We start from the raw sequence: 281,431 nt of genomic DNA, 5'->3' as shown, positions 1-281,431 counted from the left end.
ACCTCAACATTAGGAGGAACTTCCTGACAGTAAGGGCTGTCCGACAGTGGAATGCACTCCTTCCTCGGAGTGTAGTGCAGTCTACATCTTTGGAGGTCTTTAAACAGAGGCTGGATGGCCATCTGTCAGGGATGCTTTGATTGAGAGTTCCTGCATGGCAGAATGGGGTTGGACTGGATGGCCCTTGTGGTCTCTTCCAACTCTATGACTCTATGGAGAGAATTTGGTATTCTTTTGTTTAACTTTATTTTTAAAGGGAAAAATTATACAAACACTAAATGCCAATACATAGATTCATATATCTTTAACAATTATTAAAACACTTAAAGACAAACAAACAAACACCTCAGTGCTCCCCTTCCCCAGAGCCATTTCCCCTTGTATTCCACCCAAAATCTCAGTCCCTCCCTGGAGGTATGTAATCTCCCATCTTCTTTTCTCAATAGAAGTGGCCTCAATGGCCTGACCAAAGCGGAATAGAATCGAGGGAAGTAATAGTGCCACTGTATTCTGCTTTGGTCAGGGCCCACCTGGAAGACTGTGTCCAGTTCTGGGCATCACAATTCAAAAGGGATGCTGAACATGTCCAAAGAGGAAGACTCCACTATTCTCCAAGGCAGCATCATCCACTGCAAACAGCCCTTACTGTCAAGAGGTTCCCCCTGATGTTGAGGTGGAATCTCTTTTCCTGTAGCTTGCATCCATTGCTCCGGGTCATAGTCTCTGGAGCAGCAGAAAACAAGCTTGCTCTATCCTCAATATGACACCCCTTTAAGAATTTGAAGGGGTGCCATATGGAGGATTAAGTCTGCACTTGGAGGAAGTAGATTTAAGTCTAGGAAAGTTCATGCTGTTAACTTCTTTCAGTTAGTCTCAAAGGCACTACAAAATATCTTTACGCATACTGATTTTACAGACTCTGGGATCATTCAGACACCATTTTTTAGCAGAACATTACGAATAATCTTACTCATGCGTTCTGGGTTTGTTATTCACATTGTGAAACCTCATCCCTGCGCGTCTCTGTGAGCTGGATTGCTCACATATGCCAGCATTCAAACATGGAGTCAACGATGCAAATGCATTCGAAACGCACTTAAGGCCAGGTCTGTTGGCATTGGTTATTCACACTGCCGATGATGTGAATCCTTTTTAAAAACTCAGGGGGAAAAACTGTATCGATTATCCCGTGTTAAGTGGGGGTTTTGGCAGCCCCTCCAAAGATCGGTTGCATTTGGGAATGCATATGAACAATGGAGATTCAACCCAGATTCATCCTTGGATTATTTTCACTGTCTGAATAACCCCTAACACAGCTATATCTTTGAATCTTATCATCTCTGACCACAGGATATGCTACCTAGGGCTGATGCGAGTTGCAACACTGTGACAGCCAGAGGTTTCCTATTCTTGTGATAGAGCGATACCTGGGGCCAGGTCTTAGGGGTGTTACATCCTCCACCCAGGTTGGTCCTGTTGGAAGATCTTTGTTCTCTTTCCCCTTCCTTAGATAGATAGGGATTTCCTGGATGCAAACTCCTCCCTTTCTCGTTCAAACTAACCAGGTGATTTAGGTCACTCCCTCTGGGATTAACACATTCTTTCAAAGTACAGTGGACCCTTGTTATACACTGGGGTTTGGTTCTAAGATCCCCTGTGGATAATAAAATCTGTGTATGCTCAAGTCCCATTAAATAAATGGCATAGCAAAATGGTGTCCCTTATAAAAAATGGAAAATCAAGGTTTGATATTTAAAATTTATACTTTTTTGAACATTTTCAAATTGTGGATGCTTGAATCCATGTATAAAAAATGTGTGTATAAGAAGGAACAACTGTATTTTTAGCTGAGCTGCTTTTTTTCCATCTTCCTGCTCTCTCAACCTTCTTTGGAGAGATCATGAGTTAAATATTTCTTTTACCTGAACTATACACTAGCTAGATTAGGATATAGCTTTTATGTAAATATATAGATTAAAGCCATTAGTAATTTTTTTTTAAAAAAACTACAAACTACATGTTTGTTCTTTTTTGGAGTCAGTCGCAGTTCTTGGGAAAGCATAGTTAGACAAGAGTGCATTCATGGTACTATGCTAATTTAAAGCTAGACCTTAACAGCCTCGGCTTTGATATTTTTGATGTTCAATATTTTTGTTTCCTTAGCAAAGGCTGAAGCCTTAGGAAACTTAAGTTACCCACTTCTACTGGCTTATCCCACTCACTGGAGAGTTTTTCATTGAGTGAAGGGAATAGGAAACCTCTGGCTGTCGCAGTGTTGGACTTCTACTCCCATCAATTCCAGCCAGTGATTTATAACAGTAAGTTTGTATCATGTTGATTTCCATTTTTCCTTTTCACTTTGAGCTCACAGGCAAATAGTCATTATGGACTGACTGGTCAGGTGCTATTAATACAGCTGTTTATTGTAAGTTGTTTTTGTTTTTGTTGCTATTATTATTCAGTAGTTTATTATAAGAGTTGCATTGTAACATCTTCTGAAAGACCACAGCTTACCGACCCCATAGGAGACAGCATGTGAACAAACTGATCAGAAACAGTGGGAGATGCTACAATTTTTACTGGACCAGCCCTTTTAGACGTGCTTCCCAGAGAGGGAAGGCAAGCCAACAAGAAGAGGCACCAGCTGCTTCTTTTGGTTGTCTCTTGGATGCTTAGTGAGAGTGTCACTGTCAGTAGTTACTGTACACCGCTATGATCATTGCGGAATAGCGGTCTATAAATAAAACATATTATTATTATTAGTAGTAGTAGTAGTAGGGACTGGGTTCAGTTTACTTTGCTGTGCTTAACATGGGATGGTGGTGGTGAGGAAGGAGGAGAGAAAGAGGAGATAGCTGCTTGTAGATTATGCTGTTCTCACCACAGGATCTGCCTTTCCTGCTTGAGTGTCCATTGCTGCTTCTGTTAATTCATATGTCCTCCTCTCTTGAGGATGGAAGGAGCAATCCATGGCATGCACATTTATTGTCACACACCAGCAGGAGTCTAGGAACATTGACTCCCTTCTCCAACTCAGTAATTCCAAGTATGAAAAAGCGAGTAGAGAAAGTCATGGTTCTTCCTCCTTACCATTTCTGTCCTTTTCCTCTGAGGGCCCGAACAGACAGGCCAAAATAAAGCTGCTTCAGATCACTTTGGAGGTATGCTGTTTAAATGACACACGCATTTTAAGCGGCCAGAAGCTGCACCAAAGTCCTTTGGACTGGAGCGTGGCTTTGGCACAGCTTCCGGTCTCTTAGAACACATGCAGCATTTAAACAGCATACTTCCAAAGTGACCCAAAGCAGCTTTATTTTGTCCTATCTGTTTAGACCTTGAGTTACTGCTTAGCTTAAGCTCATGGGATCTCATCCCTACCTCCACACTTCCCAGAGAGACAGAGAATGTTTGTAGATGAACAAAGGGTTGAAACTGCATTTACTTTGCCTGAGCAATTGACTGACTGCTTGCACACATGTCTCTGAGTTCCAAACTGGGGATGACTGATTTCTTTTTAATGTATGTAGCATTTTTGCAGACTGGTTTCGTTTTAATAAATGTAGCATTTTTGCAGGCCAGAAGTGTACAAAATCACACTCGATATTAAGTGTATTATTATGAGATAATGATGGTGAGTACATGCATGTTCGGGGAGCAGCAGAATTATGGTAACAGGCACCAGCTTCTAATGTTGACAGGTTTTCAAAACAGCAATAAGGGACAGCCAAAATTCATGACATGCAGGTTTGACAATCGAGAAGTAGCTAATAGCAGGTTTGCTTTTTACTGAAATACCAAATGGAAGTATTGATTTCACTTAGCCATTTATTCCTCTGTAAAATTAACATATTGCCTACATTCATAAATTACATGATGTACATTTTTCTGTCTTTATAGAGGACCCACAATCTAAAATGGATTTTTTTGGCTTCTCATTCAGTCTAAAAGTAAAAGGCACCCAAACTCCAAATACATGACAACTCTTATAATAAAGGACAGCTGTCACCCCTATAAGGGATATGCTTTCTGGCCCTGAAATAGGGGGCATTCCATATAATAGGGGAAACTTGACAACCATACTTACAAACAATCTGTATTCAGTTAAATGTCTACATGGAATCTAAAAGCAGGGTATCCCATCATGAATGCCCTATGAATGTACAGTTTACAATCAGCCCTTTGTATCCATGGATTCTTTATCCATGGGTTGAAATATATATTCCCAAAAGTAAACCTTGATTTTGTCATTTTATATAATGAACACTATTTTTACTACACCAATGTATTTAATGGGACTTGAATGTCCATGATTTTTTGGTATCCACGGGGGTCCTGGTCCTGGATCCAAACCCCAGCAGATATCAGGGGCCCACAATATGTGTCTCCAGGGTTTAAATTGGTGGTTCCTTCCTCTTACTGGGGTCACTCAGCATGGTTATGTTATGAGAGCAGGATGTAAAGTGCATGTAATCCTAATCTTTCAAAGTACTCTTACTTGGAATTCAGTAAGATTTGTTTCTGGTTAAGTATCCATTCAGCCTTTTCTGAGTATGTTATCTTTGGTCCAAAACATACTGCAAAAATACAGTCTGCCTCTACCACCCATGGGCTTGCCATCCACAGACTTGAGCTCATGCCGATGGCAATCCCCGCGGGACAAAATGGTGCAGGTGCCACAGGCCGCCATAGGAATCCAGCATAGGCGGTTTTTCCCATATGCGGGGGGGGGGGGGGGGTCCACAATGGATCCCCGCGTATAGGAAGGGCCCACTGCAATCCAGTTTGAGACCTCTTTAACTGCCTTGGCTCATTGCTAGAGAATCCTGGAAATTGTAGTTTATTGTGGCACCAGAGCTCTCTGACAGAGAAGGCTAAATGTCCCACAAAAGTGCAGTTCCCAGAATCCCCTATCATTGAACCATGGCAGTTAAAGCGGTCTCAAACTGGATTATTTCTGCAGTGTGTTTTGGACCACAGTCCAGATTCAGCTACAGAAAAAAAAATTATTTATTCTGCAGCAGGATGTAGATGTGGATTACCATTATCTAGCATGTAATAAAACATACAAAAATCTATTTATATGGCTCTGATCCTGCTTATATGAAAGAGCATTTTCTCTCATATAAGCTTGCTTGGCCTTTGAAATCTTCTGAGGAGGCCCTACAAGATCAGCATTCACTCTGAATTAAACTTTATTAATCAAGAAAAGAATTACAGTTAATAGTTTTCCAGCATTTATTGTTTTCCCCTGCAGCAATCCTGTGAGGTTGGTTACTTTTATTCCACATTTACAGTGAGGCTTTGACAAAGTCTTGCAACATGGGCCCTGCTTCTGAATGTCACAACCTTCCTTGCTGGTGGAAGGGGCTGGAAATGTCATCTTAATTGCTCCCAGATTGCCAGTTTAACAGACCCCCTTTGGTTGCTGGCTCTTAAGGTAGACAGTGGTGATTTGGTCCAAGTAACACCATTAAGTTATACAAACTTAGTTACACATATGTATCTAAGCATGAATAATTTTAGTTATACATATGTACCTAAATGGCTGTGTAGAATGTCACCACCTTTTCTTTAAAAAATTCTTTTTTTAATGTGATGATTTTTTAAAATTGTGTTTTAACTTTTTAAATTATTATGTTTTTAGCTAGTCTTGTTTTTAGCCTTTTTAAACCACCTTGGATCCCATGCTGGGAGAAAGGTGGATTATAAATAAATAAATAAATAAATAAATAAATAAATAAATAAATCTCAAAGGCTAAGTAGGTCACATCTCTTAAAATAAAAAAAATAAAAAATTAAAAGCCTGCTCATTGGTTCATTTGTTGTGAAGGTAAAATAAAAAAAATGTCTGCATAGACATAGTGGTGAGGAAAGATCTGTTTATATGTGAAGGAAAGAAAAATAAATGCTAATCTAGAAGTGGTTTAAAATTAAAGATATATATACATACATATATATATATATATATATATATATATACACACACATTCATTCATTCATTCATTCATTCATTCAAGAGTCTCTCTGGAATGGGCAGCACAGAAATTCTCAATTTATTTGCTCCTGCAATTGAGTAGAACTAGATTGAGATATATCATATATGGTTATTTATGGTTCCTTTTAAAATAATATTAGTAAGGAAGCTAATGCTGGTAGCTTTTCCAGTATACATTTGACTGTTATGTCTGTCTTCACTTGTCTACACAAAGCTCAGTTAGGCTGCACTGCAAAAAAAAATCCAGTTTGACACCATTTTGACTGTCAGGAGTCAATGCTGTAGAATTCTGGGAACTGTAGTTTGTTTTGGCACCAGAGCTCTGAGAGAGAATGCTAAATGTCTCAGAAAACAACCTCAGTTCCCAGAATACCATAGCATTGAGCCCTTGTAGTTAAAGTCATGTTAACCTGGATTCAGCCTTATGAGGGAAGGAGTCAAGGAGGTATGGTGCATGTACATGTCTGCTAAAAATATTATTTGCTTATAGAAACATTTCTCTGCCATTTGTCATTTGCCCCAAATCCCAACAATATTATATATATATATATATATATTAAAAATTACTGGTTTTAAAAACCACCAGGTTTTGTCACCACTTAGCCTGATGAAACATTTTTTCAAATTCAAAAGCTTGCATATTTTTTGTGAAATTAATATATTGACCACCTGTGGCTGTTTGTTTCACTTTAATAAAACCCACTGTCATGTGGCATATTAAAAGAGTCCAATGGGTTCATAACTGGAAGTATGCCAAGGTGTTAGAATATTTGAAGATAATTTTGCATAAACATATTTTGTTTTGTTTTCTGTGGCAGCAACACCTTATGGGATATTGCTAAAGCCGAAGTTGAGAAAAGAGAAAATCATGAAGGTGACAGAGATGGCCTGGATTGTTGGGAAAGATCCTTATTCTTTTTAGGAAATAAAAATGGGGTAAAAATTTGTATTTATTTACTTTATTTATATGCCACCTTTTTCCCAGGAGGGCACCCAAAGCAGCTTTCAAAATAACAAATTGTTGTTGTTGATTTAAATTAGATGTAGTTTGTTTAAATCAGTATTTGAAATTCAGTTGTAGCAAAAAGAAATGCCTTGCATTGGTGTAGATACTTGCCCTTTGTAAGTATAATATTCATAGTATTATCTAAAAAGCCAAACCTTAAATCAGGCATGTTCTAGCTTCAGTGATTTTCTAGTGTGTAATTTAATTTTTCAAAGTTCACCAGACAAAAATAGAAATCTTCTGTTTAAATTACAAGATGACAGGAACTGACATACTTAACTATACTTCAGTATGAGTAGATATTTTCAGCTTATTAAACTGATTGACATTTTACTTCTGGACATGTCTACTTGTAAGGAAATATGACTGATTACAAAAGAATTTAAGTGTACCCAGGAACAGTGAACAAGCTTGGAAATTTTACTTTTTTGGACTATAATTCCCTGAATCCCCCAGGGCTATGGCATTCTAAGCCTTGTAGTCCAAAACAGTAAATTTCCCAGTCTCTGATAAAAATAAGTGGCATCCACTAAAACAGGCCAAGCTAAGATTTCAACATTTACTTAATTTTCTCTCTGTAGAAATTATAATCATGATTGTTAAGAACAATTTCCATAATAAACTGTTATACTCATCATATAAATCTTATAGCATGACAATATTAAATTGTATATTGTGTTTATGTATATTTCATGCATTCTTTTTACTTCCATCTCATTAAAGCAATTCCACTAGAAGCAAATCGTTTGATCAACCTGTTATTTACAATTACCAGTGACTTCCCAGCTTTCACTTGGCTAGACTGATTGCTACTATGATGCCCATTTAAGGGCCCTATTGCTAAATTTGTCATTTCTAGTATTTTGTTGCAATAACAATAATAGCAGTGTATCTACACTCTAATAGAAAGTTGGCAGCTAACTTTCCATTAATCAAATGACATGTAATTGCCTAAGTTTGTAATTTTCAGGTATTTTATTGAGTATGAATAAAAGAATGCATTTCAGCATATAGAATGATACAGTATTTATACTTTAATGACATTACAATAGTGTTCTTTGTTGTTTTTAATTTCTAGGGAAAGACTACTATTATACTGAGGTGCCTTGACAGGTATGTGCTTTTTGCTTTTTTGTTTTTTCATATTTTCAGGTACTCAAAATTCTAGATTTCGTTAACAGTGATCTTTGTAGAGTGTAAGTTTGAGTATTGAACTATGACTCTGGAGACCAGGGTTCAATTCCCAGCTCAGCCATAAAACCCACTGGGTGACTTTGGGCATGGCCCATGATCTTAGCCTCAAGGGATGGCAATGGCAAACCTCCTCTGAACAACTCTTGCCAAGAAAAGCCCATGATCACCAAAAATCTTAGGATCACCATGGCCTGAAACACAAGAGCCAAATAAGGCGACTTCTGGCCACTTCAGCGGTGTGGTGTTCAAACAGTGCACACCCCCAAAGTGTCTGGAAGCCGCTCCAGCACCGCAGTCTGCTCCTTTGGACCAGATCAGAAAGAAGCAGATTAAATCTGACTCCTGGTGGTGGTGCCAGTTTGGGGCCACTTTAGTGGCCTGCTTCAGGAGTGGGCTGAGCAATTGCCACAGTCCTGGCCCAATCAAAGCCAGCACAGCCTCTGGCTGCTCTTTCAGGCCAGCTCTGGACTGATAGTCAGAAATGACTTAACAGCACACAAAAACAGCAACAATGTAATATGATGAAGTGCATTCAGATGATGAAAATATGTTCCTCAAAAAACTTGTGCCAAAACATATATGTGATGTTCTCCACATGGTCTCTTCTGAATGTCCTGTTAATGCCTACCAGTTACCATAAATGTTTACTGCCAGGACTGAAGCTTCAAACCTGTGATCCAGAGCTTCTGCATCACTATGGCATGCTGATTTGGGTCTACATAATTTTAAACAGTTTTAGGCCTTTACAGTTTTATACTTGTAGCAACAATGCAGAAGGATCTCTAGGGTCAGAACAGACGGGGAAGAAAAAGCAACTAGAACCTGCATTTTCTGGGAAGCAGGTCAAAATTCTGCTGGCCATACCTGCTTCTCCCAAGGTGGTCCAAATGCACATGGCCTGACCGCATGGCACAGTAACAAGCTGCAACACAGGGTGATTTTTTTTTGTCACCATGCATGTGCACCATGTGCACCGTTGCACAAACACACTGCTGGTGACTGCCTGCTGCCTAGATGCTTTCCCATTAGATGGCTGCCCCTTTGATCAGCCACACAGTCACACCTGCAATCCTCTACCGGCACAGGGCATTGGCACATAAGTGTGCCCAGTAAAACACTGGCAAAGCATAATCATGCCCCCCCATGTGCCCCCTTCACCCCACACCTCCTTTTGGACTGTCTGGTTTGTGTATGTTGCACTTGTATACATTGGAGGTCATAGTTTTGTTTTTTTGCATTGCCGCCCCGGCTGCTTGGATATGCCGACTCCATCCTTTTTAAATGCACATCTTCACCGGTGTGTTTATATGCAGCTTTAGGTTTAGGACTGGGGTGGATCACTCCGTCAGAACCACTCTCACGTCAAGGTGTTGAAGATGCACATTTTCCTGGCTACGTTGGAATATTGCAGCTCCTTTTTGCTCCGGTTTTTAGCCCTGGAGCACGACTTCAATCTGGTTTCTGCCTGCTTTGGAAGCATGCATCATCTAAAGGCCCTGCCTTCAAAGTGCTTGGAAACCACTGTAATTGGCTCATCTGTTTCACCTCCTAATTTTCCAACTACCCTGAAGTTTTTTTTAATTTTATTTTTAAAGGGGTAGCCACATTAGTCTACTGTGGCAAAAGCAACAAAGGACTTCAATGGCTAACAAATGTATGATGGCATGGGTTTTCGTGGACTGGCGTCTTTCCCCCCCTGCATTCACATCATTTCGCCATAAGACATGTTTTCATCTTTCATATTTCATAGATCCTTTTTATTTGTTTATTGTAATAATCCTCATGATTGTAAAAATAGCCTCTAAAAAGATAACTAGTCAGGGTAGTTAAATTTTGAATTCCTTTTCTGAAGTCTTTTGGATTATTGCAAGATATCAGTTTCTGGAGGTAACACAGGGCTCAAGCAGACGGGATCCCGCCCCAATCATCCCAGGACCACAGCAACCATATGCCGGGTCCCAAGGACACCCGCTGCCGCAGTCCTCAACAGACTGAAAAAGAGTGGTAAGAAACTGTTTTGTGGCCAGTTTTGGGCTGCACAGCCCTGGCGCAGCTTCCAGGTGATGTGGGGATATGTGTTATGTGCATGCCCTGCCCCTGGATCATCCTGACGGTGGCCCTTTTGAACCATCTGTTTGAGGCCACAGTAAGAAGTGATATATTATGACATATTACATCTTAATAAGTGTTTTAAGTTTTAAATTTTGAAGTATTTCCCTGCCCAGAAGTTAACCCAGCGATTTCATTGAGACATAGTTGCTGAAGAAAATATAATTAACAAGCTTTGTGGATATACAGTAGTTTAAAAAATTGAGACCAAATTAATGAAATTATAGAGCCTTCTCTTAGTAAATATACAGGCATTATAATAAAGCATAGCCAAACTGATTTAATTTCTGAAGGTTTTACTTATACAAATTTCCTACTCTTTAAATATCCAGATAAAATAACAAGTCATCCATAAATCCAAGTTACTAACTTTTATGTTGGATAAGATCTCTAATTTTCCTTTCTAGGTTCTAGTTCTTACATCTTAGTTCTCAGAAGTAACTGAGTTCAAGGAGTCTCCCTTTCAGTTTTGTCATTCCCGGTAAACTCACCTCAATTAAAGTTTATCAGGTCACAACCTAATTTCCTCATCATTTTGTATATATGTTTTAAAGAAATTATGAAAACATTAGGTAATTTTATTTAAATAGAAACTGACAGACATTGGTGGTCTTAATATTTTAGGGATGAAATTCCAAAACCAACACTAGCTTTGGAGTATACTTTTGGAAGAAGAGCAAAAGGGCACAACACAGTAAGTACATAGGCAAGCTATTTTATCACCTGCTCCTTGTGAATCACTAGGTTTAGAACCAGCATGTGTTGGAGAGTAAGCAACAAACTTATAAATGCAGAAGCTCATGCAACCACATTTCAGACAGTACTGCCATTTGCAATTATTTTAATGGCTGGGAAAAGACTACATAGCACACTACTCTGTTATACGACTAGAACGCAGCTGGCGGAGACACCAGCGCTTATCCGACAAGACACTCCATGAGGCTCGTTTGAAGTCATATGGAGTGGCAATAGACGCAGCAAAGAACTCCTTGTATGCTGCGCGTATTGTGTCTGCGGAGTCACGTCCAGCAGAGCTGTTCAGGGTGGTCAGGGAGCTGACTCAGCTTCCCCCCACGCTGAACCCTATTTTAGAACCAACTATAGCCTGCTGTGATGATTTTAATAACTTCTTTGCAGATAAAATCTCTCGAATAAGGGCTGATCTTGACGCTGGCATTTCAACAGAAACTATAGTAGAGGTATCCAGAGCTTCCGTGGACTCTATTAAACTGGATCACTTTGAGTTTATTCATACCGATGAAGTGGACAAGCTTCTTGGAAGTGTTAGGAGACGACATGCTCTCTCGATCCCTGTCCTCCTTGGCTGACCGTCCAGGGTGGTGATGCTATAACATTACTGTTACAACGTATAATCAATGCATCATTCAGGGAGGGAAAATTTCCATCAAGTCTAAAACTAGCAGCAGTTAAACCGTTGCTTAAAAAACCCTCCTTGGACCCCCTGGTAAGGAATAACTACAGACCGGTCTCATTGTTGCCATTTCTAGGTAAGGTGATCATGAGAGCGGTCGCTGTCCAACTCCAAGCAGTCTTGGATGAAACCGATTATCTCGACCCATTTCAAACTGGCTTTGGAGTGGGTTATGGAGTTGAGACTGCCATGGTCGCCTTAGTCGATGATCTCCGTCGGGGCATCGACGGGAAGTGTGACCCTGTTGGTGCTTTTGGACATCTCAGCGACTTTCCATACCATTGACCACGGTATCCTTCTGGAATGCCCGAGAGAGCTGGGCATCGGGGGCACTGCGCTCCAGTGGTTCCGTTCCTACCTCTCGGGCAGATTCCAGATGGTGCAGTTGGGGGACATTTGCTCCTCTAAGAGGGAACTGACATCTGGTGTCCCTCAGGGAGCTATTTTGTCTCCCACTTTGTTTAACATTTACATGAAACCGCTGGGAGAGATCATCCGGAGACACGGGGCGCGGTGTTATCAGTACGCTGATGACACCCAAATATGCTTTTCTGTGTCCCCGACTGATGCAGTGACTAAGAATGGTGTCTCTCTGAATGCCTGCCTGGAGTCGGTAATGAGCTGGATGAGGGAAAACAAACTCAGCCTGAATCCAGAGAAAACGGAAGTACTGGTGATAGGTTCCCCAGACCTTAGAAAGGAAATTTATCCACCTGTCCTGAACGGGGTCACACTTCCCCTGAAGGATGAAGTTCGCAGTTTAGGAGTACTTCTGGACTCGTCTCTGCAGTTGACATCTCAAGTAGATGCAATGGTCAGAAGTGCTTGCTATCAACTTCGGTTGATACGCCAACTGCGGCCCTTTCTGGGCCAAAGGGACCTTGAAACTGTGGTACATGCTCTGGTAACCTCTCGATTAGATTTCTGTAATGCGCTCTACATGGGGCTACCCTTGTACCAAGTCCGGAAGCTTCAATTAGTACAAAATATGGCAGCCAGATTGGTCACTGGTGCGTCCAGGTTTGACCATATAACACCTATCTTGAAAGATCTTCACTGGCTGCCCATTCACTTCCGAGCGCAGTACAAGGTGTTGGTCACTACCTATAAAGCCCTACATGGCTTGGGCCCGAGTTACTTGAGGGACTGCATCTCCCCATATGATCCGCCCTGCACACTCAGAACATCTGGGAAGAACTTACTGGTAATTCCACCTTCCAAATATGTTGCCACATCCCAGATGGCCTTTTCAGTGGTGGCCCCACGGATGTGGAATGATCTACCTGAGGAGCTCCGTCTGACAACCCCCCTAGAAACATTCAAAAAGAGGCTTAAAATTCTTCTTTTTTGTCAAGCCTTCCCCCTGAAGAATGAAGTTATCTACCCTGTTGCCATCGATTCCCTGCTTAGACTTCTGTAATTGTATGGTTTTAATTGTCTGTACACCGCTTTGATCTGTGGAAAATCGGTATATAAATAAAAATTATTTATTATTATTATTATTATTATTATTATTATTATTATTATTATTATTATTATTACAGCACTACAGTCCAAAACATATTGCAGAAATAATCCAGTTTGAGATTGCTTTAACTATCCTGGCTCAGTGCTAGGGAATCCTAGGAATTGTAGTTTATTGTGACACTAGAGCTCTCTGACAGAAGTCTAAATGTCTCACAAAATTACAGTTTCCAGAATTCCCTAGATTGAGCCATGGAAGCTAAAGCAGTATCAAACTGGATTATTTCTGCAGTGTGTTTTGGACTGATATTGCTCTAACAGTCATGGAAGCATTCTATGGAATTCTGGGATTTGTAATTTAGGAAAGGGTATTTAGAATTCTCAGCCAGAGAGCTCTTGCACCTCACTAAACTACAAGCCCCAGAATCCCAAAGGACGTTGCCATGATAGTTAAAGGGGAATATAGTGTTGTATCAGTGTAATGTGATAAAGATACTAATATTTTAAAACTGGATTATATTGAAGTTTGAGTGGTGGGGAATTATATTTCACATTTGTTATGGCATAGACTGATCTGACCACAAATGCCTATAAGATGTAAAATAACCTGCTACATTTTTAAAAGTTAAATCTACTAGATAATATACTGCATTAATGTTTGCATTTTTAATTTTTTATTTAAAAGAATAAGTATTTTCAATCATTAATATAGTATCATATATGGTGTAATTATTGTGAGTCAGTGTTGTGTAGTGGTTTGAATGTTAGGCTATGACTCTGGAGACCAGAGTTTGATTCCCCACTCAACTGTGAAACCTGCTGAGTGACCTTGGGCAAGTCACATGCTCTCAGCCTCAGGAGAAGGCAATCAAAAACCTTCTCTGAACAAATCTTGCCAAGAAAACCCCAGGATAGTGTCACCATAAGTCAGAAAGGATTTGAAGGTACACAACAAGTATGTAGATCACAATTCTAATATCAGTATACTGCAAAGCTACTATCTGTTACTCTTTTACTCTTTGTCATCCAAGTCATAATATCAAGTTTGTCCCTTTCCGTCATAGTACACGAGACAGATTTATCTTTGGAAGGGTTTTGTCCAGTATATCCAACATGGAAAGTTGACTCCTTTTCATTCAGGTTGTCGAATCGCTCATCGCTCACATGAATACTGTAAAGGAGCAATCCAGTCATATGGTTTTTATCTCTTATGCCAGTTCCAGAAGCAGGAGTCAAAAGTCCTGTTTCAGTTGTAACTAAATCCTCACAACCACAAATTTATGCTGGCATAAGCTGCCATGGACTGTGGTCCATTTTATCAGATGTGTTTCAGTTTTCCGGTTCTTGGTTAACAAAACTCATGTTGTTATTGTGAAGTCGAAGGCTTTCATGGCTGGCATCCATAGATTTTTGTGGGTTTTTTGGCCAATGTGGCCATGTTCTAGAAGAGTTTTTTCCTGACATATCACTGTTGTCATGTTTGTAATCCACACCACCTTGGTGTGGAGTTGTCTAACCCCTGATAACCTGTATAGGAAACATACAGGAAGACTGGGCTTGCTGTTGGTGATGCATCAAAATATTGTACAAATTAGTAATGTGAAACCTTTTTTTTCAGCCAAAAGACATTGCTAATTTTTGGGAACTAGGTGGTGGAACTTTGCTGTTGGACCTAATTCCTATACCAATAACTACAGCTAACATAAGGTAAAATAAATCAATAAATGAAGAATTTGGTGTCAGAATCTTCTCTACCATAGCCATTATGAGGAATAACTTGCAATATTATTAGTTTTTACATGTTCATCAGTCTTTCTTCCAGGCAGTGAACTGCACTGAAAGTTGCTGCCTGCAGATATGGTAATTGGGATTGAGTAACCCTGATATACACAGTACAAGTGTGCAAGACATGTATAGTGTTGCACTGCCAGTGGCCTGTTAAGTTTAATAGCTTTTACTGTCTATAGAGCTAAAGATGAGTTAAGTAAGGGCCCAAACAGACAGGCCAAACAAAAGCTGCTTCAGGTCACATTGGGGGGTATGCTGTTTAAATGACACTCGCATCTTAAGAGGCCAGAAGCTGTGCCAAAGCCGTGCTCCAGTCCTTAGGACTGGAGCATGGCTTTGGCACAGCTTTCAGACTCTTACGACGCATGCATAATTTAAACAGCATATCTCCAAAGTGACTCGAAACAGCTTTATTTTAGCCTTTCTGTTTGGCCCTGTAGTTTCTAAACTGCTGATATTTAAGTAGTGGTCCCCTGAAATAACTGCCCACAGAGAGACTTTTGAGGTTGCTGTAGTGTGAGGAGACAAGCTCCTAGATTCTTTCTCAGCAGCTATATGTTTTACTGATTACATTTGCATCTTTCTCCAGATACCCAAAATCAAAACTTTCATTTGCCAGCAGCAGTTTAAGCTGAGAAAGAAAGGCCAGCTGCAGAGCATGATCAGTTAAGGTTCACATGTGGAGTGAAGACGGTTTTCATGTGGAGAAGTAGATAGAATCTCATGCCAACCAGCCAGTTCAGTTGTCCTGTGGAGCAACATTTCCTACAAACTAGCACTCTACTTCTCATCTTGACAAAATTCTAAAGAGCTGATTCAGACAAGTGACACAATAAAAGTGCCATCTCAAATATTCTCTGGTTTTATTTGAATGATTGTTGCCAATGGACACTTTCAAAAACTAGCTACTGCACTGCAGGACCAGAGAAAGCCCCATAGAGAGGCTCTGGGGTCACTAGTCCTTCACCATATGCCAAACAATTGTTTAGAACTCTGAATGAGGAAAAGCTCCCCATCCCACCTTCCCACCTCCACATCCTTAGGTGTGGTCATAAGGGAGGGAACAGAAGCATCTATTTCCTTTTCTAGATTAACCTGGGCTTATCATTACACCCAACTAGGGACTGATCTACACTGCAGAAATAATCCAGTTTGACACTGCTTTAACTGCCATAGATTTGCAGTTTGTTGTGGTACCAGAGTGCACTGAAAGAAAAGTCTAAATCTCTCACAAAACCACAGATCCTAGAATTCCATAGCACTGAGCCATGGCAGTTAAAGCAGTGTCAAACCGCATTATTTCTGCAGTGCAGATGAGTCCTAGGAGAAATGCTGATTAGTATGAACAGTGTTTTTCCTGAAAGAAACCAAAATCTTGGTCAGTGAATCAGAATTATAGTTCATTAGTTTCATCTAGTTGCATCTAGTGCTCCTAGAACATCAGCTGAACTCACAGTGGCCAGGTTTATGCAACCAACTAAGAAGACAGCATGGCAGTGTTACACAGAGTTCAAGGCATTTTTCAGACAAACTTTCATTACTTCCATATTTAAAATAATATTTTGCTGTACTTGGAATTGTTTTGGTTTTGGTTTTTTGAAGGAATGTATATAGTTTATTATACTTGTCATTCAAGATATATAATGTATATAGAATATCATATGCCTTTAAAATATTAAGGTGTCTTTTTGTCTCTTTCTAGAACATTTGCAATAGTTCTTGTTTTGGATCTTTCAAAACCGAATGAGCTCTGGCCAACCATGGAGAGCCTTCTACAAGTCATTAGGAAGCACATAGACAGAGTCATAACAAAACTGGGACAAACCAATCCTAAAGCAGCTGCTGAAATTAAACAGAAAATGTGGAATAATTTGCCAAAGGATCATCCAGTGAGAACTAGTATTTTCTCCAGATGTCACAGGCTCATACACAGTTAAAGATAATCGTTTGAAAATCATAAACAGTTCCTTTAGATTTTTATGCATGACTGAAAATCCATTTGATGTACAAGAACCTGTTCAGTGGAAAATTATAGCAATTTAATGAAAATTCAGTAGGAGCAGAAACAAGGAAGAAAGGTTTCTTATATATTCTTGTTAGACATCTAATGCGATTGTTATGGCATGTTACAACAGTCAAAAGAAACAGTTTTACAGAAGCAGTTTGATATTGATTTTATAATCTTTTAAAATGAAGGTGAAAACTAGAATGTACAGAAGTTATCTGGCAAAGCAACTCACTGAAGCTACAGATAGAAAGAAAGGGTGTCGTTACAACAGCCTTCAGCATAAGTCTATACTTTGCGTTTATTCAAGTGTCTATCACAAACGCAGTGCCTTTTGATAACATGACAACTAATTAAATTATAAAATTTCAGGGATGTTAATATCAGCTCTTGAAATTCAATTGCTAATGTGCTCTCTTGAAGAAAGTAAAATAGATTGCCAAAGATGTTATTGAAATGGTGCCTGGCATCATGCATTCATCTTGTACAAATGTTGTGCATGTGCAGTGTCTAAACAACGTATATATATTCTATAGTGCACAATCTAAAGACTTTAAGTACTTTAAAAGGTGTTGACATGAGCAAAAAAGTAAAATGAAAAGAGATGATGTATGGAAATTAATTTCTATTTGACTCTCTGTAGTACACTTCACTTTGACATCTGTATTTTGCTCTCTTATTCTACTAGTAATACTGATGCCAGTGTTTGGAACAGTTTGAAAAGTTATCTTTGTTGGATTATGCCATAATTCTTTAATCCAAAGATTAGTTTTCCAGGTTCTGGGTGGAGGCATGGCTACCCTTTCCCTCTTTGCTTATTATGATCTGTGTATGTGGGAAGGCCAAAGCTTAGATGGAAAGAATAACTCCACCCCATCCCCAGCAAACTGTTCAGTTTCATCCATTGTAAATTCTGTAGGGAACCAGAATATGTGATTCTACCTATGCCTTGTAGCAATCAACTCAGGTGGCAAGAGAGGCACTTCCTTCTCATCTCTGGTGATTCTAATCCTAACTGCCTTAGTATCCACACTCTCTTAAGATCAATTATATGGAGGGCATTCACCCTAGAGGGACATATTTCCTCCATTTGTTTAGGAAGCCATTACAAAGTCAATATATATTTTCTGTTTACTGGTCATATGGTGCTTTTTGTGTGTTAAGTGTGTTGTGTCATTGTGGACTCGGTTCACTGAGCTGCCAGGAATGTGAATTCTTCCTGTTTGTGGCACTGCTGAGTTCCTTGTCATCTGTGTTTACTCATAACAAATTAATTTCCATACAAATGTAAATTCTGCTGATTCCAAACTGGCAACAAAATGAAGCCTGTGTGTAGTATTTTAAAGCACGAAGTCTCTTTGCTTTCTTCTCTTTTTATTTTGGCTAGGTCAGTTTTTGGTTTACAGTCCACTTTCTTTACAGGATCGTGAGCTGATTGACCCCTTTCCAATTCCACTAGTTATAATTGGAAGCAAATATGATATGTTTCATGTAAGTATGTGTTCAATATTTTCCTGCTTTTTCTTGTACAGAGCATGGGCAGTTTTCTTACTGTTTTGAGAGGCCATGTATAGGGGACAAAATTGGGCCCTTGGAGTCAACTTTCACACATGTCTGTACAGACCAGGGGTGTTCAGTATGAGACCTCCCGCATTGTTGCATTCCCACCTTCGGATTAATTGAAGGTACAAATTTAACCCTAGACTTCAAAGATATAGCCATGTTAATCTGGAATATCAGAATGCACCTTTGAGACTAACTATGTGATTCATCTGAAGAAGTACACCAAATTTATGAAAATTTGTGCTATAACTTCCTTTGCAAGTTTAACCTTAATTTCTTTCCTTGGAAATAAGTTATATTTTCACCCCTCAAAGTGCTGCTGTTAACTTTTAAAATCTTAAATTATATTTGTTGGTGTTATTTGCCATTAAATCAGTTTATAGCAACCTTATGAATGGATAGCCCAAGCAATTGTATTTCCCGTCACCATGTACAGATATGAGAGCTGGACAGTGAAGAAAGAAAAGCAAATCAGCTCATTTAAAATGTAGTGCTGGAGAAGATTGCTAAGGATATTATAGATGACAAAAAACAACAACAGAACAACAATAACAAATGGGTTCTAGAATAGAGCAGTTCTGAACTCTCCTTGGGGACCAAGATGACTAAACTGAGGCTATCATAGGTTAGCTACATCATGAGAAGGCATGATTCATTAGAAAAGATAATAATGCTAGGAAAGGTGGAAGGCAGTAGAAACAGAGGAAGACAGTATGTCAGATGATTAGACTCAATTAGGGAGATCATGGCCCTAAACTTGCAGGAGCAGAGTGGAGTATTTGAGGATAGGGGTCTGGGAGATGTCTCATTCTCAGGGTCACCATGAGTTGAGGTCAACTCAAAGGCAGTTAAGAACAACAAATGAATGACAGCCCTCCAAGATCCCTTTGATCATCAACTGTGCTTCAGGTCTTACATTTTACCAAATGTTATCTTTTCCTGTGAGTCACATTGTCTAACAATGCGTCCAAAGTATGATATAAGTTAGTCTTCTTCATTTCTAATGTGAGTTCAGGCTTATTTGTTCTAAGGCCTGTTCGTTCGTCTTTTTGGCAGACCATGGTTTCTGTAGAAATCTTCTCTTGCACCACATTTCAAATTGCTTAAATGATCTAGGGCCATTAAAAGACTACATAGATCATCCTCAGAAGTCCTGTTCTCATTGGCGCGGTACAGATGTGCCTTTTGTGCTGTGCTGGCGGTGTATAGTCCCTAACCCTACTACACCGGAGCGCCATAACAATGGTGACACCCCATGTATACAGGCACCACTATAGCGTCCACATGCCGTGCCGTCATTGTGACATCAATTGTGACTTGGGCCCCACAATTTTGCGCCGCCATTGTGACTTGGGCATCACAAGTGCGGTGCAAAAAGAACCTGCTTTTTGTGGGTTCTTTTTGCTCTGCGGGGAAGCCATGTGGTTTGGTGGCTGCGACTTCCCAGCAGGGCAAAACTAGGCTCCAAGAGACCATCCTTTTTGGATGGTCTTTACCACACCTTTGCCTCCTGCATTAAGAAAAAACAGCTTATCGAATATTGTAACTTTTTGGCGATGACCCTGTATTTGAAATTTTCTTCCTAGGGAACTACATAAAGACTCACTGTTGTGAGTTGGACCTGGTAGATTTAAATTATGACCTTGTCTGTGGGATTTTATATCAGTTTAATATGCTTAATAACTGGCATATTTTGACATCTTTGTTTATTTTTATGTATTTTGATTTTTTTCTATTTATGTTAAGGTGTCTTGGGAGGAATTTGTTCTTAAAGGTGTGATTTAGATGTATGTTCTACATGTCCCACGTCTCTCTTTGTTGCCTTGGTATATATGCAGTATGGCTGTGTACATTTTCTTAATAATTAGAGTAAGTGTGGCATATATAACCAGAAGCAAACTATTGCTTCTAATGTGAAACTGGGCTTTCTATAAGTTGAACCCTTGCACTAGCAGAGTGATACCGATCTGCTACCTCTTTTTAGAGTCTGATCTTACTGTATTTCTATGACATGATTTTTAAAACCAGTGAAATATTACCTCTTCTTTGTTACTATAATGACAGCATAAAACTGCAGTCTTCAGTTTCATGTATAGTTTGAGCATCAGAAGGCAGTGCATAGTATGGTTTTGAAAGCATACTTTGTCCCCTAGGTGGCAGCAATAATACACTGTTTCCATGTGCCATTACTTTATAATTCCTCGAAATGCAAACCTTGGTTTCTTTGCTTACTTGGTTGCTTGTTTTGTTAAGTTAATACAATTTTCCCAAAATTGTTCAGACATGTTCCTTGACAATGAACAATTTTGACAAAAAAATGTTAATTTTTGAGGTACACACATAGTAGCCAAAATCAGGTATAACTAGGTAGCCATATATGAAGGATACATTACACACACAGTAGCCAATAATATGCTGAAAAGAAGAAGATATAGGCCTCGTTCTGACATAACTGTCTCAGACCCTGATTTACAAGAAAAATGTTATACCATGCATGTCCTCTTTTTATTCATTTCTTTTCTCACGCACACTGTAATGCAAAACCTTCAGATTCTATTAAACCATTCATTTTCCATTACATCTGAAATGGGAAACCTTGGTTTAATCTCAAGACCACATTTTGATCCTCGTAGACTAAATGGACCTTGAGGTTGCATCTAGTGCTATAATTCTATGATTCTGTGATCAGTTGCTGGACTTCCACTCACACAAGAGTGACATCCAGCAGGAGTGAGTGGAATGCCAGACCATCTCTCTGCTGCAACTCTCCTGAGCACACACACCCACATCACACCCAAAATAACAGCTCTGGAGATCTGGAAAACCCTCCCAAGCAACTTTTCAGCACCAGAAAAGGCTGCCAGATAGAGTGGCCAGGGTGGGGTGGGGTCTGAATATCCTGCAAAAATAGGTTTAGATCAGAAATTATCCACAGAAAGTCCCTGCAAACTAAGGTTTATGGAATGGGACTAGTCAGGTGAACCAGGCCTTGTTATGGAAGTGGCAGTACATATAATGACTAGACTCCACAGATACTATGTATTTGTAATTTTAAGTAACCTTAAAATTTGGATAGCAGTGGGTATGTCCACCATACTGGCATAGCTATTCAGATTTTTTTATTAGTTTTTTTAACTTCTAAGAAATAACTGCACATTTTAACCAATTGATTTTAAAAAGCCATTTCCATATTTCACATACATTTCAAATCAGAAATTAAAGAAAATGGTTAAATGCCATTCTGAAACTTATTGCTTCACAAACTAACAAAAAGAATCTGTCTCTTGATAAATCTGTTTTCAAACATTTGAATGATCTAATGCTGAATCTTTTTATCTTTGGGGGAAATGATGAATGAGATGAAGAATAATAAATGGTAGACAGTAATTTTATAAATACTAGTGTTGAGGTGGAAAGAATATTTGCCTTGCTTGAAACTGTCAGTTTGTGAATTGTTGATGCTAAATTATAAAACAAAACCTGAAAAATAGCTAATTAAAAATTCACTGATATCTCTGATCTTGTTTGTATAGGAATTTGATTCTGAAATGAAAAAAATAATATGCAAAACACTTCGATTTGTTTCCCATTATTATGGAGCATCTTTAGTGGTAAGTATGTTACTACCTATTATCGCCATAATCCAACCAAAGTTAACTACTTTTAAAGCCCATTGGTTTTACTGTAAATGCCAACTTGAATGTGTAGCCGTGATGAAAAAACACTGATTCCATATTGTGAAAGACTTGGTTTTGATCTGTCAAAACTCATTAATGCAAATCTTTGTTACAGCTGTGAAAAAATAGCTACACTGGGTTGGGCTAAAGGGTTTCTAGATTACGATTCTGTTCCCCTAGTGATCGATCAGATGCTTATTAGAAGTCACAAGCAGTGTATGAGTTCTATATCACTTTCCTCCTTCTATCCTTCAGCTGTGGTATTGAGAGGTGTACTCAAAATACAGCCATCATGACTTCTAGCCCTGAATAGCTGCTAGCCATCTTGACTAGTAGCTGTTGAGAGATGTGTGGATTTGGCTTATTCTTTTTAAAAACTATCCTAATGAGAAGCCATCACTAAGTAACCAAACTATAGTGAATTCTATAGTTTGCCTGTGCATTGTGTAAAATAGTATTTCCTTGTATGAATCATCACTCTCACCACTGAGCTTTCCACCAGTTAATCTCAATATTGGCAGCTGTGGAGCGCAAGAAAGAAGGTGCACAAAGTTAAAACATTTGGGAGATCTTAAGGCAGTGATGGTGAACCTTTTAGAAGCCAAGTGCCCAAATTGCAACCCAAAACTCACTTATTTATTCTGAAGTGCCGTGTCCCTCTGGCTTTCCAGTAACAAACTCTGGCAAACTCTGTGCTGGGGTGATGGCACATGTGCCCACAGAGAGGGCTCTGAGTGCCACCTCTGGCACACGTGCCATAGGTTCGCCATCACTGTCTTAAGGCATAGAAAACGACAATTAAAATTGGCATGATAAAAGCTGGTGCTGTTATGCATGGTGTGGAGAAAATGCATATACAGAAATGCTGCTTTATTGTTAAAATGTATCAGGGAAGAAAGTAGCTTGATATTTCAAAGCAAAAGCTACTAGTCTATTGCTATTGACAGTAGAAATATTTTCTCTGGCTCTGCATACTGTTCAAACCTCAGGACCACATTACAAGTCTTTGCAATATTGAGGCAAATTTATCAACGTGAAAACAACAATTAGCTCCTTTTTTTCCTTTTTATTTTTTTTAGGCCCAAAATGTGCATGCCTAGCAGTGAATGGTGCATGAGGTATACTTCTAACCCAAAGATACAAAATATTGGAATATAAATGGCATAGCGTTATTGGTTACAATTGTAGGGCCTAAGTGATCTGGGTATCAGAATCCTGATAGGAGGGGAAGCTACATTTTGAGCAAACCAAAAATTGCTGTATTGGTAAAAAAAAATAAACTATGATTTACTATCAGCTGAAAGAAGCTGGTGCTAAGCTTCCTAAACATCCTGAGGAAGGGAGTTGAAGAGGAACAGTAGTAGAAAGAGTTTAAGGTGTTTTACAGACCGCCCAAAAAGGGCGGTCTGCCGGCGCCTCTGTTTCCGCCGCGGGGAAGCTTCAGCCTCCAAACAGCGAGCCTTCCGTACGGCCGAAAAAGAAGCCCCAAAAAGCGGCTTCTTTTAGCGGTGCGCTTATGAAGCCACAAGGCGCCAATGGCGTACTTGCGGCATCATAAGTGAGCCGCGACGTGCAGACGCTAAGCGTCTGTGACATCAAGATGGCGGCGCCCATGTGCATAGGGCGCCGCCATTTTGTATGTGCTTGGCACGTACTAGGGTTAGGGCGTCCGGAAGGGACACCCTTTTGTAACCCTAATACGTGCCGAGCACATACTTTTTGCCCATGGGGAACAGGCCTAAGTCTTCCTTACCACTTTCATCTTCAATTTCTCCACCTTTTTCAGCAAAGAAGTGGGTTGTTGGGATAGACCTGTAGGTAGATGCCTATAGTTTGTAGTTGTGCACCAAACTACAGAGAACAATTGCTCTCCTGAGGTGGGAAAGTCAAAATAGATATAATGCTGACCACATGACACAGAAAATGCATCCCTTAACCATAATAGCCAAGTTATGACTTCTTAATGGCTTTGCAGTGGTATTTTATTATGCTTCCCATGAAGACTATAACACAAGCTTTATATTTTGTTCTCAGTTCACCAGCAAATCTGAAGCTCTACTATTAAAAACACGTACATTCATTAACCACTTAGCATTTGGCTTTGATAGAGGGTAAGCTAATCAGTTTCCTAATATTTTAAACAAAAGTGTTTGCCAGGACTTGTGTTTAATCTACAACTGTTAGTCTTGAATTTTGGCTAACTACTTTAAAACCGATAAAACGGACATGGAAGCAGATTCTAAATGGATTTGTTGGTCTAAGTGCTGTTTTTGTTGGCAGTGTAATATGTAAGATATAAAGGATTTAAATCTTGGGAAGGATTTTGCAACTGCAGGGAAGGGGCCTGTGTTTATGGGGAAGGTACATTGCCTAACTCAGTGGTAAAACATGTGTTTTGGAGTCTTCCACATTCAGTCATAAGCCATAAATTTGAAGGATCTCTGATTAAAGGGTTTCAAAAGATCACTGCCTGAAAGGCTGGAGACTTCCTAAAACTTGGAAAAGTTACTTTTCTCAGACTAAATTGGAGGATGCGGAGGGGAGCGGATGATGGAAAGGAATGTAGTCGCACCTTTAGGTCTCTTGCTGCATAAAAAGGAGGAAGGGAGGGGGGGTAAGAAAGTAGTAACACCTTTAAGACTTTATTTTATCAGGAGGTTTCATGGATGTAAACCCACTTCTTCAGATGCAGTAGGGAGTGATAGCCAGAGCTGAAGATATAATATGTATTCACACAGTTGTGAGAGTGGGACAGAATGTAACAGGATCTGGAAAGATGCCAATCATGACCCTTGCCCTACATTTTCAATGAGCTGCATGAAGTGATAAGGTCTTTCAGATCTTTACAGTGGTTGTTGATGTGTGAAAACAATAAATCTGCTTATCAGAGTTTCCTTGGCTTCAGAATCTCTGAGAAGATTCCTTTTATTACATGTGCAGTAACAAGGATTCTTGTACGTATTAATACATGTAGTGTGCCAGGAAACCATTTCCTTGTTCTATCTCTGCTAATGGATCAGAATTTGTCACTATGATTGACAAATAATTCATTTGTTTATAGTTTTTTTGTGGGTTTTTTGGGCTACGAGGCTGTGTTCTAGAAGAGTTTATTCCTGATGTTTTGCCAGCAGCTGTGGCTGGCATCTTCAGGGATCTCTGAAGATGCCAGCCACAGCTGCTGGCTAAATATCAGGAAGGCCTCATGGCCCCAAAACCCCACAAAAAATGACGGATGCCTACGATGAAAGTCTTTGACTTCACATTCAGCTGTTTATATTTCTAGTGTTCCTTTGTAATTTCTTGCAATCTTTAAATCCTGTACTTCATGTCCAAGGAGGTTTAGGGAAAGATTGGCTTCTTTCTGGCTCCTGTTACATCTCACTCCCACTGTCACAGCTGTGTAAATATATGCTTTGTATCTTGTGGTCTGAACATCACTATGTACTGCATCTGAAGAAACGTTTATATCCACCAAAGCTCCTGCTAAAATAATAACCAGCTAGTCTTAAAGATGTTGCCACATTCTTCTCCCCCTCCCCTCTTCCTTTTTATGTGGCAAGAGACTAACACAGCTAGTTCTTGGAAAATTTTCTCAGGCTACAGTTCCTAGAATCTCCCATTCAACATGGTTGCTGGCTGAGATACAGTCAGCCCTTCATATCTATGGATTTTTTGTCCACAGATTCAACCATCCAGAGCTTGAAAATATTCCATCAAGATACACATTCCAAAAAGCAAATGCCAATTTTGCTATTTTATATAAGCAACATCATTTCACTGTGCCATTATATTTAACACAACTTGAGCATCAACAGATTTTGGTATCTGTAGAAAATTCTGTAACCAAGCTGTAGCAAATAACAAGGGCCCACTGTACTCTGGCAGTTGTTGTCTTAGAAAAGTAATTATTTCAAGCTCTCTTCCTCACTGAGCAGTCCAAACTATATGAACCAATTATCTCACTCAAATTAAAGCTACTTCATAGATATGGTCAGCAACAAGTATCTTGGGCAGAATTCAGAGTGCTGGTGAGAACCTTTAAAGCCTTGCTTCAGTGCAGACTTGACCAAGCACTACAATCTGTGGGGAAAGGCTTTCTCTCAGTCACACCGCATCACAGGCATGCCTGATGAGGACACAGGAGAGAGCCTTCTCAGTGACTGCTTCCAAGATGTGTAACTAGGTACCTTCCTTAGGAGGTCTGTTTAGCTCCCATCCTCTTGTGTTTCCACCAGCAGGTAATGACCTTTTTATTCAGGGAAGCTTTTGATTCTTAATATGTTGTGGCAAAGACAGGTTTTAATGGAGTGGGGATATAGTTCCTATTTTATTATGTTTTGTGTGTGTTTTAAAACTGTTTTTAACTGGTATTTTTTAAATACAAGTTTAATTGTGTTTTGATTTCTTTATAAAGAGGTTTTATTTTGTTACTTTATCTTTTTAAAGGGTTGCACACTACCTTGGATCCCATTTTGCAAGAAAGGCAGAATATAAATTAAATAAAAATTAAAAATAAATAGATAAAAGTAAAATCTAAGATAATTTTAGTTGTGATAGACAAAAATATTAATAAATTTGTCAGGGCATCTGCTGGTGGAAGCATATAAACACTGAGGTCTTGGGGAACAAACTAGCAAAGGTTATATACATTAGATCTGTTCACTAATTCCATTGATCCCAGTTAGTCTCAAAGATGCTACAATATCTATCCATTTATTTTAGTCCAGCATATTTGTTAACTTATTTTTGCTGGATTGTGCTTCTGGTCAATGATAATAATTAATCTTATTCTTTTCATATTTTAAAAGAAAATCCATGTCTTTGGATCAGAATAAACCACTGTTTATCCCAGCAGGAATGGACTCTCTTAGTCAAATAGGTTGGTGATTTTCTTTTCTGGTATGTCTACCATGCATAAAGCCTCTAATACAAAGAATGTAGAGGAAAAAATAAATAAAAAGAAAAATCTCTCTTTGACACATCTATGAAATGTATATGGATGTAGTTTTGGGGAAAAATGGGTTGGGAAATTTTAATGGTGTTTGTGAATATATGAAATATACCATGCTCTCTATACCATGATCCTGTGTTTATTCACTCTAAAGTTCAAGAAAATGTGTATCAGATTTCATATTTAACTTGAATATTACAGAATTGGTGACAACTCTCAGAAACTTCAGTGTTAAAGTTCTCCACAATTAAGGCATTTTATGCTTTCATTTCTTCACTCTCATTACATTGTTGAGGATATTAAGTGAACTACCTATCTTATTCTTTTTAATTATTGTTTGAATATAGTTACACTTCTTATGATTACTAGGCCCACCGCCTGCTGCTGACAGTGATATTGGAAAACTGCATGCCCAGTCACCTATGGATCTATGGAAGAAAGTATTTGAGAAAGCATTTCCACCCAAGGTATGTATATTTTTTCATTTTAAAAATCTTATTTTTATAAAGCTTAATTATTATTATAGTATTTGTTAAACTGAGGGATTGGAGTTTTGGATCACGTTAAGTATTCTGAAAGTTCTGTTTATTTCAGTAAGGCTCAAGTCCAATCCCAAATTGTTTAGTGATTGAGAGCCAATGTGGTGTAGTGGTTTGAGTGTTGGACTCTAGGACACTGGGAGATGAGGGATCGCATCCCTGCTTGGGGACCTTGGGCAAGTCACACTCTCTCAGTCTCAGGGGAAGGCAATAGCAAATCCCCTCTGAATAAATTCTACCAAGAAAACCCCATGATAGATTTGTCATTGGGCTGCCACAAATCAGAAGTTACTTGAAGCATACAACAACAAGCTTACATATACCTTTGGAAACGTGACCCTGCTGGATGATTCACAAAAATTGCCAAAATTATATGACTTGCCAATTGCCTGAACAGACCTTTTCATGCCAGGGGGTCAGGACTTTTGAACGTATGTTCAGCCGCCATGTGGAAACAACAGTTTATACACTTGGCACATCCATGAATCCTAGTTGGGTTGCTGTCTCACGTGGTTCCTTCTGACAAGTTATGGCAGAGGACACAGAATTGTTAAATCCATCCTCTGTACTGGTGGAGATTATTGTCTTTGGCTCATTGAAGGTAGAGAAGCAAACTCCAGGGTATGGATGTTGCTCCATAAGCCAAACATGGCCCACATGCTCTGTCCACCCAAACTACAGCCCTTGATTTTCAGCTGCACTCCTTCTTGTGGTGCTGCCTGGGTGCCTGCTGTCTTTTCATGGCATACACTGAGGAAGAGAAAGCAAATAGGAAACAAATCAAGCTTTTGTCTGAGGTTTTGTTAACTGAAGCATACCTGAATGTATAAATGAAGATGCATGTATGTTTATGTGTGGATATGTATAAAGGAGGAGTTGGAATGAATATGTGTGTGTAAGAAAACCCATGAAATTCATGGGGTTGCCATAGGTCAATAGGTGACTTGAAAAAACACACACACATGTGAGAGATTGGCATGAACTCTACCTGGCTGTGAGGAATATGGTTGGTTGGCTGAAAAATTATCCCCACCCAGCTTCAGAGATAGTCCAAGATAAGCCTAAATTGTTGTGGTGCAGGGAGGAGAAGACTGTATTTTACTATTTTATCTGCACATTTCAGAGTATCGGTGTTTTGAAAGAAGTAATTGACCCTGGTCAGGATCCACAGTATGCTGAATATGAAGTTGATGCTATGCGAGGTCAGAAGAACCAGGTATGTCACTCTGCAGCTGCTATTTTTTATACTGTTGTAATGAAACCTGGGAGGAATGCACCATCATCACTCATACACCATAGATCTGCCCAGTCCTTGAACTTTGGAGCCTTTTAAAGCTTTAGATCCCCTTTCAGCCATAAAGTTTGCTCAGTGGCCTTGGACAAATCACCATTTGTCAGTCTGATATGCTTATTATAGAAATAAATGTCATAAAAATGTCAACGCCCTTTGTACAGTGGAGTAGTGTGAAGAAATAAGCCCAGTTAGTCTATAACAGGAGAAGACTAGGTCTCAAGCAGATGGGTGCCTCTGGCTGCTCCAGCCAGGAACTTGCCCTGAGTGGTACAGGACCAGAGGCCACCATGGTCCACAATAGACTGCTGACAAGGAGCGTTTTTTTTTTTTTTTTGGTGGCTGGATTTGGGCCGCCATAGGTGGCCATGGTGCAGTTTTGGCTCAATCCGGGGTGTGTGTGACATCTGAATGTCACAGACCCAGATCAGTCTGAAGTTGGCTCTTTTGGCCCATATTTTTCAGACCTATATTGAGTGCAAACCATGTGCAGAATATTACTTCTCTATTACATTAACTTGATTTATAAGAACTGTATAATTTGTTACCAGTCATTCTCAATCATGCAGAACCAATGTGATTGTTTGGTTTTGTGTACTGGACTAGGTCTCCAGGAAACCAAGGTTCAAATCCTTGTTTAGCTAGAAAAGCCTACTAGGTGTCCCTGGGCAAATCACACTCTCACATCCTTAGAAGAAGGCATTGATAAACCTCCTCTGAATATATTTTGCCAGAAAACCAGGGTCACCATAAATCACAATAAACTTGAGGGCACATAACAAGAACGTGCCCAATGGAGCCCACCAATTAGATACAGGGGCCATCCAGAAGCTTGTTAAAACTTTGCTGCATGCCTGGAACTGTCAAGTTTGTTAAGAGCTAATCCTGCCACAGTTTGGTTACCAGTTCTGCAGGCATGCCTTTAATAATGCTTGTAGTGCTATTTTTGTTTCAGTAGAGGGAAGAGGTAGTTGGCATCAGACCCTCATCTCCAAATAAATGGTTGTCTCTTAGTTATCGCTTCAGAAATGTTCTGATGAGTGTAAACGTTATCTAAGGGCGAATATTTCTGAATCAGCAAAGATCAGTTAAATGAACTGATAGTGCTGGATACAATCATTTCTGCTGGATTTTGTAATGTTATTTGGTTATTAATTGTACTATTTGTTGATACTCTTTATATGTAGCATTGGGAGTTTTTTAGCACTCTCATCTTTCAGTTGGTGGAACCCAGCATCAATCAAGCTTTGGCTGGCATCCTGTCAGTAGCATGCACAAGCATAAGTCAAATATATGTGTGCATATATTTCCTTTTGGCCAATTAGGAGGTTGGTCCCCCCCCCCCCCCCCCGAGATCATTTGTAGAGTCACTGTAGCATATCCCCCATCCTCCATACCATGCTTAGTGGAGAGCAGGGAGGGAATCGGAGAACCATTCAGCTGTGGCCCTGCAGCCAGATACAAAATGATTACATCCTCTACTGAGACCTCCTGAAGTCCCCAATGGACTTCAGCAGAGGATGTAATCATTTCATGCTAGACTATAGAGACATAGTGATATTCTTACCTTATCTCCTTCCATTGTCATCGGGCAGAGAATGGCACAGGGCTGTAGTGAGTCTACACTACATTCAGAGATTGGGGCATGGCCATGACTAACTTATTCCATTGATTTCTATGGAACTGACACATGACTAATCTCTCATATTTAATATTTAAAAGCTTACAATCTTGCTCATCTATTCTTTTTATTTTTTCACAAAGTTGTGCAAAATGTCAGTGGCTTGAGTTCCACCATTATTTGACTGCTGTAAAAACTACAACTGAACAATTATTAACATAATAAGGCTGCAGTCCTTAATTTGTGAAGAGAGGAGATCTCCTTTTCTAAGGATGGCAAGTGGAGCAATCTTCTGCTTTTGGGTTTTACTCCATGCGCCAACTGCAAGGCAGGACTCAACATTCCTTTCCATTTATTCAGTTTAGACTCCTCTCTCCTTCTCAGTCAATTTTATTTTACCTGCTCTGCTGACCAGACTGAGGTAACCCCTTCTCCAGCAAATTACTCCTCCTTGCATCCTCAGACCCAGCTCACGGGCTCAAGAGGTTGTCTGGAAATGCTTTTCAGATACCTTCCAAGAGCTGCAGGGTGGGAATGGAATGGGATTTTCATCACACTGGCCCACAGCAACAGCCTTGCATTGGATTTAGGCCATGCACTGTTTGTTGCCTGTATGTTTGAGCAACTTTTTTTGTACATGAACAACATTTTTTTAAATGTTCCATAATGTATTTCACTGGTTGTAAGGGACATTTCCTAAAGTAATACATTTCTACTGTAAAGTAGGCCAGGTTAACAGCTTTTTAAAATTGTGGCAACGTGGAAGAACTTTGTGTGTGACCTTTAGTGGTTATCTCTAGGGTCGTTTTCTGGACTGTTCCTTCTTAAGGGTGAAAGGTAGTGCTGCAAAATGGCATGGCCCCATTTTTAATCTAAAGTAACCCATATTTTCTGTAGAACTTGATTCTCAAGAGAGACACTGTACATTTGAGGTTACTTAAGTGCATTTCAGTGACCATGCTGTTAGTACTGAGCCAAACTATTATCTTATTGACGTTACAGTTTTATAATATTTATTTATTGCCCTGAAATAAGATACAATTAAATAATACTTCAGATTGCTCCTAGTACACCTACAAATACATTTAACATTACAGGTTTATTCCAGGGCATTAACCTAGAGTTACCTCACCAAGTATTTCAATTTTAAGCCAAAATGGAAAATTAATCTGAGCTTAATTTATTTTTTGTGGTTTAAAAGTGACATCTAATTAATGACTAAGACATTTTATTGAATTTATTTTAATCTGTCAGTCAAAATAGAATGTTGTTTAATTGCTGTCTCTATATATTTTTGATGTGCAGTCATACCAAAGTTATGGTTATGGATGGTTTTTTTTAGTAACTAAAATAGCCCACAAGTGAGAATTGATTAAATCATATTGAAAATTAATCTTTTTCTGAGGGTTTCGAAGTTTCAGTGCTCATTTCTTTTATCTTTTTCATCTTTATTGATGCCATTGGAAGTTGCTATAGCTTTTGTTGGTGGTACTATTGCAGAAAAAAATCAGTAATAGACAAGTTCTGTCAAAAGAAAATTATCTGCAGTTATTTCCCTAAAATTTCCATCTTGAAGTTCAGTTATTATAAGATTATTGTAACATTTGAACTGGCTTTTATGAAAACATTTTGGGATTTTTGTATTTCATTTGATCTTAAAAGCTGTAAGATAACCCTGTGTACATCTGTAAGAAAACAATTCCCTGGCTACATTCAGTTTTTAAATGCATTAGGATTTCCCATAATTATATGAAAATTGAGAGCGAATTGGCCCTTATCTTAAGAATAAGTATTAAATGCTTCAGAATGCTAATCTTTTTTCCTTTTTTGTAGTCCTTTGTTCCATACATTCTTTTAAAGATAAAGCATTTATACAGAAAGGAGCATTTATGTTAAAGGTATACTGTCAAACATAATGCTTGTATTTCTGTTTCTTGAAGGTATTCATGCATAGTAGCTTTTTATTTTGTGCATTTTCCCCTGATCATTTCATGTTGTTCTTTTTGACTCAAAATGACTATCTCTAGATTTTAATACACTTCTCACATTGCGGCTGACACTAGAAACCACACATCTGCAAACTCTAACAAGACTCTCCATTTCTAGCTAAGCCTTCATAAGAGTAGCACATCAAAGAATTTATTTCTTGGCATGTGGTGAACCATTAGTGTTTATACGGACCTTTATTGTGGTGATCTACCACAGGTTCTGTTTCACAAAACATGTAGAAGGGCATCATTCTGAAATATACTGAATGTATACAGATATACCTCAGTTAATGAAGTAGATGTGTTCCTGGGCATTACTTCTTTAACAGAAAATCTGGTACTGATGGTACCATGGAAAGAATAAGAATAGGTTCCTACACTGCAAAAAAGAAAGCCATTCAGCATGGTTCAGTAAATTTTTAAATTCAATATTAACATTATGCACGGGGGAAAAACAACCAGGTTCGGTAAATCTTGCATAGATAAACAAAAACATTTTGAACCTTCTGAAGACCACTTGAACACTTCTTCCAAAATACATCAAGGATGATTTTTCTTTTTCTTTTACCAGCTTCCACTTTTCTTATGAGTTCCACTTTAGTGGCCAAACTTACAGAACTATCCTTTTTTAACTTGGATGGGGACCTGATGGGGCAGGTTTGTTTGGTCTTCCCTTTTCTCTCTGTTTCATTGTTCCAATAACTCCCTTCCTTGGGAGGTCTGTTTGGCTCCCTTCCTAGTGTGTTTCCTGTGCCAGATAAAGAGTTTTTAGTTATGGCGGCATTTGGTTTTTATTATGTTGTGGCTGATGAAGCTTTTAATGGGGACTGTTGCTCCTATTTTATCATGCTTTGTGTGTACTTTAAAACTGTTTTTAACTTGCACTTTTAATTTCTGTTTTTTAAATGAAAGTTTAGTTTAATTGTGTTTTAATTTTTCTGTTAAGAGTTTTTAAAGTTATGTTGTGCTTTTTTATAGGATTATATGCCACCTTGGAACCCATGTTGGGAAGAATGTTAATTAAATGAGTATGTATATAGAGCAAGGAATTCTGGAAGCAGGTGCTGTTACCTTGCCTGTTGTATGTATGCACACAAGGCTACAGTAGGATCTGCTAGAGCAGAATCCCATTCTTTCCCAGCTTAAGGTTTATGGCATTGTTTCCTGCAGACACACTGTCGAAAAATCTATGTTTCATCAGCTTTCTTTTATCATCCTCCCAGTGCCAATGCTGCTACAAAACTGCCAGTTGGGGCAGAAGATAAGGAGAGATTAGATGGACATAAAAAAAGACTTTGTAAAAAGCAGCTTTTTTGTCAGAGCTTTGTTAACTGAAATATTCCTATATTCATATTTTTCTTAGGGATATCAGTGAGGCGAATAGTTTCTTCGTTCTGTGTAGATAATATATTTTTAGATACAGTTGTCCCTTCCCTTATGCGGGAGATCTGTTCCAGACCCCACAGTGTAAGAGAAAAAACGCGTACGCTCAAGTCCCATTAGAAGTAATGGGGCTTGTGCCCGCGACGCATCCCATTACTTCTTCTGGGGTGCATCAGCATTTTTTCTGGTGTGGCTTCCAGCATATCACACATGCATAAACAAAGAACTTGTGTAGTGGTAAACCAGACATTAAATGAAGCTTCTGGACTCTTCTTGATTCATGCACGAAGAGGTGACGGGGGGAGGGGCTTTTAGTGGTGGTGATCCTAATAGCACAGATAAATGGTCAGCACTGTGATCTCTGAAAAACCCATTCAGCTGTTTGGACACAAGCGACTGAATTCAAGCACTTCAGCCACTCCAAAAGCTGTAGCACTGATCATATGTGAGGAGGTGTAGATCTTGCCCATAATTACAACATAAGAAGACTTCTGTCAGATCAAAGGTCTGTATAAATCAATATTTGTTTCCAGCAGTAGCTAGCCAGTCACTTGGAAGCTCACAAACAGATATGAATACAAGAGCATTTCATAGATAAATGCCTTTATACTTAGAGATTCCACTTTGCAAACAAAGTCTATGTTGACGTAGACTTGAGAGATCAGGAGCTCTAGATTGTACTTGAGAGCAAGGTAATATAATTGTTTAGTATAGTAGCATCTCAATAATTGCTCTTTGAAACTGCAAGTAGTAGATATAGATGCAATTAGAATAACAGACTTCAGTAATTTTGCAGTAGGTCTCAGTATTAGAATAGCTCATAGGACACTTCCAGTATGAAATTAAAAGATAAAACTGCTGTTTGTTGAGTGTTATGAAAGGTTTCATGATAGCTGCTTTAATCATGGCTAATTCTCTGTGTGTTGCAGCCTGAATTTCTTTTACAACACATTCATAATTAAGATTACAGATATTGCTGAAATATTCCTAGCAAGTTTTTTCCCTTGGGTCTTTGGGTTTATCTTTCATACGTTGTTTCAACGTGCCATATTTTATGTTTTTATTCCATTTTTATATGTACTGATTTTATGTACTATTTGTCCTGTGACACTAATTCTTCATGTTGGCTGTGTTTTGTTGTTACATGCCTTCATGTCAACTATGACTTGTGACATAGGGTTTTTATGGCAAGATTTATTCAGGACCCAGAAGGAGCTATTGGGCAGCAACAGCACTTTTCCCTGATGCTTGGCCCACCAGTGCCTGCTTTGCCCTTCCTTCCCTCCTGCCCTGTGCTTCTTTCTGGGCCAGGCAGTGAAGGACAGGGCAGTAGGTAGGAATGGGGGGCAAGACACTACACTGTGGCCACTGGTGGGAGTGGGTTGCTGCTGCTCAGCAGTGGTGTCTCAAGCATTAGTATCACCCAGTGCGGTAACTCATGGTGGCCTGTTACAGACTGACAAAATAAAGCTGCTTCGGGTCTCTTTGGAGGTATGCTATTTAAATGATGCATGGGTCCTAAGAGTCCGGAGGTCGCGCCAAAGCCACACTCCATTCCTAAGCACTGGAGTGCAGCTTTGTTGCAGCTTCCGGATTCTTAGGATGCATGCATCATTTAAACAGCATACCTCCAAAGAGACCCGAAGCAGCTTTATTTTGGCAGTCTGTAACAGGCCGGTGTCACCATCACCCCCATTGATACTATAGAGGTATAATGTCTAGCTCAAGGAAAGAAATAGTGCCACTCTATTCTGCTTTGGTCAGAGCTCACCTGGAATACTGTGTCCAGTTCTGGGCACCACAATTCAAAAAGGATGGTGACAAGTTGGAACGTGTCCAGAGGAGGGTGACGAGAATGGTGAAGGGTCTGGAAACCATGCTTTATGAGGAGAGACTTAGGGAGCTGGATATGTTTAGCCTTGAGAAGAGAAGGTTAAGTTCTTCTTCATGGTCTCAGCAAATCACACGAATGGGTTTTTCTGCGCCTGTGCAGTTTAGCTTGGAAACTTCTGAAATCACTAGGCTTAGTTTGCAACTTTTTGGTGGTAGCTCTGCCCATCCCAATATAACACCCATGTGTCCTGTGCCTCTCCAGTTCTCTTCCTCTGCTGCGCTAGCAGCTCAAGAGAACTGTTTGTGGAATCACTTCTCCAAACTCTCTAGGCTTTTATATACCTCGGATTTTTGACCTCGGACCGTTTGGCCACTCTTTGGACTGTACTTTGGGCTACTGTTAGCAGATCGTTTGACCTTGGAGCTGGGTATGTTTAGCCTTGAGAAGAGACAGTTAAGACGTGATATGGTAGCCAATATTTGAAGGGGTGTCATATTGAAGATAGGGCAAGTTTGTTTTTTGCTGCTCCAGAGAATAGGACATGGAGCATTGGATTCAAACTACAGAAAAAGAGATTTCACCTCAACATTAGGAAGAACTTCCTGATAATAAGAGCTATTCAACAGTGGAACACACTTCCTCAGAGAGTGGTGAAGTCTTCTTCTTTGGAGATTTTTAAACAGAGGCTGGATGGCCATCTCTCAGGGGTGTCTTGATTGTGTCTTCCTGCATGGCATAGGGTTGGACTGGATGACTCTTGAGGTCTCTTCCAACTCTATGATTCTATTATTCTATTATCTCTTCCTATACCACACCATATAGAATCCTTTGTCATGTTTTTTGTACTGGAGGCACAGTGGTTAAATGCTGGTACTGCAGCCACAATGTTGTGAGTTCGATCCCAGGGGCTCCAAGGTAGACTCAGCCTTCTGTCCTTTCGTAGGTTGGTAAGATAAGTACCCAGCTTGTTGTAAACCACTTAGGGAGTGCTAGTTCACCGATAAGCATTATAGAAATGTACTTGCTATTGCTATTGCTCATAAATTGTAGTTCCCATATGTCACTGAATATAATGGTATTAGCTGTGACATAAACAACTGTCACAATTAAAATTATACTTTTAAATTACAATATCATAGGACAACAACTATGTCAGGATGCACAGGGAAGCCATTGAAATCCACAAACACCTGGACAATTTCAACAGGAAAGAGGAAACCCTTAAAGTAAACAAAGTTTGGCTATCAGTCCTGAAAAATAGCAAGATAAAGACTCAACAAATGCAAATGAGAAATCTCCCAGCGGACAATGAGTGCTATCAAGGAGACACTAATCCTCTTTTGCAGACCCTCCCTCCCTGAGGCCTGCCATTAGCAACAAAACAATACACATGCAAATCACTTCTGCCTTTCCAGGTCACACAATATATATACCCAAGTCCTTTCCAGGCAAGCATTCTCTGAAGATGCCAGCCACAGATGCTAACGAAACATCAGGAAGAAACTCTTCTAGAACATGGCCACATAGCCCGAAAAACCCACAAAAAAAACATGGATGCCGGCCATGAAAGCCTTTGACTTCACAACTTAAATATGTTTACATACACATAGTTTCATGTGCTTCAAGTGAAAATTTGGTAACATGTGATGTTTTTAAAGATATTTTTAAAAATTTTATTATCTATTAAAATAAAAATTAATTTTTGAAATTTGAAATTTTAATTTAGAAAACAGCCTGGGTCCTCTTTCTCCTCCCAGTGAGCCTCACCCCACTCTCTCGTCAGCATTTTAATGGGACACAGATGAATGCTACAGCCTGTTTCTGCCCAAAGGCAGTTGTTTGAGGAGCAGTGGTGTCACCTGGTGCATTCTGCACTCCCCTAGTAACACCACTGCTTCCCAGCAAGCCCTTCCAGGTTTGGCTGGGATGGAGAGTTCCCATTCACAAGAGCTGTGGGATGGATGCATGCCTGGGGGTGACAACATGAGTTACTGCACTGTGGTGACACCAACCCTAATGATGCCACCGAGACCAGTTGAAGTTTCTGAGTACTCCTCAAAGGCAGGCCCATGTAGATTGCATTCCAGTAATCCAAACAGGTTGTAACTAAGAAATGTGTCACCATGACCAAATCAGACATCCCAAGGAACAGGTGTATCTGCTGCACTAGCTTTAACTGTGCAAATGCACTCCTGGTCACTGCTGAAACCTAAGCATCCAGAGTAGTTCTCCCAAACTGTGGGCCTGTGTCTTCAGCAAGGGTGTTAGCCTCAGGGGGAGTGTTAGCCCATCCAACACAGGCTGAATCCCTACTTCCTGATTCAACTTTTAACTGATCAGCAGCACCTCTGTATTGTCCGGATCGAGTATCAAATTGCTCACCCTCTTCACTGCTGACAGATACTGGTTTAGAACAGAGACTGTTTTCTTGGATTGAGGTAGAAAGGAGAGCTTCAATAGACTTAGTGAATAGACATTCAGTAGATCTTTCTGTGGGAAGAGAATCAGTCTGTATAATGCCTTTTGGGAACATTGTCAACTAAAGGTTTTGTGTGATTGTCATGCAGCGTAATGCATAATGTCTGGATTTAGACTTATTTATATATATAGATAATAGTTATATACCTTGACTCAAATCTTTAGCAAGATTTCTACTAAGGAGGTTTACCATTACCTTCCTCTTAAGGCTGACAGCGTGGTTTGCCTAAGGTCACCAATGGCTGAATGGGGATCTACACCTTGGTCTTCTAGAAACCTAGGCCAGCATTCAAGACATTATGCCATGCTGGCACTCCTATGTAGAGAGCGAAAGAAAGTGTGTGTGCTGGTTTGTGTATGTGCCTTCAAGTCTCCTGTTGACTCATGGTGACTCCATGAATTTCATAGGACTTTCTTAGGCAAAGAGTACTCAAGGTGTTTTTTTCAGTTCCTTTCTGTGAAATATAGCCTACAGTAGCTGGTATTCATTGGCATCCAAGTACTAGCCAGGGCTGACACTGGTACCTGATCTGGTGCCGTTAGAGTATTTACCATATATACTTGTGTATAAGTCAAGAGCAGGTTTGGGGGCCAGAATTATGGATTTTGATATGGCCCATGGATAAGTTGATGTAAAACTTAAGGGCACGTAACAAAGGGTGTAAAGAATCAAGTAAAGGAAAACAATGTCAAATAGCTTACAAAATCCCAGCAAGCAACTGATAAGGAGGGAACTATGGTAAACGTTGGCTGTGCAATGTATGGAGAGATGGCCAGGTGTAGGCAGGGCTAAGGAAATGTTAACATGTCAGAAGGATATAGGGGGTTAGACCTAAAGTACAGTATTAATGCTTATCAAAAAAAAGGTACGAACCCCTTCTCTGACTAGAGTAGTGAAAGGCGAGAGCTTAGTCCAACCTGGGAGAACCTAAAAGAAGCTCAAATTTCCTCTTGGCATTCTGTTGAGGGAAAGCACCAAAAAGCTGCTGCCGCTGCCACTGTTTTACCACCCAGGTATTGAAAATGGCCAGAAGCACTGTGTGAATAGAGAATAGAGAGAATAGCGGGGGTCAGTGGTTATTTTAGGTTCTCCCAGAATGGAAAGAGCACTTACTTTTTCCACTCAGGGAAAAGGATGGTTTCTTTTTTTATGGTAAGAATTAAGGTACTGTAATTACGTTAAATCATGGATGAGGTGACCCAGGTTTTTTTTTAGGGGGGAGGTTCAGTGTTTTGACTAAAATTTCTAGACTTATACAGGAGTATATACAGTAGCCCCCCTATGTAGAACAGAACAAAATCAGTAGGACATAGAACTAGATCATTCATATGATCTAATAATGAATATTTGAATGCAGCTATAATGTTCTCATATTAAATATGTAGTTGGCTATGTTTTGAGTCTTAATGTAATGTTATGATTTTTTAGTACGTATGTTTCTGTTGCAGGAACTAGAACAGTACAAGAAAAATGCCTCTAAAACCTGGAAAGAAATGGATTTTGATTCTTGACTGAGAATTGTATGTCTTAACCAGAGTTCAACTTCGTTGTTATGTTTTGTGCATTTAAGTTGGTTTGTGTAAGTTTTATGTACAAAATAAATTTCACTGGTTCATCAGAAGTATACTTATTGTTGTTACTAACAAACAGTAAGTAAATTAATGAAACTCATCAGTAGAACTCAGATCTGGCATTTAATGTCAAAAAAGCAGTTCTGTATGCATTAGCTGATCTGAGCTTTATAAAATGGTGGTGTAATATTTTTCCAGTTAGGACAGGCACATCCATATTTTGTCGCATGTTAAAAGATAGTTTTATTTACACTACGGTATTGGAAAACATGGCCTATTGGACTGTAACTTTAATTATCAAAATTCTTTATGGTGGATATCTTTGAACCTAAAGTATTCATAGATCTGTTTTTTACTGATAATAAAAGAAGGCTGAGGAAATTATTGTTTAAGGCTGTCTTTACTGTTTTACATTTATTAGACATTGGGGCAAATTGATAATGCAAATAATTCAATTTGTAATTTTTAAATAAAGATTTTTATTACAAAGTATCCACAGCTTCTTTCTTTTTTCATTCATGAGACTTAATATTTGTTCCAAACACATTTTTTTTTTTTGGGGGGGGGGGGGAAGAGAGAAATGAGATTAATCTGGAAATTAAAACGCAATGGCCAAAAAATTTATTGGGACATTACTGTTGAATGCCTCTTGATTATGGCAGTACTTGTAGCATTTGCACACTTATATAAGGTGATATCCAACACCTCCAAGCATTGCCCACTCATCCACAGTGCAAACATATTCAGACATAGATTTGGACTCACCACTACCACAATGTCCCCTGGAATAGTTTAGAAACTATTGGCCTTGCTGGGAGAAAGAGGCCTATGCCATAAAACACGCCTTAGACAGTTGGCGGCAGTTCTTAGAGGGGGCTCCACAACCTTTTGAGGTGTGGACAGACCACAGGAACTGCTCTTCTGCTGCCATACCTTCTACTGCAGTATACTGGCAGAGCTTTATACATCACTGACATTGAACAGGATCTCAGCCACGTAATTTCACCAATATGATCTTTACTTGGAATGTGGAATGGGGCAAATTAGATCCAACTCCCATTTCCTAAACATATGTTAAATTATTTATTTATTTAAATATCCACATCCTGTTCTGTATTATAAGATCTCAGTGATGTACAAAGAAAAAGGAATCTAAAACAATCTAAAACTTTTACAGTTGACCCTCCACATTTGTGGCTTTGACTTTTGTGGATTTGATTATTAATAGATTTGATTAGTATGTTCTCTGTAGGAATCTCTAGGTCCTCCAGTGTGACTTTATGGTCAACTTCCATCAAAAGGTGTGCTGAAGAACCTAGAGATTCCAAGAGAGAACACTTCTCTAGGCGTTTGTAGGTCCTCTGGTGCAATTCAGTGGTCAACTCTGAGCAGATGTTGACCATAGAGTTGCCCTGGAGGACCTAAGCATTCCTAGAGAAGTGTTCCCTCAGCATTTCCACTTTCATTGGGGTCTTGTGCTCCTAACATCAGTGAATGTGTAGGGGGGGCACTATGTAACACTTCAGAATGATAATTCATACAGTCATACAGAAATATTTACATTCCAAAGGCTTGGGTAAAAGACATCCTTTAACTTGGTGCCAAAGTGAAGTCACAACCAATGCCAATCAGGTCTTCCAAGGCACTCTGTCACAGCACAGAAGACAGTCATCTGTGCCTCCACATATTTATTGCTTCCACTGCTGGGACAGAAAGGAGGACCTCTCCAGCAGATTTCAATGATTGGCCAGTTATATGGATTGAAAGGTGCTCCTTCAACTATTGAGGTCCCAGGCTTTTGGGGACTTTAAGTGTCAAAACCTGCACCTCAAATTCAGAAGTATATTGGTAACTCATGCAATTCCTTTAAAGCCAGTCTCATTCCATCAGGAATATAGTTTGCAGTCCATTTTGTCTTTTGAGGCAGCCCGCCATGTTGAGCACATTGCAGTAGTCTAATCCAGAAGTAGTTAGCTTATCCCTATCAGGGACAGGCCATGGGTGGCAGGTCAATCAAAGATGGTCCCAGGCACTTTGGGCTACAGAATATGTCAAGACCCAGTGACAGAGATTGACCCAGGAATGCTCCCAAGCTTCATAGTGACTCTTTCAGATGTTTTGCTTTGGCATACTCTTCATAGAATGACAACATGTGCAACTTACACCTTTCTGTACTGTCACGACACAACAAAAATGGTCACCCTGATTCAGTTTTAGTTCTGTGCATGTATTTCTTGCTCTACTTTATCATATGCTGACCTAGCTCCTAAGGCAGCATGCAGATCACCCTTGTCAGGTGTGGGGAACCAACCCAGGAGTACTCCCAAGCAAAATATCTAAAAGAGCCAGTGCATAGCTTGGTGGTATTCCTAGATCCATCCCTAATGGGGAAAGTGTTAATTTCAAACTCTATTTTCACATACCAGAGGAACAAAATGCTTAACAGATTGTACTTTAAGCTGCAATTCTTTACAGACTCGCAAACTCTTATTTTTTAGTACACAGGTCCAAGATATTTCTGACTTTTATTGCCTGATAATAACTTTATCTCTTATTTTGAAGCTTATAATAGTTAAAATTATGAGTGCTGGGAGGAAAGCATATAATATTAAGAAGTCTGCTGTGAACCGGGATGCTGCACCAGGAAAGTTTCTTTCGATGAACTGAATCCCTTGAGAGAATGGACAGGGAGATAGAACTCCAGCAGAAACATTGAAGTGACCTGCCAAAAGAAGTATTTTGAGTATCTGAAAAAAGATGTTCAGTAACAACACTTTCACAGATTCTATCAGAAAGTCTGGCCATTTGGTAGATGTGAGAGGCTTAAATTTAAGCAAGACTAATTCCAGCCCATTCCTTCTCAAAGATTTTTATTCTACTGGTCATGGTAACTGGAAATGCTTTATCAGTGTTTTTCTGCAGTCCCTGAAAAGGCAAGGCGCGAACATAGAAGCTTCTAACAGAGGTGGGAACTGTGTGAACTGCAGCCCTTGAGATTGTCACCAGTGTCTCCATAATCCCCAAAACTCCAAATAAATTTCATCCAGAGCCCTAATACAGTGATTGGAAGTGGTGGAATGTCACTTCTAGTAGTTCAAAGTGGCAGCTGTGATGGAGTGATGTGGCCCTTTGAAGTTTAGGGAGGCCAAAATGGCTCTGTGGCTCTCAGACCGTATAATCATCATCATCATCTCTTTACTCGGCTCTTGCCATTGATCAAGGTAAGAACAACAATTAAACGTCAGTTAAAACACATCAGTTAAAATACACATCAATATAAAAGGACAAATGGTATATACACAATGTGAAGTCGAAGACTTTCATGGCTGGCATCCATAGTTTTTTGTGAGACTTTGGGGCTATGTGGCCATGTTCTAGAAGAGTTTATTCCTGACATTTCACCAGCCACAGATGCCGTCGAAATGTCAGGAATAAACTCTTCTAGAACATGACCACATACCCCCCAAAACCCACAAAAAACTAAGGATATACACATATTGAACAATCCACATTTAAAATTCATCTGGATAAGAGACTTGCCAGAAGAGACAGGTCTTTAATGCTCTGTTAAATCTGGACAGCGTATTCAGCTGTCAATCTCTTCCGGCAGGTCATTCCACAGTCTAGGGGCAGCTGAATTAAAATTCCTCTGGCTGACAGTTGCCAACCTAGTCCTGGCAGACTAGAATAAATGTCTACCAGAGGACCTGAGTGTACAGTGTGGATTATATAGGAGGAAGTGGTCATGTAGATAATCTGGACCCAAACCATGTAGGGTTTAAAAAAGTAATAACCAACCCCTTGTACCTTGCCTATAAACTAATTGGCAGGTATTGGAATGCTTTTAATACTGATGTATCGTAATCACTCTTGGATTTCTCATAAATCAATCTGGCTGCCATGTTTTGAACTAGGTGAAGTTTCCAAACAGATGTAGCCCAATATACTGTTCTAGAGTTTAGGTAACTGCTCCTGTCCTTATTTGTAGGCTTCAAAAAAGTAGGTCCACACTTTCCATCTTTACCACTTATTATCCCACATTATTATTATCCTCATTTCCTATTATTTCAATATTTTTGGTAATTACACCACCAAACTCTATACATGTTGTGTATCTCTTATGTGAAATGATTGGGTCCAGAAGTGTTTTTAATTTTGGGTTTTTTAATCTTTTTGTTTTTGGAACATCTATATATATGTTATGTATGTATGTATGTATGTATGTATGTAAGTAAGTAAGTAATATATGTAATGAAATATCTTGGAGAAGGGGCCCAAGTCTAAACATGAAATTCATGTATGTTTCATATACACAGTATATACATTGCCTGAAGATAATTTTATCCCAGGTCTTTTACTTCAGCCATTTCTCCCACACACAGAGAGACACATTTTACCACAATGTGGAACACATGGGTGTAAGAATTGGCTAAAAGCAGGGTACAGTGAGGAAACAGCAGGTAAGAGAAACTGCTTCACCTCCACAAATTGCACGATTCATGCTACAGTCCTTGGTAGTTGTTTTCTTTGGCTTCTAGACATGTCTCTAATGAATGACTATTTAATTCAGAATGTGGTATCCATGCAGATGTATGAACAGAATTCGCTCTCTGGGTAAAAGAGATGATTTTTTGGTTTTGGTTTTCAGTACTTACCACATGTAAATGTTAATCCAGAAAATTCATTCACAACAAGGATCTCGCTGGCATACTTTTGGAATGTAAAATAACTTAACATTTTAATCGGAATAAGCATGTCCTCCAAGCTCCTTCAAGAAACAAATAAAACTCATGTTTATGCCATTCAATAACAGTGTTTCCCACAAGAGTAGAATTCAGAGACATAGCTATGTTAGTCTGGAATATCAATATGCAAAGGTTATCTTGTAGCTGAGACTGAGAGAAGGTGTAACAGAAGCTTCTATAGACTCAGGCTGCATCTGCACTTCAGACATAATGCAGTTTGAAACCACTTTAACTGCCATGGTTCAGTGCTATGGAATCCTGGGATATGTAATTTGCAGACTCAGCAGAGCTCTCTGGCAGAGAAAGCTAAATATGTCACATAGCTACAAACCCCAGAATTCCAGAGCATAGATGTTACTTAAAAACAGTGTCAAATTGCATTATTTCTGTAGTGCAGATTAGACCTCAGGCTATGAAAGCTTATTCAGGGCAGAAGAGTAATACCTGTATAAAAACATTTTAATTAAAAAATTGAATATAAATGTTTTCACGAAAGGTCATATGACACACAGATTTGTTCTTCAACAGAGTGGCTGCCACTGTCCATGAGCATCTTGCACCTAAGCCAATTGCATTCCTTGGACTAATGGTAGTGCCAGACCTGGTTTGTGCTATTATAACAGACTTTTTACAATTTATTTAAAAATCCAAAACAATGGAGGGCACTTAATCAGATCTGTGACTGTTCAAATACTCCTATAAAGTGGGCCCTTGGTATCTGCTGGAGTTTGGTTCCAGAAGCTCCCATGGATATCAAAATCCGTGGATGTTCAAGACCCGTTAAATGCAATGGTGTAGTAAAATGGTGTCCCTTGTATACAATGGCAGAAATCAAGCTTTGATTTTGGTTTTTCATACATTTTTAGCATATTTTCATGCCGTGGTTAGATGAATAAGGATTGAACGGCTGACTGTAATAACATTTTTGACTGAAGACATATGACAGATGTATTTATGAATTACTTCCCTTCAGACACACTATTTATATTTCAGGGCATTTCCAAACTGATCTTTCTGTTTATGACCTGATAACTCTTATCTGATCATGTTCCTAGTTTTATTATTATTCTCTTTCATGACTTCATAGAACTTAAGAGTTGTTTTGCTTTAAGAATTCTGTTCTGCTATCTCACTCCACCAGATAAGAATGCGAAATAGTGTCATTTATTGCATGCACACCAATTTCTGTGTTGCAGATAAAGACAAACTTTGGTTTTCTATGATCAAGTTATATAGAATTAGCATATGTACTGAATTATCTTTTGGCCTGGAATCTTTTTATAGGCAGATGAATTCTTCTCCAACTGCGTAGCACCCTGAGACCCAGTTTCATATAGCATACCCTCCAACATTTCACAAACTGGGAAACTGGGACACATGTAACCAAGCAACATTGGAATGTGGTCAAGAGGGCAGAAATTATTAATGAACAAGAACACACAATCTTGGGAAAGCTGCAGCAGTTTCTTTTGCCTGAGCTTACTGGGAAGGACACGATTCTTTGCCATCTCTACTGAGTTACTTGAGTTAAAACTGCTTTAGTACTTGGAGTCCAGTTTGCAGCAACTAAAGTAAGCTGAGAACAAACAGGGAAAGTGAGAGGAGAGAAAAAAAATGGGACATTTTAAAAGCAGCCAAAAATTAGGACAATCCAGGTTCTAGTCCCCACTAAGCCATGGAAACTCACTGAGACAAACGTGGGACCAGCCACACTATCTTGGCATGACTGCACCATTGTTGTGAAGCTAAAGTGAGAGGATAGAGAGCACTGCTTTGATCTGATTGGACAAACACAGATATTTAAAATGTAATTAATAAATAGTTGTGTCATGGTGACCAACATTTGTCCCAAGAACATATGTTGATCATTAGTGTTTTGTGTTGGTAAAAGAGAATTATATAAATGTATGGAAGGTAGGCCTCTTAGGATTGGCAGATGTGTAATGGCTGGATTGGTAGAAGCATTGGATTTGTAGGATCTCTTCATTTCTCCAGACATATCCCAGACACAATACAGGGAAATGTTTCCCAGCCTGGATCTAGTATACATGATTTTCCTCCTTTAGATCAAAGGGCAGGACTTCCCCCAACAGAAACAGGAAAGAAGAGAAGAATCTGCTTCTCCTTTCTTTCTGTTCTACCAGCACAAATCTGGCAGAGCTTTGGATCAGATGGTTTGTCCATACAATATTTGGCTCTCCCCAGCCAGTAGGATTACTCTGACCATGATTATGAGCATAACAATGGTACCGAAGAAATGGTACATTTTTAGAGTCAGTCTAAGCATCAGTTTGCTGAGAAGTAAAAAGCTACTCACTTCAGGACCTACTTCTAAGCTTTCCACAAGCCTTTGTTTTAGGAGCTTATCGCTTGGCTGTTAAAACCGACTTACTTCTATCTGGTTTAAAACTTAATTCTGGTGGCATCCTGATCTTATCAGAAGTTTTTTGCTTCCGAATTTGCTGCCTGAATACAGCCCGGGTCTATCTCTGCTTCCAAAAGTGCTCCGCCAGGCATTTTCTTAAGTCAAAAAACTCCCGAATCTGAAAAGAGCTGTAAGGAGTGCTCCTGGAGGCAGGGATTGACCCAGGCTGTATTTGGGCAGCAGATGCCACCCAAACTAAGCTTTAAACCAGATAGAGGTAAACCAGTTTTAATAGCCAAGTGATAAGCTCCTCAGTTAGGCAAAATGGGACTACCCGACTCACTCGGTCTGGTACTGTTGCTGTGAGGGGTGGGGGAAGCAAGGCGACCTCCCTGGTGGTCCAGTGGTCAGCAGGGGTCCGTGCTGCAGCACCAACCTCCGGGCTCTGCAGTGCAGCGGACAGGCTGGCAGCACCTCCAGTCCACATGGCCGGTGGACTACAACTTCCAGGTTCCCTGGGAGTGGGAAGCGCTGCGCTTCTGGGCCGGGACACTTCCGGGGCCAGAGACTCCAACTCCCCGGTTCCCTTGGAACTGAGGAAGTGACCCTGGATTGGTGGCTGTGGTACATGCAGCCCTGTCATGGGCCAGGAGGTCTGGGGGCGGGAGGTCCCACTCCAGCTTCCTGGCTACCCATTGGCTGGCCAGCCTATTTAGGGCTGCACAGCGTCAGCACCTGGCGCCATTTTATTCGGATCCCCACCCTCCCTCCCTTGTTTCAGAGTTGCTTGCGTTGTCACAACTGTTCTGGGGGCAGTAGCATAGGTCTTGGATCTGCTGGGTGTAGTTTCCTGTGCTGCAGAACACTGGATCGGGAGTCCCACGCGGACTTGGGGGTGCTGAGAGTTTATGATGTTGCCAGTGTGGGGGTAGCATCAATTCAGCATCCCCCAGTGACATGGGGCAAAGATGCACATAACTGGCTCCCTAAGTGGAGGACCTTTTAAGCCAGTTACCCCTCTGTCATCCCAAAGCCTGGCTGTGACCAGGCATTTCGGTTTATCGACCAACATGGGTTGGTGGATGACAGATCAAGACCTCATGCTTTTGGGCCAACCCTCTCTGTTTTTCTAAAGTTGTGGCCTTTTCCCGCCAATTGGTTGTCCATTGTGTTATTTCTCCTTCTCCCCTTCCTCAGCAACCGGTTTAGTTGGTGTGATATAGGAGATCTCTTGCATTTTAAATCATTTTACTAGTTACCTTTATATTCCACTATGATAGAATGAGCTCAGTGTGCCATGCACTGCTTCCTTCCTTCTCATTTTATGCTTCATATGGTTGTGAGGCAAATCACAAATCACACACTGGATGAGTTAATGAGTTTCATGGCTTGGTGGAACTAAAACCTAAATGTTCAACGTGCCAGTGCAGCCCTAACTTTCTTTTTTTACAGTTTTGTGAAACAATGCTATTTTTTTATATATTTTCTGTAGTCTCATTTTCTATCAAATGGCACCTACTGATAGCGTTTTTATTTATATAACCATACATCATGCTTTGTCTTACCTAATAAGTCCACTCCCAGCTAAGACACCAGCTACATTAAGTAGGACTGCTGCTCCACTGACCATATGTGGATTTTGAATGACACCAAGGAAAGCAAGTGCAAGCAGTTCACCAAGTATATGTGGTGCTAAAATAGCAGCAAAAAAATAGCCAAATCGAGAAACTTCTGGGTATAATCCCACAGTCCTGCATAAATAAAAATAGTTTTCTTCAAAGAACAGCAAAGTTTTAAAATATTCTATTTTTCCAGTCCCAAATTCTTCAATACAATGTCCCTTAACTGAACAAAACTTCAATGTTCCTTCATTGAAATGTCATTACTATTCAACAGTAACAAGAAGAAAATCAATGCAGAGGGATAGGGTAGATCTGTTCTCTTCATGTGCCACAATCTCTGCATATTAGGTTTCACATGGGTGTACATTAAAAAGGGGGCTTCTTCCTATGATCATCCAAAAAGTAGTGCTGTCTTACTGAGTGTGCACAGACCAACTCATACTTCTCAGTAACATAAGATTTGATAAAAGCCACATTTTTTCAGCAAGAATGAAAATATGAACATATATGAAACCCACAATATATTTATTAGTGGCTTCTTCAGAATCTGATACTCCAAAGTCATACAGCAGCAACATTAACCCTACATTTGGCAAGCACAGAGTAGTTATTCACCCTGCTTCTACTATGATTCTGGAAATCAGGATTCAATTCCCCACTTAGCCATGGAAACCCACTAGGTGACCCTGGGTGAGTCTCAGCCCCTGTTATAGGTCTCCTTAGGGTCACCATAAGTCAGAGATGACTTGAAGGCACACAACAACAACTAAGTCAAATTTAAAGCTAACCATGAAGAGTGAGATCAGGGACCTTTAAGCTTTGTGTTTCTGGTTTCAAATCACCTGTTTGGTGGTGCATTAATTTCACTGAGTTTTCTTAGGCAAGGAATACTCAGAGATGGTTTGGTTACTTCCTTCCTATGAAATATATCCTACAGCACCTAGTATTCATTCATCCAAGTCCTAACTAGGGCTGACTCTGCTTAGCTTCCAAGATCCGATGGGATCTGGCACTTTTAGGATATTTAGGCCTTCACTCCATGAAATTACCCATTCATAGCTTTCCCGTGGACAGCAGACTTGATCACAACTCTCCCCATTATGGTGAGATGTACTATATTTCTGCTTAAACAAATATTCTGCATTTCCATGTATACATTCCACATTTGTCATATGCAAAAGTTATACAAATCTGTGTCATCTTTTTGGTGATGTATTCCTTTGGTGATGCTTAAGTAACCATCCTAGACTAAACAAGTCCTCGAGTTATTCTTAGCCACTCTGAATGAAAATGTCAGAGAGAAAGATCAGAGTATCAACTGAATATGCAGCTGTTGCCCAGCTGAGGAGGTGCATCTGCCAATGTACCTACCAATATATAAGGGCACTATAAAGTGCAATACCGATGACACTAAAGGGCAGGAAGTGCACAATGTAGGCAAGCAACATTTGCCACTTCTGATATAAACCATCTTTACTTTCTTGGTCTCCAACAGCCCGTAGTGCTGGAACTGGAAGGTGCACAAAGGAGAAACAATAATAGTTAACCAAAGCATCCAAAGGGTAGTCCTGCAAAGAACACACTACCCATCTATATTCTAAATGTACACTTAAAATCATGGTAGACAAAGTACTGTTCTCCAGAAACTGTTGGACTACCATACCTATCAGCCCTTGTCTGCACAATCAATGGTTAGGAATGCTGGGAATTATAGTCCATCAACATCTGGAAGTCTACACATTAACCAACTCTACACTAGCTTCTGTAATATTTGCTTTGTATTATATTCTTACCCATTAGGCACCTTATACAGGACCTCATCAGATAGATAGCTCTGAACATGTTATGCATGTATGCAAAGTATATATACATGTTTTAAGAATCAGATAACTCTCCGCTTTGGAAGATCCCATTGCAATCCAAAACTGAATTCAGCCCTGCTTTGTAGACTGTGAATATGCATATTTTCTTGAAGGTGTACTGAAAAGGGGGAAAACAGACCATACTGTCATATGTTTTGCACAAACAAGTAGTACAGGAGTTAAGAAATTAATTTTCTTTTGAAAAGAATCTGTACTTCTGTAGTGTCCCTATTTTCATTTTTCAGCTCAACCAAGGTATGTTATACTATAGTTCTAGCAGTTTGGTACAACTTTTAACCACCATGGCTTCATATTCCAATTGCTAGAGTTTTGGTTTAGGTGAAGTATTTTGTATTCATGGGATGGCATAGAGGAACAATGCCTTAGGATTCTAAAGGATGGAGCCATGGAAGCTAAAGTGGTATCAAAGGGCTATAATACTGTAGGGTGGTTAGACTTCCTAAAACAGTACTAAGTAGTAATGTCAACAAAAGATCGGAACATTTTCGATCTCTGGTAGACATGTAAAAAAGCCAGGAATTACTGGATGAAAATTACTTCTATTATATAAAAGATCTTGGGTAAAGATATTGCCCTTAGACCTGAATTGGGTTTTTTTTAACTAAATATGGCTGATTTTGAAAATAAGAATGAAAAAGAAGATAAAACTCTAGTATATTATAGGTTTACAGCTGCAAGACTAATTTATGCCAAAAATTGGGAAAAAAATAAGAGACTGAATATCTCAGAATGGCTGGAAAAGATGATGGACTTTGCTGAACTAGCGAAATTGATTAACTTTGTTAATGGCAATGGCATGATTTTTTTAAAGCGTTAAAAACTCTTTATGGAGTATGTCAAAGATTTAAGAGGATACATGGCAATATTAGGATTCATTTCATAAATACTGTTTGAAAGTTTATTTTTTTAGATGAAAATAATAGAATTAGAATAGTTAGAGGATAATTTATTTCTAACAGGAGTAATACTATGATGTGTATAGATGAATGGGAAGTCTTATCATTCACTTTTGTGGTGGAATTTGGTTTATTAATAAATACGGAATTCAAATATATAGCTGTGTTAATCTGTAGAATCAGTATGTAGAGACATCTTGTAGCACCACTGAGACTAACTGAACAAAAGAAGTTGGCAGCATGAGCTATCATAGACTTCAGTCTACTCAAAATGCATCTAAGGAAGTAGACTGAAGTCTATGAAAGCTCAGGCTGCCTTTCATTTAGTCTCAAAGGTTCTACAAGATATCTCTCTATATAATAAGTACTGATTTGCTTGTATTTTTAGATTCACATTATTTTTTATTTCTTTTCTTTGTTTCTCTCTTTTTTTATATATGTTGTATATACAGTAACACCTACCTTTAATTCATTTTTCTACATAATTGTTATTTATATTTCACTATCAATTAAATTAAAAAAACAGTACTTAAGGACACTGTCAGACCATTTCCGTAGACAGAAGCCCCAAAGAGAGCTAAAGGGAGCAGGGTGACTTGACTCATTATGTAAACTACATTCACCAACTGACTCATACAGCAGGCTGCATTTTAGATCTTCCTCTATTCAACAGTATCTCTATTTCTGATCATGGGAGCTCTGTAAGCATATTCAGCTGAAGAGAGTTCTTTTAGAACTTCATACGCAGGGTACAAATATCTGAAGGGCAACTGGGCATGCACAGTGATATACTGTAACTGGTGCCCACTTCTTCACATTTACATCGATTACGACTTGACAGTGACATTATCAGTTTGCCTGCCTTCCAAGTCACTATCTACCTCAAAGCTGGACCTCTTTAAAAAGAGTAGTGCTGACGGAAACTACACCAGAGGAGTCTGTATGATTCTTCCATCCTTCCCAAAGAAGGTTGACTTGCTCCAGTAAGAAGAAGAAAATGAGTGGAGTAGTGCTGGGAAACAATGAGAGGATGACTAAGGGATGACAGTATGTAAAGTCGAAACATCAGAAAGAAACTCTGCAAGAACATGGCCACATAGCCCGAAAAACCCACAAAAACTATGGATCACAGTATCATACAGATGTATCCCCTACAGAATACTAATGAATGAACCACTGTGATTCCACAATAAATACTATCGCTAATTTCCCCATTTTTTCCTCTTTAAAAGTAATAATGAAGAGGAGAGATTAGGACCAAGACTGTGGTACATACACACAACCCAGTAGCTATTTCCCTTGGCAGGTAGCTATACCTGGTGTCATTATCAGTGCCTATAACAGTTATGAGCAGAGCTGGCTGAGCTATTCTGAAAGTTTTAATAGTTTTTCCACACTATGGTTTTGAGGGGACTTTTCATTGGGATCATAATTGCTGGAGTGTGGTATGGAGCAATTACTACTCACTCATTTCATGCTCCTGGGCTGCTTCTGCACTGCAGAAATAAGGCAGTTTAACACCACTTTGACTGCCATGGCACAATGGTAGAGATTTCTGGAATTTGTAGATTTGTGAGAAATTTAGCCTTTTCTGTCAGGGAGTTCTGGTGCCACAAACTACAAATCCCATCATTCTATAGGATGGAGCCATGACAATTAAAGCAAGTATCTAACTGCATTATTTCTGCAGTGCAGATGTAGCCCTTGTCCTACTAACACAGACACACCCACTGTGGCTTCTGTTTTGTAAGAAAAAAGATTTTAAATGCCTCCCCACATTGATATACCCAATATACATGCTTCCAATCTAAAGCCATAAACCAGAGTCCTACTGTTCTTAATCGGTTGGTTCCCACACATTGGTTGTTTTGGACTTCAACTCCCCAGAAGTCCAGCCAGCTTGACTAACAGTCAGGAATTCTGGGAGCTGAAATCCAAAACATTTGAAGGACCAGGAACGTAGCCGGGGGGGGGGGGTGGTTCTTGGGGTCCGGACCCCCCCTTCCATTAGAAAAATGAATGGTGTGTGCTGCTGCGCCGCCACACCCAAGCCCCATTATAATGGTGGCACTTAGTCTGGAAACCCCCCCCCCTTCCTAAAATCCTAGCTAGGTCCCTGGAAGGACCAAAGTTTGAGAAGCAAGGGGTTAGATTCATGGAAGAACTTGGACAATGGTGAATCAATACATAGGTAAATCCTGCTAATTCATTGGGTCTACTTTATCTGAGGTTAACAGTATGATTGAGGCTATCATCTCTGAGGAAATGAACCTGAAAACATATCCTTTCTAAAGTGGTTACTAACAAAACAGGCAAACTTACATAGGGACAGTGCATTGAGAATTCCTGTATATGGTAGAGCTGCTACACACTGGTAAATAAGCCCGACACGGTCTTGCACGCCTCCTTTAAGAAAATCGTTGTTTAGCCTTAGAAGGAAAAATGCCACAAAGAGGCCAAAGAACACATTTTGGAAAACCCGCATGATTATGCCAATCTTATCTCTGGATAAATTCTTTGTTGTCCTCCTGAAAGTGAAGAATGAAACATTAGAAATGCAGGCCAAATTCATTTTCACTTTGAAAAGGAGCATAGATCTGAGACTTTACATACTGAAAACATGTTCTCCTTAAGACAGGGCTTACCTCAACAGAATGCATAGTTTACAGAGTGCACTGGGTGAGTCTTCACATTTAAAAGGTATTGGTGGCAGCTCTTTCACGCTGCATTTTGCTTCCTCAATGGCCTCCAAAGTTGTGCGAAAAACCTCTGAATTTTTATAGGCCGAAGCAATGGTTTGAACTCTGCTGTAGGTTTCCAGTTCACGCTCCTTGGTTTGAGTGTCCACAGATGTGAGATCCACTGTGAAATTTACCAGAGAAGATTGTATTAATTCATTTCACTTTGTTTTCTCTCTGGTTTAAAACATTCACTTCTAGCTGAATCCATAGAAACCTAGGTTTAGGACTCCGCGTATATTCAAGAATGCGGATCTGAGATCTGCGAGTTAGGAGAGGCAGCTGTATTTAAGATAGGTAGGTAGGTAGGTAGATAGATAGATAGGTAGATAGATAGGTAGATAGATAGATAGATAGATAGATAGATAGATAGATAGATAGATAGAGTTCCCAAGCCGGGCTGTCTGGGCTGCCACTTACATCACTGATGACGTGCAGATAATTGACATGCATTTTGAAGCAGCACAAAGTAGTGGGGATAACGACTGTGCCAAAAAAGAAATGATTACAAGGGGATAATGAAAAGATCCATTTTCATAGTGGGAACAATGGACCTTTTGGAATCAATTTACCAACATGGAGCGAAGGTGAATCAGAAACCGGTTTAAATGTAAGTGGTAATGAGCCCAAAAAGGGTTTGCTAGCTTCTCAGAAATAAAGGCTGCATCTGCACAGAAATAATGCAGTTTGACACCGCTTTAACTGCTATGTCTTAATGCAATTGAATCATGGGATGTGCAGTTTTGTGAGAGATATTTAGCCTTTTTGCTGTCTGAGAGCTCTGGTGCCACAACAAATGACAAATCCCAGGATTCCATAGAATGGAGCAATGGAAATTAAAGTGGTATAAAACTGCCTTATTTTTATAATGTGGCAGCAGCCTTCTAATTTCTTGGTTGCAGTCTCCCTTTTGATCAATGACTGAAAGCTGTCAAATTGCATTATTTCTGCAGAGCAGATGCAGTCAGCATAAGTCAATTGTTGCTGCCTTGTGTTGTGGACACAGTTTGATATAAAGATAATTAAGGTCAGGATTCCAAGGAAGATCTGCAGTAAGATCCGCCCTTGTTTGTCTTCCCTGTGGAGAGAGAAAGATTTATGCTAGCTCCAAACTAGCATAGATGGCGAGTCTGATCTTGTAGCTTCATGGTAAAATGATGAGGCATTGAACATACATTGGATCCAAGGCCATCTCTGAAATACTCCATTTTGGAGGTCACCACCACCAGTAGATCTTCCTGAAAACATGCACCCATGACCAGTTAATTAATTCCAAACTTTTCCAATCAGTTTCAGAACCCAATTTAGAAATGCTTACCATAAAAATCAAAAGGGCTGGAATGTTCAGGACACGTATAGCCACAGCCACTAAAAAATGTGATCATGTCTGATGGGCCTCCACAGAAAACCAGTTCTCCAAAACTCATGATGCAGATTTGATCAAAAACCTTGGCAGAAAATAAAGACAAAAATGTATCAGTGTGCAAAAACTTCTAAGAAGAAGAATAGGATACTGAGAAACAGTGGTCAGAATCCTTGCTTCTTTCCAAGCCTTCTCTACCAAGACTTTTGGAGCTCATTATTAACATTTTCTGATAAAATGACAATGAAAAGTCTATGAGTTGCATCTTAAAGGCTACCAAGTTTCCTTTGTCCTAAGTCTTTGTGGACGTTCATTCGGAGGCATTTATCAGATACATTCATCTGAAGAATTGGACTGAACTCCATAAAAGGGTTATGGTTGTTCTTGTTTCAAGTAACTTATATGCCTTTTGTCTCTTAGAAATTCCTGTCAAACAAATGCCCCACACATTTGTGTGGCACATCTCTTGTACCACCAAAGTAGCCAGAGTATTCTTCTGTGCTCACATGAAGAGGCAACTCCATATGCTTCAGAGTGGCTGGTTTGGAGTGAGGGTCTCCAATAAATCTGGCATTAAATCTCTCACGAATAATAAGATACTGTATTACCCTCTTTATAGATATCTCATGGGGGTATACAATAAAATCAACATAACAAATTTTTAAACAGTGTATATAATTCTCTGTTAGCCCTCAAAGGAAGAGTGGGAAATTAAATTAAAAGATTAAAAAATTATTAAACAATGTAACAAGATTAAAAGACAGATTAAAACAAATTAAAATAATTTTAAACAACTTAAAACCATGTATATGCAAGTGTATGAAAGTCAGCTTGGAGTAGTGGTTTGAGCATTGCACGATGGCATTTTGTATAAAATCAACTAGGCTTCAATTTTAATGAGCAAACATATTTTTATATGGCATCAGAATGATAGCAACATTTGTGCCAATCAGGCCTCTGAGTTTCGTTCCATAACTGGGGTGCCACAGCAGAGAAAGCCCTTTCCCATGTCCATCCACAGTGTATTGAACTAACTGGTGGGATACCGAGGAGGACCCCTCTAGCACACCCTTGAGCATATATATATATATATATATATATATAGAGAGAGAGAGAGAGAGAGGGAGGGAGGGAGGGAGGGAGGGAGGGAGGGAGGGAGATATGCTCCTTCAATGCTGTTTAGTGCTTCAAATGTCATTACCATTTAGTGTAAATTTACAGCGCTTTATAAATAAAAGTTAATAATAATAATAATAATAATTACCAGCATCTCCAATTTAAATTGGAAACATATTAGGCAACATCATACTAGGCAATATCTTTGATGCCCCTTACCTGAAAGAGTTCTGATCGTGGTTGATGAATTGTAATAATCACTATTCTCCCCTTATGAGCAAGCTCTGAAAGCAGCGACACAATGTGATTGGCTGTCATGCAGTCCAGACCTGTGGTGGGTTCATCTAGCAACATGATCTCTGTGAAAACAGTAAAAGTGCTTGACAGCTTGGCTAAGGGACTATAGCAGGGGTAGGCAACCTTTTTGAGCTGGGGGCCGGATTGCTGTCCCTCAGACAACTGGGGGGCTGAACTCAAAATGGCGCCCAGAACGGTGCGGAAGCTGTGGCGGGGGCGGCAATTGGCGGCAGGACCGGGCTGGGGCCGGTCTCAAGGCCTCGCTGGGCCAGATCTGGCCCACGGGCCGTAGGTTGCCAACCCCTGGACTATAGGAATGGACTACATACAGTATTAGCTCAGTAAAAGTGAGGTTCCCAACTCTCTGTTAGCCCCCAAAGGAAAAGTAGAAATTGAGGGCTGGGAGAGGGCTTAACACTTCTCTCCTGCAAATCTTGCCATTCTCTTGATTACGTCTTCATGTCCAACCAGTCTTGAGCACAAAAAGACTGTGATATAAAACACATCTGAGCTTCTCTGGAAGAAATTAAGGGGACTTTTTAAGGAAGAAAACCAGTGTGAGCAAGGGTAACAAGATTGTGTGTGTGTGTGAGAGAGAGAGAGAGAGCGTGCACGTGCGTGCATAAGTGTGTGTGTGTTTTGGAACGTTTTAACTCGCAAATACAATAAAGCAAATACAAAAAAAATGCAAACAAAATTGACAAAAAGACCAGGACTAGGGATGAACACATTAACATAGTAAGTTGTCCATATGTCCAAACAGTGGTGTTACACCCTTTAGTGTAACCCAGGGACTGTGCCCTGAAAGGAAGCCAGGGGACGGAGTGTCCCACCCTCCCTCACTCCCACTGCCTTGCTTGCCTGCTCCCCCAATCAGCAATCCTCCTCCTAGCCAGACCACTGCTGGAAGGAGCAGTGCCATGGCCTCAGGAGGTCCTGTTCAGAGTCTGGTGCAGCTGCCGTGCCAGACTCTGAATGGAAGGCACCGCCTCTTACAAGTGATCACTGCTGAAAGGGATGGCACTGCAGCCTCTGGGGGGCATATTCAGAGTGTCATGGCTGCTGGATGAGCGAGAAAGGGAGGCAATGCCCTTTCTTGCTCACCCAGCAGCTGCATCATCCCATTGGATGTACTACCCTACTGCATGTACACCCATGTATACCCCTCACCTACTGCATCCGCTAGAGACTCCTCTGTGACTTAATGCCTGAATCCAATGGCTAGACCCAACTTGAATAGACCCATTGAAATCAATATAACTTATATAAATGTTGATTTATCAAGTTCCCATTGATTCAATGTGTCTACTTCAGTTGGGACTACTCAGTGGATCTAGGTCACTACATGGAGGGGAAGAATTGAACTTTGTCTCCTAATACTTTCCTCCTGTTCTTGAATTTCCACTAGTTAGTGTGAAAATAACAGGGCATTCCACCCTAAGCAGACTTTTTCACTTTTTTTTTTTTTTGCTAATTCATTCTTTCACCATTCTTTCACTATTTTCCTGTATCTTAGAACTAAAGTGCTGAGATTTACTTCCTACAGAACTTGAAATGGAACATTTTCATAATTGATTCTTTATTTTGAAAGGGAAGAATTTGACAATCATCTTGAATGATCCTAACACAAAACTAATATAATTGGCTGGATTTCATGATTGCAACTACAAATGTGTAACCTAGATTTATACATTCGTATTTATGATCCCTACATATTCAATCATATTTTATTATTTTGTTACCTGAGAAAGAAGTATTTCCCTATGAGTAGGACGTAAATCTTTAACTGTATCTGTGTTGCATGTGGGAATGGACAATTATAATACTTTTCTCCCTTTTGCTGGAGAAAATGAATAACTTTCATTTAGCATTCTCCCCATATTCAAACTTCCTGACATGTTATGGATGCTTTTTTCATTAGTGATTACTTTTATACTGTCAATATAATCTAGATGACCAAATTGAGGCTGTCCAGACTCAGCTCCATCCTATGGGTGTTGTAACACAAGTACTGTACACTGAGATCCAGCATGAGATTCTGAAGGGCTTTTGACAGGATCATTGAATGGGTAGCTTGTGGCATAGCCACTCACTCAGTTTCCCCAAGTTATTCAAAGGCCTAGATTATTATTCTAAATCATTTGGCTAAATTGAGGATTAGTCGTTGCAAATCTCACCAACATCCAAACTGAGATTGTAGCTCTTCCTGTGCTAAATCTCCAGCAGGTAGGGGAGGGCACGCTGAGCTCCTCCTGAACTTTAATGAGCATCGCTAGATTGAGCCTCTGTGACAGATGAAAAGTTCTAATAAAAAATGTCGGGGAGAGGTGGGTGGTAGGTGTGTGTACCAAGTGACAGTCTAATCAAAAAGGACAGGAGTATTTGTTTTCTTCTGAAAAGCTCAGTGCCGTACTCACTGGGATCTTGTAATAGCTGTGCTGCGATTGAAACACGACGTCTTTCCCCATCAGAAATTCCCCGAAAAATACGGCTTCCAATTACACTGTTACCAACGTGACTGAGACTCAGTTCAGCCATAACAGCATCAACCTGCAAAAACAAGGACAGTTCAGGAAGAACCTGAGGTGGGGATTGCCTGTCCAGCTGCTACTTGAGCATCCATTAAGGGCTATATATATTTTTTAAAGCAACATAAAACATTACCCAGAATGATAGAAAAAAACAGGCTGGGGGAAAAAAGAGTCTAAAATACAAAGGTGCCATGATACAAAATAGGTCTGAATGAATCATTAAGCTATTATCTGAATAGGGCATTCATCCAGATGGTTCTGATTTCGAGGACAGAAAGCTCCTGTAGTGAACTCTGTTTAATTCTCACAACAGCTATAATCCACCAGGTGCCCTAGATGAGGCATTATTTTCCATCCTTAGCCTGATCATTTGCCTTAATATTGACCTGTTATTCAGAGTTATTATGTGGATTACCCTGATAATATCTGTAAAATACTTTAAAGCACAGTAGGGATGCTCAGTATAATTATAATTGATCTCTCCAGCTCAAAGATGCAGAATGTCTCATCACAAACAAGGAGGGACATGTGTCTTACTTTACAGAAGGCAGTCCTCTATTTGAAGGGCTGCCAGAGGACAGTCAAGGCATCCTCCTTTTGAAAAGCTGTCCAGGCTAAGTCTGGTTTGAAGACAAAAGAAGTATAACAGGAGAAAGGACAGACCTTAAAGTTGCCCATTAAACACTGGTGTCGGGACATATGGCTGAGGAGGTACATAGCCCATCAGAGTTTTCCCCACTATAGTGAGATATAATATATATCTATTGTAATTACAGCAATTATTTCTAAATTTGTGTCTCTACATTTAAATTAGCAGGCAAATCTTGATCAATTTATCCATTTTTGAATTGGGGTGATGTGTACCTGGCAACTCTAGCTCGAATTGGGACTAGTATGGCCATTCTTCTAAAAAACAGCCATTTACTATCCCTGCAAAGGGAGCAAGTTTGTTCTGTTTCCTGAGTGGGTAGGGCCAGGTCTAATGGTTTGAAGTTACAGGAAGGTAGCCTTTGATTGAACATTAGAAGGAACTTCTTGACGATAAGAGCAATTTGGCAATGGAAGTAATTGACCAGAGAGATGGTGGGATCTCCTTCAAAAAGACTCTGGACAACTACCTGATGGGATGGTTTAGCTAGAGATCCTGAACTGAGCAGGGAGTTGGAATTGATCACCCATGAGGCCCCTTCCAATTCTATGATTCTATGAAAATGTGGTTGTTGTGTCATCTGGAAGAACTATAAAACATCTCTTTATTGCTTACTGCAAAGAGTGCATTCAGGTGCTGTCTGAACCATTCCCTTAGATGGGAAAAATGGTGCACTTATTGTAGATATGTTTTGCTTTCCTTGTAAAAGAAGGTTGCTTTGCCATTTCGTGCTGAACTACAGGTAAATTTTAATGGGCTTTAAGGAGCAATTGAGCCAGCTTAGAGATGTAATTTCCCACCCAAATATTTAATCTTCTAGAATATATTGTACAAGTTTAATAGTACAAACCTTCTTTTTTATCAAGTCACTGGAGCGCTTCTGGAGTGCTAGCAAAGCAACGTAAGTCAAACATTCTTCTATGGTGAGGTAGCTTAATAAGGTCTCATTCTAAAACATAGAGGGGGCAAAACACAGCAATGTTAGTTTCTATAGTTTACCTAAATGTACACATCCATTGACTTCTGTGAAGTAAATGCTGTGAAAAAGGATAGCATGTAAAGTTGAGATAAATGAATCTGCCCACTTCAGTTTCTCATGCTGCTGCCACACTGATTGAAAAGTCCCAGATTTTGTTCCTGTTCTTTCCAATTTTATACCCAGTCAAAATAAACCAATCTAAGGAGCTGGTATAAAAAGTCTCTGATTATGCCAGGAACTGACAGAAAATAATCTGAGATAAACAAAATATTTATTTATTTATTTATTTAATACTCTGCCTTTCAACTAGGACAGACCCTAAAGCAATTTCCAGTACAACTAATTAAAACCAAATTACAATCACCACATTAAAACATTATAAAACTGATTGAAAATCATACAATTTGTATGGAACTCCAAAATAGGATTGGAAAGTACAGGAACAAAATCTGGGACTTTCTCATCTTTTTAATCAGTTTGGATACAATCTTAAATCTGTGCTTCCTAATTACCTCATCACTTTAAGTTGCACCCATAACTCGTATGTATGTTTCTCCTAATATACACATCTTTCTTTGTCTGAAGGTTTGCCCAGCTGACACGTTTTTCTACAAAGATTTGTCTATTACATGCATTTTTGCAAGATTTTTTTCTTTAATATGCTATTGTGTTGATTTTTTATCAATATATACATTTCTGTGCATAATTTACTCCCCCCAAATTAAATTACCCCAGTACAGCAAACTGTGCTGTCATACACTGAAAAGGACAAACAGTGAAATATAACTTCATTCCAGTTCATATACTACTGTATTTTGGGAGTGTGTAAGCTGAACAAATTTATCATCCATCCTTACATTCAGCAATATTATCTGTCCTGTAATTTTGATAACTAAAATATTACCCATGTAAATGCAACAGAAAATAAAAAGCAAAAAACCAACCAACCTGGAGAACATAGGAAAAACATTTCTGAAATTGCTTCTGTCTCAGCTCACGTCCGTTGACATAAACCTGGCCAAGAAAGTTTGTCTTATGGTTCAATCTTCCAGCTATGGCATCCAACAGAGTTGTTTTTCCAGATCCTAATGCACATTGGGAAATTTAATATAGTGATATACTGAATTCACAATAAAAAAACACCAGTTGCTTAAGGCTTGTGATCATCCATAGCACTGCCAGCATTTGAACCAATCTTTGCTAGCTGCCCTTTTAACAGCAGTTTGATCTGCAGCACATAGCAGGTGCTAAAACATTTAAATCCATGCTGTGAAATGGTTCACCTGCTGATTTCTGAACTTCAAATCTATGCTGAAGGCACAAGGACCTGCAGTGCTTTTTTCCTAAGTGGACAATTGGCAACATCAGACACAGTTAACTTGTGAAAAACGTCGCACACCTCAAGAAAGAGCCTGTAGCTGCAACTATCATTGCCATTTGCTTTGCCACAGCTAAATTAGTATTTTTCTGAACTTGTTGACTATAACAATGAGAACATGTCCAGCCCACTATACTCCAATATAAATCCAATTCTTAGTTTCAATTAGAGTTGCTCCATAGAGTGGGAACTTGGTAATATTTGAAAGGAAGTCATATTGAGGAGGGAGCACGCTTGTTTTCTGCTGCTCCGGAGAACAGGACCCGGAACAATGGATGCAAGCTGAAGGAAAAGAGATTCCACCTCAACATTAGGAGGAACTTCCTGACAGTAAGGGCTGTTCGACAGTGGAACAAACTCCCCCGGAGTGTAGTGGAGTCTCCTTCCCTGGAGGTCTTCAAACAGAGGCTGCAAGGCCATCTGTCGGGGATGCTTTGATTTGGATTTCCTGCATGGCAGGGGGTTGGACTGGATGGCCCTTGCGGTCTCTTCCAACTCTATGATTCTATGATTCTACGATTCTAAGTCCACTGACACAAGTTCCAATGGTTCACTGGATTGACTCCAGTTGGAACAGACAACAGGATTTAGGCTTTGACCAACAACTGTCAGCTGAGGTCAGTATGGGATTTTAGGAGGTAAGCAAGGGTGAACCTGTTTAATTTTTTTATGGAAGACCACCAGGAAGGAAAACCAGGAATATTCAAGTATGGCTAGGAATGATTTCTGCCTGAATTCCTGTAGTGCAAATAGTGCCAGTCAGAGTTGGCATTACTGGCTACATGGTCCATTTATCTGACAAGGCCTCTTCCATAGACACCAACAGTTCACAGACAAAAGCTGGAACACATGTGGCCAAATCAGAATGTGGTCCAGATGGCAAAAGTAATCCTCTGTTGTTCCACTTTTCCCAGTTTCTCTCTCCTCCTCCTACCTTCACCCTTTGTCTTCAGTGGATGCAAACTGAATTCAAAGTGCAAAAGTAGTTTGCACTCAATTAATTCAGTTTTAGTGGACCAAGAATCTATACTCTCCAACTGCCTCAATTTGGCAGGACAGTCATTGTATAATCATCTGTCACACCACTTTTCAGCTGCTTTTAAAATGTCCTCGTCTTCATCTCCCCACAGTCTCCCTTCATTCTCTGGTGTTTTTTTTTAATTGCTGTAAATTATTAACTCTGCAGGGGACAAAGGAGAGGAAGGGGGAATCTTGCCCTTCTCTGCAGGTTCAGGCAAAAGCAAATTGCTGCAGCCTCTCCTAGCTTTGGTGATCCTCCTCAAAAACAAACAAACAAATAAATAAAATTAATAAAATGTATTACTAAAATTAATAGAAATAATTAATACTGAGTCTACTGAGAGGGACAAGATTTTGTCCCTGTTATTATCTTCCCTGCTCCCAGAGTTAATTAAGTGCAAATTATTTTTGCACTTTAAACTTAGGTCGGAAACACATGCAGAAATAGTCCTTTTGAGACCGCTTGGACTGCCCTGGCTCTGTGCTAGGGAATTCTGGGAACTGTGGTTTTGTGAGATGTTGAGCCTTCTCTGTCAGAGAGCTCCGGTGCCACAATAAACTGCAGTCCCCAGGATTCCCTAGCACTGAGCCAAGGCAGTTAAAGCAGTCTCGAACTGGATTATTTCTGCAGTGTGTTTTGGACCTTAGTTTGCAACAGTTGAAGACCAAGTGGGCAAGTGAGAGGAGGCGAGAGAAACTAGGACATTTTAAAAGCAGCTGGGGAAAAAATGGAACAACAGAGGATTAATTGGGACAATCCTTATTAAATCAGGATAGTTAGAGTATGGACAATGCCACACACTTTGATATGTATCCCAAACATTATTCAGAATAAAATCAAATTACAACCTAATTAGAAATCTATCTGTTAACCACACCTTTCTTCCCCAAATATTTGCCCCAGGACCCATGGAATTGCACTATAATTGGACATTCAGTGCAGATGTGTAGGAATATGCTACTTACCAGAATTCCCTAAGATACCCATAAGCTGACCACTTTTGATATGAAATGAAACATCCTTGAGAATCTGTCTGTTCCACTTCTTATTATATGATGGAATATTCCACCAAGGTCCCACACGTTCCCTTTAAAAGAGGAAAGAAAAATAAAAATGTAACAAGTTAAGAATGTGTTTAAATGTGCCTTCAAGTTGACCAACTTACGACAGCCCTATCATTGGTTTTCTTAGCAGGATTTGCCAGATGGGGTTTGCTATTGCCTTGCTCTGAAGAGACTGTGATTTGCTTAAGGTGGGTAAAGACCCAGTGGACCTTGATGGCAAAGCAAGGATTCGAACTTTAGTGTCCCAGTGTCCCAGTCCAACAGTCAAACCACTGCACCACACATTGCTATTGCTACATTACTCTCAATCTTATTCTCATCGTCATCATCACCATCTACTTTAAAATTTAGTAATGAATTCAATAATGTGTTCAGAAGCAGAAACTTTGAAATAGGAGGCTGGGTTAAAAAGGAAGGTGAAAGGGCAACCAAGAAAGAGCACAAAGGCTGCATCTGCACTGCAGAAATCGTCTGTTTTGACACCAACTTAACTGCCCTGGCTCAATGCTATGGAATTCTGAGAACTGTAGTTTGTGCTGGCACCAGAGCTCACAACAAACTACAGTTTCCAGGGTTCCATAGCATTGAGCTAGGGCAGTTAAAGTGGTGTTAAGACAGACTATTTCTACAGTGCGGATGCTTCACAGGAAAACTTATTGATAGTTTATTTACATTCAGCCATTTTTTTATGAGCCCCATGAGGCTAGCTAGTTCATTTCTTGCATTCTCCCCAGTGATCCTCATAAATTTTATTCTGAAAGACATTGCCATCAAAATTCACTGGCAAATTGCTAAATGCACTATATACTCGATGGGAAAAGGAACACAATGCATTATAGTCAATGGAAAGGACAATACCACAGTCCTCATATAAATTATTAGTCATCATATTGATTAAAGACAGTTTAAATACATTGAGGTTCCTTTACATAAAAACATATGTGTAATAATAATACATTATGTATGGGTGGAAAGATATCATTTGTTAATAGTGAGTGGTGATTTCAATGAATTTTATAATCTTTAATGAGGAATTCATTTTAATTAAAGTCAGTAATAGTAATAGTTTGAGTGTTGCAATATGATTCTGGAGACCAGGGTTCGATTCCCTGCTTGCTTGCTTGCTTGCTTGCTTGCTTGCTTGCTTGCTCATTTATTTATTTATTTATTTATTTATTTATTTATTTATTTATTTATTTATTTCCTGCTCTTTTCCCAGGACTGGGACTCAACCAGGACTGCTTGGCTGGGTAAACCCATTGGGTGACCTTGGGCAAATCACACGCTCTCAGTTTCAGGAAAGTCAATAGCAAACCTCCTATGAACAAATCTTACGGGGGGGAAAACCCCATGGTAGGTTTGCCTTAGGGTCACCATAGGTCTGAAACGACTTGAAGACACACAACAACAACAACAATACATATGTAGCCAGTTATTATGCATTCCTATTGTTGTTGTTGTGTGCCTCCAGGTTGTTTTTCACTTATGGAGACCCTAAGGCAAACCTATCATGGGTTTTTTTGAAGCTGAGAGTGTGTGACTTGTTCAAGGTCACCCATGGGTTTCTATGGCTGAGTGGGGAACTGAACCTTGGTGTCCAGGGTCGTGGTCCAATGCTCAAGCCGCTACACCATGCTGGCTCAGCCATTCTTAACCCCCCCCCCCCCCCCCCAGGAAAAGAAAACAAAAACTTTAAAATGAAAACAAAATTTTAAAAGTGCAATCCTGAAGTAGTTGGCCAGTCTGAAAAGTGGCCCATGGCAATGTGGCAGCTGTCCATTCCTGTGAGGAAACCAGGTGACACTCTAAGGGAGGTGACACCACTGTTTCGCAAACATCTGTCTTTTGGCAAAAATGGTCTCTGCCAGTCACCTGTATCTCTTTAAAATGTTGAAGAGATGGGATGAGTGAGGTGAGACTCAGTGGGAGGAGAAAGGAGAGGCCCTGGGTTTTTTTTAAAAAAAATAAAATTTCAAACTTCAAAATTTAATTTAAAAAATAATTTATTATTTATTTTTTTAATTTTCTATGAAAACATCACATTTTACCAAATTTTCACTTTAACTACATGAAATTATTTATATGTAAACACATTTATTCTGTGCATATGATATTGTAATTTAAAAGTATCATTTTAATTTTGCTAGTTGTTTATGTTACAACTATTACCACTACAGTCAGTGATATATGGGAATTGTGATTTATGAGTAGTATTAATGCAAAACACATTGCTAAGGCTTCTGTATGGTGTGGTGTGGGAGGAGGTCAATGGAGTGTGTGTGATACCATGAGTTACTGCACCAAGTGACACCAACCCTAGTGATGGCACTAGCTCATGGGGAGGGTATATATTTTGCTATATGTTGAGCCTCTCATATCTGAAATGCTTGGAATCAGAATTGTTTTGGACTTTGGATTTTGGGGGGATTTTGGAATACCTGTAGCTGCATAGACATACGTAATGAGATATCTTGGAGATAGGACTCAAGTATGAACACAAACTGTTTCCTATACATCTTATACATGCGAGTGATTTTATGCACTATTTTTAATAATTTTGTGCATGAAACAAACTTTGTTTACATTGAACCACGAGAAAGCAAAGGTGTCATAATCTCAGCCACCCATGAAAAAAGTTTGGGTTTTCAGAATATTTTGGAATTCCAAACAAGGGAATTCAACTCTTGTACCAGAGTTGGAAAATGTGCAAACTGACTGGAGAATTGTGACAAAGATGAGAAAGTGCTCACACTTACATACAGGTCTGAATGTTCTCATTCAAAGGTTTTCAATGAACTTCTAAAATTTACTGAAATGGTAAGGTATGAATTGTCTGACACAAAAATATTTTATGTAGCATTGTAGCACCTTTGAGATTAACTGAAAGAAAGAAGTTGGCGACAAGAGCTTTTGTAGACTTACGTCTACTTCCTCAGATGCAATTGGATTTAAGTCTACGAAAGCTCATGCTGCCAACTACTTTCTTTCAGTTAGTCTCAAAGGTGCTACGAGATTATATTTTGTTATGCTAGTCTGATTGCACAGACTAATAACACAGCTGTATCTTTGAATTCTATAAAAATACTTTGTCTTCCCAAAAACACTTATTTCAACCTAAATATCCATTAATGTGTGCTTCCTGGTTTAGTAAATTTGGTAAAATTTATAGAGGAATACTTTCTGTGCAATTAAATAATGTAGTATAAGTGCTACACATTCTTATTCACACAATGTACTCCCACCGCTGACAGTAGTTCAATCAGAATGAACATTGGAAATTTCTTATACTTTAATCACACAAGTTATCAAAGTTTCTTTTGTATACGAATATGCAGAAATCCATGTCTTGGCAATGATATGTCTGCCACACCGATATGTTATTTTCAGGGGCAAGGGGGGACATTAAAATGGAAACAGCATTTATGAAGGCTGTCATTTCAGGTAACAATAAAGCAGTGTGCTATGTAAAGAAAATAGGAGTCTGATTTCTCAAATGCTACTTAAATTGTGCAAAAGTAAAATCACAGTGGTTATTTCACATGTGGTATTAACCAAATGGACACCTTTCCACTTCTGGTTTAGTTGGTTTGGTTTGTGGTATGAGCCAGAGGTTTGAGCATTGGACTCTGGACTCTGGAAACCAGGATTTGAATCCCAGTTTGACCATATAAACCCACTGACTAAACCATGTAAACCCACTGAGTTACCTTGTGCATGTCACACTCTCTCAGTATTAGGGGATGGCAATGGCAACCCCCCTCCAAACAAATCTTGCCAAGAAAACTCCATTACAATGTCACCTTGTGTGTTGTGTGCCTTCAAGTCCTTTCTGACTCATGGTGACCCTAAGACAAACCCATCAAGGGGTATTCTTGGCAAGATTTCTTCAGGAGAGGTTTGTCATTACCTTCCCATGAGGCTGAAAACATGTGATTTGGCTCGCGGTCACCCAGTGGGTTTCATGGCCTAGGTGAGAATCGAACTCTGGTCTCCAGAGTTATAGTCCATGACTCTAACCACTACACCATGCTTGCTCTCAAAGTCACTTTAGGGTTGCCATAAGTCAGAAATGACAGGAAGGGACACAACAACAACAACAACAACAACAACAACATATATTTGACAATGTGTGTGGTGCCCAGGAGATTCGAGAACCAAAACAAACAAACAAACAAATAAATAAATGGCTCTTGGGTCCAAAAAATTTGCCCATCCTTTCATTACTTATATATTTCTTACACTGCAACAAAATTGTGATTAAATTCCTGATCTATTTATCAGCAGAACACATACTAACTGACAATTCTGCTTCAAGTAAAGCAATACAGAGCAGGTTAAAAAAAAACGCTCATTACTTTCAGTCAATTTGGGTGTCAGGCAAAAATGTTTATACACTCTCCATTATGCAACCAGCTGGTACCTAGGGCAAGAGAGTGGCTCTAACAATGCTGACAGAAGTCCTGCTGAAACACAACTACAAGTGTGCTGAAATGCTCCACTAGCCATGCCTTCAGATCCAACCACAAAGTGGCTACTCTCTCACTTGTGACAGGGCTAAAGGGAAAGAGTGAGAATCTGCAAGGAGACAAATTAATATTTGTAAAAAGATTTCCCTTTAATTATGAATTTAAACACACTGGCTTACATCCAATATTGCAGGAGCAGACATCTGCTCCTGCAATATTATTTTCCCCTTTCTTTCTATTCTTTGTACTCCCTCCCACCCCCAGATTTGCTCTGGATGGCTCCCAACTAGGAGGGCTAGTCTAGGGGATCACGTTGGTTGCAGGGAGAGGGGAATTTATTCTGCCATTGATGTCTGCCCAGTTGGGTCACTGTTGGATGTATTCAGAAGCCAAGAACTCTGCTGGAATATTCAAAAACTAGAAAAGGCGGCACACAATTAATTTCAGATCTGCACATTATTCCAGGATGTGTGGATCAGGGCAACCCATACCATAATTCACAAAGATGAAATTAGACAAAATAACCTTCTATTTACTTACCTGACTGCATAAGATACGTTCAAAATACTGAGACAGTTGTTCGGTATTAAAGCCATCTCCTAGTGAGTTCAAGTTTCTTTGACAATCTGATAAATAATATAGATGAATTCTTCGTAATGATCACTCTGGAACTGTTAAACTAAGCCATTCAGATTGAAACTCAACTGCTCTGCCAGTATATTTATAAAAAGAGCCTGCAATTGTGTTGCTGCTTCTCACTTTTACAAAATGAGATGATGGATCAGTCATAACCACTATCTGATGAACCTTTAACCGGAGTTTGTTTCATAGTACAATGGTAGCAACAATATTTCACAACCAGGTGTGGTCTAGGTGTTTTAAGGTTAGTCTCTATTACTTTCTTGTCAACTGGAGATGGTGATTAGACGCTGAAAAGACAAGAAAGAACTACATTTTGCAGGAAAGGAGGTGGAAAAATAATAATCACAGCAAAGCAGGACACAATGGAAATGTTTCCAATGGGACATGCTTTGGGGGAGGAGGAGTCTCAGAAGGTAAGTGAAATTTAAGGCTAAGCCTCAGAAGCGTGAGCAGCCAGGAAGTGAATTTAGTGGAGATTGAATGTTAAAAGTGTGATGATAATCATGTGAACAAAATCAAGAAATAAAATGTTATCAGCAATGTCATTTTTTTTTAATTTAGGAAATAAACAATGGAGTTTTATGCATAGAAGATGCATAAAAATGTCTGAATTAGCACACCAACATGTTAATGTGTTTAAAGAAGCCATTGATGTACTAAAATAAACCTTCTGTGATTTTTCCCAAGTTACCACCTTGATTATTGAAATTTAGATTGTAACTCTTGGAGATGGAACATTTTGGCTGTTACTTTCCTCTGCTTTCCTCTGAGTCTGAGAGGGTACGACTTGCCAAAGGTCTCCTGGTGGGTTTCCATGACTGAACAAGGATTTGAACCCTGCCTCCCAGAGTCCTACTCCAACATTCAAAGCACTGCATCACACATTGCTATTGTTACCTTATTTTTAATCTTATTATTCCCACCACCAACGTCATCTTCTTCTTCTTCTTCTTCTTCTTCATCATCATCATCAATAATTTTAAAATGATACATTCAATAATGTGTTCAGAAGAGGAAACTTTAGAAATATGAGGATGAGTTAAAAAGGAAGATGAAAGAGAAGGTCAAAAGTACTAAGAAAGCTCCAACACAAATAAATTTCATTTCATAAAAGGTAATATCTGTCAAATGATGGAACCAATTAAAATGTGGAACAGAAAAATCAATACAGGTTTTTTTAAATTTTGTTTAGAATTTCTGGAATTCTAGAATTTTCTAGAATTTATGGCACTGGTCAGGAAAAGTACAAAAAAGTCCCAAGATCTCATCACCATGGTAAGCAACCAGTGATGAGAAACAAAAACCATCTAGTCTGAACAAGGTGAACAAAAAAAGAACATAAACACAAGCAAAATTTTCTTTCAAGAATATATATATATATATATATATATATATATATATATATAGGTTTTTTTAATGGATCAGAAGCAGATAATAAGTAGATAGTCCCTTAGACTGTTGGCTGATAAGGGAGTTAAAAAAAAACATTAAAGGAGAATAAGGAGATTATAGAGAAACTGAAATAATTATTTGCATCTGTCTTTACTGTAGAAGATCTAAAACCATGGAGATTATCAGGTGGTGGTGGGGAGCCAGAAATAAAAGGCAAAGTTGCATGATCGCACTGAAGATTTTCAGACACATTGCACTTATCCAGGACTTAACCCATGAAGACCCAGGAATGCTCAAACCATTTATGGGGAAGTCCTGGGAATTGTTTGTTGCTGGGACCTTCCTGGATCTTCATGGATTAAGTCCTGGATAAGTGTGACATCATCTGAAAATTTTCAGCACGATTGCGTGACTGCCTTTTTCTTCCCCGATTTCCCCCCGTTTGATCATCTCCCATGCCTGATCTGATATATAGGATCATAGAATCATAGAATCTATGATTCTATATATCAGATCAGGCATGGGAGATGATCAGACGGGGGGAAATTGGGAAAGAAAAGGGTATACTCCTGGGGTATGAAGTTTCAAGAACTGAAGCAAAGTAGAGGGATGGAAAAATATGTTCCATCACTTTCTCCCATATCTGAATTTCATTATGACAAAAATGAATGGAAACTAAATCCTCTCACCTATCTTTACTTCAATCCTATCTCAGTAGATTTTGGAGATGTTTACAAGCATCAGCAAGTATGTGGACATAAGCAATTCAACAGAGATTGGCATGAATTCTATTTTTAGTCCTAAACAGAATAAACACATTGAATACCTACTGGGTCAACCTATGTCTTAACTCACCCTTCAGCAACTGGGACTAGCCAAAAAGGATTCCAACCATTGTTTCCTTACATTTTCAATTTTTGGAAAATAAAGACCATCACCAAACAATCCTGGGGTAATTTTGCAGTCCTGGGACTGGTTAAAAAATAGGAAGAGTCTACATAAATAAGTTCTCACAATGGAGGAATGTCAAAAGGGGAGTTCTCTAAGAGGCTGTATTGGAACCAGTGTTTTTTTTAAAATTGCTGATTTTTAGGGAAGCCATCATGCTGTAGTGGATTGAAAATTGGATTACAGCTGTGGAAACCAGGTTTCGGCCATGGAAACCACTGGGTGACCTTGGGCAAGTCTCACACTCTCAGCCTCCAAAGAAGGCAAAAACCAAACCCCTCTGAAGAAATCTTGCCTTAGAGTTGCAGTAAGTTTGAAACGTATTGTGTACTTGAAGGCACACAACAGAAAAAACAATTAGGAGTTAGAAGGGGGAATGTGAAGTGACCAAGTTGTGACACTACCAATTTATTTATTAAATTTAAATTATACCAGAAACTTCCAAAAGGATTTCTTCAGATTTGGAAAATGTACATTGAAATGGTAATGTAGTTCAATGTATGTTAAGTGTGACCTGATGCACACTGGAACAAAACAATCATAAGTCCCTATACATGCTGATGGGGTCTAAGATGGTGACTGACAAAAAAGGATTTTGGCTCATTTTCTTCTTTGCATGTTGATTCAACATGATCATGAAATAAGTGAACAGTAATATGATTAAATGAAAATCTGGTAACAAGAGGTTGTAATGGCCACCAATTGGGAAAGTTTTAAAAGGAATTAGAGAAATTCATTTCTGCTGATAATGCTGACTATATACTACTTCTGGGAACAGAAAACTGGGAGTTGGGAAAGGAAAATGAATACAGTACATTGTTTTCTCCAATAAGAATTCTTCTCCCCCTCCCACCATAAAATTTTCTTTCTAGCATTGTAGAGGTGACATTGTAAATTCTACGCACCTAAAACTTTTATTCCACCCCCAGTATTTTTGTTCAAACACACACACAAAAATCCATTCAAAGAGATAGCCGTGTTAGTCTGTAGAATCAGTATGTAGACAGATCTTGTAGCACCTTTGAGACTAACTGAAAAAAGAAAAGAAATCGGCAGCATAAGCTTTTGTAGACTTCAGTCTACTTCCTCAGATGCATTGGAAACAGATTGTAGTCTGCGAAAGCTCATGCTGCCAATTTCTTTCTTTCAGTTAGGAGTTTATCATACTGGCCCTAAAACAGACTCAGTGTGTTCTAAATGTGTGTGCGTGCGTGTGCACACGGAACGAGATGGGGCCAAAACCCCCATTTTATCGCACACTGGAATGCTGCCTTTGCCGCCGGGCATTCCAGTTGCGTCCCCGTTCCGTCCCAGAGGATGCCATTTCTGAGAACTGTTTCTAAGCGTTCTCAGAAATGGCGCCCTCTGGGACGGAATGGGGACGCAACTGGAATGTCCAGTGGCAAAGGCGGCATTCCAGTGTGCGATAAAAGGGGGGTTTGGTTCCATCCTGTTCCGTGTGCGCATGCGCACACATTTAGAACACACTGGGCCCGTTTTAGGGCCAGTATGATAAACTCCTAAGTCTCAAAGGTGCTACAAAGATCTCTTTATGTACAAAAACCCATGATATAAAAGCACATACAAACAAGCTTCATTTATATACCGCTTCATACCGCCTAAGCAGTGTCTAAGCGGTTTACAATGTAAGCTAATTTGCCCCCAACAATCTGGGTACTCATTTTACCGACCTCAGAAGGATGCAAGCCTGAGTCAAGCTTGAGCCCTTTGGCTGGTCTTGAACTCACAACCTTGTGGTTTTGAGTGAGTGGCTGCAGTACAGGCATTTAACCACTGTGCCACCAGGACTCCTGTGCCATCATACGTACAAGGTTGGAACATTACAAACATTAAAAAAAAAGCACACAACCTATACACAACATCCTTACATACACATCTACAACTACTCAGTGTAACATAATCTGACAAATAACACACCTAAAACTTTTACATTTGTTGTGTTGGCATTCCTTTTGTGACTTTGCCTGCCCACTTTCTTTGGAGGCCTAAGCTGAACAGCCAAATGAAGTTTGAAGTGACTTCAAGTTTTAAGTTACTGCAATGCTAGAAATTTGATGGCTGGAGGAGAATTTCATAGGAGGACGGAGATACAAAATTTTTATTTGCAAAATCAATGGCTTTATTTTGCCCTCTTCCCCCAGCTACACTCCCACTTCTGATCTTAAAGGTAACACATAGTCCTCCCCTCTGCTCTTCCCCAACAAGGGATGGTGGTGGTGGGTATGGGTTATCACACTGTAACAGTGAGGGGAGGCCTTTGGATGCAGAGGGAAGAGAGTACCAACCTTCAGAATGACCAAAAAATGCCAACAGTGTGCCAGCCAATGTCTGAAACAGCTCACATATGGATTAGCACTTCCTCACCTTCCTTTTGCTTTTAAAATTAACCTTAAACCAAAATGTCAAGCAGGTGACAATCTTATAATGATTTCTATAGGCAAAGCGGCATCTCCAAGACAGTATTTTTTGTGCAGAGGACAACAGCCTGTATTTTACATACAATGGGAAATCAAATGTTCTAGAAGTCAGAGACCTCAGCTACCAGGTAAAGGGTGACATTTGTTTATATTCATCTTGTTCTATCAAAGACTTAAGTTGGAATGCTTGTTTTAAAAAATGCTTGAAATGCTCAAGCCATTCTCTAAAGTTATAAGGACATCCCTGAAGCGACAGCTAATGGTTTGCAAATCTTTCACAATATAAATAGTTCTGGGTTAGGAGGAAAGGAATGAAGAATGGGGAGGGAATAGGAATGGCAAGCAAGTATATAGGTGTCGGAAGAAAGATCTGGAGGTACAAGGGAGAGATATACACATGAAGATGTGAGACTATGGGTCAGACTAAATTATGCAGGTAACATATAGTTAGAAATGGGAATTCCTTCAGAGCTGAAAGACATTTGCTTGTCACAGCACAAGCTTTTCACACTTCATGTCCCCTAGATGGCAAATTCAGTTTGTTTTGTGACTTGCCATTAGGAGGTAAATACAGGCTTTTTTTTTTTTGTAAGTCTGATTGTTCAGGAAGGAAACTTTACTAGAACATTTTCTCTGGAACATTAATATGCTCTCAGTGTCCAATGACATTGTATCCATGGCATATAGTTTAACCCTTATTATCACTTGTTCCGTAGCAAATGTACCTGTCATACTGTAACATAACTCAGCCTTAGATTCAGAATATAAAACTCAATGGTAGCAAGTGGCACACACCTTGTGTATTGTTCCTAGGCTTTTTCATCAATTTATAGCAAGGATTACATCCACTAGAGTTTAGCACAGCAGCAGACATGCTGGCTAGGGACATGCTAGGGAGTTGCAATTTTAAAAAATACCTTTTATAAGCTCTACATGTTGCCACAAATGTGACTTGGGTCCAAATCACACTGCAGAAATTATCCAGTTTCAGACTGCTTTAACTGCCCTGATTCAGTGCTAGGGAATCCTGGAATGGTAGTTTATTGTGGCAGCAGAGCTCTCCAACAGAGAAAGCTAAATGTCTCACAAAACTACAGTTCCCAGAATTCCCTAGTATTGCGCCAGAGAAGTTGAAGTGGTCTCAAAATGGATTATTTTTGCAGTGTGTTTTGGATTTAAGGCTGCAATCCTACACCATCAGAAGATAATCTGCAGCCTGCAGGTTACATGTAGCCTTCAGAATTTGCGTGTGCCTCCTGTCATGGATGCTCCTCATTTTCCTGAATCACCTTCCTATGTACCATCACCGCTAGAGATTAACATGTCAGAGAATTACTCCAGTGCTAGAGTCCTCCACACAGCCTTTTGGTAGGTTGTCGAAAGCCTGATAGAGATAGGAAACATAACAACATAATAGCAATAAGAAGCACAACATGATAAAACAATCTTCACACGCCTTCTTATTTAATTCTAGTCTGGGATGGCCATATGTCCTACTTTAAAGAGGACAGTTCTCTAACTAAAGGCATTTTTGAAGGGCTGTTCAGTCTACATCTTATTTAAAGAGAAAGACTCATGAGAAGAAAGAAGAGCAGCAAAGGACATGGTCTCTAAAAAAAGGGTGGACTGCTACCTGCTAGGGGTAGTTTTGCTGGAGATTTTGCACTCAGGGAATTGGATTCAATGGCCCATGACCCCCATTCCCACTCTATGACTATGAATTCTATGACTCTAAGAGGTCTAATCTACACTGCAGAAGAAATTATGCATTTTGACACCACTTCAACAGTCCTGACTCAATGCTATGAAATTCTGGGTTGTGAGGTTTTGTGAGCTATTTAGTCTTCTCTGTCAGAGCGCTCTGGTGCCACAACAAACTATAAATTCCAAGATTCCCTAGCATTGAGCCATGGCAGTTAAAGCAGTGTTAAACTGCATTATTTCTGCAGTGCAGATTGGACTAAGGAGTTTATCACATGGACTTTATAACCCAACTGCACCCTAATGGGATGCAGCCAGGATGCAGGCGGGAATGATTGCACTTAATTCACATTTAATTTCTGTGGCTGAGTACAGTCCGGCTGCATCCCAGGTCCCAGGCACTGCTTTTCAAAGTTGGAAAGCTCCCGGCTTTGAAAAGCAGCTTGCTGAGCATGCCTGGGACCTGGGATGCAGCCGGCTGTACTTGGCCGGTGAAATTAAATGTGAATTAAATGTGATAATTCCTGCTGCATCCCGCATCCCAGCTGTATCCCATTAAGGTTCAGGCAACTTAAATGTCCATGTGATAAACTCCTAAGACAGCAAATGGAGCAGGTCCACAGGTCACCTGGTCATATCCACTATGGGGAGATTGATTATATTTTCATTTAAAATATAATAATTGTCAGAGATCCTGCACTGGAGCCATAGTGCTTCAGTTCCTTGATCCAACCCTTGAAGCCCACCTTAATATTCAGTCACTCATCCCAAGTGATGGAGTTCAGTGATACAGGGTATTGCAGGATGATGAAACCAATCCCCTCTTGCCAATGAGGGGGCTGATCACATCATCCTGCAATGTCCTGCTCACCAACAGAACTCCATCTCATGGGATAGCTGACTGGCTTTTAAGGTAGGTTTCAGAGCCATTTGTGATCATAGTAATAATGCCATGATCGTGAATGTGAATACTAAGCAGTTATAAGACCGTACAAGTCTTGGTAAAAAACAAATAGTTTCACAGGATGCCAGACACTATTTCTAAATCATTTAAAAATTGAAATTTAAGTATTTAGGGAAGGGTCTCCTCTGTAGGAGATATTGAAGATTACTGTGATGAAACCCATGAAATTGTTGGACACTTCACTTGGGAAGAAATTGGGGTAGAATTTGAATGTAGGTGTCACAGGTTGTAAGGACTATCAACTAGACCACCATGGCTCTTGACCTGTTTAAAAATACACTGGATTGTCCTCTTTCAGACAAACTTTAGACAAACATTTCTCCTTTATTTTTTGCTAGGTTAATGTGGCCCCACAGATTCCCTGGTTTGAAAAACTAGCGGAGCTGGAAATGCCATGGACATGTGCCACAGACAACGAATCCCACAGAGTAGCCATACAAAACCTGAACTTCAAAGTCAAGAGTGGGCAGATGTTAGCCCTCATAGAGAGCTCTGGTAAGGATTATACCTACTACTATGTCATAGAATTGTAAAGTCACAGAATCATAAACTCATAGAGTTGGAAGAGACCACAAGGGCCATCCAGTCCAACCCCCTGCCATGCAGGAAATCTCAGTCAAAGCATCCTCGACAGATGGCCATCCAGCCTCTGCTTAAAGACCGGGAAGGAGACTCCACTACACACAAAGGGAGTGTGTTCCACTGTCGAACAGCCCTTACTGTCAGGAAGTTCCTCCTAATGTTGAGGTGGAATCTCTTTTCCTGTAGCTTGCATCCATTGTTCCAGGTACTATTCTCTGGAGGAGCAAAAAACAAACTTGCTCCATGTCACCTCAGTCTGTGCCATAGTCCTACTTCCATCACCCCTTGGGAAATAAGGAATGTGTGTGAATGTTGTGTGCCTTCAAGGCATTTCTCATTTATGGCGACCCTAAGGCAAACCTATCATAGAACTGAAATTCTTTTATTACGGTCAAAGACCAGCATCAATATAAGATATAACATAACCTGTCATAGAGTTTTCTTGCCCTGTTTCTTCAGAAGGGTTTTGCAGATGGCTGGCTGACTTGTGATGTAGTTGGGAAGGATTGCTTTGCTATGTCTTCTGCATTTTTGTCATAACTTCCAAAGTGCAGTATCTGAATTGGCCACATGGGGAAACAAATTTCCAATGACACAATAGGAACAGTAACATATGGGTAACAAGTAATAGTAAACTACCTTCCTTAAATGCAATAACAGTAAAGGGTAGTGTCCTGCAGTAACACTGGGTGATAAGTAAAGTAAAGTAACTAGTTTTTAAAAAGTAATATTCCAAGCTTTCTCACGCATGATTTTTAATCTCTTTTATTCCCAGCTTGTGGAAAAACATCTTTATTTGATCTGATAACATGTAGAGACCATGGAGGCAAAATTACATCTGGTGAAATTTTAATAAATGGAAAACCGACCACTCGCCAACTGGTGAAGAAATGTACAGCCCATGTACGGGAAGATGACAGACTGCTACCCAACCTGACAGTCAGGGAAACATTAATGTTTACTGCAAAACTGCGTCTCGCAAAGATTTCAGATTCAGAAAAAGAAAAAAGGGTAATTAGAATGAAAATTAAGTTGTCAAGAATGTATTTAATAACATTAGCTAAGTGACTGTGTGAGTTGTTGGATAAAGAAAATCTCATCATCTGAATGTGATTATTTGTCCTTTTTATCAATAATGAAGCATGTTTTGCCTAATATGTCCTGTTTTCATATGGCTTGCTATTTTACTTGTTCTGTGCTCTTTGATAGAAAAATATGAATTGGCATCTTGTCATGTAAATGTTTATCTGATTCTTGAAGGAAATGCAAAGGAAAACGAATGACAGGCATTTTTATAAAACAGCTTTTGGGGGGATAAAAAATGTAAATGGCAACTGTCTATGTAGGCTTGAGCAGAAGATGGAAATGTTACTTTTTAAGACTGTAACTCCTAGAATTCCTCAGCCACCATGGGGACATGCTAGCTGAGGAATTCTGGTATCCATAACCAAAAAGTAACCTTTCCAAGTTGTCTTAGAAATCTGGGCTGTGATGGAGAAAAATCATAGAATCCTAGAGCAGGAAGGGACTACAAGTGGGAAAGATGTTTTTCTTGCTTGTGCAGTAATCACAGCCGTCCCTTTGGGTATACTGCCCCACCAGGTGACACCTCCATCTGAGGTGTCGCCTGGTGTGATCCGTATCCCCTCACTCCTCTAATGCTGCCACTGGCACACAGGGTGAAAAATAACCGCCAGCCCCCCACATCAGACAGTCTGAAAAGCACTGCTTTAGAGTCTGCCTGATCTGAGTCACCAGCCTGGAACTTTCCTTTGTACAGAACTATTTGTGGAAAACGTAATTTAGTTCTACCCACTAATATATGTATATTACATGTGATATTTGATTTAATGCAACAAATGATATACTGGCTTGTCTCATGAATTCTTCAGGTCGAAGATGTTATAGCAGAACTAAGGTTGCGGCAATGTGCAAATACAAGAGTAGGGAACGAATACATCCGTGGTGCTTCTGGGGGAGAGAGGAGGAGAGTAAGCATTGGAGTCCAGTTACTGTGGAATCCTGGTAAGAATAAAGAGGGAGGTTACTATACAGAAAACGGATTCACGTGGGGAGTCTAAATATGTACTGATGGCTTCATTGTTGTGATGTTCACTCTCGTCCTGGTATAATCTTTTAGTGAATCTTAATGTTTTTAATGTTTAGTGTTTTAATCTGCCAAATTGTTTAACTGCTTTTTAGATAACTTCATATTTATATTTTTATCAATATTTTTGTATAGTTTTTAATCCGTATTGCTTTAGATATGTTGTTAGCTACCTTAAGGCCCACTGTTGGTAGGAAAGCAGGATATAAATGGATATCCTATTCCAACAGGCATTCCCCGAATAGATATCCTGTGGGCCTCCCCCCTCTTTCGTGGCCAAGAGGTTGGGCTATGGGGCTTTTTACTGTTGGTTTTGTTTGCTGTATTGTATGTATTTTAATTTGTTTATATTTTAATTGTTGTAAGCCGCCCTGATCGAAGGAAGGGCGGCATATAAATAAAATTTTTAATTATTATTATTATAAAGAAAACAAGCAAACAAATCTCTCTCTCTCTTTCTCTCTCGCGCTCTCTCTCTCTCTCTCACACACACATTACACATGGATATAGGTCATCACAAAAAAGTACAGATATGATATAAACATAATGAATAAATGATATATTATAATGTTAAAACATCACATTAGGTGTGATATTAAAACAAACTTAAGCATTAAAAGCATCTTGATTTGAGGTATCACATATGTTCTGCGTGTTATGGAAATACATGGTTCATTCATTTTCAATTGAGTTTACTTTATAAATTAATATGATGATGCATGGTAGATGGCTGGTGAGGACACTGCCTTGCAGATGGAGTTCATGAACATAATCCCCATCTTCCTCTCAGACGCCTTTAATAATGTGATGGATAAGTGCCCCCAAAGGTTTGTTGTGTGCAGCTGGAGAAAAGGTAGTCTGGAGGCCACATGTAGCTTCTCAACTAGTTTCTATAGCCCCCAAATTCTGCAGGACCACTCCAAAGCCCTCAGGCTACCAACATTTCAAAAACATTTTGTGGTGAAACGATGGCCCCAAGTGGCTGAAAGATGTCCCAAATACTACTAGTTGGAGTCAATTTGATCCTCACTCTCACCTCCCTAAGAAAGCTTTTAAATCCATTTTGCTGCTGAAAAAATAAAACTGGAAGTTATGTGGTATTAGTTCCAGTCACACACACCAAGCATGTGTTGTAGCCCACATTGGAGGTGAAATATGACCTCCCTGCCACAGCTGTTTCCCACGGTGTGGGCCTTTAGGTATCTATAAAGGCATCACAAGTCAGAAGGTATGTGCAGATGGATTGTTCTTAAAGGTTAAAGTGCTACTTGAAGTCTGAAGGACTATGGTTGCCAACTGAAAATTAGGGTGATGTTTCCTGTTGTGTGTCTTCATGTCATTTCTGACTGATGGTGAACCTAAGGTGAACCTATCATGGTTTTTTGTTTGTTTGTTTGTTTGTTTGGCAAGATTTGTTCAGAGGGGTGGTGGTTGCTCTTGCCTTCCTCTAAGGCTGAGCATGTGCGACTTGCCCAAGGTCACTCAGTGGGTTTCCATGGCCGAGCAGAGATTCAAACCCTGGTCTCCAGAGTCATAGCCCAGTGCTCAAACCAGTACAGCATGCTGACTCCTGCCACTTTAATGATTGTATAGAAGGATTTTCAGCAGGTGTTACTTGTCATGCAACCCATGCAGAAATTCCCTCTTCTACTCAACCATTAAAGGTACAAGAGCCCTCTCCAGTTTTCACTCTGGCCTTTAGCATTTTATATAAGGGACACCATTTAACTACGCCATTGTATTTAATGGGGCTTCAGCATCCATGGATTTTGGTATCCTTAGGGGTTCTGGAATCAAACCCCAACGGAAATCAAGCACCCACTATATTTAATTTGTTATCAAATATTGGCTGCCAGGTATGGGGGCAGGTGTTTGGGAGATTTTCATCCTGATGCATCAGAATAACTTGATTGATTTGGTCAGAGCTTGGAAAATCAGTTTCCAGAAGAATTAATATGTAGAAGTCATCCCAAACTGAGCTGTGGTGCAAGTAGTAGAATGAATATAAAAGCATGCTGAAGCCAGCCCAAACTGAGCTGAGCTATGGAAAAGTTAAAAATTAACTGTCTAAACTCTGGACTTGCATAGACGAGAGATGCTAATTGCTCTTTGGCCTCAGTAGCATAATACCTTCAGGTAATTTTGAGATTTTTTGACATGATCTGAACCCCTGATCACACAGAGTTCTAAACAGAGGCCTTCGTCTTTAACCCTATATCTGCCTGCCTAAAGACATTCATGCTGTATGCATGAAGAAGGGTTGGCTGTTTTCCTATCACACTTCTGTTCAACATGTGAAGAAAATGTTTGGACTGGTCTCTCTTCTTCTCAAAATCTGGATTACTATTATCTCCAAAGAATTGCCCTGCATATTCCATGTGATAACCTGTTTTTCCTTCCATAATGGGATCTTCTCAGAGATATGTGTCTCAGTGATGAGAGTTGCAAATTAAGCCCAAGTTTATCTTTCAAGAATCAATCACAACAAAAGCATACACAGGTGAGGACAAGCATGTCCTGTGACAAATAGACATCTTCCATAACTTAAAGAGTTCCTCTACTAAAAACATGCTATACTTATCATAAGATGAACGGGGAAATCTACTAGCTTTATTTGATACAGGAACAGACTGTGCAATTTTTAATTTGCTTTTGTTTTTGGAAGGAATTCTGATATTCAGTGATCCTACCTCAGGACTGGACAGCTTCACTGCTCACAACCTAATAATAACATTGTCCAGATTGGCCAGAGGAAACAGATTAGTCCTTCTGTCAGTTCACCAGCCACGATCAGATATCTTCCAGCTTTTTGATTTGGTGCTGTTGATGACATCTGGAGTCACAGTCTATTCTGGTGCTGCCCAGGATATGGTCAAATATTTCACACAAGTGGGTTATCCCTGCCCGACATACAGCAATCCTGCAGATTTCTATGGTTCGTATACTTAGTGTTGTTAGGAGAATACCTTTTCTTTGAGCTTATTTGTTTACTACATGCTTCTGCAACCCAACATCAAATGTTTGTGTTTCTCCAACCCTCCTTCACCATCTTCCCAATGCTGATGCTACTAAAAAAAAAAACTTCTAGCTAGACAGAAGACAAGGAAGAAAAGGAAAGGTTGGGCAGGCATAAAAAGACTTTGTACAAAGGAGCTTCTTTCTCAGAAGCTAAATGTTTTACAAAACTACAGTTCCCGGAATTCCCTAGCACTGAGGCAGGGCAGTTAAAGTTGTCTCAAACTGGATTATTTCTGCAGTGCATCTGGTACCTTGGCCTTCTAGAGTCTTAGCCTAACAGTCAAATCATTATATATACTGACCCTCAGATTTCTAAATAAAATAATCAAATCAAAATGTATTATTCCCCTAACAGCTGCTCTCTATCAATTCATCTGTTGAAAAGAGTGTTTCTTTTAAATATATTTTTGGCATCCCCTACCTTTTAAACAACAACAACAACAACAACACCCCATTCCCATGTGTAGAAAAATAGCATACCCAGGATAGCCTCTTCTTTCTGACACACTTCCATGAATTGAGGTGAATTTACCTGCACAGGGGAACATTTGACAATAAGGGAGAAGTTGGCTATTTTGCACACTTTAAGCTAAGGAAAGCTTTACTATTTGTTTCTTCTGGTGGTAGCTAAGGTAGAGTTTATTTCAATAAATGAAGAAGAAGACTATAGATGTACTGTTCCAACTACAGAGGAGGCAATTTTGAGAAACAGTTTTTTAGGCAATTAGAAAAATGTTAGAGTGGAGCTTTGGAGAATAGTCTTGGTTTCCTCTAGTCTAGAAAGGATAATTGTAAATGTAGAGGTAAAACTATGCACAAATGCAGTGGTGATATGTGGATTGTATGATTTTTTGTTGGGTACTCTTTTACAGTTGATTTGACAAGCATTGACAGGCATACTGAGGAAAGAGAAATGGAAAGTAAGCGAAGAGTTAGCTTGCTTGCTGCCATGTTCCATGAAAACATCAAACATTTTGACGATTCGTTGTGGAGAAGCAGCCGAAGGGAGAGCGTGACACCTGTTTCTGAACCCAGGTTAAAAAAAATAGCATAAAAGATTTTCTCTGACAATGAACTTTTGCACAAGTCTTGAAACATTCCTGTTTTCTTTTTTTCTTCAATTTCTGACAGCCCGCCATTCACTTTGGAAGAGGTGATTACTATCAACACCCCTACAGATGATCAGTTGCCAGGATGGTTACAACAGTTCACTATTTTACTAAGGTACTGTTTGAAGTATTGGTCTGATGCCTCTCCAAGGTAAGAGCCAAATAATAACTGAGGTGGGCAGTGGATGGAAATCTAATTAGGATGCCAAGAAGCCAAGATGACTGAATCGAGACTGTTGCATTTTGGACAATCAAGCTTGGTGAGCTACAAGACAACAGGTAAAGAGGAAGATTGCGCTGCAGGTGAAAGACTCGATCAAGGAAGCCACACAACTGTAAGCTGGCAAGACCTGAACAGGGCTGCTGATTACAGGGTGATTTGAAGTTCTCCTATTCATTGTTGTTGTTGATGTTGTTGTCTAGAATCATAACACAATGCTCAAACAACTACACCACACTGGCTCTTCTCTCATTTACAGGACTGAAGTTGACATGAGTGCAATTAACAACAAATGCATTTTGAAGAACAGAAAAACATTATTATATGGAAAATAGCTTGCAAAAATATAAAAGAGTTGGGGCAAGTGGGAAAAGATGCAGACCTTTGGAAAAAATATTGCACAAAATGTGTACATTGAGAGTAGTGTGCATGTACAAATACCTGTAATGAGGTTTTTTTTAATGGATTTTTCTAGACTGGTCTGAAGAAGCATGAGCTTTTGCAGTACAGCTCATTTGTTTTTCCCAGAAATTGGCAGCTGCTGTTGCATCCCTGTTCATCTGTTCCCTATCAATAGACTTTTTTCTGCTGTTGGGGAGCAGGTTTTGTTGTTGTTGTTGTTGTTGTTGTTGATCACCATGCATTACAACTACAGAGGTTGTAGGCACACAACAACATCAACAACAACAATGAATGGGAGAATTGAAATCACCCTATTATTAACATAGTACTTTACTGGGTCTGCAACAGAAAGTTCTTTTAAGATGGCAGTGTTTTCTTTCTTTCTTTCTTTCTTTCTTTCTAGAATTAGTAAGCTTCTATGCCTTGCTATCAAACTAGCTAACAGGATAGGTTGGAAGAGTTGGGCAAATTAATACATCTTCATCTGATGCCCAACACATATCAGGTTCAGTGCAAAATGGCAGGTCTTCTTGGGGAGGGTGTTTTGTAAGCAAAGTGCTACTCATCAGAAGGCCATCACTGAGATCAGCTAAGTTTAGAAAGTAATGGGACCTACAGATATACTTTCAATGATGTTTTTATGTTCAGTTTCATAATAGGAGAAAGGAGTGAATCAAATGCCTGGGTCTCATGGTATTTTGAGTGGGATTCCTGATCTCAATAATTATGTACTCTAAAATTCAAAGCATTTTGGTTTCATTTTTTCAAAGTTTATAATCAATTTGGTTTTTTGTTTGTTTTTTGTAGTCGTCAGATCTCCAACGATTTCCGAGATCTCTCAGCATTACTAATCCGTGGATCTGAAACTCTTCTCATGTCTTTACTAATCGGGTTTCTTTATTACAACCATGGAAATAGCAAGCTGTCTATTCAGGACTTGTCAGCTCTTCTGTTTATGATAGGAGCCTTGATTCCTTACATTGTGGTTCTTGACAGTATCACAAAATGTAAGTTTCAGTGTTACCAGCGCAATCACAATAGGAGTTAAAAAGAAAATTTTGGTAGACAACAGTATAAAAAAAAAACACAGTGGGTCCATTCTAACAAGAAACACTTTCTATTGTAGGTCACTCTGAAAGAGCAGTGCTTTATCAAGATTTTGAAGATGGGTTGTATTCTGTCAGTTCCTATGTCTCTGCCAAGGTAATTAGTTTCAGTTCTGGTAAGACCTGCTGTTTTCCTCTGAAATACAGAAAACTGGAAAGTACAACAGGGACATGGGGAGCCATGGCTCACAGCTTGAAGAGCACTGACTTCCCTGCTAGAGGAAAGCTTGTTATTTTAACATTGTAGCTATAATTGATTGTAGGGTTGTTGTTGTTAGAGGTTCTCAAGTTGACCTCGACTCATGGTCTCTCTGTGGATGAGACATCTCCAAGACCTTTGATTCAGGCCCAAGGCCTCCCTAATTGAATCTAGCCATCTGATATGCGGTCTTCCTCTCTTTCTACTACTCTACCTCTCCCAGCATTATTGTCTTTTCTCAAGAGTCCTGTCTTCTCGTGGTCAAAGTACAACAGCCTCAGTTTAATCATCTTGTCTTCCAGGGAGAGTTCAGGCTTGATCAGTTCTAGGGCCCATTTGTTTGTCTTTTTGGCTGTCCTTGGTATTCTCAGCACTCTTCTCCAGCACCACATCTCAAATAAGTTGATTTTCTCTTTATCTGCTTTCTTCTCTGTGCAGCTCTCACATCTGTATATGGCAATGGGGAATGCAGGGGCTTGGATGATTCTAACTTTAGTGCTCAGTTGTACATCTTTGCTCTTTAAGAACTTGTCTAGTTCTTTTATCACTGCCTTTCCTATTCCTAGTCTTCTTATCTTTTGCCTGCAGTCTCCATTCTGATCAATGTTTAATCCAAGGTGTGAGAAATCTTTAACAATTTTAATTTCTTCATTGTCTAGGCTGTATTTATTTAGGTTCTCCATGGTCATTATTTTTCACACGAGGCCTAAAAAGCAATTGCTTTCATTGAAGACCTCTATCGTTTCCTGCAGCAGTAACAAATACTAAGGAAAAGGCAAACAAACACTGGGCAAAGCTCTTGAAACGATATGCTATCAGCTTTTCTTTATGTTCAGCGGCAAGCCTCTTTAGGATCTGTCTAGTGCTGTCATTGCTGCCCTTGCCAATCCCAGTCTTCTGTTGTTGTTTTTTTACTGCAGTGTCCGTTCTGATCAATGTTTGATCCTAGGTAGGAGAAAGGTGGAGTCTAGTAATATACTGTTGCTTTGTTGCAGTGAATTACCAGATGATGATGATAGAATCATAGAGTTGGAAGAGACCACTAGGGCCATCCAGTCCAACCCCCTGCCATGCAGGAAATCTCAATCAAAGCATACCTGACAGATGGCTATCCAGCCTCTGTTTAAACACCTCCAAGGAGGGAGACTCCACCACACAATGATGATGATGATGATGATGGTGATGATGATGATTGGTTGGAATTCTGTATGAGCTACTTAGTTAACTTCACTAAGTAATTTCTCTGTCCCAACTCCCCCCCCAACCTGATGCAGCAGCAGGGGGCGGGACGGGGTGGGGGGAGTATCATGGCACTGATGTCACAAAACAGTTACAGAGGAGTAGATCTAGGTAGCTGTTCTGTATTCCTGGTCACTGCTTAGTCCTGATCATGACACTATTGCACTGTTAAAGTCAGGACAATGTTAAAATTTCAAAAAGTTTAGAATTTAAAATAGAATAATGTAAACAGGCTAAAGGCATATTAAGCAACTGAACAAATTAAAATAGGCTAAGACATTTAGAACAGTTTAAAAACCATGTATATACACAGTTTTGATAGACTCTCCATGTTGTTGCAATAAAAACCTAGAGGAATAAAGTCCAGTCTTGAATGGGCTCCAGAGCTTGGAAAAGTTATTTTTTGGACTATTGTTGTCAGAATCCCCTGCCAGTGTGCTAGTCTGGAAGAGCAACTTTTGCAAGTGTTGCATTGATCTTGCTAAGGTATTTTTAAAATGTTAATGATGTTGCTTTTCTCAAACAGATATTAGGAGAACTTCCTGAGCAGTTCTTCCTTGTCATAGTTTATGGGATTCCCATCTACTGGCTGGCAAATCTCAGGCCTGATCCGGAATGTTTCTTTCTGAACTTGCTGCTCCTTATGTTTTTGACATATTGTGCCCGGGTAATGGCCATGTGGATCTCTGCCCTGGTGCCAACATTGCAGATTTCAGCATTCATTGGCAACATGTTATACACAACATTCTTCCTGAGTGGAGGTTTTTTGATAAGCTTGGAAAACCTATGGACAGGTGAGTTGAAGATATCAGAAATACAAGCAAAATACTATTAGGCAGAATGAGTCAGCTACCTCAGGCAGCAGATTTTGAGTGTCATGAAAGGGCAGCAAATTGTTAGTTATTCTGTTTTTAGTGCTGGAAGCTGAAGAGGGATTTTACTGGGAGAAGGGATTTTTAGTCTCTGGTATATAACTCTGTGCCCAAATAACTTTGGCTTTGGGTACTATGCACCTTGATCTGAGTGGGTGGTATTTGATGGGTTGCCATTTGCTACTCTGTCACAAGAATGAACATGTATTGAGCATCCTCTGTACACAATGTGTGGAAGGGGAGAAGCCTAATGCTCCTGGTTTCTATGTGGTTATGAAGTGCAGTGTGGAATGCCTGGCTTGAATGACATGCTTGGTCAAGGGTTTACATCTGGCCCTTCATCAACCAGAGGTTAAATTGAGCTCCTCTCCCAGAAAACAGCAATGCCTTGAAGGTCTATGAATTATCTTCAGGGAGTCTGTGAACTTGGGACAAAAAGCTGATAAACCCTATTGGTTCCATAGCTTTCATTGGATTCTCAGAGGGGACTGTCTTGCTGTTGTAGCCCTTCTCTCAGAGGTGAGGTATGCATAGATCTCCAAATTTTGTTGATCTGCAAGTTCCATCTGCATAGCCAATAGTGGAGGGCAGAACTCTGGACATGTACATTTTCACCATCTCTCCCCGATCCTATTTTAATGTTCTTAACTTATCACATAAACTATATCACTGCTATAAATTGTGTTGAAAAGCTAATAATTCCTGATGAAAAGTGTTTTCCCTTCCCCGCACTGAAATTGTAGCTTTCCAGTTTTGGATGAGTCGTTTTAGATACTCCTGACCCATTTTAGTAAATTGTATTGTACTAAGTTATTTCTATCTCTTTTCCAGTTCCATCATGGCTATCTAAAGTAAGTTTTGTCAGATGGAGTTTTGAAGGTTTAATGCAAATTCAATTTAGAGGATTCACTTCTGGGAATTTAACCTATCCAGTTCCTGAAACACTTGTAAGTCACATTATTTCTAGATATATTTATTACATTGTATTATTTCAATTAATATAATTTGTCAGATATTATAACTCTGAATTAATGAAAGAGAATCAGTCTTACTGCAATCTTTTGACACTAATGCAAGTTTTGCTTCAATATTCCCACTTATATAGCACAGGAAGTTAAACCTGTAGAACTTCCTTCCAAATAAATATACATAGGATGTGTACTGTTATTTGTTCTATGTAGATCACTAACATAAGATTACAGTTCGTGGGGGATCCATTCTGAGCCTCCCTACGGATAAGGAAAAATGTGGGACGTCAAGTCTCATTGCCCTCAATGGCGGGTGTGACATATGTGCGGCTGAGTGCATGCACCCCCATTGAAAGCCATCCACGGTTGCTTAATCCGCAGATGGCAAGCTTGTGGATATTGAGAGTCCCCTGTTTGAGACTGAGGAGTCTGACTATGAAGTCCTAGGACAGTGCTACTCAAAGTGGTGGTCCATGGACTGGTGCCAGTCCCTGAACCATTGGCTGTCCATCCTTGGTGAGTTTTCAGGAAAGAAAGGAACAATTGTAGCCAATGGGCACAAATATAGTACCAGTCTCAGACCTATACTGGCCTGAGTACACAAAAACTATGATAGCCCTAAGGACAAACTGTCAATAGTCATAATGCTGAACCCCAAGCATCTCAAGCAGGTTTCTGATAAGAGGTTTGCCTTGTTTATTTTCATATTAATCAGGAGATTGAACTACAATTCTTAACATTTCTCACTATTGGCTATGCTGGTTAGGTATAATGGTACTTGCAGTCTATCAGTATGCAGTCAGGCCACACATTATATAAACAATCATAGACAAAACTGACCATAACTGAAGATATGCCACTTGTGAAAACTGAGGCACTGTGTGTGTTTGTGCGCACATGCATATACACATGCATACATATATATTGGTTGCATTACAATTAATCTCTCTGAGATCTGCTTTACATGGGGATGAGGAGATTCTTGTTTGGTGAGCTAAGAGCATAAACCTTGGGCTCCTGTTTTATTTCCAAATTAAAATAATATCTGTCTTCAATATGAGGTTCTCAAGGTAGCTTATAACAGATCATATGTCACTTTCTCACGTCTTGTATGGAGTTTTTTTGTGTGACATAAGGCATCATCACCCACATTCAGAAAAAACTAGACAGGTTAGAAAGTCATGCAAACTGTCAAGGAAGAACTACAAAGCACCATGATCTATTATCCCTTGCTTTTCTACTCCTTCATCTTCGCAGTTATTTTTGTCCTGCTCCACTCCTTTTCTCTGAATTCTTAGGGGAAATTGTTAGCAAAGAAAATAAACTGAAAGGATGGAGAAAGACTACCAATGTTTTTTCTTCTCTCTGTATTTTGACTGCAGTCTTTTCCACCCTTTTCTGCCTGTTGATGGGAAAACCTGGAGAGGCTGGAATCCTCTTTTCTCCACCAACATAATTATATTGGTGGTAAAGCAAAGTTGGCTTAGAGATGGGAGCAAGTTGAAAAAGGCTATGGTCACAAGTGAAAGACGCATTTGCCAATGATACAGGCAATTTTCTAAGCTACCTTTTCCAGAGCACCTTAGCTTCAACATGTTGCTCCCCCTAAAAGCCGTGCATTGAGAAATAGATGGCTCACAGTGAGCATATCCACACTGATTTGACCAGAAAGTCCCAGATTTAGTTTCTGGAGGCACTTAGCCACAACTGCTGCCACCATCCCCTTCTTGTGTGAATGGGGGAAGAGTTCAATTGCTAAAGTAATGGACCAACAAAATTTTGCCCAGGCTGTAGTGTGCATATAATGTACAAATCACTGACCCAAACATTCTTACCAACTGCATGTTGGCAAACACAGAAAACATCTCAACTGATTCTTCTCCCCTTCATTGCCTCTGCTGCAGCAGAGCTGCACAATGCTTAGGTCTGAGTACCCCTCAGGCCAAAGACATTTAGGAGTCAACCAGCTTTGGGAAGTTGCAGCATTCAGATAGCTGGAAGGCAGCTGGTGCACCTCTCCAGAGTAAAATAATACTTTGCTCTGGAAGTGGAGATTGAACATGTTCAAGATGGAGTAGGTGCCACAGAAAGGAAGTGGATAAGAAAACTCACTGGAGTGGAGGCCTAGGCAGACTGTTACTTACCCCTAAGCTTCACTGTTTGTGTAATTTGTGCATTCCATTATAAAATGCAGGGGCAGCTGTAGCGGTCTGTAATTTTTTTTATGGGGATCCTTGATAAATCGTTCTTGGGCTGAGATACAATAATGTGTAGGGTAAAAGTTTTTAAGACAGAACAGCACTAAGTCTCATCTCAACCTACTGGGATTCAACATTTAGCACTATAGTTTTCTTTCCATGGCTATTCAGTAGCTAGTCAAGAGCATGGAAGGGGTCAGAGTAGTGTCTGGCTATGTTCCCACAGCAAGGTGCAGAGTGATTAAATCATCTGCGGAAACCTCAAGAAGTCCCTAGCAGATCTCAGTGGATGCTGTCCATGGTCTGTATCTGGATATGGGCACAAACAGTGAGGGAGGAGGCTTTGGTTTTTGGAAAGGGAGAAAGAGAATACCAGCCTCTGCAATAACCAACAAAAGATATACCTATGTAGGGTTGCCACATTCCAGTCCCTCATATCTGGGCATATAATTTGCATTTTATGCCAATTATTATAATCATGTATATTATTAGTTTGCATTCTGATTATGCAAACTCAACACATTAATTATTGCAGTTTTTCTAACCTCAGTATCAGTATCAAGTTAAGAGCTTTTTAAAATTCTTATTTCCCAACTGATGTGAAGGGAGGGAGGCTTCCAAGGAGCCCCAGAGAGTAAAGGGACTCCCTTTACCTTCTTGAGGCTGTTTGGAAGTGAGATTCTGCTGTGCTGCCTAGCCCTAGGCTCAAGCCGTTGACGCAGTCACCACACAACACAAGGCCATTTCTCCTTTCCTTTCCTTTCCTACCTTCTGGGCCTGTTAGGGGAAGGAGAGAGGGAATGGAAGAATAAGATGGCAATGCTAAGCCTGTGCAGTAGCAGCCGGAGCCTGCAGGGTGGGATGAGGCCATTTCCAAGTTTGGGGCCCAAACAGACAGACAAAATAAAGCTGCTTCAGGTCACTTTGGGGGTCTGCTGTTTAAATTATGCATGCATCCTAAGAGGTCGGAGGCTGTGCCAAAGACACACTCCAGTCCTAAAGACTGGAGCACAGCCTCTGGCCTCTTAAGATACATGTGTCATTTAAACAGCATAACTCTAAAGTGACCCAAAGCAGCTTTATTTTGGCCTGTCTGTTCAGGCCCTTAATCCCCAGCAAGGTCTATTCTCACAACCAACATTCCTCTACATATTGTTCTTGAATCTTGGCTGGTGAGAGCACCATGGGAGGAGGGAGGCATAGTTTTCATCCTGGTCAGCCAAGCTGCAGATGGTTTACCCTCCTCTCCACCTACCTGCATTATCTCTGCTTGTGTGTGCTTCACTATAACCATGCCTGTCAAAAGAGGAAACACAAACTCTCCCCCCACCCCACTTTTCTGGTTTTGTTTTGTGAACAGTAATTCCCTTCACCACACCTCAGCAGTGAATTTGCTGGAAAACAGTGTTTAGACATTGTGTTGCACCACCTCCCAAATGATGCACTCGTCAAGAGAAGTGTCACAGTTCTTGTTATGCCTGTCAATCATAACCGAAGAGCCTCTTCTCTGAAACTTATAGATAGCTTCCACAAACTGCGGACGTGAGGGGAAAGAAAACAAAACCCAGAAGGAAAAACAAGTTCGTTTCTTTGCAGAACTGCACACCAAGGAGATTTTAAACATAAGGCTGTGATATTTAGAAAGTTGATTAATCAATTAGGCCAAGAGATTTAAAAGGGCTGCTCTTTTACGAAGTAAAAAGTTATGAACTTAAATGAAACATTTATCCTCTTTTGCATCCCTGCCTCTACTAAGATGGACCTTGCTGTAACATAAAAAAGCATGCTTTTATCATCAGACAAACGTTTTATTTGTATGTACATTTAGAAATTTAATGTATCACTTAAAATTCATGTATGAATAATTGAGTAGAATTCCTTTCATTGTATGTGAGCCTCCCCTTTTCACAAGCTATTGTGTAATATTTGTGTTTACAGGTGCTCCAAACCATGGGTTTAGATTCCTATCCCCTCTATGCAGTTTACCTCATCTTGATTGGGATGACCACAGGCTTCTTGGTTTTATACTATTTATCACTACGGTTCATCAAACAGAAATCAAATCAAGACTGGTAGCAGCATCAGAGAAGGAACAAGGACAACGAAGGAAGAGAGATAACATGTGTCAATATTAAACATCAGATCTGACTCAAAGGCAACACTTTAAAATGTCTTGTAAATGCTATCCATTTTTATTAATGTGCTACACAGAGAGGTACATTTTGTCCAGTTTACTGTACGTTGTGGGGTCAGAGTGGTATGATGGTTTGAGTGTTGGACTATGACTCTGGAGATCAGGTTTTGAATCCGCACTTGGCCATGGAAACCCACTGGGAGACCTTGAGCAAGTCACACTCTCTCAGCTTCAGGGGAAGGCAATGGCAAACCTCCTCTGAACAAATGTTGCCACGAAACCCCCATGGTAGGTTCATTTTAGGATTGCCATAAATTGGAAAGGACTTGAAGGCACAAAAGCTCTCAATTGTGCAATAATTTGGAAGAACCACCAGATGGCAGCAAAATACAGCTGGTTGAATACTGAATTTTTCCTGTCTTTTTGGCACATTTTTCTTGTAGTTGAGGAAGAAACTAGATTTTAAGCCAAGACTTCAGTATTATATTACATAGTTGTGATATGACAACGGTTAGATCCATGCAGCCTGCATATAACAGTATATTTCAAAGACTGAGATATTATTCTATGAGCCTTCCAATAAGCTATGAACAAATGAAAGTCCTGCATAAATTAACTGCACCAGGGAATACTAACAATTAATATGCCTATGCCTTATCTAATTAATAGACCTTACTATTTGTATAGCTTTTGAATAATACGGAGAATTAAAACAGAAGTATAGACCTCTTTATATAAAATCTAATTGCAAAGTGTTCTTCCTCACAAAGTTACATTCTGGGGAAGAATGCTTTGCAATTAGGTTTTTCTTAAAGAGAGTTAGTGCATAAACTGAACTTCCATTGCTTTTTATTTAGTTATTGTTTGATGTTTTTATCACAAAACCGGATTTTAATGGGCTAAATCCAAGTGTTAGCTCCGAACAGAGTTGAACAATTATAACAGTGGAAATTTGTTGAGTCAGCACTTTCATTGATTTAATGGTTCTTAATCTAGTTGGGACTAACAATTAAAATGTAACCCATTATATCTTCATCCCCCCCCCCCCCCCGCAAGATGTGCTTTAGTACAGTTTTTGTTGTACTATCAAAATTTTACTGGCAAGCAAAATACAGACCAAGGAGGAGGAGAAAGGATGAGGACCTTGTTGTTTAACACACTGCATTACAATAAAAACCAAAGCCGATGTTGTTAAACTGCCCTATAATTACTACTTAAAATTAAAGACAAAAACTAAGACTTAGTATGTCTTCTACAGATCACTATGTAGAGATCACTATATTGTTAGTTTATTATTAATGTACATATAAACACTGTTGGCAATCTAAGGGGAAAAACACTCCCCGAATAATTGTAATATACTTCTGAAAACATTCGTGACACACACATACACACATATATGGATTGCTTGTAATGGATTTGTTATTGGTAATTGCCATCAAGTCAGCTTTGACTTTTAATGGCCCTTATGTATGAGAGACATAGGCGCGTTCCGGACGGGCCCTATGGGGTGCTGTCATTACGCGTGAGGGGCAGTGCTTCCTGACGCACCTTGCCCTTCGCGCGTAACGAGTACGTCAAAATGGCGGCGCCGCATACTGATGGGCGCCACCATTTTGACGTTGCGGACACACAGCATCCGGACGTCATGCACTGGAAGTGGTGTTGCAGACGCACAGCATCCGGACGTCATGCACTGGAAGTGGCGCTGCGAGTGCGCACCTCGCACCTTGTGGCGCCTCTTTCTGGTTGCAAGAAGAAGCCCCATTTTGGCACTTCTTTCTTGCTGCGCCCGGGAACCGCGCAGTTTGGCTGCTGCAGTTCCCGGATGCAGCAACCAGCAGCGGCGCGAGACCGCCCGTTTTGGGTGGTCTGTAACGTGCCATACTGTCATCAACAGTCCTATTTAGGTCCTCTAGATCCAAAGCTGTGGTTGATCCACCTGTGATGGAGTCTTCCTCTTTTCCTATAGCCTCCCACTTTACCAAGCATTGCTGTCTTCTGTAATGAGTCTCGTTGTCCCATATTTTCAGAGTATGATAGCTTCATACTTTCAGTTCAGGCTTGATTTGCCCAAGGACCCATCTGTTGGTCATTTTGGCCACTGATTGTATTTGTAGAACTCTTCTCCAGCGTCACATTGGTTTTAATAGGGACGTGGTGTGTTAAATCATTTGTTCTCACAAGTGAGGATAAATAATTTAATCAGTTTTATGCCTGCTGCCAGATGATGCAGTTTTGAAAGGGGTCTTGTAAGATGGAGGCGCTCCCTTCATCCCACCCCATGTGCCATGAGCAGAGGATGTTAAGATTGCAAAGATTAGGAGGCTATAGCCTTCCAGAATCATCTCCTGCCTCTCTTCTTCCTGTTTCATATGCAACATCTGAAGGGTGTAGAGGGAAGCCAGGTGAAGATCTCAGGGCGAAATCCTCCAAGATCCTTTCCTAGCTAACACTCCAATTGTCCCTGCACATTGGAGGGGGAAGCCAAGTGAAAATCAGGAGACTACAGTGGGCCCTTGGTGGATAGCAAAATCTGTGGATTCTCAAGTCCCATTAAATACAATGGCATAATAAAATGGTGTCCCTTACATAAAATGGCAGAATCAAAGTTTGCTTTTTGGAATATATATAAATATATATGGAATATTTTCAAGGCATGGATGGTTGAATCAGTGGATACAGAGGTCCAACTGTATAGCCTTGCCACTTGTTAGCTGGTTCAAGATGCTGAGATGTTGTTATCATGTGCTGCCTAGTGGATCATTGTGCCACCAATTAAAGCCATCTGGGCAAGAGAAAAGAGGAATTACTCAAACCAAACAAATCAAACAATAGAAAACCAAGGAAGAAGAAGCACAGTGTTATACTAATCTGCAAAGAAGGAAATCCCATGGCGTTTAGATGGTAATTCTCACCAAAAAGTCTTAGGCTGGGCCTTGTCACCTTCACAGTAGCAATGGCAGAGCCAGTCTGTTGGTTTGAGTGCTGGACAAGGACTGGGAAACCAGAGTTCGAATCACCACTCAGCCATGGAAACCCGTTGGGTGACCTTGGGCAAATCACACTCTCTTGGCTTCAGAGGAAGACAATGACAACCCCACTCTGAACAAATCTTGCCCAGAAAACCCCATGATAAATTTGCCTTAGAGTTGCCATAGGATGGAAACAAGTTGAAGGCACAGACCAATAACAACAACAACAAGAAGAAGAGGTTGAGGCTGGTGATTTCCATGTCAGTAGCCCTGTGACTCTGCTCTGGGGTCTAGTTTGAATCTTAAAAGAATTATCTGAAATGATGAACCCAACCACTACCATAAAGGTTTGGCACTGAGGGTTCATCCACATTGCAGAAATAATCCAGGCTGACACCACTTCCATTTCCATGGCTCAGTGCTATGGGAACTGTAGTTTTGTGAGACATTTAACCTTTTCCTCCAGAGAGCTCTGGTACCACACCAAACTACAATTCCTAGATTTCCATAGCATTGAATCATGACAGTTAAACTGGTGTTAATCTGGATTATGTCTTTAGTTTGGATGCAGCCTGTGATTGCTTCTATAAAATTCAAGCTGAAACCTGGAAAGGATACACCACCACCACTGACATAGAAGCCGTCATGAAAGAAACAATGTTGGGGCACTAGGGGTCTTTTCAAAAATTTAATGTGGCAACTGTGCACTTGGCGTGTTCTGCCTAGAACATAAAATTTATGTTGGAGAGCAATCTGAATGCTCCTTTGGAGCAAGCACAGATGAAACTCCATATTGAAAGTGGCTTGAGATACAATAGGGCTTGTCAGGGGCAGAACATCCTGATGAATACTTGAATTTGATTCCTGAAAGCCAAGTCCTCTGTAGATGCATCCCCTTCTATTGTCTTTTGTGTGTGTGTGTGTGTGTGTGTGTGTGTATCCATAAAGTTTGATTCCCATCATGGACATGAAACTCACTAGGTGACCTTGGGCAAGACACAATCTCTCAGCCTCAGGAGGCAATGACAAACTTCCTCTGAACAAATCATGCCAACAAAACCCCATGATAGGTTCACTTGAAGGTACACAACAGTAAACAACAAATTTCCATAGATAGAAAAAGAGATGGCTGGCTATCTGGGCAGATGAGAGAATATTAACGAAACAAACTACTCAATAAGTTTTGAAATTGCCTTAACTTCTTTTATTTTAAAATGAGGTAAAAATCCAGACTTTTTCAGTCTTTTGTGGCATCATTAAACTGTCAGGATGGTGGGCTCTTCTTTGATTCTTAATTATTCCTTTTTATTATATTTAAGACACTTAATTTTTTTAAAAAAATGATTTATTCTTTCACATAATGGTCTGTTGTGATTAGGATCTCTTTTCTGCTGCTCCTTAGTTTCCAGACTGTATATTGGCAACTACTTTTTTAAAAAATTCCTTAAAAAAAAAAAAGAAAGAAAAACCCATTTTTAAGGATTAAATTCCAGGCTGACTCTTTGTTTTGAAGGCAACATGATGGGTCCTCCCTCCCTTTTTTGAAAGAGGGCAAGTAGGAAAAAAGAGGGATGATCAGGAAAAAAATTAAGACCATTCTGCATTTAAGGGGCAAAATACATAAGAATGTACCCTTCTCCTTTACTTCCTCCTTGAGCGCTTTCATCCTTTTGTGAAATTAGTCAGGCAGTTGACATTGCTTAAACAAGCTTTTTAACGTTTTAAAATTCCACCCTCTAAACGTTCTCCAGAAGGGACTAAGCAGTGTGAGCGTTTCAGAGGCAGTGTTATGACAAGGGGAGATGCACATACAATAGGACTCAGGGAGAGCAAAGCTACAACAGCGTTAGAGCGGAGGATTCTGGTTGGAGGTGGCCAAGCACATACAGTTTCATTAAAAAGATATCTTTTAAGCCTTATATTTTCTCCTTCTCTGCCTTTAGCTGGACAGAAAGACATATGGACAGAAAGACTACAAGATCAGGAACCAGATCTGCACATCAGCATCCCAATCCATGAGAGGAACACTGCCATTGTGATATTAACAGCAATACAGTCTTAGACATGACTGTAGTGTTAGCACTTTAGCACTTTACATTTCTATACCGCATCCTAGTGAACTAGCACTCCCTAAGGGGTTTACAATATATTGGCCAATTGCCCCCAACAAGCTGGGTACTTACTTTCTCATCCTATGAAAAGATGGAAGGCTGAGTAAACTTGGAGCCCTGCGAGTTCGAACTCACAACATTGTGGCTACAGTACTAGGAATAGCAACAGCAATAGTGGCTTCATTTATATACTGCTTCATACCACACTAAGCAGTCTCTAAGTGGTTTACAACTGTAAGCTAATTGCTCCCATTTAACCAGGGCTCATTGCAGAAGAAATTCCCATTATTTTCAATAGGGCTTCATTCCAGGTCAACTTGAGGCTTTAATATCACTCTACTGGTTCTGAAAAAGTGAGTTTATATCCATGAAAGCTCATGCAAAAATAAAAACCAGTTCGTCTTAAATTTGCTGCCACATTCCTTTTTTTCCTCCTCCTTTCTACCTACTTTTTATGCTATAAGTGACTAAGGGACTAAGGCATCTACTTTGATGTTACATTTTTGGAAGGCCTTCCCATTAGAGGCCTGACTGGCAAGAACACTAATGTCGTTCCAGCTTTTTTCATCCATTGAGGTCTAGTTGATTTAATCCAATTCTCTACACATTTGTGGTTTTCAGTTATATATATGTGCTGGAGATACATTTCCCAGTACAGGATTTCATCCATTCTTTGTTTTTTTCACACACCAGGCCCTCCAGAGGCTGTTCAAGGGCTGGGGGATTCCTTGACCTATACCTTTACTCCATTTGTTTCTTCTCATAGAAGGCCCTACCTCAGGCCCACTTGCCACTAACCATTGACACCAATTTTCTGCCAATGAAACACCTAGAAGATGATCAGATGGGTGATGAAATGCCCTTGCCTTGTCCTTTCCCCATTATCACAGTGCACTCGTGAGAAGATTTTCATACAACATCGTGCTTATCCAGATATTATCCTGTCCGGAAAACTTGATTGACCATGTTCAAGTAAAAACTTTCAAAGGATGTCACTCAGATCTCGTCATTGTCCTGTTATTGAAGCGGCATTGCCCAGCACTTTGCATTAACAAGAGTTCATGTTAATGCAATGCCACTTCAATGATGGGACGATAGCACTGAGATCTGAAAGCCTTTCACAGGATCGCAGTCAAAGATGAGATAAGGATAGAGGAGCAATCCTGTCCTTATCCTGTCCTCATGTGATAATCTCCATAGTAGATAATCTCCATACCACAGCCACCATGTTGTAACCAGGCAACATTTGAGGTGAGGGGGACATGGATAGGAATGCCCTCTAAATTAACAGATATTCAGAAGTATTGCCTTCAGAAAAAAGAAAATTAAAAAGAGCTAACACTGAAAAAAATGATAGAAAAAAATAAGAAATACACTCTGGAATCTGATAGCCCAATGATTGGTGTGCATTAAGCAAAGCTGTTTCACAAAATATTGAAATCACTAGAACCCACAGATGGTGAAGAAAAGGGAAAATACAATAAATGTTCATGAGTCCTTCCACATAATATTGCACAAACCATTATAAAGTCAGTAGTAAAGCATATCAGTGTTTGGTACTGAATGAAGCCTTGGGGAGAGAGGTCTGGAACTACACCCATTTCTGGAATGGAACAACAATGGAAATGGACCCGAGGACAATCACAGTGAACAGGGCCCGAGTTTGGACAAAACATAGCTAACCAGAAAGCTGTACCTGCAGGAAAGCTGCACAGTACAAAAGAGAGGTATATATTTCTGAGCAAGGTGCCCCCAAAATTGCTACATTTGCCAGTTTCAAATTCATGTGATTAAAACACAAGGACACATAAAATAGCTCTTTGTACTTTGATAGCGTGATTCAAAATACGATGAGAAATTTGGATAGAAGAATGCTTATATATTCAGTTTGCTGCAAACCTTAAATGCACATCTAGGAGCAAGAATAGTCAGAGGAAGACTCTATTGAATGCTTTACTTTTGTTTGCATTTAATGGTTTGTTTGGCCAAAGTCCTGTAAATAAGCTTGTGTTCCTATTTTGAATGCATGAATTTCACTATACATTTATCTGAGCATGCTAAAAAAAAAAACCAACCACAGCAACAGACACAATCTTTTCTAAGGGCAAGATTACTTGTGGATTATAGAACACTGGCATCTTATTCATTCTGCGTGTCTAGACTACTTTCCTCTGTTTCTTGTGACCCTCATTCTAAATATACATCATAAGAACTTGAATTTAACAACAAACTACATTTGCAAGAGTTCTAGCTTTGATGTTATTGTGTGGTCTTGGTGAAGAAACCTCCTATAATTTATTATTACTTAATGTAAAAGGACAGACGTTTAGAGTTATGAACTGTTGTGGATTATGAACAAAGATTAAACATCTCAGCTTAAAATAAAATGAATTGAAACAAAACAGAACAGGTTAGACAGAGTGAGTAGCTCATCTTGGGTGGCAAATGCCAAGAGTGTTGGGGACAGGGTTCTGTGTGATTTCAACAACTGTTACTAAGAATTCTCATGTGAATTAGACCATTAATTCATATTCTCTGCTTCCTTCTCATTAACCAGTTTTCAGCACAAAGCCTGAGACTGCTGCTGATAGTCAGAGAAGACTGTATAATGTGCAGCCTAGCTTAGTATGAATTCACCAAAGTAAAAAGCAGTGGTGTCACTAGGAGGGTACGGGGGGTACGGACTGCGCTAAATGTCGCCCCAGAAGAGAGGTGATACCCGGCTGCCTCCTCACCTCCGTGCCATCACCTCCTTATGAGAACAGTATCATGAGGAGAACAAGGCAGCAGCACCAATGTACCCCCACCTCGCTGACATCACCTTGGCAGGACATGTGGTAGCAAGGGGACAGTCCCAGCCCCTCTCTCTGCCATGTGCTGCTCTACACATGAGTAGAATGGAGCAAGGAAGGGAGGGAGCATACCTAGCCTCCCGCCATGCACTGTTCTATTCATGAGTAGATCTGTGCATGGCAGCAAGATGAGCAGCACACTTTTGTCACTGCCCCCAGAAGCCCAGTTTCCCCACTGGGTGACACCCCAGGTGGCAACACCACTGGGAAAAGGGGGGGGGGGGTATTTTTAATTAGTTTGCTTGACTTGAAGATGGAGCAAACTTGTTTTCTGCTGCTCCAGAGAATAGAACCCAGAACAATGATTTCAACAGAGAAAAAAAATCACTTCAACATTAGTAAGAACTTCCTGACAGTAAGAGCTGTTCAACAATGGAGCAAACTTTCTCAGACTGTGGTGGAGTCTCCTTCTTTGGAGGTCTTTAAACAAAGGCTGGATGGCCATCTGTTGGGGATGTTTTGATTCTGTGTTCCTGCATGGCAGGGGGTGTGGGGTGTCTGGATTGCACCATGTGATACCCCAGAAGAGGGGTGATACCCAGTTGAGTACCCCATTTCCGTGTTGTCACCTCGTTCTCCTTATGAGAACAGTATCATGTGGAAAACAAGGCAGCACCACCAACAGAGCTGAGCACATCTCCACCTCCCTGCTGTCGCCTCGGCAGGGCACATGGCAGCAAGGGAACATAACCAGCAAGCGAACATGGACTGGATGGCCCTTCTGGTCTCTTCCAACTCTATGATTCTGAGTCTATGACTTTTAAGTAACAGCCTTCTGTTACTGGGTACCCGCTCTTCAGATATGTACAAGTTCCATCATGCCCAATATTCACAAACCACATTGGCTGGGGATAGTGCTGGTTGTAGTCTAACACATCTGGATGGTATCTGACAGAGGAAATGGTAGTACAGCTTGTACCTACAGTGTTGCATCTCTGTATCATTTATCATGAAGTTATATTTTTCAATGTATGGTTTCTGTGCTGCCAGAAATCTACAAGCCATTCTATGGAAGGCTCAATGGCTTTGGGCGACACAACAGAAAGGGACTTGAATAGTGTCCTACATCCTTTATCCTGGGCTTCAGCCTCATACTGAGTTGTGGGTGCTATGGTGAGTGGAAAAAGCAATAGCGAATACATTCCTCTGACATGTGGCTTTGAAAAATACCTGCAAGCCAGAGATGAACAACAACAGCTCATACCATGTCAGCAACCAATAATTAAGGAGGGAACGCTTAAGTGGTGGGTTGAAATATATATATTTTTAAAGCCATTTAACTCTTTCAATGGATTATATAATTAGCTGCAAATCAACAGGCAAAAGTTCCCAATTTTATATAATGCAATGCTACTTTTTGAGCATCAGGGTATTTGGAAATGGCAGTTGAGCTTGGTATTTTAATGTAGAGTGCTCTCAGCAATGCTGAAAAAGCTATTTATCTTTGTTGATTTTTCCCTTGACTAAAATTCAGATCTTACATATTTACTGCAAACTGTGGCTCAGCTTGAAGTGATTTGACTTGCACTTCCTTAGAGCATATGCCGTATTGCCATTCCTCCTCTTGACAAGAAAGTGAGCCTTAATAGGTTTCATGTGCCTGGAAGATTGACTCAACGTCCAAAGATGTATTTGTTGTATTGGTTTTTGGTTCCTCTAAGTTGCAGCCATCTCCTACCATCTCTAATTAATACTGGATGACTACCTTAAACATATTTTTTGCAACAAGTATTTTGCTTGGATGAAATGCTATTTCCTTCAGACTTCTTTTCACATTTGCTTATCCATAAATATTCTAGCAAATGAGTTTGCTGGCAGCTGAGTGAAGAGAACTGGCATAAATATTCATTCCAGGCATTATGGTTAACCAATGGGGAAAGGTGATCTATCAAAACGTCTTCCAAGGTGCACAGGATGCATATTCAGAGTCCATTGCATAAAGAGGTTTAAGAATTCATTGCAGAGAGGATTGGATGAATTTTAAATAAGTTAGGATTGCCAAGAATGGCTATATTCACCTTCATGCCCAAACTGTAAATACTTACAATGAGTTTAGAATTTCTCTGCTATAAGCAATTTCACAAGAGTTACAAGGCAGAAAAAAAAAATCCATCAAGTCCAACTTTACCCATAAAGCAGAAGCTATTCCCACAGTAGCCAGCCAGCCAGAGCCTGAAACATATGATCCGGTCCATAAGCACAGAGCAGAGAATACAGATTTTCTGCTCTGAGAAAGCAATTAGTTCCAGATGACTCAAGTTAGCAACTGAACGGTGCCATATGCAGCAACAACAACAAAACTTTGGTCTAATTTGATCCTAGAATTTTCATGACCAAAAACTGCCATCGCGGACAATATCTTCCTCTATTCTAGGTCCAGTTCAGAACTTGTCTGGACACCAACAGTCTTTGATACCTAGCGGGTGGTGGGTCGATGCTTCTTTACCACCACGTGTACAGAGTGCGATACACCAGCAACATGGAAAAACCCAAATGCCAGGCCACCAAACCTACAAAATTCTCTTTAAACCAATGAACACACACACACACACACACACACACACACACAAATTCTAGGGAGAATTATTTCTCCATTGTGATAAATGGGAACCACTCACTCAGTTTGGGATACCAAAATCATAAGCAGACATGAGAAACAGAAGCTGCTGCCAATGCACTGGGTGACCTTGGGCATGTCACATGCTCTCAGCCTCAGGAGAAGGCAATGGCAGACCTCCTCCGAAAAAAACTTGCCAAGAGAACCCCATGATAGGTTCATCTTAGAATCATAGAACTGTAGAGTTGGAAGAGACCACAAGGGCCATCCAGTCCAATCCCATTCTACCATGCAGGAAATCTCAGTCAAAGCATCCCCGACAGATGGCCATCCAGCCTCTGTTAAAAGACCTCTAAGGAAGGAGACTCTACACTTTCCGAGGGAGTTTGTTGCACTGTCAAACAGCCCTTACTGTAGGGAAGTTCCTCCTAATATTGAGGCGGAATCGCTTTTCATGTAGCTTGCATCCATTATTCCAGGTCCAGTTCTTGGGGTTGCCATAAGTCGGAAATTACTTGAAGACACACAACAAAACAACAACAACAACAACAAAAGTAAAGCACTGTTGAACTCAATAACGGTAAACAGGTGACAAGCCAGTATTTTAGTAATTATGTAATATTTGTTGTGATTTTATTGAATAATTGTAATTTGTATTGTTTTTATTATGTTGTAATCCCGCCTCAATCCATAGGGAGAGGCGGGAAATATAAATATTTTTTAATTATTATTATTAATAGGGCTTGAGTACCCAAGTAACCAGATAGCAGACTGTACCACTTTCTGACACCAACAGTGTAACTGTATTCATAAAGCTAATTGCATGTAAGTGTGCATAGATGTAGAGTCTTAGAAGAGAATATAAACGAAAACAACTAGCTTAGAATCAGGGATGGATGATAGCAAAGAAATATGAGGGAGGGGAATTTCATAGTTCTGGAGAATCCTGTAAATAAAAAGCGGCACTAGAATTCCTCTTTGTTCACGGGATAATCACAGGATAATAGCAGTATCGCACAATGTCATGTGATAATCTTCACGTTATTGTGCAATATTGACAGGAGTATCCCACTATGCTCCCATCTTTTTTGCCCATGTGATAAAGTCCTATGAAGGGAGACATGTTATTTTCTAACAATATTTTGCCAACTGTCCTTCATTTCCTGGCCACTTTTAGGGCAGCATCAATCACCCATCTTTTATTTATCCACCCCCCCCCCCCAAGAATATTTCTAGAAGAGATTTCAGCATATTATTTATGGAGTGAGAGCTGGCAGCCTTTTCTCATTATACTGTCTTTTGAAAGCAATGCCTCCTGCAGAAAGATCTATTGATTCAGAGGGGAAACTACCACCTGGACGTCTCTTTCTCTCCCTCAGAGTTAGGTCTGTTAAAATGGGTGCCCATTCTACCATCTCTTTCTCTTCCCTGTTGTCCTTCACCACACAGCACTTCTGATACAGGGTGTGTGTTACATATGTCATCAGCATGAGATAGCAAAGTCCTGAGAAGGCAGAATGGGTTGACAGTGAGAGATGCCATTTTTCCTTCGACATTAAATAAAACATATCCCTGCCGGTATAAAACTAAATGTAGCATGAAGTAGACTGGATATAATATTTTTTTCCTAATATGTGTTAAGTTTTACTTGCCAACAGCCTTTCCTATGGGTAAACATTCAAAAACTGTATCCATCACTGAGCACTTGACATGGAATACTATATTCCACACCTCAAGATTCTGCTGAATGCAAAAACCAGGTCCCAGTGTACTGATGAGAAGGTGGTTTCAGAGTCTACCTTTCCACTTTTATTCATCAGGGAATACTTCCAGACAGAATTTTGGCCAAATGTAAAGAAGTGCTGCTCGTTACACATCCAGTTTTTATTTATGGGTTGTTTTATGGCAATATCCACTCTAGGAAGTTAACTAAAATACCAATTCATTTTTTTTAGATCATATTTGTTGTGATTATTTTGTGTTTCCTTTGCTGTTTATCCCATCCTTACCTTTCTTAAATAATGTTCCTATACAGTTACGAGGGAGGTGATGCATTTCCACACAGTCCTTCACACATTTCCTTTTAGAGGTCTGGCTGGGTGATTTTCTATCTCACAGGTATGATATCCTGATGATAAAGTGAAGGAGAGGAGACTCATTATACAATCTTGAGCATCATGGTGAACAGAGGGATATAATAAACACTTTAAGAAACAATAAACAAATAATTTTATCCTTCCTTCTCAGTGTTCCATAGGGATGACAAAGAAAAGATCACTTCACATGTACACACATACATACTCAAACACAGACAAAGTGCCATGAAAGCTGACAAAGAATCCAGCTTGTGCTATGTTATCAGTGTAATATGTTATTTATTTACTTATTTATTTGGAGTATTTATACCCTGCTCTTCAGCCAAAAAGGCTCTCAGAGTGGCCTTTTTTTGGAAATGAAACAACAGACTAAATAAATAAATAAATGTTATGTTTTTCACTGGAGAGGAGAAGCCACCAGTGATTGGGCTGTCTGCATTTGCACAACACTCCTGCCAAGACACATGTGAGTATGTGTATATAATAAGTGTTTCTAAAATGAAACATCTATAACTGTCTGGCTAAGGGTGGATTTTATGGGAGTCATTGATCCTGTAAGTAACCTGAACCCAAACTCTGTAGGGTGGTCAAAGCCATTATTATAACTGCAACTACAACTAATTGCGCTACTTATTCTGTGCTCTAATAAGCAACAGGATCTAAGTCAATAGTCATTTTAATTGCCCCAAAATATCTCAGTGAATTTATGTGCTTCTCCTAAGTTCTGATTCTCTGATCACTCACCTGAGAGTAAATTTCACTGGGCCTGAAGTCCAGACTTATGAAAACAGCATTAGGCCTGTAGGACTGAAGCCTTAGTAGAAGTCACTTGTTAACCCAAGGTCAGGCCCATGATCACCTCTCTCAATTGCAGTATCAATTTAATATTAAAAGGGATGCTGAGGTGGTTGACCTGGAAAGGCAACCCCACTGTGGAGACTTGGCCACACCATATTTGCAAATTCAGATGGCTGCAGCATGGAAGCGAGATCATCCAAAGACACCAGCACAATCCCTTTGTTTATGGAGGGCAATGATGGCATCCCTGTCGGAGAACATGGTTGTGCATACACAGACACAGGAATCTTCTCCAGTAGCAAAAGTTTCCTTTGTCTGAGATATTCGCACCAATTGTCCAAACAGTTAAGAGCAATGCACAGCTCTTTTGTATGTATATATTAATAGCATTGGCCTATAAAATATTACAGCTCAGTAATCAGGATCTAGATCTCATAGTGCACAAAAGTCAAAAGCGAAACAACTACCGCCCCAGGAGAATAGTTTGTGTTTAAGATCAATGGAAAGCTACTGTTTCTCTTGTATGTTTAATACAAAATTAACCCATCTGGCCTTTAGATTCCTAAAATGGCAAGCCCAGAGGTTGCTATTTTATTGAATATGGCTTGGTTTTTTGGGGCCATTTTGCAACGATACAAAGCAAATATTGGCATACCATTCATGTCATTCTGCCTGCAATGGCCAAGGCTTTTAAAGTCTAACAGTATAACAGTTTCACTGCTTTCTGAATGAACAAAGCCTTCAGTGCTAGTAATCATTTATAGTGATAGTTTGGCTAAGTATTATCTTTATTCAGAAAGGCAATTCTTTCCTTTCCTTTTCTTTCTCTCCACTGGCTACAATGGGTCCTAATACAGTCAACTGTTTGGGATGTGCATATCTCTGATTTGCTCCTTTTAAAAGAGAATAAAGACGGTGGTATGAATATTTAGCTTTGTGGATTTCATGGAGAACTCATCAGCACTTCCATATAATAAAAAGTACATTATAGCTGCTTTGTAATATGTTCAATGCCAGAAGCCTGATAAATTTCCACTGAGCACACTCATGTGCATGAGTAACAATAGCAAAGCTATAAATTACCATAATTTTTCTGCCCCCTGCAGTTAGTGGTACAACACATACATTTCCAAGGTTGTTTTCACATGCTCCATTTAGACAAATTCATAATGTTATTGGCATAGCTTAGAAAAGACATTTATACAAATGCAAACACACACACATACACCTCATTTTTGGATTCAATGCAGTTTTCTTGGAGCTATTTGTATGCCAGACATCTGAAGTTTGCACTGGTAGTTACAAAGGAAGAAAGGAAGAAAAAGGGTACCGTTAATTCTTTATAACAATTTCCAGCGTTGTAGTTGTGTCAGTCTGTTGCATTGAAAGCAACAGAGAATTCTAGCACCTTAAAAACTAGCAGCTTTCCTATGACTTTGTAGATTGGTTTGTCTGTCTTTAAAGTGCATAAACTATTAATTTTAACCTACCTATAAACATATCTTCCTTGCTCAACAGCAACACAGTAAAACCTTGTACATAATGAACCTTCATCAGTTCAGTGAGGAATCTGGGGAAAGACCTTCTGTACTCTCAGAAAGATAAACAAAAAACAAAAAACCAGCCACACACTGCTGCGTTTTTGGGAATAGCCATTCTAAAACCGAACTGTTTTTCTAGTCTAACTTCAAAAGTGGAAACTTGGGTGAAAAACCCATTTCACTTTTATATACTGTTTTAATTATAGAGATGCAGTGAAAAAAAGAACTAGTCCTCTTCAATCATATAGTCAATCAGGGTAAATTGGGACTTCCAATTACTGAACATTCAGCCGCTGTCCTTCATGTGCTTTTCCACCTCCATGTTTGTCATCTACAGAAAGCAGAAAGATGTATATCTACACTTCATCATTGTATTAGTTTGATACCTTAGCTACCTTGATTCCATATGATAGAATCCTGTTATTTGTATTTTGGTTATGTACTTGAAATTTACAGCTAGAGAAACTCTAGCAAAGAACCTCATCCAGCTACAAATTCCAGGCTTCCCTGGGATGGAGCCATACATGTAGTGTAGATACCCTCAAGCTAGCTTACTTGAGGCTATAACATATTCAGTTAATGCCCCACCATGGATCCCCTCTTCAGTTTTGGCTGTAGTTCCAACCTTTTAGTTCCTTACGTCCTCCACATCTGGTACTCTGGGCCCCAGATGACCATTAATTATATTGGAGAAGCAGATGTGTTTAATGTTGGGTTCAGTTTGGTAAAGGATGACTAACTCCCCCCATTAATTCTTGAATGAAAATGCATCCAGGCAGAGATGCAGGAAATATATTAGTATTATATAACAAGCAATTTGGATATCTAGGGAGTCCTGGTGGTGCAGTGGTTAAATGCCTATACTGCAGCCACAAGGTTGTGAGTTCAATTCCAAGGCTCCAAGATTGACTCAGCCTTCCATCCTTTCATAGGTTGGTAAAATTAATACCCAGCTTCTTGGGAGCAACTTGCTTACAGATTGTAAATGGCCTAGAGAGTGCTGAGTTCACTATTAAGCAGTATAGAAATGTAAATGCTATTGCTATATCTAGCATATGCCGGCTCCATACTCAGTAGAGTATAAAATGTTAGTTAAAACAAAACAGCACTTTTCTCTGAACTCTTTTCACATTCTCAGTTCCCATAAAATCAAAATCCCTATCTGATCTGTAACCATCCCTTGCTCTTTTCTATCCAGCCTTATTCTATTTCTGTTAGAGTCCTATTGAAATGTGAAATGAAGAACCAGGTTTAAAAAGGGTTCGTCCTCACTGTAACCTATGGCAGAACTTCAAGATCCTGGACAAAGACTTAGATCTGAATCTAAATTTAAGCCTGATTAAAGCGTGTTTACCTTCGATTTATAAAAGAGACTCCCAGAAAACTAAAGAAATCAATAGAACCAGAATGCTGTCATTTTAAAGGTGCTTCTATGCTTGCCATCCCTACAGTGCTGTTTGGCAAAACTTTTAAGGCAATAAATGTGTGTTAAATTACCTGTGAGAAAGAATTCATTGTATCTAGATGCTGCAAATACCCACTGCATCGGCTGAGTTCCTAGAGGCTAGACTCAGATACTCATTGTTTCTATAATGCAACATTTTCTGTTTGTAGATCTATATGAATTTTGTGGACCAGAATATTGCCCACATGATTAAAAAAAAAAAAAGCATAGCCAAGACGGACGTTTTTCTGACACATGTATGTGAGTTTAGATCAATTTTGCCCCACAGGGGAACATTTGACCATCAGGGAGAACTTGGCTATTTTGCACAGTTTAAGCTAAGGAAAGCTTTACCACTTGTTTCTTTTAGTGATAATTAACATTGAGCTTATTCTGATAAATATCTCCAAGACAACAGATGCACTGTTCCAACTACAGAAGAGGCAATGTTGACAACCAGTTTTGTAGGAAGTTAGAAAAATGTAAGCGTGGAGCTTTAGAGAATAGTTCTGGTTTCCTCTAGTTTTTAAAGGATAACTGTAACTGTAGAGGTAAAACTATACACAAAAGCGGTGGCGATATGTGGATTGTAGGACTTTAATACTGAGGAAAGAGAAATGGAAAGTAAGTGAAGAGTTAGTTTGCTTGCTACCATGTTCCATAAAAACATCAAACATTTTGCAATTCGTTATGCAGAAGCTGCCGAACGGAGAGCATGACACCTGTTTCTGAACCCAGGGTAAAAAAATATTGGCATAAAAGGTTTTCTCTGACAATGAATCTTTACACATGTCTTGAGACTTGTTTCCTATTTTCATCCATTTTTGACAGTTCGCCATTCACTTTGGAGTTACTAAGAACACTCCTTCAGATGATCAATTGCCAGGACGGTTGCAACAGTTCATTATTTTACTAAAGGTAATGCTGTTTGAAGTATCAGTCTGATGCCTCTCAAAGGTAAGAGCCAAATAATAACTGAGGTGGGCAGCGAATGGAAATCTAATAAGTATGCTGAGACAGTGTAGTGGTTCGAGTGTTGGACCACAACTCTGGAGACCAGGGTTTGGTTCCCTGTTCAGCCGTGAAACCCTCTAGGTAAACTAGGGCACCTCACATGCTCTCAGCTGCAGGAGAAGGCATTGGTAAACCTCCTGTGAACAAATCTTGCCAGGAAACCCCCATGATAGTTTCGCCTTAGGGTCGCTATAAGTTGGAAATGACTTAATGGCACACAACAACAATAATCCTTTTCCACTCTTTTGTTCATAAATTCCTATCTGCTCCCAGTCCCTATTTCTAACTGTTCCTATCTGACAGCTAAACTGTCCAGCCTATTTCTCCATTCTCTCTTCCACAGCCACATTGTGAAGGCTGTGATTAGACTGGCTTTTTCTTAGGCTTGCCAAGCTCCTCTTCACTGCCACCTTTCTCTCACAAATCAAATGTGATGGACTATGGCTATGACACAAATCAAAGTCACAATGGTTTATGACACAATACTGAAATTTGAATGCTTAAACTGTATAAAAGTGCAACAAAATTAAAACACAATTTAAAAACATACCAGTAAGGAAAAATACAACATTCTTCCAGTTAAAAGACCTTTCCACAGAAAACGAAGTCAATTGCCAAACGTCTGCCTGCATAAAAATGTATTTGTCTGCCAGTAAAAAGACAAAGAGGGAGCCATCTTAGCTTCCCTATCTAGGGAGTACCAAAGCTGGCAAGCATTCACTAAGAAAGACCTCTCTTGCGCCTAGATCAGATGCTTCTCAGAAGGTGGTGGGACTGAAAGAAGAGCTGCCACCAATGATCTCAAAGTCTGGGTAGGACTGTTCAGGAGAACTATTGTTCTTGTGTTCCTCCAAGTCCTGTCTCACTATGGCAGTCCTAAGATGAACCTGCCACAGGGTATTGTTGGCAGAATTTGTTCAAAGGGGGTTTGCCTTTTCCTTCCTTTGAGGTTTAGAGGATGACTTGCCCAAGGTTACCCAGTAGGTTTCCATGGCCAAGTGGAGATTCAAACCCTGGTCTCCCGGTGCCCTAGTCCAACACTCAGACCACTACACAACATTTTCTTTCAGGAGAAGACAGACTTTCAAGCATATTATATTCAATTCATATAGGGCTTTATAACTATCACTTAGTTGTTTCTGGAAACAGAACAGTCAAGCCAGTGACATTTTTAAACAAGGGAATTATATGCTCCCTGTAGTAGCCAGAGCCAGTCAACAGTCTAGCTGCAGACTTTGGGCCACCTGAAGTTTCTGAACACTTTTCACAGCACCCCCTGTAGGTTAGGTTATAGTAATCCAAATGCCATGTAGCTGAGGCATGTTTCCCTATGACCTTATGAGACATCTCTCAGAATGGATGCATTTGGTGCATAAGATTTACCAAGGCTGATGGTTGCCACCTTTCCCTGTGAACCCAGGTTCAGAAGTAAATCCAAAAGTACATCTTATTACAAATCTGAGCCTTCAGGTAACATGTAACCCCATCCAACACTTCTTGTATCTGCCTTTTGACCCTTAAGTTACAACCACAACATAAGCTTACTTTTGCTTAGTTGTTGCTAAAAGGAATTCTTTACAAGTAGTAGTTTTAACTTACTTGCTGTTGGTTTCATATTCAAAATCACAGTCCTCTTCCATAGATTTGAGATCGTAAAATGCTTGCCCATAGAGATCAACGTCTTGTTCTCCGTCTCCAGCGATTTTTCATTCCATTCCACTTTCTATAATGTATTCCCTTTCCCAATAATTCTATAGGAGAGAGCCTTCCTTCTGTTGTTATTTGGGAGTCAGAAAGCCTTGGCAACCTACTGCAAATTACCCACAAATCTACAAGAATCACATCCTGTTCATACCTTGTTTGCTCAATGCAGAAGACACATGATGACTTTAAGGTAAACATAATGATACCGTAGGTTCTGTTTAGGATCATATGCATCTTAAACCAATTGAGAAGCCCCTGTCTCCTAAAAGACCATATTGGAACTTGGTATACAAGTTATATCAAGTTTCTAGTAGCAAGTTTTTAGTCCCCACACCCATATATCCAAGCTGTGTGTATATATATGCAAGCTATATGCCTGGGCTGGTCAAGAAAAATCACCTCAACTACCATCAGATAAGATTAAAAACTTTTCACCTCTTGAAATGTTTGTTTTGCCATCTTCTCTTTGTGCTTAAAAAGCTCTCTTATGTTTTCCATGGCAGACTCTATTTCAAAGCTGTCATGTACAATGTACCAAAGGGGAACTGGCACAAATGCTGATGGTAGGAAAACCTTCCCTGCATGCAATGTTGATTTAGAGTGAACAGATCACATTTCGTAATGGTACAGAATTGCCTGCAGTGACATATTTCAAATATAGGAGTCACCCATTAACTCTGTCTTAGATGGTTACCACTGGGCCATTGAAGGGAAGTGAAAGTGCAACAACATGACACCTTAGCATGTGTGGAAGGACATTGTGTTAGGCGTCTTTGGCTTGCTGGAGCTTTTGGTATGTCAGAGCTACTGGACCTAAATGTACTGTGAATCAATTTTGTTGAATAACCCTGAATTGTAGCATTATAAGAAAGAAAACTGAGAAATTCTCCTTAGTGTGCATGGTAGTGACAGATGGAAGGGCAAGTCCGACCAGGAAAGACTGAAATAATTGAGCACATTCAGTCAGAACAACTATATTTGTCATTATTATTTTATTAATTTATATCTTGCCTTTTCTTAATAGTGGAACTCAAGGTGTTTTTTTAAAATTAAAACTACTACTGACTAAACACACACACATATATATTGAGGCTGGCTACAGGGAACACACAACTCCCTTGTTGCAACATCATCATCATCATTGTCGTCATCGTTGTTATTTCAAGGGTTTATATCCTATCTTTCTCCCGCACTGGGATTCAGGTTCCATTAGCCACCAGTCTGTCCCCAGACACAATACAAAATGCTGGGTTTTATACATAAAGCCTGTACAGTTCAGGCCCAAGTTATTTGAAGGACTGTATTCTTCCTTGTGAACCTGTTTATGTTTTGAGATCTGCTGGAGAGTCCCTTCTCTGTGTCCCGTCTTCCTCACAGGTACATCTGGTGGGAACATGGGAGAGGGCCTTCTCAGTGGCTGCCCCCAGGATCTGGAACGCCCTTCCCAAAGAAGTTACACTGACAACCTCCTCAATCTCTTTTCATTAGCAGCTGAAGACTCTTTTGTTTCAACAGCTCTTGGAGGACTGACTGTTTAGGTAAGGCAGCCTTGTACAATGTGGTGGATTTTCTATTTGATATTTTGGCTGTGCTGTTGTTTTGTATTGGTTTGTTTTTTAACTGATGTTAATTTTTGATAGTTCAATTACTTTTTAACTTTTCTATTTTTTTTGAATCTATTATAAACCTCCTTGAGTCCCAAACTGGGGAAAAGGCAGGATGATGATAACAATAAAGCAGACTAACCCAGCTATCTCCTTGAAAAAAAATATGAATATTCTTTCTATGCTTGTCTTTGATTCTGCAGCGGAACATAGTGGACATAATCTTCATCTTGCCAATGTATGAATAGTATATGCCTTAAAAACAACTAAAAACAATTGTAGTGTTGGAATTGAAGAGAACCTCTGCATTGCCCTTTAGCCTATTACGTAGATCAGGCTCTCGTGATCAATTCTGATTTTGTATCTTAGCCATAGCATACAGATTCTTACCATGCTTTGCATCTCAGCTTTGGCTTCTCAAGCACGCGAGATTTCTCTTTCCAATCTGTAGTTTAATATATGTTGGTTTCTGCAACACAGCTCCTCTGTGGAATAGTTCTTCCAGATGACCTTTAGAAATAAGAGCTGTGGCCTTACAGAAAGGATTTCGAACATGACATCGTTCAATTATGGTGATATTATACTGCAATATATTTTCTGGAGTTGCAGTTTAGGAAATGGGAAATGCCTCTGGGTTCAAAATAAGATAAGAACTGAAATAGATTTCGAGGTAGACAGGGCCCTTGAAGCACAGTCTCTCTCTCTCTCACACACACATACACACCCCAACCATGCATGGAGTTATCTTAATGTATACAATCACAGGGGCAGAAGGTGCAAATAATGAGAACATGTCAGGTAAAATCTGAAGAGAGTAGAGATTTTCCTTATGAAGGGACCTGATATAAGGCTGCCATTAGTCGGAAAGAGTCTCCTGACACATGCTAGTTTGTTCAACTAGGGAGCTCCAAGTTCTCCTGCCAAATATAAATAAAAAGGCATTTTGGGATCACCTTGTTCAAAGTCCAGAAGCAGAGAACTAAATCACGATACAGTCTAAGACTGTGAAATATTCAAGCTTGAGCAAACTTTGACTCAAATCCTTTATAAAGATCCCTGATTCCAAAGGTAGTTCATCTTCATGCTTGACTAAGAAACTTTCTGGGGGAAGGATCTATTTGAAATGTTCAGGTTCATCCAACAGCTCTGATGATTGAAAAGGCACCTGCCTCCTGTTTCTGCAGACCTCTTGCTGAATCACTGCCTAAGACTTGGCTCATTCCTCTTCCAGCTGAAACCACTTGTTCAGACCCCACCTATCTCCCATTTTGTTTTGGGGGAGTATTTTCTCTGCATGTTGCAGTGGATCTGGTAAACTGGTACCCTGCTAAGAAACCCAAATAATAATAATAATAATAATAATAATATGTTTTATTTATATACCACTATTCCAAAGATCATAGCGGTGAACAGCAAGTAAGCTAATTAGCAAGTAAGCTAATTTGCCCCCAACAGTCTGGGTACTCATTTTAGCGACCTCGGAAGGATGCAAGCCTGAGTCGAGCTTGGGCCCTTTTGCTGGTCTTGAACTCGCAACCTTGTGGTTTTGAGTGAATGGCTGCAGTACAGGCATTTAACCACTGCACCACCAGGCTGATCTCCCTTTTTGTTCTGTACACACTGAGGAATAGCACATGAAGGATACCACAAGAAAGTGAAGGATGTTGCACTACTGCAGTTCAGTTCCCGCTAAGGAGCCAGCTTTCACTGAACAGCCACAAAAGAGCTCGCTAATTCTTGGTTTTCTTAATCGCATCCAACTGGAGGCCAACTCGCCTTATCTTAAATCATCAGCATGTTCAGAAATCCAAGACTCTATTTATGTAACTGTCCAAGCTAGATTGACTGTACTGATATTATATGGAGTATTTTGTGAATGGTAGCTTTTCTTTGTTCTTCCCCCAGTTGTTTTGTGGTTTTGTATCTGTCTTTTGTCTGTCCAGACATTTGTCCATCCATCTGCCTATCTTTTTTAGCAATTGGTTGTATTAGTTCAAAGGGAATTTCTGCTTAAATCCTTCCCCATGAAATGTTAAACAGATTTCATAGAATCTCACCTGAGATGTTACTGCATTTTGACTAAAAAAAAAGGAGAAATGCTGAGTTCATCATCCTTTGCCCTAAGATTGACCCTTAGTCTGATTTCCTGTCCATAATCCTTTGAAACCTACATTATGTCATACACGAACTGACAAAGTTTGCCTAGGGGTATTTGGGCAAATTAATCAGTATTCTTGGCAAACCTGATAGAAATTAGTGGATTAATTCTTTCAAAATGCATGCTAATTGCAGGGTTTGACTGGAAGGGCCTTCTGAACTAACCCTTCTGTCCTGAGCCAGAGATGATCCACACTGAACTCACAGACTTGCATCTTGGCAGGGATATTTTCTCTCCATTGTGGCTACAACTGATGTTTTGTTGGGTGTTTGCAGTGATGCTATGCATTCATTCATTATGTCTTAGATATGTTGGGGGGGGGGAATCATTTCCCAGTAAGACCCTAGGTGGGAAAGGTCTTGGTGCCAAGCACTTTTTTTGTTCTCTTGGGCGCGTTACAGACCGCCGAGAAGCGGCAGTCTGCCGCTGCCGCCAGTTGCAGCATCCGGGAACTGCAGCAGCCAAATGGCGTGGTTCCCGGGCGCTGCCAAGAAGGAGAGCGAAAATCGCACTCCTTCTTGCGGCCCGGAAGAGACGCTGCGAGGCGCTAGTTGCGCACTCGCAGCGTCACTTCTGCCACACGACGTGCGGACGCAGGGCGTCCGTTACATCAAAATGGCGGCGGCCATGTGGAACGGCTGCCGCCATTTGTTACGGACTCTGTCCGTAACAGGGTAAGGGGTGTCTAGAAGAGACACCCCTTTTTCAAACTGGGACGTCCTGAGGACGTCCGAAATGGCGGTCTGTAACCCACCTTGGATATCTGCAGAGATGGTTGTTTCATCCTGAGATTTAGGATTGCAGTCTACTGTGACTCAATATCTCTCCAAATGAGACCTGCATATTTCTGTTGGAATGAAAGGAATGTTTTGATTTTGACTTGTGTTTATCCTCCTCAGATGCATCACTTCTCTCTTAGCCTTGTTCCCAAGGATTGCTTCTAAAATTTGATAAAGAACAGATAAACTGGCCACACTATGCCAGATGGCAACCATATTCATTACTATAATCTTGGGCAAGTCACACTCACTCAATCTCAGAGGATGGCAATAGCAAATTCCTTCTGGGGAAACTTGCCAAGAAAACCTCATGATAGGTTCACCTTAGGGTTGCCATAAATCCTTCCTAATGATTTGAAGGCAAACAACAATGAAAGAATATAAGAGTTCTGCTGGAACAGAACAATATTCTGCCTAGTCTGCAACACTGGGAAGTGCACAACCAAGACATGATGACATCCTCCTACTAATGTTCCTTAGTAATTTGGGTTTAGAGGCTACTAATATGGGAAGTAATATTAAACCATTGTAACTTGCAGCCATTTTCTTCCCTGAATTTGTCTAATTCCCTTCCAAAGGTGTCCTAGGTCAGTGATCATCACATCTTGTGGTAGCAAATAGTACATGTACGATGTGAACTACTCCTTTTAAGTGTTCTGCAATTCAAGTTTCATCCAATAATTCTGAGTTCTAATATTATGAAGGAGAAAAACAAACAAACAGCTTCATTTATATACCGCTTCATACTGAACTAACAGTGTCTAAGTGCTTTACAACTGTAAGCTAATTTTCCAATCCACATGGATGTATATACCTCTGTTAAGTCAAACAGTAATGCATTTAGGTATGTTCACATCTTTTTCATAAGCTAATGTGTTCAGTACTTTTGGGCTGCTTGGTGAATATACAAGTAATTGAGCTGACTTTCATGTCTCCTACATTGTGAAAGGGGGAACAACAACAAAAATAAAGATTTTTTAAATATACACAGGGAAAAACTGTGGAACATTTACTTATTTATTTGTTTGCATAGAACAGGTATAATAAAATGCAAACGTGATTCACTCAAATGTCTGAAATTTAACAAAGACAACAGCAAAGATCCGCAGGATTCACCTGAATTGTTTGTTATATTTTACTATTTCCTCAGTGCTGTATTTACAAATCAAAGAAACCTTAAGGCAGGAAAGCTCCAATGTACATTAGTGTAGTGGTAGTGAAGATTATGGGTTTTCTGAAAAGCTATCATATGCTAAGACAATTGTGTTTTCACATATAAATATTCAGTTTAATTAACATTAAAGGCCTTGACTCTTGACATTCATATAGCATGGGACAGTGCAAATTCAATACCTGTGTAGCAGCCAGAGAAGCGTGAAATCTGACAGTTGATGCTGCATTTGGCAGCATATCAATGTTCATTTTATCACTTCCAATTGTGTGGAAAAGTATGGAGCTTCATAAGTAGAAATGACGCCGGAGAACAGACAGAATTTCAGTGATCTGAACGGATGCTGCAGAGATAAACACACTGTATGCTTCTGTATGTCAGCCCCATAGGTAAAGCTATATATCATCTTGATTCCACAGCAGTGATCCAATCCAACCTTCATGTTCTTTTGTCATTTATTGAAGTCAACTCATTTTGGTTAAAACATTTGGATTTTTAAATATACTTGGCACAAAAGCAGGTACTCATGCTAGTAGGTACCAGCAACTTGTTTATAATTTCTTTAGGAAGAAAAATGCTATTTCAAGCTGCTTCAAGACATAATTTTATACAAGTCAGTCTTCATACACTGAAGAGTCCCATTTTCAATTTTATTTTTTCATTCTGATAATACATTATTTTAAAGAAATCTTTTCACAGTCCCAATATTACAAAGAGCAAGTAAACCATTAAAAAAAATTAATCTTCATCTGATGAATCTTCCTGTTGTTCATTCCTTAGCTTCTCTGCATAGAATCTGAAGCTTTCCTACAGTTGAGTAACAGAAGAAAAAGGGATGGGAAAGAGTCAAAACATCACATTCTTGTCTGCATTAAACTCTGGTATTCTATATTTGTTCTGCTAGCAATGATATCTTTTACAGCACAGGTGGCCCAACTTTCCGCCCATCCCTTATTCTGGCAAATATCATCTAAAGAACAGGGATGGACACCCTCCATGAACATGCACTTACACTGTTTTTTTCTTCTTGTTGTTTTAAAAAAAGGCCATGCATGATGTCAACCTGAATGTTAACCCTTCATGCATCTAAATGAAGAGTTAATATTTCTTTCTGTCACTAAACAGAATTATCTTCTAGGATATGGCACACATAATCCTATCCCCAACTACCATTTACAGCTATATTAACAAGTCTGTGTCTTCTTTTGTACATTTTCATCCTAAGGAAACATACTTAAGAAGTTATTTTAAGATGCAACCACATTTTCATATAGTTTTCCCCTCAATTAAGCAGATTTATAGAGGCCAAAGTTCATGTTTTTGTTGGCAAAATTTGTAAGGATAAGTCAAGCTGCCTGAGAAAATTAGTTCTTGTGTTTTACATTTTCATCTTGCAAATGGCATTTGGAAAAAAAAATCTTTACATTTAAAAAGTAGCAATTAGCTGACACCTTAAGCATTCTGAACTAAAGCATGCAGAACTCATTTAAAGTTTAAACACTGGAGATAAAACACTCCAAGGATGCTTGATAAATTCACACCTAAACATGAATGCTCAATTATGAACTTATACTTTAAACACAATAACCCCAGGAGGTTTCCTTCTCCCACCAGTCAAGTGTAATGCCAGATTAATACAATGCCTACAATATACTCAGCACTTCATTTGTAGACTCCTTTGAGGGTTTTCTGTGAAGCCTTAATCCCAGCATAATTAAGCATGCCACATTTTATTAACACACACAAACATGTTTGCAGAGGTATTTCTTTGAAAATAGGTAAACACTCACTGGGGGTTCAGTGAAAGGAACAGCCTCTCCTGCTTTCTTGAGGAGAACTGCCAAACGTTTCAAAAATAACTCATCTGGGTGCAATTTCTCCACTTTCATTTTCTCATACAGAGCTTTTGCTGAAGCTATATCCTCATCCAATGCTGGGAAAGAAAGAAAAAGGATTTTTTAAAAAAGTGCATAAGATATTTAAACAATTTATCTACAAGCCAAAAATTTCTTGTTCCATTCACTTCAGAAAAGGCCTACATTTCATTTGCAAGTGGCCTCCAAGTTCAGTTTGGTCGTGGTACACTCACCCCAGTTATACCCGTGAAAGAATGCCAAGCTAAGTAGATCTGAAATAGGGCTGTAGGCTTTAATCGATTAATTGGTGTGATAAAATGAACCAAAGCTTCATAATTGCAGATTAATTTTGCCTCTTGATTAATTACTGGGGCTGACAAACAGGGATGCCAAATCTTAGGGACTCCTGAGGGCTCTGCTGCAGAGCAGGCTTCAGAGATAAGCCAGCTCTCTTGTCACTCTGCCAGTTTTGGAAGGTTCCCACTTATCCTAAGGTAGCAGACATCATATTTTCCACAGTGAATCTTTGAGAGCTTTCTTTCTAATAATAACTGAAACAGGCAATGATCACGCAAGGTGAACACCAATGTATCTTGCCTTATTGTCCTATGTTATTCTGAAAGACTATTTTTTCTCATATGAGTCTACCTGTAATTTGAGAACTTCAATGGAAGTCCTTTTTCATGACTCATCACCTCAAAAAGGTTAGGTTGGTGAGAATGCCAGAGAAGGAAGGTGCTTCATCTACCACAGTGATTCCCAATCTTTGGTCTTCCAGGTGTCTTGGATTACAGCTCCCAGAAGCCCCAGTCAGGAATCCTGGGAGCTAAAATCCAAAGGAAGTCAGTCTGGTTCTATTTTTACTGAGTATTCAACAGAAAATAAAAAGATGGCTTTTAAAATTGCTTTAAAAATGAACAAACAACAAAAAGGAATAAACAATAAAACCACAATGTCAAAAATGGCTTTTAACATTATGATTTTATTGTCTATCACTTTACGGATCTTGCTGGGCAGGAATTCAACTCCTGCTCCATTATTTACATATACCACTCTACAGGTTGCTTGACCACCAATAAAAGATTCAAACAATGCACATGTATAAGGAAACTCAGGAACACTTTGAAGGCACCCAACAACATATAAGGAAGAACCAATTTAGAGTGGGCCCTCTATACACATGAGTTTTGGATCTGCAAAACTGACCATCCACAGATTACTACACCCCATATTATTAAATAGTGGCAATGTAAGTATGGGCATGCTGAAGTGTGCGTGTTCACGTTGCCATCACTGAAAAATACGGGGCTTAACTATGTGCAGTTTTCATTATCGGGGGGGGGGGGGGGGGGGCAGAACCAACCTCTGCAGATCCAAAGGGCCCACTGTATTTGTTTATTTTGTTTGGATGCCGCTTTTCTCCCAGAGTGGGACCCAAAGCAGTTCCCAGACACAGTAAATTAACAAACAAACAAACAAAAACACATTTCACAATGAAGCTTTAAAAACAATTAAACACCACCACTTAACTATATTAAATCATTTAAAAGGAACACAAAAGTTTAAAAAGATAAATAAAAAACATCTCAATAAAACGTTCTCCTAGTTACAAATTAAAGGCCTTCTTGAACAAAAAGCTCTTTGGATGCCAGGAAAAGGAAAGCAGGGAAGGGGCCGCCAGCCTAGTCTCCCACAAAACTGAGTTCCAGAAGGCTTTCTTTTGTGTCCACACCAAATGAGCCTGTGATCGTGGCAGGACAGAGAGAAAACCTTCTCCTGAAGATTTCAGATCTCTAGAGAGGATTGTATGCAGTTCTATTTGGCCTGATTATGGGGTTCTACTCTGATCATTGTGTGGCAGTCAAAATGAACTCCTATAAGTCCACTGAGTACAATAACAGTATGGAACAGCTGCAATCTTTACGGGTAAAGGAACTGCCTATATATCTTAGGTCCAGATTATGTGAAGAACTGTGCTTCCCCATATGAACCTGCCAGAACACTAAGATCTTTGAGGGAAGACTTTCTCTCGGTCCCGCTACCATAGTAGGCTCGCTTGATGAGGACACAAAAGAGAGAGCCTTCTCAGTGGCTGCTCCCACAGAAGGCTAGGCTGCCCCCCCTCACTGCTTGCATTTCATCAGCAAAATAAGATGTTTTTATTTAAGCAGATGCTTAATATATATTCATGCCAGGGTGGTGTTTGTGTTTTGGTTATGCCTTTTAGCTTTTGTATATGTTTATGTGGTTTTATATTGTCTTTAGATTATTTTAACTGTTTTGAATTTTTATTGTAATTTTTTTTTAATCTATGAGCTGCCTTGGGTCACATCTGGGAGAAAGGCAGCAAAAATGAAACAAACAAACAAACAAACAAAAGTCTATGCAAGTGGAGTGCAACCTCTGGCAGATTTGATTAAGCTGGTTCAAACATGGTCCCTATGGTAGGCTGGATGTTTCCATCCGAGTACTAGCTTGGATAGGTATGGAGAGGCTCATCGCCAGAAGGTTATCTATGAGTTGATAAACAAGCCACAGAAACTATAAATACAGTAACAGTGTGAAACAGTTGCAATCCTTATGGTTAAGGGAACTATCTATTGATTCATTATTTATTTATTGCATTTTTATGCCACCTTTCTCTCCACAAGGGTCCCAAGAACTACCTGTTTTGAGGAAATCGCAAGTGTAAGAAAAAAGTAATTATATATTCTGTTAACATAGGAGTAACATTTTCATTCTAAAACAGTTCCAGGACAAGAGGCTCAAAAAACTCAAAATTGCCTCAAGGATTACTGGCAGCTAGTCCAGGGTTTCAGACCAGACCTTGTCCAAGCCCTGCCTGGAGATGGCAGAAACTGAATTTGGGACTGTCTGCTTATAAACCATGTGTTCTGTCACTGACCTGAAGCTTATCACTCTTAATTTCTATCTCTCCCCCTGCCCAACAGTTTGTAGCAGCAAAATTTTTTACAGTGGACCCTTATTATATGCTGGGGTTTGGTTCCAAGATCCCCCATGTGTAACAAAATCTGTGTATGCTCAAGTCCCATTAAATATAATGACATACCAAATCAAGGTTTGATATTTGAAATTTATACGTTTTTTGAACATTTTCAAACTGTGTATGCTTGAATCCATGTATAAAAAATCTGTGTATAAGAAGGGCCGACTATGTGCTGGTTATGACCTCTAAAGCCCCACATGGCTTAGTTCCAGACTATTTGAAAGATTGTATCTCCCATATGAACAACCAAGAGCCCTAAGATCTTCAGGAGAAGGCTTTCTCTCTGTCCCATCACCATCGCAGGCTCGCCTGGTGAGGACCTGAGAGAGCCTTCTCAGTGGCTGCTCCTTCCCTGTGGAACTCCCTTCCACGGGAGACTAGGCTAGCCCCCTCACTGCTGGCCTTTCGTAGGCAGGCAAAGACATTTTTGTTTAAACAGGCCTTTTCAGATCTGGCAGGCTTGGTTTTATTGGGAGATGAGGGTTGGACTTGGACTTTTGAATTTTAACTCTGTATGTTTTTAAAAAAATTCTATTTGTAATTTTTATATTTTTATGATTTTAATTGTACAATTTTAACATGTTTATATATGTTCACTGCCTTGGGTCCCATTTTGGGAGAAAGGCGGGATAAAAATAAAATAAATAATTACTATCTTTGCTCTTACAGTGAGTGACAGAACCACTAAACAGGTCTTTCTTCCGGGCTTTGCAAATTATACTGAACTGATCTGATTTTCATTTACCTTTTAAATATCTGCCTTTTCAATGGGAAATACTTAATGTTACACACAGTAAAGAAATAAAAAGCCATTTTGTAGAGATGTCGCTTTCAGACATCTCTACATTTGCCAAGGAAAAACTTCCCACTCACAGCTGCAAGTGGATGAGTTGCTTACTAACTGTGGGAGGCTTCAGGACCTGCACAAAGTGATGAGTTAATGAAGGTATAATAGAACATGTTAACTTCCCATTCCTTTAAAATAGAAGTATCTATTGTATAAAAAACAAAAACAAAAAAGAATACTAAGATTATGCTTAATGGACTGCACAATTTAAACTTTTTTAAAAAGGTAATTCTTTATTCTTGGAAGTATAACAGTGGTGAAGGGTTTTTTCTCCCCGCATCCTGACACAGTCCCAAAGGTTTACATCGGCAAGACGGAATGAATACCCACAAGTTCACTGGCACTTCATTTTCCTTGTGCTTCTAGAATCTAATGCTTTCACTGTGAAGTCAAAGGGTTTCATGGCTGGCATCCATAGTTTTTTGTGGGTTTTTGGGGCTATGCGGCCAACTCTTCTAGAACATGGCTACATAGCCCGAAAAACCCACAAAAAACGAATACTTTCACTTTTTATGCCTTAACAAAATCACAACAAAAACGTCCCAGTGAAACAGATTAACTGCCCTTTACCAGTATTGTACATACAACTAGTGGGCTGGATCTATGTATACACTAACCTATATCAAGAGATCTCAGGGTGGCATAAAATGAAATCCATGTAATTTATTTAAGACAATTTGAAATAGTATAAAATAATTTAAACATTTTAAAAGTATATTAAACAATTTAACAATTCACAAGTTTAAAACCAGATAAATCCATTTAACACAGTATAAAACCATGCATGTGTACCTCACAATTGGACTTAAGTCACTAGTCATTTGTCCTGCTAATTTCATTGTGACCCATGTTCAAATAATGATTCAAACCATTGCCTCCCCCTTCCTGCAGCACAGAAAGGGGTAGGACACACAATATCAATGGCTAATATAGTTAATTAACAGCAGCTAAATCTAGTAGCTCACTGGCATTCAAAAAGTGATTTTGAAAGCTTTTAATGACACTGCAGGTCTCCCTATCTTCATATGATCCACTCTGACTTGCAGTGGCCTTCTGAGCTCTTGGACAGGCATTTTGTTCAAATCCTTTCTTTCATACCAGAGATTCTTTATGTGGGAATAACCAAGAATGAACTGAGATCTTCTGAATGTTAAGCACATAGTCTGGTACTGAGATCATCTCCTTGCTTTCATCCCATACCATCAAGTACTAGGAACATTTCACTAGTGTTGTTTCTTTAGTCTGTCCTGTTCTCTTAGAACAGCGTGTTTGAAACAGGCTTAAAACACCCACCTTCTGAAGGCTTCCCAGATAAAACTAAGTTCCAGACACTTCCCAGTTCTGATTTCACTATCATCTTGTTATTATTTTATTTTTATTGTATAAGCTGCACTGTCAATATTTACAGAGAAAATAACACAAGAATGTGATGTAAAATAACATGGACAGCCTTACCATAGCATTTCATGAGGTAAGAGTTAACAGTCTTGATATCTGTGAAGTCAGGAACCAGAGTCAGCAATGCCTTAATTCTGTGAGCCTATAAAAATTAAAGGCAAGGACACAGAATTTCATTTAATAAATATCAGAGGGACACTACAAAAATCTAGGCCCAAAGAGTCAAAATATATTATGGACATGATTTAGAAATATGCCTCTGATTGATTTTTTTAAAGAGAAGAATTATGGGAAAAATATTGTTAAGATTATAGAGGTTTTCTTTGATCCTGGCTAATATTGTCATACATGCTCCATTAATAATACAAGAAAGAAAGGGAAAAAACAACAAGCTGACTTATATCAAGTCAAAGAACTGATCTATCTACCTCAGTAAAGACCATCAGCCGGTCTTCTGTTTCAGGTAATCCTATAGGAGATGGCAGAGATTAAGCCTGGAATGTTCTTCATGCAAAGCATTCCCTCTGTCACTGAGATACAGCCATTTCTCATTAGTGTAATACCACCATGCATTCGGCAAAACAGTGTCCTTGCTTCAAACCTCATAACTATTTCTAAACCTAGAGACGAATGAGATTATTGCACTGCTGAAAAACATGTCTTTCTGACTTTGAAAAATGGCTGTCAAAGCGAGTTCAGGGACCCGCATTGGATCTGGGCTCTATTCAGATGGCCTTTTGGGAGAGAAAAACCATGCGATAACACTACAGTACAGCCTGAATGAAGCTTGAATTCGGCAGCGGTAAGACGCTTTATTCAGTGGTGTAATCTCCTAAAACACTATCATGGGCTTCTATGAATGTAGCTGCTTAGAAGGGACCACTAAAGAAAAATACATATGCATTTGCAGATGCTTTCCAGGCTTGTAAAGGCCCTGGATTGTAACCTATTTAGGCTTACTAGAAAAGCACCAAGCGCCAAGAATATCCTGTAATTATTTTGAACATGCACACATTTCAAAAGAAAGAAACTCCAACTGGATCCATCAAAATTACTATGATTTCTACAGCTCCTACTCCTCCAATGATAGGAGGCTTTCTTGGTGGACTGTGTCCTTAGAAACTTTGTAGTTTTCAAGCTTCATATGCATCTTGAAACAGGGCAATTACTAGCACTTAAGCAGAATACCATTTACCACATAAATATTTTATGAATGGTTTTCTGACATGCAGATCTTATAAATAACAAAAAAATTCAGAGAACTCCCCTACTTATCTTATATTAAAGAATTCAAATCTTCTTAAGTTTTCCTCTTTTCTTCTAATGCTCTGTAACTCACAAGGGAAGTGCTTCTGAGTCTGCCTAATTACCTACTCAAATTCCTCAATAAAGTAAACTTCCTTTTTGGAATTTGGTGGTCAGCTCCCACCCCAAGTTTGGAAAATTTATTTTCAACTTTTAAAAGCATCCAGTTAGCATGGCCACTGTAGTGCAAACCAGTAACTTCTCCATGCTGTGGTCAGCAGCTACTGTGAGTACCAGCAAGGATATGCCCTGGAATGGGCAGGATGACCCATTTCACTATTATGTTAAAGCAATTTTGAGATCCACAACTTTAATTTAGAAGTTAAGTGGCAAGGCTCTATCTCTCAGTTCTTGATAAAATTTAGGAGCTGTCTCAACCAGTGCATTTCTATGGATTCACATGGGAAGGCTAGCACCATTTTCTGAATGTGATGATTATGATGGTGCACAGCGAAGTTCTCTTTCAGGTGGTACCCACCTTTCAAAGCCTTGCACACAATTGCTGTCTGAACAAAGGTTTCACTTGCACAGTAAATAAAATCACCACCACATTTGTTTTGAGATAACTGGAATGTCTAATGTTCCCACTATAATTCTGAAGAGTTGCACTGTGTTCATCAGACCACTATGACTAATTCAACCCAAGCATTTAAAAATAAAAAGGTGGAATGATGGTCCAAAACACACTGCAGAAATAATCCAGTTTGAGACCGTTTTAACTGTCCTGGCTCAGTGGTAAAGAATTATCGGAATTGTAGCTTTGTGAGACCTTTAGCCTTCTTTGTCACAGAGCTCTGGTGCCACAATAAACTACAATTCCCAGAATTCTCTAGGACTGAGCCAGAGCAGTTAAAGTTGTCTCAAACTTGATTATTTCTGCAGTGTGTTTTGGACCTGATAGCAAACAGGCCTTTCCTCAGTACAAGAATCAAGTGAATTGGATCTCGGGAAGAGCTTGATATGCATCACTATCTTCCAGATACTGCTGCCTGTTGCTGTTTTGCTGACAAGAGTAGCCACAGGTCAGTTTGAACATCCGCGTTCATCAAAAATTTTCTAATTACACTGGCATGTAGGCATGAAACTATCTATCTATCTTATACATGTATCTTGCAGCACATCTCCTAACATTATGTGCCATTTGATTTTTGTTTACCCAATTTTATTTTTCAGTTTATGAAAAGAAAATAAAAAAGTGAAAATCAGTAGGATAAAACCGTAACTCAACTGCTGAATCAGTTATTTTCTGGAAAAATGCTGTATTACAATGATGTCTGAGGCATCACTGATAATATGCTCCATCTCCTCCCCAAGTAAAAAGTAAAAACAAAAAAGCACAAAACCAAAAAGAAACCCTCAACAACAACACAGCAAGCTCGCAGGCTTTGGTGATTCAATCTGAGTATTTTCTTGTTTTGGTTCTGCAGCTGTTGAGAAAGTGCAAGGTGTCAACATCTATTATGAATGGCACATAACATAAGCACTGACATCAGGCCATGCTTACATGAAGATGATAGAAGAGCATATGAATTACACTCAGACCAAAAAGAAAAAGTTGATATACCTGTCCCGGTTGCTCAGCTGTCTTTGCCAAGAAAGCCACCAGAGTCTTCTTCTGTTCACCTATTGCACCGCATCTCTTGAAAGACAGAAACAAGGTTGGGACATGGTGGGGTAAGGTGAAATTAAATGATGTAATATTGTTATCAAAGACCTTAATGGTTGACCACTTATTTCAAACTCACAGACAGGAAAACAAATGGGATGGCAAGCTGATTTTCCTTCTTTTTCTGGCAAATGCTGTCCTTGGCACAATAAACATTGGGCTTGCTTAAAAGAGGGGAGGGAGAGAAATGAACAAATGCTTTAACATCCCACAGAAAAGAGATTTAGGGCTGTAAAAGAAAGAAAGCATGTGTGTGTGTGGGGGGGGGGGGGGGGGAGAACACTATTCCTCTCCAATTATTCTGCCAAGCATTCACAAGTGAGCTAGGGATCATAAGGTTAATTATACATTTAATAAGGTGTCAGGGAGATAACTGCTCGTTTCTTTATAAAAATTAAAATGTACAAAGCAAGTTCTCTTTAAAGTATAATTACCTACACTTATGCATACAAAAGGACTGATTTCAATCTCTCTGTTTTATAAAAGGCTTTCTCTGCAACAGACAGCCAGTGCTCAAGAGACAAAAGTTAAACTCAAAAAAAGTTTATATGACAGACCCGACAAATCAAGTGTCTGTCCCACTGTAGAAACCAGAGGGTTTTTTTTTTTAAAAAGGCAAGATAATATTTTAGTTTATGCTCAACAGTGTCATATTGAAAATCTGAAAACTGCACACTGATTTCTTTCTCTAGAAAAGCTTAAAACATTCTGTCAAAGTTAGAACTTCAGTGTATCAGTACATTCCGCTTGGCAAAGCATGTATATACATAGACACATCACTTTGTAAGCAAATGCTGCAGATGGTTGTGAAAAACAACAACAACAACTAATTCAGCAACCCAATGGTCCATTGCAAATTCTCACTGTGGTAGGACAAGGCCTGTTATGTTTTGATTTGTGCATGTTCGGAGTTAATACAATTTTTACAGGGGTTTACACAAAAGGGTTGTGAAAGACACTGCACAATTGCTCGGCACTATCACTTGCACACTGAACTAGTGCAAATGAGCTGGTGTGAATTTTCACCCAACAAGCATTAGTTGGATTTAGGCCAAGGCATTTAAAACTGTCTTGTCAAGTTCTTGGAGATGCAAATGAAGTTTATTGTTGGGAAGACCTAATGAAGAGCAAAAGGAAGCTATCTGACATCTCTCTACATCATTTACCACTTTCTTTCAAGGAAATGACCCATCACACATAAAGAGAAAGACAAGCCATCCTCTTTAACAAATTGTAAACTATGACAACAAGTCACAAAATACTGGCTTTAAAGCTTTTTAGTAAAGGGTGTAAATAGAACTTGACAAATAACCTGATTCTAAATAAATGCAAAAAAATATAGAGCTGAGAATTGGATGGCACATACTACAGCCTCTCTAGTGTTATGCACAATCTGTATTAAAGGCTATTGAAAATGAGCGACCACTGAAAATGAGCTTGGAGTGCAAGCTACAAAACTGAATGTAGTGACTGAAAAATATTTCTAGCAATCTGATGGTGGAAATAACCTCCCTTTCATAAAGGCATCCAAAAGGTATAAATTCTATCCTTTGGGTAGTAGGGGTTGTATGTACACTATTATCTATTCAAATTTGTAGTCCATTAATGCTTATTTAGAAAATAACCCTGGAGAAACAGGACTCACAATTATGTGAAGAAACTCCACACTTACAGGGAGCTTTCTGCTCTACTGTTAAAAATAACTGGGAAGATTGACAACTTCTTCCTTAAATTTTCAAATGGTAAATCGTAGGAATGGCTTGATAAAATTTCATGAAAGCAAAACTTAGTATGCATGTATAATTCCTATTAATTTAAACATAAAAGTCTTACTTCTCCAATCTCATAAATAATAGTACATTCTTGTAATTTTGAATAAAATACAGTTGGTCTTTGGTATCTATGGGGGATCCAATCCAGACCTCCTCCTGTGGATACCAAAATCTGTGGATGCTCAAGCCTGCGTTGTCCCTAATGGCGGTGCAGTGGCATGGCTGTGTGCACGTGCCGCCATTGGGGACAATGTGGGCTTGCCATCTGCGGATGCTTGAATTGGCAGATGGTAAGTTTGTGGATACCGTGGGCTGACTGGAACAGGTACTTTGAAATTAATTGGATGTTATGCATACTCATACTCTATGCAAAATCACAGCATCAATAAGGTGACACAATAGCTCACACTTATCCATGATTTCGCTTTCCACGGTTTCAGTTACACATGCTCAGCCACGGTCCCTTGGTATTTGTTGGAGTTTGGTTCCAAGAAACCCCCTCCCCTTCCAATGGATACAAAAATCCATGGATGCTCAAGTTCCATTACATACAATGGCGTAAAATTATATTTAAAAAATATTTTCAAGTTGTGGATGATTGAATTTGTGGATAAAGAATCCATGGCTACGGTGAGCCAACTGTAGCCCCCCATTTGCAGTTTTGATCTTTGTGGTTTCAGTTACCCATGCTCAATTGCAGTATAAAAATATTACTGGTATAGAGTTTGGTACTATCCATGGTTTCAGGCATCCACGGATAAGGGCAGGCGATTACTGGACAATCAAGGACATAGCAAATAGCAATAGCAAGTACATTTCTATACTGCTTATCAGTGCACTTAAGCACTCCCTAAGCGGTTTACAATGTGTAAGCTAATTGCCCCCAACAAGCTGAGTACTCATTTTAGCAGCCTACGGAAGGATGCAAGGCTGAGTAGACTCTGGAGCCCTCCCTGGGGTCGAACTCACAACCTTGCAGCTGTGAATGGCTGCAATACTAGCATTTAACCACTGTGCCACCAGGGCTCCTCACTGCATAATTCTCTTTTTCATTTGGAGTGTAATAACACTTTTCATCACATCCAAGAAAACACTATGCAGTTTTATAACTAGCATACATAAAGGATTGCTTTCCATGCCATTGTATATATTCCCCAAAAGAAAGTCATTATTTTTTAAAACAGATGCTCCGATGCAGTTCATTCCCCCCCCCACAATTTCACATGAAAAGAAATACTTATTTCACATTTTGCTGACAATAATTTAGCATCATCAGTAAACCAAGTTAATCAGAGCTTGTTCACCATATAATTACAGTGTCCATTTGAAAATAATTTTGATTGTAAGAAGATGCCCCAAGCACTGAATATACATGTTTTCTTAAATTATACAAAAGCAGCAGCAGACAAGAACTAAATTTCACCACCACACATTCAATCACCAACCTCCCTGGAATGCCTTGGAGCCTTCCAATGATTTGAGAGATGATTTTTTTCTTTCCTTTTAACCTTTAGAGTATTTAGCAGCTAAGCAAGAACATAAGTGAATGTAGCAGTATTTACTAGTAGAAACTGGTAACAGGCCTCAATTTGACACAGGGAGTCTACACAAAAGCAGCAATTTGAAGGATCACTGTGATTGTCTGACTGCCGCCTGCTGGGAAAGACTCCCCCTTGGAGTCTGTTTGTGTACACTGCCAATGGCAGCTCTTATTCTTTCTGCATATTTCTCGGCTTTCTATTTATTAGCACTGTTAAAGTGGCATGAACACTGTCGTCTCATACCCTAAAGATTGCCAATTTTAAAGGAGAGACAGACTGGGCCACTGGAGACCCATACTTGCCAGTTAACATGCCAGTGACACATAACTGAACAGAAAACAATACTTTTGGTAAAACCTTTTGTAGAGCAGTGTTGGTGATTCAAAGGATGAGACTACCATACTGGATGGGGGGAAAAACCACATCACATTTTCAGTCAAGGATTGGCTTCTAAATTGATTTATAGTAATTCAAAACAATCACAAAAATGCAGTTTTGCCTTCTCTTCTAATTTTGGCCTCTATGCTGACTTGAAGACAACGCACACACACACACAGACACATGGCTTGGTAAGCAAGATTTATGTTCTTGCTTACCTGTGATGTCTCCTGGAAAACAAAGGCTGTTCTGCTTCTGTTTGAGCAGGTAAAACAGAAGGATAGGCTCTTGGACCAAGGCATCTACAGCATGGTGTAGTGGTTTGGTGATCAGGGTTCGATCCCCTACTTGGCTATGGAAATCCACTGGGTGACCTTGAGTGAGTCACACACTCTCAGTCCCAGAAAACCTCCTCCGTTTCACCTTAGGGTCTCTATGAGTCTGAAATAACTTGAAGGCAAACAATAACAGTAGAAGAGATTGGCATTTTACTAAAGGATGGACAGGGATGTTACACCCCTAAGGACAGTGTGCTAATAAAACTGACACTGCTTAGTACATCTAAAGTACAGATTAGTCTTTGTTCCAGATTTCAAATGAGCCAAAAAAAAAACCCTACTGCTTCACACCCAACTCTCAAAAAACAATCTAGAACAAAGCCATACACTCATAAAAACAATAACATTCGAAATTTGTAGTCAGGCAAGGAAATGTTAGTTAAATACATTTTATAATAACACTTCTTTAATACAAACTCATAAGCAAATACACACAAAACACGCTACCTACATTTAGTAATTTTTGGATTTATGTTCAAGACCACTGCTAAACTTTTTTTTCTGGTATAGTATTACCTCTAGAAGAAGTCTGGCATCTTCCATTCTTCCTGCATCTATATACTGAAGAAAAAGGTCTGTGACAGGTCTGTATATTCCAAACTGATTAGCCAATCGTTCAGCCATGGCACTCACTGAAAAGAAAATAGATGTAATTAATCATTGGCCTTTAAAATATATATTTCACTAAGACTTATTTGTGTCTACCAGTAAGATTTACTAATTTAGCAAACACAAAAAACAGGGCTTTTCTGTAGTAGAACCACCCTTATGGAATGTCCTATCAAGATATATGCACAAGGCTCCCTCCTTTTTTTAAAAAAAATTGGGCATTAAAGATCAGGATGTTGTGATCTAATTTTTATTTTATACAACTTCAAAAGACAGTGTAAAAATACATGAATCAGTCTTAGCTAAAGATTTAAAACTAAGGTTAAGTATCTATTTAAATGAAGAGCAGATTCGCATAAAGCCAACCGCAGGCTTGAAAAAGCTACGGTACTTGACTGATCTTCTGTCGGAAGATTTACAGAAGCTGGTATTCTCCCCTTTCCTCTAAAAGTGAGAAGGTTACAACTAGCTAAAAGCAGGTATCTGAGGGCAGGCAGACTAACGGAAGTTTCTATCAGTGATTTCTGTGAACATATTTGCTAGACGAACTCACATTTTTCCAAAGCTGGTTCCAATTTATCTTCAATCAACTTTCTAAACACAAAGGAGATGCTTGTACGTGAGGAATCAGACTGTAGTGCTCCAGAGGTAAACATGGGCTCTATGTATTCTACAGCACCATCAAGGTTATTACTGGGAAAGAAATGGAAAAAATGTTGTACCAGTTTAGTTCCTAATGTTAGGGTTGCTAAGACCAATAAAACAGGTGCATGAATGTTTAATTTTATTACTACATTAATATTACACAGAATAGTAACGTTAAAAGTACCTATGACTCCATTCATGCAGATATCTGTCACAACACAAAGTGAAACAAATGTATGGCTGAGTGCATAAAGTTGGTGCTAAGTCAGTTTCTTTCAGGGATGAACTCTGACCTTTTCTATGGCTGAATAACTTTGACATAAATGGAGGTTTTCTTTTATTTTTTTGGAGTGGAACAAAGATGTCTGCTAGTGAATTACTTCTGAAATCGTAAAAGGGTAAAAACAAAACATCCAGGGATAACACCTGAATAATTAATGCAAAAGAAACCAAAGAGTATTTTAATAATATTAAATTAAATATTTTCCTGAATTTTTCATAGCTGTCTTTCTAGATACAAACACAGTGATATTAAATGTGATATGTTTAGCAGCATTGTCTACATACTTTCTTGTCAGAGAGCAATGTGGCATGTGACAGCAACACTGTGAGGGGAAACGCTGTAGAAATGCACTTTCCTGTACTTTTTTGACATAAAAATGATCCAGAGCCTCTTTGCAAGATTTTAAAGAAGATCCATCTTGATCTAGGATCTGTGCTTGAGATGCTCTCAAGCACAGATCCTAGATCAAGATTTCTTTTTAGTGTCTGAAAACAGACAGCATGGATTTGAAAACTGACCTGCTCAGGTAGTTCTTCATTCTTTTTACCCTGATCATTTTTATCATTTTAAATTATCTCACAGCTATTCAGCAAAGGTATTCTCACTCAGCCTATGTCCCTAAGGCAGAGACACATGCAATGCCCCATAAAGTCTACAGATCTACTGAAGCAGGGAAAAAATTGTAAGACAGTACAAAATTAAAACCAAGGAATGGCTCAGATCTCCTAAGGATTATTATTCACAGAGGTATTTTTGAGAGGTATGTTAAATCGTATTAAGCACATTATCAAGGGAGGCAGAGGCAAAGAATTTCAAAAGGACTATATGAATTGATACATACCCCAAAATCAAAAGTAAAATGAAGTACTATCAAGCCATTTAATAAACCCAGAAATAACATGGACCACTAAAGAAAGAAATCAAATAAATGGAAAAAGTATTTGTAAATTTTATGCATAGTATGCACATGTCTTTCAAAATAAGATTTTGCATGTTGAACAGTACATTTATAACCCCGAAAAACTATGCATTAAATTAAAGCACTAAGAAAAGACAACAGATATCAGCCCAAGCTAAGGCTCCACTTAGGTAGGCAGAATCTGATAAGCGTGTATGTTTGACATCATTAGCCTACTCAAAGTTCACTTATCCAGTAATAACCTGCCAGCTTCTGCATTTCATTAAATGGACTCCTGTCTCCATTGTTTCCAGGATAAAAAATCTCAACAGCAACCAATTCTAGCATCCATTTAACTATTATAGAGAAAAAGGTTATTGTTATGCAAGGCAAATAAGGTCACTATATTCCCTTTCCCCTTGCTCATACAATAGAAGCAATATCCACCACAGACTGCTTACTTCTTGATGTGAGCCAACACTGTGTTATTGATGAAAAGCATATGCGACAATTTAATAGCGTTGCGGAGATTTTCCATCATCTTCTCAACTGTGCATATGCTCTCTAGATCTCCCTTCTTAGCCAAGGCTTGAACAAGCCGAGTAACCGCCAGTGGAGAGGGTACCTTGTCACTTTCAAGAAGCGTCTTCAGGGTAAACATTGCATCTATTCAGGAGAACATAGAAAATTGAGTAAGAACACCTCTTTTATTCAGAAACAGAATCTTAGACCTTGACTTGTATGATATTTATCTGATGAATTTAACTGATAATAGGAAAATCTCCCGAACACTTTTCCTTTAACTTGTTGTAGCTCTTTTGTGTGACGTGGTTAAAAACACACATACATTTGCTTTACATTTCTCTCAGTGTCACAAGACCACTTTTGTTTCTGACCAAGGATGGGTATGACAACTGAGTCAGACACTCTGATCTCAAGATTCTCCACTTGTTGGTGTGGAAGATCCTACCCTCAATGCTGTAGTGGTTTCGATGAGGGAGGTTATCAAGGCTATTTCTCAGCCTTTAACCATTCTACAAGTGGAAGAGGTTTGCTGGCTTTCTATTTCCATGGTCAATCGATGATGAATGTTGACTGTATACATCTTTTTTCAGTAAAGTTTGATCGTCTGCACTGCCATTTCTGCCTCCTGCTTCTTGTAACTTGCTAGTCTCCCATATGTCTGTCACAGAGATTACAAAGAAAAGGTGTAGGTTGCATATCTGTGACTGTATGTTTTCAAGTGGTCATCTGTGAATTTACACAAGCCTGCCCGTTCTAACCTCACCGTGTCTCGTTGGTTCATATGGATCGCTGCGCTGATAGGTTTCAGCAGGAAGCCCCTTAAATAGGGCTGGTGGAAGTGAGTGGGTCTACTGTCCAAACTCTTTAGAACACTATAGGCATTGCACAAATGCAGGATAATCCACTTGTGTGAGTTCACAGATTACCACTTGAAGAACTACAGTTACAGGTATGAAACCTGTACTTTTTCTTTGTGGTTTCTGTGACACACAAATGTGAGACTAGCATGCTACAAAAAAGTAGGAGGGGGAAGTGTTGGTGCAAACAATCAAACTTTATTGAAAAATCATGTATAGAGTCAACAATAATAATCAATCAACTGCAATTCGTCCTTCTCTCAGTCTACTCCTCCATGCTAAGCATGATTTTATATACCTCTGTCAAACCCTCTATTGACTTTTTCCTAAGCTAATGATTCCTAAACATTGTAACCTTTCTATTCTACACTATAGTGACCAAAACTGTACACAGCTTTGTACAGATGTATTGCATGAATCCCAGCAAAGGAGTAGCGATATGTAAAAACATGGTTAGCATGACTACTTTACAGGCAAGACTGATTATTACCTAGAAATATGTAGATCTTCCAAAAAATTATTAAATGGATATGCAAGAGCCAAGAAGCAAAGTCATGTTCACAGTATCCCCTGCAATGCTTGAAATGGCTCAGGATGACAAAAGTGGATATATTCAGATAATAAGCCCTGGATTTTTTTTCGTTATAAAAACTGCATGCTTGTGCATAAAACCCCATTGTGCAGCTGGTAAACAAACCAGGTAAGGATAATTAGGCATGAAATCTGAACCTGGGATTGTGGTTTACTGTGCTCAAATATTTTTTTTAAAAAAAAAGCTTTAAAGCACTGATTTAGTAATTCTTGCTTGTTTCAACAGAGTAAGCCACAATCCGAGGTTCAGAGCTTGTACAAATTGCTTTTCTGTCTAAAAACTACCAGAACCCACATGCCAACTAGTCATTGGCAGATTCTAAAAGTTGCCATCCAAAAAAAGCTACTCTGCCAAGCTCTCATCATAGTCCCAGGTTTGTCATGGCTGCCATGCTAAGTTGTCCCTGAAGTTGAACCAAGCCTGGAAAGGAAGCATCTGGAGGCTGGTGTTTGGGGTTACTGATGTAGTCAATGCTAAATAGCCCAGAGTGACTTAACTTGTCCAGCCATGGGACGTCGGTACTAAAGGCAACTCTGCAACAACTTGTATAGATTGTTGAAATAGTTGAGAAGAAGAAAAGTGGCCTGGACCATGGAGTCTAGAATCACCCAATGAATCAAATTCAACATGTCAGTTGAAGATTAGACTTTTCCTTGTTGACAAAAAGTCCCACTCTGCCTAAAAGAGCCAATTATCATCTGCACATAGAGTAGCAAGAAGCTTTGGGAGGAGGCGACAACTAATTTAGTCATCTATGTTTGAGCATAGGATGACACCTTGCTGCTGGCGAAAAGCGACCACAACACTCATCAAAAACATTTGAAGAGCTATGCTGAGGCCTAATGGCAGAACCTGAAACCAATATACAGTATAAACCAGTATAGGTGAAACACAGGAAATGTCTGTGACAAGGTCAAATCAAAATTTGAGAGTAGGCATCTTTTAGGCCCAAAATGTCATACCAATTGCCCTCTTGCATCAATGGAAGGATGAATTATAAAGTTACCACCCCACCCTAAAGCGCCGCGGCCAAATGTACAGGTTCAAATCTCTCAATTCACATATGTATTAGGCAGAGTTCAGAGAAGCACCAGAATCGGCTTCACACTGTCATCATTCTAGTGATGATAATGTACCAGGATAACCCCCTCCCAGTAAACCTCAGAGTTGGAAACAGGCTTGATTGTTCCCTTTTGAAAAAGGGTATCGACTTCTTGGAGTAGTAAAGTGGAAAGATTCACAAGTTGAAAGAGGCCGTTGAAGAGTAAGACTCAAATTTGATGATATAGCCTTTCTTCATGGTGTTGACCATCCATGAATCTGAGGTGATGGGATCCCACATTTGATGGAAATTTTGGAGCTGATCATACAACTGAGGAGAAAGAATTGGTGGAATAGTGGTTAAAAGATCCAAGATGGAGATGCAGGCTGGAGAGAGTGGTCTTGGGGGATGGAGGCACTGATGGTCCAATGGATAAAGGCTTCAGGTCTTTCAGGATGGAGAGTGGCACAGAGTCTGAAAACTCAGCTGCCGTGGTGTCTTCCATCAGTAAGTCAAAGTCAGCACTAGGAGGCATCACCAGGCTTCTTCTTCATCTTCCCAGACTTGAACCTCTGGCTTAATGCAGTTAACTTTGGAGTAATCAATGCAGCCGGTTGGTAACTGCACTGAAACTGGGATCTTGATGGCCAGTATGACCTTTTCAAGTACTGTTCATATTTGTGGTCTCCATACCAAATCCTAGAGAAGGATTGGACAAGAAGATTGAAGCCAAACTTCCTCACAATGGACCACACATCTTATGAATGTGCTCCATACTGAAGTAAGGGCCTGAACAGACAGCCCAAAATAAAGCTGCTTCGGGTAACTTTGAAGCTATACCGTTTAAATGATGCATGCGTCCTAAGAGGCCAGCAGCCATGCCAAAGCCATGCTCCAGTCCTAAGGACTGGAGCGCAGCATTGGCGCAGCTTCCAACTTTTTAAGATGCATGTTTCATTTAAACAGCATACCTCCAAAGAGACCCGAAGCAGCTTTATTTCGGCCTGTCTGTTCAGGCCCCAAGTCTCTGAATAGGCCTGCATCACTAAACAGATCTTCTATGGGCCTGGTTATAAAGCCCTGATGTTTGAAGACAAAAATTGTAATGGAGAGCTACTGCCCCAGCCTTCACCTTGCTCTCACAGTCAGCAATATATCAAACAGTGATGATCTGCCAGCTTATGTGCCTCCAACTGCATGAGAGAAGCCACTCATCTCCAAGCTTGTTTAGTAGAGGTGTCATATTCTCTCAAAGGAGTTGGTTGTGGACCCCATTCAAGACAAGCAGCTAGAGGTCTTGAAGATGAGAGTAGCCAAAGAGTACAATTTCCTCCCCATAGCATCAAGCTTCTTGCCCTCCTTTTCTGCAAGTGCAGACAGTGTGAAGCAGGATTGGGCAGTATGAATGAATTACAGATTAATTAAATTTCAGAGGCTGCCGTAGAGCAGGAATGGCTGAATTATCAACCTTGAAGAGTCTCTAATTTGCTGGAAATGGATGGAATGGACAATGCTGTTGACCAAGACTTCTGGATGACTTGCATGACATACAGAAACATTGGCAAAGTTGCAGGAGTGGTTGTTTGCAACTGGACTCACTGGAAAACTGGATCCTCAATGAGAGTGAATTGTTGGATTGAATTGTCATTTACTTGGGTAGTACCAATATGAAGAAGCAGAATCAGTGTCTGAACCAGAATAAGAGAATGACACGGGATGGCACTGACGCTGGTGTTGATGTGGAGATGGAATTGCCAGAAGAGGTTTCCTCAAATGGAAACCTGAACCGGAGAAGGAGAAACTGTAAATCTAACTACAGAAGATTCCTGATGATTGTCCGACCTTCTGTTCTATATGGAAATGGTCTTTGTCACCACAGTACACTGTATTAAAGAAGCTGGCAAGGGAGACACTACTGCCTCATGAAAACCTATCTCTGAAGCAAGTCCCTGAAGGGGAGTAGATGGCTCAGCTATAGCAGTAGTTTCAGCCGAATGTGAAGAGAGTTTGAGCGATGAGTGTTCCTTCAATCTTTTCTTCTTACATTTGTGCTTTAGGCCAGTCTGTATTTCCATCTTGAGAGACTTGTCAGGGTTCATTGGACTTTGTGGAAACTTGTCTCCAGTACTGTCTCTGGCTTTCTTACCAGGGGTACAGATAGTCTCCACCAAAGTACTTATGGCCTTCCTTTTAGAGGAGCTGACATCTTTAGAGGAGCTGACATCCGTCAGGACTGAGGTCCCCTTTTCCGTATCCGATATTGTCTTTGAAGCCAAGGATCGATGTGAAATGCCTCCCTTGTCCCTTGCAGTTGAAGGTTGCTGATGACACCCATACATTTGTGGTTTCAAAGCCTGCTCGTACAGAAGAGCTTTAAGGCATCATTCTCTGTTGTGTCTGACTTGCTGTGTGATGCCACACAGAGTATACATGAGGTAACAGTATCACCACATTTGCCACATTTCTTAAAAGAAGCCAGTAATACCAAGAAAGCCCCGTGGGCTAGAGTGACTAGAAAGCCAACACTCATGATTGATCCTCAGAAGACGTCTTTCAATTCGAATACACAAACATTGTTCCTGATGATGCAGCTGCAGTGGCAGACAAAAAGGAATGGCAGATTTCAGTGAGCAGCTTGATACAGGGCTGCTGGAGGTGAGCAGGGCTAGTATAAAAACTCTTAGAATGCCATTTGTGTGAGTCATAGAGATCACAAAGAAGAAGGAAGCATGTCTTAATCTATGCGTATTTAAACTATGAAATTTGCTACTACAAGATGTAATTTTAGCTGCCAACTTGAATGGGTTAAACAAACTAATGGAGGAAAAGGGTATCAATAACCAGGAATAGGGATGGTTATATATTACTTCCAGGATCTCAGGAAACACACTCCTGATTTAGAAATTGCTAGGAAACGACAATAGGAGAAGACTACTGTATTCATGTCCTGGCTACAGGTTTATTATACACATCTGGCTATCTGCAATGGAAACAGTATGCTGAACTAGGCAGGCCTTTGATCCAGCATGGATGTTTTTTCAAGTCTGCAGACTCCTACACAGTGTTTGGTTATGTGTTAACAACTCAAAGTCTATTTCTTCAGTATATAGCTGAGGAACTGTGTATTGGTCATTTTAAAGCTATGAACATTCTTGCTGACTTTCTTTACATTTGTTTTTAGACATTGTTGTTACATTATTGAAAATGAAGACAAAGATTCTTCTTCCCATTTTTAACTACGACCTGACTGAAAGCCCAGATCAATAACTCTATTATTTAAAAAGTAATGGAAGGTATTTTGGCACTTGATTATACTAACTCTGATACTGATAAATATAATGATGATGATAATAATAATAATAATAATAATAATAATAATAGTATTTATTTATACTCCACTTTTTCTCAAAGGAAGCAAAGTGGATTATAGTAACAAAATAACATACAATTTAAGGAATACAATTAAAAACCCCAAACCTCCATCCCTCTTCCCAATTATAAAAACATTAATCAACCCCTAAAAAGCTATTAAACAACAAGAGAATTCAAAACATTCCAACATAAATACAGTAAAAAAGTTTTTTCGGGCAGATTCAGGCAAGAAATGAGTTGTTTTCTGAAGGGGAGGGCAGGAACGATCATATCAATAACAACTTCCATGACACTAAAATAGCAAGGGTAAGGGGGAGGCAAGTCAATAGATCAAATCTAATCTGGAAAGGCCTGCAGGAAGAGATCTGTCTGAATAGCTTTCTTAAAGTCTTCCAAGGTGGTAATATGACGGATCTCATCCGGCAGGTCCTATAAAGTACAGTATGGAAATATGTATTAGAAATGATGGAAAACAAGCTATATATTTAATAAGAATATGCAAACACACACATGCATAGGAAGATGGCAATGCTGTATTTGCTTGCTAATTTTGAATGGGTTATGAATTACGACAACCACACACACAACATTTTTACCTTATGCATTAAAACGTTTAAAATACTCCGTTGAAAAGACAGTGAGTTCATATTTCATTAGCCAACATCCAAATAAAAAGGAGTAAATTCTCATATCTGATTTTTTTTCTTGGAATGTATTTTGTTTTTGTTTTTTGCATTGTTATGTTTTGTATTTTTGACTATGCTCACTGTATTTTCTATACTTATTCTGCTTAATTATTATTATTATGTCAGTTAAGTTTTATTTGGTGGGGAGTATACTTTGTATCCAATGCTTTTGTTGTAATCCGCTTTGATTTCGCGAGAAAAAAAGCAGAATAGAAATAAATTATTATTATTATTATCATTATTAAAGCTATCACCTGTATTGTCTGAAATTAGTAATATTCTAGCTACTCTAAAAAAAAAAAACAACCCAGCTTTTTGTTTATTGTTAACTTACTGCCCACCTCAGGTCTTTCAGACTCAGGGCTGTGGATTTTCTAATTGAGTCTATTCATTTGGAATGTTTTTTTTTTCCTTTGCCAACTGCCTTCTAGTTTGCTAAGAATTATTGTCTTTTATAGTGTGTCATGTCTTCTCATGATATATCCAAAGTACAATAGCCTAGATTTAGTCATCTTGGCCTATGGGATGAGTTCAGGCTTGATTTGCTCTAGGACCCATTTATTGATCTTTTTAGCAGTCATGGTATCCACTGAACTCTTCTCCAGAACCACATTTCAAATGAGTTGACTTTCTTTTTGCCATTTTTCTTCACTGTTCACTTTTCACAGCCATATATAGATAGGTACAATGGCATGGACCAGTTACATAAACAATATTTTGACCATTTTGATTACAGTTTGGCAGATACAGAAAAAAATTAAGAGCATATCAGTGTAACCAGGTCATTGTTGCTGTGCATTTCATTTCAATCTCTAGCTCATCCCTTCCAAGACCGTTCTAATCTTCCTGGCTTTATGTGTGTGTGCGTACATGTGTGCATTTGCAAAAACCATCAACGTAGTGACAAAAGATATTGTGGGAATAAATCTGAAGGATTTGCTCACAGGTAAATGTTCCAGATTCCCACTTCTTTGGATTTGAAGCAGGGAACCTATGCGTAAGTAAACTTGCTTGTGGATACATGTTCTCTTTAGTATTTTGTTTCAAGCATCAAGCTAGAATAAAATATATAAATACACTATTTCAAAATATAATTATTTATGAATGAGATTATCAGCAGATGATTTTGAGTGACAATGTACTATTAGACAATGTCCTTCATTATCTGTACCCAGACACTACAAGTGACTGGACTTGAGACTGAACTTGCTACTTAATTTTAGGCATTTATTTACTCTTGCTAATCACTGCATGTTTTAAAATCCGGTTTGTCTACCTAAAGAATCCAAAAATAGTTTGACGGTTTAAGAAGAAAGACTATCCGAAAGAAAGGAAGAATAACATAGCCAAGAAGGAAAGGCCCAGAAGATGGACCCAACTTTTTTTATAACAGTTCCTTGTACCTAACATGTAAGAGTCCTACTGGCAGAGGGCAAGCCATGATATAATGAGTGTATGTCTGATGAGGAGGAAAACCAACACACATGTATTAGTCAGAATTCAGAGAAGAACCAGACAGACACAGGGATGAGAGAAAAAAAGATGCCCCAGCATGCCCCAGTAGCTCTTAAGCAGGAAGTTGTACATTCTTGACTTATTGTCAGACACGGAACAAAGAATACAGTAATAATCAAGAGACCTGAAGGTGTGCTGGCTTTTTAAGGGACTCTTGCCTTGTATGTCTTACCATGAGGTTTTCACCATGAGGCATCTTTAGAAGGAGGTCTCTGGACAGAAAACTATTTAAAGAACAACATTTTTGCTGGTATAGGTTTTGCTTAACTTTAGTGTGCAGTTAAGAGGCAGAACTCAAATAGACGTATTATTCATAGGGGCGCTCTATGGCAAAGTTGACTCGATAGCAAACAACAACTATGTGTTGAAATTGTGGCGATCTAAATTCAAGAAGAATATATGGACACAGGTACAAAATCTGCATACAGTTCTCAGTTATGTGTGAAAATACCATTTCTACAGTAGAGAATTAGGTTAACCAGCTCCTAGAGTGAATGCAGATCTGGAAGGAAGAATGACAACTTAACAACAAGAAGCAAATTGAGCAGAAGACAGAGCAATAGTACAGTTCTGAATCTGACTGTGTGTTTTATATAGATATTACCAGCCTCTGTGTGTGAGTGAAACTGGCATTAGGAATATTTCATTGTTTACACTGTGATGCACTTTCTGACAAGAGACTCAGTGTTGCTGAATGTTTGGGAAATAGTCCATCTTAGAATACATCATTTTGCTAAAACAAGATCCCACTTTCATTATTTTTGTTTAAAAAAACCCCACTCATCAGAGTGAATTTTCACAAGGGTCACCAATATGTTCAATTCTTTAAAAAGCCTCAGAATGTCAAATAACGCAAAAAAAAAAAAGGGGGGGGGAGGAAATGGTTTAACAAACACAACTGTTCACTGTATTTTGAGGCAGTTATTTTGCTCAGCCAACACTGCTGTTGCCATGTAACGTAAGCTTTAAAAAAGCACAAAAGCACAACGAATGTTTCATTACTGTTGGTATTGCAAACTATTAAAAAGTATTAGATTAAGGTTTTTTAAAATCAATATTATAATCATTTAGTGCACAACCATGCACATTTAACACTCAATTTAACTCACTTGATATCTTGTACTATCAACACAATATGCAGGGAGAAACTGCTGGGAATTGTTTCAGATGCTCTAAGGTATGTTAATTTCCAAAGCAAAATGACTTGTGCTGTGAATTTTAACGCACTTGAAAGCCTGTACTTTCTCTTGTTCTGGAGCACAAATTTTGCATGTCTGAAGAGCAGTGATTCATCTTAAGAAAACCCATCTTGTGTTAAATGGAACGGAAACTGGACTAAGTGGTCAAATGACAAGTACATTCATATTCAAGCTGTATTATAAATGCATGTACAGTAATTTACGTCTCTCAGCTACCACAAAAGGCGCTTGATAAGCAGGTAATTTGCTAAATGGACTCCTTTATCCAAGTATTCGAAGGGCGTTACAAGAAAAATCTGCAGAGGCATTAATGTGACGTAAAGGTCAAGCATTGTGACATACCTTTCAAATAATCCCGCCTAACTTGCGTTATGATGAGGAGGCTGCTGGCAGCATCGTTCAGCACGAAGCCCTTGATGTGGGTCTCAGCGCTAAAAGAAGCAGACATTTAGAAAGGAATTACTGACATGCTTCTGATACGATAATAAATGGTTGAGCACCAAGGTGAAATTATAAAAACTACTGTTCGTATGTTAAAAATATTGCTGCAAAATATCGACCTGGAGACAGCTTTTGTGTTATCCTGTCAATGGTTATAGAAGGATAATTTTTTTGTGCATTCTGACAGATGACAAAGTTGGAAATGAGCAACAAAAGAAACAAAGTACAAGATTTTTTTTAAACAATCGGTTCAGATTCTTGAATGCTGACATATTAGATGACTAAAATAACTGCATGCCCGGCATTGTTCTGCTATATCCTAAGCAGGATACTTTTTTCCTCTTTTTAAAACAGTCACCATAATTATAAAATGTAAAACTATTCTTTCTGAAATAAAAATGAAACATTTATTTTCAGCACTGTATATTTTAAATATAAACTAAAGGGATATTATGAACCAACAACGTATCATTTGGTTGATTTAATTTTCAAATTTCTGTCACCTAGATGCATACAGGGTTTTTTTAAATAAAAAAAAAAAAGCCTCAACGTATTGCCACTGCTGCCGTAAAACTAAATTTCATCATTCATCCGTTTTGTATCCCTTACAAAGAGAAAAAACCCCCACACAAAACCTTTCACAGGTATGTAGCAGCAACAAGAACTTGGATTTAATAATATTGGTTAAAGCCTTTCAAGAAACATACACTCTGAGCAGATTAAACCAAAACATCTTTTTCTGTTTTTGCCCTTAAATGCCTAGAATATCCGTAATGAAATGTAGACATTTCTCTCTTAATATCTCTGGGTAATGTTACAAGGTTCATTTTCTAGGTTAGATCATTTCCTCTGACCAGATCTGGCATAGAACTGCCATTTGCCATATCAACAATCAAGATAAACCACAGTGATCATCTTGTGGCAAACAACTGAGCAGCCTACCTACTTGAACTTATGAGTTGAGCGGATTGGGAGGTAAGCAGGGTCATTGCTAAATTATTCTCATCAATCCCAAGAAAATCCTTCATTCAGTTCACAATATGACTATCCTCTCAGTCACTTTCAGCCTCTGGGGCCTGCAAATGGAGTCAGTGGACTCAGGATTTTCTTACTCTCTCAACCAATCCCCTTAATCCCTGCCTAAGCACCCATTGCTCAGTTCCGCTTTTTTCCCCTTTGTCCCATCTGTCAAAGCGCTTAAGTCAACAATTCATGCATGAGACTGTAAATTACATATAACAAAGGATTTACTTTCTCCAATCTTACAATCTTTAGTGTGATTAAATAGATGTTAGCCACTATTACAAAACTAATCCCTCATTCCAATACTACTACATTTCTATTTTGGAACCATACCTAAAATTCATCAGTGTCCTACAAGAACCAAATGCTTCTAAATGACCAAAAGCTTCCAAAAACTTAACTTTTCTTTAAAGGTTTAGTTTTTATAAATATTCCAATTCTGATACCAAATATGATGGACTTAAAAATTACCTCTTTAGTTAACAACACAAAACCATGAGTTCCTATTCCATCTACATTGTAAAATAAGAAAAAACTGCTCCAAAGCACCATCACCTTGGACTTCCTCTTTATTTTGATGTATGCTATTTTAATCTAATAAACTATCTTTGTGCTAGAATTTGCCTTACAATATTAGTGCTTCATGTACTGAGTTCATTAAAATAATTTCTATCAAAGTAAAAGTAACTGAAATAATTCCTATAAAACTGTTGATTTGCTGTAACAGTTTGATTCCCCAAAAAGAGTTTCTATTCTCCACTGCTGTGTTGGAACTGTGAACTGTGAACTATTGTACATGTCCTCCAACTAACCACTGCTTACTGTATAATCTGTGGATTTTCAATAGAACAAATGAATGATGCTTGTAAATAACTATGGCCATTATTATGAAAACACATCATTCCAACACATTTTGTGTGTTTAGAAACACATTCAGAGTAACCATGTGGGTCATGCAGCAAAATACCACCAATCCAAAATCAACAAAAAACAATATGTATATTAGTATCACTGTGTAGTTGGCTCAGAAGTCATAGCAAAAGAAGATCAACAATTTCTAAGAGCTTTATCACACTAGCAGGCAAATGGGATTTAAACAAGAGTTAAACTAGAGAAAATCAGGAAATGCCTGAAGTTTATCACACAACATTTCCTGGCTTTCTCTAGTTTAACTTCCGTTTGCCCACTAGTGTGATAAAGCTCTAAGACTATGCCAAAGCCCCTCCTACGATGGAAACTGTTTTCCTATTAGTATCACTATACTTGCTCTTTTCAGATACAATTATGATACTGCAGAGGAGTGTGCAAGGTACAACCTGCCTGTTGTTGAACTTCAGCTCCCATTAGTCCTTGCCACATAGTCAGTGCTGAGGAATGTTGGGACTTGCAGCTGAACAACATCTAGAAAGATCACCCTTTGCCCACCCCATTACATTACAAGTCTCAGAGCTTGAGTATTAATTCCATTCTCCCTTCCTTTTCTAGTACAGCTGAAAGGAGACTAGATTAGAAACTTCAGTTTTTAGTTTATTTAAATAAGTCAACTTCATAAACATAGCTTTCATTTCATTAAAGAGTCTTTAAAACTAAACATAGTTTTCTGTGGGTTTTTCAGGCTATGTGGCCATGTTCTAGAAATGTTTGTTTCTGATTTTTTGCCAGCATCTGTGGCTGGCATCTTTCTCTGAAGATGCCAGCCACGGATGCTGGTGAAAAGTCAGAAACAAACACTTCTAGAACATGGCCACATAGCCCGAAAACCCCGCAAAAACTATGGATGCCGGCTAGGAAAGCCTTCGACTAACAATAGTTTGTCTGGGTAGAGTCATTATGCTATGCTGAGATCAGTTACAAACATAAAAAAGAATTTAAATCCCTTCCTTGCAACAGAACCATAGAGGAGAAATAATGGAGGAGCTAAGAAACTGGAATCTTGTTCATATAATGGCGAGATATCAGAGATGCTTCCATGCTATATTTTTGCAAGGAGTGACACAGTACTGTTGGCCTGCCATACCCACAGAGGTTCGGATCTGAGAACCCCACCAGAAACCAAAATCACAGATGCCCATGTGTTCCCTGGAAGCAGGGGAGCGAGATCCTCATGTCTCTCTGTAAGCATGTATACAACAGTGTCAAATTTGGGGGGAGCGGCTGCAGTATTACTACTGTACAGTCTTGTGACCAACCACATCCCCCTCCTCCAACCTCAGGGAGACCAGCAGCTAGAATCCTTGCACACTTGAAGATGTGTGCACCTCATTTGCTGCCACCTGCCCTGGAGTGTTTCTCTCCCTGGTTGGAAGAGATCTCAGGTATTATTTGTTTATTGATTTATAATTCACAGTGTGTTAAATCCATGGATCTGGAGCCTGCAGATAAGGCAGGTCCACTGTATATTTCAATCACCTCACACATAGCTGCAGCAGAAAATGCTTATTTTCTGAATTTTCTCTACTCAGATTTAGAGTTTATAGCTTGGATCTTCTTGTTAATTCCAACTTTAGGAGAACCATGCAGTCAATGGAAATGACTTTCTTTCCGCTAGTTCAATTGTCTATTCTAGTTAGGACCAACCACTAAATTTATGCAAGTAACTGCTTTGAGTACATATTTTGCTTCTAAACCTTGATACAATCATCCCTTCCCTTACGCAGGGATCCGTTCTGGATCCCCCCACATAAAGGAAAAAAACGCGAATGCTTGGCAGTGGCGCGCAAAGCGCATGCCGCAGGAGCGCACACCATTGTTTCCTTCTGGCACGTGCCTCCCTCACTTCTGTTGCAGCTTCCAGTGTATGCTGGAATCCGCATATAACACGCTCATGTATAACGTGGGCGCACTGTACTCCAGACAAGGCTGATACAGAAAGAGTGATGTATTACATTAAATCAAATTAAAAATAGCCTGAAGAGATACTGATACTATACATCTGAATATACATCAAGCTACTACAACAGCTACAAAGGTGATTGCCAGGCTCTTTCACACTGCAGGCAGACTACAGATTTTTTTTAACATTAAATTTATATTATTACCACTTATGATATGATCAAAACACACAAGCAATTTGACATACCAAATATACAATATAGATTCTTTATAAAATTAAGTTTTAAAGTTAAGTACACTTCCTCTAGAACCTAAATAATAGAAAGGCACTAAATCCCTTTTGAAATTGGAAGCTAGGCAGGGTCAGCACTAATCAGTACTTGATGGGGGACCGCTAATGAATACCAGGTGCTGTATCTGTATTTCAGAGGAAGGAACTGCCCAGATCACCTCTGAGTATTCCTTGCCTACAAAAATTCTATGAAATTCATGGGGTTGCTAGAAGTCAACAGGTAATAATAATAATAATAATAATAATGATAATACAACTTTATTTTTAGTCCGCCTTTCCAGAGATCAAGGCGGGTTACAGCATGTAGACCATACAATCCAAATTACAATAAAAGCATCAAGCAATAAAACATCAATTAAAACATACTACAGTACAATACCTTTCCAAACTAGCACAATAGTGCAACAGTGAGGGGAAAGAAGGAGTTACTTTGGGGGTATTAGGGGTATGCCTGCTGGAAGAAGTATGTTTTAAGCCCCTTGTTAAATTGGTCCAGGGAGGTGGCCGAGCGGAGCTCGCCGGGAAGCAAGTTCCAGAGCTTGGGGGCCGAGGTGGAAAAGGCCCTCTGTGTGGTGGTAGAATATCTTGCCTCCAGAACTCGAAGCAATTGCTTCCCGGCCGACCTGAGTGTGCGGGGCGGATTGTACGGAGAGAGGCGGTCCTCCAAATACCTTGGGCCCAAGCCATTTAGGGCTTTATAGGTAATAACCAACACCTTGTATTGCGCCCGGAAGCGAATGGGCAGCCAATGGAGGTCTTTAAGGACTGGTGTTATATGACTGGCCCTGGAAGATCCAGTGACCAGTCTAGCTGCCATATTCTGAACCAGTTGAAGCTTCCGAGTATGGTACAAGGGTTGCCCCATGCAGAGCGCATTACAAAAGTCCAAACGAGAGGTTACCAGAGCATGTACCACCGTTTCAAGGTCCCTCCGGCCCAGGTAGGGTCGCAGCTGGCGTATCAGCCAAAGCTGATAACAGGTGCTCCTAACCGTCTCATCCACCTGAGATGTAAGGTGGAGTGACGAGTCCAGGAGCACCCCCAGACTGCGAACTGAGTCCTTCACGGGAAGCGTGATCCCGTTCAGGACAGGTGGACAAATATCCATCCCTGGGCCCGGGGAAACTATCACAAGCACTTCCATTTTCTCTGGATTCAAACTGAGTCTGTTTTCCCTCATCCAGCCCATTACCGACTCCAGACAGGCATCCAGAGGAGAGACATCCCTGGTCAATGCATCAGTCGGAGAAACAGAGAAATATATTTGGGTGTCATCAGCGTACTGATAACACCGCGCCCCATGTCTCCGGATGATCTCTCCCAGCAGTTTCATGTAAATGTTAAATAGCATGGGGGACAGAATGGCTCCTTGAGGGACACCAGATGTCAGTGCCCTCTTATCGGAGCACACGTCCCCCAGCTGCACCATCTGGAATCTACCCGAGAGGTAGGAACGGAACCACTGGAGCGCAGTGCCCCCAATTCCTAACTCCCTCAGGTGTTCCAGAAGGATACCATGGTCAATGGTATCGAAAGCCGCTGAGATGTCTAAGAGCACTAACAGGGACACGCTACCCCTGTCCGTGCCCAGACGGAGATCATCAACCAGGGCGACCATGGCAGTCTCAACTCCATAGCCCGCCCGGAAGCCGGTTTGAAATGGGTCTAGATAATCAGTGTCATCCAAGACCGATTGAAGCTGGATAGCAACTGCCCTCTTGATCACCTTCCCTAGAAAAGGCAATAGCGATACAGGCCGATAATTATTATGCATCAGGGGGTCAAGGGAGGGCTTTTTTAACAATGGTTTTACAATGGCCAATTTCAGACTAGATGGAAAGTGCCCTTCCCTTAATGATGTATTAATTATGCGGTGTAACAGAAGTTACTGCCGCTCCCCCCTGAGCCGCTAGCCATGAGGGACAGGGATCAAGAGAGCAAGGTGACTTGAAAGTGCAAGTGTGCATACACACACACACACATCCCTCCTCTCATCTATTCATTTTATATATTGCCCTTTTCCCAATACCTGGACATAAGGCAGCTTTTAAAAATTAACAATTAACATAAGGCAGATTAAAAAAAGTATAGATGAAAGAACCTAAGTAAAGACAGATAAAAAGATATTGTTAAAATGCAATTAAGCCATCCTTAGAACTAAAGCCACCTAAAACAAATCCACTAAAAGGCAAAAGATACATGTCAGCAAAGTAGTATACTAATTGTCCCCAGTCAGACCCTAAAAGCCAGTTGGAATTAAAAATTTTCACTCATAGTGCAAAGGGCAGCCATCCTAGCCTAGGAAGGGTATTCCAAAGATGATTTTAAATTATTTAAGTGTTTACCCATTCAAATGTTTAAAAAACAACAGAACACAAAACACTAAGTTATATATATAATTGAACTTACTCATATGACCAGATAACTTGTATAGTTTCACTGATTATACTAACATAACTCCTAGGCAAGCAGAGTGCAACAGTGAATGGATATAACATGGGAGTAATAGTTTATGCACAAGGTAGAATTGCTCACTACATTAAATGGCATTTTCTTCTTCCTGTATGATTCTGTCAATGCATTTGATAAAAGCCATACTTGCATTATTCTGTTTCTGGTCTTGGGACCTTCAGCACTAAGAGGTGAACAGTATTTGGTTGATGTGTGCATTTGTTAAACTGTTAAGTGTACAAAGTGTGTGACTAGACTGCGATGCACCATTAGCTACAAAATGACCCTGGAATGCCCAACTCTTTTTGACTCACAATATATTGCATGTTTGAAAGACCAATGCATTGTGCTTCTCCCAAGTGAGGCAATTTTTCTATTAGGAAAATGGAAATTTCTCCTGAAAGCAAAGTATGCAATAATTTTTATGCAAGCTTACAAATGCACAGATAAAAGATAAATGCATTGAGATAAAACACACAGCAAAAACTTACATGTTTTTTACTTTGATTGCTTTCTCAAGATGACCCTTGCCTAGCAGTGCTCTTGTAAGATGAGAATAAGCAAGGGACTGAAACACAATACCCTTATTTTCTGCTTCTAGTAAAATACTGTATGCTTCTGCAAAGAGAATTAAAAACACAATGTGTCAGCTTTTACTGAAGTGCCACAAAAGAACATTAATCTCTCCCCACTTTTAAGAGGATTTGAAAGAAATCTCTTCCTCTTTTCCCCCATATACTAGAGAGTCCAAAAATATTTAAGAAACTGACTGTTTTCTTGGTTGAACTTAATGCTCTCTTCTGTGTAATTGTTTATAGCAACTTAAAATTTCTTTTACAGTAAAAAAAGATTGAAAAACTACTATCATCACTAAGGAACACATTATGCATCAGCTATAATCAAAACTGTCCTTTCCAAGTTTTGTTAGCAAATTTCTCCTGTGTGTCTATTTTGAAAGCCTGTGCATGTTATTTTAATGCAATCCCTAATTCTGTAGTAGGGAGTTATAACATTTAGAATTGTATGATAGCAGCATTGGCAGTGTTTTCAGTATTGGGAGATCAAATTATTTGGCTACAACAAGATTTACAGGGAAACATACAATTTACAAATATACAGATATTTAACAAGTAAACTAAAACTACATTTATTTGACTGATTAACAGTTTTATTTCACACATTCACAATAACTGTCAGTTAGTGAAAAGACATTACCAAAAAAAAAAAAAGGGGAAAAAAGGTAACTGCACTTTTCAGTCATTTACTTTTCTGAACAGGATTATGCAGCTGTAAACATCCTGTTGAAACATTAATCTGTTCGGTAATATATTCTTTAAAAAAGTTAATGGCATATAACCGGGGGGGGGGGGGGGGGGGACATTCTGCTGATTAGTTTCACATAAGGAAGTCTCATTTGCAATATTTTAAATACACTACAATCTCTAAAATTAAATACTAGTAGCTTGAACATTTGGTGGAAATCAGCCTGGATTTGAAAATTACGTACAACACAAAAAACAAAAAACCCAAAGTGAAAGTATTTGGAAGACTATACTGCACATTTTACATAGATATCATTCATGACACAAATTGTTCCGTCTCTCTTAAACTTGAACCATAGCATACTTAACATGCATGATCTAATGTTAATGACATTAAGTGAACTGAGCACGTATTTGAATAATTTAGAATATATTCCCAAAATGTTGCATTCATGCAACTATTCTCTCCCCCCCCCCCCCTGAACAATCATTACAAATATTTAATACTTTCTGCTATGTTTTACATTTATATAAATGTAAGTGTTTTGATGACAATAACTAAAGGCAGGACTCTCATACTAAAGATGTGAGGCCACACTTTCACCCATGATTTAATAGTTTAGGAGATACACACTAATACTCTGCTGCTGCTGTTTTTGCATTGTTTTAAAACGAGCTTTTACTCTGCATATGACAGAATACTAAGGGAACTCACAGATAACCCAATGAAGAAAGAAAATTATTCTTTAATTTGTTAAAGAGTCAAGAATAAAGAAAGGTGAAGCCAACACATTCAGGAAGATCTGTTAACAGATAGTAAGCATGCTTCCTTATGTGTTCTGAACACCCATGTCCTTCTCAGGGAAAGTACCCATTATGTGAAACACAGCTCTTAGATAAAATTTAGCATGGGAGCAAACTGCTACCTAACAGATCAATTTATGCTGATATTAACTAATCTTTTACTGAGGGAGAACCTCAAACTATCCATCTTGGCACATGTGAAGGCATGACTTGCCATATGGATGATAAACATTTCACACTACAAGACCCATGTTGGTAATGAATTTCTGAGAGTGTTAATAATGGTTTTACTCCATAACTGGTAGAGAATGTGCATCAATGCCAGCAAGTTACTGCCAAATATTAATTCCCCTTTGGGGGATCACTTCAGGGAAGACGTGCATGACAATACCAGGTCGTCAAACCTTTTTTTATTGCTGGATAAACCTTATTTACTGGCTGATTTCTGGTGGGAGGGAATAGGATTTGGTGTTTGGCAGAGCAGTCCATTCACATCATTACTACTATGACTTCTTCTTCTTATATTTTCTTATATCCCGCCCTTTCTCCCAATATAGGCGGTGACCAGCAGATTTAAAACAATACAATTAAAAACCGTACAACATTAAAATGCCTAAATATAAAATTAAAAAAACAACCCATTTAAAAAGTTGTAACAGGTATGAGTTAAAATCAAATGTTACAATACAGACCTTAAAATTTAAATAGCACAACATTCCCAGATCTTTGCAAAGGCCTGCCAACACAAGAAAATCTATACCCGCTGCCGGAAGGACAGCAGGAATGGAGCCATCATGGCCTTCCTAGGGAGGGAGTGCCAAAGCTTAGGAGCAGTCAGTCACTAAGAAGGCCCTCACCCTGAGAGGGTGGTGGGACAGAGAGAAGGGCCTATAATAGCAACATTACTGGCAATACTATTATTTCTTGTGAGTTAGGCCTTGCCATTCAACAAGAGACCAACACACAGATTAGTATGTAAATCAGTTTCTCTCAACCAAAGGTCATACAGTATATATATCACACTCACTTCCATGCCAGCATTCTCTGAAGATACCAGCCACAGAAGCAGGCAAAATGTCAGGAATGAACTCTTCCAGAACATGGCCACATAGCCCAAAAAACCCACAAAAAGTTATAATTAACTTACCTTCAGCACTACCCTTTTTGCAAAGTATCAGTAGTTGTTTCTGAAGATTAAAAGGTTGGTCAGGAACCAGTGAAAGTGAAGACTGGGTAGAATCAGCAGCCTTATCATACCAAGTCTTTAAAAGAAAACAAGTAGTTTAAAATTATGTATCATCATACGTATGTACAATCGCTCCCTACAAACCCACTGAACATACAATATAAAATATTATTATAACGTAGACATTTCACTGCAAACACTCTGAAACTAATTTACCTCAGGTACATCAAATGGAGCTTCCTGATTATTAGTTTTAAGAATATCTGCTAGCAACCTCAATGTTCTTTCACGTGGAATAATATTTTCTTCCTGCATTTTAGTCCAAATGGCATCAGCCTTTTGCCAGTCATTGTTTTCCTCTGAAGAAGAAAAGTGCAAGGGAAAAAAATCTGTCATTGACATTTTCTATAGCAAGCTATTTTATGCATGTCTAACTGGAAATGCATTTTCTCATGTAAAAATCATCTTCCTTTCTTGTCTAATCCAGGACAGCTGTTTGAATGTACTATGCAACACGCAATTAATTTCAGCTATTCTTGTTTAAAACATAAATGTAACTCATTATAGGAATAATATTTTCTCCAGCATAGCCCCGAATTTCCCCTTGGTTACAGGCATAAACTGTTTAATGGAATATAACACAACTAATGTAGCACTCCATATAGGATGTTTTTGCAGGAGATTGCAAAAAATGAGATCTAAAACTCCCAGAAGTCTAGCAAAATAAATAAATAAATATCAATCAATATTTACTGATTAATCCGTAGGCCATCTCAAAGTACCACAATACAAGATCGCAAAACAAGATAAAATTCTATATAAAACTCTGTGTAAGACTCTGTATAAGAGTTATACAGAAGAACATGAAAATTAGGGAATTAGAGAATGGAAGTGAAAGATAGTGGGGGGAGAGGCAGGCTAAATATCTGACTTCTCTACCTTTGTAAAGAACCTAGAAGCTCACTGTTCCTAACAAGGGGTAAGAAAAGTTACAAAATGATGGAGGCCTTCCTCTCCTCAGGAAAAAACAAAATCAGGAGGATTGCTGCAACAGACATTTTACAGGTTTATTTGTAATACAGTAGGAGTGCATATTATGCAAAGGGTTTGTCCTGGGACGCTTCGTGTAACAATGTTCATGTATGATCTGGTATGTTGTTTCTCTTACTTAAATAAATGACAGTGTTCTCTCTAGACATTTTTAAAGGTTCTCCAATGTAATTCTCTGGTATGCTTCCAATGGTCATGCTGGAGGACCCAGAAATTTCTAGAGAGAACATTTCTCTAGGCATTTTCTAGATCCTTCAGCATGACTCCATAGTCAACTTCTAGTGGAAGAATACCAGAGAATTGAACCAGAGCATATTTTTTCCGATGCATGTAAGTGTCTATGTGTTATATGAACTCACGTAATACGCAGTCCTGCTGTATTTTCTTTACTTTCCTGAACTCTATATCCATATTTGCAAACCATGGGGAAACTGAACTTAGTTATTCCTATTATAATATATAGAAATAACTACAGAACCTTCAGTTATACTACTGTATGTAGGTTTTGAAATATGTGTAAGAGGATTTCTTTTTATTGTAAACAAAGCTGCTTTCCCTTCCGTTGAGTGGATAAAATTGGTTGTGTCTTTTCTTGCTGACTGGAGAATTTGTGCAACAGTGTTTGATAAAATTTATCGTCTTAGATATCTTCTCTCAGCAGACATGCTGTCAGTGTGAGTAACCAATTGGAGGGAGACAGGATGCTGTAGGGAAGGAGAAGACACCCTCCTATTGAAGGAAGATTATGTTTTGAAGCCCAGTCGCTTTATTATGGTGAACCAGTATTTGTAAGCTGAGAACAAATTGCTGACATTTTTTAAACCTGCTGAGAAAATGAAATGCAAAAATTGAATAAAGCATACAGTGAGCCTTTTGGCCACTTCTCTGTTGAACGTTCTTTTTACAAGCAAAGAGGTAGATACTCCACTAGTGTAGACTGAAAACACTATGTTTCTCTATTTTATAAGAAGACACTAAGGGTTCATAACACTAGGCTGCTCAATTACTACGAAACAAAAATTCATCTGTTATCATAAATACAATTCCAGAGATGGCTGTGTAAGTCTGATGCAGAAAAACCAATAGAGAATGAGAGGCTGATGCGGTGAATGATCATTCTAGGAGGGCTGAAGGAGCAATCACAGCAGCAGAGTGAGGCAGGAGACACAAAGCTCCAAAACTGTTTCGTCTGTCTACTCTCCTCTCTTCCTCTTGTTTAATTACTGGTACATAACCATGCTTACCATTAGAAAGTAATTTAGCAGCAAGGTATGGATAGAAGGGGTGGATATTTTTAGCCCCTTTGTGGTGGTGGATTGTTCTGTCAGTACTTGTATAATGATCATTCACGGTCAATTTTGACTCATTCTTAGGATGGCTGAAGGAGCAATCCACAGTTAGTAGGATATACCTAAACTCTACCTCAAGGGCAGAAATGGCTGCTCTCCTCTTGCACAACTGCCTGCAGAACAGACCTTCCAAATACTGCTTGCCCTGAATTAAATTTGTCTTTTCTTATTGTTTAATGAAAGCTAAAAGGCTCTTTCCATTCTGCAGCTTTACACATCTCCTCTAATCATGATGTTACTTTGACCACTGCAGTTGTTACCATAGATCTTGTGGAATGTGCATAGCCCTATTGAGGCTTTGGCATTTTTGCATAATCCTAAGTATATACAACTTTTTTATTCACCTAGACAGCGTTTGCTTTGATGTCCTATAAGCCAGTGTCCTCAAGTGAAAGAAAATAAATAATGCCTTGGTTGGATTAATGGCTTTTGATCTTTGCAAATAAAATTTAACTCCTCTTCTTACATCTAGCAAATAATAATAATAACAACAACAACAAAACAATAATAATATATATACCGCTTTTCCAAAACTGATCAAAGCGGCGCTCAACAAATAATACAAAATACAATAATCAAAAATAACAACACGATATATACATAACATTAAAACTTGACAATAAAAATGCCATCTCTTTTTTGGAGGATGAATCAGATTTGGGCAATATGTTGGCAATTCTAGTGATTGATGCCTGACCTTGAAGCTAAAAACTTAGAAATGAAAGTCAAATTGTTAAGAACAATTTATCCTTTTCAAACTTGAAAAATGCTGGATTGATTGATAATAATGATAATTATTATTATTACTATTATTTATAGTACCTCTACCCCGCTCTTCAGCCAATAGGCTATCAGAGCGGCTTACATTTTTTAAATTAGACATTTTCCTGCCCTAAGGCTAATGATGCCAACTCTGAAACCTTTCTTGATCAAGTTACAACAGCCAAAATGCCACTTTGAAAAACAGTAGTCTCAAGGACATCTCCTTCCAAGGTCCAATGGTGATTTTTGTCAACGCATTTAACACCAAATTCAGATCTCAAGTTGGGAAGCTGTGAACAGTAGGTGGAGTTTGTAAAGCTGACCCTTTTAGAATATTTTAACATGTGGATGAGCTGAAAGAGGCTTTCCTGATATTGTTAACATCAATTACAAGGCTGCCACTTGCTTTTTTAGTGTATTTAGTCTGAGACTTTTAAATATGCCTTCTTGAAGAAATGCTAATATCTTCTTTATTTCTGTGCTGTCAGATGAGCACCACCATTTGGAATGCTTTCCAAGTGGTTTTATAAATGTGCTTAGTTGAGTGCCTCCTGGATCTTAAGATTGTTTTAGTAACTAATTCAGAATATCCTTGCTGCAGCAAGCCTCTCTGTTCAACCTCCAAGCAGTCAGCTGTAACCATTGAGGACTGGGATGGTCAACAGTCCCCTGTATCAATAGACGGCACGGTTCCTCCAAAAAAAAAAAAAAAAAAAAAAAAAAAAAAAAAAAAATGCTTATCAGAAGGACCCATGGTCTGCAAAGCCAATGCATAGCAAATAGCACATGAACTCACTGAAGTCTTATTTTCATGAGGAATTTCTGTATTATCAGCAAAGGAGGAAAAGTGTGTGAGAAGGGACGAAGCTGAGACAGGGCAGTGAAAATTCTAGGCTGACTACCAGAACGGAGGGCACGGGTAGGAAGGTGAAGAGAAAGAAGGTCTGATAATAAGGAGGGGCCAGCCCATGCAGGGCTTTAAAAGTCAACAACAGAAGCTTATACTGAATACGGAAACGGAGGGGGAACCAGTGAAGGAATGACAATAAAGGAGAGATATGGTCAAAGCGGTGGGCGGATGTAATAATGCATGCAGCTGAATGCTGGATAGAAATTAAAGGACGGAGGTTACAGAAATCAAGTTGCGACACCACTAGGGCATGGACCAGAATCTTGACAGTAGAGGCAGATAGAAATGGTCAGAATTTGGCAATAATGTATAAAAAGAATCTACATGCCTTAGCTGTGGTCTGGATCTGGGGGATACATGACAGAGAAGAATCAAGAATAAAAACAAGACTATGGGCTTCCTGGACCAGTCGAATAGAAATGTCATCCACAGAAACAGAGAAGGAGTATTGAAGAATAGACTTAGGTAGAAAAACAAGAAGATTCGTTTTGGACATATTAAGCTTCAAATGCCGATGCCGCATCCACTGAGAGATAGCTGCAAGACAAGATGAAACTTGCTGTTAAAGACCTGGAGAAAGGTCAGGGGTGGAAAGATACAGCTGAGTGTCATCGGCGTTCAAATGATAGGAAAAGCCAAAAGAACTAAAGAGTTTTCCTAGGGACAATGTGTAGAGAGAAAACAATAGGGTACCCAAAACAGAGCTCTGGGGATCTCCAACAGGTAACAGAACAGAAGATGAGGTCTGACCACCCGTGACCACTGCAAAAGACACACAAAATATAGCATATAGAAGAAGGTCACATTGGCGGGATACAAACCGCCGCTTTGCGGTGCCTCCCCGCCGCCGCCCTTTGCTCCGCGCGGGAGCTGCAGCAGTCAAACCGCGCGGCTCCAGTGCGGAGCAAAAAAGAAGCTCCATTTCGGAGCTTCTTCTTGCAGCACCTCTATGACGTCGCGAGGCGCCTGGTGCGGACTCGCGACGTCATAGGCGCCGCGACACGTCTGGATGCTATGCGTCCAGTACGTAAAGATGGCGGCGCCCATGTAGAAGGGGCGCCGCCATCTTGTACGTATAGGATACGTACTAGGGTTAGGGGGGTGCGGAAGCACCGCCCCTTCCTAACCCTAGTACGTATCCTATACGTACTATATGGCGGTTTGTATCCCGCCACTGTTTCAGCAGTCACATCACCCACTGGTGACCTTCTGCTCTTAAATCTCTATTGAAAAAAATCTTTTGATTTTGAAATTGTCTCCAGAGGCAAACAAATCTGCTAAAAACTTCCCATATTGTTCCTACAACCAATTAAAAACCTGATGGTTCAGACTCCTCTCCAGGCAAGATTTTGTGTCTGCTAAAGAAATCTGCTTTTCAAAATTCCTTTTAAATAAACTGCTGTTAATGAATTCAAACATTTTGCAACCCAAATTAATTTTTTGGTTGATTCTTGTATCATTCGATGTGAATGGGACACCCCCTTGGATTGAAAGATACACTTTTTTAGATTTGAACATTCTGATGCACTATCACTGGTGCAAACTGAACTATAGTTAGTCTTACTGCTCTCATTTACAAAAGATTGATGCTGACCTCCTCCTCTTATTCTGGCCATTTCCCCTGGACAGCATGACCCCAGTAGTGAGCCCATCTCCATCTATACAGACTCACATCTGTCATAACTGAACTTATTTCTTGAATTTCATAACCTTCCTGGCCTCTGGTGAGGCTTCCAAATTAGGAAAAGATGCAATTCTTCCTGACTCTGATCTCCTCCCTCAAACTCCTATTGCTACCTCCCACACTATTGGGGCGAGTCTTCAAAAGTTTTCATGGCATGCAGGCAGTGGACAGAAGCAATTTGCCAAAATAACTAACCGTCCAACATATTAATGAATGCTGAATGAAAATCTAGATTCAACAGAATATACTCATTGGGTCTTATGTTCACCAATGTTTATGTAAATTCCACTTGATATAAAAACTCCTTTTCATACATTAAAGAGTAAAGTGCTAAAGTCACTTATCTCCTGCACCAAGGTGCTCACCAAGATTTACACACTTATGAAGAGACCAAAAGCTGTTTACTGTAGGACACATGGAGATGTTACCCAAGAAACATAAAGACCAAACCCTTTATGAACACTTCCTCTCTTAGAACCTACAGTAACCTGCACTATTAGGCTCTTACAGCAATGCTGTCTAAAATCTAAGAAATAGCCCAGTAAGGTTATGAAAAGCTTTTGCAATATTCCTTGAGAAACTGCCAAGTATTTGGCTATTTTCTACTATAAGCAATTATGTATGTAGCAAATAGGAACATCTTTTAAAATTCTTTTCTAGACAGCAAAACAAGACAGCACTTCACAGTAAGGGGAGAAATTACACAGAAGATACTTGAATTTCTGAGACATGGTTTAACAGTACACAATGATAGGAAATGGCAACTTTCTTTAAAGAACTCCTCAAGAGATAAATACCACCTATGCAGAAGCAAATAGGTGGTTTACAAAAACCTTCAATTATCATTCAACCAAAGTAAGCTAACTGCAGAATGTTTCCCTATTCAAGTTAACACTCTAAAACTGAAAGAAAAAGACTAACTGGTAAATTGGAACACAGCTCAAGCACAATGTTCACCCATGGTGAGGAGGTTGAACTGAATGTATAAATGCTATCCTAAATGGTTTATCAATGAAAACATCAAGAGTATTGGACAGAGGGGGTGGGAAGAGAACATTTTGTTGAAGCTTTTAAACAACCTAGCCAATGAAGCCTGCATTGGTAAAAGAAGAGAACAGGAACCACTTGAGAAAAAACAAAGGCCACAATTTTTTTAATAATCAGATGCAGGTCAAACTGTTTGGCAGCTAAGAAGTCACTCTAAACATGGTAGCAGTCTACTTGTTGGATAATAAACAAGGGAAATAACATATAGGAAAGACTCTTAGCAACTGTGCAGTCAGCTTTTCCCAGTGGCAAGGTACAAAAAGCTACAACTGCCATACAAGCAAACTTTGGTTCTGCTCATGGCTTCTATGTGTTAGATTCCACAATGAATACCTCATTAGACTAATGATTATCTCCATTGGTTATGATATGGAAGAAAATTTGTCCAAAATACAGACAATAATCAGAAGTAATGGTAAAAAATTCTTCTTGAATCTGTAAACTTGACTTGATGGCCCTTGTGGTCTCTTCCAACTCTATGATTCTATGTAAACCAACAATTAATTTATGCTGATATCAAGTTCTCTACTAGGGTGGGCAACTCAAATGGGCCTAGGGGCCACATTTTCACCCCAGCATCTATAGTGGCCCACATTTCGCCTTGAAATGCTCTCCTTCAAAAGAAATATGAAATCAAATCTACTTCCATACCTCATGGAAACGGTAGAGGTTGGGGGTCTTGTAGCACCCTAAGGTGCCACTCTGGGAGGCTTCAATGAGTGAAAAATGCTATTTGTCAGTCAAATGTTTTCCCCTCAGCATGGAGAGGGCTATATAAAAATAGATTTTGGGCCATGTTTGTGACCCTATATAACATCCTTAAAAATAAAAGGGATCTATGCATTTCAGGAGCACCCCAAAATGAAACAATATAACACACGTTTACCTTCACTTCCAGAAAATGTGCAACAATAGTCCTGAAACCATAAGACAGGCTTAAAGGTGACAGAGGCATTTCAAAACATACTATCTGACTACAGGTTGAGCCTCCCCTATCCAGATTTTCAAAATCTGAAATCTTCAAAATTGTCTACATGTGTGACTGAGGTAGTGACACCTTTGCTTTCTGATGGTTCAATGTACACAAAGTTTGTTTCATGCACAAAATTATTTAAAAGGTTGTGTATAAACTTACCTCCAGGCTATGTGTATACGAAACATAAATGAATTTTATGTTTAGACCTATGTCCCATCTCTAAGATATCTCAATATGTGTAGGCAAATATTATAAAATCTGAAAAACTTTGAAATCCAAATTACTTCTGATCCCAAACATTTTGGATAAGGGAGATTGAACCTGTAGCTTTAAATTTTTTTGTACCTGTTGCCTTTGTCCAGGCACAATTCAAAACAGTGGTACAAGACTGTGAAAACCTTGAACAACTTGAAAAGTAGATAGTCAAGACACTGCCTTCTCCCATATGAACTATCTCATTTTTAAAAATTAGGAAATATTCTTTTCTAGATTCCCCACCTTCAAAAACTGGTGAAAGGTCCTCTGCTTTAGACCTACCTTCACTCAGAGTAAAGAACACTTGGTTACAAGGCCATTTAATCTGACCCTGTTATAAGGCAGATTTGTATGATCTTAAATCAAAGTGGTACCACAAAGTGGTATTTAACTGGGAGTATACATGCAATGAGAAATATCCCTTTTCCCTTTTTATAAAAAGCTGCTTTTCTTTTTAAACGGGCCTCCTATACAAGAAAAGTGTCTGTGCCAGATGTGTCACAGGTATTTCTAGGTGTTATTCAAACAATTTTTATTTTGGACAGAAACAAGCCTGGCTTAACATTTGAAAGTGTAAAATAAAATGTCTTCCTTTTTACTTACTACATGATTTTAATAAGTAGTAATACATTTCATCTCTGTCACATTCAAACAGCTTTTGAGTCAGTTCTACCATCATTTCCAGGGGCTCAACCTATAAAAGACAAAAATAAAATAAAACAAACATCACATTTGTAACATCTATACACAATAAAAAAAAATCCCTAGGCAATTAAAACTTTTGATATTTCGCCTATCATGCAACTTGTACACCTGCTGTAAAAATGTCAAAGGTTGTGAAGGAGAACCTAAAGACATAAATAGGAATAAGGAGAGTAAGGAGAATGTTTCTTTATCAGCCCCTTTCAACCATTTTACCCTGGAGGAACCTTTGAAATAATCTTCAGGTCTCAATGAAACCTGCATAAAAATTAATATATCTACTTTTTTAAAAAAGCATGTTTATTTCTCCCCTCACAATGATGATATCTTATGAAGCTCTTAGTGATCTGTTGTCAAACCATAGGGTTCCAGGGAACACTGGTTAAGAAATCCTGTTCTGTATGAAGACTAATGTGCAATGTATTAAGCTCACATAAGAATACATAAACAAAAACATCGATATTTTAAAGTATGTACAAGTGTGGGTTAGCAATACAGCAATCTTTCCAAAGTCTTAAATTTGCTTTAGCTATAAACAAGATCTAATGCTACATCCTTCATGCCCCCATGACACCTTTCTTTTAGTCTGAATTCACTTTAGTTGTACATCAGCATGGCTTTTGTAATAATACACCAACACGCATACTGATTCACACTGACAGTGCCTTTTAATTCAAAATGAGTAAGTTAATGCAACTTGGCTTATTAATTCAGCTATTGTTTGTTGTTTCCACTGCCCTTCCCATTCTCAAATCCTGTGACTCGTGAAGAGAAACTAAACAAGGTGCTTGCAAAAGGTATAACCTGCAATATTGTGCAAATGCCTTCTACAGAGGCTCAGCAGGAAGAAAGAGAAACTGTTCTCAAAGGATCCAGATGAAAGGAGGAGCCCCCTAAATGTTCTGTGGGGGAAAGGAGTCATAGCTTTTCTCCTGTCCCACTGGACTTTTGTAGTAGGTGGTGGAAGCAGCTGAGCTTCTGGATATTAAGAAGAAATTGCAGAGACAGAGAAGTCACAGTAAAGCAAGGAAATGGATAAGAAAATTTAAGATAAACCTGGAAAGCTAGGGCAAATGACTATCCAGCTTACAGTGGCAGACTACTGCCAACTAGAGACCTGATTGAAAGCAGTCAGGAGCTATTAGAACAAAGAAACTGTGGACTCCCCTTATCAGTAATGTTGAATTCTTGCTCTAAATTGATAATATAAATATATAAAGCTATATAATACACCTACCTGATTACTTGCAAAACACTTTTCTGCAAACCATTGCAGTCGGCTTGGACGTGCCCTTAAGCCAGGTGTCTGCAAAAAAAATTCAAACATAAATAGCTAAGCACTTCCTTACTTGAGACAGTTCTTCAATGAACAGTTTATAGCTAAGATCCTACCTCACTTTCATAGAGACCAAGTCTCCTGCACCATACTTGCAGCACGTGATGCTGGCTACTCCTGCTGTCCAGCTGCTTCCCACACTGTGCAAAAACTTCCAAGTATGGTCCCATGTCTCTGGGCACTGACTGGTCACAGAGGTGCACCCAGACTTGTTTTGGTGCTCTTGCAGAATAATGGAAGAAGGAACAGAGATTGCTGCCAACTTAATGCGGCTCTTTTCTCCCTTTGGTGCTCTAGAGCACATGGAATAAACCCAGATGCACCTCTACAGCCAATCAGCCACCAGAATATTGGAACTGTGTCTGGTAGTCCCACCTCCTCTTGGGTTTTGCTGCACACAACAATGGGATCCTTGTAGAAGAAGGTACCAGATACCTCAGTGTGCAACAACAACAACAACAACAATTCCTGCCTCTCCCTGCGGATCAAGGCGGGATTACAACCAGATAAAATACAAACAGACCCTACAATAAATTAAATCTCAACGACACTGAAATTACCCACAAAATTAACCCTCATAATACAATATTAAATACATAATACAAATTACAAAGCTAAAAATTAAAAATTCTTATCTTACACACTCAGTGATTGGGGTATTGAGGTGGGTAGACTGTTTACACAGTCAGATGGGAAAGCCCGCCAGAAGTGATCCGATTTAATAGCTTTCTTGAAAGCATCTAAGGTAGTAATACAACAGATCTCCTCTGGTAAGTCATTCCATACTTCTGGAGCGATTGAGACAAAGGTCCTCTAGGAAATGGATACCAATCTGGTCTTATGTGTTAAGGAAAATGCAACATGGGACATACTGGCCTGTTACACACAGCCAAAATAAAGCTGCTTCGAGTCACAGTGGAGGTATGGTGTTTCAATGATGCATGCATCCTAAGAGTTCAGAAGCCACACCAAAGCCACGCTCAAGTCCTTAGGGCTGGAGCGTGGCTTTGGTGTGACTTCTGGACTCTTAGGATGCATGCATCATTGAAACACCATACCTCCACTGTGACTTGAAGCAGCTTTATTTTGGCTGTCTGTAACAGGACACAGTGAATGAAATAAAACATGTATGTGAGAGTCAGGGTGACTCAGCAGAAGCAATTAGAAGCCACACAGGTGTAAAAGGTAATGGAATTAGCAAGTCCTAAATGCCAAGGACAGAAATGTAAAGTGGATAATTGAACACACCTGAGAATTGTTAAGTGGTCAAGGCTGAGATGATGAAATCATTAATTGTGGGTTGAACCAAGAGAGCCAATGAGAGTGGATGTACACGCCCACTGGGTGGAAACAGACAACAGTGGGTGGTATTATCCAATGACTGTAATAATGGCTATGAATCCCAATGTATTGTGTGGGTAGTAGTAGTGAGGAGTTGTATTGGATAGTTTTGGAGCTGTATATAGTAGAATAAAGTAGATCTTTTATATAAGACTACTGAGTTGTCTGGTGTCTTGAGTGAAGATACAAGAGCCAGCTGGATCCTGAAGAAGTGGGAAGACTTCTGTGGAAGCAAGAGTAGAAATAAGTAGAGAACAGCAGTGTTATATTTTGATTGAATCATTAGACCCTACTTGGAGCAACATTACCAATGCTTTGCAGAACCTACCGGCAGAAGAACTGACGAGAGACTTAGTTGTGGCCAGGATTCTGGAAGAAAAGCAGAGGAGGTTGTCTGAGAGGAATGACGCTCCAACTTCCAAGAGTGTGCCAAGTGAGCAAGCCAAGCCTGATGTGCGTGGGCTGGACCAGGCAACTTCTTCGAGGGAGCAAAGAAAATGTTTCTACTGCAAGAAGATTGGACATCTGCAGAGGCACTGCAAGCAGTTGGCTGCTGATAGAAGCAAGCAAGAGAGCAGATGGCAACCACAGCACGACCAGAGGCAGAAGCAGTCCAAGACGCCATTTTTGAAGGACAATAGAAATAATAAGGTGTTTGCAACCATGATTAAGGAAAAACGAAATGCAAACTCCAAATGGCTTGTAGATTCAGGAGCCTCGACCTCCATGTGTAATAACATTAATTTAATTAGTGATAAGAAGCCAGCAAATGTAAATGCTGTAGTTTTGGCTGATGGGAATGAGCTCAGTACTGTAAATCAAATGGGGACAGTTTACATTCCAGGGCTAAAAGAAAACTTTAATGATGTTTTGCATGTAAAAGAATTAGAAAACAACTTGTTATCAGTAAGCAGATTAACAGACTGAGACTACATAGTCACATTTGAAAAGAATCTGTGTAAAATAACATTGAATGGGGAACTGCGTGGCATAGGCTTGAAAAAGGATAAGATTTATTTCCTGGAGGAAAATGTTTATAATTACAAAGTTGAGAATGCTAACAATATTGACAATGTGCCAATGCACAAAGACTGCATACATGAGCTCCATAGAAAATTTGGCCATGCAAGTTTCAAGTGTTTAAAGAATTTAATAAGCATGTGTCCAGATTTAAAAGTAGCAGAATGTAAAAATCACTTAGACTGTACTGTTTGTAATCAAGTGAAGGTCAGAGCTTTTCCAGTTGCTAAGAGATCTAAGAGAATTGCTCAAAGACCATTTCAATTTGTCCATGCAGATGTAGCCCAAGCAAATTGTTTGTCATTAGGAGGAAGCAAATTTTTCCTAGTAATTGTGGATAGATATTCAAGGTATGCTTTTGTAAGGATATTGAAAAATAAGTCTGATGCTGGGCAAAGTTTGAAAGCATGGGTAAGAATGACTGAAAGACAATTTGATAGCAGAGTTGAGACTATTGTTACAGATAGAGGTGGCGAATTTTTAAACAACCAGCTGTATAATTGGTTTCAGAAGGTGGGAATAAGACATGAAACCACCAACCCTGCTTGTCCAAGTGAGGATGGTTTAGCAGAAAGGAAAATCCAAGACATTAAAAGGATATCTGCTTGCCTGATGGCAGATGCCGGAGTAAAAGACAGCTTCTGGGGTGAAGCTACTCTTACTGCCATACACATAAGCAACAGGTTGTTTCATTCTGAGATTGAAGACATTCCCTACAGGGTATTGTATGGGAGAGTGCCAAATTTTAAATATTTAAGAGTTTTTGGACAGTATGCACATGTGTACATACCTGCTTGTTTTAGGAGAAAAGGAGAACCCAAGAGTAAAAGACTTATGTTCTTAGGATATTCAGGGAATAGCTACAAGTTTCTTTTGGGAGGAAGAGAAATGCAGTACTCCAGGTCTGCAAATTTTGAAAGACATGCTGGCTGGGACAAGCTGCATGCCAACAAGGAAGTGTTCTTGAGGTTAGGTAGCTCAAGTGAGCAGGAAGCCCAGACTGAACCAACTTCAGGAAACGGAGGGGTTTCAGTCAAGCCAGAAGCCTCTACTAGCAGCAGTGGTAGTACCTCAGATGGGGAGACACAATCTAGACCAGTAACCACTAGAATGACAGAAGACAAGAGATTTAGCCGCAAAACGACAACTTCTAGTGCGGACAGTGATGAGGAGAGAGGCAGAACGACAGAATTCATACCCAGGCGTAGTCACAGAGTTAGAAAGTCACCAGATAGATTTGTTGTGACGCAGGCAAGAGCTTGTACAGTGGTAGAAGAGCCTGAGAGTTTTGAAGAGTTGGAAACCTTTTCTAGGGAAGAACAAGAAAGATGGTGTGAAGCAATGGATAGTGAATTTAGTTGCCTGGTGAACAAAAATGTTTTTGAAGTTGTGGATAGACCCAGAGATAAGAAAATGATTGGTTGTAAATGGGTGTATAAGAGAAAGGAAATGCCTGATGGAAGCATTAAGTACAAAGCTAGGTTAGTAGCTAAGGGTTTTGCACAGCAGCAGTATGAGAATTTTGATAAGACTTATTCTCCAACAGCAAAGCCAGAAAGTTTGAGAATGGTATTAGCTGTAGCAGCAAGAAGGAATTTAGCTTATTTAAATTCAAATTTAGATGAAGAAATTTTTATGGAACAGCCACAAGGTTTTGAGGAGAATGGAAGTCAGAAAGTTTATAGATTAAAGAAGGCATTGTATGGTTTAAAACAGAGTGCCAGAGCATGGAATTTGTGCATTAATGACGAGTTGGTTAAGCTAGGATACAAAAGAAGCGTTGCAGATGCTTGTGTTTATACAAAAGGAGACATAGTGCTGGTGATTTATGTGGATGACTTGTGCGTGGCAGCAAAGTCTAAACAGGACATTGAGTCAGTTAAGAGAGAGTTGTCAGAAAAGTTTGTTTTAAAGAATTTAGGTTTGTTGAAGTCTTATTTAGGCATAAATGTTGAATGGACACAAGAAGGACATTGTTTGCTAAGTCAGAGAAAGAAGATTGAAAACTTGATAGAAAAGTGTGGACTACAGAATGCTAAGATAGTTAGAGCTCCAATGACAACTGGTTTCGTTTCTGAACCAACAACCAGAGATTTTGAGGACAAGACATTTTTCAGGAGCATCATAGGATCTCTACAGTTCATTTCTTGCCACACTAGACCAGACATTTCGTATGCCGTGAACGTTTTATCCAGAAGACTTTGTGATCCTAAAGTTGAGGATTGGACAGCTGTAAAACATTTGTTAAGATATTTGAAAGGGACCTTAGACAAAAAGTTAATCATCAGAAGCAGTAATGCAGATTTAGATTGCTTTGTAGACAGTTCGTTTGCATCAGAATTAGGAGACAAGAAATCAGTCCCAGGAATGATAATCAAGTATAGTGAAAGTCCAATAGTATGGAGAAGCAGAAAACAAACAAACGTAGCGTTGAGCACAACTTAAGCAGAATTTGCAGTTTTGAACGAAATTGTGAATGAGGTACAATGGCTTGAACAATTGTTAAATGACCTAAACGAAAATTTCAGAGTACCTGTAGAAATTCAAGAAGATTCGCAATCATGCATAGCGATGGCTGAAACAGAAAGTTTAAAAAACAGAACCAAATATGTGGTTGTAAGGTACCAAAATGTGAGAGACATGGTTCAAAAATGAGAAATAGAGTTGAGATACATAGAAACACAAAATAACATAGCAGATTTGTTTACTAAAGCACTAACAGTGGAAAAACATGAAAGGTTGACACAAATGGTTGGAATGACATTGTAAGCCACATACAATATTTTATTTCGGAGGGGATTGTTAAGGAAAATGCAACATGGGACATACAGTGAATGAAATAAAACATGTATGTGAGAGTCAGGGTGACTCAGCAGAAGCAATTAGAAGCCACACAGATGTAAAAGGTAATGGAATTAGCAAGTCCTAAATGCCAAGGACAGAAATGTAAAGTGGATAATTGAACACACCTGAGAATTGTTAAGTGGTCAAGGCTGAGATGATGAAATCATTAATTGTGGGTTGAACCAAGAGAGCCAATGAGAGTGGATGTACACGCCCACTGGGTGGAAACAGACAACAGTGGGTGGTATTTTGCAATGACTATAATAATGGCTATGAATCCCAATGTATTTTGTGGGTAGTAGTGGATAGTAGTGAGGAGTAGTGGAGTTGTGTTGGATAGTTTTGGAGCTGTATATAGTAGAATAAAGTAGATCTTTTATATAAGACTACTGAGTTGTCTGGTGTCTTGAGTGAAGATACAAGAGCCAGCTGGATCCTGAAGAAGTGGGAAGACTTCTGTGGAAGCAAGAGTGAGAAGGCTTGGAGTTTGTCAGGGTCTTCAGCCTATTCTCTGTAACTCTGCTGCTTTAGAGCAAAGCTTTAACCACTGGCCAAAACTGGTCAGCGCCGGTGCGTAACAAGGTGGTGAGTTCGAGCCAGAGGTGAAGAGCAACAACTCCCATCATCCCTGACATTATGTGCCTGTAATAAGTACTTCCCAGACGTTCTGAGAGTGTGGGGCGGATTGTATAGGGAGAGGTGTTATACAGCAAGCTATACAGCAAGAATTACCAAATGAAATTCCAAATCTGCGCTTCTCTCTGCAGAACAGGCTTTATGATAGTCATTTCACAGCTACCACTCAAACCAAGTGCTATCTATTTACCAGTATGTTCTTAAATATGAGACTTCTCAAAATGCAAAGTTCTTTGCTACTTTATTGTCCAAAGGTTTTTCATTATGTCTTCTAGTATTTTACAACAAATGCTAGGAACAATCTGCTGCAGACAATCTCTATCTCACCCACACTAGAGTGAAGGCCATCCTTCTTAAAATCATAGAATCACATGTCAGTATCATACTATGCTTTAATATTAGTGCTATGGCTGCCTCCTGTGGAATTCTGGGGTTTGTAGTTTAGTGAGGCCTAAGAACTCTCTGGCTGAGAATTCTAAACTCACCTCCCTAAACTGCAAATCCCAGGATTCCACACGAGGCAGCCATAGCAGTGTATATAATACAATTTATAACAGTGTATCATGAGACTGTCCTTAGATTTGGAAGGTGCAGCAAAGGCCTTCTATTCCAACCCCTGTCATGTAGGAGTAACATTAGACAGACATACTACAAAAAGTTACCTAGAATCCAATTGTGGAGAACAGTCAAAACCCAGAAGCAGGTTACATCTAACCAGGTTAGATATTGAACATCAGAATCTCACTGAGGGCAAGCTGGAAAACTATGTGGCAGTAACAGTATACTCAGTTCCATTTTTACAAAGTCAGTTTAGAAGTTGATTCACACATACACACACACTCCCCAAGTACATTGAATGAAGCTGATTAAATTACTGGAGACCTGTGTAAGTGTCACTGAACTTAATAAAAAAAAGAGTGGGATAAAACTATACTGAATGAAATAGAAATTGTACTGAATAAAATAAACAAAGCAAACACAACAAGAACAATTGATTAAAATAAACACATCTACACACACCCTTAATTGGATTTAAATTGATGTTAACTAGGGTGATATTGATTATTATATTAGTTTTCCCTGTGCCTATATAGTGCATTTTGTTTCTCTCCAGATACTGGTGGCAAAATATGACATGTGTTAAAAACAAACAAACAAACAAACAAACAAAAACACCAGAAGGGCACACAACACTATGGGTCTACCTTTTATCCAATCTTTTTTTTTTTTTTTTTGAAACTTGATAAAGTGCAAGATTGATAGGGACAACCTGTCTCCCCACTCCATTTGCTGGGTACATCAACATCTATAATGTAATTCCTCAGAAATCTCCCAACCTCCAAAGCCCCACACAGTTGTCTCCTCTTCTCTGCCCACTCACACTGAATGTACTCTAGCTAACATAAAAGCCCAACCTTTAAAATCCTGTAATACAATGGCATTTTCTATTTTCTATTTGTGCCATAGGACAATGAATCCATAATTTTATGCTGCATATATATCGGAAAACTAAGTGACTATTAAGTAGATTCAAACAATTAAGAAAAAACACTTGTATTTCATTTTAAGTTACATGTGAAACTGGCACATACATAAACGCATTAAGACAACACAATTTTTTTAATATACATATATTTCTTTTTACATTCTAATTTGAACATCTTCTAAACTATTTCAGGAAAGCACACAAGAAAAGACTGCCACCACTAGTGTGAACTAAAGATATCTTAAGCAACATGCCCATGGAAATTAAAAGAAAAGATGTATTTTACTTGAATCTGTACATAATCCTCTTTGTGACGTGGCAAAACTCAATACTGCATTCCCCACCAACTTTCAATATCGCTGCTGCTTCAAATGCCAATGATCTAAACAGCTTTAAATGCTGAATACTTTATATAGCAAATCCTCACCTCAAGAAATGATTGCAGTGCCCATCGCTACAAGGACAGTTGAGTTAGGCTGTGGATATTCTTGTGTTTCATTTTGAAATTGAGAAGTGTTTTCACATATAGTAGGTTCTCAATCATCAAAAGAACATCTAGGTCAGATTAACTAAAGCTCTAGGGTTTGCACGATAGTCCATATTTGTGGCTTATCTCTAACCATCTGAACTGTCATCACTCTGCCTAGTATGACACTGAGACATACTATAATATTCTATATTGTGGGGGGAAAGCCAACTGTACTCATACCAAAGTATTACATTAATTTTAAAAAATATTACTTTTAAAAATAGTAACAGGTCAACCCAAGTGAAACATTAACTTTGTCCGCAACTCCACTAGAACATTTATTCAACTACTCTTATTTTGGATATTGTTATTTGCTTTCCTTCAATGTAAGGTGTTGTTGTTTTAAGCATTCTCTGCAGTTTTCTATGCATGGCAATATAAAACTTGAAACACCATTCTGATTTGCTCTAACATTTAGTCACCTATTAAAATGTTGACTTTTTCCAAGCTTTGTTGTTGTGTGCCTTCAAGTAATTTCTGATTTATGGTGAACCTATCACAGGGTTTTCTTTGCAATCTTTGTTCATATCATCTCTGCCAATGTAAATTTTCTTTGTTGTGTGCCTTCATGTTGTTTCCAACTTATAGGAACCCTATCACTAGGGTTTTCCTGGCAAGCTTCTTCAGAGGGGATTTGCCATTGCCTTCCTCGAGGGTTAAGAGACAGTGACTTGCCCAGGGCCACCAAGTGGATTTCCATGGCTGAGAAGGGTTTCAAACTCTGATCTCCCACAGTTATAGCCCAATGCTCAAACCACTACACCATACTGTCTCTCTCTACCTATGAATAATTATGTATTGCTTCAATCTTGTATGTGGGAAAGAAAAAAAAAGAGGGGGATATTGTACTTAAACTAAAATATTTTCACTTCAAGTACTGGATCCATCAAACAAGTAGTGTAATGCCTTTTTCTCCCAGTATATCCTGTAAGCCACTCCAAAAGCCACCTGGAAGAGCAAAAATGAAATGAAGGAGGGTGGCAGGAGAAAGCTGTGTAAAATCAACAAAAAATCCCAACCACCACCTCCAATCAGAAAAGCAAACAAACAGACAAATGAAAAACACATGCTAATGAAAGCACCTTCCAATCACCCACAGGAACCAAGCTGAAACAATTTATTTATTTTATTTTATTTCAAGGTTTATATCCTACCTTTCTCCCACAGTGGGATTCAATAAAATAGAGGTATTTCACCAGCATAGTCTCCCATAGACCTCATGAACAGTGCATCGAAAGTTACACAGACAGCCAATTTTTCCTATGTAAGTACCCATGGGATCATAGCTAAAGAAATAAACCAGTGAGATCTACTAAAGGAACTCTGGCTGCAAATGAACAGTTGTCTCCTATGCAAATGAAAAGCTGCCTTGGATTTCAGCCAAGTTTATGAAGATTGTGCTACTATTTAAATATTCCATGTAGTTACTTATGCCTAATTGCTTCCTCTATTACACTTAAAAAGTCAATAGGGAGCAGTTTATTTATTTATTGCAAGCTAGTTACCACAACACTCTAATCTTTTCTAATATGAAGATACCCTCTCCTATTAATCTATCCCCATATGTCTTGGAGTGTCTCTAATTAAACTCTTGTGGTTTTATTCATTTCTCTAACGTAGCCTCCTGTTTCCCCTTACAAGACTATGTGCTATTAGAAATGGGCTGGGTCAGAATTTCTCATACTGTTTCTCAGGCAAATTTTACTTTATTTTGACATGAGTGTCATAATTTAAAAAACTCAAAACGTACTGCAGCTAGGACTTTGTATAGGCTATAATCCATGCCCATTCTCCTATTCCTTTATTGAAATTGGTAAATAAAACACTGCCAATAATGGATTCAGAACTTCTGTCAAATCTCACTTGACTTCTCTTCCTAATGATTGCCCTAATGATCAGTATTTTCTATTATTATTTTTCTCATTTGCTGCTTACCAGCCTATTCTCTGCATATTAGACTGCAGATACACACAGTTACAGACATCATGTTAACAACTACTCTTATAAAATAATTTGCTTCGTCTATCTTCCACACTAAACATTTCTTCTTAGTAGGTCACATCAATAATCCTAGAAGCTAAATTTCTTTGGAACATCTATATTAAAATGAAGTCAAATCATACTTTACAAATAAAGTAACATCTTGCTACAATAGTTTCATCTCCACCACAAAATTGAGTTTCATGTTGATTTTACACAGATTCGAACAAAAAGCAATCTGGATGAAAGGGTGCTGTAATCTCTCAATCTCAAGGCCCAGAAATATTTTCATGGTTTTTACATTAGATTAAAAACATCCAAAACCAATGGTGATTCATATCTGGAAAATTGGTTGGCACTGTGCTTAAATCAATGCACTGCTATGATTTCACTAAATATCTTTTCAGTGTATTTTTAATCACTAGCTCAAAGTAGCTTCCATGTCAGGTTTAAGTGTCACTGGCTACTTTATTTTTAACTATTGCTCGATCAAATGCACTAGGTGAAACATTTCACCAATGTTCTTGTACTGAACAGGAGATATATCGCAGAAAATGTGATTACTACACCACTATGAGAAAACAGGTTGCAAAGGATGTGAAGATAGTAAAATAAAATGAAGAATTAAATTATTACACACTAAACTTTTTTTCATAAAGCACTCTTGCATTAACAGCATTGAATGGATTATTCACAAGAAGAAGTTGCTGCTTATAGCATCGCCAAAGGTTCTCCCTTCCCCCCGAAAAAACAGAGAGCATTTAACACCCCCACCTCACTATTCCTCCACAAAATGTGAAAGAAACTATAGTGATCTGAAATAGGGATGTTTATATTTTTAAGTTATTCTCAACCAAGTAGGTGCCTTTCAGATACAGGAGACACCTGGGGACAGTAGGTAAGGGAAGGCTGTTTTAAACTATGGCATTCTGGAAGTCATAGGTTAGAAGCCAAAGGATGACATGCATAGTCTTGTACAAATTTTAAGAAGAACCAGCACATCTGACTTCAGTGATATGTCTGCACCCTATCTACTTCGAAAACAAATGTGGGGGAGGGACTGTAGACAGAACAGGTAAATGTTTACTGACTACTTCCTCTTTCATATAAAGGAATGAAAGTTATATTAAATTTGCCTAATGTAATTAATTAATGCAATTATACTTGTAAGGGACCCATGTCAGGAACTTCTGTAATCACAGCTTCCAGTCTAGCAACCTTGCAAATGTACAGTGATTTACTATCATCTGAGTGTTGTTTGGAATACTTGGGCAGCCCTATGCTCGATATACCCAAACCTTCACACTTTTGGGGGTAGCAAGGAGACTTTGTCAGACCACTTTTATCAGATGGCTTTAATCACAAGAAATCAGATTTCATGTGAACTGATTTTTCACAAATAATGAAAAAGCTGTTAGCTAGTTCAGATTTTCAAAGTCACTTTTGAATTTTCTTTACTCAGAAGATCATCTGGGTCAAAGAAAATAGAAGCAAAATATCTTAAACTTCATTCAAGATTTCTACCATTGCAAAAAATACTAAGTATTTTGAATAAACACACTCCATGTCTTAAGAGTTAAAGGATTTTTTAAAAAGGAAGAACAATAGATTATTTAAGATACAAATCTGAGGCAAGCCTGATTACCTGGAGGACCACCTTGGGCCAAAAGCAACCTGCTTACACTTTTGAGAGAGCCCTAGTTCTGTGCCCTCCTGTGAAGAACTGGGCTCTTATGCATAAGGAATAGGACCTTTGTGCTTTGGCCCCATGTCCCAGATTTACAGAAGACAGCGCCATCAATGGTTACTACTCATCTCCTGTCAGAGGCAGTATAGCTATTGACCTAAGTTCCTGAAAAATGTAAAGTGGAAGGTAAATTGCACCCTGTTCCTTCTGGTAGCCATCCCACAGACATTGAACAGAATGTTGAACCAAGAAGACCTTGGTCTGAGCCAACATGGCTCTTCTGTTGAAATAAAAGGCATTCAAAGGACTCAGTCGCCTAAATCTAATTGCCAATCTCAATTAGTCTCACAGTATGAATGGAAACAATCTAAATGTTGGCATGTCATGCTTTATTGATTAGATCAATCTGTTCTAGCTGGGACTAGGAAATGGATTTAGGCTTAAAGATATATAGTTTACAGTGAAAAAGTATCTTCTGGGATTGCCGCATATATGGAACTATTGATATGTTTAATTTTTTACTGCTAATTATTGGGCTGAATTTTGTATGTGATAAATATTTTTGTTGGTGTGTATTTTTTTTCCTTATACTGTATTTTGAGGATGCTTGATTGTACTTGAAAACACATTGATTTTAAATTGTGAATTTATATGGGAGGCAAGCAATAAATAGTCTGAGCAAATAAATACTTTTTGAATGATGGAACAAGTAAAATTAGAAAGGTGGAAAGTAACTCAAACATCAGCTCATATTAAAAAGCTCAAATGACACTCTTTTAAGGTTAAGCAAGTCTAAGAAATCCTAATCCAATGAACATGAAAAGGACAAGTAAGAATGCCAGATGTCTATTTTCTCTCATGCTTTATAAACAAGAGGGAAAGTTTCTGGAATTGATTTTTTAAAGACATCTGTCATCTTCAGGCATCATTCTTTCTGACTTTTAAGTATAAGAAAAAGTTAAATGGGTGATAACTACAGAAATGAAAGAAAACTGATATCAAGTGTAATATCTTAATAAGCAACAGCACTGAAAGTTTCAATGGTTTATGCATTCTTAAAAAATAAGACAACAATAAAGATACTACAAGGCAAGATTTTATCTATTTAGGTTCCAATTCAAATATGTAAGATGTTGAGTAGACCCAAAAGATGGGTGGGCATGTTGGCAATTATTTTGGGATTATTATTATTATTATTATTATTATTATTATTATTATTTCTATTTCTATCCTGCTTTTCTCTCCCAAGATTGGGACCCCAAGGTGCTATCTGTGCAGAATATCTGTGCAGGATGAAAGAAAAATTATGCACTATGTAAACTTGTTCCGAACCTCCCCATATACATCAAGGGGATTAAAAATGAAAACATTAAGGGATGTACTTTTGGTTAAAAGTAACACTGCAACAGGAATCAAGGGGAAACTGTTGTATCATTCAGTATCTCCTTTGACTGTATTCTTATTTAAGCAATTAAAAATAACTTTATGATTATCTGTAGAAACCTTTTACACTTCTACACTAGAGAATGTAAGTTTCACCTTTTCAAAAGATGGATGTCTTCCCCTTCTCAGAAATGAAAAACTCATCAATATTGAATGGGGGGTGGGGAGAAACTCAATGTGCTAAAGCACCATAATCACAATCTGGGAAGGCTCTGAGGCTGCCCTTTTGACTTATCAATTTCAGTAAGCAAAATTTCAATCAAGCCTAGATAAAATATACTAATCCTAAATAGACCAAGTTTGTCACCTACCACTTTCTATAAGCTGCTTACCATAGTGGGGGAAAATGCTAAATTAAATGCCAAACAGTAGCAGACAGCACTTGTTTGGCTGATTAACTTGTAGACAAGCATTACAAATAAATCTGAGCACGGTCTACAGCAAATTAAATTCCACTGCTTTAAAGAACAAAGAATTTGTTGGGAAAGAGGATTAACAACTTTACACCCAGGAATGCTAGTTTAATTTAATTGTTCCACAATGCAAGATTTAATATGCAAATATCATTTGGATATTTAATAGTGAATTTGACAAAGTAAGGAAACAATTTCAATATACATCTAGGCTGTCTCATTTCTAACTGTAATTATGCAAAATTATGCTGGCCAGGTCTCTCCGACTCCCCATCCCCTTTAACTACAAGGATTGGATTATATTAACATTAATCAGAACCAGACTAATTAAAGGTTAAAAACCTAAAATATATACTAATTAAAACTCTAAATAGCTACATGATTAGAGTAGTGTAGTTATGGTCCCACCTCAATGATCTTCCTGGCTTCTTTGTATTTGCCAGTACTCAGGAAGGCAAAGAAGAGATCATAGAGCATCGTCATTTCACCTCTCTCTTGGCTCACAAAGTCCATAGCTATAAGAATTTTTTTAAAAAGCTGATTAGGTTTACAGAAGACAAAAACATGTCACAAAGCAAACATCCATGTCAGTTAACATTAATGACACATGGGAAATTTATGACCACTTAATGCTATTTTGCTCTAACGTTGCTTGTACCCTTCTCTCCAATATGGACAGAACAAAATATAGTGACAGAACACAACACAACTGGGCCACAACAAATGGCCACAAATCAATGAAAATAATAAAACTACCTCACAATCGTAATTTTTCCTCATCCCTATGACAAGGAGATAACACATGATACTTTTTATTACCTTTTACTTCTCCTAAACTTTTAATGAGTCTCATGAAAATTTGCTGGAACCCTCAAACAAATGTTTCTAGTGTAGTCCTTAGTAAGAAATAGCCATATTATTTGGACTGGGATAGTTCCCATTTCATAACATGAAAAAAAGATAAGAAAAATACAGTACATAATGGTAGCAACCAACCTTTTTGCAATAGCTCAGTGTTTCCTTTCTCTATTAACCTGCACAAGATGTCATGAAGTCTAGGGAGCTTGCCATACTTTTTACAGCAATCAAACAGAGCTTCCAGGGCTGCTGCTAAGTCATCCCTTAAAAGAAAATCCACAATAAGTTTTCAGAAGAAAGAAAAATGCAGTGCACACATCAGACCTTAATGACAGCAATTTGAACATCATAGTGAAATGTTTAACTTCACAGTTCAGCTGAAAATATGTTGAGGACATTCAACTCATTTCCTAATACTTTCTTCAGGATACCAAGATGCTTACTTTGATATTTTGAAAATATCAAAACTCATTAAAATCTGATTTAATTTATTAAATAATAATCTTTTAAAATTTAAATGACACTTTATGCAAATTATTTAATCACTGGATGTAGTTACTGGGGAGGAATTTGTTTATTTGCACAATAAGGGTTGCTTGATATATTATTCTGATGCAGTGAATTCTGCCAAAACATAGTGTGTGCTACAACAGAAAAAATTGCTCTAAGAAAAACATTTGTCAATATTTTCAGCATTTGTGTTTATGTAGTAAGTTAAGAAGATAGTGAAAAGTCATGATATAGGTAAAATACAGCATCCTCGGAAAGACACCTAACAAGTCATATATTAATTAGCTGTACAAGGCTTGGAGAATGAAACATTTAAACTAATGATTAGTCTTGAATGTCATGTTTTATCTTAACAATATATGATTTATCTCAGTCCATAAATACAATTCAAAAATAAATTTATTATTTACAGTCTTGCATGGCTCTTTTGAAAATGTATTTGATTTTTCGAAAGAAATACAAAGTTTAACACAACTATAGAGGAAATTGTGATTTCACTACAATCTATATAAAATTGTAAAAAAAAAATAAGCCTAGCTTGATGGATCTCTACTTTACCCCCTTTACTGAGCCCTGTTTACAGTGCATCTTCTGGCACCCCACAGAGTCATTTGAGTTATTGTCATTGGGGTGAAGACTAAATTGCAGGTTAATTTCAAAACTGCAAGTGGATGATGCAGGCTAGATTACTGTCATACAAAAGAAATACTATGGTAGCTACCATGGATGGGTATAAAGCTCTAAATAATCAGTGTTTTCTTCTGCTCTGGATGCAAGTTCAGGTAACACCCAGAAACAGCTTGAGAACAACTCCCAATAATTCTACCTAGAGTGCAATCAAATTTATACATTCAATTCTCTATTTATATTCTGCTTCTGTCAGTAACTCTGAAAAGAGCAACAGTATCATCTCAGCTGCATTCTCACAGTACTAAATTGACTGTTTAGGTCAAAGCTATCAATAAATGAATGAATAATTGGAATGCCAATCAAACAGACACATTAATAGTGTTCAGGCTCCACAGATATATAGATATTTCAGAAGACAGCCTGTGTGTATAAACTCAGGAGTCCATGAAAGATATGAGATTTTAAAAATTAACATACAAGTAGCCATGACTGAATGTTTAAGCATCTATAAATGTTTCATCAGTAATACTCAATTCTTGACCTAGTGCTATAAGATCACTAGAATACTACCAAGACTTTTGATGTTTTATTTCTAGAGACTGCAGCATATTAAATATGATAATAAGGTAATCAAACATATATAAAACAGAAAACTATAAAGATATAACCAAATCATCCTGAAGTCTCCTCTGATTTTGGAAACAAAGCAGCATCAGACCTGATTAATATTTGAATGGAAGACTTCAGGGATTTTCTGATAGGGCTAGGAAAGAATCCTGTCTGATATTATGGAGAGCTGCTGACAATTAGAGCTGACAATAAGGGCTGCATGGATCACTGGTATATGGCAGCTATATGACTTTCCCCTATGTCATTCCAAAATCTGGAATGGAACTGTAGTTCCTTTGGAATTACAACCCATCCCTACCATTTGTTACTTTTAGAAAAGATGTCAAAATACATTTTACTAGTTTGTTTCTGAATATTGTTTGTTTTAATATTTACAAAATTATCTGAAGTGTTTACTACCTTGAACGGCTTTTCAGAAAAGCAGCATATAAAAGTAAATAAATTCAAAACGGCATCCCACTGATATGAAGGCAAAGAAATTTAGAACAAAACAGAAGCTGCCTATAGTTCAATGGGCCCTTGGTATCCACTGGGGTTTGGTTCCAAAATCATCTGTGGATACCAAAATCCATGGATGCTCAAGTCCCACTAAATACAATGGCACAGTAAAATGATTTCCTATATGTAAAATGGCAAAATCAAGGTTTGCTTTTTGGAATTTATATATTTTAAAAATATTTTTAAGCTGTGAATGCTTGCATCTGTGGATAAAAATCTATGGATATGGCCTTTGTGGTCTCTTCCAACTCTATGATTCTATGATCTACCATATTGGATTGCTTTAGAATAGCTATAGTTGAAAAGATTGTCATGCTGTTGACTGTAATACTGTTGCAACATACCTTTAGGAATGCAGCTATTGACCTAAATCCAATTTTTAGTCCTCACTAGAGCAATTACATTCAATCAACTATTGAATGGTAAATCAACACTTACATAAATCCCATCAATGTTCCTTACATTTGGTCGTCAATTTTGTTATGTGCCTTCTAGTCAACCTGACTTCTAATAACCTTATCTTAAGGTGTTTTTTTTTGCAAGATTTATTCAGAGAAGGTTTGCCACCACCTTCCTCCGATGCAGAGAACATGACTTGCCAAAGTCACCCAGTAGGTGATCATAACCCTGGTCTCCCAAAGTCCTAAATCCAACACTCAAACCACTACATCACGCTAGATTTTGGCCACTTTATATACATTAATACAAAATGTATTTAGCTCAAAAAGATGTTCTATGTGTAGAATCCATCAAGATGTTACCCTTCAACTTCATGAGCAGTAGAAGATTCTTTCCTGTAGTACTTGCCAAACTCCCCAATGGATTGTAACCTTCAGCTTTTCAAACAAAGAAACTATGCTGCCCTCTAAAATACAGATGAATCTGAAATAATTTATTTCACTGTTCTACTCTATGTTTACCTGGAAGAAGATTCTAACAATTACAAAAAAAAGAAACAAAACAAAACAAAAAAGGAATGGTAATTTAATATGCTTAAATATAAGTGCATTATAGCTGAACACAAATTAATATTTAAAACAAGTACAATTTACCTATATTATGCCTGTGTTTAAAATGGAAACATCAAATTGTTTTTAAAACATTTGGCCCTTTGTTATAGGTAACAAAATAGTCCTGCTTACCATTGTGAAATCTTGTTACTTATTTCCACTCACTTCCCACCCTCATCTCCACCCCATAGTACATTTTAACCCTCATTTATGCAATAATGTGTTGTTATGCCATACTATATTGTCATTTAGGGAGACTCCTCCCTAAGAGTTAGTAGTGTAATACAACAATAACCTGAACTCAACATTCTTTTTACACGTTTCTTTGTGAAGTAAGCTAACAGCTCTAGGTATCCATATGCAAAAGCCAAACACCCCCCTCGTCACAAAAACGTACAATATGCTTGCAGTAATAATTAAGCATTGGTCATCTCAGCTAACCTTGCAGGAAACTAATTTGAAACTAGTTGAGTCTATTACTAATTGTATGAATTAGAAATTATCTGTAGGTTCTGGCCCTGAACTGCAACTAACTGCTTGTTGCTCCTTCTTTTCATCCATTTCATTTTAAAATTACAATAAATCCTCTTGCCCAAAGGGTGCCACTCTCTCGACCCTACTCTTTTTACTTGTTATAAACAACTTTTCTAAACCAAGGAGTCAGCTCGATAAAAAAAAAAGTAAAACAAGACTCTAAATATTGATTTTAATTGGAATGAAGTGCTTCAGTGTTCTGCATAAAGTGTTAGTGAAGTGGCAATTTACCTAAGGGGTTTACTGATTGAAAAGCTCTCAAACCTGAAATCACTAGAGGAAGGAATAAAAAAGTGGGGGAAGGGAAGGGTAAAAAGGGACTCTGGGAAAAAAGAATGCCTCAAAAACAAATCCCTCTGCAAATCTGAAGCAGATGTTAGTGTGGAGGGAAATCAATTCAAGTAAGGTACAATCAGCTTTAAAAAATTATTCTGTTAAGAAAACGGGGTTCTTGAAAGCGCTAAATGTTTTTCCCCCTTGTTCATCAGCTATAACGAAGAATCTTCAAGGAGACTGGTGTTGCAATTACAACTAATCCTCCCCAAAAAATTAACTGTGTTGAAGGCTTTGTAATTTCCCTAGGTACAATTTAGCTGTCACTTACTTTAAAATTTACTCAAACATGCGTTCGGAACAGCACTAACTTCACATGTCAAGTGCTTTCCAGCCAATTGAGTCTAAACTGGAAGTCGGTGTTAAACAACTGAATGATTAGACAAGATAGCTCATTTCCCTGCTCTTTTGTTCAGAATAAAATGCCACATTTACATTATCAGGCTCAACAGGATTTTCTGACAGAGGGAGAGAAAAAAATCCGAGTGAACATTGTCCGTACTAAACACATGAAGCCTGTCATTTACCAATCATCCTTCAAAAGCAACAGCAATGAATGTAACTTAATTATGACCCAATGATCCTTGACGAAAAATCATCTTATCACTGTCCTGTTCCCCCAGGGCAAATGAACCACTTTTGTCCTTTGGCACTGATGATGCAAAATTTCTAATTGCAATAATGGAGTAAAAGAAAACCTTCTTTGGTTCACTATAACAAAAAACAAAAACCAAGAGTTCTGAAGAAGTGGAAAACAGTCCACGAATAATGTGAACATTGGAAATAACTATAATAAAAGCTTACTGTGTAAGCGTGTATTCCTATGTTTTAAAAATCTGCAATGTTAAAAAGATTAACTAAAATAGCAAATTAATAAGACAACTACATATGTTTCATTGAATAGAAAAGAGAAGGGCCTACATGACACTGGTGAAGCACATGACATTGCTTACATGACACTAGTGAAGTAGTTCTGGCTAGGCACAGCAGCATAAATTAACTCACAGTCTCTTATTTATTTTATTTTCAAGGATTTAATGAATAGCAAGAGTTAACAGCAATTTGATGACCAAACTATATGAAACTCACATTCAACTTGCAAGTCAAATTTTACGGAGTTAAGCTGTTATTATATATCCTAACTCCAAGCTAATTTAACATTTTGTCAAACAGACCATTTTCTGCATTGTCAAAAGCACATATTACATTTTGTCCATGCCCATGGAATGATCCCTTATGCACTTACATAGTTCTCTTCCCTCGATATTGCTTTCATGCAGAGACTGGAAGTGAAGTTTTTAAACTACAGCTCTAAGAACCTCCAAGCTAGCAGGACTAGCTAGTTAGGAAATTGTGGGGGTAGTAGTTTAAACGTACAAACAAAAAGTAACTATCCAAACTCTAGTTTCCTTTCTCCTCTGTGCCACTTTTATGCAATATCATGACATCATTTCATTTGCGATATGATCAACTGTAGCCAAATCGCCGCGGGTTGAGATTGACTCGAGGGCAGTTAACAACAACAAAGAGCCAAATATGATTGCCTATGGAGTTCTGTGACACTATCCTACTTATTACTATTTCCAGTGGTAGGATCACCATTACATGAGTAACAATAAAAGATATACAGTACTAGAAGAAAAATTATAGCACAAAAAAGAAATAGGTAAATAATATTCTTATAGAACAGTTTTTCAAGAAGCATTTCTACCACCTCTAAAAGCACTGAAGAAAAAAGTGGGAAATTTAACAAAGCACTGTTGGTTTCAATAGGTTTGATCTGACAGATATTATTAAATCGGGGAAATAAAATGTCCATAACAACACTTGCCTCATTTTATAGGATCTCCTTTATTTAATGGAAAGTGGAAGGTTCACAATTAATGAACCTAAATACTTAATGAATAAAAGGTTCAATATACTGTATTGTATACAGGTAAGCGATAATTGATATTTTCCTATAAATAGTCTTTATAAAAATACCTTTTAAAGCAATACTAGCACTTTTGGAAGGCTTTGTCAAATGCTCTTCACTTTTATAGAAGCTGCCTGCACAAGCTGGCTTTGGGTTTTTACAATGGTTGGTGATGGAACTGATGGGTTAGGGCAGGGGTTGGCAACCTATGGCCCACGGGCCGGATCCGGCCCTGCGAGGCCTTGGGACCGGCCCCAGCCCAGTCCTGCCACCGACTGCCGCCCCCGCCGCAGCTTCCGCGCCGCTCCGGGCGCCATTTTGAGTTTGGCCCCCCAGTTGTCTGAGGGACAGCAACCCAGCCCCCGGCTCAAAAAGGTTGCCTACCCCTGGGTTAGGGGATGCAAAGAATTAAAATTAAAGTTCATAATAGTTTTAAAGTGTGAAAAATACAGCTTCAAGTTAAGTTCAGAGCACTGACCAAAATGTTAAGTAGGATGCTCCTAAACTGAAAGGTTTCATCACTTGATAATTGAAACATGAAAAACTAGTCCCATAGTCAGTTACTCTAAAGAGTAACACATTATGTTGAAGCCATTACTTTTAACATATTATTTCCAAGCTCTAATATAAAACAATGCCTTTCCTCCCAAAAACTATGTAGCACAAACTGTAGAAGGATTAAACATTTAGGTGAAAAGTAGGTCAGATGATCTGTCTCATGTTTAGTGGGAGCCATCAAGACTGCCTCCATTTCCCTCCATATAAATAGCTCTATACTCTATTCCAACCAGAAAATGACACTGCCATATACATACTTAGCAAAATTCCCATTGTTTATAACAAAATTAGGTGCTGAGAAAGGCAGAATAATGAACAGGCTGTGTAACTGTCAGTGTTAATAGATAACCATGTTTTCTTTCCACAGAGTCAATGCTGTCCAAGCTAGTGACAGGGATGAACAGATTTTCCTCCACTGAACTTCATCCAAGTACTGTACAGTATTTTATTTTTTTCCTATATAGGCAAATGACACCAGACATTTATGCCCTCTTGTGGCAAAATATGAGACTGTACTCTAGCATGTGATAAATTTGGTGCTCTTACCAACTTTTTTGGCATGTGAAGAAAATACTACTCAAAATGCAGAGGACAGGGTTCATTTGTGGTGTCTTTCCAAGTTACAGATGATTTCATATGGAAATCTACAATATACTGAAAGTGTTTCAAAATGAAAGCCCACCCCCCCAATATATTATCTCATCATCTCATAATAAAAATGTCTATCTGTAAAATTCCATCTCTGGTTTCCTTTGCCACACTTGAATGCAGACTGTGATTTCTATTTTCAACATCAGGAGACCTGCCAGAAAAGCAACCTGAATGTGTATATATACTATTGCCAAGGAAACTAGTGCTAGTAATAGACTATCATCTGACCTACTTTTCACCTACCCCAACATCCAGATAGATAAAATATTGCAGTTAAGATTTTATCTTGTGGGTTTAAATCTATGAGCTCAATTTAAGCAGTTGATGTGTTAGACTTTGTCAGTCTAACAAGTCTTGTTCTTCATCCATGGAAGCACAGGGAAATGTCCCCTTGATTTACACTGCATTAATATTGAAGCAAGTATATTTAGGATCATAGTCTGCAGCAGAATGGAAGTTTACATATTTTTAAAATTGTGGCTTTTAAACGGTGGTACATCAGAATAACAGCTGAATTGAAATAATATTTGAAAAGGGATAGGGGGAACTATTTCTTGAATAACACTGCATTGTATCTGATCAAAAATATATTCCCCAATTAATTACTTTGTGTTCTCCTTGAAATATAAGCAAAGCAATACAAGATAGGACTTTGAAAAATATTTACTGTAAGTGAATACAAGTGTGTGTTATGAAAGTACATTAAAGGTACAGAAGAATGCTTGCTGATTATTTCCCCTTCCTTTGAACTCTAACAACAATAAAAATGATTTTATATAATACTTTTAGAGTGCAATGTATTCGTCAATATAATGCATACTGTATATATCCACTATAAACCATCTTGGCACTTTTGATAATGCAGATGTGTTTTTACACAGTGGAATATTATTCTCCTGGGTCCAAAGTGCCCCAGATTTGACTTTTAAAAACCTGGTTGGATTCACAGCAATGTTTAATTGAAGAAAAAGCAGAGTCCTTGCTTCTATGGATGCCGGCCATGGAAGCCTTCGACTTTACAGAGTCCTTGCTGGTTATATCCTTTAGTTATATCCAGCCACTGGCCATGACATCCCTTTAGGGCTAGGCCATATTGATGGGATGGGACTTGAAGGCACTGCTTTACAGTGGCTCCATTACTCATGGAGGGGCAAACCCAGTAGGGGGTGTGGGAAGACTCCTGTTTGATACCTTGACTCTTGGCCAGTGCCTGAAATTACTGGGAGAGATTGTCGGAAGTTCTGGAGTGTAGTGCCATCAGTATGCTGGTTACACTAAACTCTACTCCTTCAAACCTCAACCCAATGAAGCTAATTATCATCAGTAATATGAGGACATTTTAATTCAGAAGTAGAGGTGCTCCTGGACAGTTAAAAGACAGGATCAGGGAACAGGGATTCCATTTGGGCTGGATGGGGTTACATTTCCTCTGAAGATGCAGTGTTGCAGCTTGGGTACTCTTTGATTCCACCATGAGCTTAAAAGTGCACATTTCTGCAGTGGTCAGGAATTCATCTTCACAGTTCACACTTGTTTGCCAGCAGCACCCATTACGAGATTTCAGATCTGGCCAACCTTACAGGTGCCTTAGTTATAACCCAATTGGATTACTGTAACATGTTCTATGTGGGCTTGCCTTTGAAGAGTGCTAGGAAACTTCAGGTGGTCCAAAAACCTGCAGCCAGACTGTTAACTGGGCCTGGCTACAGGAGCACTACTAAAGCTTATATTACAATTTCTTTTGCACAATTAGGCTCAAAGGTGCTCCAAGATCCCTTTATATACAGTCATCCCTCCATATTTGCGGCTTTCATATTTGCGGATTTGATTATTCACGGATTTCATTAATATGTTCTCTCTAGGACTGTCTAGGTCATCCAGTGCAACTCTGTAGTCAACTTTAACAAAAAGTTGCACTGAAAGACATTTGTAGCTACTCCAGTGCCATTCTATGGTCAGTGTATGTTGGACACTGACCACAGAGTTGCACTGGAGGACATAGAGATACCTAGAGAGGTGTCCTCTCAGGTAAAAACAGTGTTTTTGTTATTTGCGATTTTTCCATATTCACGGGGGTCTTGTTCCCCTAACCCTAGCAAATATGGAGGGACAACTGAACTGATATTCCAGACTAATATGGCTATGTCTCTGAATGCTATACAAGAGGATATCTTTGGAATCTATTCAGAAACTTCAATGGATTTAAAATGCAGTGGTCAGACTACTCACTGGTCCTGTTTTTTAATATTGTAAGCTGCCCTGAGTCACACTTCTGTTCTGGGGAAAGGGCAGGATATTACTACTACTATTTCTAGGCACAATTCAAAGTTAGTTAAAAATGCATCTTCTTCTGCAGTGAATGTTCCATGGGCACAATTCCACTTATAAGTTTTGGGATTCGACCCATTTTTTTTTTTTTTTTTACAAAATACATTTTTAAAATTTATGGTAGTGATGCAGAAACTACTACAGCATAGTCCCCCCTTGTGTCATGTTCAGTTATCATGATAAATGAAGTCCTCAGACAATTTAGTTAGTAAAGTTGTCTCTGACATGGAAAGAAATATTCAACACTGGATAAAAGGAGACCAACCCATGACATTCAACTTATAATATTTAGCTGTTGAACTCAAGCTGGAGTACTATACATTTCTTTAAAAGTGCATGAGCAAAATAAAATCTATGCTTAGAATGAGCAATGTTAATTATTCATATATTTTGAAAATAATAAACCAAAAATCAAAAGTGAGACTGAAAGGCACAGAACTTATTTCAGGCCAGCTAAAAAGATGAACATTTGTATGTACATGATACTGAATGTTTATTTTAAAGTGTCTTTACAAACAAAACAAATTTTACCTAGAACTGAGAATACAATGTTGGTGCAAGGCATATCTTCCTAAGGAAGGCATACTGCGGGCAGTCATCACAAAGAAAAACACACTTCACTTGTAGAAGACATACAGAGAAGGACATGCAATGATGACCTTAGAAGGTGGGTTGACAACAGATATTAATATTTACAGAACTAACTAGGAATACTGACAAATACCAGCCAGAAGAGGTATGATATTTGACCAGGCATGGCTCACTACAGATTTTCAGGCTAATTTGCGAGCATCTGTTCTTAAATCCACCTGATTCTCAACATCTTCTGGAGTCTGTAAAATATTGCTTAAGCTTGCTTTTTTCTTCATCTCCTATCCAACAGACATCACACATTTTAGACTGCAAGTATGAGGAGAGTATTATTGTACTACTGATATGTATAAACTGTTCTGGGGTTAAAGAGTTGGGTTAAAATACTTTAAATGAATAGATAAAGGTGTAATCATGTACAGTAAGTTCACTGGGGCTAGACATCCAAAGGATTGCACTGGAAAAAACTTTAGCAGGAACACCACAGTTCCCATGATGTTCCATGACCATGAAAACACCTGCGGGCTCCATGTACATTCAGATCTGCACCAGTATATATATGCTAGAAACCAGTTTTTAAAATATAGCTGGTGTTCATGAACATGATGTAAGAGTGCAAAGACAGCATTAACACCCTCCTAATGCCAAGTGTGCAGACAGATTTCCTGATAACCTATTATATATGTGTTCAAAGAGCAACTTGTTTTATCCACAGAATACAAGAGTCCAGTTTTGCTGGATCACTGAAATTGTTTTAATTTTAAGCATGAAAACAGAACTATTTGCTTTAGTTTAATTAACAGCAGAGCTCAACCAACTTACTTTTCCAGATGAACAGTAACAAGAGGAGAACACAGGTTTCCAGTAGGCTTTGTTAAACCCAGAGCCACAATGGACTCAAACAGCCGATTCACTGTTTCAGCTTCACTTCGTAAGGCTGCACCATTAAGGACGTGGAAAAAGGATGTGGCAGTTGTATCTTTAATAGGGACATCCTTCTCTTTCATCTCCTTTAAAACGTTAATAGCATCTACAATGAAACACCACAAAAGGCCCTTAGGTAATTTTATGTACAGAGAAAACAAACTGCTATTAAAACAGCATTTCAAAAACCAGCAGGAATGTAAATTCTGGTGTATAATGCCAATTTCAAGTTAATTACTACTTGCATTTCTAAACGAGACTACAATTATGAATCCACAATAGCATGGTTTTATCATTTTACTGCAACTTTGACTACAAATTACAGATAGGAACTGTGTGCCCACTCTGCACCACATAACCCTGTAGAGTCTGCCCTATAGCAACAAGATCCCACTAAATGGATGCTTTTATCGTTCAGTGCTAACATCTGCTAAATCACACCATTGTTTCTTCAGCAGATGGCTTGTCACGAGGCCAGATAATAAAGATGTGTTTACACTGTATATACAGCCAGACTAATGGTCTGATACCGATAGGGCCTGTTTGCTGTGTCGATACTAATTAGCCAAGGAGAGCCAATGAAAGCTTTCTAAGAGAGTGCATGTTAAAACATTAGGTTCATTAAGCTTCATTAGGAAGGCAGAAACAAACATTTTAGTATATGAAATAAGAGCATTTTAGTAGCGTTCTCAATTATTGCACAGGCAAAATGTTTTGACCACTTTACATAAAAGCGGCTCATCTTTTGAAACTGCCTTCTGTAGTATGCTGTGTGCCTCAGAAAAGAAAGACAATACTACCTTTCCATTGCATAGGTAGCTATGATCTAATTTTAATATCTTTGGAAGAGAAAGCTCATTCCAACAAACAATCCAGTTTTGTTTCATACCATTTTAATTAAAGGAAATGAGGAATAAACCTTCTGTAACTAGCGAGTGCCACACTCTTTTCTACTAATTAATAAAGGCAGTATGTTAGGTATCAAATCTATGCCATTTACAGATGTATTAAATGCATCTTGAACATACCCTAAAATAGTATAGCAAATCAAATTATGAACTCTATAATAACATTCATTCATCTGTTGGTTTTAAAATTCCAGGTGAATAACATTTAATAGATAAACTTATAATCTTAGTATTACAATATATTTATTCAAAAGTTACAGTGTTGTTGTTTTTTCTGGAGTGCTTAGACCCTTTACAAAGAGGTTATGTTTATAGTCTTTATGCTCAGACTTCAGACCTTCTTAAGCAAAAACAAAGCCATTAGTCTAGGCACATACGCAATTTGTGCCATAAGTCATGATCTTCAAACTCAATCCAAACAGCAATGCTAATAAAAACTAGCTGCAGAAATGCAAAAAGCACTGAGCTGTGCAAATGTAAATGACAAGCTTGCCAATCCATTAAAACTAATGGCCTACACTGTCCAACCATCTCTGGTTGAATTCACATGCAAATTTGTATGCAAAATGTTCAAGCACTTTGCAGAACATGATATACCATTAATATCAACTCACATTTTTATTCTAGTGGCAAAATACCTTTATTACACAACAGACATGTATACTGAAAGTAAGAGGGCTTACCATCTAGTCTGCCATATTTTCCCAAAACTTTCACCAAGGCTAAGTACTTGTTTGCATCCAGAGCAATAGATGAATCTTTTCGGCAACTAGAGTATACATAAAGAAATATATTAACTCCTTTTTGTTTCTCAAGCTGGAATGTAACAATGTCATAAAATAATTTATATTAGCTTCATCAGATGTAATTAATGTAATATGTACAGAGGTGCTTACTTTGAGGTAAGTGTGGATAATCCTGAAGTATCACTCAGACACTGCCAATATGAAATGATGAAAATGTTTTTTTCTTAAGACACTTTCCAGATTTCAATGGTATAATCTGGTAGCCAGTGCAAGCAGAGCTAAGGCTTTCTTCCTCTTTCCTCCTGCTTCAGCCCTCTCCAGTGCTCAAAAGCTAACTTCAGAAAGCTTCATTGTCCTCTGGAGCAGGTTTTTAGGGTGCAGGGATAGGGGGCTACATAAAGGAGATCCAGTGGATCTCTACAGTGGTAGTGGATTCCAGTGCATGTACACCATTGGATTTTGACCACTGAGTTGGATCCACATTTGCAAGTTTATGGGATGAAGAATGAGGAGTAAAGTGGGAGGTTACTCTTGAATGTAAGGAAGAAGCATCTTGAGCAAGCAGTGCTTCAAAACATCCAAATATTTATCCTATACCTACTTAACACTCTTGCAATCTTTCTCATGATTGTTGTTTTATACTTTTCACTTTTTAAAAAACAGAAATTGAATTGCCCTGTTTCAATTCCTGTTACTTAACTCACCTTTCAAGCTGTTTTATAAATCTTATATTTATTGTTATTGTTGCATGCCTTCAAGTCACTTCCAACTTATGGTGACCCCAATGCATTTTCTTGGGGATATCATGGAGTTTTCTTGGCAAGATTTGTATAGAGGGGATTTACCGTTGACTTCCTCTAAGGCTGAGTGAATGTGACTTGCCCAAGGTCATCCAGTAGGTTTCCATGGCTAAATGGGGATTTGAACCCTGGTGTCTCAGAGTCCAAGTGCAACACTTAAACAACTGTGTCATACTGGTTCTTCTATTCATTATCTTATAAAAGCTCAAGAACCAAAGTCTTATACAGTGTGCCCACGTCATACACGGGCACACTTTATGCGGCTTTCAGCATATGCTGAAAGCCGCGCAGGGAGGAAGGGGCAGCGCATCCCATAGGGACAAATGGGGTGCACACCTGCAGTGCGAGTGCGCCGCTGTGCCACAACGTGCACGAGCCCCATTCATTTAAATGGGACTCGAGCATAGGTGTTGTTTGTTTTACGCAGGGGAGTCCAGAACAGATCCCTCGTGTAAACAAAGGGCGCACTATAATAGTCAGAGAACTTATGAATATAAAAACAAACTTTCATAGTGCTGTGCTGTGGTTGTGTGCCTTTAAGCTGTTTCTGACTTTGGTGACTCTAAAGTGAACCTATCATTTGTTCAGAGGAGGTTTGCCTTCCTCTGAAGCTGAAAGAATAAGATATGCCCAAGGTTCTCTAGTGAGTTTCCATGGTTGAGCGGGGATTCAAATCCTGGTCTCCAGAGTCATAGTCCAACACTACACCATGCTGATTCTCTTTTTATATTACACCTCCTGAATTCCACAGCCAACATTGGTCACAGGCCATGGGACTTGGGAAGCTGTAGTCTAAAAAATAAGTAATTATTTCCAAACTGTATAAGCTAAGCACAACGTATTTGCAAAGAGCCAGTTTCACTGTTACAGCTAACCCTCCCTGGATGTACTGCTGGTGTTCTGAAGCCATGAGGTTTAATGCATACACACATACTGAATCTATATAGAGTATCTAGACTCGACAATATTTGATTCTTCAGATTTGCCTCCAACTTCCACAACATTCAAGCAGCATGGCCAAAGACAGGGATTACAGGAGTTGTAGTACAAAACATCTGGAGGGCTGAACGTTCCTCAGCCCTGATCTATGCAATTCATTGATAAGTGAATTATAATAGAAGAAACAATGCCAAAGATTTCTTCAAGCATCTACAGCATTTGAAGTGGCACCAAAAGGCAGTATGGAAATTCTAACTTGATAGAAATACTTTCATTCAGTTACAATACTAAAACACAGTGGATCCTTGATATCCACTGGGTATGGTTCCAGGACCTCCCATGGATACCAAAATCCATGGATGCTCAAGCCCCATTAAGCACAATGGCATAGCAAAATGGTGTTCTTTATATAAAATAGAAAAATCAAGGTTTGCTTTTTGGAATACATACATACATATATATAGAGAGAATATTTTCAAGCTGTGAATTGTTGAACCCATGGATGAAGAATCTGTCGTTAGGGAGGGCCAACTGTACTGTATTTCTTCAGTGACCAGGGCAGATGAACAATAAAATCAATGTTTAGAAAGGACTATAGCTGCATTCTTAAAACTAAATAATTACATAAATAAATATTTGGGGAAGTATCAGGGATCACATCATAAAGGAAGTGAAGTGTTAAACCATAAGATAGCAATGTACAACAGTTAACAAAAATATTTACTATCTAATACTAAAATTTAAAAAGTAAAGAGAAAATGAGGATTCATACCTCATTTGGCTACATCATAAACAGGGCATCATAGGTTTTAGCAAGGAGCTAATTTTCACAACCTAGATATTATATCTGTAAACAGAGACTTAAAAAGGTAATGATTGCAGCCAGGTTTTACTCAATACATTGTATTGGTAATGGTTATAGTGTTTTATTGAGTGCATTTTATATGACATTGTAGTTTTAATCTTGTAATTGTTGTTTTTATTGTTGTAATCAATACAATGAAATATACATAAAACTATTATTATTATTATTATTATTATTATTATTATTATTATTATTAAAATATAATGTCATTTATGAGCACTGTAACCCACTATATTGCAGATACACTACTCTCCTCAGAAACCAAAGCTAAATGCCAAGGAGGCTAGTAAGATAGTATCATAAATGGATTTATTAAAATATAACACAGAACACCATTGACAAACATGTGTGTTCAAAAGTGATTATGTAATCATGACAACTTGTTCCAACCAATCTTGAATTTCAGCAAAATATTTTTATCGGGGGGAAAAGCTAATTAAAAATGTATGAGGGAAGGTAATACTCAACCTACTTAATTCAATAAGGCCTATGTATCAGCATAAATCTCTGTGACATCTTTCAGTGCTGGTGTACTTACAGTTCTTCTTTCAGGTTCATTGCTTCCTCTGCATTATCATGTCGACAGCACAAATTTATTAGGGCTGCATAGCCACCAACAACCATGTCCCCTTCATATTTGGCCTTCACTTCAAGGGCTTTCTGCAAATTCTAGGAGGAGCATTGAGCAAAAGATATGAATTAGAAAAGTCTTCTGACATTTTGTATTCCATCATTTGCTGTGAAACTACATTTAGTTATGTATGCATAGCCTCTGTGATGCTTGTTAAAAGCTCATGTGCTTTATATTTGCAAAAAACAAATTACAGCTGTATTAGCAAGTGGCCTCAACTTCTCCAAGCTAAACCTCTGTTATGTAAGTGGTTTATATGCTTTATTGAACATTTTACAGATGAATATAATTACTATTAAGGTTTCTTGCTTAAAAACATATTAACATTCCAAGTCAGTCATAACTTCATATTTTTAATGGGGAGGGGCATGGTAAAGGAAGTGAAGTGTTAAACCTTTAAAATCACACAAACATCTATTCTTTTATAGGTTGTTTTGTTATACATACTATAAGTTTAGAATATTGCAGTGATACCAATGCTTATAAACAGAGGTAATGTTAAAGCTTCTCCTATCACTGTTCTACTATCAAGGAACAAAAAGATGTTGAGCCTGTTTTCAGTCTAAATTTTAGTCAATTCAGAACATAAATTGTAAGGTTAACAATATTCTAGCTTGCTATAAAATCATGGGAATTATGACAATATCACACAAACAAGAAATTGGACCAAAGTCTGAAAATACACAGCAAATTGCAGACCTATACAAAAATATGAACTACAGCTGGATTCCTGCTATGAAGACAAGAGCCTCTTTATCTCAGAAAGCTTTTCTACAGCAGGAAAATGGGATTTCAATCCCCACATTAACCACCTTGTAATATTTGACTTGCAAATGACTACGCATGTATCAGTTGCTTGACAATCTAGATGTAAGAGACCAGAGCCGTGGCTTGAAAGGACATTTGGCATGTATGATAAACCTTTCACAGCTATTACTATCATTCACTTTGCAGATAACCATTAACAGACCAGAGTGATCCCAAAACATGCCATTCAAGAGGTAATTGAAATGAGTTGATTTTTTTTATTATTTAATTGCTTTTTGTACTTCAGTATGTTTTACAAGGACAAAACCAAAAAACTCATAAAAGAGTAACTTCTCTTATTCTCTTACACTAAAACCTCATCACAAACAAGTCTAAATACACGTAACTACATTTGCTCATATTGATTTCTCATTATGTTTAGTTGTTCTCTATCCCTAACTCCATTCCCACTGCTGTTTACACTTACATTGCGAGCTCCCTGGGGCAATGATTTGTCTTTCCTTTTCTGTTCTGTGAGGTGCCATGTACACCGGTGTTGCTATATACACAAAATTCACTATCATTCATTTAAATGTGATACTAAATGATAATTTTCAAAAGTTACCTCTTCTGAACACAGAACCAATATAAGCTGTTTCAGAACATTTCCAACAGGTTGATCCTCAGCTTTCAGTTGTTCCAGTTTCTCCTCCAAAGCAGATGCACCAAGTCCAGCAAACTAAGGCACAAAAGACAGCAAAATAATAGAAGTGATCTTTACATTGTTCTGCATGGGGTGGAGAATATACATTCCCTGTAACTTCTTGGTGGCACTTAAAATATAATGCAGTTTCTTTGTATTTCAAGTATGTATACACTAGGTAGGACATCTAATGCAACACCTTTGTCGCTTTCCCCCTGATACAACTACTTTGAGATGTGGATAATTTGTGGGAAGGCACAACTTGGACAAAAACCCTTAGACCTAAGCTTACAACTGTCCCAGGATTCATACTGTCTAGAACCTATTAATGGGGTTCTCCCATTGCATACTTATGGCTCATCCCACCCTAGCTTTTCATGTAGGTTTTCACAACATGTGCTAGTAATTGCCTAAAGCATATGAGTGCAAAGAGATTTGTGCATCTTTCTGTTACTGTCCAGTGTGACATAAACACAGGTCTAAAACCATTACTGTGAGTAGCTTTGTGTTTAAATGGAGGAACTAAGTTGCAGCAATAAGCATCCCACGCCACTAAACAGTTTGTGGAAAAGCAAAAACACTAACTAGATATCCTTCCTAACAGACAGATATTTTCACTAATTAATATTAGGAAATTATAAAATGAAAATTGAATGGATGCACAATAAAATAGACAGATAGTTTGGAAGCTAAGTATCTTTTTTGTCACCAAATAAAAATTAGATTACTAGCAAAGAAATCAAGATGATTGTCAGTGTACATACTTTTGATGCATCTCCTTGTGAAAACTTTTCTCCATCAGTCAGTACAATTACATCCTAAAATACAATGCATGTGTAAGAATGTATTTGAATATAAATCTTCCAAATAAATATAATAAACTAATTAAAAATGGAACAAATGGATGCAACAGGAATGTTTCTAAACATGCTATTAAGATTCAGGAGTCTTTCCTGTTACCTCACTTCCCCTACCCTCATACTGCGAGCTTTAAAATTCTGTATCCAAAACAAATATGCTTCAGAATTAAGCAAAAGGTATAAGATGTTTGTTTTTAAATCACAAATCTTTTAAAGATAGCTGTGTATAGAAGGTATAAACACATATTTTACACATAATTTCATAAAGAAAACATTTAATTTACCACTACAGACCTTAATTAATTCTGGAACATGGTATTTGTCCAGTAGATTGCGAACACCTCTGAAGATGTGAAAAGGGATTACTATATTCTGTACCAAGAGATAGAGAAAATTACATGAGTTTTAAAAACACAACCAAACTGAGATAATTTCTGTTAGACAAATTTCAGACATAATTTAAGTCTCTAGCACTTGCATGTCATTGAGAAGTGGTCTGGTTGTACTTAAAAGCTGCAATTTCAAATCTAATAGATACATGTCAGACAGGACAGGCATTATGTAGCAAAAAATGAAATGGTACCATCTTCTTCAGCTGATGGAAGTATTGTCTCAACCGCTCCTCCTTGGCCTGTACCTCTGAGTCACTCATGCTGTCAATCAAGCTATAAAGAAAATAGCCAACAGCTTCTGTGGAGGGGGAAAAAAACAAGAGAAAGCATTCCACTAAAATTACTGACACTGTCATGTTATCAAGATTAATTTATAAGAAATCATTTTGGTGTGAGATGTCACCCTGATGAGAGGCTCTGAAATGGCAACAATGATCACTGAGGCATAGAGATTATGTGGTTTGGGAGCACATATCTAACTGGTGAGTGAAAGGAATATTAATTATTTTCAAACCCAGTGACAGCTTTTCAGTATAGAATCTTTCTTCAATCTATTTTTTCCACTGCTGTGTGACAGAAGCAGTACTGCCCAAGGCCTCTCCCCACTCTGCAGCCCACTACCCCAAAATAGTTGCCATAAATATTTTGTCATTCATTCAAAAGGAAATAAAGAGAGCTTCCTAAAGCGCTGTGTACACAACACTGTATATTTCATATTATTTACAATGCTTACTGCAGCTAGTGAGTGAACGCAAACACAATAAAGAGTATTAAATGATTTTTAACAACCAGATCCAATAATCCTGTGGAGAGTTGCTTATTAGCCAATGAAAATCAAGATTAACAAAAGATGCCGTACAGCTAACAGCACTAATTTTCTTTGGCACTCAAGCATAAAATGTATAGGAGCATGAGGAAGAACTAATGGGCTTTCCATGAAAGAACCACATAGTGACATGCACTGTATTTATATTTTAAAGAATTTTCAGCAGATATCAGCTTTTTCCAAAAGTAGTATATTTGTGACACCATACTGTTTTGATCTAAAATATTACAAAAATAATTAAAATCCATGTTTTAATACCTTTCTACAATCAAGAAATTTGCTCACATCTGCCAAAAACATATTTAAATGCTTTTATTATATTATTAGTGTTCAATCTTCTCTATTTTACTTAACACATGAGAATGAAGAACATTTTTAATTAAAAAGGGTAAAAATCCCTAATAAAATCTGATGGAATCCATAAAATATACTGTGATCATCTGGATAAAGATTTTACCCAACATGTTTTCAAATTTCACTTTCAAAAAGAAGTAATCAGTGTTTACTGTTGTAATCCCTCAAGCCCATCATTACACAGAAGAACGGATTTGTGGATAAGTTACAATCATAGAAATTGAAACTCTACCAGTTGGTCCTGGAGGCGTCTGGCAATAACGTCCATCCTTGTACAACAGTTCTGTTATCTGTTAAGACAGAATAATCGTACATTGCAGCCAAGAGTAGCAAGCAAGGGCAAATAGTATCTGAAATTGAATTCTACAAATAATAAAGCATCTCTCCAGTAAGGTATTATTCTATGCCACATCATAGCAATTGGCTCTTTAAAAGGAAATATTTTTTTTGAAAACCTTTTTTCAAAATGTATGTATGCTGCACACCAGAATGTATATTGAAGCACAGAAATAAGAAAGTCTCTCCATGGCTGTGTTCATGTATCTTACCCATATATGTGATAAGGGAGGAACTGTTTTGAGCAACTGTTAACCACTGATGCATGGGGGTGGGGTGGTAATTAGATTTTTTTGTATGAACATATATCAGCTAAGTATTTCAGTTAAAAAAAAAGCAACTAACAGTGCAATCTGAGTGATGCCAGGGAGAATGAAGCGGTGGGTTTACTGTTTCAGTGCAAGCCCTGTCAACGTCTGCCATGGGGCTCTCCATGTGCCCCCCAAATTAGTTCTAGAATACAGAAAAGCCCTCTGGAGCCACTTTTGGACTGGCACAAAAGGTGTCAGAATACTGGGGAGGAGGAAGAGGACAATGTTCCATTACTACTACCAATGCAAAGCTGGATTTTGTCCCTTGTTCTTATTTGTATTTTATTTTGTCCCTTGTTCTTATTTGTATTTTATCGTTCACTTATTTTTGGTAGGCACAGGCCATATTTACATATGGCCATATTTTTATTCAACTTATTATAAAGCCTGAGGAACAACCCAAAAAAAAAAAACCCAATCAATCCAGTATTGTATTTTAATTCCCTACAGATTTTTTTTTAGTGCCGAGAAATTATATTCTACATTTACTTTATTGGTTCAAGCGAATGTTGTAGGAAGCCAACCAATAGCATGATAGGCACTTGAGGCTCTTTGCTTGTTTTGGTTTTTTTAATGTGAGGCGAGATTCTTAGGCTATTCTTTTTTTTCCTCTCAGCTTTCAAATATTCAGTTCTCAATGTGAATACTGTACTTGAATATCTTTGTTATAAAATGAAACATGATAGGAAGTTTAAAAAAAATACACATAACTGACATGCCCAAGAAATAATGGATTTAGAATTTGAAAAAGTTTTTGTTGTTGTTGTTGCTGTGTGCCTTCAAGTTATTTTCAACTTATGGCAATTCTAAGGCGAACCTATCACGGGGTTTTCTTGGCAAGATTTATTCAGAGGAGCTTTGCCATTATCTTCCCCTAAGGCTGAGAGCATGTGACTTGCCCAAGGTCACCCAATGGCTGAACTAGGAATTGAACCATGGCCTCCAGAGTTGGACAACAGGGTTTGCTATCTGCAGTTGCTTAAATCTGGAGGCGGCAAATCTGCAGATAAGGAGGCCCCACTGTGTAAGGGTTGGAAACAAGGTAATGTTGCAAACACTTTGAATTTGTTCTGGATCTAAACCCACACCATATTCATCAAACCCTTATGTCAGCTTGGCACTGGCATAGCTAATTACCCCCGTCTCCAATACTGCTTCTAATAGGAGGGAATTTAAATTGAAAAGATTAACCGAACTATAAACTGCAAAAAATTTACTATCTTTTCATAACATATATAATATGAACTGGAATATGAACAGGAATTGTGGATCCTGGTGTTTGACTACCTTGCAAGCTGCTTAATTTATGAATGTAAATAGCTAATATATAGAAAATACTCTAAGCTTACTATGTGGGTCTACTGAAGTTGTAATCCTTCCCATTCTTCACCATTTTTACACATAATTAAGAACAAGTAAGAAAAGAGAGCCAATGTGGTGTAGTCGTTGGATGGTGACTCTGAAGACCAGAGTGCAAATCCCGGCTCGGCCATGGTAACCCCCACTGGGTGACCTTGAGCAAGCCATACTCTCTCAGCCTCCGAAGATGGCAATGGCAACCCCCCCCCCCCCCCGAAGAAGCTTGCCAAGAAAATCCTGTGATAGGGTGGCCATAACTTGGAAACAACTTGAAAGCACACAACAACAACAATAACAACAAAGAAAAGCTACATTGACAGAAATGGTAAGTAGCTGTTCCAGTCGCACACAGAAGGCCTTTTAAGAACTCCTTTTCAAGTGATAGTTCCCTGCACTCCCTTAGTATGAGCAGAATGGGTAGCAATTCCAAGGTGAAATGTGTATGTGGAGTTGCCACACAAAATTGCCAGGCTTTCCAGCCTGGTGATTTGTTTGCCTGAAATGGCTAGATTTCCCACCCCCATCCTGTGTGACACTTTTGCGGTGACAAGAAGCATAGTCCAAATCTATCAACAGATGAGGCACGGGTGCAAATCATGGGACCCCCACATGCTGCTGAGTTCAGCTCTCAGTAACCTCACCCAACATATCCACTAGAAATGCTCTGAGCTGCTTCTCAAAAACATCTGAATACCCCTCCTTTCATTATATTGATGGGGGATGGGGAGATTACTAAAGTACACACTTGCCTCACCCTATTGTAATCATTAAAAGTGATTAACTTTGGATAAATCATGGGGTAACTTAAATATGTACCTGACAAGTTGCAAGCATAAATTACATCATTCCCCCCCCTCTCTCTATATATATATATATGCATTTGGAAAACATATTTTGAACCCAAAGCATTTAAAATACTTATTTCAGTTTTGCAGCCTTCTCTTACCTTACTCCAAAGATCTACATCACCAGACCTGTAGATGGCAGCAGAGGACAATAAATAAAAGACAGTAATAAGTTTACCTTAATTTAGTCTTTTCTTTTAAAAAGAAAATTGTACACATATATACGACAGGATATTTGTATAGGTGAGGAATATTTTTCAAAATACATATATTGGCACAGATTTAATTTTACATCATGATGTTACAATATGCATAATATACCATATACACCTGGCTATGTTTAGAGGTTATCACCTCAATATATTTCAGTGCCTTTCCAGCTTGTGTTTATACATAGGTTTGAAAATAAAATAGCAATACAGTCATCCCTCCATATTTGCGGCTTTGATATTTGCGGATCTGATTACTCACGGATTTCATTAATATGTTCTCTCTAGGACTGTCTAGGTCATCCAGTGCAACTCCGTGGTCAACTTTAACTAAAAGTTGCACTGAAAGATCATTTGTAGCTACTCCAGTGCCATTCTATGGTCAGTGTATGTTGGACCACAGAGTTGCACTGAAGGGCCTAGAGATTCCTAGACAGGTGTCCTCTCAGGTAAAAACAGTGTTTTTGTTATTTGCGGTTTTTCCATATTCACGGGGGTCTTGTTCCCCTAACCCTAGCGAATATGGAGGGACAACTGTATACAGTTGGCCCTCTGCATCCATGTATTCAAGCATCCACAACTTGAAAACATAAGCCTTGATTTTGCCATTTTATATAAGGGACACCATTTTACTACACCATTGTATGTAATGGAACTTGAGCATCCATGGATTTTGGTATCCACGGGAGATCCTAGTATCAAACCCTTACCAAGGGCCCACTGTATGTGCACAGTCAATTCATACCCAAAAAGCAAATTGGCCAAAGGTTAAGGTTCTTCATATCTCTGAATGTCTACCAACAACAGGTCTTTGTATGGTTAACCATGACAGTAATTTGGAATTTGAGCTTGCATTTAGATTTTCACCTGACTTGAGTAAGGAACTCAAATAATGATTTCATGATGGAGAAAATAATGTACTCCCCAACATGCTCACAGCCATTTCCTTAAAAATAATGCTAAATGGTCTTATTAATTTGCATGACTAATCATGTTAATATGTGGCTAACCATTCCACACATTAAACGTGGATGCATATATTGTACTTCACTTGTCCTCTTAAAGGTTTTCAGGACAAGAATACCACTTAACCTATCTGCATATCTTAATTCAGACAGTATTTTTAATTAAGATATATCACATATACAATCCCTTCCTTCTTTCTAAATATAGTATTGAGATATTGCAACAGGTTGAAAGAGGAAGAGTTCATATATTTTAAAATAAAACACTTATGGCAGCTTTATGAAATACTATATGCATAGCAGCTCTTAAAATCCAACCCTCAGAAAGCACAAAAACTTTGCCATGATCAACATCCCTGTCTCACATACTTCCAGCACAAAAAGGTCTTACAGTGAAAATTGCAGATAAAAACTGAAGTTACTTCCATCTTAGAAGAATCAGGATAATTTATCATATCACATGAAGCAGTTGATCCACAATTACTAGTTAGAAACAGTACGCTGCAAACCAGTGTGGATCTCTGGAACTGTAGCTATCCTTGGAAGTAGGGAGCTAAAGGCTGACTGCTAAACTGGCTCAATTGATCAAACATAACACAGACCATTATCACCATATTAGGCAGTGGCCAAAAGGAAATGCCATAGGGCATTGCCTTTCTGGTGTCCAGATGGTGTCTAAGGATCATAAAAGTACAAAAGAGAGCCTGAGGTAGAGATGTTCAAGCTGATACTGAGAACAACCAACTGGAAGACAATAGATTGGGACTTTGCTATTTGGAGTTTCTACCTACAACAAAGGTAAAAGCTTTTTTAAGATTGGGATTACATTTGGCATGTTTTACCAAAACACCACCTAAAATTTTCCTAATGTAAAAGCATGGAGGCTTTTCTTGAGAGATTCAATGTTTTCTGCCTAACAAAAGGGCTGTGATTTCACAAAGGATGGAAGTATCTGGGATCTCAGAAGAACAATCCTTTTACACTGCTAGTGGAATTCAAATTATATCTCCTAGACTATGGAATGCTTTGTTCCCAGTGCCACATAGCTAAAAGGATGACAGAGCTGCTTGCTTATATATCCCTCCAAAGAACAACACACCAACAATACTTGAGACAAATGCAAGCCTGTGACTAACTTTGTCATTTTGTTGTTGTTTTCTCCTGCAGGAATTTTAACAGGAGAAGCAAGTGGAGCTTTGAAAGCTTGCATCATGTATTTTGTGCATTTTGGTGAGCCGATCCACTGTTTTGTGGATTTTGTACTTTGCTTTATGGTTAACATAGCTACCTCTGAATATGCAACTGGAAGGAAGTGAAGAGTTGTATTTGTGTCATGTGCTGGGTTGTTGTATGCCAGAATCCCAATAATATGTTTAGAGAACTCAACTTGGCTGGGTATTATATAGGGTTATTATTCAAAATAATGTGGATAAATCAGCTGACAGTGGGAGGGACAGCTAGGAGACCAGAGAGTGGTGAAAGCACAACCTGGTGCTATCTAGTTGCTGTACGACTCTGCATAAGTGTGTATAAGGCTATACTGGACTGGTCAAATACTCAGCTTTGCACACACTGTAAATCACTGTCTGGTGACTGATAAATTGTTACTGAGCTGTTGGCTGTGTATTCTCTATTTATTGTTCTTGAAGAGTCTGTTTTACTTGTGCACTAATATGAGCTGTCTGGGGCAGAGGAAAATATGATGATGGTAGGGCAAGGTGTCATCACAGAGGAAGGGGAGATGCTTAATGCCCGTCTTACTTTCTATTCACCTTGCCAACCCAAGTAACTTGGAGAGTGAACCAAATCGCCCAGAAAATCTCACCTTGCTCCTGTGTAATGTCAGATCAGTTAAAAATAAAGTAACATCTAATCTATGATATCCTTAGAAGGAAATCAATGTGGCATGCTTTACAGAAACTTGGTGGGGAGATGGTAGTGACCAGACATGGGTGCAGGTTCTTCCAGCAGGGTACTGTTTTAGTCAGCTAAGTGACAGAAATGATTGGGGAGGAGCTGTGGTCTATAAAGACGATTTTAACCTGACCAGACTGCCTCTTAGGAAACTGAATCATATTAAATGCATATATGAGTCTGAAGACAAGGGTTACACTGGGGATTTTCTTAGTGTACCAGCCACCCTGTGCTTATCAGACTCCCTAGCTGACTTCATGGAACTGATCTTGGAGCTGGTGTTGGAATTGGCGTTTGAGTCACCCAGACTCAACATCCCATTTGTCAAGAGCAGTCTGTCATGAGCAGTGTGGGAGTTCATGGCATCCATGACAAACATGAGCCTATTCCAATACGCCTCAGAACCCAAACATTCATCAGGTCACATCTTTTATGCTGTTTCCAATTCTGAGCTTATGGATCTGTGGGCAGAGATGGATAATACCTCAGCACTGCCATGGACAGATAATTTTCTAGTCGGAATTACTATACATACTTGTGCATAAGTCAATCTCATGTACAGGTCAATGACAGATTTGGGGACAAAATTATGGATTTGATATGACCTGTGGATAAATCGAGGGTAACATTTTGGAGCTGCCCCCTTGGCACAACCTGCTGGAAAAGATTTAATAGCTGAATACACACCCTGAACTTAAAACTGCATTAAAGAACAGTCTCTTCTGGTAGGCCTATTGAAATGATGATGATAATGATATGATATGATGAATCACTGAGGTCAATCATATCTGCAAAATCTGTTTCTGACACTGATTTTGCCAGTACTCCTAGAGAATATAAGCTGTAACAATGTCAAAACCCAGCCTTATCTATTTCCAGTGACACTATAATGGTATAGTAGGTGTGAATGTTTAAATTAGCAGGAAATGTTAATAGATCAATTCTCTCTGAATACATTCAATCCTTTTAAAAAGATTTAAAAATAGTGCTATCAATGAGACTGAACCAGTTTGAGCCTCAAGTTTGCCAAGAACTAACTGGGCAGCCTTAGAAAAGGCATTCTCTCTCAGCCTTGGTTCCCTCTGCCCCAGCCATCTGCAGTCTGGAGTTTAGCAATGCTAGCTAACTGTAGAAGATTGTTGTTAAGGATTACAACTACTTCACATGTATGAAATGAATTAAATACTTGGAGCTGTTATATAAAAACACAACTGTTGTAACTGATTGTAAAATTATGTTTTATGCAAAGTGCTTTTTGTCTACTGATAAGGAGACACATATGCACAGAAGAGAGACAGAGGGAGGAAGGGAGGGAGACTGATAATCATAAGTACTGCATGCCTATTTCAAGTTTTACAAATTAATTTCAAGTTTGCTGATGCTCCACTGAAGTATACTGATCAAGTAAGAACTGGGCTCTTTCTGTCACATCTGTGGGCTACTTGTAGTGCTAGAATAAAAGAGAAGGCTTTGTTCAACCAGGAATGCTGCAGAAGTCTGGATTGCTTAACTACTACTGCACCTGCATATGTATTGCAAACCAAACCATTTATGGACCTCAATATTTGTGGTGGGGTCATGCGTCCTGTACATTACAGAAAGACTCATCAGTGGGTACATGTACAAGGATGTGGAACATATGTGGCTTTTCAAGGTTTTTTGCACTCAGACATGGGCAACCAAGGAAAAACATGTCATCAAAATTTGGCAGAAAAAGGCTATTTTGAAGTGGCATTAAATGTTGTTATTATTATTAACCTTTATTTATAAAGCGCTGTAAATTTACACAGCGCTGTACATACAATCTTTTTAATTGGACGGTTCCCTGCCCTCAGGCTTACAATCTAAAAAGACACGACACAAAAGGCAAAGGGAGTGGTGGTGGGGAAGGGGCCTTTCTAGTAGAATAATACATATAAAATACATAGCAATACAGGAACTGATTCAATAAAACAGACAACAAAAGAACAACAAAAAGTAAGTGACAATTATGCAATGCCTGGGAACGCTTCTCTGAACAGGATGGTCTTCAGCTCCATTTTGAAGCTGGTTAAAGAAGAGATGGCTCTTGTTTGCGGGGGAAGAAGGTTCCAGGAGTGAGGGGCAGCGAGTAAAAAGGGGCGAATCCAAGATGGGGCAGAGAAAATCCTGGGCTGGGACAGCAGACCTTGACTACTAGAACGGAGGGCCTTAGTGGGAAGGTGAGGAGAAATAAGGTCTGATAAGTAAGGAGGGGCCAGTCCATGGAGGGCTTTAAATGTTGACAGCAGGAGCTTATACTGAATGCAGAAAGGGAGGGGGAGCCAGTGAAGGGATGCCAACACAGGAGAGATGTGGTCAGAGCAGTGGGTGGATGTGATAATGCGTGCAGCTGAATGCTGGACAGAGATTAGAGGACGGAGGTGAGAAAGAGGAAGCCCAGCCAGGAGGATGTTACAGTAATCGAGTCGTGAGACCACTAGGGCATGGACCAGGATCTTGGCAGTAGAGGTGGAGCGATATGGTCAGATTTTGGCAATATTGTACAAAAAGAATCTACAAGCCTTGGCTGTGGTCTGGATCTGAGGGATACACGACAGAGAAGAGTCAAAGATAAAACCAAGACTGCGGGCTTGCTGGACTGGTTGAATAGAAATGTTGTCCACAGAGACAGAAAAGGAGTGTGGAAGGGTGGACTTAGGAGGAAAGACAAGAAGCTCCGTCTTGGATGTTTGCTTAAAAGACATTTTACTGATGTTTAGTGATATGTCCATAACAGGTCCAGGGCAGGAATGGGGAGATAATGCAATGGTTCAAAAAAGACACAGTAAACTGTATTTCCATGGTTAATTAAATGAACAGAAAACCTACAATCTGGAAATGAATCTCGCATCCTAGTGTTGTTTATATTATTTGATAAATACTTTCCAGATCTTTCATCCTCTTTAAAACATACTAATACAGTAGTTTTTCCTGTTATATTATGTGATAAGAACAGTATTTCTAAAAGGTATTTATTTAAGCTTTTACTGCCTCAAGCATACTAACTTGAACGTGAGCCAAGCAGAGATCCACAGAGGAAACAAAATGCTGCTACCAAGCTTGGATGACTTTTCCATGGCAGGTTCAGCTATGAATTGACAAGCAACTGATCTGACACATCAATTCAATGACATCAAAATAGTTCACAGCAGATATTCTCAGGCTGCCACTCCAGAGTGGCAAGATTAGTCACAAAACTAAAACAAACAATGTTCTTCCCAGAGGAGCCCAGTCAGGTGCGTCTTCCTGTGAGGTTCATTGAGCTTAAAAATTCAAACCTGAATTTTGGATTGTATGATGTTCAAGGCTTCTCACTCTCTATTATTTCTTTCTGAATCTCAAACAAGCCCAAGCAAAAACGCAACAAATTGTCCTACTCAGAAGAACGTAATATGGCCAACACCTTTGCGTCAGCTTGCTTCCTTCAGCATCTTCCAACTCCACCTCTGTCTCTCCTAGACTACACTCCACCACTTTTTCCATCTCCATGAGCCCAAAGAGAAAATCAAATTAATCTCAAGAGTCCTGTCAGGACAAACATCCTGGCTAGAGGTAGGAAGATTTTACATTTCATCAGAGAACAATAAGGTTTCAGGAACCACTCAAGCTGAGTCCAGAGGTTGCACTGGTGGAGCCCTATTTGGACAGTGGTTAAATAATAATAATAATTAATAATTTGTTTTATTTATATACCGCTATTCCAAAGATCATAGCGGTGAACAGCAAGTAAGCTAATTAGCAAGTAAGCTAATTTGCCCCCAACAGTCTGGGTACTCATTTTAGCGACCTCGGAAGGATGCAAGCCTGAGTCGAGCTTGGGCCCTTTTGCTGGTCTTGAACTCGCAACCTTGTGGTCTTGAGTGAATGGCTGCAGTACAGGCATTTAACCACTGCGCTACCAGGTACTGCAGTCACAACATTCAATCCTAGAGAGCTCCCAAGGTCCACTCAGCCTTTCATTATTTTGTAGGTCCACTTGTCGGGGGCAATTGGCTTACACACTGTAAACCGCTTAGGGAGTGCTAGTTCACTGATAAGCGGTATAGAAATGTACTTGCTATTGCTCCTTCCCACCTCTGCTCTACATGGCAGACAATTCACTGTTTATGACAGTTCCTTTCCTACAGTGGACCTCAAAATGAAGTACAGTGGATCCTTGTTATACGCTGGGGTTTGGTTCCAAGATCCCCCGTGTATAACAAAATCCGTGTATGCTCAAGTCCCATTAAGTATAATGACATAGCAAAATGGTGTCCCTAATAAAAAATGGAACATCAAGGTAAATTTATACTTTTTTGGAACATTTTCAAACCGTGTATGCTTAAATCCGTGTATAAAAAATCCGTGTATAAGAAGGGCCGACTGTACAAAGCTTAGGCATCTTAGGGATGATAAGAGGGAAAGAAAAGACACAGTGACACTCACACACACCACAAACTACATGGAGGCTCTGTAAAAAATAATAATTATCCATGTAATATCTGGTTAGGCATGTGGGCAAAAAGAGGCAGGAAATTTCTTTTAACTTAACTTAATAGAAATATATTAACTTACCCATGAGCTACATTATAGGGACATTAATATTTTCCATTCACATAAAAGAACAATTCATATTTCAAATTACTATTGTTAACATTAGTCAATTATAGTTTAATGAACAAATCCATTAACAAACCACAGTTTATGACTGGCCATGGTTTGAAATGGGTTGTAAATCTTGGTTGCACCATGTGTAGTTTCACTGAAGTTAGGGGGCCAAAGGGTTATGGCCATCTTTCCTAACACCACTTTCAATGGTACTAAAACTGGCATTTTTTCTTGTAGATAACAGCTTCTTGTAGAGAACACAATCCTCTCCTGCTTCATGAAGAACTTAGAGAAAGAAAGTATGTGTCTTTCGAGGTATGTTTTTTACTGCATAAATCCAGCAAAGTGTTTGCTTAAGGGTATCCTGGAAAAAGCTGACCCCCCCACCACCACCGAAAGAAGTGATTTTAGAAACAACAGTGGATTTCTAGAAGAATCCCTTGGAAGAACATTTCATAGTCTTGTAATCTTAAAATGCTTAGATTATAACCCTCAACATCTGGAGCATCAACCATGCTGACTGAGCTGATGCCCAACTGTAATTTAAAACATCTAGAGGGCACCAATTCCTTAAAGACATCAGATCCACTTGATCTTGGAAACTAAGCAGGGTCAACCCTAGTTAATACTTGGATGGAAAACCACCAACAAATATCAGGTGCTGTAGCCTATATTCCAGAGGAAGGAACTGGCAAAACCATCTCTGAGTTGGTTTTGAAAGAAAATCCTATGAAATTCATGGGGTTGCCATGGGTTGACACAACTTGAGGACATGCATATACATGCAGGGTGCCAAGTTCAAGAAACTGATCTAAAGGAAAGAAAAGAGAAACAACCTCTTTTACTTTCCCGAATTTTACTTATAGGCATGGAAAGGAAGAATATATACCACTGAGGCATTTGTCAGGTCAGGTATCTGCCTTCTGCTAGAAGAAAGTGGGGGAATATCTCAATGTATGAAGAGAACTGACCAGGACACTGCCAGTTCATCTTAAAAACTGTAATAATCCTCAGTAAGAGAAATATAAGATTCTTCTCCAGAAAACACACAGAGGTTAAAGTGGAGGTGCTTTTTTTCAAAAAAAGGTGTCACTCCAATAGTGATCAGCAAGTACATTCTGAACTAGAAGAGGTGAAAAGTTATGCAAGCATCTAGGGCACCAGAAGCTTTCAGATGTGCAGAGTTAGCTGTACTTGTCACTTCTCCAGTGTTTATCTCTTTGAGTGGTGATGTTATGCACTTACAAAACAGCTGCCAAAACTCTTATAGATTATTTCTGGAATGAGGAAGTATCTCACAAATGACAAACAACATTTATGCATATGGTCTGAATTTAAAGTTCAAGGTGCTCTGTGACACAATGACACAGTGTATACCAAATTAATATTTGGGGGATTTGCTACTGCTTCACACAAGACATTAATTTCATGAAATATCGTCCTTGTCAGAATCTACCAGAATCTTTTTTCTCTCTGAACACCAAACTCCTTCTCCATTAACAGAATCTCTCCCAACAGATTCCAAGCAGAATGGTATTGCCCCACTAATTTGAAAGCACAAGAGGAAATAAATGAACACAGAGAAAAATGTGGAGCCTAAAGAGCCATCTTCATCATTACTTATTGTTTTTCAATCAGAAAAGCATTAGGAAAAGAGGTTCTTCATTTTAAAGATGTTCACTTTTTATTTTATCCCAGACAAAAAGAAAACCACCGATTTATGTATTTTGATTAAAAGGTTTTACATGCAAATCTAAAAAAAGTTAGGTAAATATATTTAAAAGATGTAAAAGTGGCTTTTATGAATATAAATAATATAAAAGTTTAAATTGCATCCTCCAAAACACTTTGAAATACTGTGAAGATGCACCGTGCATCACTTACAAAAAACCCTTAAAATCACAGAACTGAAAGCAACCAGACGGGCTATGTACTCAAACCTTCTGGCAGTGCAGGACTCCACCCCAAATTACAATTCACAAGTAGGCATCCAACCTCTAATTAAGACAAGCTCACTACCTTCAGAAGTCATCTATCACACTGTTCAACAGCTTTTATCATCAGGAAGTTCTTCCTAATGTTTAACTAGAATCTCTTTTCATGCAATTTGAATCCAGTGGTTCATATCTTAAACTCTGAAGTAGAAGAAATGAAGTTTGCTCCACCTTTTGCATGCCATCTCTTCATATCTTTGAAGATGCTCATCATTTCACCTCTCAAACCTCACTTCACCTGGCCAAACAAACCACAATTCCCTCTACCACTTCTCATAGGTTCAAGACTTTTTATCATCTTTGACACTTCACTCTGGACATATTTCAGCTTGTAAATATACTTCTTGAACTACATTGACCAGAACTTCAAAGGCAGAGCTGTGTTAGTCTGGATCAGTATGCAAAGGGATCTTGTAGTAACTATGAAACTAATTGAGAGAACAAAAGAAAGATGTTAGCATAAGCTTTTTAGACTACTTCCTCAGATGCATCATGTGCAATTGGTAATTATCAAGGTCTCAGATGTATCTGAGAAAGCAGACATAAGTATACAAAAGCTTATGCTATAAACTTCTTTCTTTCTCCTAGTGAGTCTCAAAGGTGCTAGAAGATCCCTTTGCCCAGAACTTCCTTATTTTCACTGAAAAGACTACCAGTCTACCTGGTTTTTCCCCTCCATAGTATACTGATCTCCACATTTTGCTAAATGTGGCATGACACAAATGCGAAAACATCATGTTTTCTAAGTTATACTGAACAAATATATTATACACCCATAAGAGCTGGAAAGTTGAAATGATCAGATACTAGCTACCATGAGACCATAGTGTGCAGACTGTTTTCAAAAACAGAAGTTTTAGAAATAAATGGTAAGAAACCTAACTCATGGTATGAAATGCATTTGAATGCTATAATCAAATTTCCTATGACCAAAAAAATAAAATAATAAAAATTAAAAACCCTCCACACATCTCCCTATATATGCCAAACCTGAATGCTGCCTTGCTTTCTTCCTAGAATGCTGGCTTTGTTAGAACAGCACACTGTCAAAATTTGTTCTCTCTCTCTTTGAGCAACCAGCACTCTAATATGAAAAAGGTAAAAGTTTCTTCTTTGACATGATTGTGGAGTTGTGTCCAACTGTAGGGGGTGGTGCTCATCTTTGTTACTAAGCCAAGAGAGTCAGCGTTGTCAAAGACACCTCTGTGGATTATGTGGCCAGCATGATTGCACAGAACGCTATTACTCTAATATGATACATGCTTCAAAAGAGACATCATATGAGTTTGCTAATCATGAGATAAGGTTCTAAATCTTTGTTCTTATATTAAAATGAGATGTTGCAGACACACACCTCTTCTAGGAGGTCAAATTTATGTTAAACACTAAATCCATTTGTTATGCTCAACTAAAGTAAACCCACTGAATACTTGTAAGCCCAACTGATTCAAAGTGTCTACTGTTGTTAGGACAAACATAAAGACATAAAATTCCTGCACAACTCTAATCTAAGGACTAGCTAGCTTAATGCAGGGGCTAAAAGAACAGACTGTAACAGGAGGCATTGCAGGCTCAATTGTAAATTCAGCTATAAACATATGAGGTAACTTTAGGCAACTTCAACCTCAATGAATCATTAACAATATGGAAATATTATTGAGGCACACTTTTCAGGGCTCTTGTAACCATTATTGTGATGATATGCACAAAGCAATGAAATACTGAATATGTAAATCGTGAGCATGCTTAAAAACATCACTTCTCATTAAGTTTTGAATCATGGAACCCAATATGGTTGTGCCATAAAAAATTTAAAAAATTCACCCTACACTCCCCATAGGTTAGGGTTCATTTTGTCTGTTAGGAAGACAGGTAGAATGGCACTGTACTGCCTTCCACAGCAACAGAGATAGAGTATATCAGGAATGGGAAAACTGATTCTCCAAATGTTGTTTGACCTCAGTTACTGATATAACCTCTGCTGGTCTAGATGTTCTCCTGCATGTTCTTTTCCTACAGTGGGCCTGAAAGCTGGAGAGTCACAAACTGTCTGACTTCTGAGATTTCAAGAAATTAAAAGACTAAGATCTACTTTATTTATAAACAAAACAAAACACAGAGACATGCCCTAAATATAATGGAAGCTAAATATTAGGGACTAAGATCATCGTAAATACAGGACCTTCAAAAACTCTTACCTTTTGAATCCAAGGATTAGGCTGCCTCTAAACTGCATGTGATCCAGAGATGGCATATTTTCAGAAGACACTGCAAACGTAAATAAAATAACTTAGAATTTGTTGACCCTTACTTCTATAAAAAGCATTATTGAAACCATCAGTATCAAATGATAGTTATTTAAAGTGATTATATTTAATAAAAGCATCTTTCATATTAATATACAATCTTCCAATAACAATGTGTGTGGAGGGGTTGCTAAAAGACTATCTTTGCTCAACCAATAGAAACAGAAAAAAAGGAATACTCTGGAATTAATCAGCTTTGCTTTATAGTACTTCTTGGGAGTTTCTGTCAATGATCTGAGAGCGCACAGCTACTACATACCCATTGTTTCTGAAATGTGATCACTTACTAAGTTAAGGTGTCAATCTCAATCTGTATAGATACCTGTAAAGCGTCAATCAACTCTCAGTAAATTATCTAGCAAGCTAAATTGCTTCAACTTGGGGAACTCTGATATATCAAAAGCTTTAGGTATGACTAAAAAATCCCATGCAGCATGGGACAGCTGGGGGAAAGGAGAGAGGTTAGGCTAAGTGAAAGCCTGGAATGAAGCACCAAAGGAGCTGGTTCACAGAAGGAAGAAATGCATGAACACAACGCTTGTTCTCAGTAAACTGTAGTTCATGAAGCTAGTATAGATCACCGAATTTGGTCACTGCATGGCTCTAATAAACCAACAGTTCTCCAGGATTTTTAGCATTTAAAATGCCTTCGACCCTATGTCTGTCTCCAAAATGCATGCAAAATAATCTCAACAGTTCAGATCACTTCTTCTTTGCCAATGTTAATGTTTACAAGCATGGAGAACATGTATAAAATTAGATAGCCATCCAATTTTCATACACTGATTGTGCAGAAACAGGTACACTATTTTTTTCATATGCCAGGGTAAGAAAGATGTCAGCTCTAGAGCAGCCCCTTATTTGAGCCGACGTAGATGAGAATCTCATTTGGTGCCTGGAATCGACTGTCTGCCTGATATGGCCCTGAAACTGAAACACACACTCAGTGCTTCCAGTGAAATATTTGTAAATCTCTGATGAAATTTCTCTTTTTTAAAAAGCAAAAGAGAATAATTCAAACCTATGCTCAAAAGTTTTTGTTATACACACATACAAACCCAAAATGAAAAAATCAACTATGCTATATCTATATGCTCAGCTGCTGCTGAAAGTCAGCAACCTGGTTTCCTTAGCAACAAAGAAGACAGACAAAAATCAAAAGCAGATGACAATGAAGTGGAATGAAATGGTATGATAAAGGGGAAACAGATGCTCTTATGCATGCTGTTTTGTGCGCTGAGATTCCTTGACTGATGCTTCAGAGTTTATATACATTATAGGACACTGGATGAAGAATCAATAACCCTTGATAAAAACATGTGTTAATTGGCTGTCTTCCTCTTCACAAACTGCACTACAACATCAAGCTTTAATTAAATATTTTAATATCACACCCCTGTTTAAAATGAGTACTGGCAAACATGCCAATTTACTGATGCAATAGCTTAATCCAGGCACTAACATTTTAGACATTTTCTAAAGCTTGACTTGTTTTCACTTCCGAAGAATACTAAAAAGAAGTATGAATTAATGAGTTTTTGGTTTAAAGATGTTTGTCGGAGATCTTTACCAACACATTTCTCAACTTTAAATGCAATGACATAACTCTCATCCTGTAAGTTTTTTTTTTTTTTAACTTTATAGTTTTATAGCTAACAGAGAAAATCCAGCTGATTCTGCTTACTATAAGTTCAACACTTCTGGTAATGCTAGAAATATTGAATATTCTGACTTATCCCAAGAATGACTACTCTATTACATTGACAAAGGTGTGTAGAATCTGAGATGAACTTCTAGAACAGATAATCAGGAATGGGAAGGGAAAAGCTTGAGATAACTGTTCATTTACTAGGCACTATGTATATGATTTAGGAGCAGAATGGGAACAGTACAAGGTACATCATATAGGAGTCCTGAATCAGTATATATTCCTGTTCCAGAAATATATATGGACTATATCATCCATACATATTTCACGGTGGACACAGGTTAACACAGAAGGTTCAGTTAATATTGGTTATGTTCAAGCATTAAATCTGTAGTAAATCCCACAAAGATTGAAATGAGCTACTATATGAGCTGATAAAACCACATTGGCAACAAATGTGAATTTGTACTAGTGGAAACGATGCTCATTTAAAGCAACCAACCAAGTCTAGCACAAAAGCACTAGCAGTAGAGCATACTTTAGGATAGTGATGGTGACCCTTTTAGGGACCAAGTGCCCAAATTAAAAGACCTTTCAGCATCGGGTGTTACCTGATGCCAGGGGCAGGATTTCCAGAGGGGGGACAGGAATTATGGGGCAGGATTTCTCCCCCCCGCCCTTCCAGGGCTTCAGCTGCCTCTCCAGAGACAGCTAAAATCCCAGGGGGATGAGGGGAGAAGAAGATGAAGAAGCACATGCCTATCCTCCTCTTCCCCCAGCCCCTGGGCAGCTGCACCTCCAGATACTTCCAGTGTAATATGTGAAATTATAAACTAAATTTTCAGTCCTTAACACTAGCGCCCATAAATATCAGCCTTACAAAATTATCAGCTCTATGTATTCAGATAATAATGCCAAGAGCAAGGATACTTACTTAATGTGAAAACATTATCTAGCCTTCCATTCACAGCTTCATGCCTGATTTCTGCTGCAGAGAATGCATTAATTTCAATAGGACAGCCCCTTTCCTATAGGGGAAAAATAATAAAGTGATGAAACACAGCAACACCTGAAAGAGCAATCTGATTAAGAGACCAACTACAAGTTTTAGATCCAAAACACACTGCAGAAATAATCCAGTTTCAGACTCCATTAACTGCCCTGGCTCAATGTGAGGGAATTGTGGGAACTGTAGTTTTGTGAGACATTTTGCCTTCTCTATCAGAGAGCTCTGGTGCCACAATAAACTACAATTCCCAGGATTCCCTAGCACTGAGCCAGGGCTGTTAAAGCAGTCTGCAGTGTGTTTTGGATTTTAATGTTGGTATGTCCTAAAAATCTATCCTGATCTATAACAACAAAACAAAACAAAACAAAAATCCAAAATCTAGATAGGCAATGTTTTTATAAGGACTAACCAAAATAAACAATTAATACAGAAGACTTTGAAACCTCTATCTCTCTTTATTACTTTAAATATACAGTTCCACTTGCTTTTAATATTGACTGTTTGAATATTTTAAATTGTTATATTTTTAATGTATAACCCACCTTGAGATTCAGTCTTAGGAAAAAGACAGGATGTAAATAAAGTTAACAACAAGAACAACTCCTCAAGAAAACCAGGAAGGGGCGTGGCTAGAAAAAGGTTTTAAACAGACCTAATTTCCAACAAAAAACATTTTGGCAGATTTCTGCTAGACAAGAGGTATATGGGCCAAATGGATGAAGATAATTGATTATGCGCCTATAATGTATAAACATTCTACTTTCGTAATGGTGAACCTATGGCACGCGTACCATGGGTCCATGACACCATTTTTGCCCACATGGGCCAAGGCGAAGGTGGAACAGGCACATGCACACCCATGCCTCTCTGAGACAGCTGGAGGCCATGAAAAAGGAAGAGGGGGAGGAGCGACTGTGCACGTCAGTAGCTCCTCCCCAGAGACCTTTCCCAGCCTCTAACTGTCTTTGCAAGGCCATTCCTGACCCCCAGCTGCCTCAGGAGGACAGCTGGGGGTCAGGAAGGCTCCCACTCCTCCTCCCCTCCATGGGCCATTCCTGATCCCCAGCTGCCTCCTCAGGAAGTCCCACCTCCTGGCACGTGGATCAAAAAAAGGTTCGCCATCACTGTTCTTGTAAATTGCAGTCTAATATAGCAACCAGTTAGGATGTATGCCTGCCTTATTTTTATATTCTTCTATTTCCTGAGTACATAAGCTAAAATTCAAAAATTAGAAAGTACCATTTAAATCAAGCATTTAAATGGCCTAATATAAATCAAGAGTGGGAGAAAGGAGATCAGGATCTATGGGGAGATTTCAAAGTGATACACAGCTGATTAAACTGAGGTTTTCAACACCTGAATACCAAAAATAGACCCCTTTTCCCTCCTAAACTAAACTGATGAAATCAAGACCACTTGGTGGGAAAAAGGGATATGATTCGTGCATGAAAGGATTTTAATGTGAGCTTCACATCTGGTGCTGAAAACAAATGTTTGAGCTGTAGATGGTCTAGATGACATTTTGTTCTGTAATTTATCTCCATCTTCTTGATTCACTGTTTCACAGATGGCTCTGGTAAAATTTAAATGAAGAAACAGAACGACTGATCTTTTGAGCTTAAATGTCTTCCCATCCAATCTGACTCAATCTATCGTTTCAGCATCTGCAACCCAGAATGGTCCTTGTGTAGCACAAAACCACTGTTCAGAATGAAACTTTATTCAAAGCTTTGTAGTACAATCCTTTATGTGTCTACTCAGAAGTAAATTGAACCAAATCAAATACAGCTTGTTTCCATACAAGCAGGTACAAATTGCAATCTACTGGACAAACTACTTTCAAGAAAATGTTTTATTTTAAAGGCTCTGTTGAGAAGCATGATTTTAGTGTCCGTATATTCTCAGATCACTACTGAAATAAAAATTAAATAGAGTAAGATTATACACTTGGGCTTTAACACATTCAGATAATGGCTTGACTCACCTGCAGCAGATGGCGTGCAGATCTGACATCATCAAAATTTGACAAAACATAGCTTGCATATGTTTCCACATCAGGCTCTACTTCAACTTCGTGCATTGCTTGGAGAACTTCAATTGTACCTAGACAAAAAGAAACCAGATGCTAAGCAATGTTATCTAACTAAAAGCGCAATTCTTTTCTTTTAGGGGAAAAAAAACTGGTAACCATTCTTCACTTCAAAAACACTATGTTTGTGTGTTGAAGTGAACAACGATTACCAGTTTTTTATTGACAGTTTTACAGAAACAGGACTGCCATGTTATGTTGCATTCCATCTGCTTTTCTTTTTTGCCCTCAGTAAACAAATCCTAAATTGTGAAATAAGGTTCATCTTCCACAATATGTCAATTGACAATGGCAAATCATAGATCACTTTAAAATTACAAGTGTTAGAAAATTGTTTTTCTTGATACAAATTAGTAACTCTGAAGATCAAGGTTCAATTTCCCGCTTGGCCATGAAACCCACTGGGTGACCAGCTCTCAGTCACATGTTCTCAGCCACAGGGAAGGCAATGGCAAACCTCCTCTGAACAAATCTTCCCAAGAAAACCCCATGATATTAACAGTATTAAAACGAATTGGTTAACTAATGCAGAAATGCTTTCAAAAGACAAGGTATTTGTACCACGAAATCAAACATGTATCCAATATTAGGACAGAAGCCAAACTCAGGAGTACCACACAAATAAGGTCTTTGTACAGAAATGAACACTCATCCAGCACACCTTCCAACCACTCTGGAAAATCATGATAAATTGCTTTTGAATGCACAGTAGGATGGTGGGAGGGGTTAAGTGTAGATTGCAATGTGGCAAGTGATGTTATTGTTCAGAGAAAAGTAAAATACTGTAGTTTCTTAAGGAAACTTCTTGTTCTGTGCCAATATAGTTTTAAGACACAGGAATAAAATTGATCAGCACTGTCAAGGAGGATGTTCATGCTCCTCTTAGCTAGTATAAAGCCACAAAGGGGTATGTGCTCCAAGACTGGAACTCCCTCCCATGAGAGAACTGGTTAGCCCCTCCCCAGCTCTCTTTTTGCAGGCAAATTAAGATCTTTTTATTTAGGCACGCCTTTGACTGATTTTAATCATATGGTAGACATGTTCAAGTGGTACATTCTGTATGTTTTAAAATTATGCTCCAAATGCATTTTAACCTGTTCTGAATATGTGTTTTTAACTTTTGTAATTGTACATTTTAAGCTAAACTTTCATTTTTCAATTCTGTAAGCTACCTTGAGTCCTTTGGCGGGAGAAAGGTGGTACTGTATATAAACTGAATAAATAAATTAAAAAACCCCACCACTGAGCTCCAAGAACACCATCAATGGGACCTTGTGCCTCAAAAATTATTATTTTAAAACATTCACAAGCCTTTTATATACAAAACATTCAGAGCAGCATAAAAAACCAGCAGACTAAATAAAATGAAGCCAAATGACAAATTAATATATACCAGAAAAACATACTACTGAAATTCAAGTAAAATTATAACATTAAAGAACTAAAGAACCATCAAAAGCTTAAGTGAACTAGTAGGTTTTGTGAAGTCGACGGCTTTCACGGCTGGCATCCATATTTTTGTGGGTTTTTCAGGCTATGTGGCCATGTTCTAGAAGAGTTTATTCCTGACGTTTCATCAGCATCTGTGGCTGGCATCTTTAGAGAATGCTAACCTGGAAGAGAGTGAGTATATATATATTGTGTGACCCTGGGTGAGGAGGAGTGATTCCCATGTTAATCTGTGCATTGTTCTGGGCTCTTTATTTACTTTGAGGGTTTCCTCTTTCCTGTTGAAGTTGTCCAAGTGTTTGTGGATTTCAAAGGCTTCCCTGTGCATTCTGACCTGATAGTTGTTGGCATGGTCCAGAATTTCAGTGTTTTCAAACAGCATTTTGTGCCCAGGATGGTTTGTAATGTGTTCTGCTACTGCTGATTTTTCTGGCTGACCCAGTCTGCAATGTCTCTCATGTTCCTTGATTCTTGTTTGCACACTGCGTTTGCTGGTCCCTATGTAGACTTGTCCGTAGCTGCATAGTATGCAGTAAACTCTTGCAGCTGTGAGAGGGTCTCTCTTGTCCTTTGCTGAGTGTAGCATTTGCTGGATTTTCTTGGTCAGTTTATAAACCATTTAGAGGTTGTGCTTCTTCACCACTTTGCCTATTCTGTCTGTAACTCCTTTGATGTATGATAGAAATACCTTCCCTTAGGGTGGTTGCTCGTCTTCACTCCTCTGGGTTTTCCTGGGTCTGGCAGCCCTTCTGATGTCTGAACTGGAATAACCATTCGCCTGTAGAGCCTGGTCTAGGTGCTTCAATTCATCTTCCAAGAAATGGGGTTCGCAGATGCGTTTTGCCCGGTCTACCAGTGTTTTGATTGTGCTTCTTTTCTGTCCTGGGTGATGGTTGGAATTCTTGTGCAGGTATCTGTCTGTATGTGTAGGTTTTCTGTATACTACAGATGCTAGCAAAACGTCAGGAATAAACTCTTATAGAACATGGCCACATAGCTCAAAAAACCCACAAAGAACTGTTACTATTCTGCTAATAACAGAGGAAATAGTCGCTCCACTGTGCAATGAAAAGGACATTCCACAAATATAAATTTGTCTAGTGGGTTTCTAATTTTTCCTCTTTTAGACCACTTCAAACACTTGTAAAAAGTGAATGTTGAGGGGGCCTTGCAATTAAGAGGAAAGCATATGGGCCCTCTACTAATTATGGTTGAAAATTCCTCTAAGAAAAACTCTTCTTCAGGAGGCTAGGCTGGCCCCCTCCCTGCTCTTTTTTCACTGGCAAGCAAAGATCTTTTTGTTTATAAGCTGACCTCATGTATAAGTTGAGGGCAGGTTTTGGGGCCAAAATTATGGATTTTGCCATGAGCCATGGATAAGTTGAGGATAAAACGCGGAAGCTCCTTCTGTGTGTGTATATGTGCGCGCAGCAAGAGGGACTCTAATTGAGGCTTTTTGCTTCAGCGTTTCAACCTTCATTTTAGTCTTTACTCCCTAGACAGCGACAGCGCAGGCAGGAGAGGAATTCTGTTTGTTTAACAGAAATCAATCACCCAGGACTCTTTCTGCTTGGCTCAAGAGAGAAAGAAACTGCTCTCCTCACTACATGGGGAAATCTGAAAGAGCTGCTATCACATTACCATACTGACTCTTAAATAAGTCAACCTGGGATTTTGGGGTCAATTTTTGGGCATAAAAATGTCAACTTATAGATGAGTATATACAGTAGGCGGGCTTTTAATGTGTAAGCAGAAACACTTTGCATTGGGGTGTGTACTTCATTCTTTTATTTTGTATGCCTTTTAAATGATTTTATATTGTTTTAATGTGATCAAACATTAATTGTTATTAAACTTTTATTGCTAGTTTTTAAATTGATTCTTTAGGAAGAGACAAGTGGCATACAAATGAAATAAATAAAATAACAGATCAGAAGCACTGCACATGTATCAAGTCAAACTACTTTTTAAGCTTCCAGGTTTCAGTCAGTTTGGAATGTAAGGTTTGAAAAGTAACAACATTAAACACCAGAAAGTGTAGAATTAATTCATTTCTACCAACACTGTAACTGAAATAACATAATGGGTAGTATTATCACTTTTCTTGAAATATTACTTCTTGCACAGACATGGAATACACAAAAAATGGAATGGAGGTTGTCATCACTGGTATTCGGTTACTGGCACCTTCAAAAGTGTTCTCTCTGTCATTTAATAACTGTTTTTTCCTAACCTGGATTTCCCCCCGATGGATTACACAGCCCATAATACAACTGCTGCCTAGGAATGGCTGGACTACAACCTTGTCTAGAAACCATCAGTTTGGGGAAATCCTAAAGTTTAATGCTATGGAATTCTGGGAACTGTACTTTTGTGAGATATTTAGCCTTCCCAGTCAAAGAGCTCTGGTGCCAGAACGAGGTACAACTCCCAGAATACCCTAGCCTTCGGCCATGGAAGTTAAAGCAGTGCCAACTTAGATTATTTATGCAGTGCAAATGCAGCTGTGGTTATAACTTGGGAGTATGCACATATCAATGCATGTGAAACTATTTTTAATGCAGAAATATTTTGGTAGTTCAAATTTCTAGATATAGTGGCCCCTTGGTATCTGCTGGGTTTTGGTCCCAGGACCCCCATGGATACCTAAATCGGTCGATTTTCAAGTCCTATTATATACAATGGTGTACTATAATGGTGTCTCTTATTTAAAAATGGTAAAATCAAGGTTTGCTTTTTGGAATTTATATATTTTTGACAAAGAGGATGGCAACACATTCAAGGATGAAAGTTCACACATGAAGGACATATTGTATAAACAAAGATGTATTAGGTTTTTCTTTTTCAAAACCAAAATTTATTAGATCTATTTGATTCAAGCTGTGGATGGTTGAATCTGTGGATAAAGAATCCATGGATATGGGTGGCCAACTGTGTAACAAAAACATAACAAAACAAGCCCTCTTGCCTCACTCTGGAAGTGAGAATGGCCTCAAACATGCTACACTAGTGGGACGAAATCACTTGCTACAGTAATGAGATAATATGTCTGAGGAAAGGCTATGTTGTGAGCCGCTTTGACTGTCTTGTAACAGAAAAGCGGGATATAAATAAAAGTTTTATTTTATTTATTTTATTTAGAGAGCTAAAAGAATGTTTGTTATGATCAGAAAAGACTGCATAAATTGAACAAGGTTTGCTTTTTTAAGCTGGAGCCTAACCATTTATCCACTAGAGCAGTATAATTCTCGTAATTGCTATTTTTAGCAATCCATCTAGTACTATCAATTACAGGTTTCTAAGACAATATGATGTAGAAGTAACTGGGAGAAATGCATAGAGGAATTGGCAAGGAGACAATAGCTGTAGGCAAATTGCCACTAAAGTCCAAAGTCACCCTTAGCAGCTGAAAGTGACTTGGGCCAGTTTCATTTAGCTTGCCAGTTGCAATAATTTCAGGACAAGAATAGTCAGTTTAATATTATCCAGATGCTGATAATATCCCAAATGGACTACTATAAAGTGTTATGGTTGGAGACTAGTCTGGATATAAGACATGGCTGCTACAGTCATGGCTAGTAAACTAAGATTGACACCAGTTGAAAGACATCAACATCAGCTAAAATTTCAAGGTGCAGCTACTTACTTTTAAAATCTAAACAACTCGGATCCTAAATGCCTGAAATAATGCTTCCCATGTAAGTCTGTGAGTTCCTTTCTCAGATAATATTTATCAGATATAATGTACACACCAAAGGAAAAGACCTTTAGATTGGCAACCATGTAATCTCACCCCTTATCTCCCTCAAACTGAAATCTTTCTAGACATGAGCTAAAACATCTTTGTTCATCTAGGACAGGGGTAGGCAACCTTTTTGAGCTGGGGGCCAGGTTGCTGTCCCTCAGACAACTGGGGGGCTGAAGCCGGGGGGTGGAGCCGCAAACGGGGGGTGGAGCTTCCACCCTCTGGGGCGGAGCCACATGCCAGGGCGGAGCTTCCACTATCCGTGGGCGGAGCCACATGTCAGGGGCGGAGTTTCCACCCTCCGGGGGCGGAGCCACATAATAATAATAATATTTGCAAGAAGCTACTAGGGCTGGCAATGCCATAACACAGGAAAAATGCATGCACACTGTCTCAACCCAGAAAAGAGCAAGCAAGTCCATGTGGGGGGATTTTGCAAAGAGAATACCAAAGGATAACAACAACAATAATAATAGCAATATTTACAAGAATGGAAGCGACTAGGCAAGGCAACAAAACAGCAAAAAATGCATGCCACTGTCTCAAACCACTTTCTTTCTCTCCCTTCCTCCCTCCCTCTCACTCCCTCCCTCTCTCTCTCTTCTCCCCTCCCTCCCTCCCTCTCCCTCCCACCCTTTCTCTCTCTCCTCCCCTCCCTCCCTCCCTCTCTTTCCTCTCCCTCCCACCCTTTCTCTCTCTCTCTCTCCCCTCCCTCCCTCTCTCTCCTCTCCCTCCCACCCTTTCTCTCTCCTCCCCTCCCTCCCTCCCTCTCCTCTCCCTCCCACCCTTTCTCTCTCTCCTCCCCTCCCTCCCTCTCCTCTCCCTCCCACCCTTTCTCTCTCTCTCTCTCCCCTCCCTCCCCCTCTTTCTCTCTCTCTCTCTCCTCCCCTCCCTCCCTCTCTCTTCTCCCTCCCACCTTTTTTCTCTCTCTCTCTCCTCCCCTCCCACCCTTTCTCTCTCTCCTCCCCTCCCTCCCTCCCTCTCTTTCCTCTCCCTCCCACCCTTTCTCTCTCTCTCTCCCCTCCCTCCCTCCCTCTCCTCTCCCTCCCACCCTTTTTCTCTCTCTCTCTCTCCTTCCCTCCCTCCCTCCCTCTCCTCTCCCTCCCACCCTTTTTTTCTCTCTCTCTCTCTCCCCTCCCCTCCCTCCCTCCCTCCCCTCTCCCTCCCACCCTTTCTCTCTCTCTCCCCTCCCCTCCCTCCCCCTCTTTCTCTCTCTCTCTCCTCCCCTCCCTCCCTCTCTCTTCTCCCTCCCACCCTTTTTCTCTCTCTCTCTCCTCCCCTCCCTCCCTCTCTCTCCTCTCCCTCCCACCCTTTCTCTCTCTCTCCTCCCCCTCTCTCCTCTCCCTCCCACCCTTTCTCTCTCTCTCTCCTCCCCTCCCTCCCTCTCTCTTCTCACCCTCCCTCCCTCCTCCTCCTTCCCCGCCCCTCCATTTATAGGAGGGAGGGCGGAGCCAGGAGGGAGGTGGGTGGCACCCATTGGAAGGCCCGGCGCGGCTCCTGGAGATTCAGGGCTCCCGAGGCCCGGTACGGCTCCTGGAGCCCTGTTTCAGGGCTCCGGAGGCCGCATCGGGCCTCCTAATGGGCGCCGCCATTTTGAAGGGCAAAATGGCGGCCGGAGTGGCCGAAATCGGCGGCGATTTCGGTGGCAGGAGAGACCGGGGGCCGGCAGAAAGGCGCCCGCAGGCCGCATCTGGCCCGCGGGCCAGAGGTTGCCAACCCCTGATCTAGGACTTTAGATTGTGCACGTTTTTAATAAATTATAATTTCAGCTATTATTATTAAATGTTATGTCGTGGTGTACTGCCTAGAACTTCTAAACAGAGTGAAGGATAATACTTATTTTTTAAAAAATAACATATTTAATTTTAGTTGCAATGGTAAACAAGTATAACAGTTGGGTTTTGATTAAGGGGATGGTGGCACCATCAACACATTCAAGGATGCAGTTTCACACATGAAAAATATGAACACATATAAACAAAAATGAATTGGGTGTTTCTTTTTTAAACCAACACATCATACATCTATTTGATTACTGAAAAAGAAATGAAAAGACTACATCCAACATTTAAAAGTTACCACAAAAACACTATGATTAAGCTCTTCTCTGTGAAATTCACATAACTTGCTGAATATTATTACATCACATCTGCTTATGTAGCAATGGATTCATGTCAAAACCTATACAGGTACTGGTATTTTTGTAAGTGTAAAAATGATTTGTCAGGTGCTGCAGGATATCAGATCTAAGCAGCATATGCTTTTTTCCCTTTTTTTTCTGAGTTGCCTCACATATTTGTTACTATAAAACATTCTAAAGTTTCCTCAAGTCCCTGTCTTTACCCTGGAGTGCCACCTATGGAAAAGTGACACTTCTATGAATATTTTATGCAGTGCATTACGGTGCAAATAATCAAATGTGAATTCCCTTTGAGCACTTAAAAATACATGCCGACAAGTCACACTAAATTAAAGTCGCATCATCTACTCAAGTTTGCCTTAAAACAGAACACTGACTGATTCTGGCCCAGAACTGGCAAATTCATCTGGAAAGAATTAATTACAATATAATTTTGCTCAATACCTTTCAAATTTGACAGCAATCTTATGCTTTATATTTATAAGATGTCAACAAAATGCAATAAAAACTCAACTAGAAGTATATTTCACCAGTGTTTCCATAATTCAAAAATTATTAGATCCACTTTTTAGTAAACATCTGTGTTTTTTTAACACAATAGGTTCACAATGTTTGGGAGACATGGGTTCAAACTGCCATTCAGTCATATAAGATCTATAGTTTTTTGTGGGTTTTTCGGGCTATGTGGCCATGTTCTAGCAGAGTTTCTTCCTGATGTTTCGCCAGCATCTGTGGCTGGCATCTTCAGAGAATGTTTGCCTGGAAAGCCACAAAAAACTATGTAGTAGATTGGCCATGAATGCCTTCGACTTCACATATAAGATCTCTTTCCATATTGATTTTACAGACTAACATGGCTATATCTTTGAATTCTACAAACAGATGGGATCATCTGGTGCCTTTAGGGCATCCTTCATACCAGCATATTCACCAGAAAGTCTTGAATTAACAATATGGCAGCAAGTAAATTATGGTCAATGGTTTCTGAACAAGTCAAGATTTGAAACCATTTAAAGAGGACTTAATATTCAGGTTTCTTAAGACACCATTAAGATTAGTTTCTCAGTTTAGGTGCAACAGGAAACTATAATTTTCATCAATTGTTCATTACATTTGAATTCCGTAACAGTACTCACAACAGTATTTAACTGGTTTGCTTCCCAGACTGTATGAGCGGAGGAGTGAACCAGCTATATATGGGCCTAGAGAGGCGGTTCTCAATCTATGCTCCGAGGAGCCCTCTCTCTCACCCCTTATCTCCCTCAAACTGGAAACAAATAAAATAATAAAAATATAAGTAGGAAGGAGACCTATTCTTTCGCTGTAAATTATGGCGGGATACAGACCGTCGCTTTGTGGTGGTCTCCCGCCGGCGCCATTTGCTCCGCGCGGGAGCTGCAGCAGCCAAACCGCGCAGCTCCCGCGCAGAGCAAAAAAGAAGCTCCATTTTGGAGCTTCTTTTTGCGGCGCCTTTATGACGTCGTGAGGCACCGCTGGCGCATTCGTGACGTCATAGGCGCCGCGACACGTCTGGACGCTATGCGTCCAGTACGTAAACATGGCGGCCCCCATGTGGAAGGGGCGCCGCCATGTTGTACGTATTCTATACGTACTAGGGTTAGGGGGGTGCGGAAGCACCGCCCCTTCCTAACCCTAGTACATATAGAATACGTCAGGGGTAGGCAACCCTTTTGAGCCGGGTGCCGGGTTGCTGTCCCTCAGACAACTGGGGGGCCGAAGCCAATAAATAAATAAATAAATAATTTTTAAAAAATAAATAAATAAATAAATAAACCGGGACAAATATAGGACAACATTTTCAAATGGAGGGCACTTTTTAAATAAAAAATGGAGGACACGTGAAAAAATTTGCTGATTTTTTAAAAAATGTTAAGATAAATGCATGTTTCTGAGGCTTCTATAGACATTTGCCCCACCATGCCCCTCGCGCGAGACGCCAAAGGCCCCGGCGGCAATCGGTGGCAGGACCGGGCTGGGGCCGGTCCCAAGGCCTCGCCGGGCCGCATCCGGCCCGCGGGCCACAGGTTGCCTACCCCTGGAATACGTACTATATGGCGGTTTGTATCCCGCCTATGTTATCTCTCATTCATCTCAAAAAGAAATCTACATTAAAATAATGTTCTTATGCAGGCATACTGATATTTATTAATTGATCAAGAATTTAGTTAGGTGACCAATTTCAATAATAATAATAATAATAATAATAATAATAATTTTATTTATATACCGCCCTTCCTCAGATCAGGGCGGTTTACATCTTTCCAAAACCACAATACAATACACATTAAAAACATATCACACCATTAAAAACAATTACCATAAAAACAAAAAAGCCCCGACATTCATTAGCTGACAGACCTGTCAGTTATTCATCATAACAATGAAATATGTCCCATAATATCTAAAACCAGGTATCAGGATGGTACTTTAACAGCCATAGCTATGCTTGTAGAGACATCGGGGCAGAAGAGAGACAGAACCTATATTTAGATATGCTCACATATGCACAAAGGAATGCCTTTTATATATGTATAGATGCTGCCAAAAACCAACATATCTGAAATTCTATTCTGGAAGAGCTAACAATAAACTAAATCCAGGACACATGAATATCCACATGGTTCACTTAGCCATGCTTGTCATGCTGTACTTCTCTAAAACAACACCGACCCAGCTGACAACACCCAAACAATTCATCTCCAGACAGATATAGTGACAACCAAAATATATTTGGGACTGTTCTGAAGCCAGAGATAGACAATGTGGAATCTCACTTATTCGGGATTTGCAATGAGTAAGTCCTACATTTAACAGAACCTGTTCATCAAGAACAAAAAACACAACACCTTGAGTCCCAGTTTTGGATGAAAGTCAGAATATAGTTAAAGAAGGGGAAACAAGCAATTCTGCTCCTCTGCAAAATAAATGCATCTTTTAAAACTGTAAGTATGGCCACAGTCAAATACATTTATACAGACAAAAAGAGAGAAAGATAATACACATCACAGTGCCTTAATAAATATATAGGGTGCATCTAAGCTGTAGAAATAATGCAGTTTGATACCACTTTAACTACCATGGCACTGTCCTACAGAATCTCAGGACATGTAGTTTTGTGAGGCACCACCACTCTTCCACAGAGAAAAATAAAGAACTTGTAAAACTACAAATCCCAGGACCCCATAAGTTGGGCCTAGCACACTTAAAAGTGGTGTCAATCAGCATTATTTTTACAGTGTAGATGCACTCATATTCACATCAGCAACTGAAGTAATGCCATGATTGCTAACAGTGCTTAGAAAAGACTGGGTCATCTATATCAAACCAGGCTTCCTGACAGATTTGTAAGTGATAGAGAACTGTAACAGAAGGAGAGAGAAAGAAGGCATGATATCACTTAATAATTTGGTATCTAAATTAACAATCTAGAAAAAAATTAGGTAAGTATTTGGTGGATTTGTTTCTATCCAACAAATACTTGTCTAAATATGTTTTTAATTCACTGTCTCAGCTGACTACTAATAAAAAGGACTAATCACTACTGAGCCTCTATGACTGAGCAGAGGAGATAAACCTCTCTCTGAAGAGTCTGGATTATTGGCTTGGGGTAACAATTATTGTTTTGGGAGCAAGAACTTCTCAGTTCAATTCCACGTCTCTCTCTCTCTCTCTCTCTCACACACACACACACACACACACACACACACATATATTATCAGAGAATATTTCAAAAGTCATGATATAGTCCACATTCTGAAGATACATGTATATTGAATTGGCCATTACTGGGATGGAAGACTTCTTGAGATTTTTAGAAGATCATTATTTGTATTAAAGTTACAAATTGTGTCAAACCAGGTACACAGCTACCTCTCTCAATAGCTTCTTGAATAATATAAATTGCACAGGTTACCTTATGGGAAGTGGCCCTTTTGTGTGAGAGAAATAAGCCCACTCAAAAGTCACAAATCAACTTTTGCACAACCAGCAAAATGAAACATATGTATGATAAAACAGATATTTCAGTTCCCTCCCATGAAATGATAGTAGATAAATGTAACAAAGAACCCACCAGAAATTGAGAGAGCCAACGTGGTACAGTGGTTTGATCACTAGACTACAACTCTGGACACTCTGGAAACCAGGGTTCAAATCCCCACTCAGCCAAGGAAACCCACTGGGTGACCTTGGGCAAGTCACAGTCTCTCAGCCTCAGAGGAAGGCAAAAGCAAACTCCCTCTGAACAAATCTTGCCAAGAAAATTCTGTGATAAATTCACCTTAGGGTCATTGTAAGTCAGATACGACTTGAAGGCACAAACAACTAACTTTGAAATAAGTGGAACAGATGCACAGTTTGAGATGTGACTGGTTTATCCAAGCAATTCTCTTTCAGATGTGTTTAACAACAAATGTAAGTAGCTTACTCTTTCCTATTTTAATCATTTAATAATTTTCACAGTATTCATGTGAAAAAAACATCCCAACTTGAATTCTAGAAGGTTATAAATGAAACAGGTATCACTGACGCATAATTATTTTTTGGTAGTTCACTACAATGTAAGTTAGCTACTTCATACTTTAAATCCAAAAAAATTACTGTAGCCCCAACTAACAAAAAGTAAATCTCAAATTTGCTAGCTGTATTTTGTTAATATATAGCAATTTTCCTCATTTATTGTACATTCACCAATCTAAACCAAATGCAGTGTTGCACTTTTAATTTTATGACAATTTTTTTTATATTTATGCCCCCCTCTTCAATTTTACATTTTATATGAAGGAATTAATAGATACAAGAATAATACTAGATGCTTCTAGTATACATAATTACAGAGTACAAAAAGAATTTTTTCTAAGTTCATGGTAAAGACTTTATGTAAAGTTTATGTTTTTCAATTTTTAAACTCAGAAAAAGATTTTCCCCTCATGTGGACAGGGACATCTCTGTGTCTCTTATCATCACTATTTTTTCAGGATATGCCCTGGGACCTTGTGTCATTGAAAGACTTTAAGTGAGGATCCAGCAGCTAGTGATGTCATTAATCTGACAGTTGCTTGTTCTCATTTGCCCTTCTCAACATTCATACTAATCACATTTACTACTTCTGGCCACTGCATAAAGCAGAGACAATCGATCATTCAGATATGTAATAAAGTATCTCCTGGATGAATATACTTACATGTAAGTTTTTCATCCATTTATTTCTGGATGAAACAGAAGTTCTGCGCAGTCAAAGCTCGTGCCTTCTTTAGTAAATTCAGTGGGCTTTTACAAACCATTGACTCCATTCTAGAAGTCAAACACTATGCTAGTGGACAATTTGCCAAGCACTCTTAAACACCTTCAGGGACTGAAGGAGTTAACAAGAACAGAATATTGTTTTATAACGACTTTTCTAAAAAGGTTTGGCACACTTTTATTGCCAGAAACAATTAGGGAATACTTGTTTCAGCGTTTCTTCTAAACTGGAATGTGACTGTATATTTTAAAATAAAATTGCAATGCGAACTGGCTGCTAAAAGCCCTTTTTTTTGTTTGTGCATTTTGTTTGTCACCCAGTGTCACACTAACAACTCTGCATCTCATTCTAAAGCACATTATCCTGTGAGGTAAGATGAAAAAGACAGTTTTTAATTTCCCCAAGGGGAAAGTACTTCTGTTAAAAGCATCTTTTTATCAGACCACTCTTTCTGAATTACCAGTAATGCAAACCAAAGAATTAGATATTGTACTTTAAAATTTAATATTTGTTCAATTCTTATTCATATCCTATAGACACCCCCATGTGTAACAGGGGAAAGTGTGTGCTGAATGCTTAAACCTACTTAAGAATCCAAAAGATTGAACATTTCAGTCTTTCAATCAGTATGCTGTCAGGTCATGATCATTCAACCAACAATGGAGGTTTTTGTGCTTTTATTATTGTAACTTAGCTCACATTTAACTTTTCACTGCATAGCAATAAGCATACCTTGTCTAAAAGATTCATTTCTTCTACATTTAGAGCAAGGCTTGAACAATGTAAACTGACTTTTAAAAGCTTCCTTAGATTTTAGTATAATGCCTTTCAAGATCAGAAGATCATTAAGAGACAGACTACAGAGGATATAGTGGCAAACTGAGAAAGCTGGCTATAACACACCTATACCAATTGAAGCTCTTTGTAGACTTCTAATGTGAGCCAATTAACAGTGGTGTAACAAAATAAGAATGAACAAAGTGCAGTAATGCCAAGGAAACTGTTGCAGTATATTCATTACTGATTAATAGAAAAAGGGTTTTTTTTAGAAGATCTACTTCTACTGTGGAGCTATTCTCATGTCTGTATTCAATTCTACCTGTAGGGAGGTTTACTAACATTCACATTGGTAGTACTGAAAGTCTGAGAGCTAACCTTGAACATTTTTCTCTTTCTGATGCCCAACCAACAATGGCCAGAAATAGTGAGGTCTGACAGGTAAGCCTTCTTTCTTCATTATCTTCATTAAATCAAACGCCAGAGCTGAAAAGAGTCAGAAAGGCAACCAGTTAATACATGTTTGTAACAGCAGTAGTTTAAAAATTTTAAACAAAATTAATAGATAAGGAAAAGTACCAGCTTTCTTTGACTCTAACGCACACAGAAGAGTCAACTGTAAAGGTGCAGTATGCATGTTGGCTTTCTTCAGTTCTTCACAGAAGTATTTCAACTTAGCCACTGGCTGTAAGGAAATCAAAAATTTGAGAATTTGTAACTCATCAGTATTCACAAGTGGCAACATTCAAACTAGCAATGAACAAATGGATACGTTAAATACTCTGGAAAATGAGAGTATTCTGGCATTGACTGCAAGATGCATGAAACAGCCAACACATGCCAGGCCAGTAGTTGCACACTAGCAATAAACTGCTGGTTTAACTGCATTAACTAGATCCCGCTACTGGGGACAGGTTGTATAAGAAGGGTGGCAAGGACAAGACTAGGAGGTGTATAACTAATGATGTTAGTTGAAGTAAAAGGGAAAACAGACCAATTCAAGTGGAGGCCCTGGAAGCAAAGCCCAGAGGAAAAACAACTTTGCCCAGAGAATAAATATAAGAGAACACTTTTTTCCATTCTTGATAGAGATGTGGCCAGCAGAACACTACTTCATTGGCAGTGTTTGAAGTCAGGGTATGAGTGAAGTGAGAACAATGAGAAAAGCTCAGTCAAAAAGAAGAAGAGTTTAGAATGAATAATTCTTTAGACATTAGACTGGATGTGGGTGTTCACTAATTGTAAAGTATCCCTTAAAGCCAACCCATTTTTACACTATCAATTTGACAGTTTCCCTGAGCTTGCAGACCAGTCATTCACTTTTAAGTCTGTTATGCTCCTTGCAAAATTTCACATACCCTATCTGTATTTACACAATGCCGTAAGAAGAAGTTGCCACGGTCCACTCCATTTTCATTCTGGGAATCAAACGATGATGTAGGAAATGACTTCAGGACTTCAAAAGCTGTATCTTCTAAGCCTTGTGTTATTAAACTCAGACAAAGATTCATAGCATCTAAATGTTAGGAGGAAAGAGTGGGGGGAACCAAACACCAGTGAGTCTGAAAAAACACAACCCTCTCTGCATTAATGTGCAGAGGAAATAAACCACTTATTTTAAAGCACTTACTATACTTTAAGGCATTATATGAAAAATGATAGCATAATAATAAGTAAAGCAAACAATCAGTCCAGATAAAAAATACATTACGACCAATAGGGGTACATCAGCATTTAAACCTTACTGCATGCAATTTGCCAAGCACTGTAGATATATTCTATTTAATACAACTCTAGAAGTCAGACCTTACTAAAATTAACTAAGGTTCTGAAGTGCACTGCTCAACAGATCTACAAATCTGTCATTTAAAGGTTGTTCTGGCTTTCATTTTCCCCTGAATAACAATGCTAAAATACATCAACTTTGGGAAGACCTGAAGAATTACTAATAGTGCTATTCAAAGGTAAATAGCTTTGATCATTTACTTTGGTGCTGGTGCAGTGAAGAAAAAAGAAGCCTGTCACATTGGTAGAAGTGTCAAAATCAAAAACTGCTTCTAATAATTAATAAAGACAGTAGACACATCCTGTATTTTTCTTAATGCACTTCATTCTATTAGTGTTCATCTGCCTAGTGAGAATCACAAAGCATTGGTGGGAAAAAATTTTAAATTACTGCATTTTAATACAGTATTTCAAAAACTATCTAAAGTCAAATCATAAAGACAAGTCACAAACGAGACAAGATTTTGACAGAGTTTATAAACATACTACATAGCTGTTGACAATTTCAACAAAAGACTGAGATGTTATAAAAAGGAATGACTAACTCATTCAAACATCATTTAAAATGCAATTAAGAGAGAGATTTTATGTATTTTTCTCTTCTATAACTACTATCACTTTGAACTGGTCAAATAGGCCGACTAAGAGTAACATATTAATTAACTTCCCATTTCTAAGATAAGGTAAATTAAGACCACCTTTTGAAAATTTTACCTGGAATGTAACCTCTATCATATTTCATTTTGTCCAGAATATTTTGTACATACTGAGGATACCCAGTCTTGGCAAAAGTAAAAATGATGTCCATCAAGTCCCTGTCCAAAAGGTAATTCTCAGACTTTGCAATGTTTCCCAGGATCTATTATAGTAAGAAAAAAATAGGTTTCTACATAGCCCATGATTATTATACATATAAATATAACCATGTAGATGAAGAAAGTTATCTGTACTGAATTCCATGAATACATTAAAGAATTATAATCAGAAGATGAATGCTCAAGGAATGGGTTCTAACATAGGTACAGGTAACACTTAAGCAAATTGTCCTAATACAGTGGACCCTTGCCTTATGCGGGGATCCGTTCCAGACCCCACGCGTAAGGTGATTTCCGCATATGCTTGAGCCCCATTCACTTGAATGGGGCTCATGCGCCACACACGTGGGCCCCATTCATCTGAATGGGATGCGCCGCCCCTTGCGCCCCGCATGGCTTGAGCACATATGCTCAAAGCCACGTATAACGGGGTGCACTGTAATACATTTTGACAGAATTTTGCATGTGAAGGACAATTCCAAAGATCACAGAAGATTCTTATTATCCTGGAACTTCTTATTTAATATTGCATTGCATTCATTCTTAAATTCAACAGCAGTCACTTCAATGAGAATTGCCATTTAGCTAGAAGAGAAACTCAGACGGTTCTAAGGAATTAAAGAGCCAAGTGTCATATCATACTTGGCATAACTGTAACTTGTATGTTTTAAATACTTTTTCAAAGAGAGATATCTATTTGGGAAACATCAACATCAGCCCTTGTTAGTCAGTCTTGAAGTAAGGAGTAGGAAACACTGTCTTTGAGATGGGGATAGGTTAAATTAAACGGCCCAATCTACAACTCTGCCCAGTTGAAGACCTTGGATTTAAAACTGTAGTTTATGGAAGAAAAGAGATTCATAATGAAGAGAAAGCCAATTTGGCAGGAATGCCTATCCAGCTGTTAAATTCAGACATTTCTACCATGATTGTTCAATTTACTTGATTATCATCTTCAAGTGTTTTCCTTCTTTTCTAATGCTAATTCAAACAAAGGAGTCCCCAGGAGTCACTGCAGTCTATAACAGCCCCAAAACGGCAAAAATCAAAACCAAAATTGACTACAGATCTACTTCTGGTTTTATAAAAATCCTTTTCCACCAAGGGGCAGATGGGGAGAAGGAAAAATGTGTAGGGAGACCTTGCACTTTGTTTTATAGCAAAATTGCTGCTCCTGGATGATACTAGGAATAGATTTTTCCCGCCATTGTATAGTACTACAGAGACATCTGCAATAAATGTTTAAGATTTCTAGTAAGATTTCTAGATGTCAAAAACAGGCATTTCCCCTCCTCAAAGTGTTTTCTGTGGGTAGTTCTTCACACCAGTTTTTAGCATTCTGTAGCTGCTATAGTAATGACTACTGCTGTTGTAATGCAATGGGTAAAAATGTCACCAAATCTTGCCTCAGCAAAGATACAGGCAACCTTAAGCTGATCTCCTCAGTTTATGACTAAATGCCAGTTACTAGAGATTCTAAAAGCATTACATTTACTGCTGAATTATCAAAAGTTTGGAAAAATCCATACATGAAAATATATGTTAATTTAAAAAATCTATTCCATGCAAAACTGTGCCTTTGCAAGTAATATGTATTACCTCTTCAATTTTGTTTATGTCACCTTTCTCAGCATATGCCTTCAATAATGCAACATAGGTGTCAGGACCAGGTTCAATTCCAGTATCTCTCATTACAGAAAGGATATTTTCTGCATTCTCCATATCCCTGAAGAAATATATGGGAAAAGAGTACCACACACATTTTAAACTATCTATTTTTAAAATCCATTATATACAAGTTATGAATGGTATTAACTCCCTAATTCATGAAAGAAGCAAGGTCTTTCTCCTAAATACAAGCCAGGAATCATTTTACTGAACTCAGGTTTTTCATGACTTACACAACTCAAAAAAGCATGCCTGAAATGTGGAAAAATGCAGCAGCTGTAGCAAGTATTTAAAAGGATAAAGAGAGGGAATAGTCTATTAAGTCTTCTGCCCAACTCTATGCAAGTTATCACCAGAAGGTTTCTGTAAAAGACCACAAGGCTAAACCACACACGACACTAGACATGTTACTTTTAAACGGACTGAATCTTTTCAGAAATGCAAAAAGGAACTACAGGAATATGTGTGAAAAGGATGTTGGCAGATATTCCTTCCCCTTTCTAGTATGTTAACAAAGAAATTCCATCTGCCCACTGCTATAGTAAATAGGAGGGAGGTGCTTAGGACCTTGAAATATGAGTAAGTTATTAAAATGCATCTTCACATACATTCAGATCCCTTTCGTGGTAATCTAAAGAGACTGAGATAATTTAAGGATGCACACAGTGCCAATATCAATTAATATTGCTCCACTGATACAATGGAAGGCTTCTTAGATTCAAGAGATCCTTGTGCATATCTGTATATGCACAGAACTCTGAATTGTTAAGACTGATAGCACCAGGGAGCAATACAATCAATGTTCTATTGCACCTTTTCCCAGTGTGACAGCCTCTAGATTTGTTGAGCCACAAATGGCCATACTGGATGGTTGCTGCAGTCCAATACATCTGGAGGACAGAAGGCTACGAAAAGTTGTTCTACTGTATCCGTTCAAAAATTCATTTTTCAGAATATATTGATTAACTATTTATTTTTTGGATATATATCCACGGCTTTGTCAAAGGAATGAGAACTACCATTTTGAGTCTTTTTATGATTTCTTGACTGCAATCTCTGTTTTGATTTGATTTTGCCAAGTTATAGAAAATGTTTAGCAATTCTAATATTTTCACCATCTACTGTAAACTTATGTAAATCATTTGTGGACACTATTGGTTGTTTTCTCAATGTTTAGCTGTAAGCCTGCTTTTGTACTTTCTTCCTTGATTTTGTTCTACGTATATGTGATTTTTTAGTAATATGATATCATTTATAATAATATGATGTTAAATTGTTGATGTTCCTTCCCTTAATTATCATGCCTCCTCCTGAAGTCTAATCCTACTTTTGTGTGATATATTCTGTGTGTAAATTATACAGAGTAATAAATTGCAGTCTCATTTGATCCCTTTGCCAATTGGAAAAAAAAAGGAATGAGAACTAAAGTAGCTTACAATAAAATAGTACAGATGCATAAAATGAATAAAAGCATAAATGTTTTAACACACAACCTTAAAAAACCCACCAATAAAAGAAAAATACACTACAATAATTTAAAAGGATTAAAAACTGTAAGTTACCCAGCTCTCGCATGGCCAGTCACAAGGGCACTGAAAACAGACTCTGTGATTGGGAGCTCTTTACTTTTCATAAAACCAAGAATCTTGCTGTAAGATAAAACAACAGAATCAGCCATATTTTAAAGCTGGAAAATACAAGTAAAACATCATTGTATGTTAACAGTAATACTTAAAAAAAAAAAAAGATTCTGTAAGAAGTATGCACATGACACCAACAAAAGACCAACATTTGAAATAAAGCAATTTTTAGACATCAGGAGGATTTATAAGTGCTCATCTCACTACAGCTCATTCCTGCTCATACATGTTGTACTACAGCATGTCTTATCAAACTGTGCATATGCAAACAAAAAGGTAAATCTACTACCCATTCATATGAACAGGCATTCATACAAAATTATTTTTCAATAATCTATTATTCAATTATTATTATTTTTAGGATAACCGCTTTTCAACCACTTATCATGTAAAACTCTATTTTTATTGTTCTTATGTTTGTTGTTACCCGCCTCGATCCAATACAGGGAGAGGCGGGACACAAATAAATATTATTATTATTATTATTATTATTATTATTATTATTATTACCAATGGCTGCTTACTACCTCAGCAGTAACACTGTGTGCTAGCAAAAGTGCCATTTTCATTTTTCAAGTCAGCAAAATGAATGCAGTTTGTCAAGTCTGAATTTATATTTGTCTACAATAGGACTGCAGTCCACTGAATTCCATGCAATTTAATTCTGAGCAGGCATGCTTGGGACTGTACTGTAAGAGACATTTTCTCTCTAAAGGATTTACACAAACCATTACCTGGCACCTTCAATATCACCCTTGTTGCAATAGGCAGCAATCAGCCGTTGGTATGTGACCTGCAAAACAGAAGGTGAGAATCAAACTAGCCCTTCATCAAGTGGCGGCATGCTGAGTGGTGAGAGAGAGAAAGAGATGCCTTTAGGAAATACCTACTCGATTAGGCTGAACATTAGCTTCTTCCATTGTTGTTAAGAATTCAGTTGGAGAGAAATTATGTTCATTCTGAAGATAGACCTTGAGCAAAGCATTATAATGGCTTGCATCATATACAACCCCTAAAAAAGAGATTATAATGAAAAGACAGAATTCATTAAAGTAAAAAATGCAATGTGATATTATTATTGTTGCTCATTCATTTGTATCCCACCTTTTCCCTAATGCTGGAACTCACAACAGTTAACAAAGATTAAAGAGCACACAAAAATATCAATGATAAAAGATAAAAGAATAACAAAATAGGCAAACACAGAAACTAAAACTAGGTTGTATCTAAAGCAGATTATTTGCTCAGAAAAATGTGGATTCCAGCAAAAACTAATCCTGCATCTCCTCCTAAGCACACAAAAAACTGCTCCAGAGTGGTAGAGTGCCTTCCAGAAGCAGTTTTAGGGCAGGTTCTTGGGCTGCAAAGGGAGGGAAAGAGCAGGAAATTTCATTGCCTTTGCAAATGCCAACTTGGATTTGGGCTCTATACAGACACAACTAATAGTCCAGACAATATTTACCCTTGTTGTGTGAAACATGAAACACACACAAACATTCAATAAAATTCAACATGAGTATAAAATTTTCTGAAATCTTTCAGCCTTATCTGGGCATTCTATGACTCATGTAAGTTACTGGGAAGAGGTGGGGCAGGAGACAAACATAAATCCTATCCATATAGTGTCAAATCAGGGGTAGAATTATATCTGCATTAAATCGAAGCACTGAAATTTATTTTTACTATGTTTACCATATATGTACTTTCTGACTAAGGACCTTGAATGAGATCACCTTAGAAGCTGGAACAAGATACAGTATAGCAAAGATGGGCAATCTGTGTCCCTCTGAATGTAACTGAACTTGTTGTTGTGTGCCTTAAATTGTTTATGACTTATGGTGACACTAAGGTAAACCTATCACAGGGTTTTCCTGATAAGCTTTGTTCAGAGAGGGTTCACCTTTAACCTCCTCTGAGACTGGCAAAGTGTGATTGGTCCAAGGTCAGCCAGTGGGTTTCCATGGCTGAGCAAGGATTCAAATAGTGGTCTCCAGAATCATAGTTCAGTGTTTGAACCACTACACCACATATCACTACAACATCCATAATCTGTCACCACTAACTATACAGGCTATAGAGATTAAGGGAATGAGTTACAATCCCGCAGTATGCACATGTTCCTTATGCCTGCAGTACAAAATCTGATCTAAAAATGTGCCTGTGGAAAACAGCAAAATGAACAACTCTCTCAACAGTGTTAAGCAGTGAGGGTCGGTTTTACCATTAGCACCCCTAGATGTCAGTATAGCCCTCAAAATACGAAAGCACAGGCACAGAAGTATTATATATCATCCTGTATTTGAAGAACATCAGCTAGACATTTAGTGTACAGTAATATTTTTGTAGGGCCTAAATACCCTAAAGGCACCAGATGATTCCATCTGTTCTTGGAAACTAAGCAGGGTCAGCCCTGGTTAGTTTTTGGGTGGGACTGGTTAGTTCTTGAATGGGCCATTGAATACCAGATGCTGTAAAGCTGACAAAACCACCTCTAAGTATTCCTTGCCTAGGAAAACCCTATGAAATTAATAAGGTTGTCATAAATTGACAGGTGACCAGAACGTCTCTCTCTCTCTTTTTCACACACACACACACACACACACACACAATTATCACTCATCTAACTGTTACTGTAGCTGAAATACATTTCTTAAATGAAAGAGTGGATATACCAAGTTCTTTCAGCCTGGTCCACATGGTATGGGCAAGTTCTGTTCTTTCATTTGGACGCAGCTCAGGTAGTAATGATCCACAGCTTCTCAACAGCAGGAGGGCTTGGTTGCTACTTGGATATCCTGAAATGAAGAAAGTATTTGGGAAATCTACATAAGTCCATCACTGATGTAACTCAAGGTATGTAAACTCAACTTCTAAAATCCTGATAAAAACAAGACTCGGCTTAGCTTTGAATGTTTTAGACAGGACTGTTCACACTGTCTTTTGATACTCAATAACAGAAAAAGGAGATGCAGTTCACATTTTGCAACAGAAAACAAAATCAGCATACAATGGGGCACACAGAACACATTAGCACATTACTGTAGTCATTAAAACCTCTGGAAAAATCCTTCACATCTAGATGCATTATAGTTCTTTTATTATGTGGCAAAAACTACAAGTGCAGAACTTGGGCAGGGACTGCCTAACTTCTTGAGCTTACAAACACATATGTAATTCTGAGCAGATCATGCAGGGACTACCACAAAATGGCTGGCATATTAAAGATGGCTTGGAAAATTTATAAACTGGCTGATATGAGACCATATTAGCGGAGAAGAGCTGGGAGGAAAAAATGAAATCCTAGTGGTGGAGGAAGATGGTGAAACAAATGTAAAAGTCCAGCAACAGAGATAAATGCACCGAAAAGAAAGGAAAAGAGTAGGCAGCAGGAGGGGAGAAGCCAAGGATAGAAGGTTAAGGAGCAGAGATGTAAAAAAATCTGGAGAAATATTGAAAATACACACCACATATCACAACATCCATAATCTGTCACCACTAACTATACAGGCTAGGGATTAAGGGAATGAGTTACAATCATAGAATCATAGAGTTGGAAGAGACCACAAGGGCCATCCAGTCCTGCCATGCAGGAATTCCCAATCAAAGCATCCCCAACAGATGGCCATCCAGCCTCTGTTTAAAGACTTCTAAGGAAGGAGACTCCACCACACTCTGAGGGAGTGTGTTCCACTGTCGATCTTTGTGCTCTATGTTTACCCACAGAAATTTTGGAATCATGGAAAAAGCTTGTACATAATATTTTCTCTTCTGAAATGAGTGAAATACTTTAGCAAAGTTTTACTCATTGAAACTGTGTAGCATAAAGATTTTTTGTGTAGAACAATTTACAGTGCAAAAGAATTATACCTCTTGTATATACTGTAGAATCTGCTGTTTTCAATACTGTTAACAGATAAACACTATGTTTGTTGTACCTGTCCAAAATAATATGGTTTGTTTTGTTTACTACAAAAGCTGTGGTTTCTAGGTTTCATTTCTCCCATTTCCCAGTACTGCATATATTTTGAATTTTCCCAAATTCAAATTGTCAACACCTCAGGGAGGGGAAAGCTGTGTTCCACAGGTTCAAAATTTCTAGATATCTACAGTTCTAGGAAGAGAGGGAGGAATAATGAAGAAAACCCCTTTGGGATACTTAGGTTGTGGAACAAGTTCATAGTAACTTCCCTATTTTTTGTGTAACGTGTGTAACATTATTGGCAGACACACAGATAAGCTTCTTTCAAATCGCCCCCCTCCCCCAAAAAATTTGTCACAGATGCTCTGAGGTATGTACAAGAGAGCTCCCAATTGGGATACAATGCAGCAATGACAGCCAGGGGAAGGGGGAAATCTTACAAAGGGAATCTGGAAAAGAAAGGAAAGGTACATGGGTGCCCAGAAACATCTCTTCAGGTGCATTCTTACTCAGAGTTTACAGCTAGGGATCACTAGATTTACACTGAAGATTTTGTTTAGACTTTGCCTTGCAAGCAAAGGCCAACTAACAGGATGGATACAACTGCTTTTGAAAATTAAAAATGTGCATCACATTTAGAAGTGAGGGACAAGCAGGTGACCAGACACAAGCAATGTAACATGAAGCTATGCTAGAATTAAATGCTGTGAGCAGTGGTGCCGACAGTTCCATAATTCCGTATCGTAATTGTACCTCTCTACTTAGAAACAACACAAATCTTCTGCTCACCTGTGGGAGTGCACCCAAAGAAGAAAGCAGGAATCCATTCAAGATCACTGAACAATTTGACAGTTTCTCACAGTACCAACATTCCTTATTTGAGTTTAAAAACAATCACATTCATTGATTGATCTTTTATAGAACACAGCTAAGAAAGTCTTTTAAGCATTCCACAATGAAATTCAAGAGATAATAGATTTCCTATTAGTATTGCCTAAATCTGTCTGTCACTTTAATGCATGTAAGAACACACACAGTTGCATCCACTCAAGGGTAATATGTTGGGGACCATATACAATTAGCAAGCAGGGCCAGAGCCCTATCCACCCCCTAATACACTCCAATCATGCATGATTTGTGCCTTATTTTGTATATACACATTGCCATATGCCCAACAGAGGAATTGCTCCTCAGCCTCCCATTGCTTCCTTTTCTCACAAGACTACTCTCCAAGCATTTCCACCTTTACCGACTGGTACCTTGACATGGGCAGGGAGATGGATTTGCCTCATGCTGAGGCCCAGTTCAGGAGCCCTATTCCTGTAATTTATAGTAAGGAGGAAAAATCCCATTTATGTCAACAGAGGGGGCCTTTGCAATGCAAGTAATAGGCTCAAAGGCAAAGGACTGAAAATTCCCTACCACGCACATTAGGGTCCTAATCAAAATGAGAGGCTGCACACATAAAATTTTAATGGCAACAATGCTATTCATAGGGTTAGAAGAGACCACAAGTGCCATCCAGTCCAACATCCTGCCATGAAGGAATACACGAAGCACTCGCAAGAGATGGTCATCCATCCTCTGTTTAAAAACCTCCAATGAAGGAGATTCCACTATAGTGCACCCTTCCCTTATGCGGGGGATCCGTTCCGGACACACACACCCTACGTAAAGGAAATACAACATATGTTGGAGCCTCACTGAAAGCAATGGGGCTCATGCCCACAGCGCAGCACAGGCACCATTGCCTCTTCCAGCACGTGGCTTTCAACGTAAACTGAAAGCCACATATGACATGGGCGCTCTGTATACTCCAAGACAGCATATTCCAGTTTATGAATAGGAACTGTTTTATCATGGGAACAACAATTCTCAAAATCACATAGCAAAACTGCTATCTGCCATGAAGGCTGAGGAAATCTGGGAGATGGGTAAAAAAAAAACCAAACCCTTACAAAGCTCTGCCTCTATTTTACATCTGTTTTAAGGTACACCTCTGTTTTACACTTGAGTCCAAGTTCGTGTACTTATGCATTCTAGAAAAAGGTCTGAAGTCTGCCCATCCTTGCCATAGGACGCAATCTTCAAGTACTTAATTCTGTTAAATAATAGTGTTCTAAAGTTACTTCACATTTTCACAAGGGTTATTCAAGTAAACACAATTTAAGTTCATATTGCATTCATCAAATCATAGAATTGTAGAGTTGGAAGAGACCACAAGGGCCATCCACTAGACAAAGAGTAAATGAAGATGCTGCCTTTATTTCATGTTTTAAAACAGGGCACAAGATTAAATGGTATATACCTATATTCAGTGACAGCAGAACCCTGACCTTTTTCTTCCCACTCCTGAAGCAACCCTCCATGGTACCAAAAACTTACTCAAGTGGGATTCTCAGCCCTACAAAGCAGGTTTTTAAGATACATAGAGGGCTGTACAAAGGCAGGGGTGGCCAATTCTGGCAAAGGAAGAATTGCATATAGCACTGGATCCTGGCTGGTACACATTAATAATTCCAAAGAGTTTAACAAAAATCTAAGTGAGGTTGGTGCTGCTTAATAAAAACTGAAGTTCAGCAAGAAGGCAAGTCTCTACCTGTTCTGCATACATCATGAAATATTCTTAATAGAAGGCTTTTTGTTATGCGGCCAGTTCTTCTGACAGAATTATCCAGCTTATTCAAGGCCCAGTCAAAATGCTGTGCCTGTTTCATTCGAATGGCTGCAACTGGTTGCTCTTGATCATCTCCCTTTTCCTGGGTTGCAACTGTGAAGAGTCTCGTTTGATAAATCAGATGTCTGTCAACAAAAACAAACATTAATAATAATATTGTATAGCGTACTTATTATCTATTACAGTCTCTCCCCAACTTTTGCAAGAGTGAGAAGTACAGGAACTCATGAAAGTGGAAAACCCATGAATACCTCTAGCCCCCCCCCCCCCAAGTATTTAACACAAAAAACCCACCAGTACTGGCCAAGGGGCTGTGTCTGCCCATGTGCACATTCTACTACTTACTTGCTCATTTGTTCGGCATGGGGGATGGGACAGGGTGGAAAGAGGGAGAAAGGGGACACCTGTCCAATCCCCTTCCCCTTGCCCATCCATCAAAGCATGGAGAGATGCATACCCTCCCTCCTCAAGTTCCCCCATCCCATCCCCTTTCCTCTTGCACCAGTGAACGAGAGAGGGAACATGTGCAAGGCCAGGCCCAGCCACTTGGTCAGTTTGGTTTCCCCCAGTGACATCGATGTTATTGAAGTCCCTATTAAAAATGGTACAAAGCAGCAGCTGAGGCGGCAGCTAATTCAGTAATCCATGAATAATGAAATTTACGAATGCTTAACCCACAAAACTGCAGAGAGAACTTTACAACAAACTACTAATGCAATCTTTTTATCCCAGTACTAAAATAAAGGAGGGGGAAAAAACAAAACAAAACCAAATTACACTGTGCACTGTTATTATCAATCATCTAGTCCACAACACATGGTGTAGGAAGAACTGGCATATGCTAGACACAAGCCGAGCTGCTAAGTAATACCTGAGAATTATGGCAACTGATGCTAACCTGGCTGTGGAGAGAAGGAAAATAGGAAGAGAACAAGGGGACTGAAGTAAAGCAGACACTTCTGTCAATCATCTTCTCATTTGGACCTACTAAGTGTTCTGAACTATCCAAAGCCTATCCATGTCACTGTCACAAGAAACTATTATTGATCCTCATGTGCTTCTGAAACTATCTGAGCAGCAGTCAATGGTTCATGGATTGGCACTGGTCCACTACTCTGAGCTGCACTGCCTTAAAGCACTGTTGCTACTATTTAGGTTCCAGTTATTCAGAGTTCAGTAACCAAGGAACTCTCATGTGCATGAGTCATGATTCTGCTTTTCCATACTGAAATCTGACATAGGTTTGTGCTCATGCATGAAAGAAAAGTCCTGCCACTAAGAAATTAGAATATAATAAATTACAAAATATATTTGGATAGATCACAAAATTTACCTCATGAGTCAAGTGTTAAGGAGTACAATCACTTTTTATACATCTTGAAAGGACAAATCATAATCTTTAAAGCCTTAACAGTTTAGGATCAGGGTGCTAGAAGGGTCCCCTCATAAAATGAGTTCAAATTCAGAGGCCCTGATTATCTCTGCCAAGTGAGGCAGAGTGGGTAGCTACTGGGAAAAGTCCATTATTGCTGGCAGCATCCTGACTTTAAAATTAAGTGTGTGTATGACTGTGTGTGCCTTCAAATATCTGTCAGTTTATAACAACCCCATGGACTTCACAGGGTTTTCTTAGACAAGAAATACTCAGAGGTGGTTTTGACGGTTCTTTCCTCTTGCCGACAGCACCAGGTATACTCTCCTCAAATAAGCTTGCTTGGTGTCTTCCTTGTGGTCTTTTCAATGTTAGGTATAGAATGTACTTCTCAGGCTTTAAAAAACTTTATCTAAGTTAAACTTCGGGGTTTTTGCACTTATGGAAGATGTACATCAGCAAATCCCAGAAGGGTTAGATTTTGCAGACCCGCATAGAGCTTCAAGTCACACAGACTGATCGGAGAGAAGGATGTAGCGTATTATAGGCATGCAATAGTTGCATGTAAGGAAGAAAAATGCTTGTTCCAAGATACACTGACAGGCTTCTTCCATCAGCACAAAGGCCCAATTTGATTCTGATTTTTCACATTAAAATTTGTTTAAAATATTGGTGTTACCTGAAAGTTTTGTTATTGATAGGTTTTATTTCCTGCTGGAGTATTATACTGATTATTATTTTATGGTTCATAATTATATTTTAACTTTTTAATCACTATACATTGTTCAGATAATTTTATTATTAAGCAATATGTAAGTGTTCTTAGCAGACAGATGAAATGTTAAGATAACCCAAGGTATTTAGAATGAGCTAGGACATTCATTTTATATTTTTACCTGGGCTTTTCTCCAGTCAGCTCACATTTGTTTTATTTTACATAATTTCATTAATCCCAAAACAAACAAACAAACAAACAAAAATAACACTCAAGAGAAAGAAGTCAGACCAGAAGACACTTTTCATCACTGTAACTATTGGAGGACCCTGGAGTACAATTTTAGTAGAACACATACAAGGTCTCTGCAAATTAAATTGAAAAAATCAAGTTTTTTCAGCATGATTGCACTCACTGATTCAAAAAAGATGCACATATGAAGTATCTGAAAGTTCATCCTTGCATCAAACCCTTTATTTTGTAAAGAAGGGGTATTAATATATAGAATTATAAATTTTACAAACTAGATTCAGATTATAAATAAGAGAAAAGAAACATTAGTCACTTAACTGACATTACAAATAATCTCTATAGACACATTAAAATACAAGAAGAAATAAAATACAAGAGAAAAAGCTGTCTGTTACCTTCAGTGGAAAAAGTTAACAGCTGTTTTTAATTTCATGAATCCTACAGAATTTCATATTCAAAAAGTACATATAAAGATAAAATCAATAAGAAAATGTAAAGTTAGCAAAAATCAAGGTTAAAAGATAAAACACCTTATTCTAACAAAACAAGTATAAGAGGTGTTTCAAGTAGAAGGGGGTCATGTTATGGGTCATTTTAAATGTGTTTTTTTTTTAAATAGGATGTCTATGTATGAAGTCTGTATATGTCAATTTGTTGAGTGTAAGTGTGCATAATATATGTTGAAAAGCAAATAAAAAACAAACAAAAAAGTATATTATAGCCAAAGTTATTTAGATATGAATTCAAGGAAAAGTTAGTGCTTTCTAATCCTGTTATTCCCGAGATATTTGGGGCTACAACTAACATCATCCCTAACCACTGGTAATGCCGATAGGAATTACAGTTTGAAGAGCATGTTGGGGAAGACTACCTTAAAGAATAAAAGGACACATTTGTACATGAAACCATAATTTAGCATTATACAGCAAATCTTGGACTCTGACATCCATTCACCCCCAGAGCAAATAGTTGGGATGCTTTTGCTTCTGTACTACATTACACACAAACAAAAATCCATCAGTGATACCTTTATTGGACAACCAAAATGCAAAATACACTTACTGCAAGCTTTTAAAGCTCCACGGGCTTCTTCATCAGGCAAGATGTTACAAACCAAACAGGAGTTCTCTGCCTACAAAGAGGCCTGTGACCTCACTGGAATGGAGACATATTGGACTGCAAAAGAGGGGTCTCTGTTGAGATGCAAATGGACTTTAAATTTCCTGGACTTTGAAAATCTCCCTATCGCAGCATGGCCAGAAGGAGGAGGAGTCTGCTGGAAAAGCTATCCTCCCCAGCATACCATCTTTACTAAGGACTGAAACAACATGCAGGAATCTGACTCACATCTCCAATTGATTTTTCCCCTCCTGTTTGGTTTGTAACATCTTGCCTGATGAAGAAGCCCATGGAGCTTCAAAAGCTTGCAACAAATATAGTGTGCATTTTGGTTGGCCAATAAAGGTATCACTGATGAATTTTTGTTTGTATTTGTTACATGTCCAACACAGAAACCCCTGCAAGTTTTCTACATTATACACAGTTTGTCATGTTGTCCAGACCTAACAAACTATGTCTAATGGTTAGTGGAAACAAGGCAACATCAAACCATTATTTATTTACTGTCTGTAAATAACTGCAACTCCCACAATACCACACCCAACAAGGCCACTACAGCTGCACTGGCTGGAAATTTCTGGGAACTGTAGTACAAATTTTTTTTTCAAGATTTAAGGACAGAGTAAGGCCTTTGGAAATGTTTAGCAACTTGTAGACTTTAGTGCATATGCTAGTAATGGCAGTTCCCAGATTCACATGGAAAGCTCTTATTTTCTTGGCATCCAGAAAATATTTGAAAATGGTTTATAAGAGGCAGGTATGTGTAAGTAAGGAGTTGGAAACATTATGTTCCCCTCCCTTCAATCTCTCATTAGTTCTAAAGCCATTCATTAAACCAAGCAAATGTTGGATGCTTTTAATAAACTGTCATCTCATCCTTGTTTTAGACAATCAGCTTCACACAGGTTGAAACAGTCCTTAATTTGATGCACTAAAGCCTCCAAGAGAAGGTAAGCACCCATCAGAGTTGGAGACACTACACTCATCCTGTCTGAAAGGAACCATGGCCTCTGAGCCTTGCAGAACCATCCTCTTATGAAACATCGGGCCCGAACAAACATGCCAAAAGAAAGCTGTCCCAGGTCACTTGAGAGGTATGCTGTTTAAATGACACACACATCTTAAGAGGCCAGAAGCTGCATCAAAGCTGCGCTCCAGTCCTTAGGACTGGAGCGTGGCTTTGGCACAGCTTAGGACGCATGCATCATTTAAACAGCATACCTCCAAAGTGACCTGAAGCAGCTTTATTTGGGCCTGTCTGTTCGGGCCCATCATTATAGCCCTAAGGAGGGACTGCAAATAGCTCATGCTCTTTTCAGCACAGGGAGGTTTTTCACCCAGTGCTTCTCACTCAACAACTTACATTAAGCTGTTAAAAACTTTTTACTCTGTTTTACTATGCTTAGTGGTTAAGATGCCAATTCTGACAATCAGAAAATCAGAAGGTTGGCAGTTTGAGTCCCAAGTGCTGCATGATGGGGTAAACTCCTGTCACTGGTCCCAGCTTCTACGAACCTAGCAGTTCGAAAGCATGCAAATGCAAGTAGATAAATAGGTACCACTTTGGTGGGGAAGATAACAGTGTTTGGCACAGTCATGCTGATCATGTGACCACCAGAATACAACGCTGGCTCTTTGGCTTACTAACAGAGATGAACACCACCCCCTAAAGTTGGTTACGAGTAGACGTTCATGTTAAGGGACTACATTTACCTTTATCGCTACCCTTAATTAAAGTTTAAAATCTAACGATACAGCGCGCCTGTGTCATATGAAAGGCACGATATTAAGCGGCTTTCAGCTTATGCTGAAAGCCACATGACGGAAATGGCAACGGTTCCTGCACCATGCCACACAACATGCACAAGCTCCATTATTTTCAATGGGGCTCAAGCATACGTGCTATTTGCCTTATGCAGGTGGTGGTGGTCCAGAACGGATCCCCCGCATAAGGCAAGGGACCACTGTATTTGGTTGCAACTTTTATTCTGCTTTCATTGAGTTATCACTATTATTGTATTACCTTCTGTTGTACACTCAAGTGAACTTCTTTTAGGCTACAGCTTTCACACACTGTAACTCAATTATCTGGGGTACTGTAGCAGTTGAAAGAATAAAAGTCTATAAAATTTTAAACTCCTTTGTGCATGTCAGAATGATTAACTCATTAAGTCAGAATGATGATGGATACAAATCTTGTGCACAACTGCTTGGGAAGAGCCCACACTGAACACAGGGAGGCTTATTCAGAACAAACCTATGACTGTGTCATAATCTAGAACATATCTGTGTCAAGGCAGCATGCATTTTCTGGCCAAAATATCTTGAAATAAATCAGTTTTTTAACTCCTGAAGGTACACATGAATTTCAGTGGCACACATTTAAGAAAAAGACCAGGTTTCTTCTCAATATACAGAGCATGAAGCTGATAATCTCCTTATCATGGAGTAATCTAATAAAGTGTGAGTACCAGGACTCATTTATACTTTATTAGATTACTCCAGTGTTCAGTTATCAGCATCTCAAAAATCACCTTGTCTGATTATCGGTGGAAACAGACTGCAGAAATAATCCAGTTTTAAACCACTTTAACTTCCCTGGTTCAATGCTAGGGAATTGTGAGAACTGTAGTTTTGTAAGACATTTAGCCTTCTCTGTTAGAGAGCTCTGATGATACAAAAATTACAGTTCGCAAAATTCCCTAGCACTGAGCCTGACCAGTTAAATAGGTTTCAAGATGGATTATTGATATTTGATGGATCATCCAGTCTTTAGGGTGAGCACAAACAATTATGTCTGCTGGAATTTTGTAAGCTCTTTGGCATTGTTTTCCTTTGCTTTGTCCTTTACATCATTTGTAATGTGCCCCTAAATTTTACTCATTTTAAGTATTTTAATCTGCCCTAATCCACCAACTGATGAGGACAAATAATAAATAAATAAATAATATTATATTTCCTGCCTCTCCCTGCGGATCGAGGCGGGATTACAACTGATAAAATAAATACAAAATACAAATACAAAGATACAATCAATAAAATCCTGACATTATTAATAAAATTGCATGACAATCATAGAAAACATGGCAGTCATAATCAAAGGAGTGGAACATTTTATTTAATAAGGCTCCTATACAAGGTTGGGTGGGTAAGCTTACCGGAAGAGATCCATCTTAAATGCCTTCTTAAAAGCATCTAAGGTGGTAATAAGACAGATCTCTTCCGGTAGGCCATTCCACAGTTTAGGAGCAGCGGCAGTAAAAGTTCTATGGGAAGTCATTGTTAATCTAGTCATTTGGTATTCTAACAGATTCTTCCCAGATCTTCTGAGAGTGCGGGGCAGATTATGTAGGGAGAGGCGTTCCCGCAAGTAACCCGGGCCCAAGCCATATAGCGCTTTAAAGGTGATAACCAGCACCTTATACTGCACCCAGAAGCTAATTGGCAGCCAGTGAAGTGATTTTAACACAGGTGTTATGTGGTCAGACTTAAGTGTACCAGTGACCAAACTGGCTGCCGCATTTTGTACCAATTGAAGCTTCCAAACTTGGTATAAGGGTAGCCCCATGTAGAGTGCATTACAGAAGTCTAAATGAGAGATTGAGTGCATGTTCTGCTGCTTCAAGGTCTTTTTGGTCCAGGTAAGAATGCAGTTGGCGTATTAACCAAAGTTGATACCAAGCATTCCTGGCTGTCACATCTATTTGAGATGACAACTGTAGGGACGAGTCCAGGAGAACTCCCAAACTGCAAACTTCATCCTTTAGGGGAAGTGTGACCCCATCCAGAACAGGTTGACAAATCTCCTTCCCTGGACTTGGGGTACCTATCGCGAGTACCTCTGTTTTCTCTGGATTCAGCTTAAGTTTGTTTTCCCTCATCCAGCCCATTACTGACCCAAGGCAGGCATCCAAAGGAGAGATGCATCACAGCAGGCAATAGTTGGTTCCAAAAGGGGGTTCAGGGTGGGAGGCAACTGAGTTAACTCCTTAGCCGCCCTGAACAGCTCTGCTGGACGAAACCTTGCAGACACAATACGTGCAGCATATAATGAATTCTTTGCTGCATCTATTGTCACTCCATAGGAATCTAAAGTCTCTATGGCGTGTCTTCTCAGACAAAAGTTGATGTTTCCACCAGTGGCGCTCTAGTCGTTGTGCAGTCCACTTTATTTACAAAGATTTTTCCGTGTACCATGGTTTACAATTTGAAGCGGGCTGGTAAGGACGCTCAGGAGCGATATTGACTACAGCCCTGGTAAGCGTTATTCCAGGTATCAACCAAGGCTTTGACAGAATCGCCGACGTTCCCAACCATAAAACCCTCTAGGGGTTCCAGGAACTTATTTGGTTCCATCAGCCTTCAAGGGTGGACCATTCTAATAGGCCCTCCACCCCCGAGGGGGACATGGATAGTGGCCTTCAGTCCCACTTTGACCAGGAAATGATCCATCCAGGACAGAGCAGAGGTGTAACAGTTACGGAACATCTGGGAGCATGAATGCTGTCTCAGCAGAATTCCTATCCACAAAAACTATGGAACAATATCCAGATGATACATGTGTCCTAAGAGTCCAAAAGCCACGCTCCAGTCCTTAGGGCTGGAGCGTGGCTTTGGTGCGACTTCTGGACTCTTAGGACGCATGCATCATTGAAACACCATATCTCCACTGTGACTCGAAGCAGCTTTATTTTGGCTGTCTGTAACAGGCCTAGATGACCAAATTGAGGCTGTCATACTTTGGACACATCACGAGAAGAAATAACACACTAGAAAATACAATAATGCTAAGAAATGTAGAGGGCAGTAAAAAGAAAGAGATTGCACATACAAGATGGTTGGATTCAATCAGGGAGGCCACAGGTATGAGCCTGCAGGACTTAGGCAGGAGTGGGAATCTTGGAGAAGACTCACCTACAGGGTCACTATGAGGCAAGATCAGCTTGAGGGCAGTTAACAACAACATATGGTAGAATGGGAGAGCAAAGTAGTACTGTAATGTGTGCGTGTTGTGTGCCTCCAATTCCTTTCCGACATGGCAAGCCTAAGGCAAACCTATCACTTTTCTTGGCAAAATTCTTCACAAGGGGTTTGCCATCCCCTGAAGATGAGTGAGTATGACTTGCCTAAAATCATCCAGTGGGTTTCTGTGGCCCAGTGGGGTTTCAAACCCTGTCTCCAGAGTCCTAGTCTCAAACCACTACACCACGCTGGCTCTTTGGTCTATTTGAAAGACACCAGACTTCTGTTTGAAGGGATATGAAAGGACTGTCTTGTCTTTGAAAGGCTGCCCAGTTCTGTCCAGTGAAAAATAAATATCAGGAACAAAGGAGAGTGGCACTGGTTTTGAAGCTGTCCATCCAGACATAGCACCTGGACAACAGACTAAGCAGTCACCAGCACCTGGTCATAGCCTTTCAACTATGGAAAAATGTATTATATTTCTGCTTGGTAACAGTCATGCCAACATTTTCATCTACAGCCTTTTATCATGTGCAGGTTTTATGCAAACTTGTATGGAGCTGCCAGAATAAAACTGGAAATAGTTCCTACACCTGTAAAGGTGGTCTACAAGAGCAAATTGAGAGATAATGTAATCATGTGTTGCTTGTTACCTGGCTGTGTGACAAGCAATGCCAGCTATGGAAGGTTCTCAAAGACATGTGAGTCTCACTATATTTGATAGTTCTGATGAGAAATTTGTACTCAGGAGAAGAAAGTGTAAGAACAGAATATGGAGAAACAGAATGGTTCCAACTGGCAAAGGGATCAGTCAAGGGTGCATTCTATCACCCTACTTGTTCGACTTATATGCAGAAACCATCATACATAGGTTTAGACTTAGAAGAAGGAATGAAGATAGAAGGAAGGAACATCAACAATCTAAGATATGTGGATGATACTGTATTAGTAGTGGAAACATCACAGGCTTGGAATAATTACTAAGAAAGGTCAAGGGAAAAAGTGTAAATGTAGGCCTGCTGCTAAACATAAACAAAAATAATGACCATGGAGAACTTAGAGAATAAGGAAATTGAAATAACTAAAGATTTCTCATACCTCAGATCAAACATAAATCAGAATGGTGATTGCAATCAAGAAATAAAAAGATTAGGAATGGGAAGGGCAGAGATGAAAGAACTAGACAAGATCTTAAACAGCAAAGATATACAAATGAACACAGAATCGTCCAGTCCATTGTATCCCCAATCACTACATATGGATGTGAGAGCAGGACAGTGAAGAAAGCGGATGGAAAGAAAATCAACTGATTTGAGATGTGTTGCTGTTCAAGTGTGCTGAGTATACCATGGACAGCAAAAAAGACAAACAAATGGGTCCTGGAACAGTTCAAGCCTGAATCCTTCCTGGAAGCCAAGATTATCAAATTGAGGCTGTCGGACTCGTAAGAGCATGTGACTTGCCCAAGGTCACCCAGTGAGTTTACATGACCAATCAGGGAATCAAACACTAATCTCTAGAATCAATGCTCAAACCAATACATAGTTTACCATAAACTATATTGCATTCTATCGATTACTGGATTAATTTTGATATAAGCAGTTCTTGGAAGAAGAGGAATAGAAATGGGGATGGGAGATGGACTCTCCTCCAAACAACCCAAACTGTTCCTTTCTTTTGTCAGGTTTCTGTCCGGCTCTTTAGCTGCACACCAGAATACAGTATTTCAACAGAGGCAAATATAAAGACAGGTATATGGCTGTGGCAGGCCAAATTGTCACACCATTTGAGATAAAAAGAGAAGCTCTGCCACCAAAAGGGTTGCCAGATCTCATGAGGTAGACCCCCTTTGCTGGTCCATAGGCAACACTAAAGCAAACTTTGTTGTTCTTGTGTGCTTTCAAGTCAATTTCAACTTATGCCCACCCTAAGGCAAAGCTATTTGTTCGGGGGGGGGGGTAGGGAGGAGGTGCCATTGCCTTCCCCTGAAGATGAGAGCGTGTGACTTGCCCATGGTCACCCAGTGGGTTTTATGGCTGAGCTAGGAATTGAACCCTAATCTCCAGAGTCCAACACACAAACCACTACAGTTTACCTTAAATTGCATTCTGTTGATTGCTAGATAAACACTGAGATAAATTTTGTGGTTATACAAGACTCTGATATGAGTCTTCTCACACTCTATAAAGAGATTTGTTTTTGTTGTGTTATGTGCCTTCAAGTTATTTCCAATTTATGGTAACCTTAAGCCAAACCTATCAAGGGTTTTCCTGGCAAGATTTGTTCAGAGGAGGTTTGCCATTGCCATCCTCTCAGACGGAGATAGTGTGACTTGCCTAAGGTTACTCAAGAGTTTTCCATGGGACAGATTCCCACCTTGGCCATGTAAACCCACTGAGTGACTCTAGGCACGTCACACTCTCTCAGTCTCAGGGAGAAGGCAATGGCAAAATCTCCTCTGATGAATTCTTGCCAAGAAAACCACAGGATCGCCATAAGTTGGAAACGACTTGAAGGCACACAGCAACAAAACCCTGAAGTCCAGAGGAGGGTAATACCACAATTAAAAAAGGATGTTGACAACCTGGAGGATGTCCAAAGGAGAGCAACCAAAATGGTGAAGGGTCTGAAAACTATGGCTTATGAGAGGGAGCTGCGTATGTTTAGCCTGGAGAAGAGACGGTTAAGAGCTGGCAAACAAAAAGAGCTGATATGATAGCCCTCTTTAAATATTTGAAGGAGTGACATATTGAGGATGGAGCAAGCTTGTTTTCTGGTGCTCCAGAGACTAGGACCCAGAGCAATGGATGCAAGCTCCAGGAAAAGAGATTCCACCTCAACATTAGGAGGAACTTCCTGACAGTAAGGGCTGTCCGACAATGGAACACACTCCCTCAGAGTGTAGTGGAGTCTCCATCTTTGGAGGTCTTTAAGCAGAGGCTGGATAGCCATCTGTCGGGGATGCTTTGACTGAGAGTTCCTGCATGGCAGGGGGTTGGACTGGATGGCCCTTGGGGTCTCTTCCAACTCTATGATAGATATACATAATAGACACATACATTTGTTGTTGTGGACTGTGAAGTTGTTTTTGACTTAGGGACACCCTAAGGCAAACCTATCATGAGCAAGTTTCCTCAGAGACGGTTTGCCATGGCCATACCCTGAAGCTAAGGGTGAGTGATTTGCTCTCTGTCAGTGGGTTTCTGTGGCTGAGCAGGGATTCAAATTCTGATCTCCAGAGTGGCAGTCCAACGCTCAAACCATTACAACACACCGCATAGATGTATACATACGTACGGCACATACTTATGTATACACATTCAAACATATCACTGCACCTCCGCTGAGGCTGATGATGCATCTTTTTTCAGTGATGGCTGAGTGTGCATTGTGTGTGTGTGTGTGTAATGTACCCACCTGTCCTAACCACAAAAGAGGATGAGGTGCTGTAAAATGGAGAACATCACAGATGAAAAGGTCATAAGACTCTGATAAATGTAAATTCATCTTCTTAGCACTGCTCAAAATGGGGGACCTTTCAGAAATTGAAATGGAGGCTGAAATGGAGGACATGTCTTGGAAAAGGAGCACCAAGTCTGATCATCCTGTGCATGTGCCTTCGCATCATTTTGGATTTGGAGTGACCCTAAGGTTTTTTTGGCAAGATTTGCTCAGAAGAGGTTGGCCACTGACTTTTCCTGAAATCACAGAATTGGAAGGACCCCAAGGGCCATCAGTCCAACCCCATTCTGCCATGCAGGAGCTCTCAATCAAAGCATCCCTGACAGATGGCCATCCAGCCTCCGTTTGAAAACCTCCAAGGAGGGAGACTCCACTACTCTCCAATGGAGTGTGTTCCACTGTCACAGCCCTTACTGTCAGGAGGTTCCCCCTGATGTTGAGGTCGAATCTCTTTTCCTGTAGCTTGCATCCATTGCTTCAGGTCCTAGTCTCTGGAGCAGCAGAAAACAAGCTTGCTCCCTCCTCAATGTGACATCCTTTCAAATATTTAAACAGGGCTATCATATCACCTCTTAACCGTCTCTTCTCCAGGCTAAACATCCCCAGCTCCCTAAGTCGTTCCTCATAGGGCATGATTTCCAGACCCTTCACCATTTTAGTCGCCCTCCTTTGGACACGCTCCAGTTTCTCAATGTCCTTTTTGAATTGTGGCGCCCAGAACTGGACACAGTATTCCAGGTGGGGCCTGACCAGAGCAGAATACAGTGGCACTATTACTTCTCTTGATCTAGACACTATACTTCTATTGATGCAGCCTAAAATCGCATTGGCCTTGTTAGCTGCCGCATCGCACTGTTGACTCATGCTCAACTTGGCCTCCCAGATCCCTCTCACGTGGAGCCTCCTTATCCCAGGTGCCATCCTATATCTATGCGTTTCTGATGACCTTCACCTCCTTCCTCGGTCTCCAGGCCAGGAACACTCACCTGCTGCTGCTGGCTCTGAAAGCAACAGCCTGGAAAGGAGGATAAGGGAGCCCTGCCGCGGAGGAGGAGACGCCGCGTCCGCTTCTGAGGCGCAAAAGGCAGCAGCGGAGCCGCGAAGCACAGCGGAGGAGCCCGGCCATGACTCCCTTCACCTCAGGCACCGCCGCCAACAGAGACGCACGCGCCGGTCAAGGGGGAGCACGTGACTCAGGTTGGACTCAACCATTTCATCCGGAGGGGGGAGGTCAAGGTGGGCGGAGCATTGTTTCACCTTCCTCTGACACAAAACCATTATATTTATTCTCTTTGTTTTTTTAAAACCCCAAAAGACAATTAAGTCTATCTCTTTTGTGCTTGGGAAGACGCCTGGAGTGAGTTTCTCCCCCTGATAATCAGAATGGTACAGTCCGCAAAAGGAACGTGACGTCAGAGGCCGACTAAAAATGAACCCGAAGCTGATTGGTCGAAACTGTCAACACTGGAGCACTACCCTGAAAGGGTTAAAAACTTAGGGATGGTTTTTCGTCGGCCTCCTTTTCGGGGCTAACTCAGAGGCCTCCTGTTGGAGCATGCGCGGTAGAGTGTGGCGACTGCGCCTGCGCCTGCGCGGGGAAGGAAAACCAGGATTCTGCCGCTGTTCTATTGGGATATACGCTGTCGAGCGTGGCGCGACTGCGCCTGCGCGGCAGGGGAATGGGGACTGTGTTTGTCGGGCTTCCAGGCTGCCGTCGTTCTCGGGAAATATCGCGATAGTTGGGGGAAAATAATTAATTGTATTTAATTATTTTATTGGTACTTTTTAATAAATAAACAAATAGATAAATAAAATCTCTTGATTGGTTTGTTGCAACACAATCTCTTGCCTTCCATTAGATAAGTTCTAATATTAATAATAATAATAATAATAAATCATTATATTAATAATATAATATATTTATTGTTGTTGTTGTTGTTGTTGTTGTAGCCCGCCTCTTCCTACGGATTGAGGTGGGTTACAATAATAATTAAAAAAACACAGTACGGCAAATCATAAAACTACACAATCCCCAACCCTCCGCCAACATAAAAATAAAAACAGAAGCATTTAATTACTACAAATTTAACAAGCACTTAATAGGTTCAAGTTGAAATTATTAATTAATTGTTCAAAGTATCAGTATTATTAAAACAATTAATTATTAAAAACAGTTAAAACAGTCTGTTTTGGCCCAAAACACACCACAGAAATAATCCGGTTTGACACCACTTTAGTCCAAAACACACTGCAGAAATGACCCAGTTTGAGACCGCTTTAACAGCCCTGGCTCAGTGTTAGGGAATCTTGGGAATTGCAGTTTATTGTTGCCCCAGAGCTCTCCCTGACAGAAAAGGCTGAATGGTGTCTCTCAAAAGTACAGTTCCCAGGATTCCCTTGCACTGGTCTAGGGCAGTTAAAGCGGTCTCACACTGGATTATTTCTGCTCCAGTGCGTTCTGAAACCTGATTTTCATGACCACGAAGGAGGACAAGGCACCACAAAATGTAGGCTATTTAAGAAAAACGTAGGCCATTGTGAAATAAAAGTTAAAAACACTGAATTTTTTTTTATTTTTTATATGACACAATTACAAACAACCGTACCAATAATAATAATAACAAACACAAGCCATATACCCCCCTCCCCTCCCTCCCAACCCCAAAACACTACCAAGTAACATAAAAACCTTTTTTCTATACTTTTATCTTCAATCTTCTCATTCATTCTTCTATCTTACATACTAACAAACAAAAACATGACTTCCTTGGTTCAAACCCTAGCCGTTTCATTCTCGCTATCTTTAACTGCTTATCTTTTAACAAGAAAATTCTTTTAACAAGAAGATTCTTAATATACAAATCTGTACAAATATTTTACAATGCCTATCTGATTTCTCCTCTTTCTCCATTGATATTTCTTTTTGCAATTATATTAAGATAATTTTTCTTTATTGTAATTGTCTCCGAAGTTAGAAGTGTCTCAGTTCTTGCCATTCTTTATAACCTTACAGTCTGTAAGTGCTTGTTTAAATTTTTTCTTTAATATTAGGCCATTTTCCCCGTAAATATTTGTAATTTTTTTCCCAGTTTTCTTTATTTTGTTTCCTTATTTCCTCTTTTTCTGGGCCCCTTTTTATGTTTTCTCTTAGTCTTTCTGAGATTATATCTGATTCCATTAGCTCTAGCACTTTGTTTATCCATTCTTCCACTTGAAATTCTTTCTTTATTTTCCAGTACTTAGCATAAACTAACCTCGCTGCAGTCAACATATAAAAAACCATTTCCCCCCATTTTTTTCTAGTTTATCTTCAACCATGTTCAGTAAGAGGACTTCAGGCTTGAATTTCAATTCACTATTATTTCTTTGATACCTTTTATTATCATTCCCCAAAATTTTTTTGCTAATTCGCATTGCCACCAAAGGTGAAAAAGGTACCTTTTTCTTTTTCACATTTCCAACATCTGTTTTGCCCTTTACCATATATTCTACACAACTTGTTTGGGGAGAGATGTCACCTATACATTATTTTAATAAAATTTTCTTTTATATCTTGACTGGCTGTATATTTCATTCTTTTACCCCAAGATGTTTCCCACTGGCTTAATTCCAGGGGTCTTTTACAGTCCTTTGCGCATTTGATCATGTTTTCTTTTATCAAATCACTCTCTGTTTGAAGTTCCAACAAGGCTTTGTATAATCTCGATAACTTCCCTGGTTTATCTTGTATCAGAATTTAGCTTAGATAATTTATCGGCAACTTTTGCTGTCTTTTTATCCATTTTTAATCTAGCGTCTATCTGGTGATATAAAAACCATCCACATTTATATCCTTCCCTTCTTAAATGATCTAAAGTTTTTAATACCAGTTCATTCCCTCTTTTCCTAAGTACATCACCATAGGTTAACCAGCTTTCTTTCTTTTGAGTGTCAGTGTTAAACAAGGCTTCGTGTGGTGATAGCCATAAAGGAATGTGCGGGCTGATCCATCTTTTATGTTTTTCCCAGACCTTATAAAGAGATGCTCTAATAAAATGATTCTTAAAAGCAGCATTCGCCTTGATTTTCCCATAGAACATATAAGCGTGAAAGCCGAACCTCAAGTCATGTCCCTCCAGTTTCAATAATTTCTTCTTTTCGAGTTTAATCCAATCACTCAACCATTCTAAGGAGCTAGCTTCGTAATATAATCTGATGTTAGGGACTGCTAACCCTCCTCTATGGATCGAGTCTTGATGTAAATTTGTTTTATCCTTGGTTTTTTCCCGTCCCAGATGAATTCTGAGATCTGTTTTTGCCATTCTACCAGGAATTTATTGTTTTTTATCACCGGGATGGTGCGAAACAGAAACAGTAATTTAGGGATTAAATTCATTTTCACCGCTGAGATCCTTCCCATTAATGATAACTTTAAGTTTCTCCAATCTTTCATCTCTCTCTTTATCTCATCCCACTTTTTAGTATAATTATTCCAAATCAAATCTGCATTTTTATTTGTTATTATTATACCTAAATATTTCACTTTTCTTGTAACGTTGAATCCTGTCATATCTTGAATTTGCATTTCCTCTTCTCGCCTCATGTTCTTTGTAATAACTTTTGTTTTAGTTAAATTTATTTTTAGCCCCGATACTTTTTCAAATTCTTCTATATTTTATCTCAGACATGTAATACTGGAAATAGGGTCTTCTAATGATATTGCGATGTCGTCAACGAAGGCCCGTATTTTATATTGATCTCCCTTAATTTGAACTCCCCTTAGCTCAGCTGTGTCATTTATTTTCTTTAAAAACATGTCCAGGGAAATCACAAACAAAGACTGGAGAAAGGGGACACCCTTGCCTTGTCCCTTTTTTTATATCTATTGAGTTAGTTCTATTTCCATTAATTATTATTTTGGCTGCACATCAGACTGAATTTTTAAAGAACACTTGAAACTTGCATTTAAGCTGCACACGCGCACATACACACACACACACTATACATGATTTTACGTGATTTCCCCTAAAATATGCATTTTGGAATTGGGCTGCTTCACAAAATTCAGTAAAAAAAGTATTCAGTCCAAAGGGTTAATTTCTTCTGACCACAGTCAGCCATCCTTATCCACAGAATTTTTTTATCCACGGATTCAAGCATCCATGGCTTGACAATGGCAGTTTACAGACCGCCCTTTTGGGGCAGCCTGTTGCCGCCCCTTTCCTCACCGGATGGGGGCCTCAGCTGCCACAGCGGCAGCCTCTGAGGCCCCGATCCGCTGCTTTCCAGGCCACTTCCCTGGAAAGGCCTGGAAAGGGGTGTCCTTGGGGCTTCATGCCTCAAGGACACTCGACAGCGGTGGGGATGAAGAGAAAGGGGCCACTCAGCCCCTTTCTCTTTTGTGACACTGGTGCAGCTTTGTAAAGGCTGCACCCAGCGCCACAAACCTGGAAGGAGCTCCATTTCAAAGCTTCAGGTGCTCTCGCGCGGCACCAGGACGTCACTTCAGCGCCACTCCATTTGGAGGCGGCGTAGTCATGATGTCCCAATGGTGGCGCCCATGTAGAATTGGCGCCGCCATTTTGTACGTACTAGGTACATACTAGGGTTAGGGCGTCCGGAAAGGACGCCCTTTCCTAAGCCTAGTACATACCTACTATGTACTTTTTGCACGTCTGGAACGCGCCAATATTCCAATAAATATAAATTCCAAATAGCAAACCTTGATTTTACAATTTTATATAAGGGTCACCACTTTGCTATGCCATTGTATTTAATGGGACTTGAGCATCCACGAATTTTGTTCTCCACGGGATGGGGGAGGTCTGGAACCAAACCCCAGTGGATAACAAGGGCCCACTGTAGTTTGCAAAGAATCAATTGTGTTGGTTTCCTTTAAAACATGGACCAAATCAGTATCCCAAGTACCCAATTAACACTCTCTAGAAGCGGATATACTGTATAAGCATTGTAGTTATGTGCTCCGCAATGAATCCTTGGATTTCCCCCATCGGCCTCCTTGCTGTCCTTGCCAGCCTTGGCTCCCCAACCCAGCTTGTACCGCAATCGCCAGCTTCCTCCATTGCCAGCTTGAAGCGGCACAAATTAAATGGGGACGAAAAAATAAAACCCAATCCAACTGGCATAAAAAAGATTCCCTTCTATAGTGAGAACGAGGGATCTTTTGAAAGCGGATGCAGACACGGAGTGGAGCTGATTCACAACCTGCATTATTTAGCCAGTGAGAATGAGCCCACTGTTACCTTCTCACCAAAGTAGTACCTATTTACTTGTATTTGCATGCTTTTGAACTGCTAGGTTGGCAGAAGTTGGGACTACTGACTGGAGCTCACCCCATCATGCAGCACTCGGGCCTCCAACTGCGAATTTTCCGATCTTCCGATTGTTAGAATTGGCATCTTAACCACTAAGCCACTGGAAATACTACAATACTACCACTCCTTGATAAACCTACAAAGCCTGTTAATAATGTTAATATGTGGTGATACCATAGGTACTTGGGTGAAATGGAGTACCATCAAAATTAATGTGAGTTTTGCTGGGTTGCTGATTACACCCTTTGAATTTTGCAAAGCATTCAACTGGAGTACCACTTAAAGTCTGATTAATAAAATTAGTGTAACATATAAGACTTAACAGAGCATGTATTAAAATGTGTTTGAAAATGTCACTTTTCAGAATAAAATGTAATTATTCCTAATCAGTGAATAGGGATTTTTTTCCCCTGAAATACCACGGGGATCAGATTTTATTTCAATAATTTTCAATATTGACACAGATGGCTGAGGAAAATATTGCTGCACATGGTTTTATACACATGGAAGTACTTTCCATATCCAAGGATTCACTAACAATGTAGCAGACTTAAACTTAGAATAAGAGGATTTTCTAAACCCATGTAGTTAAACACACATTTTCTAAACACACATGGTAGAGGGGTTAATATACTGTAATGTAGTCATGTAGTAGAATCATAGAATCTACTACATTAAACTGACTACATTAAATTAAAGCCACAATTTAAATATGAGTCAGCAGTGTGATGCTGCAGCTGAAAAAGCCAATGCATTTCTAGGCTGCATCAACAGTATAGTATTCAGATTAAGGGAAGTAGTAGTGTCAAGTAGTAGTGCCACTCCATTCTGCTTTGGTCACACCTCATTTGGAATACTGTGTCTAGTTCTGGGCACCACAATTCGAGGGATATTGACAGGCTGGAGTGTGTCCAGAGCATGATGACCAAAACGATAAGAAATCTAGAAACCAAGCTGTACAAGGAACAGATTAGAGAAATTACTATGTTTACGTTGCAGAAGAGAACTCTGAGAGATGATTGCCACCTTTTAATATTTGAAGGGATGTGGATATTCATGTGGAAGTGAAGTGAGTTTAATTTCTGCTGCTCCAAAGACCAGAACATGATCCAATTTATTCATGTAGAATTCAAAGATATAGCCATGTTAGTCTGTAAAATCAGAACGGAAAGAGATCTTGTAGCACCTTTGAGACTAACTGAAAGAATAAAGAAGTTGGCAGCACGAGCCATTTCAACATTATCTGACCCCACCATCATGAGGGCATCCTATACCCATCTATTCTCCCCACCTACAGGCTAGTTTTTAAGGCCAAACTGGACTTGCTACTTCATTTCCATACCCAAAGGATTTTGAATTTGAACTGACACGCTCACATACCTATGGCATATCTAGATCTGTCCCTGGCCTCCACTCCGAGAGCATCTGAGGAAGTAGACAGAAGTCTACGAAAGCTCATGCTGCCAACTTCTTTCTTTCAGTTAGTCTCAAAGGTGCTACAAGATCTCTCCGCATACTGATTCTACAGACTAATGTGGCTTTATCTTTGAAATAAAGAAGTTGCCAGCATGAGCTTTCATAGAGTTGAGCTTACTTCCTCAGATGCTCATGCTGCCAACTTCTTTCTTTCAGTTAGTCTGGTCTACAAGATCTCTTTCTATACTGATCTATTCCAGTTACAAGAAAAGAGATTCTACCTAAAACCTAGGAAGAATGCCTTGACTGTAATTGCTGTTCAACAGTGGAAAGGCTGCCTGAAGGTGATAGACTCTCCTTTGGAGGTCTGTAAACGGAAACTGGATGCCCACCTCTCAGGAGGGCTGTAGCTGTATATTCCTGCATGGCCGATATTTGGACTAAATGGCCCTTGCGGCCCCTTCCATCTCTTAAGATTCTATGATTATTTCAGCCACCTCAGAGAACATACCTTTCCTTCTAATTCTGTGATTCTAAGCAAACCAGGTTTGGCACAATATGGTCCCAGAGGCACCACAAACTGCTTGCGTGGCTCTCTGACAGACAGCTGCCTAGGGTCTCCCAAGCCTCCCATTTTCTGCCAAAAAGGGGTCAGTTCCCTTTCTGAGAAGCTCCCAGGAGCAACAATATGCATTTTAAATAGGTCACCCTGCATGGTAGGAAGTGCCTGGTGTTTTTTTCCCCTTTTACAAATAAGAGCCATGAGGTGGTGGATAAGGATTGGTGCCAATGGCAGCTTTCCTCCCAAGGTAAATAAAGCAGTTTGGGGAGCAATTTTAATTGAGGCAGCGGTGCCTGGGGGAAATCATTACAAAATAAAATATGTCTTGCTGTTATTTTCAGAAGGAAAAAAATATCTACATTAAGTTTGCAGTCCTAGATTCACTTACTTGAAGGTAAGCCATAGAGAACTTAGTATAATTATAGGGTGGCTCTGAAGATGTAGCAATGTGTTTCACTGCTAGTTGGGTTGCTAAGTTAAGTAGTGAGATCTTTAATGCTCTATTGACTTGAAAAACTGATAAATGGAAAGATAGCAATCCCCACCAGTGATCCAATGGACAGGATATTTAACACTTGCAACACCTGAAAGAGTGCTCTATAAATATATATCACTTCATATTTGAAAGATTTATAAATCATATTGATTTAATTTACAAATGGATGTATATTCTGCTTTTATTAAAGTTTATGGGTAACGTTTCTTCTTGTTTTTGTCTCCTTATTCACTGTTGATGTAATGTAGAACATCACGGTGTAACTACGATTTTATTTGCATAATAATTTTTAAAATTTTAGTAGTGGGTTTGGCAGACTGGCCCTACTACTAGACAGAGTGAATCAGGCACTGCAGATTTTGTTGACACAAAAGGACAGCAAATGGTTATTTAATTTATTGTTACTGTATTTTACCTGCTGAGGAAAGAGAGAAAGGCTTGTAGAATTTTCTGCCTCAAGTACCAAAATAACTTGGTGTGCCTCCTGCAGTATATACAATGGCTTTGTGGGGCAAAGCGAGACACTTTTTGCTGTTCCACCTCAGGCAGCAAAATGTCTTGGGCTGTCTCTGTGGTGTAGCCATTCCCAGTCTCAACAGAACTTAGGTCAGACAGTGTCAAATCTATATATGAATCCTAACTCATGGCGTGGTCTCCCTATGACAAGCTGTTGCTACTGTTAGCAAATAAAAAACATTGTTATATACATATGCAAGTGAAGGTTTTCAAAGCGTTTTAATAAAAGCACTATTGGAGTCTCTGGAACATATCGTCACCACTGTCCTTTGGGATAGATGTCACCATCCATTTGATTTATTCTAGTGGCTCCGTCCCCTTGACTCTTCACGTTTTACATGGCTTGGATGCACAGGATGAAACCACTGGTGATACAACCCCAAGCTCTCGTTTCTGAATAATTTACCTGGCACGGTACCAGGGCTTAAGACGCTGGGAATCATTTCTGTTCTGGATGACAAAATAAAAGGTCAGGCGTGTCTGCCAAGAATGGCCAAAACATAAATATTCCCTCTCTCCCTCCCTCAAGAAAAAAAGAAAGAAATCAAATCAAATCCTTTTGCTTGGTTTAACGCCTATGCCTCCGTTCCTCCTTCTTTGCTTACCTCTTCTGATTAGACTAGGTTACATTACACTTGGTCATGGGAATGTAGTCTGAGGCTGAGCTTGAAACTATGGGGAATAGCCAGCAGAGTGTCTGAGAAGGAAAAGGGGAATCTTTATGACATTCCTTCCAGTTAAAGCAAGTAGCAATTGACCAAAACATGCTGAACATCCATACTCAGATGTTACATGAGGGGTGAAAGATGAACCCTTGATTCGCCCCCCCCCTTACTTCATTTCCCAAAGGGCCTTTCCTCTCCTTGACAGACTCTGTCCCTTGCATCAATTAGGGTTGCCATTGGGCAGTCCCTGAGGCAGGACACTATCTGGATGCCTTCAGTTTCATCCTTTTTCATGTCCCTGCAGCTCGCTTTCATCTTTGATGCTGCAGTAATTTATCACATCTTGCCTCGAGTCGTTGCCTTTCTTGCTTCTAAGTGAGAGAGAACAAAAAATTTAAGGCCAAACTTTCAGGGCAATTGTAAATAAGTCTTAAGCGAGATACTTTCTGAAGTGACACTTTAAAAGTAAAGTTAAAAGATATAGCTGTGTTCATCTGTAAGATCAATATGTAAAGATATTTTGCAGCACCTTTGAGATGAACTGAAAGAAAGAAGTTGGTAGCATGAGCTTTCGTAGATTTCAGTCCACTTCCTCAGATGCAGAGTGTGTTTGCATGTGTGTGTCTTTCCCCCTTTCTGAATCTATTACCTGCCAGAAATGGATTCGCAGAACTCTTCACTTCTGTATTTTCAAAAGGAGATGGGCTAATTAACTTAGGCTGGGAGTTTTGACACAAAGTCGGCTAATTAGTTTGCAAAGAACATCATCCATTTCTAGGTTAAAAGTAAAGCAAACTGCAGACAGAGTTGAAACTTGTGGGGTTTTTTTCAATTAATGTAAGAATGAAATGGAGGACAGAGGTGCATACCATTTCAGAAGGAAAAATTCTGCTCCACTTGGCAGAAGAGTAAATTTATCAGGACAGCCAGGGTTGTGTAGTGGTTTAAGTGTTGGACTACAGCTCTGGAGACCAGAGTTCAAATTCCTGCTCAGCCATGGAAACCAACTGGTCAAGTTACATTCTCTCAGCCTCAGAGGAAGACAAAGGCAAACTACCTCTGAACAAATCTTGCCAAGAAAACCTTGTAATAGGTTTGCCTTAGGGTCACTATAAGTCAGAAATGACATGAAGGTACAACAAGCACAGACTTGTCAGGTCAGAGGCATCCCGGGTTCTGATATTTCAGAGCCAAGATGTGATATCAGAGAGAAGCCCTTCCGGTGATGTTAAACAGTCCATAATTTAATAGCACATCCATTGAGCATAGTTATTCAAAGTATATCATTCAAATAAAAACAAAAGGTTATTAAAAAGAAAATATTTATCTGCTTGGAAATTATATTTTCCAGGCTCTGCTTCAAACAGAAACCCCCCCCCCCCCCATTTTTTACCAACTTCGTTTGTAGTCACTGCTTCTTAAGATCACATACAGTTCAATGAAATAAAGTTTCCCCAGTTTTGTTTTGAAAAGAAAAAAATCACTTAAAAATGCAAGCTCTAATTTTTATATATGTAATCTTTATTGATATATTTACAATTAATATACAGTGCTTCCCACATAATGTCTCAATATTCTTTCCTTTCTTTCCCCCTCCCCCCACACTCTGTTTAATCATTGCTACACATATTTATAGCAAATATTTCACATATTACCCTAATATTTTCTCATTAGCACGTTACCTCTCATATTCAAAATACTGTTTTGTTTGGTGCAAGAAACTGTGCATATTCCTAAGTCTTTTTTCTGCTTCCTTATCACAAAACTCTACCGTAACTATTCTCTCCATTATATTTATCAATAATATTTCTTACATAAATTATACTTTATACTTAAAAGTCTTCTCCTGTTAACTCTCATGTAGACCATCTTTGTTTACAGAAAGCAACTACAGGTTCCCAGATACATTCTTCTTCAGTCATTTCATCTGAAAGAGACAATATTATTTTGTCCATTTCTATTATATCTAGCGACTTTTTCAACCATTCATCAATACTAGGCATATCATTTCTTCCCCAGTACTTAGCTAGCATTATTCTAGCAGTTGCTATCATATACAATAGTGGTTTTAAGATCTTTCTGGCATTTTCATTTACAACCATGATTAATAAATATAATTACGGTTCTAGGGGATACTCTTGATTGTATATTTTTTTGGATCATATTATGTATATCTTTACGCACGACCACCACATATGATAAAATGTTCCTGAGTGTTCTATACATTTCCAGCATTTCCCATTTTTGTTTCCATACATTAAAAAAAAGGCAAGCACTAATTTAAACACATGTTTGCTCTCCTCTGGATGAGGAGTCCGTTTTGTTTGAGTAGAGAGGCAAAGGAGAAAGAATAGGAGAGACATAGTGAGAGGGAAGGAGAATGCTGATGATGAATGCCGTGAGAAGTGATGTTGGAGAAATCAGAGGAAAATGAAAAAGAGAGGAATGATGAAGATATTTAGGATCAGGGCAGGGGGAAGAAGGGGAAAGAGAGAGAGGGAGGGGGCCTAGGGAAGAAGAAGAGTACCATTGTTTTAACTATTTCAAAAATAGATTCTAAGATATTTTTTTACAGATTTTAAAAATGAATACCAGTACTCATTTTCAAAGAGTATTGTTTTGTCCCAAGAGCGATGCTATGGACTTTGGGTGTAGTAAGGCCTCTGGCTCTCGGGAACACAGCCAGAACAAAAGACTTGTCCACAAATTTCTTAAGTTTTTAAAAGCTTTACTGGATATAACACAAAAACATGAAACTTATCTCCTTTTTTTCAATAGTCTTTCCTAAATACCTCACTCTCTTCTTGATGTATTCTATCTTTCTTTGAGGACTATCTTTCTTCCTTTGTGGACTTATCTTTTTGTCAAAGGAAAATACTCTCTCCAGGTCTGACTTGGCTGAAATCTCACTACACACTGAAACTTAGCTAGAGGGGGACAGTAAGAGACCCTGGGATTTCCCACAATCCTGGTCTTTCTTAAAGCTGTAGATCTCTATTTTCCCTTCTAAACTAATACATACAAAACCTAATATAATCTTAACTAAATATATGTCTCAAGAGCATCAAAGATGCTCTGGAGGCATGACAAGTATCTTAATATGTTTTTATCTTTATATTTTTTAAATTGGTTTTTATTTGTTCATCTCCTTGGGTGCCTTTAATTGCTGGGAGGCAATACCAAAATACTTAAAATAAAATAAAGTAAAGCTAGGAAATTTATCACATTGAGCTAGAAAAAGAGAACAGAATAAAAGTGTCTTCAGTTGATTCTTATCATACAACATTGTGTCCACCCCTGCTGCTGCCTTGTAATTTGTGACTGTAACACACCTTTTCATTGACAGGCAACACTTGTCAATAGGCTCTCAGTCTCAATCCGATTGCTGCCTTCACACACGATAAGTCCCTTCCATTGCTGCTTCTGTAATGTAGTGTGAGTTGGCATGATTCTGCTCCTCTCCTCCTCGCAGTGATTGTGCCATCAACAGCTTTCCAAAGCTGACTGCTGTTTGCACATTCACACAGCAGCCGGTTTCGGGAGATGATTGGCAGCTGCAATAGCTTCTCCTTCTCCCTACCTCCCATCAGAAGACTGCATTTGGCAGTGTGGAAAACAGATCATGCAACCATGGGTTACCAAAGTGCTATCAGGAAAAGTGTGATAAGAAATGGTGTCAAACTGGTATGCTTCCATTCTTAAACTAGCATGATTTTATTGCATGCCTCCATGCCCAGGTCAGAGACATCCCATATCCGATCATGGCATCCTGTACCTGATCTGGATTTCTCCAGCACTTTTTGAAAGAACAGGATATTCTCATTCTTTGCAAAGTGCGGGAGAAATCCAGATTGGGTACGGGACGTGATAATCTCCCAAGACAGGAAACTGTTCTGCAGTGTTGCCATCAAGCCTCGAAGATAATCCCAGAATGTTTTACCAAAACCCAAAATCCCTGGAATTCCCCAATATTTATTAGTATTATTGAGTCAAAATCCCCAGAAAGAAATTAATTAAATTCCCTGGATTCCGGGCAATTCCCCAGAAATTGGCAACACTGCTGTTCTGTGGCTTTAACCATTTAGGCAAGGAAAGTGGAAACAGAACAGGAAAATCTAATAAGAAGATAGGAAAGGTCAGAAAGCAGTCATCCTGTGGCATCATATTCATTGACACCCGAGGAAGCAAATACTGCTTCCTCCCTCTGAGTCCTACTGCTGGCTACTGTTTGAGAAACCTTCCAAGGGGAAAGAGGGAGAGGAGGCAACAGAGTCTACACTAGCCACTCCAAAGCAGCTTGCAGCCAAGAGGATCAGCAGCAGACATGGATTTTTTAAAAAAAATTCAAGTGAGTACTCCCAATTTGAGCTTCCTTTTTTCATTCAGAGAGGAGAGGGGCCAAGCCTTGACATTTAAAGATCACAGCAGGATCATTAACTGCCAGCAGGTTTTTTCCTTTTTATCCTCACTTCTCCTATTTGTGTAGCATGATCACAACTAGAGCACACTTGTGGAATCAATTGCCAAGTGAAAGATCAACACTTACATAAATCCCTTTGATGTAATGATTTACTCTAGTTGGGGACTAACCATTGGATTTAACCTGTAACCTCCAAAATGCTCCCTCAGATATGCTCTCTGAGAATGGAGTGGCAAACTGGGAAGAGATGTTTTTCTTTTAACCCTAGTGTTATAGTTCCTCAACACAACATGACATTTCCTCCATATTCATCCACAACCTTCCCTTTTGATTGATTACAATGCAATAATTATGCATTATTAAACATAAAACCTCTTCTCTCTTCCCTGTCCCTTCTTCCTCTACACGTGAACGGCAATCCTTTCTCAATGTGTGTCAACCACTGCAAGGGCTGAATCATATAGCAACTGGCCTGAGCGGAAGTCTACTGTGATTCCTGCTGGCATGGCAAAGCTCCCTTTAATTCACAGGGGGCTTGAAAAGCACTGAGATGGCAGAGATTGCTGTGGCAGAAGCAACTGGAAAATGTCTTGAGATTGAAACACAGACATATTAACATCACCCTTGTGGATGCTAATGACTTGCACTTTAAAATGCCAGAGGCTCATCCTGTCAGCTAAAACAAAGAAAAAACACATTTTCAGTCTCCAAAGACCTTAGATCTTTCCAAACTCTCAGGGTAAATTCAGCCATAATGTATTTTTGCAGTAGAACAGGGCAGCTCATGCATGCCACTGGGGGAATCATTGGCCAGAGTTGCTGTAGGCGGTGTAGTCAGTCTAGCTAAATAAAACAGCAGCTGAAAACCTTGGAGAGGTTAAACTAGTAATGGCGCATCCTATAATGCAATGCAATCAAATCTAAACAATTTCCAAGAAGAGGGCATCGCTTACAGATACACGCTAGGCAATCCTCTTCGTTTTGTTTTTAATCACAATATGAATGGGCCAAAAAATCTGACAGACAAGATAGCTGAATATGTATTCCTTCTTATGCCAATAGAGATGACAGATGGAAATGTTTTGTCAGTGCAATCTTGAGTATGTCTACTCAGATGTAAGTCTTCTCATTTTCAGTTGAACATTGTCTCAGACAAATGAGTATATAGGTTCACAGCTTTAAATTAATTATTTAATCCTATGCTAATGAATATCCTGGAGCAGGCATTTACATGGGCATTGCCTGTTGTATCAGGCATGCTACGTCTGCAGTTCCTGGCTGGCTCCTTCCCCCACTCTCAATGTTCATAGAAAGATCTCTGAAATTTCAGGTGTGTGGAGCTAAAGTCGTCCTGCAGATCCAGGACTGAGTTTATCCATTGTCATGTGGTCTTCTTTTTTTCCTACTGCCAGCCACTTTACAAAGCAGTATTATCTATTCTAATGGGACATGCTGTCTCATGATGTGTTGAAAATACAATCGCCACAGTTCAGTCATTTTGGCTTCTAGTGATAGTTCAGGCTTAATTTTCTCTAAGAGCCATTTGTTTGTCTTTTTGGTATTCCACGGTATCCATAGAACTCATCTCCATTTCAAATTATTTCATTTTTTTCTGTCAGCTTTCCCCACTGTCCTGCTTTTACATCCGTACATAGAATTTAATGCTATCTCTTTATATATGAGAAGCTTACCTGGCATAATAAAATAATAGAAATTGAAGGGTCCTCATGGGCCACCAAGTATAATAAAAATATGAAGATAAAATATTGACCAAGATCCTGCATCAGGAGATGCAGCTATGGAGTGTATCGCATTGGCTTTGCTTCTGCAATAGACGTGGGATGTAACTTTAAGAAAGTGGATTTTATCGCATTTCCTTGTCGCTGGGCAGTACATAGCCTGTTTACAACTCGGGCTTCTGCTGCATCTTTTCAAGAACAGGAAAATCCTATTCTCAAAAAGGTGCTGGAGGAGCCCGAGCTGCAAATGGGCTGCATACTCCCCAGTGACAGGGAAATGCAATAGGATCCGCTTTCTCAAAGTTACATTCTGTGTCTATCAGTGACACAGTGGTTAAATGCCTGTACTGCCGCCACTCACTCATAAACCATAAGGTTGTGAGTTCAGTCCCAGCCAGGGGCTCAGGCTCAACTGAGCCTGGCATCCCTCCGAGGTCGCTAAAATGAGTACCCAGTTTGTTGGGGGTCTTGCCACAACTGCTTGTCACAAAGTGCCCAAGAGCCAGGAGAGAGTTGGATGCTTCTTCATTCACCTCCCTACCTCCCAAGACCTCACAAATCCTTATGTTGGAACAACTGTCTGATTTCTAAAGTGAACTTTGAGGGCAGGGTGAGCAGATGCCATAACTACAAAGCAGGACAAGGCACCATAAAATGTGGGGACATTCAAGAAAAATGCAGGACAGTACGAAATAAAAGCTAAAAAAACACTCAAAGAAATATAAATTCATTTCATGGGGCTTATTTACAGCTATATTACACAAACTGTATTTTGTTATGTACTCAAATGTATGTATCTTTCTGATGAATTTATTTTTCTTAAAATGATTTCTTGTCTTACAGTATATTTATAGAACTCTGAGCAAGACAAATGCTTAAAATTGTGCTTTACTAGCAACAAACCCTTGATTAAATCTGCATTTAAATTATTCCTTTCATGAGTCCATTGTGCAGAAGTTAACAGAAAAAAAAACTTTCAACATTTGCATTGTATCCTCTAGCAGCCCATTGCCTAACATGTTTGCTGTCCTTTTCCCCTCCAAGAAACAAACATGCCTTGAGCAATGAGAAGCAAATCTTGTCTGGAGCTGCTGCTTTTGTGAAAAAAGGACATTAGTAGGATCTAGGTTATTCCCCTATTTGCAGCGAGAACAGGCTGGCAAGTAGACCAATTTCTTGAAGGGGAACAGAAAATGTAGAGTTATTCAATGAGTTTCTTGGTCATCCCCAAAATGGAGAATATTTTAGAATTCCTCATGGATAGATTATTATAATGTAGGATTAGAGTTGCCATAACTGTCAACCTCCAAACCAGGACAAATGTAAAAAAATGTAGGACAAAATTTAGACCCAAATGTAGGACATATTTTTAGAATGGAGGGCACACGAACAACTAAACAAAATTAATAATTTAAAAAAGCATTAATAAATGCATGTTTTTTAGGCATGCTCAAAATGGAGGACATTCTGGCATTATTCCTAGACAGAGGGCAGAAATGTACTTCCCTTTCTGGCCAAACAGCCCCCCCCCCCCAATTCCAAAACACACACAAAAGCACATTTGGGCATTTGACATGGTTTTATTTAACATGGCCTCTTGCATATTTCAGAGGCTTATTCCATAACCAAACTCTTTGGGTTTAACACTTAACATGGGTTAACATGGCTATGCATATTTAACATGTCAAGGTGGTTTAACAAGAAGTGGATTTGCCCTCAGTTTCAGGTTTCTTTCACCAACTGTACTTCTCAGAAGTGTACTTGGTCAAGGGACTTTGATTTTTCTTCACTGCTCATGAATTTGTAAAAATCAGAGCAACTTACATTGGCCATGCCTCAGAGCAGGGGTAGGCAACCTGCGGCCCGCGGGCCGGATGCGGCCCGGCGAGGCCTTGGGACCGGCCCCAGCCTGGTCCTGCCGCCGATTGCCGCCGGGGCCCTTGGGGGGCAATTGTCTATAGAAGCCTCAGAAACATGCATTTATATTAACATTTTTTTAAAATCAGCAAAATTTTTTGCGTGTCCTCCATTTTTTTTAAAAAAGTGTCTTCCATTTGAAAATTTTGTCCTAATTTGTCCTGGTTTATTTATATATTTATTTATTTTTTAATTATTTAATTATTTATTTTTTGGCTTCGGCCCCCCAGTTGTCTGAGGGACAGCAACCCGGCCCCCGGCTCAAAAAGATTGCCTACCCTTGCCTCAGAGGCTTGCTGATATCAATATCATCATCATCTTCATCACCACCACCACCACCATCATCATTGTCAAAACAAGGCAGATTTGTTAGCATTAAAAGCACAAAAAATACACCAAAAACACAGTTTGGAAAAAGCACACTTTGCAAAAAAAAATACACTTGAAATGGCCACTCACCACCTCCTCCACCTCCTCCTCCTCTTCCTCCTTGGCACCATGTGGTGCCAGGAAAGAGCCCTTTCCCCTCCCCCTGGCCCAGAAGCCTATCCTTGGTCCTCCTCTGCTCCGCCTCCTCCCTCCCCCTCCGAGGCTCCACCTCCTCCTTGAGGCTGGCCAATGGCAGACTGGGACTGGAAAAATCCCCACCCTTGCTGTTCTGCCATTGACCAGCCAGCCTCAAAGGGATGAGCTCCTCTTTTTAGCCCCGCACGCAGGTACGCAAGCGGGACGAGTGCTAGTTGTCGCCGGCCACGGCCCAGGCAACTGCTGCGGGCGGCCGTGCGGCCGTGCGGAGGAGCAGGAGGAGGAGATGGGTGGGTGGCGCGGCTGCGCAGAGGAGGAGGAAGTGGGTGGGTGGGTGGGTGGGCGGCGTGGCCGCGCAGAGGAGGAGGAGGAGGTGGGCAGGCGGTGCAGCCACATAGAGGAGGAGTGGGCGGCTGGCCGCATGAGCAGCTGTGGCGATGTGGGCTCAAAACTGTGAACTGGCGGCAACCGGGACAGGACCAGCCCAGTGACGGCAAAAACAGGACTGTCCCACCTGCAGGCAGGATATGGCATCCCTATGTATGACATATCCTGGAAAAGGGGGACATCTGATTACCTTCTTTGAGGTACACTCTCAGGCTACATCCACACTGCAGGAATACTCCAGTCTGACACCACTTTAACTGTCATGGCTCAACGCTATGAAATTCTGGGAACTGTAGTTTATTGTGGCACCAGAGCTCTCTTGATAGAGAAAGCTAAATGTCTCACAAAACTACAGTTCTTAGAATTCCATAGCACATAGCAGTTAAAGTGATGTCAAACTGGATTATTTCTACAGCGTGGATGCAGCCTTAGTTACACTACACTACTGAAAGCAGAAAATTTGAATTCCAGTATTTATGATGTTGTTAAATCTGATTTAACAACATCATAATACTGAACAGGATGCCAGCCATTATTTATAACCACTTGCATTCAGGTGAGGGATGATCTTTTCTGTGCTGGTCCAAGAACATCCATTAGGGAACTTTTAAATACATTATGGATTGAAATGGTTAGATCAACACTTATTTGTGAATGATGAAGTAATTTTGCCCCTTCTCAAACACATACATATACATAATACGCTTCTGGATGCCCATAATGCCTGCTAAATGTCTGCAGAATGTCCACTATGAGTGTTGACCCTCCATACTTAGTCATAGAGTAATCTACATATAATTGTAAATTTTTTATTTGCTCCTACTCAAATTCCTACACTGTTGAAATTCTGCAAATACCAGCGATCTAGAAAATGAGTATCTCAAGGTCGACAAGATAATGTTAGCAATTTATAACAACAGACTTTTCAGATTTTTTTAAAAAAAACTTCAATCATTTCATCCTCAAGTAGAGCAGTGCACAAACTCTGGAGTCAGAAGTTATTAATCCATTGTTGCTTTGTGGTGTTTGTGTGTGTGTTTAAATGGTGCCATTTAGTGGCTCAGTCTATTTCTAACTGAGTGTGCAGTTCATTCAGGCCCTTCAGCTAAATAGGCTTGCAAAGTAATATTGAGTTTCCAGTGCAATGGTTTTGCAGGTTTGTTTTATTTTATTTTCCTTTTCAAGGCTCATTTGCAAGCGTAATGGCCATGATTTTCCTCCCCCTGCCACAACTCCCCATCCCCTCAGTGGGGAGCAAACCTGGGGGGCAAATTGCAAGCAAGCTTGTGAGCTTCCATGAGTGGCATCTTTGCCAAAGGAGCAAACTGCTCAGCACAGCTGCAGGGAAGTGCCAGCTTTTTATACTTGCAAATCACATGCATTTACAATTAGTGTGGAAGAGTGCTTTTTTCAATACTATACTCTGTGTGAGTATGTTTCGCTTGAATAAAAGAAACAAATCACTTAGAGGCTATTCTGTTCCAAATGATATTTTTAAATCAACACTTCAGCTAAAATGCAATATTTCAACTAAAGTGTTTATATTCCCCCCAAATCAATGACTAGGCAACAAAAAGGTTAGATCATTCTAAATCTTTACTGACAACTCTGTTCTGTTTTTAAAACTGTAATCAAAGCCAAATTTAAAGTTCCTTTTTGTAAGTACAGTGCCCAGAATCTCCCAGCCAGCATGGCCACTAGTTAGGGGATTCTGGGAGTTGTAGGCCAAAAATAACTTTCCCAAGTTCTGCTGGGACTCAGTCACTGAGACTCAGATCCTCTGCTGGAGTAGAGGGCCAATTAAGATGGACCAACCCTGAAGGCTTATGGATCCGAATGGATTCCTGATGACTCTTGGGGAATTTCCTGCTGCTTTGGCAGGTGATCCTGTTGAAGCCCTGGGTGATCTCTGGAACAGGGAAATTGCCAGGGCAGTGGACATGATTGCTCCTAAGGGTCCCCTCACAAAAAGTGGAGCCAGACGTGCCCCCTGGTTTATCAGGGAGCTGATGGTGATGAAACGAGTGGGATGGAGACTAGAGCGACAATGGCGGAAGACTCAGAGTGAATCCAACCGAATACGGGCTGGAACCCACTGGAAACCCTATGCTGTGGCAGTGGCGGCAGCTAAGAAACTATATTTTTCTGCCACCATTGCATCTGCACAGTGTCATCCATTTTGAGTTGTCAGGGGCCTCTTACATTCTGGTCCCCAAGAAGGAAACAAAGACCACTCGACAGCTTGCTGTGAGGAATTCACAAGACACTTTGCAGACAAAAATACTCAGATTCGTTCTGACTTGAATGCTGTAGTTGAGACAGGTCCAGTGGATGTAATCTTAGTGCCTCTTGTCCCATATTATTGGAAAGGTTTCAGTTTGTGCAGCCTCAGGATGTGACTAGGATCCTTGGAGAAGTGAGGCCCACCACATGCATACTGGATCCTTGCCCTTCCTGGCTTCTGAAATCTGCCAATTAGTTTCTGCCAATTAGTTTCTGGACAAGGTACAAGGTGTTGGTGATTACCTTTAAAGCCCTACATGGCTCGGGTCCAGAATACTTGAAGGAACGCCTTCTTCCCTACTGTCTGTCCCGCACACTAAGGTCCTCTGGGAAGAATTTATTACAGCCAAAAAGATCTAGGCTGACATCAGTTTCCCAGAGGCCCTTTTTTTACTGCTGCTCGAAAGCTATGGAACACCCTGGCAGAGGAGATCCGCCACATTTCCACTCTGACAGGTTTTAAGAAAGCACTCCAGACAGCCTTTCCAACTTAGTTACCCCTCCCCAGATATTGAGATATAGAGATATGGATACGAACCTGACATGAACGTGATCACAACTACGAAAATGCCTCCTCGTCTGCCTATTTTCCTCCCAATTTTAATCGAATATTTTTATTGTTCTACTGTTTTTATATTATGATTGTTTAATCCTGTTTTATCATTGGGATTGGGGGATGGCCATAGGAATTGGGTTTTTTTTTTCTTTTTTGGATTTTATTGTAACCTTGATGAATTTTACTGTTGTAAACCGCCCAGATTCTCCATGATAGGGCGGGCTAGAAATAAATCTATTATTATTATTATTATTATTATTATTATTATTATCTAAAGCAAGGCAAATTTCCATCCTGCCTAAAGGAGGCTGTGGTGAAGCCATTACTGAAAAAGATCTCCCTGAATCCCCCCATTCTAGATAGCTATCTGCCAGTCTCTAACATTTCATTCTTGGGCAAGGTTCTGGAGTGAATGGTGGCCTCCCAGCTCCAGGGATTTCTGGATGAAATAGATTACCTAGATCCATTTCAATCTGGCTTCAGGTCTGGCTATGGCACAGAGACAGCTTTGGTCACCTTGGTAGATGACCTCCGCAGGGAACTGAACGGGGGAATGTGTCCTTGTTGATCCTGCTAGATCTCTCAGCGGCTTTTGATACCATGGACCATAGTATCCTTCTGAGCCGCCTTTCTGGGATGGGACTGGGAGCACTGCTATGCAGTGGTCTTTTTTGGAAGAGCGGAGTCAAAAGGTATTGTTGGGGGACTCCTGTTTGACTCCTTGGCCATGGCCGTGGGTTCTGTTTTGTCCCCCATGTTGTTCAACATCTACATGAAACCGCTGGGAGAGATCATCTTGAGTTTTGGGGTGCGGTGTCATCAGTATCCAGACGACACCCAACTCTATCTCTCCTTTCCATCCGACTCCAAGGACTCCGTCTCTGTGCTGAACCAGTGTCTGCTGTCAGTAATGAACTGGATGAGGGCAAACAAATTGAAGCTAAATCCAGACAAGACAGAGGTGCTCCTGGTCAGTTGTAAGGCAGATCAGAGAATTGGGGCTGTGCCTGAGCTGGATGGGGTTACACTCCCCCTGAAATCTCAGGCTCGCAGCTTGGGTGTGCTCCTGGACTCAACTCTGAGGCTGGATGCCCATGTTTCAGCAGTGGCCAGAAGGGCATTTGCACAATGAAAACTAGTGTGTCAGCTGTGCCCATTCCTTGAGGTGTCAGATCTGGCTACAGTGACACATCCTTTGGTTACATCCCGTTTGGACTACTGTAATGTGCTCTATGTGGGGCTACCTTTGAAAAGTGTTTGGAAAACTTGGCAGGTCCAAAATGCTGTGGCTAGAATGCTGACCAAAGCCAGTTATAGGGAGCATATAACTTTTGTGTTGAAAAAGCTTCACTGGCTACCAGTTCATTTCCGAGCACAATTCAAAGTGCTGGTAATGACCTATAATGCCCTACACAGCTTAGGTCCAGACTATTTGAGAGACCATATCTCCCCCTACGAACCAAAAACAGAAGTAGACTCTTGTCTAATTCAGTTTTTGTTTATTTTTTGGTAGTCTGTGCTTTTCGCTGAATGTTCAAAGAACAGAAAGTTGCTCTTCCTTGTTCTAAATAATTTTTTTGTTATTGCATTTTGATGGCTTACTTTAAAGTTCAATCTTCTCTTCCTCTACAGTGTTACCTTTGAAGTGTATTCACATCATATCACAGTCTATTTGGCAAGGAAAGGTGATAGATAAAAGTAGCAAATAGAATGGCAATGATACTGAGGTCCTGCTGTAAATTGTGAGTTTCCACACATCTCTTATGTGCAATGAAAGCTCTGAGAAAAGGTAACAGGATGTATGTATCACCTTCTGCAGGTCTCCAGTAGTGTGGTACCTTATTTTTCATGAAAACTGTGAATCTGAATCGCTCAGTTTAAATGTCACGTTTACACTACTGTTTGTTTTTTTAAAATGGAGGGTTTGAAGGGGGTATTAGCATTGGCATTCTGGTACATCAACACCATTGTGCTTCACACTAAGAATGAATTTCCAAGGAAAAAATAATGCACATATGGTTAGAACCAACTTTTTATTCATGTTATTCTTTATATAATTGGATTCTATATATGTATTCTTTATATATTATTAAAACGATCAATGTGAAGATGATTCACCTTTATTTTTTAATCCACTAGACATTTATGAGTTTAAGCATTTGGCTACATCAGCTGACAACAACAGCTCAGTGCACTGAGGAGTCAGAGAGCAAATTAAATCCTAGGAAAAAAGACATGAAATAATATAGAAAAGAGAACTGTACCTTTGCATAATGCTTTGGCATGCGTAGGCCATGCATGGGAATACTGTATATAGTAGTGGTAACCATGTATATAGTAGTGGTAACTTCTATAACAGTGGCAGTACAATCTGAAATGGCTTATACAAATCAAAATACATTATTTTTGTAATTAAATGAGTCTCGAGTAACAAGGAGCTGAGAGTTAACAACATACTGGTGGCATCTAATTCCCAACCTCCTTTTGACCTCATACAAATGACTCAATATCACCATCTAGAAACATCCAATAGATAGGATTGGAACTACTGTAACATGGTGTTCCCTACAGCTGTCCTCAGAACCAGCCCACTGCAATAGCATGATCAGTGGCATCAGAAGCCACCAAGAGATCTAGAAGGACCAGCAGGATAGGACTCCTGTTTTACAGGCATGGCAGATTATCACACAGGACAACTAAGGGCCCGAACAGACAGGCCAAAATAAAGCTGTTTCAGGTCACTTGGAAAGTATGCTGTTTAAATAACACGCACATCTTAAGAGGCCAGAAGCTGTGCCAAAGCTGCACTCTAGTTCTTAGGACTGGAACATGGCGTTGGTGCATCTTCTGGCCTCTTAGGACGCATGCAGCATTTAAACAGCATACCTCCAAAGTTACCTGAAGCAGCTTTATTTTGGCCTGTCTGTTTAGGCCCTACGTCTGTTCTGGTACAATATGTTGGCATTAAATTAGATTGAAATGGGTACATATAATCAGCATTCCCAGCCACCACAGGCTCAAACACACAAAAGGGAAGTATTAGCAATGGAGTTGTTGTTTTCACATACGTCTAGGAAAATCCTCTTCAGGAGACAGCATACTACAGCATCTTTCAAAGTGGCAGGCAACATCCCCTGGCAGACAAAGGTGTTCATTATCATCTTCTGGTCCCACCCCAATCAATCCACATCTACTAGATTTTATTGGTGAGGATGAGCAGGGCTCAGACTTTGGGCTGAATAAAACAGCGTCAGACTTCAATAACTGAAACTGATGCAAAGAAACTTGACCAGATGGAGCACTGGACACTTTCTTAGATTCTGCAACAACTGTGGTGTCAAGCTCTGAACTAATATAAGCAAATTTTATTTTTAGCAAATTTTTAAAAATTGTTGTAAACTGCTAAGAATCCCAATCTGGGGA

At 39.2% G+C, this 281,431-nt stretch overlaps 4 protein-coding genes across 5 annotated transcripts in view; 2 read left to right on the top strand and 2 right to left on the bottom strand.

Moving 5' to 3' along the window:
* LOC149310553 (cytoplasmic dynein 2 light intermediate chain 1-like) overlaps positions 1-40,332 on the top strand; it is a 40,966-nt gene extending 634 nt beyond the window's left edge. Inside the window, exons 2-13 of one of the 2 annotated variants that reach the window (XM_089529171.1) lie at positions 6,814-6,931; positions 8,080-8,114; positions 10,929-10,998; positions 14,819-14,907; positions 16,691-16,877; positions 18,416-18,484; positions 22,090-22,167; positions 24,268-24,344; positions 27,042-27,112; positions 27,554-27,651; positions 28,847-28,939; positions 39,768-40,332. In XM_089529171.1, the coding sequence (XP_089385297.1) occupies positions 6,814-6,931; positions 8,080-8,114; positions 10,929-10,998; positions 14,819-14,907; positions 16,691-16,877; positions 18,416-18,484; positions 22,090-22,167; positions 24,268-24,344; positions 27,042-27,112; positions 27,554-27,651; positions 28,847-28,939; positions 39,768-39,830 (1,048 nt within the window). In that variant the 3' untranslated portion in view covers positions 39,831-40,332. The remainder of the gene's footprint in view (positions 1-6,813; positions 6,932-8,079; positions 8,115-10,928; positions 10,999-14,818; positions 14,908-16,690; positions 16,878-18,415; positions 18,485-22,089; positions 22,168-24,267; positions 24,345-27,041; positions 27,113-27,553; positions 27,652-28,846; positions 28,940-39,767) is intronic. The other variant, XM_089529173.1, reaches the window with a different exon arrangement.
* A 2,083-nt stretch (positions 40,333-42,415) lies between these two features.
* Positions 42,416-69,599, bottom strand: ABCG5 (ATP binding cassette subfamily G member 5). The gene is made up of 13 exons (XM_089528422.1): positions 69,544-69,599; positions 64,439-64,560; positions 62,023-62,159; positions 60,946-61,044; positions 59,333-59,465; positions 56,838-56,977; positions 55,458-55,587; positions 54,047-54,263; positions 53,724-53,929; positions 49,994-50,132; positions 48,566-48,751; positions 44,546-44,658; positions 42,416-42,612 (listed from the first exon to the last, which is right to left on the bottom strand). Exons 1-13 carry the CDS (start codon positions 69,597-69,599, stop codon positions 42,416-42,418), a joined length of 1,875 nt encoding a protein of 624 aa, XP_089384548.1.
* Positions 69,600-70,007: 408 nt separating this feature from the next.
* Positions 70,008-93,184, top strand: LOC149310551 (ATP-binding cassette sub-family G member 8-like). The gene is made up of 13 exons (XM_089528421.1): positions 70,008-70,058; positions 74,444-74,551; positions 77,427-77,583; positions 78,446-78,681; positions 79,563-79,695; positions 82,443-82,712; positions 83,668-83,816; positions 83,949-84,019; positions 85,334-85,533; positions 85,653-85,729; positions 87,597-87,864; positions 88,774-88,889; positions 93,047-93,184. The coding sequence occupies exons 1-13, from the start codon at positions 70,008-70,010 to the stop codon at positions 93,182-93,184; spliced, it is 1,974 nt and encodes a 657-aa protein (XP_089384547.1).
* Positions 93,185-117,920: 24,736 nt separating this feature from the next.
* On the bottom strand, positions 117,921-257,365 carry LOC149310550 (leucine-rich PPR motif-containing protein, mitochondrial-like). The gene is made up of 38 exons (XM_089529170.1): positions 257,199-257,365; positions 244,253-244,455; positions 240,407-240,529; positions 238,625-238,746; positions 238,469-238,527; positions 237,657-237,743; positions 236,026-236,152; positions 234,326-234,470; positions 233,185-233,342; positions 232,406-232,511; positions 232,205-232,312; positions 218,348-218,466; positions 216,289-216,382; positions 213,599-213,668; positions 201,812-201,839; positions 199,092-199,149; positions 197,871-197,977; positions 197,582-197,659; positions 197,192-197,245; positions 196,350-196,463; positions 194,885-195,015; positions 191,680-191,765; positions 189,987-190,194; positions 179,115-179,239; positions 178,527-178,633; positions 164,641-164,709; positions 163,305-163,395; positions 154,885-155,027; positions 154,630-154,744; positions 151,908-152,034; positions 144,720-144,808; positions 135,051-135,255; positions 133,317-133,456; positions 132,671-132,786; positions 128,024-128,098; positions 125,212-125,296; positions 119,837-119,979; positions 117,921-118,853 (listed from the first exon to the last, which is right to left on the bottom strand). Exons 1-38 carry the CDS (start codon positions 257,336-257,338, stop codon positions 118,785-118,787), a joined length of 4,224 nt encoding a protein of 1,407 aa, XP_089385296.1. The 5' UTR covers positions 257,339-257,365; the 3' UTR covers positions 117,921-118,784.
* Positions 257,366-281,431: the final 24,066 nt, after the last annotated feature.

The sequence above is a fragment of the Sceloporus occidentalis genome, unplaced genomic scaffold, assembly GCF_023333645.1.
Source record: "Sceloporus occidentalis isolate IW3139 unplaced genomic scaffold, rSceOcc1.0.p SCAF_6, whole genome shotgun sequence".
NCBI lineage: Eukaryota > Metazoa > Chordata > Lepidosauria > Squamata > Phrynosomatidae > Sceloporus > Sceloporus occidentalis.
Note: the sequence above shows the minus strand (reverse complement) of the source record. Positions and strands in the feature narration are given on the sequence as shown.

Bases quoted from the DNA above. Each gene is read 5' to 3' on its own strand.
- ABCG5 (XM_089528422.1), bottom strand. From the start codon at position 69,599: ATGGCTTTAATACCGAACAACTGTCTCAGTATTTTGAACGTATCTTAT. The intron at 62,160-64,438 runs GTAAGTAGCATA...AATGTGCATTAG, and splicing joins GGGTATCTTAGGGAATTCTG to GATCTGGAAAAACAACTCTG. The intron at 42,613-44,545 runs GTAAGTACTGAA...TTCTTTTGGCAG, and splicing joins TGGATTAACATTTACATGTG to GTCACTTCAATGTTTCTGCT.
- LOC149310551 (XM_089528421.1), top strand. From the start codon at position 70,008: ATGGAAATGTTTCCAATGGGACATGCTTTGGGGGAGGAGGAGTCTCAG. The intron at 70,059-74,443 runs GTAAGTGAAATT...TGATTTCTATAG, and splicing joins GGGAGGAGGAGTCTCAGAAG to GCAAAGCGGCATCTCCAAGA. The intron at 83,817-83,948 runs GTTTCTGAACCC...ACTTTGGAAGAG, and splicing joins GAAGGGAGAGCGTGACACCT to GTGATTACTATCAACACCCC.
- LOC149310550 (XM_089529170.1), bottom strand. From the start codon at position 257,338: ATGGCCGGGCTCCTCCGCTGTGCTTCGCGGCTCCGCTGCTGCCTTTTG. The intron at 163,396-164,640 runs GTAGGTGTATTA...TGTCTTTTATAG, and splicing joins AGTGTTTTGCAAGTAATCAG to GTTGAGCCCCTGGAAATGAT. The intron at 133,457-135,050 runs GTAAGCAGTCTG...TTTCTTTCCCAG, and splicing joins GTGTTGGCTCACATCAAGAA to TAATAACCTTGATGGTGCTG.